Below are 288,358 nucleotides of genomic sequence, written 5' to 3' on the forward strand. Positions count from 1 at the left end.
CTGGAATCAGCTGGCAGGGCAGCCAGGGAAATGAAGTTTGCAGGAGTTAGCTCCTCATGGTGCAGAGCAAAGCAAAAGGACAGAGATTTGATCTGAGACCAAACAGAATGACCTGTGAGAAGCTTTTTCTGATTTCACAGCCGAAAGGAATGTGTCCTGACTCTGAAAGACGATAGCACTTGATCCAGAAATTTCCTTCTGCACTGAACACTATTTATCATATTTGCTTGTGTATATAATATATATTTGCACGTCTTTTCTCCTTTGGTCGATAGCCTCTGAAAGTCTCTTGGGTAAGATATGAGAGTGAATTATTATCACTCCTGTCATAATGGCTAGCCCCATGCTTTGCTCAAGAAATATTATTGAATGAAGAATGATGCATTTTCAATGCCTGTGCTTCTTCAGACTGAGGTCTATAGCAACAGGTGGGGGCAGGGTATGCCAAGTAGAAGACAAACACCTTATACTTCCCTGGAGCGTCAATTTCACAGTGTGGTAACTTTAAACATCATTTGTATATGAAAACAAAAAATGAAATCAAACATAAAATTTACATGGTTTTCTTTAAGATAAATCACCTCAAAAAATACTAGGATCTCTATGTATTCGTTTTTTAAACCTTTTTTTTTTTTCAACACGTGTTGACTGAGCATTTTCTATATGCCTGGCACTGTTCTAGACAGACCTGATTCCTGCCTTCAGGGGTCTTACAGTCTAGTGTAAAATTCTATAAAGGACCGACAGCAAATGTTTTAGACTTCCTGGGCCAAACATTCCTTGCTGCATTACTCAACTCTTCCTTGTAATATGAAAGCAGCCATAGATAATGCCTAAATAAATGAGTGGCAATATGTTCCAGTAAAACTTCATTACAAAAGCAGGCAGCAGGCGGGATTCAGCCAAAGGGTCATAGTTTGCTGATCCTGTCCAGCGGGAAAACAGACATTAAATAATTTAGGATGATACACGGTTAGAGAATAATATGAAATGCTCCATGGGTAAAACTAGGGTAAGAGACTCAGTCCAGGAGCAGGACCAGCACTGTGGGTGTGCAAGCAGGGCCCATGCAGAAGGGACAGTGTGCTTGGCTTCATGCTCTGTTGTCAGCATTGCAGAGAGTCCCATAGAGGATAAACCCAAGGAGAAACACGTAGAGACACATTAATCAAACTCACAAAAATTAAACACAAAGGAAAAATATTAAAGGCAGCAAGGCAAAAGCAACAAATAACATACAAGGGAATCCCCCATAAGGTTAACAGCTGATCTTTCAGCAGAAACTCTGCAGGCCAGAAGGGAGTGGAGGGATATATTTAAAGTGATGAAAGGGAAAAACCTGCAACCAAGATTACTCTACCCAGCAAGGGTAGAGAAATCAAAAGCTTTACAGACAAGTGGAAGTTAAGATAATTGAGCACTACCAAACCAGCTTTACAACAAATGCTAAAGGAACTTCTCTAGGCAGGAAACACAAGAGAAGGAAAAGACCTACAAAAACAAACCCAAAACAATTAAGAAAATGGCAATAGGAACATATATGTCAATAATTACCTTGAAATTCTTAATGATGTTATATTCAAACGTGTGAAGTCAGAAGGGATGATGGAGCATGTGTGTGGGCAGAGCTGCTGTGCCAGGCGTTAGTGCACACACATGGGGGCTGGAGCCCATGGGCACGGCAGCAGGCAGTGCCAAGCCGCCCGCCTGGCCATCTGGCAAGCATGTGCACCCCTGGGGCTGCCCAGAGCCCCACGAGCGGTGAGAGCAGCCCTGCCTGGGACCTGGACTCAGACTGGCTGATGGTGATAGCAGCAGTAGCAGTTGCAGTGGTGGCAGCAGCAGTGGCAGCCGTGGGAGAGCAGAGGGGTTTCAGGGGCAGCGCTGGGACGCGTGGTGGGAGATTGGCTAACCCATTTTTCCCCAGAGGCTGTCCCTGTAGCATCTGCAGGTAATCACTCTCTGATCTGAGCACCAGGACACTCAGGTGCTCAGGTAGTAAAGCTTGTCAATAAATTATTACAAATTAAGGGTGTACACATTAACACTGCAATAAAGCATACCAGGGACTTATTAAAATTCTTCAAAGAATTTAGAATTTCTGGTTTTGAAAACGTTTGCAGCATTGTAAACCAAATATCCATAGGCTTAGACATAGAAATTAAATGTAAAGATTGTTCCATTTGATAGAATAAAACACTATCTTCATGCAAAGTTGCAGACAAGCCAACATTAACAAGGAAGACTCTTACTACATTTTATAAATAATAAAATATTTTAAAAGGAAAAGCTTTATATTTTACCTTTAACTGCCTTTTCTTCCTGCTTTTCGAAAAAAGGGTCTGTATTTTCATTTTGCCTTGGACCTCACAAATTATGTAGTCGGTGCTGTCCAGGAATTCAGGCGAGCTTTCCTGAGGAAATAAGTGGAAAAGCATAAAAGCAAGAGAGAGCTTGTTGCACTAGAGCTGTGGTTCTCAAAGTGTGGTCCCTGTACCAGCCACATTGGCATCACCTGCAATCCTGTTAGAATGGCAGTTTCTCAGAACACATCACAAAAATTCGTGGGGTGTGGGGTGGGCCCCAGCAATCTGAGTCTACACCCCCCAGGTGGTCCTGATGCCCCTCAAGTTTGAGAGGTACTGCTACAGGGGGACTGAGAGAAGAACAGCGTGTGTGTTGGGAGGTGGGGGAGGAGGCAGGACCAGGACCTGAGGACAAGGAGGAGAAAATGGAGGTTTTAAAGCAGAAGTAAAAGTCATTATAGGTTACAAGGTCCTCAAGGATCAGTATATCCCACTCCCATCCCCTTCCTGATCTTGTCTTCTACTGCTCTCTGTCTCAGCCACATGCCGTCCTCTGACATGTCAGGCAGTCTCCTGCCTCAGGGTCTTTACACCAGTTACTTCCTCTTCTTAGAATATTTTTACCCAGAGCCCTCTTGCATTCTTTGGATGTCTGCTCAAATGTTACCTTCTCAGGAAGGCCTTCCCTAGCCATCCTGTTTAAAATTGTTCCCTCAAAGCACACATACACACACACTCACACCTTGATCCCTCCTTCCCTGTTTTATCTTTCTCCATTGCACATACCAACACCTATATTACATCATTTTCTTATTTTTCAAGTTAAGTGTCTATCCTCCCCCACTTCCCACTGGAATGCTAGTTCTACAAAAGTAGTGGTTTTGTTCTGTTTCATTTACTGACATATTGCCAGGGGCTTAAAGTTACCCGATAGAGAGGGAACTCAATAAATATTTATTGAATGAGCAAATAAAGAGTTTCAATTCAAATAAATGTATGACTATAATTAATAAGAAAGGGGTTCTCATAACCTGGTTAATAAAGTTGCTAGCAGTTGTTCTTAACTTGAGGCTACAAGCTGGGTTTGTTCATGGAGGTAGAGACCACTAGAGCTCTGGGAAGGGAAAAGCCATGTGCTCACCTCACTTCCTTGCTTGCAGTGGTCGGGGCCACGTGACTATTCTGCCCAGAGGACTGTAAGTAGAAGGGCTTGTGTCAATGCCAGACCATGGATGTTAATGGAAGTATCTCCTCTACTTTTTCCATCTCATTTGGCTGTGACCATGCATGCCTGTGTGGAGCCATGAGGTCAGTGCACAGAGGAAAGTTCCTTAGGCTTTCTGTGAGGGAGAAATAAACCTATGTTGTGATATTTGAGATTTCAGGGCTTATTTGTTACTGCACTGTAACCTAGCCTAGCCTGACTACTAGAGTCATTATCAACAAACAGAGATAGAGCAAATTCAGAAAAGCTGAGTCTTCTGAGCAATTCTACTAAGAAAGATAAGTATTTGGTAGCTCTGAGGAAGAACCTGTACCTTGTTCACAAGTGTAAGTATATAAAAATGCCACCTGCACAATGCTCCAGTTGTAAATGGCAGAAACTGTGACATGAATACATAAAAGTATACAGATGGGAAGAAGAAACTATAAATATAGGCTATGGATCAGTCTGTGTGGATTTGAATCTCAGTTCTCCCACTTACTGATCTGGAACAAGCTAATTAGCCCCTCTGGGCCTCAATTTCCTTGCATATAAACAAGGATAATAATATTAGCTACTTCAAGAAGTGCTGGAAGATTGGATGAAGTAAGGCAAGTAAAGTACTTGGTTCTCAGTTCTTGACACAAACATTAAATCTTCACAGCAACTCCATGGGCTAGATACTATTTTTATCCCCATTTTATAGACAATAAAACAGATGCACAGAGAGATTCAGAAACTTATCCAAGGTCACACAGCTAGTAATAGATCTGGGATCTGATCCCTACAGTCTGACTGGAGGGACAGGGATGAATCCTGAGCTGGGAGTTAGGCAGACTGGAGGTAAATCTCAGCCTCAACACTCACTAATCCACTGATGCTGAAGCAACAACTTAACTTTTGCAGTTGTGATTTCTCTATCTCTTAAATTAGGGAAATAGTAATATGAAAAATAATAATAATCCCTACAACATCAGGCAGTTGTTGAAGGCCAGTTGGGATACTGTGCACGAAGCACTTTCTGCATGCCTGGCCCAGAGGAGATGCTTGGTGAGCGTTAGCTACTGCGGTAATAACAACATCCCGAGCGGCCACAGTCTGAGCAGTTGTCTGGAACACAGTCACAGCATGGTGGGCCACTGGTCAGTCTCTTCTGCTCCTCACTGGAGTTTATGGGGAAACCTATTCTGTCACTCTGATATTACACATCTAATGTAATAGTGCAGACCAAGTAACCAAGGGCAGTCCCACTCCATACGCAGAATACACGTGTGATGGAGGGCTCCAAGGCAGAGGCCCCTCCTTCCCGCCACCACCACCACCATGACAGCTTCCCCCGCTAAGGCCTGCCTCTCTCATTCCCCTAGAAGCTGATGGAGGCTTCTCTCTTCAGGTTAGGGCAAGCTGGCCTCCTATCTGCAGGTCAAAGAACAAGGGGATTAACAATTCAGGAAAGCTCCGCTGTCTGCATGCACGCCCTGCTCCTCACCACTTTCACCCTGAGGCAAAAGAAGCTACTGATTTTCTGAATCATCATCCACAACAATAAAATTCCATAGAATCATGACAACCAGATCCGTTGTACTGTTCAGGTTGTATTGTTCAGATCCCAATTCTTTGAAAATCCACAATCCTCTGACGACAGCAGTGTGGGTGTGGGTGTGGGTGAGTGGGGTAGGTGAGTGAGGGATAGGTCTTAGGGTTGGATATAGTCTTGGGTTTCATTTCAGCCTGCCTCCATATTGGCCTAGATGATGCCACCATAGCTTCAGGACTCATTACTCCCTAGTGGCCACTGTGGGTTTTACCAGATTGAACAAAGAGCAGCAAAAGATCCAGGAACAGTGGTTAGCTACGGAAATGGCATTTCCCAGGGAAATAGCAACCTGTGAACTGACAGCATTTTAGGTCCTTCAGAGATGTTCCTGTTTTCATCTCTTTCCTCAGTACTTCCTGTTTCTCTTCCACTGAGATATTTTTCTCCTTCACTGTGCCTATCTCCCTTTCTTCTTCTTCTTTTTTGTAATAAATTTATTTATTTGTTTATTTGGCTGTGTTGGATCTTTGTTGCTGTGCACGGGCTTTCTTCAGTTGTGGTGAGTGGGGGCTATTCTTCGTTGTGGTGCGCGGGCTCCTCGTTGCCGTGGCTTCTCTTGCTGCGGAGCACAGGCTGTAGGCATGTGGGCTTCCGTAGTTGCAGCACACAGGCTCAATGGTTGTGGCTCATGGGTTCTAAAGCACAGGCTCGATAGTTGTGGCACACGGGCTTAGTTGCTCCACGGCATGTGGAAACTTCCTGGGGCAGGGATCAAACCCGTGTTCCCTGTATTGGCAGGCGGACTCCTAACCACTGAGCCACCAGGGAAGCCCCTATCTCCCCTTCTTCTTGATCTTCCTCTCTCATTTCTTGCTACCCTCCTCCTTCACTGCCTTCCTCCTCTCCTAACGGCCATGATCTTTCATATGTGTTGACTCTGTGTTGACGTACCCTGTTACTAACAACTAGGTCAATTTATCCCCCAAGTAGAAGTGACCAGATTTAACAAATAAAAACACACAATGCCCAGGTAAATTTGACTGTCAGATACACTTATACCAAAAAAGTTATTTGTTGTTTTTCTGAAATTTAAATTTACGTGGGCATCTGACAGTGTATTTGGCAGCCCTACCACCGGCTAACTGTAGCTCCGTGTGGGCCTCGAATAATGTTTGTCCTGTGAGTCAGTGGCTTTTAGAAATGGAAAGATGTCCCATACCTGCTCGGGGGTAAATTCTGTGACTCTATTATTATTTTTAAAAGGTGAGGAGCCAATATTCCCTGCACCATCCAGACAGCAGTTTTTGATTTCTTGCTTTTTTTATAATGCCTACATCTCCAAGGATCTTTTCTTTGAAGGCAGCTGACCTTCTTAGGGCATCCCCAAGCCTGACAACCCCTGGGCAGCCCAGAGACTGGAAAAGGCTGTAGCTCAGAGAGCAGAGGGTCCCAAGTGGTCACATGTCAACAGGAATGTCAGGCCTCTGTGAGGGGAAAGGTTACTTCTGCAGTGGGTGAGGGGGGAGGGTGGATTACAACATTTTTCTTTCCTTGTCACATCTTTGCCTCTTATTTGCTATATCTTCACAGTGATTGAGAAACAATGGTGGGAGTGGGGGGTGGGGGTGGGGGGGATACTCCCCCTTTCTTTTGCTCCTTTGGCTCTATTTGGGAGTGAAGCTCACATGAGAAGGAGCAATGGCCAAGATTCCCCAGATGACACTGAGGTCAATCACTGCTGACAGTTAATACCTAGTTAATACCTGGCCTCCAAGCCAGATAGCCTTCCTGTCTGCTGGTGCCTGAACCAACACAGCAAGCATTTAAAGGTCACGGAGTTGCATGAAGTCAGCAGGGCCCGACCTTCTGAAAGGCGTGGTTCTCTCCCCTCCACACTGAGACCATTTTTAAGTGACTCCAGAAGCTGCTAGGCTTCAAAGCCCAAGGAGCACAGCTCCCCTTCCCCAAGGCGCCGACAGGGCCTGCAGCCAGGCACTGCCGTTTCCGAGTGGCGTGGTCCAGGCCGGGCTTTCTGCTCTCCCTGCTGGAGGCCTGCCATCCTTATTGAGTGTATTTCCAAGAAAGCAGTTGACAGGCTTGGCAGTACTATTCCTGGAAATGTTCAATAGGCCATCTTCTGGCAGGGGCCACCGCTGACGGATGGGTCGGAAGGGGAGACCACGTGCTCAGTGCCATCTCCACCCCGGCCTATTCCCAGGTGCCTCCGAGCAACAGCCGTCCCCAAATACCACGGCCTGTCAGCTGGCTTGGGCTGAGGGCCTCTGAGGAACTTGCTTCCTCCCCAGCAGGGCGGCTGCCAGCGGGCTTGCTGCTAAATGAAGACAGGCGCCCTGCGACTATAAATTATAACACACATCAGCTCCGGCTGATGCACTGCATGTCCCGCAGGAAACGCCACAGGGGACACTTGCCCACTGCCAAAGGGCATTCTAGACAGTGGCTTTAACTCTTGTGGCAGCCTCGGGAAAGAAGCCAAGCCTGTCGCTGGGCAGAGGAGCTCTGGCAACTCCCAGAGGTTGGAACTCCCATCTGATGTGGGGCGCAGTCCGGACCGTGGCTTCTCCACGTCCACACTATTAACATTTGGGGCCAGATGCTTCTTTGTGGGGGCGGTCTGTGCACCATGGGATGTTTAGCAGCATCCTTGGCCTCTGCCCACTGGATGTCAGTTGCACCTGCACCTACACCCCCCTCTACAAGTTGTGACAACCAAAAATCTCCAGACATTTCCCAATGTCCCCTGAAAGGCAACGTTGCCCTTGGTTGAGATCCACTGCTGTAGAGGAAAGGAGATGGGGGCCTTCTGAGGGTGATGCCAAAGAGAGAAAGACAGAATCTCAGAATTTGGTCTCCATTTGAGCTGTGTGATGCCAGGCAAATCAGAGAAACCTTGGGCCTCAGTTTTCTTATCTCTAAAATGGGAAGAGAGAGAAGGGCAAACCAAGGGAGTGTGGAGATCGGTTGAGATAATGCATGGTAGGCACTTTGAGAGGTATTAAAACAGCACAGAAAACATCATAGCAGTAGAGTATCTGATGCTTGAACCCTTCCCTACCTCAAAGTGTCTGAATCCCTTTGAAAGGAAAAAATAGCTGAATATTTATAAAATTCCCAAGACTCAAATTAAAAAAAGAAAATGCTTGAGAAAGCTTTTCTCTTTATTATTTTTTTCTGCTGAATTCGAACAAGATTAAGTATGCCATGACTGCCTGAGGTTAATGAACGTGATATTTTCTTATCTTCCTTGAAAGAGGTTTTGTATCTTTTCTTTCTTCTATCACCACCCTAGGAATTGCATCCCTCCAGGGAAAGAACAGAATGGGAGGGTCCTTCTATTTTCTTCATAAGATTAAGTATCCTTTTCTTTATCATTTGTAACAAAACTGCTAAATGAAACCCAACAGCTCTACAGAAAGACACTGTTGCTTTAACTGAGCTTTGCTGTTATATAATTCTCTGGCTGACTTTACCCAGCCAGCTTTCAAGGAACTGTAAAGAAATGTTTAAAGGCTAATATTTCTCTTATTCGCACTGGCAAAAAAACCACAAAGGAAACGGGCAACCTGAGCTGCCTCAATGGTAAACAATGAAGAGCCAAGTCCCTGAGGACAGGGCCACATAGGCCACCCCCACCAGCCCTGTCTTCTGGTCCTTGTCAAGCTCTAGGCAGCCATGGCCCTTTCTTTGTGGCTGTGTTCATTGGAAGACCCAAGGCCACATCTGCTTTGGGAAACAAGACACTGTGATTAATCAAAGAAAACAAAAACAGCTTCTTCTCCATAATGGGCCCATCGAAGGGCTTTTCTAGGAAAACCCCGATCAAGCTGTTCCTTCTATTTCCCTAAAGCCTAACAGCCAAGGGAGGAGGTTGGAGGGGTGTGTGAGGAGGTATCCATGGAAGCTTATTCCCAAATAGTCCCTTCCCAGAAAAAGACTTCATTGTCCTAACTCAAAGCACTGAGCATCAGCGAACAGCAGGGGCCCCCATGGAAGAAAGCAAATCTCTTCTTTCTGAGGCATCATTGTTCCTGCACTGACCCAAGAACTTACCTGCTTCTACAGAATTATTCTGATCAGGCAAGGTTCCCAGAGGGGACCTGGGGAAGTGAGACTCTGAACCAGACTAATGGAAAAGTGTCAGAAAAGGCGGCCAAGTGGCACTGTTGTAAAACCAGCTCTCACATGCTTACCTCATTAGAAGTAAACACAGTGTAATTCTGGCACAGTGGTTCCCCCTTATCTGTGGGGGGACACATTTCAAGACCCCCCCAAGGGATGCCTGAAACCGTGGATAATACTCTCTCTCTCTCTCTCTATATATATATATATATATATACACTATAGCTAATATGGTCTTTCTTAGACCTAAATACCTGTGAGAAAGTTTTGTTTCTAAATTAGGCACAGTAAGAGACTATCCCAATTGCCAGCATCACTACCCTTGTGCTTTGGGGCCATTATTAAGTCAAGTTACTTGAACACAAGCACTGCGATACTATGATAGTTGACCTGATAACCAAGACACCCACTAAGGGACTAACAGGTAGGAGGCACTGGACAAAGGGATGATTCACGTCCTGGGCAGGAAGGAACTAGAAGATGCATGATTTCACCATGTGATTCAAAATGGCGTGCAATTTAAAGCTTATGAATTGTTTACTTCTGGGATTTTCCATTTAACATGTTCAGACTGAGGTTGACTGCGGGTAACTGAAACCATGAAAAGCAAAACTGTGGATAAGGGAGGCCACTGCGCTAGGTAAAGACAGTTAGGGCTGGGACTAGGGTGAGGAGGGTGAGGGATCACCTCTGTGTAAAATTTAAAGATACCACATAAACCCAGCCATCAAATAAACAATATAAATATGAGTTTAATGTAATATTTTTAAAAAATCAAAATTAATGTCAAAAATTCATGGTGAACAAAATATCAAAATTTAAAGACAGGATCTGGTTTCACAAGTATTGTGTGTTCTCAGGGACCAGAACTTGACTTTGAATGGACTCATATGTCCCAGTGAAGCAGGGTAACCAAAGGAGCCAGGATTCAGAGTCAGAGACAGAAGAACAGCCCATGGCTATGTGGCTTTCAGCATATTCCCAGCCTCCCTGAGTTCTGGTTCTTATTTGTCAAGTAGGTATAATATTGGCCTTACTTGATTCACAGGGGTTGTGAGGACAATATAAGGTCTTCTCCACGAGAGTATTCGATAAAATGTAACCTATGGCATCCTTGAAGTGTGTAACAGAAAGTATAATAATAATACTGGAAATTGTAGTAGAAGGTGATATGGGACATAGTTGGGGAGGGCAAGAGAGAAAAGGCAAGAGAGATGAAAAGGGTGGAGGGGGTGGGGCAGGATCTGTGCTGGGAAGTGGGAAGAGCCCAGATTCTGGATTCTGACCTGAATTCAAGTCTCTGCTCAGCTATTTACAATCTGCAGAGCTTCGACCCATTTTCCAACCTCTCTGATCCTGTTTTCTCATTCTTAAAAGGGGGACAATAATGGATTGACCATGTGAAGTAGTGTGTGTATAGCACCCAGTATGGTCTAGTGTTAACCCCTCCCCCCCACACACACCTCCCTGCATGCTTACACCCACACCCCAGACTTCTCCCATGAAGAGAAAAGAAAGGGTAGGAAGGAGAGAAACAGGAGAGGTAGGAAGAATATAAGCCAAGATTGGAGGAAGTAAGAGAATAGAATAGAGAGGGGGAAAGGAGAGAGGAAAGGAAGGAGGAAGGAAAGGAAGAGAAGAAAGTGGGGACACTAGGTCCTGTCCTAAGCTGAGAGCTCTCATAGGCAAGTCTGTTCAAGTTTCCTGGGAAATACCCACGGAAAGGATCAAGCTCAACAATATATTTAATATTTATCTGTGATGACACACATAGTTCTGATTCTTTTGTTTTACCTGATGTAGAATATTTTAGAATATGCCTCCATTTACATATCCATTCTCTCAAGGGTGGACACTAAAGTTGTTTAAGGATGCTTCAATTGTATCAGTATTACTTCATTTCTTAAGATGGGTGGAAGGTATGGAGAAGTTCAATCTACTGGTCTCTTTTTTTTTCTATGTCTGAAACAGCTGAGCTCATCTAGAACACCTACTGATTTGGTCAAACTTTCAGCCTTTGCTCTTCAGTTCAGAGAAAGGAGAGATTTCTAGGGGTGGATGAAGCACATCCACATGAAGGCTCTGAGTAGAGTGGGCACTTTGCAGGAGTCTGCCCAGCAGCCGCCCTGCCCCACAGTGGGGACAGTGCCCCTAGTGGCTTTGCCTGTCCTGGAGGAGTGGAGGTGAAGTTGCACTGACTGAGACGCAGCTAGCAGGCCTGCAGCTTCCCAGACAGACCCTGCTACCTGAGATCTTGCCTTACCTGGAAGGTAGGCAAGGCCTCATAGGCAGTTCCAGACCCAGTGGTGGGATTTCATGGAAGTCTTGGATGAGAGATGCTTCAGGGAAAATAGTTTTCTTCATTAACAGCAGAGCTCCTCAATCAAATTTCTGTACCTTTCATAATGGAACAAAGGGGGGAAATGTTTGTAAGCTTGGGGGGCTGACTGTTACATTTGCTCCTCTGGAAGTCAGTCTGTGCATTTCCTTCCTAAGGAACTAGAGAAAATAAGAAGTGCCAAGATGATAAACCATTAGCCAGACTCATCAAGAAAAAAAGGGAGAAGATGCACATCAACAGAATTAGAAATGGAAAAGGAGAAGTAACAACGGACACCTCAGAAATACAAAAGATCATGAGAGACTACTACAAGCAACTATATGCCAATAAATTGGATAACCTGGAAGAAATGGATACATTCTTAGAAAAATACAATCTTCCAAGACTGAACCAGGAAGAAATGGAAACTATGAACAGACCAATCACAAGTACAGAAATTGAGGCAGTGATTAAAAATCTCCCAACACACAAAAGCCCAGGACCAGATGGGTTCACGGGCGAATTCTATCAAACATTTAGAGAAGAGCTAACACCTATCCTTCTCAAACTCTTCCAAAATATTGCAGAAGGCGGAACACTCCCAAACTCATTCAACGAGGCCACCATCACCCTGATACCAAAACCAGGCAAAGATGTCACAAAAAAAGAAAATTACAGACCAATATCACTGATGAATATAGATGCAAAAATCCTCAACAAAATACTAGCTAACAGAATCCCACAGCACATTAAAAAAATCATACACCATGATCAAGTAGGGTTTATCCCTGGGATGCAAGGATTCTTCAATATATGCAAATCAATCAACGTGATACATCATATCTACAAATTGAAGGATAAAAACCATGTGATCATCTCAATAGATGCAGAAAAAGCTTTTGACAAAGTTCAACATCCATTTATGATAAAAGCTCTCCAGAAAATGGGCATAGAAGGAAGTTACCTCAACATAATAAAAGCCATATATGAGAAACCAAAAGCCAACATCATTCTAAATGGGGAAAAACTGAAAGAATTCCCTCTAAAAACAGGAACAAGACAAGGGTATCCACTCTCACCAGTATTATTCAACATAGTTTTGGAAGTTTTAGCCACAGCAATCAGAGAAGAAAATGAAACAAAAGGAATCCAAATTGGAAAAGAAGAAGCAAAATTGTCACTCTTTGCAGATGACATGATATTATATATAGAAAACCCTAAAGACTCTACCAGAAAACTGCTAGCACTAATTGATGAGTTTAGTAAAGTAGCAGGATACAAAATTAAAGCACAGAAATCTCTTGCATTCCTATACACTAACAACGGAAGAGCAGAAAGAGAAATTAAGGAAACTCTCCCATTCACCATTGCAACAAAAAGAATAAAATACCTAGGAATAAACCTCACCAAGGAGGCAAAAGATCTGTATGCAGAAAACTTTAAGACACTGATGAAAGAAATCAAAGATAACACAAACAGATGGAGGGACATAACATGTTCCTGGACTGGAAGAATCAACATCATGAAAATGACTGTACTACCCAAAGCAATTTACAGATTCAATGCAATCCCGATCAAATTACCAATGGCATTTTTCACAGAACTAGAGCAAGAAATCTTACGATTTGTATGGAAATGCAAAAAACCCCAAATAGCCAATGCAATCTTGAGAAGGAAAAATGGAATTGGTGGAATCAGGCTTCCTGACTTCAAACTATACTACAAGGCCATAGAGATCAAGACAGTATGGTACTGGCATAAAAATAGAAAGGACGATCAATGGAATAGAATAGAGAACTCAGAAGTAAGCCCAAACACATATGGGCACCTTATCTTTGACAAAGGAGGCATGAATATACAATGGAAGAAAGACAGCCTCTTCAATACGTGGTGCTGGGAACATTGGACAGCAACATGTAAAAGAATGAAATTAGAATACTTCCTAACACCATACACAAAAATAAACTTCAAATGGATTAAAGACCTACATGTAAGGCCAGACACTATAAAACTCCTAGAGGAAAACATAGACAGAACACTCTATGACATCCATCAAAGCAAGATCCTTTTTGACCCACCTCCTAGAATCATGGAAATAAAATCAAGAATAAACAAATGGGACCTCATGAAACTTAAAAGCTTTTGCACAGCGAAAGAAACCATAAACAAGACTAGAAGGCAACCCTCAGAATGGGAAAAAATAGTTGCCTATGAAACAATGGACAAAGGATTAACCTCCAAAATATACAAGCAGCTCATGCAGCTTAATACCAAAAAAGCAAATAACCCAATCCATAAATGCGTGGAAGACCTAAATAGACATTTCTCCAAAGAAGACATACAGATGGCCAACGAACACATGAAAAGATGCTCAACATCACTCATCATCAGAGAAATGCAAGTCAAAGCCACAATGAGGGATCACCTCACACCGATCAGAATGGCCATCATCACAAAATCTGGAAACAACAAACGTTGGAGAGGGTGTGGAGAAAAGGGAACTCTCCTGCACTGTTGGTGGGACTGTAAGTTGGTACAGGCACTATGGAAAACAATTTGGAGGTGCCTTAAAAAACTACAAATAGAACTACCATATGATCCAGTAATCCCACTATTGGGCATATACCCAAAGAAAACCATAATCCCAAAAGAAACATGTACCATAATGTTTATTGCAGCACTATCTACAATAGCTAGGACATGGAAGCAACCAAAATGCCCATCAACAAATGAATGGATAAAGAAGATGTGGCATATATATACAATGGAATATTACTCAGCTATAAAAAGGGATGAGATGGAGCTATATGTTATGAGGTGGATAGAACTAGAGTCTGTCATACACAGTGAAGTCAGAAAGAGAAAGACAAATATTGTATGCTAACTCACATATACGGAATCTAAAAATGGTACTGATGAACTCAGTGACAAGAACAAGGACGCAGATGCAGAGAATGGACTGGAGAACTCGAGGTTTGGGGGTGGGGTGGGGGGTGAAGGGGAAGCTGAGATGAAGCGAGAGAGTAGCACAGACATATATATAGTACCAACTGTTAAACAGATAGCCAGTGGGAAGTTGTTTCATAACAAAGGGAGTCCAACTCGAGGATGGAAGATGCCTTAGAAGACTGGGATGGGGAGGGTGGGGGTGGCTCGAGGGGGGGGGAGTTGAGGGAGGGAGGGAATATGGGGATATGTGTATAAAAACAGATGATTGAACTTGGTGTACCCCCCAGAAAATAATAAATAAATTAAAAAAAAAAAAAAAAAAGAAGTGCCAAGAATCCCAAAGAATAAATCTTCTGGAAACAGTTCCTGTTTGCCTTTAGAATGTCTTGCTCCTCTCCTCCTCTCCTCCTGTAGATTTGTTTCTTAGAGACTGTTTCCTTTGGCTATAATCAAAATTGACCTGCATTCCCCAGCATTCACCTGCTCTGTGGGGTGATTGTCTTCCCTCAGGCAGCTATGAGGGCTGAGTACTGGCTTCCAACAGACAGCCTGTTACATGGACAATCCACTAAACCATGACTTGGGGCTGGGATTTAGGGCAGGGACTAGGGTGAGGCAAGTGAGGTGTTCATCTTGGACACAAAGGTTAAGGGAACACCCAAAAACTCAGAAATTGAGATAAGTAATATTGTAACAAAATGTTTTTAAAAATCAAAAGAATGCAAAAAAAAAATCCATGATGAACAAAATATCAATATTTCAAATAAAGACAGGGTCTATGTAGAAATGAAAGAGCAATAAAGAGTTTTACAGACAAGCAAAAGTCAAAAGAGTAAATCACAAACCAGCCTTACAAGAAATGTTAACGGGAGTTCACTAAGTAGAAAAGGCCACAATCATGTTAGAAATATGACAATTACAAAAGGAAATACCTCACTGCTAAAACCAAGCAATAGTAAAGGTAATGGATCAACCACTTACAAAGCTAGTAGGAAGGTTAAAGGAAAAAAAGCAGTAAAATCATCTATATCTATAATAAGTTAAGAAAGATAAAGTTAAAATGTAAAATATTATGTCAAAAACATAAAACGTGGTGGGGGAAGGTTAAAAGTTAAAAATACACACACACACACACACACACACCCCTACCTCTTGGTAACCACAAACCAAAAACCTATAATAGATACACAAAAAGTAAAGAGAAAGGAATCAAAACATAACACTAAAGACAGTCATCAAACCACAAGGGAAGAGAGCAAGAGGAGAAAGAAACAAAGAACTACAAAAACAATCAGAAAAGAAAATGGCAATAAGTACATACCTATCACTTTACATGTAAATAGACTAAATGTTCCAATTAAAAGACATTCAGTAGCTGAATGGTTTTAAAAAACCCAAGATCCATATATATATATATGTTGCCTACAAGAGACTCACTTCAGATCTAAAGGCACACACAGACTAAAGTGAGGGGATGGTAAAAGATATTCCATGAAAATGTAAATGAAAAGAAAGCTGGGGTGGCAATACTTACATCAGATAACACAGATTTTTTAAACAAAGACTCTAAAAAGAGACAAAGAAGGGCATTTACATAATGATATAGGGATCAATCCAACAAGAAGATATAACACATAAATATATATGCAACCAATGTAAGAACACCTAAATGCATAAAGCAAATAAAGGGAGAAATTAATAGTAATATAATAATAGTAGGCAACTTACTTACTTACACTCCACTTACATCAATGGACAGGTCATCCAGACAGTGAAACATTGGCCTTAAATGACACATTAGACCAGATGGACTTAACATATATATGGAACATTCCATCCAAAAGCAGCAGAGTACACATTCTTATCAAGTGCACATGGAACACTCTCAAGAATAGATCACAGACTAGGCCACAAACAAGTCTCCATAAATTTAAGAAGACTGAAATCATATCATCTTTTCTGACCACAATGGTATGAGACTAAAAATTAACTACCAGATAAAAACTGAAAAAATCATAAACACATGGAGTCTAAACAACATACTACTAAAAAACCAATGGCTCACTGAAGAAATCAGAGGAAATCAAAAAGTACCTTGAGACAATGAAAATGGAAACTCATTACAAAATCTATGGGAAGCAGCAAAAAAAATTGCAAGAGGGCAGTTTATAGCGATATAGGCCTACCTCAGGAAACAAACAAAATAAATCTCAAATGATCTAACCTTACATCTAAAGGAACTAGAAAAAGAAAAAACAAAATCCTAAGTTAGTGGAAGGAAGGAAATAAATAACAAAGATCAGAGCAGAAAGAAATGAAATAGAGACTAAAAAAAAATTTAAAATATCAATGAAACTAAGAGCTGGTTCTTTGAAAATATTTCAAAATTGACAAACCTCAGCCAGACTTATTTTAAAAAAAGAGAGAGAGAGAGAGAGAGAGGGCCCAATCAATAAAATCAGAAATGAGAAAGAAGTTACAACTGATATCACAGAAATACAGAAGATCATAAGAAATTACTATGAACGATTATATGCCAACAAATTGGGCAACCTAGAAGAAATGGAGAAATTCCTAGAAACATATAATTCTCTAAGTATGAATCAGAAAGAAATAAAACATCTGACCAGGCCAATTACCAGTCATGAAATCAAACCAGTAATAAAGAAAAACTCTCAACATAAGTTCAGCATCAGATGGCGTCACAAGTGAATTCTACAAAACATTTAAGGAATAGTTAACACTTATCCTTCTCAAACTATTCCAAAAACTTGAGAGGAAAGAATGCTTCCAAAATTATTCTGCAAGGCCAGCATCACCCTGAATCCAAAACCAGACTAAGACACCACAAAAGAAGAAGAAGAAGGAGGAGGAGGAGGAGGAGGAGAAGAGGAGGAGGAGGAGGAGGAGGAAGGGGGAAGAAGAAGGAGAAGAAGGAGAAGAAGAGGAAGAGGAAGAAGAGGAAGAGGAAGAAGAAGGAGAAGGAGAAGAAAATTGAAGGCCAATATCACTGATGAATATGAAAGAAAAAAATCTCAACAAAATATTAGCAAATAGAATTCATTTAAAAGGATCATACACCATGATCAAATGGGATTTATCCCAGGGATGCATGGATGGCTCAATGTCTGCAAATCAATTAATATGATATACCACATTAAGAAAATGGAAGATAAAAGTCATATGATCATCTCAATAGATGCAGAAAAAGCTTTTTGATAAATACTCTTAATAAAGTGTGTACAGAGGGAACATACCTCTACATAATAGAGACCATATGTGACAAATCTACAGCCAACATCATACTCAACAGTGAAAAATTGCAAGCATTCCCTCTAAGGTCAGGAACAAGATAAGGATGCCCACTCTCACCACTTTTATTCAAACTAATATCAGAAGTTCTAGCCACAAAAATCAGAGAAAAAAGAAATAAAAGGCATCTAAGTTATGTAAAACTGTTACTGTTTGCAGATGACATGATACTTTATACAGAAAACCATAAAGACTCCACCAAAACATTATAACTAATAAACGAATTCAGTAAAATTGCATTTCTATACATTAACAATGAACTATCAGAAAGAGAAACTAGGAAAACAATCCCATTTGCAATGCATCAAAAAGAATAAGATACATAGGAGTAAATCTAACTAAGGAGGTGAAAGACTTGTACTCTGAAAAGTATAAGACACTGAAGAGAGAAATTGAAGACACAAATGGCAGATATACCTTGCTCACCTATTGAAAGAATTAATATTGCATACCACACAAGGCAATCTATAGATTTAATGTAATCCCTATCAAGCTACCAATGGCATTTTTCACAGAACTAGAACTAATAATCCTAAAATTTGTATGGAACCACTGAAGACCCAGAATAGGCAAAGCAATCTTGAGAAAGAAGAACAAAGCTGGAGGTTATATGCTCATGATTTCAAACTATACTTCAAGGCTACAGTAATCAAAACAGTATGGTACTGGCACCAAAAAGACAGATATCAATGAAACAGAATTGACATCCAAGAAATAAACCCATTAATATGGTCAATTAATATACAATGAAGGAGGCAAGAATATGCAATGTTGAGGACAGCCTCTTCAATACATGATGCCAGGAAAACTGGACAGCTACAAGCAAAAGAATAAAACTGGACCACTTTCTCACACCGTATAAAAAAATAAACTCAAAATTGATCAAAGACCTGAATGTAAGACCTGAAACCATAAAAATCCTAGAGGAAAACATAAGCAGCACACTCTTTGACATCAGTCTTAGCAATATTGTTTGGATCTGTCTCCTCAGGCAAGGAAAACAAAAGCAAAAGTTAACCAATGGGACTACATCAAACTAAAAAGCTTTTACACAGCAAAGGAAATCATCAACAAACAAAAGGCAGCCTACTGAATGTAAGAAGATATTTGCAAATGACATATCCAAGAAGGGATTAATATTTAAAATACATAAAAAACTCATATAACTCAATCAAAAAAAACCCCCTAACAATCTGGTTAAAAAATGGGCAGAGAACATGAACAGACATTTTTCCAAAGAAGACACACAAATGGCTAACAGACACATGAAAAGATGCTCAATATCACTAATCATCAGGGAAACACATCAAAACGACAATGAAATATCACCTTACAGCTATTAAAATGACTATCATCAAAAAGACAACAAACAACAAGTGTAGATGATGATGTAAAGAAAAGAGAACTCTCATGTACTGTTAGTGGGATTGTAAGCTGGTGCAGCCACTGTGAAGAGCAGCATGGAGTTTCCTCGAAAAATTAAAAAGAGAACTATCATAGCATGCAGGAATTTCACTTCTGGGTATTTTTCTGAAGAAAACAAAAACACTGATTTGAAAAGATATATGCACCCTTAGGTTCATTGCAGAATTATTTATAACAGCAAAGATATGGAAGCAACCCAAGTGCCCATCAATAGACGAAGGGATAAAGAAGTTGTAGTATATATATGTATATATATACAATGCAATATAATTCAGTCATAAAAAAGAATAAAATCTTGTTACAAATAAAATTTGTAACACCATGGAAGAATCTAGAGGGTATCACGCTAAGCGAAGTCAGACAGAGAAAAGCAATTACTGTATGATATCAATTATATGTGGAATGTAAAACACAAAACAAACAGAATGAAAACAGACTCATAAATACAGAGAACAAATGGATGGTTGCCAGAGGGGTGGAGGATGGAGGGCGGGTGAAATAGGTGACATAATTAAGAGGTACAAACTTCCAGTTATAAAATAAATAAGCCATGGGGATGTAATATATAGCATAAAAATATGGTCAGTAATACTGTAATAACTTTATATGGGGACAGATGGTTGGTAGATTTATGTCTGTGATCATTTTGTAACATATTTAAATGTCAAATTACTTTGTTGCACACCTAAAACTAACATAATATTGTATATCAACTAGAATTTCAATTAAATAAATAAAATTAAAAAAAATGCAGGTAGTCTAACCATAGAACCCACCTCCTTAGCAACTATCCTCTAAAGATATTATGTCTTTGTACACACCGCTATATTTAAAATAGATAACCAACAAGGGCCTACTGTTGGGCACAGGGGGAAAAAAAAGTATAGTTCTATGCTAAGTAGTGTGGATGTATAAAAAGAAGAATAAAATACTATCCCTGGTCTCAAAAAAAAAAATAGAATAAAATAAAAGATATGTCTTCATACTTAATGAAGTTTCCATTAAAGTTTTACATGCAATATTTTAAAAAATCAAAATTGATGCAAAAAAAATCCATGATGAACAACATATCAATATTTCAAACAAAGAGAGGTCCATGTAGAAGCTCCTGAGTTGAATGCAACTGGGAAGGGCTAGGATCAGCCTTTCCTTTGTGAATCCTGGTATCATTACGGCAGGTCAGGAGAGGAAATGTTCCCTCACCCCAGAAGCATGAATCTGCCCCGCAGCAGGATGGCAGGGTCCAACCTCTACCAACTAAAGCAACCCACAACCTCAGCCCATGGATCCAGCAGCAGCTCCGGGCCTCGTCCTCCCTCCAGGCACTCAGCCTCCTGCCCCTTCCCCTCCAGGACAGTTCAGCTTCCTCCATTCATGGATCTATATGCATGTTTAATCCTATATGGTACATAGCATGCATTAACTGTTTACTCTGGAGGTCTCTAGTGGACTGCTAGAGGTCATCTTATTTAGCTCAATTTTTTCGTTGTGTTTTTTTTTTTTTTTCAATTAATCACTTGCCAACATTTAAAAACTGGGAGATCCTCACCAAAAAAAATCCAAACTCCAAGCCTATCTTTAAGAATCCAAATTTCCAGCTCGTCTTGAAAAATACAAATGTTTGGCAACTGATAAGAGCAACAATAATAATTTCCGTTATTGAGAATATACTAAATGCTGAGCACAGTGCTCAGTATTTCAGATGTTTTTTCTCTTTTAACTATCACAGCAATTCTGTACTTACTACCCGCATTTTAGACATGATGAACCTGAGGCTCAGAACACTTAAATAAGTTGTCCCAAATCACACAGCTAATAAGCAGCTTGACCAGATTCAAACCAGGGGAGTCTGACTCTAAAGCAGCCTAAAAGGCCCCGGGCAAAGGCCCTGGGTATTACGGGAGGTGGGGTGTCCCCAGCCCTACTAGGAGGCTGGCTGAGCTCCCAGGGCCCCTGCTTCTATCAGAGCAGCTTTTTTTTTTTTTTTTTTTTTTAAGTATTTGATATATTGGACTCCTGTTCAGGAATGCTTTGAGGAAAAAGAATTCCACTGCTCAGAAACAAAAACAAAACAAAGTCCCAAGCCCAGATCTTTTTATCTCTTCTCCACATACTATGATTTCCTGGATCAGCAGGGAAACTTCCTCCTTCTCCCATTCCCAACCTACCAGGTATTTCTCCATGTTATTGCATCACTCCGGTCCTGCCTTTGAGCATTTGGGTGCTGGTTGGGCCACCTCTTACAAATGGTGAATGGCCAGGTGTCCAGGGACTTAGGAGCCATGGAGCCATGGACCTTCCTGGCAGACCTGCTGTGGGCAGACAGAGGCAGTCTGAAACTGTGCTGAGGCCAACACAGGGTGGACAAGGGTGATGGGGTGTGGGCAGCAGAAGCTAAAACCCACTGAAGCCTGGTAGAGAGGCTGTCCCCTTGCTTCTCTTAGGTCTTTCATGGGTCATCATGAATTTCAGTCCTATCATGGCTGTCTGTGAATTGAGGGTATTCTTTACGGAGTGTCAGGACAGGTGGCCTCAAAGACTATACAGGGTAGAGAAAAGAGCCTGGGGAGGAACCAGAGCTGAGCTCTGTCACTGCCTGGCACTTTATGACCTTGGATATATATAAAGTGTGCATTGCTTTTCTCTGTGTACCTCACCCAACAGTCCTAGGGACACAGGGTGACTACTTTAAATGCATAAAGTGACATAAGAATGGATATTGTGTTTTAATTACATGTATATGGTCTGATTAAGAAAACTAAGAAAAAGTAGGAGTTTCCAGACCCTCTTTGAAGACAGGAGGCTAGAGCTAGCCTCGCCAATGTGATTTCAGCCTTGTATTCAAGGACCACCCACTTACCAATGACTCCCAAATCCATAATGCATTCAGGGTTTTCTCCTGAGATTCCAACTTATGGTTCCTACTCTGTATTGAATAGCTCCATTTGGATGTCCTGCACAACAATTCCCCAAATGGAACTCACCCACACCTCTCTGAAACCTGCTGCTTCAGTGGTGTTCTAGTTCGGGAGCGAGCATCCCCATCCACACCTCCCAGAAACCCGGGAGCCATCCTTGACTGCTTCCCTGTCTCATTTCTCATGTTTAATCAGTGTCAAGGTTCTGTGAATTCAATCCACTCCTTAAGAAGCTCTTGGATCTCTCTAGTCTCTCCACCTCTAATGGTGGGACGTGCGTTAGACCGTGCCCATCTCTGGCCTGGATGACTACAGGTGCTACCTATTGGTTATTCTGCTTCCGGTCTTGTCCCCCATCCTGAGTCTCATGCTCCAAATCACCATATAGATCTTTCTGAAACACATATGCCGAGACCAGCTCGGCGACTCGAGGTGAGTGACGGGTGCTGCAAGCTTAAAGAAAACACAGACACACATTTAAGAGAAAGATGGGACCGGGGGACTCCAGACCTCTAGGATCAAGAGCCTTGCTGATTGATCCCACATTGCTTTTATTGAGTTCTTGGCATAGCCTAAGGGTCTAACACTCCCAGATTAGTCCCACAAACAAGGTTATCTTTGAAATAAACAAAGGCCTCACATGACTGGGGCAATGATGTTTGTTTGCCTCCTGGGTCCGATTTGAGCAGGGTGTGGATCTGAGCTGGGCGTGGATTTGAGCTGGGTGTGGAGAACAAAGCAGCCCTGGGGGCAGGAGACCTCTCTCAGAAGGATTAAGGGTCTGTGCCCCACCCTTGTTGGTCCCTCTGCGACTGTGCCTGTCCTAGGTTGTTCCTCCCCTGAGGAATCTTACCCGTCTCTGGCTAACCAGCCATCCTCCAGGGCCAAACAGGGTGATATGAGGTGTGCAAGTGAGAAAGGGGCTGCGCCCCCAGAGAGGGTCAATATTCTGTTTCCACGGTAGCCTATGCCCCCATGGTCTCCACGCCCAGCACCCTTGGTTCCTCCACTGCTCAAGCAGGACATTCTGCATCCAGTCACTCGGCCCACATACTTTAATTACTTTTAGTAACATTTACAAGGTTTCAGAAAGACTTCTGAATGTCTTCCCACACACATACACACAGAATAATGATCTTTCTAGAACACGAGTATGAGCATTTTAGCCTCATACTTAAATTCCTTTGATGGTTTCCAGTTTTTCTTAGGAAAGTCCTAACTCTCCAACATGCATGCAAGGTTAGCCCCTGCCCATCTCTCCAGCCATCTCTCCTCTCAATACTCCAGCCAAACTGCATCTCCTTCAGTTCTCCAAACACATTCTATTCTCTCACTTCTACTCTTTTGCACGTCTTACTCCATCTGCTGAGAATATACCCCCCTGTGATGGTTACTTTTATGTGTCAGCTTAACTGGGCTAAGGAATAACTGGTAAAAACATTGTTTCTGGGTGTGTCTCTGAGAGTGTTTCTAGAAGAGATTATCATTTGACTCAGTAGACTGAGTAAAGATCTCCCCCACCAATGTAGGTGGGCACCTACAATCGGCTGAAGATCTGAATAGAACAAAAAGATGGAGGAAGGGTGAATTTGCTGTCTGCTTGGGCTGGGACATCTATCTTCAAACTGAGACTTACACCACTGGCTCCCCTGGATCTCAGGCTTTTGGACACAGACTAAATTACACCACTGGCTTTCCTGGTTCTCCACCTTGCAGACCACAGATCGTGGGACTTCTAGGCCTCCATAATTATGTGAGCCAATTCCTACAACTCCCCTCTTATATACATCTCTGTACATCTCCTATGGGTTCTCCTGAGGAGAACTCTAATCCACTCCCATCAACCCCTACTCATCCCTGGGGTCTCAGCTTAGAAGGCACTTTTTCTAGGATGCTTACAATGATCTTCTAAGGCTGGGGTAGCTCCCCCTCTATTGCATTTCCACCAGCACCTTGCCCCACCTTCATCTGAGCTCTTACCGTAATGCACATGTCATAATTCCTTGTTGACTTAACTGCCTTTCCCATCAGGTTGCAAATTCCATGAAAGTTAGCATGTATTCTGTTTACATTTGTAACCTCTGTACCTAGGTCATAGCCAGGCACCCAGTATGGGCTCAATAAGTTTTATTTTTCTGCCCAGAGTGATCAGACTATGAATTGCTTTTTATCAGAAATATTAAGTATGAATTGCTTTTTATCAGAAATATTAAGAATCACTAGCAAGAAAGTGTTTGCTTGCTAAGGAAAACATTTCAGTCAGATATGCAAGTCAGACTGTGCTCTCACAATACCAAGAACTGACTATTAACACCTTGGCAATTTGATAACTTCTCTGTTCCCTAGAAGTCCACATATTTTGGGGTTTGTTTAGAGAAGTTGTGAAACAAAATCTCTTCCTATGTATTTGAGAAATTTCTGAGTTTCACTTAATTTCTTCTTGCCAGACTGACATGTCTTTAAATTCTTACTTTAGGTCTTGTATTTCATTGGGACCTTCTGTACCCTCTACTCATCAGTGGCCCTGGTGTTGAAATCTCCTCCTGATGACGGTGTCTGATAAAGAGCTGTTACTAAAAGTGTATCCATGTCAGGTGTCAAGAGGTAGGAAAAGAGTGGGACTTTTATTTTCCATGTTTAATCAACATTTTAATCTCTCTTTTCCCACAGTTTCCAAACTATGGGCAATTGGTTAAGCTATTTTAATTATTGTATTTCCCCACACAGTTTCTCTCATTTTCAAACATAGGTAAATGATTCAAAATACATCAGAATCTCCCTAGTGTCTGCACTACAGAAAGCGCAAAGACCTGGATTCAAGTCTTAACTCTACCATTTAAAAGCTTGTGACCTTGGACCAACTACCTAACCTCTCTGAACTTCAGCTTTCTCCCCCAAAGCAAGAATGAGACCAACGTCACACCTCACTCTCTGCCTTGGGCGTGGGAGGCACTGCATAAATGTTGATGCCCTTCCCAAACAGTTCTGCTATTAATTATACCCGTGATCATACAATGGTCTCTATGGAATCTCTGCAGATGGAGATGATTTTCTGGGATAATAAATCTCCACTGTTAGTAGGAACAGTTGCGAGGCAGTCTCAACGTCCATACTCACTAAAGGAGCTAAAACTGTTAAGACTCCTAGTAAATGATAGGACTGTGTGTTTTCTTTCCTGCAAAGTAGTACTCACACACTCTGTTCATTCTCGTGGCCTTGGGGAGGGGGAAAACCTCATCCCACATAGAAAACTGAGCCACTGACCTCTCTGGACTCTGGGTTCAGAATTCAGCTGGACCACCACTAGTGGAAATAAAATCACATACAAAGAGGAAGGAGTGCCATGTGCAAAAGTTGAGAGTCAAAAAATTCTAGAGGAAGCGAAATATAAGAAACTGGGGGCATGGCCATCTTAGCTTGGCAGTTGGAAACTGTATAGACTTAGATTTCCCAAAACTGATTCCTTACCTTTGCCTAGTACCCGGAGCTTACACAGATTTTTCACAGCTAATATCTCCTTTCATCCTTACAACCATCCTGAGAGGTTGGCAAATATTTTTATACCAGTTTTTCAGAAGAAGAAACTGAGGAGGGTGTGCCTGGATCACACAAGCTGACACAGGATGGAGCTGGAACTTAACCTAGGGCTTCTTATTCTAAGACCAGTGCTCTTTCTACCACATTCTCCTGCCTCTCATACAGTTGGAGAAGAGGAAGATTCCAACCAATGTCAAGGGGATACTCAGGAACCCCTTCACAGTGCCACAGAAGGAAAGCACCAGACTCGGGTATAAAAGACCTGGCCTCCATTCCCAACCATTAACTCTTGAGATGTCAGTCTCCTTACCTCTGCAAAGAACAGGCAGCAATAAATGATTCAAAGTTCCCTCACGTGTTTCTATTTCTTGAATGTGTATCTTTAGTTATTTTAATGTATAACCTAGAAGAAATGCCCCAAAAAATATTTTTGGAGTACGAGTTCAGCAGCAATTATGGTATCTTTGACCTGATGTGACCACTATGGCTGAATTTAAAAGCTGGGATTTTCATTCATGGTTTCTTAGAGCTAGGCCTCACTAAACTGCAATTAACCTTTCCACATCTCAGTTTTCTCATATGAAAACCAGAGATGACAATGCCTTCAGTATAGGCAAAAGGAATTTTCTACTCCTTCCTCCCATCTTGCTTTTTACTAGCCTCCCTGCCCCCAACCCAAGGGAAGAGGAATTACTAATCTGATTGGTCAGCACCTGGGACCAAAATAGAACCTTGTACAGTCAGCACTCTATGTCCACAGGTTCCATGTCTGCAGATTCAACCAACCATGGACCAAAAATATTTGCAAATAAATTCCAGAAAGTTCTAAAAGCAAAACTTGACTTTGCCACTTGCCAGCAATTATTTACATAGCATTTACATTGTATTCGGTATTATAAGTAATCTAGAGATGATTTAAACATATGGGAGGTTATATGCAAACACACAGCATTTACATAAGGGACTTGAGCATCCATGGATTTTGGTATCCGCAGTGTCATGGAACCAATCCCCTGTGGACACAAAGGGATGACTGTAATTAGGGGGCAGGGCTGCCATCCGTAGGAGTGGTTCTCTTTCTTTTCTATTATATGCAGCTGGGTAGCCAAATGGACTCAGCCCTCTCTCTTACTCTCCACTTCCTCTACGTAAGTGCCTAAGAAGGTAAGTTACTAGTCACCTTATTTTCTCTGTCATTTTGTCATCTTTCCTCCATGCATCCTTCTAAAGGGTACTAAGATCCCAAGATTTTAGATTCAGCAAGAAGTAGGAGGTTTTGTTTAGACCTCAAGGCCTAAGGCATGGTGCTTGTATTCACTTTTAATCAAAATCTGTAATGGGGGTTACTGGATGGTGGCTCAGTTAATAAAAAGTCTTCTTTGACTCTTTCTAGGAACTGAGGTAACCAGTCTCCCAGACAGTCCCCTGTGAGCCCCCACTCCTGGTGGAGTCCCCTTCCACACTGTACGGGCTGATGGGTGTGACCAATAGAATATGGCACGAGTGATGGTACATAACTTCAGGACTAGTCGTAAGAGACTCTGCGGCTTCTGTCTTGGTCTCTCTCGGATCATTTGCTCCGGGGAAAGCCAGATGCCATGTTTTGAGAAGCCCTGTGGAGAGGCCTCTGTGATTCCTTCCTAGAGCGAAACTTCCTCTTCTCCTTCTGCCCCTACCCCCAGCCCAGCAGCACTCACTATACCTCATCGTCCCGATGTGATGCCTTGTCTGACTTCCCCTTGCTCCATGAGGCCAGGAATGGATTATTTCTTACTAGACTTTGCATCCTCAGTGCCTAGCGCAGTGCCTGGCACACAGTCGTCTCTCAACAAATGCTTGCTGAATAAACAAATGGAAGGAACTTTATTCTTATATTTATAATCATGCTTCATATGTAACTAATTTTCTCCTTTTGTCCAAGTATCATTTTTTAACCACGTTATTAGAGATATCATTGATACACAAAAACTGCATATGTTTAATGTGTACATTTTGATGAGTTTGGACATATGCACACAGCTGTGATACCACCACAACAATCAAGATAACAGACACACACCTCCCAAGGTTCGCTTGTGTCCCTTTGGGGTTTTTTGTTGTTTTTGCATGTTTGTTTTTTCTAGGTAAGAACACTTAACACAAGATCTACCCATTGGGACTTCCCTGGTGGTGTAGTGGATAAGACTCTGCGCTCCCAATGCAGGGGGCCTGCATTTGATCCCTGGCACATGCATGCCACAACTAAGGAGCTGGCAAGCTGCAACTAAGGAGCCCACCGACCACAACCAAAGACCCCACAAGCCACAACTAAGGCACATGCCTGCTGCAACTAAGACCCAGTGTAATCAAATGAATAAAATAAAAAAACAAAAAATATTTTAAACAAAGATCTACCTAAGATGTGCACTTAACAAATTTTGAAGGGCACGATACAGTCTTGCTAACTATATGCACTACACTATATTAACAGATCTCCAGAAGACATTCATCTAGCGTAACTGAAACTTTATACTTATTGAACAACGTCTTCTCATATCCCCCTCCTCCCAGCCCCTGGCAACCACTATTGATTGTATCCTCTGCTTCTATGAGTTTGACTACTTTAGATACCTTATGTAAGTGGAATAATTCAGCATTCATCCTTCTGTGACTGCTTATCTCAGTGTAATGCCTTCCAGGTACAACCATTTGTTGCAAATGGCAGAATTTCCTTCTTTATTCAGACTTAATAACATTCACATTTTAAATGTCAAAAGTATAAGGTTTGAAATTTTTCTTTCAGTAGAAGCCAAATATAGAAATCTATACTAGAACTCATAGTCATTTACGATCACTGAACAAGTCTATGTGTAGATATAAGGGACAAGTCTAAAGAAATCTCTTGAACTTAAGTTAGGGGTTTCTATTCTGTCTCCAAATTTGCCCTCATAATTTTAGTTCTAGTGTGTACCATAGAGTGAATCCCTTCTTCATAATTGGAGAACTTTATTTTTTCCCTTCTGTGTCCATATGCTTACTTAAATTACACCCAGGGTTTATCAAATTACACTCAATTAAGCTGACTATTTTGGCCCCAAAGATGTATTAAATCTAAGTCTCTTACTGTTGCTACTTTGGGTGTAATGTTTTTTACTCAGTTATACAGTTCCCTGAGATTGGTGGATATTAATTCCAAAGACTGAGAGGACCTCTATGAAGCAAGAGAATGGAGGGGAAACCACGAGGGCCAGTCTGATATTTTGCTTGTCCCCTAAATTTGGATTCTCAGAATTGAGCTAAAGGCCCCAGGAAATGTGTTCCCATCTTTCTGTACCTGCCTTCTCCTTCACTTGGAAGCAGTCTTCAGAAGTTGATCAGTTGATTTATATGTAGGTACTGAAAAGTTCAAAAACTCAGAAAGAGGACAAATTTATTCTAAAGATGATTAAGAAGAAAAATGAAGAGTTACCAGAAGGAAGAGGTATAAACAGACATTATGCTATATCTAAGAAAGTTCTGAAAACAGTTAAACCGCTCTATACAAATTTAGGTATGGGGCGTGTGTGTGTATGTGTGTGTGTGTGTGTGTGTGTAAGTGTGTGTGTACAAAAACAAAACAGTCAAGCCTCTGTATACAAATTTATGTGAGTATATGTGTATATAAACATATGCATACACACACACACACACACACATATATATATATATGTACAAATGCTACACATGCACATATTTTTAAATTGCCCACTTCTTTGGTGTAGGGTACAGAGTTCTCATATCATGCTGGGAGAATTTCCCAAGGAGCCATTTTATCTGAACACACAGTTCTATTTGTTCAGTTTCTGATGATTAGACTCAGGGGCAACTTTATGCAATACATATTGGCTATGACACAAAGCTTCTCTACTTAAATGTCCAAACTGAGATCCAGTAAGACAAACAGTATGTACCTTCTCTTCTGCATCTGCCGGTGTCTGTGTATGTGGGGTGGAATATGACGCTGGTAGTGAGGAAGCCAAATCCTTTGAAAGTCTTCATCCCCTCCTTTTTCCTAGATGATTCTGGGATTTAGATGTGCAACAAACAAAAAGAAGAGGGACTTTTTCTTGGAAGCTACAAAATACCAATTTACTTTCTTTTTTGAGCGCTGCAAAACACACATAAAGTAGGACATGTCTCTAAGAAGCTCTGACGTGTCTATCAGCCATGATCTCTTTTGTGTTAAAAGAAACCAGCCACAGAAATATTGCTGCTGCCAAAAAAGTGTTGTCTGAATCCCTTTTCACTTCCTCCTTGCAAGGATGACTTCGGCTTCATCAAATCATCACCAGAAGACAAAATCTGTTGCTTTGGGGCAGACAGGTCAATGGAGGTTTAGTTGACATTGTCACCTTGATGTGGTCACAGAGGTATTCGAGGTTGACCATGAAGCTGTTGGTTAACGGTGATAACCATCAAAGAAAAGTACACAAATACTGCCTTTGCTGTCTTGGAACTGGGAGTTAGCGTCCTTGGACCATCTCCCCTTCCTCCCAGCTTCAAAAAAAGGAATTACTAAATATTGGATTTGGTGTTTGCCTAATGGTAGCTAAACAAGTCTCCTAGGGAGGTGTTTGTCTTTGTTTCTGAGAAGGCAGCCTATCACTCAGTTTCATTCTAACAAAAATAAATCTACAGAAAACAGTAGGGGAAAGGGGACTTATCAACAAAGGTCAACTAGAATAAATATCAATTCTAGTTGAAAATAAGGTTTTCTGTCAAAGCTACGGGAGCAATTGAAAGGTATAAAGAGATTTTGGGGTTCTAAGAAGACCTGCAGACTCCACCTGTCTGGTTGGCCTCCAAACATCGAGGAGTAAAACAATATTTGTACAGTGTCAGCAAAAGTTTCTTCTGTAGAAGCACAGCTTGGGTGGTGGGGAGGTGTGTGTGTCAGGAATATACCGGGGATTGTGAGGGGATCAAATGCTCTGTGCTTACGCTCCCAAAGTGGCACTTCCTCAATCATATTCTTAAACCCACAGCTGTTAGGACGATCATGCAGAATGTCAGAAGAAACAGAATCAGAAAGCAAAACAGTAAGCTGCATAGTCTTACACCTAAGCTTGCTCCGTAACATTAGAATTGGTCTAGAACGCTATAATTGTTCCCCCTGGTCTCCAAAGAGACACCAGTTCCAGAGCCAGAGCCAGTGCAAGAAAATTGTATTCAAAGCTTTCCTTTGGGGTGTGAAAACTACCTATTTTGCTCCTGGATCATAGAGTACATTTGAACTCCAACAGCCATCCCTCTTCCACTTGAAGAAAAAAAGGGTGGTTAGTTCAAGATCGTGGACTGAGCCAGGATGGCTACTTCTCCTTGCTATCCAATTCCTAGGGAAATGGGATACATAGCATAAGACTAAGTCCTAGTCCAACATAAGACTAAGTCCTAGAAAATGCCAGCTGAATAGAAACTACAGAAGTTCTGAGTAGCAGCAGACTGTCAGAAATACCAGAGAGCTGAGAAACGCAGCTGAATGAGGGGGCTGCTGGATGAATACTTCTCTAGCCTGTAGATTTCATGAGAACAAGTTATCATCTGTCTTAGTCACTACTGTATCCTCTCTTCCTTGTAGGTAGCTCCTGGCACAGAGTGCATGCTCAATAGTGACTAGTCAATATGAATATACTGGTTTTCCTAAGAGAAAAACAAATTCAAGGTCAGTAGGAGAGAAGTGTATTATGGGATACCGACCAGGGAGTTGAAGCGCCGCCAGGCTAGCGTCCTCCAAGTTGCACACTGAGGAGCTAGTTACGGTGTTTGCCCTTAGGTTCTTAGTAAAGAATTAGTCATGGGGGCCTCCTAGTATATGGATGGGGCCAGAGAGAACAGTAGGATACGACCCAGATATTACTGAATTGTTAAGTAAGGAAAGGCAACTTGGAAGAGGTGTGAAATCCTCTGAGGTTCTTCAAGGGGTAACTTTCCCTACTTGCTTCTTTGAGGAATGCCTCCACCCTGCTGGCCATCCCCCTGCCCATAAACCCTGGGGCATAAGACATAGGTCAGTAAGTCATCACATTCCAGGGGCAGGCCTGGCAAGGATGCTGGAAGGGAAACTTGACAATTGCTCAGGAAATGATGCCAGTTACAAATACAACGATGATAAATGTGCACGGGAAAATGAACAACGCACTGCGGGAGACAAGGTGGCGGAGTAGAAGGACGTGAGCTGCCCTCTTCTTACGGAAACACCAAAATCACAACTAACTGCTAAACAACTATTGATGAAAAAATGCTGGAATCTACCCAAAAGATACCCTACATCTGAAGACAAAGAAGAAGCCACAGCAAGACGATAGGAGGGGTGCAATCATGATAAAATCAAATCCAACACAGGCCAGGTGGGCGACCCACAAACCGGAAAATAATTAGACCACAGGCTTTCTCCCACCAGAGTGAAAGTTGTGAGCCCCAGGTCAGGCTCTCCAGCCTGGGGGTCTGGCAATGGGGGGAGGAGCCCTCAGAGAATCTGAAGAGCACTCCAGAATCACTAGACCTTTGAACCAAACTCACAGCCTAAAAGCTGAACCAGCAGAGAACTGACATCTGAGGAATGAGCAAATGTAAAAAGACTTGAAAATATTTTAGTGAGTACCTGAGATACAACGGATAGCACATCCACTAAACAAGAGTCAGCTGCTGTAGAAAAAGCGGCAATCAGAGAAAAAAAGAAAGACGTCTTAAAAATTAAAACTACGATTAACAAATTCTAAAACTCAGCGTTGGAGATGAATAACAGAATAGATACAGTTGAAAAGAGAAGGAGTGATTTAGAAGACCAAATCAAAGTATTTTCCCCTAAACATAGAGCAAAAAATCCAATAAAAAAATGTTGAGAAGAAAGAAATACAGAAGATTCAGATGAAAAAAAAATCTGTTTAGTAGGAATTATAAGACATAGTGGGGGAAGTAAGACCTGGTCCTCCCCACCATGCCTCCCTGGAATAGAGCTCCTGTGACTTGTTGTTTTGCTGGGAAGAGGGTCTGGAAAGTCCTGCCCCAATTGCACCCCATTTGTTAATCCTGGTGAACAATTTTCAGTCATTCTAGCTTTATTCTTATGTATGTTGTGTCTTTTTGAGATATTTTTCTTTATCCTTACTTTTCAGCCATTTAACACAATGTTGTGCTTGAGGTGAATTTCTTTCTGTTTTTTCCTCTGGAGTTTACTGGATTTCTTAGATTTATGGATTGATATTATTAATCAAATTTGGAAAACTACAGCCTAAAGTGCCTTAAATATTTTTTGCCCCATTAGTTCTCTCCTCTCCTTCTGAATAACATATATGTTAGATTGCTTATTTTCTTATAGGTAACTGAGGCTCTGTTCATTTTTTTTTTTCAAAGTTTTTTTTCCTCCTCTTTTCAGTTTGGTGATTTTTGGTGACTCTTCTTCTTCAGGTTCCCTGATCTTTCCTTCTGCCACCTCCAAACTGATGTTCATCACACCCAACGCTTTTTCAGGTATTCTATTCTTTATTTCAGATACTGTATTTTTCAGTTCTGTGATTTCCATATCTTTTCTTTTTTTCCCAGCATTCTCATATCTTTCCCAAAATCCCCATGTCTTCACATATTACATAATTTTTGTGTAAATTATTTAACATATGTATAATAGTAATTTTAAAGTCTTTATATGCTAATTTTGACATCTGCTTTTTCTGTGGGTCTCATTTCGTTTTTGTTTTTTGGTGTTTTTATTAAGGGTCACATTTTTCTGCTTCTTTGTGTGTGTGGTAATTGTTACTGTACACTGAACATTGTGAATGACAAGCTGAGAACACTCGAAATTCGGTTATCTTCCTCTGATGAGTACTGGGGTTTTGTTCCAGAAGGCAGCTAAATTTGCTGTGCATAACATTATTCATCTGCAGGCTTGTTTCTGGGTTTTGTTAGGCTAGTTATATTTTAATTTTATCCTTAGTCCTAGACTCACTATCCTTAGTCCTAGACTCACTGTCCTTAGCTCATGGACTTGAGATATGGTCCTTATAACTAAGGCATGATGCTTCTGGTATATTACAGAAATGCATGACATATTTATCAAGCCTTTCTAATTTGGTAGATTTTAACTTCAAACTCTATATCCCCAGCACCAGGCAACTGCTGAAATCTCTGCTCAGTTCTTTCAGCCATCCAGTTTTTGTTTTCTGGTCTGCTCCTTGGAGTCTTGCCCTGTGCATTTGCAGTTGAAGAGTCAGCCAAGCTTTTGAGAAGATTTTGTACATAGGTACATCTGGGGGCTTTCCCCACCACCACTCCTAACCTTTTGGGATTTACCTGCCCCCTTCAATTTCCAGTCGCTCTGGCAGTCTCGTAGTCTGGCCTCTAACTATTTAGTCCAATATGTCTTGTTCTGCAGACTATTGACTGTCTGCAGGGGAAAAGCCAGTTAAATGTGAATTATATCTCCTCTAGTTTGTGCCTGATTTTGGTCCTTCTCTAGTGCTCTGAAGTAGATACATAAGCAGAGTTTATAATTATTATTGGTAGGATGTTCAGTCTGATATAAACTACTTGGCACTACTTGAAGCTGGAAGCCTTTATATATTTTAAAACATAAATAAGGCCATGCTATATATTTTATTTTATAACATTTTAAAAATCAAACACCAGTTTTAGATATTGTTCTGTGTCAATATATATTAATTGACCTGATTTCCTTTGTCTGACATATGGCGCTCCATGTATTCAACCATAAGTCTGTATAACAAGGATAAATTGTTAAATGGAGTTGTGGGTTATGAATTAGATCTCTTTCAATGTTCTTTGAAAGATACTAAATTACTTTCTTTTGAATGGAACGCCTTATGAAGGCTAGTTATATGTGGGTATGCAGCATCATGAATTTAAACAATCTTCTATTAATGTACTTTTTGGTTGTTTTGGTTTTCCTTATTATAAGCGATGATATAAGAAGCACCCTTGTATGTTAATTTTTTTGTCTTTCATATAGAATCATTATCCTAGGGGTGGAATCGTTGAGTAAAAGTAAATCCACATTTTAAAGTTTAATATATTCAACATAAATACCAATGACTCTCCATAAAGGCTATACAAATATATCCTCTCCAAGAGTATGTGAGAATGCCTACTTCTTCATAACTTTAACAACACTGGATAATATTCTTTTACATCTTTCCCATATACATAAACCACCCTAACGGCGTCTCATAAGAGGGGGGCTGTCCGGCCCTCTTTTGCTGTCCTCAATCTTGATTTTGAGCTATTGTCCCTTCCAATTTTCCAACACTGTGTCTCTGCCTCACCCTTTGAACTAGACCATCGATGCTTGTCTCTGGGCTCCCCATCAAAAACAGCTTGGATTCTACTTCCAGGCATGCTTCCTGACTTTACTGGTAAAAGATCATCTCCAGCTCAGCCTGGCCCAGGGCTTTATCCTCTAGTGCTGCTCCACCATGAGTATTCACAGTTTACCTCATTCCTTTCACATCCCCTCACTTATCTTCACAATGTATGTCATTCCTCCAATCTAAAACAGACATTTTTGTCTTCGTGAATTAAGGTCAGTGCAATCTGAACCATATGTCTGCAACAATTGGTTCAAAAGTACCGTGTCAGTAAGAAATGATCTAAAATGTCTCCAAAATTATTGCTGTAGTTTCCTTACCTTCCTTACATTTAAAAAGTAACCATTAAGAGAGCAAATAATATCCTGGAACACTTTCTCAGTAAATTATATGTGAAGGAAGAGTTACAAGCACCTTAAATATAGGAAACTAAACATATGTATTTTCCTGTACTTTCTCTGGATTCCCACTAACTGACATAAAGGGATTTTTTTTTTTTTTTAAACATAAACCTAAGAGGGAAAAGAAAACTGGAGAGGAAATGATAACCACAAAATGTTGCAAATTGGAAAACAGAAGAAGGAAAAGCAACTGACCTAGAAGACCCAGGAAAGCTATGTCCTAATTGAGCAGCTAAGTCGTAGCCCATTTTCCAACACATACAGAACCCCAAAGCCTCAAGAATTAGAAGCATCCGGGGTTTATGATCCAGGGATAAAGGAAAGGACGGAAGTGTAAGGGGCAGCTAGCCCACCCCCCAAGTCCTCTTTCTTACTTTATGCAACCAGGTGACAAATTCTCCTACCTCAGTGGAAAATGGGGGTTTCTGGGCAAAGTAAAAACAGAAGGTCTCTGAGATGAGGACACATGATATAGTTGAGGGCAATAACCATTTTGAAAGCAGCAGGATTAAATACAAATATTTAAACCCTCCCCTAGAGCCCCTGGCCCTCTTCCATCACATGGTTTTCAGAATATGATGCAGGATATTAGAAGATTCCTCTCTGAAGAACATGTGACAAGCCAAAAGAAAAGATATGAAGATATTGACATTTGGGTTCTCGAATTAAACAGCCCAGCCTTGTCACCCTACATATGATCTGGTGGTCTAAAGCCCCACCCACAATACAGAGCCACCACTAAGCTTTTTAGCGCCCCAACTTAAAATATAAATGACAGCCAAACATCACCAGACATTAAGAAAGCCTCAAACATAAAAGAGATTACAAAGAGATTTAAGGAATTTGAAGGTAAAAGAAGGTGAAAACCATCAGAGAGCTAACAGAATATACTGCAAACATGAAGCAACAGGATGCTATTTCAAAAGGAGTGTCCATAAAACAAAAGCATCTTAGAAATGAAAAAATATGGCATAAAGATCCAGTAAAAGACTGGAAGAAAAATTTGATAAAATTTCCAAAAAACAACAAAATGATAGAAAATAGGAGAGAAAAGATAACATTTAAGGACCAAGCCAGGAAGTCTGATGTCTAAACCCAATATGAGTCAGAGAAAGAAGAAAGAAATGGAAGAAATGAAATCACAAAATGAAGGTGAGATGACTTCATAGTGAGAAGGTAGCAGATGATGCCTAAGGCTGGAAAACAATCATTGGCTCAGATATTTTCTGAATTAGTAAACGAATGGAACAACACACTTAAACTAAGATTGTAGGCAAATGAAGTCATATTATATGACACCTCCTCTGAAATACTGGGGTCCTGGGATGCAGGGCTCAGGGCAGGATATACTACCTGACTAGGCTGTCAGGCCAGGGCACAAGAAATGGCACCTCAATGCCAGTGCTGTGGAACTGGGACATTGAACGTACGGTAATGTTTCCAGGTTACAAGCTCTTGTGCATCACGTCAACCTTCTTCTCCCCGTTTCCACCGTCATTAACTAGCATTCGTGAGAGATCATTACTGATAGCCTCCACCCTGTCATCTCTGGCTGTGGTTCACAGAACCAAGGGGCTTTATGAGAGGCGGCATCTTGAAGAGAAGGACTTCAAAGCCAAATAAATAGTACCACTGAGTCACCCTAATGGCAGGCTAACAAAATGAAGGGAACCCAGGACCAGGCCTGAGGCAGGGAGGGGAGAGCGCAGAACCAGTGTGTCCCCACAGGAACATTTCAGGCCCCCCTTCAGCATGATCTCACAGCGCGCCGATCTTTTCCTTCTTGTCACTTGTCCCAGCTTGTAACTTTCCACTAGATTGTAAAGTCCACGAGGACAGGATCTACGCTTGTTTTGTTATAATGCCCCTCTCTTGTGCTCAGCACCAGGAGGTACTACAAAAAAAAAAATTGTTACATGAGTGAACAAATGCTCCCATAAGAGTAGAAAAGTTTGAGGTAGCAAGTGAGAGGCAGAGCCTGGAGAAATTTCCTGAGCTAAAGAGAAGAGGAAACCGTGGTGACTTGATATGGGACACCAACAGCCTGGACGTGAGAGGGAAGAGGTTCTCACAGGTGCCAACTGTGCCTGGAGACTCCCGCAGTTAAGACACAGATGCATGGGTTTGTGCCTGAAGCACTCGCCGTGAATCCTAAATACTGGCACCGTTCCTGCCAAGGCAAGCCCTGCCCTACAAGAGCAGCCACCATGGTTGGAGATCTGCCTCGTTCACAGAAATAGGGCTGGAAAGGGAACTCCTCAGGTTTTTACTTGGAAGTCCAAACTTTAGGTTGACCAAAACAACCTCACATCATCTTTGCTGGAATTAATAAACTCAGATGATGGGTCATTTCCCAATCCTGGGGATGATTTAACAAGATGAGCTGTTTGGAAGGTACGATACAGTCACGGTCATCTATAAAGGGCAGGAGAACTGTTCCTCAGAAGGTAGAGCAGGCTAATGACATTTCACTTTGAAAAGAGTTTTGGAGTCTGCTCCGTGGGGACAGAAGGCAGGCTTTGGGGTGGGGACAGAGAGCAATGAGTCTTTTAGTGACGTCAAGAAGCAGCTCAGATTTCATTTCGCTAAAAAAAGCCAGAATAGTCCCCAGAACATTCAGATACTAAGACAACGTCTTAGTGCTGCCCCATAATTGTGGGAGAAATAGATTTCAACTGTTTATCTAAAATCGTGTTGCCAGGGATGGGATGTGGGATCTCCCTGCTCAGAGAACAGGGATAGGCCTCTTCTCTCTGAGAATCTGGCTTTTCCTACACTTTTTCATGCAAGGCTATCAGGAGAAGGTCCTGAATAGAGCTCTTTTCCTTCAGCCAATGAGACAAATACCCTATTCAAAAGTTCTTCCTGAGCCCTGCCCACAGACTGTCTCAGCCAGGATTATCTTGGCTTTTGACGAAATCCCACAGGGCAATAGTGGCAACCTCACTCTGCTGTGCTATTTCACACGACTCTACGGCGGGCAGCGGGCGGGAGCTGTTCAAGATCATCTATTTCATGAACGTCACCCATTTGCTCTCTGCAATAATGAGGGGAGAGAACTGCCAACACCAAAAATCCATCAGGTGAACTGGAGACATTTCAGTATGAAGCTGACACAGCCATGCTGGGGTCCTTGTTAGCACCTCAGGGGGTTATAAAACCACTCAGATGGGCCTGAGTTCAAACTCTGACACTGCTATGTATGACCTTGACTGGGTTAGTTAACTTCCTTTAGCATCAGTTTTCTCACTTGTAAAACAAGGGAAATAAGGCTAAAATCCTGGCTCCTGAGGTTGTCAGAGGATGGAATGACACAATTCACTTGAAATCACGTTCCCCGAGCCGGGCTCCTAATAGATGCTCCACCAGCACTGCCTCCCCTCCTGTGTCCTCCCTCCCCCACCGCTACCCTCACTGTCTGTGGATGTGGTGTTCCTGCAGAATGAGTCAGCTGAGACGACCGGGAATTGAGTTAATTGGACATGTTCTAGCATTGCCTTAAACAAACACAAGGACGGTCTCTGTGTGGCCTGTGACTGAGGAGGGGGTGATGGTCATGGCCCTAGGTTACTTGTTCTGGAAGAGCTCTTCCTGTGCTGAGAACTGTAGCAGGACCCCCTGGCTGGAGCTGGGGACGCTCTGTTTCAGCATCTGCTGCCGCCCCTGGGAACAGCTGAGCATCACGGCGTGGAGTGTTCCTACACTGCAGCCCAGCATCTGTTGATTCGCTCTTTCAACAAATATTGAAACCCTGAGTATAAGACAGACACCATCTATTCATCACCAATTATTTCCACAACATTTATTCTATGTCTGACACTGTTTGAAGCACTTTGTAAATATTATCTCATGGACTCCTCATAACAGTGCTGTGAGGTTGGTACTATTACAACCCAGTTTCAGAGGCAATGAAACTGAATCACAGAGAAGTTACAGAACTTACCCAAGAAACTCATACCAAGACTTTTTGGACTCAGTGACAGTAGCATTTACAGTCCTCCATTTTTGTCTAGGGGGAGGGGTAAGCATACATTCATCTGTTCATGATCTCATTCATTCACTGACTTGCAGTAATGACGAAGCGTGTGTCAGATTTTGCTTTAGGAAAGGTGGGGACACAAGACCCAGGTCTGTCTTCACAGAGCCTACAATCCAAGGAGGCAAATGCCAGGGGAGCCTCATTTGTATCCTTTGACTTTGCAACCAGCAAAGAGACAACTGACTTGGGTCAAGGATGCTGTGGAATAGACTTCTTCTTCACATAAAATAAATGACCTTTAAGGGATATTAAACATGTGGCCTCTGCCCTTATAAGGCCCAGGCTAAGGAGTCCATCAAGTACACTTGCTTAGACCTTCATCGATCAGAAGAGAAATGTGTGTAAGGCTAATGCCCTCACCAAAACCCTGAAAAGGTATGCGGCCATAAGCACGGCCTAGTGTTCCCAAACTTCACATGTGTATCACTCATGAAGACTATTTTCTATGAGGTGTTACGTATTTCTTTTCATGTGTACTTTAAATAACGTTTTATAAATAGCATTGACTCATTTCTTCAAACATACTGTTGCTTAAAGAAAAAAAAATTTAGGTGAGTTAACCAAAAAACATATTGGCACAGGTGGTACATTACAAATTAAAAATTATCAAAGTGGTACTCAAATAACTGGAGTTTGGGAAGCACACAGTGATTCCCACTGGGGTCACTACCAGCATGTTTGGGCGAGGCAGCTCCTCACTGGGTAGGGCTAGTGCCCACACTGCCCGCTCATGCCTGATATCCTCGGCCGCTGCCCACTTCATGGTAACAGCACCCCCCGACCACGCATGGCGATTGCTCCCCACAGAAAAATGCCTCCAAACATTTGCAAATGCCATATGGTAGAAGGCTGGTTGGGAACTATTGCTAAACTAAAGTTAAAGTCTTGCTGGAGGCCTCACTGGGAAAACAAGCTATTTTCAGATATTTTAAAAATAGAATGAAGGGAATTAAAAGTCAAGTTCAATGACCAAGTGACTTAGTGGTGGGGGGTGGGAACCAGAATAAGCAAATAAGAACCCAAATGAGAAGATGGCAAAGACAGAAAACGTCGTGGTGAGAGTGGGGACAGACAGAAAAGGCCTGCGGCTGCAGACAGAGCCTTCCTGGTTGGAGGCTCCTGTTAGGAACAAGACCAGTTTCCTCCTGCTTGTCTTACAGGTGCCACTTGGCAGCTGACAATGACGAGAGAGAATGCCCACTATCTGCTGACGGACAGGCAGTACAACCTATTGCTTCAACTAAATGCAGTGTGACACCAAGACAGGAAGGTATTCATTCTGCAAGGATACAAGAATCTCATGATGAAAAATGTGACAGATTTATCAGTCGTTAAAGAAGGTCCCAGAAAACCAGGAGTCTCTTTCCAGGTGACCCACAATGTGCTGCTAACAGTGAGGATGGATTGTGAGGATGAGAATAAATTGATACTATTTGTACAAGATACTGTTCACGCCCTTTAAAAATCCTGGTTATTTTTGGTATCTTTGAGCCCCTAGTTTTCCCAGCATACTCCAAGGCTGAGTGTTCTCTACCTCGATGTGTCTGTAGAACACATCTTTCCAAAGTTATTGATAAGTGGTCATGGGAAAAAAGCTTCCAATGTCAAATAAGTTTGGGAAATACTGCATATTTCCATGTTGGAGATTCACAATGCACACGGGCACCTTACAGCTTTTGAGACGATTTCTTCTGTTCCCTTGGTAATTTAAAGGGTGAAATCCAAACTCCTTGCCTGGTTTGAAAAGTCAATTGACTTGCCCCATTTCGCCCAGCCGACGTCATTTTGTTGGGAAGCACTCTCATCTTACTCTTCCTGGTATCTATCTGATCCATCCTCACGTCTGGGCCTTCTCACACATTCCTCCTTCCTCCAGAAACCCCTCTCCCAGCCTCGCCACTGACTTTACCCTTCTGTCAAGCCCCAGCTCAAGGTTCATGTCCTAACTACTGTTCCCCACAGTGGAGTCTTCACTGTGAGCTTTCTCAGAACTGTATCTGTAAACGGGGGTGTCATGTCATTGTTGGTCCCTTCTGTACTGCCTTGGGACTGTGGTCTGGGTGTGTGATACATGCAGTCTGCAAGCAGCTTGGCTTCTTTTCAGCTTCTCATGGGAGCCCGTGACTGTACCATGGATACTAAGGGTCTCGTAGAAAAAACACTTCTTGATACATATTCTGGTGGACGAGCCAACGGCTGGCTTTGTTCCCTTATAAAACCACTTACATTGTTTGTGTCTCTGTGAATTAGCAACCACTGGGTAATGACTGAACCTACCTGCTCACACTGTCTATTTTAATTCCTCTGACATTCCTCAAATTAAATGAAATGTCTGCCACAACGGATTCTATCTAAAACTGAATACCATTGGGAGTATTCAAAGTTAAGCACGTGCTCCTGGAAATGGAAGTTGACTTTTTACCTGCATGAATATTAAGAATTTCTTTTTATTTCTAATAGATTTCCTAACTTCCATCCCCACCTCCCCCCCCAAAAAAACCCTGCCTTTCCCATAACAGTTCATAATGATTCCATCTTTCCATTTGTTAAAAATACAACCTTGATGTTTCATCATTTTTTTTCATTTTAACATCATATTCAATCCATCAACAAATTCATTTGGTTCTGCCTTCAAAATATAACCAGACCCTGAGCACCGCTCACCACCTCCGTGTCACAGGGTGTGTTCCCCCGGGAGCCCATCCTGGGATGGAGGATAGTGGGCAGGAAGGTGACTAGGGAGAGCTCCTGGCAGAGGCGCCTGGGAAAGGGAAGGAAACGGGCTTGGAAAGAGGGAGAAGTGGGGCTGAGGCACTGTCACAACGAAAGCCTGAGCTGACTCCCCGCGGAGTTCTGAGCTGGGATGGCCCTCGGGTGCTGTTCTGAACTGAGGTGAGGAGCCAAGCCTTTAGGCCCCTTTACCTACAGGTCAGTGGACACGGGCTGCCCCAGGAAGGGGGAAGGCCACTGGGCAAGACGGCTCTTCTCAGAGAGGGCAATTCTTGAAGAGGGCTGACAGCCAAAGACCATCAGCTGGAGACCTCCCAGCTGCTGGAGGAATACATCTTTCATTCCCGAAGGGGATCTGAGCAGGGTACCACGCATCCACTGCACGTCGCCATGACCATTTTGATCCAAGCCCCCGTCTTCTCGGGATTCGTGCAACAGCCTCTTCGCTATTTCCCTGCTTCAGCCCTCTTAAAAATGTCAGTGAGAGTGATCCTTTGAGAATATAAATTAGATGATGTCATTGCCTCTGCCAAAAACCATCCAGTAGCTTCCCATCTCACCCCGAGTAAAAGCCAAAGTCATCACAGTGGCCTGTCAGACCCCACCCCCTCTGCTTCCCACGGCTCTCTTACCCAAATCCCTACTATCTGCCCTGTCGCCCACTGCACTCTAGCCACTCTTGACCCCCTTGCTATTCTTTGAAAGTGTTTGGCAAGTTCCCATCTCAAGTCTTCACCCTAAATGTTCTCTCAGGCCTCAGCATGGCTCTCTCCCTCACCTCTTCCAGGTTTTTACTCATGTCAACTTGTGCTCCATCCCCTGGCTCTCCCTGCCCCTTCACTGCATCCTTTTTCTCCACAGCAAGGAGCTCTACAGAGGGAGAAATTCTGGAATGTTGCATTGACTGCTATACCCCTAGTATCTATATCCATGCCTAGCGCGTAACAGGTGCTCAAAAAATATACATGTTGAATGAACTTCTGTAAGTTACAGAAGGAGTTCCCATGATTGGCCCAAGTTGAACATTACTCATCGGTTCTCTAGGTCCCTAAGAAAGCCATGATAGCTTTGATTCCTTTTCTTTTGTTAAGCTTTAGTCATACAGGTTATTCAGTTTTCTTCACCCAAATTAAAGGAAGAGTAGCTTAAGTGTCTTTTCTAGAACAGGCAATCAAGATGGCAGAATTTTGATCTTCATCTCATACCCAAACCTTATAAGAATATTTTTTTCTTTCAAATTTGCTTTAGGCTCTTAAAAGTCAAAAAAGATATGGCTTTTGACAACGATGGAGTTTATCTGAGACCTGTGCTCCCTAAAAGCAGTGATGGTTAAGAAATCCCCCACTTTTGTGTTCCAAGAAACAGCTAACCACTACAAAGGACAACCCAGGCTTTCCAGATCCTCAGATAAGACCCACCTCCATCCTTTCTCTGGAGTCCCAGAAGATTTGTGGGTGACTTCCTTGTTCACTTGCTTCTATAAAACCCAGGCTTCCTTCCTTTTCTTTGAGACATTCTCGTTAATAAATGTTCTCCCTATTGCAAAACTGTATCCATAATTGACTGGTGCATATTGTCTTTCACACTTTATAAAGAGGGGACTTGTGTTGGGAGGATTTATTTTTAGCCTCGAAGATAGTATATGTTGGAAAATCAGCAGCTGACAATAGTAAGTGACAAAATAATTCTTGACAATTGACCGCAGACAACCAAAGGGTCCACTCCCTTAGCAGAAAGCCAGCATGGAGCTCAGTTTCAGAGCAGGGAATAATTACTACTTCCAGAGGCTGACAGAAACTTGATTCAAGCAGATGGCTGGACAAAAAGATATTGTTGGAAATAATTTCCTAGTACATAAAAGTAGATGTGGTTCTATATAATTTCCTCCTGAAATTAACTACCTCCAGTGTGCTGGGCACAAAATCTCAGCCTTTTCCTGTCTAGGATCCCTAGTTCTAAAGAAACGGGGTGGAGGCAGTACGCTCCTAGCAGTTAGAGATTGTCATACATTACATGTCTGCAAGCTCTTACCCTTCCAAGAGGTGGGTCCAAGAAGCCACCAGCCTGCCCTCCGATAGAGCAAAAGGTCTGTGGTCAGCTGTATAAAGATCAGGGTTTAGATAAATCGTTTCAACTTTACTCCAATACCTTGGTTAGTCCTTCATACCAATGTTTACATTCTAGGGCAACCCCACAGAAACACTTAGCTCCACTCTGTTGGACACAAGCCCTCCAAATACCCTACAAAGCCAAAAAATGATCAGGCTTAGATGCTAATGAAGTCTGGTGCCAGGGGCCCATTTATAACCTACAGACTTAGGGTTCTTGGAGCAAACTGGATTCAGGTGTACTGGGTATTTCCTAAAAATTATATGCCAATGTTGTGTGTGTGTGTGTGTGTGTGTGTGTGTGTGTGTGCGCGCACGCACACTTTTCTAAAGGATTCCATAGTCTTTCCACATTCCTAAAGGGATCCATGCCCCCTGAATGCATAAGAACCACTACCTATTACAGATATTCTGGTCCTTCAAAGATCGCCCTCATCCTTGGCTTTGACATGACCAGGAACACCAAGTTCACTGCCAGTCTATGAATAGGCTTACTTTGTTTGTAGGTACTCGGTCTTCTCCTGGGATCAGCAATGAGCAAATAAGTCATGCCAAGGACCTTGGCATCAGCAAAGTCTGATTAAATCAATTCATCTCCTAGAAGCTGACAAGAGGGAGCTTATATGATCAAATCCAACCCATCTGATATTGTCTGTTAGGGCTGCTATAACAAAATACTACAGACTGGGTAGCTTATAAACAAGAACTTACTGCTCACAGTTCTTAGGCTGGGAAGTGCAAGATCAAGGCACTGCGTGGTCACTTTCTGGTGAAGGCCCTCTCCTGGTTCCCAGCTGAAGCCTTCCTACTGTGTCCTCACACGCTGGAAGGTGCTAGGGAGCTCTGTGGGGTCGCTTCATGAGGACTCCACCCTATGACTTCATCACCTCCCAAAGGCCCCATCTCCTAATTCCCTCACCTTTGGGGGTTAAGATTTCAACATATGAATTCTGGAGGAGGTGGGACACAAATATCTGGGCAGAGCAGATATTTTCCACAAATATTCTCTGTCAAGAACGCATTCTAACACCCAAGACAGCACTGGCTAGAGAGAGAATGTGAAAATGAAATGGAAACATATGAGTTAATTACCAAGATGTTCGGTCCCTTTTTTTCTTTTTAAGTACTGAAACCTGGATTTCGTGGTCTATGTTTTGAATTAATAATAGCTTTTAGAGTTATCGCCATATATTTTACATAATTTTAACAGACAAGGCTTAATTGGCTCACTGAACTGTGTCTTTGTGAGACTTTAATTTTCCTTTAAAACAGCAAACGCCAACAAGATAGACATCCCTTGTTCTAAGCTGTTTACAGTTCTAAGAAGCAAACAGCTAGTTATTACATTAAAAACATTCCTTGTATGCCAGTAACATCTAATTTTAATCTGTGGGGCTTTTAGAGGAAAATCTAAGGGCTAGAGATGGCACAGAGAACCCCCAAATATGCCTGATACCTAAAACCTGAAGCCTGAAGATGTGGTTCCACGGTGGTTAAATAAACCACGTTGCTCAACATCACTGCTATCTTGATGTATGGAACAGGATAATATTGGCCACTTAGTCTATCAATAAGATTCTCTTAGTTTCTAAATTGCTTTGAGACAGCAACTTGGAGGCATCTTGTAGACCCATGGCAAGAAATGCCATTTGTCAAATTGGTTGTAAAATAAATTAAGTGGAATTCTGGTATCCATATGCATTAACTTCTCTTAAAGGGACCAACATACTAACTTCGGCAGAACTTACAAAAGCTCAGGTGAAGTGTCACCTCCTCGGTGGCCAGCTCATTTGCTCCCTCCTCTGTGATACTGGCCAAACAGTATCGTAATTGCTGGCTGTTATGTTTTTCTCCTCCATGGACTGAGATCCTACAGGGCAGGGACCATGTCTTATTTATCTCTGTATCTCTGGTAGCACGCACAAATTGCTAGCTTGCTGACTGTAGAGATTCATTTAATGATAGCCAAGTGTTACATCAGAATCCCATACCAATTCTGAGTACTCTCTGAATTGTGCCTACCAGTTCATATTCCTTGTCTTTAAAGTCTTGATGAAAGTACTGAAGGACCATGTACTTCCTATTTTCATATGCAAATCACAGCAGGAAATGGTGATTCTGACCTTCGCCCGTCTCAGGGACCCGGTAGGGTGGAGAATATCAGAAAACCCCTCATAGCTAAAATAATTCAACTCAATGATTTAGCAAAACATTTTTCTGTGCCAGGCACCGTTCTAAGCTTTCATCTTGTGGGAGCCTCACTGTAAGCACAGTACTGTTATTGTGCACATTACATATGAGGAAACTGGCACAGAAAGGTAGAGTAACTTGCCCAAAAGACAAGCCTTATATGAATATTCTCCATGCCTCTCACCTCTGAAGCAAGGTGGACTGAATCCTTTCACCTCTGTGTTCCCCCAGACTCACTCCTCAGGTGCGGAACTCATCATCTCATATTGTGATCAGAGATCCACATTGGTCTTGCTGGCTGAACAGGGAGTTGCTCAAGGACTGGGACTGTGGTTTATCCGTCATCTTTTTGCCTCCCCACTTAGCAGAGTAACTGGCTCACAGGAGCTTCCTGAGAAGTGTCTGCTGAATAACTGCATGAGGGCATTCTCTTTCCAAAACTACGACTTCTGGGGAATTCCCCAGAGAACAGGCTAAAGACAGACTCATTCTACTGCCTCCGTTGCCTTTGTAACCTCTGGTGAATGTAAATATTTAACAAGGACTTTCCTTGCACTACTGTTCATAATAGTGAAAAAAGGAAAAACCACTTAAAAATCCATCTAATGTAACAGGAAAGTGGTCAGCGAGTCACGGCACGTGCATATACTGGAAAGTATGCCGTCACTAAAATGATGGTGTAGACAGCAGCTGCACACAGATCACATTTGGTGTCCCACCAAACTCGGATCAGTAGGTACAATATTACCGTCCCCCGGCACGTAAGCTCTTGTAGGAAGGGAACACTGAGCTAAGCGGATCACATGGCGCAGTGGAGAGGGCATCTTGCTGTAAGAAAGAGATTAAAAACTCAGAATAAAGCCCACAACATTTACAGGCATTTGCTCCACTCTGCTTTTTGAGGATATAAGCGTGCACAGTGGGGACAGTCAATAGCTCTACTCAAGTAACAACAGGGCTCTAAACGGGGACCAAGCAAACAGTGGGATTATGGTGGATGTTTTGACAGCAAAAGGACATTGTTATACTTAGTAGCTAGTCTCTTTTAATTTCTTCAAATATGCTGCTAAAAATTACAGGATTTTAAAGTGTGCTCTAAACACAAAGGATGTTGAAAATCACTGGTACAGAAAAATCTTTAATGACATGGAAAGATAGTTATATGTTAAATAAAAGAAGCCAATTGTAAAACAGCATGTAGGATACAATCCTGTTTTTGTTACAGAAAGAATATGCAGGCATGGGAAAGTAACTGCAGACCAAAACCGGGCTGTAATAGTAGTTATCTTTGGAAGATGCGAGTAGGAGCTATTCTTATTTTTTTCTTCTTGCTCACTGGTATTTTTTCACTGCTATAAAAAAGATGTACTATTTTTATACTGAGAAAATTTCATAGAAGTTACAGTTTTTAAAAAGTAGGGGGCATACGCACGCACGTGCGCATGTGTACACCACCCCCCAAACCAAACCAAAGTGGAGTGAGACTTTTTAATCTTTTTTTTTTTTTGTCACTGTCTACAAATGTTCAGCCACCTTACTGTACCCATTCAGAATTTTATTGGGGGTAGGCACCCTCTAGGATTGTAGAATCTTCTTCCGTGCAAAAATACATGGACTCCTTGCAGACACATCACCTATTGGGTTCTCTTGGGAGGGAGGCAGATGCCATGTAGCATCATTCTTCTCAGCAAGAGGTGGAAATCAGGCAGTGATTTGATGTTCAGTTCTTCCACTCTGCAAATCTTCTGCAAGAACATGATATTTGATGGTGGAGACACCCTGCTCATTAAGGGCAACAAGTCAGAGCTCCCTAATAACCCCAGCAGCCCATCACGGACAAGTTCACCACGAATTGTCCTTCACTGCTGACAGAGCACACACGTGTCTGTGCATGACAGACGCCCTACGAATGGCAGGAATGCCCCAGCTAATCATCAGACCCACCTCTAAAATGTCATCTAGTCGGATGCAGCCAAGCCCAGCTCTACGCACTCGTCCATAAATGTGGTGAGAACAACAGTTGAAGCAAACCCAGGGGGACGAATAGCTCAAAATGACAAGCAGTTACGGAAGATGCCATGGAAGTACAGCCCATCCCTGGGTGCAGTGATGGGGCCAAAGTTGTGAGGATTTTACAAGATAATGAATTAATGGCTGGACTACAAAATGGAAACGTAGAGCTGATGACCATCCTTCAGAACTAAATAACTGATCCTTTTTAGAAAAGGGAATATGGTTACCAGACACCTGAAAAGATGTAATGAACACACCACTATCATTGTTTTGAGCACCCACTTTCTGTCCAACCACTCTATCCGTTTGTTCTCAGAATTTTTTTCCCTTTGAAAAATTCTGAGTTAGGTTAGTATTAGGAAATAGATTCTCCAATTATTCAGAAGGACGGATCACAGACTGGGAATGTTCACCTGTCCCTTTCTTGATTGGACCCACTGTAGCATTAATAAAACCATATCACATTTTTAAGCTTAGCAAGAAACACGGTAATAGCACTTCCTCCTCCAGCGCCCTCGGCTTTAGCCACCGTTCAGCTTGGTCTGGGAACTGCATCCGTGTTCAGCCACAGCAGCGAATTAACAGCTACCATTTCCCAAGAGCTGACGACGGGCCAGGCACTAGATGAGCCTGTGGCAGAGGTTGGCTGTTTAATCATCACAAAAATCTTGGAGGTGGGGACAACCACTGCCTCACTCTACAAATGAGGAAACCGAGGCTTAGAGAAGTGAAGTAACTTGTCCGAAGAGATGCTGCTAGCAGGAGGAGGGCAGCAAGCTTCTTCCAGAGCACGTGAGAGAGAGGAGGGAGCAGCACGGAGTAGCTGGAAAGGGCACACAGGAGCAGCACTGCAAAGACACACGCTAGCTCACCTGCCCCTGGCAAATCACTTCGTCTCGATACAGGACGGGGCGCACCTCTCTTCCCCAACTACTTCATAGGTTTTTTTGTGAGGTCCAAATGAGCTCACACGCATGAAAAGCCTTGAAAACAGTAAAGCATCTGACAAATATGACGTGTTATTAATAACAAGTCAGAAGACTAAATCATAGTCCTTAGGAATACAACACTTCAACCATTAAGGCTTCAGTGGAAAGACCACACTGCCCCCCAATCCCCAGCCCTTTAGATAAAGGGCATGGGATTTTCTTAAGCAAATCTTTTAAAGATAAAGGGCTCAGGTAGGCATGCTGGTCCTTGAACTGGTCTTTACAGGGGGCTTTAGTGTCTTAAATTTAATGCAGACACCCTGCCTGAGCAGTTTCATCTTGACTAGAGAAAGTAACCCTTTTGCTGTTACTGTCCATTCTGTTCCAAAGAAATGACCACTGTAATTTCACACCCTTAATCTATGCAGTATGGGAATGAAAGAAAAAAAAAACAACAAAAAACAAGCCATGCTTTCTCATGAAAGGGCCACATTATATACAGTAATTCACTTTTTATTATCATCATTATTAATAGCTAAGTCCACAGTTCAGTTCCCAGGCAACACGAAAGTAGATGTCCTATATATAGAACACCTGGTTTTTTTTGTTTGTTTGTTTTTTGAGCCACTAGGATTTACCAGTCTATTAAAAGGCAACCACAATTAAAACCTGCACAATTCAAATAATGCAATCTTTGAGCAATTAGAAACAATGAATAGTCAATTCAGGGTGGGAGACCTACCGAGTAATCCTGCCTTTCGAGTCATGTCAAGTGGAAATCCCATTATCTCCTTTCATCTGAGAATCACTAAAACAAACAAACAAGCAAACAAACAAACAAATCTCCCAAATCTACCTGCCCTGGGTGGGAGTCAGGATTCGGCACATGAGACTAGGGGATGGCCTCCCCGGGCGCTGAAGGGGGCACCATCATTCCAACATGTGCTGGAGCACCGAGGGGTCCACGTCCACAGCCTGGAGTCCCCTGTGCAGGCTCTGGAAGGTGGCCTGCTTCCCGAAGCGCTGCCTCCAGCGGACGAAGGCCTCCACCATCTGGGACTGCACGTTGTGGGGGTGGTTGGCCTTACACCGGTAGATGTCGGTCTGGGACAGCCCCAGGGACAGCACCATGGGCTCCCACTCAGGGCCCAGCCTCTGGGCCAGCTGGTTGATCTGCCGGTCGGACGGGCAGCTGTGGAGGATGTGTGGGGGGATTCCAGCCATCTGGTCATCTGGGGAGGAGAAAGACATGAGGGTGAAGAGAGCAAGCAAACATCAGACAGGGGCAGAATGAAAAACACGAGGGAATGACACACACTTCCAAATGGCAGGGCCCAACTTCTCCTAGTCTTCACGGGGACTGCTCAGTACAAAGCCATATACAGGGGCTTAAGAAGTACCACCTACCGTCTACAGAAATGTTTATCACAGAAAATGTGAAAACAAGAAAATAAAATTAACTTGAAATTCCATCAGAGAAACCCATTCATAAATAATTTGATCAATTTCTTTTCAGTCTTTTAAACATAAAACATACATTTAGGATTCTGTTGCTGGTACTGCTTTGTGACGTGCGTTTTTCACTTCCATCTCTTTCACCAGAGAGCCCGAGCTGAGGTTTCTGGGGGAATCCAAGAATGCCTGCAGGGCCCACCTCCCTCTGGCCCTGGCCTGTGGGTGCAGGGGTGACACTCTCTCCTGCAGGAATGGCTAGTGCTGAACAGAGCAGCTACTCTCTCCTGATAAACTTGAACACTACTGAGAAAAGTGACAGTTTCTAACAGAAGCAGAAACTAAGAGGCCCACTGAGAAAAAATAAAAGTTAGAGACCATGAGGGAGCAGAAAGAGAGAAGAGGAGTTCACTGTCTCAGCATGGGTCACAGGAGGACAGTGACCATCCTGGCTGAGCCCAGAGGAGGAGAGCAAGGGCATGCCGTGGAGGGGCAGTGAGAGAACCTGACCTTGTACTTCCTAAACTGGAGCCCTGTCTCCCCGAGGCCTGTCTGCTGAGGAAGTCTGACACTGGGCAAGTAACTACATATGTGCTGAGAAGTGCCACTGGTTACGCAGAAGGCCTTCCAGAGGAAGGAGGTTAAAGCTAAGTCCTAGGCATGAGCAGAAGGAGCCCAGTGAAGGGAAAGGAAAGGAGGTGTACCCTGCGGAGCAGGAACTGTCTGTGCAAAGGTCCTGAGGCAGGGGGATGCGGTAAGTTGAAGAAAGTGAAAGACAGTCAGTGCTGAGAAAGAGCAGAGGTTGAGATGTACTCCAAACATCCAAAATGGTGACGCCCGTGATGGGTTAGGACAGGACTTCTGTACGATAGCACACTGTACTACACTGTCTGTCACTAGCATCACAGGAATTCAGGGCAAGCCCACTTCACACTCATCAGCTCACTGTTTTGATTTATGAATTCAATGAGAAGGCAAAAAGCATCCTGTTAGAATAGCTGATGTTTTCCACAGCATGTGCTTTTGGTCTCTAGGCAGTTGCCAACACTTTAGGCATGAGTTGCAAAACTATTGTCAAGGACTCTCTCTGGTGTTTGTCAAGACTGCTTTTTTTTTAAATGACTAAGAAGCAAATTAGAATAATAATAGTACTGACCAATATTTTATATTAACACTAACACTTTTATGGCTTTTATAAAAATATGGCTCATTTTAAAAATTCAAACAACACAAGAAAGTACAAAGAAGGAAACAAATTACATACTATCCTGTCATCTTATTGACCGTTCAAGAACATCAATCTGGACATCTCTTTATGTGTGTATACTGTGAAGGAGAATATAACAGTTTTTCTCTAATAAGAGTTATTTAATTTTGCTTGAACGTAACAGAAGAAAAAGCAGCAGAAGTGAAACTAAATGGCTGCCTGACCTGCAATTAAATGCTTAAAAAACAAGAACAAATAAAAAACACATACATGCAAACAAAATATTTAATGCTGAGAAGAAAACTAATGAAACTTTAAGAGGTAAACTACATGTTGTCACATTGATGCTCTATAATGAACACTTTATATTTCCTCTTTTTTCTGATACCTTGCGATTTTTGTTGCTTATACCATTTTTATTTTGTTGGATGTATAACATTTACATGCTTCTGTAACAATAATCTTCCCCCAGTTGTTTAGTCTTAAAACTGTATTATAATGGTTTGAATGCGCACCAGTGTTTCTTGTTGTTATTGTTTTTTAACCATGGCTTTTCTACTCTTGAGTCTGTTATTTTGATTTGGGTCCATCTCTTCATAGAGTGGTTTTTTTCAAGAAAGGTTCATGGTTACTATATACCTTGAGTTCTTTCAGATCAAGACTGTTGGCTTACTGCCTTCACTGTTGAACAACAACTTAGAATTTATTAAAAAACAAAGCCATATATATATACTACCAAATGTAAAATGGATAGCTAGTGGGAAGCTGCTGCACAGCACAGGGAAATCAGGCTTGGTGCTTTGTGACAACCTAGAGGGGTGGGATAGGGAGGGTGGGAGGGAGGCTCCAGAGGGAGGGGGGTATGGGCATATGTGTATACATATAGCTGAGTCACTTTGTTGTACAGCAGAAACTAACACAACATTGCAAAGCAATTATACTCCAATGAAGATGTATTAAAAAAAGGAAAAAAATGTCATATTATATTTTAAATTGTGAATATAGTTTTATATTATTTAAATAATTTTATTCCTCTTACGTTTGTAGAACTTGCTCATATTTTATGGGGATAATGCTGGTATGGAGAATTCTGATAGCAACTTGATCACCCTCTTTCTGAATAACTGGCTTTTTCTCTCTGGAGTTTAAGCAGTATTGAAGCTTTAGACCAGGGTCTATCTTGGTCACTCTTAATCAGCCTTTCCACGTATGTGGCATGGCCTTCTGACCAAAGATTTAGTTCTTCCTTCTTTCAGAAAAATCTTCCTATGTAATATATCTTTGCATTCTTCATTTCTATTCCTTATGATGGATGGCTTTCCCTACCCTCCACGGCTATCATTTTCTCTCTTATAGTATTAACTCTTTTCCTGTGATTAGCTCATGCCTTTCCCTCATGCCATTTGACTGCCAGTTATGGCTATCCTGTATTTTTTTCCTCTTGGTTAAAATCTTATATCATATTTTTGGTCTCAATTTTTCTTGGCTCTTCAATCTATCTTTTAAAAATTCCTTTCTACCACACACTCATTAGGATGGCTACTATCAAAAGACAAAACAAAATAAGTATTGGTGAACATGTGGAGAAACTGGAACCCTTATGCACTGTTGGTGGGAACGTAAAACGATGCAGCTGCTATGGTAAACTTAAAAATGGAATTATCCAGTAATTCTACTTCTGGGTTATATTACCTGAAAGAATTGAAAGTAGTGACTTGAGGAGATATTTGTACATCCATGTTCATAGCAGCATTGTTCACAACAGCCAAAAAGTGGAAGCAACTCAAGTGTCTATCAAGGGATGAATGGATAAACAAAATGTGGTATATTATACATTAGAATATTACTCACCGTTAATATGGAAAAAAATCCTGACTCGCTACAAAATGGGTGATTCTTAAGGACATTACCCTACGTGAAATGAACCAGTCACAAAAGGGACAAATACTCCATGATTCTACTCATATGAGGTACTTAGAACAGTCAAAGTCAGTGGGATGGAAAGAATGATGGTTGCCTGGGGCTTGGAGAGGTAGAATGGGGAGCTTCTGTTTTATGGGGAGAGAGTTTCCGTTTTGCAAGATTAACAGAGTTCTGGAGTTTAGTTGCACAACAACACGAATGTACTTAACACTGAAGTGCACACTTGAAAATGGAAAAGAGAGCAAGTTTTATGTTATATTTTACAATTAAAAATAAAAAAGAATCTTGTTTAATCATAACATGGAGTTTTTATTTCTGCTGGATTGATACTGAGCTCTTCTACAGCATGAAACAGTTGTGAGGTTGAGTTTCCTTGCACTGGGTTTTCTCCCAGACCAGATTGGTTGCATGCTTATTTTTCGCAAGCCATGTTCCTATCTTTCATTCCCCTGCTGTAGCTTTTTCGCAAAGTTTTCATGACACTTAGCTTCATCTTGCTCATACTGAACATGAGTATCTCTGTCTAGAACTTTGGTTTGGTCTCGTACAGTAAGTTGATGTATCCTTGACACTCTGCTCAGTTTACAGGGAACCAGTTGCCTTTCTCCCTCCGAGCTACACTCTGCGGTTGGCTGTGGCTTTCTATGCAGTGTTCTGCCATGAAGGAGAGGTAGGGCTCATAAGGCCAATTCTTGCTGGGGGTCCTATTGCCCTGCCCTCTCTCTTGGAGGCCAGTTAAATGTCTCATACCAGAGCCCACTCTGCCAGGGCATGCTCCCTCCTGTGATGTCTTTCTCGTAACTGGGGAGACGGCTTGCTCCGAGGTGCCTTCCTGCCTCTCCTGTGGGTGTTTCCTGACGTTCATCGAGGCTGCCCACTCACCTCCCCAGGCAGCTTCTTCCCATACTGATCTGTGTTAGTAGGAACCCGCGGGATGCTGCCCCCTCACTTTCCTGTCCTGGCCTGGCTCCTGAGAGCTCAGGATGGGGGTCTCCTTCATTACCTGCCGCTTGTTAAAGTGCACGGCATAAAGCTGTGGTTGGTTTGCTCGCCTGTTGGGTTGCTGCTGGCGAATGTTTTTGTTTTGAACGGCTTTTTGGGTCAGTTCATTGGGTGTTGGGTGGGAGCATCTGTGATTCCGCTAAACTCTGTCACCATTCTGACTCCTGGCCAACTATTAATGCAACCCATGCTCGAAGCCAATGATGTGGAAGTGAGGACAGTATTTGCTCTCATTCCTCTCCACTTTCAGGGTCACGTATCCCTTGTAAATGCTACCGTATAACTGGGAAGTGGCCAGCAGTCTACGGACACGGGCTCAAGCAAAGATAACTGGCACATAAGCGCAACCCAGCCAAGAACAAATCAAGCCCTTCTAAGGAGATCTTCCACACAGAGAGAGACAATAACAGCTGTTTGTGTCGTCTGACCTCTATCTGGAAAAATATCCTCACGAGGCCCTTCCAGATCATGAATTTTGCTGAACACGAGGTCAATTAAAAATGAGAGTCCTAAGGCAATAGTATCAACTCCCAAGGACATACTACAGCAAATCAGGTCGAGGTATAAATTAATCCACTGTGACCATCTGGCCACTGTTCCTCAAAGCTTGATGCGCACACCACCGGTGGTGGGCAAGATGATGCCGGGGGTACACAGGGGAACATTCTGTATTAGAATAGTCATGGATCTATTTTAACATGATTAGAAAAATATAAATAGCATTTCAAACCCATGACTACAAGGATTAGGATAATTAAATAAAAAAGCAGATATTGAATGACCAAAAAGTAAACAAAAAAGTAAGTTTTAAAACAAAAAGTAAATTTAAATAAAAGCCTTAAACTAGTGGTACAGGTGTTACAAAGATAAGGCAAGAATTATACAAGTAGAACTGAAATGACTGAAGTTTGGGAAGTTCAGTGTTTCTCAGCAAGTGTGCTATTGGCATCTCGGGCAGGACAATCCATTGTGCAGGGCTGTCCCCAGCGCACAGCAGGGTCTGGAGCATCCCTGGCCCGCACCTACTAAGTGCTAGTAACATCCCCTACCCCCGTCTGAGCACACATGTCCGCACATGCTAGGGTGAGGCCATACCACCCCTGCTTAAGAACCACCAGATATTGGGACAGAAGAATTGCTATCCTTTCATAAAAAATCCTAAGCAGGGAGCTAACTGCTTTTATACTGACAAAACGCTCTCCCTTATACAGACCCTATCTCTTTCATGCAATCCTTTAATCCCATTCTCAGTGAAGTTAAAACGTACCTGTTTCAAAAGAAACAGCATTCTCTGACAAACCATCTACCATGATGAAGCCAAAAATCCATTTGAAGACATGAACACCCCCCAGTCTCCACGCCCCCCATCTCCCTACTTACCCACCTATCCCTCTACCCCCCATCTCTGTGGTCACGACATGAATGAAAACAGCACAGTGATCCCCTCTCCTCTCCAAATATCTCTTCCTCCCACACTCATACCTATCAATAGTTGCTCTGGGCTCAAATCTAAAAGACTCACGCATAACTTTTCTGTTTCTTATATGACATTGCTGTTTCCCAGCTCCTTATGGGCAGAGACCATGTCTTCTACTTCTGTGCCCTTCCTTTCCAACTTTTAGCCCCTTGCTGAGCACAACGTGGAACTTAATGTATACTTTTTCAGTAACTGATGACATTCTTAAATCAAGAAGTTCCTCCAAGTCAAGCTTCCATCTCACCATCTCTACTAGCTATGTGTTTCTGACTTTGTCTACTTATTCCAGAAAAAAGTCACCTCTTCCAACAAACCACTGTGCAGACAGCACTCCCTGGTCCACCCTGGCTGGGTGTGGGTTCTCCGAGTGAAGGAAAGTCCATAGGCCCAGTATCCTGTCTGGTCGACCTCTGCTTTTTACCCTACATCCTATGATATGTGACCACCTTAATGGTGACCTGAGAAGAGGACCTATACAGAGTTCAAAAGTACAGTTCAAAGACTGAAGGCCATGTAGAAAGGAGAGGGATAGCAGACCTATAAACAGCTGCTAGGAAAGTCAGATAAAGCTGCAGCCACAGGTCTAGAATAACAGCAAGGGTTTTAACTGTAGAACTCCTTTTAAACTTCAATTATTTGGAGACATAACTAGAGATTTTGTAAGCACATATGAGTGCTTTATAAAGTGACTCAGTTGGACATGGGCGAGCACTTTGAAAAACCATACACATTCCTTTGGAGAGCTGGTGATGTATACCACTCTTCCTAACTCACTGATGGAAGTGCCATATGCTTCAGGTCTGCTGGACCAGAAAAAAAAAAAGCTGAGTTAAGAGACTGTTCCCTTCTGGTACAGCCACTTTTTAGGAGAAAAGGCTAACCCCTGCCCCGAAAACATTTAAGGCCTCTGCTCAGGTCAAGTCTATTAATGTTCCATGGACCAAAGTAAGACATGTGGCCAAGCTCAAGACCAATAGGACAGGGAATCTTCTCACAGGGTGGGAGGAGTGAAAATCTGCTGAGCAATAATCTATAAACACTCACAAATGTACTAATAAATTTTTAAAATGTAGATGAAGTGACATATTACTCAGAATATAGAAAATGCCAAAGTTGGTGCAGGACAAAATAGAAAACTTGAATAAACCAAAGTATTAAGTACACTGAAGTGGTAGTCAAAGCCCTCCCCTGCTAAAGAGCCCTGGGCCCTGGTGGTCTCATAGGTTAGTTCTATCAAATGTTCATGGAACATTTCATTTCCTATCCTATGTAAGTTGTTACAGAAAATAAAAAAGAACAAAAACTATGTAGCCCATTTTATTAGGCTCCTGTTATTCCAAATAACAAGGAGGATAAAGAAAAGAAAAATCACAGGCTCATTTCAGTTATAATTTTAGATGTAAAAATCCTAAATATTAACTATCTGAGCTTCTAAAAATCTATTTAAAATAATACATTGTGAACAAGTAGAATTTATCACAGGATCACAATAATTTCAACATCATAAAATTTATCAATTCAACATATCAATAGCCTAAAGAGAAAAGTCATTATCTTAACAGATAAAAAAAAAAAAGGATTTGATGATATTTGATACCTATTTCTCATTAAATTTTTTTCCTTAAAAACTAAGAGTATGGGCAACTTTTAAAACTTGATAAAATTATAAAAGCCTTTAATAAGCATTTGATTTAATGAAGAACTTTAAAATGTATCCCCTTTAAGAATGGGAACAAGTATGTCCACTAGCACCTTTACTATTGAATACAGTAGTCGAAGTCCTGACCAATGTTGTAAAGAAAGAAAAAGAAATTATGTATTGGCATTTGAAGGGAAGAATTTTCAGACTATATGATCTAATATGTAGCTAAAGGCCAGGATCAATAGACAATTCATTAGAACAAATAAGAGGGTTGAGCAAAATTGCCAACTCAAAATCAACTTGAAACAAAAATCAACAAAACAGCATTTCTACATCCCAGCAATAATCAAATACAAAATAAAATAAAAATAAAATAAGCAATGAGAACTATAAAGTATCTAGAAATTAAATTAGCAAAGATCACATAAGACCTCCATGGGGAAATCTTTAAGCCTTTATTAAAAGACATAAAACACGATCTGAATAAATGGGCAGTCATTCATGTGCTGAGAAGACATTATTATAACAGAAAAGATGACAACTCTTGTAACGACAATTAAAATTTAATAATGGGGTAAGGAGAGGCTTTCTTCAAACTGGGGAAAACTAGCTAATTATATACTTAAAAAAAAAAACTGGACTTTTACATCACACCATAAACAGTGACAGACTGCATGTGGATAAATGCACAAACATAAAAGGCAAAACTATAAACTTAATGGAAAATAACATTGGAGTATCTTTATGACCTGTGCTGGGAAGGGACTTTTTTTTTTTTTTTTTGAGTTTAAGAAATTTTTTTTAAATTTATTTTTTTAAAGTAAAGCATAGAAACTGGGATGAAGTGAGAGAGTGGCATTGATATATATACACTACCAAATGCAAAATGGATGGCTAGTGGGAAGCCGCTGCATAACACAGGGAGAGCGGCTTGATGCTTTGTGAGGACCTGGAGAGGTGGGATAGGGAGGGTAGGAGGGAGGCTCAAGAGGGATGGGATATGGGGATATAGGTATACATATAGCTGGCTCACTTTGTTGTACAGCAGAAACGAACACAACATTGTAAAGCGATTATACTCCAATGAAGATCTGAAAAAAAAAATAAATTGAAGCATAGTTGATTTACAATGTTGTGTTAGTTTCAGGTGTACAGCAAAGTGATTCAGTTATACATATACATGTATCTATCCAAGTTCTTTTTCCATTTAGCTTTTTACAGAATATCAGCAGAGTTCCCTGTACTACACAGTAGGTCCTTGTTGGTTATCTATTTTACATATAATAGCATGTATATGTTAATCCCAACTTCCTAATTTATTCCTCCCCCACCCCAGAAGTGACTTTAAATGGATCTCCAAAAGATGAAATTTTTACATCAAAGGAGACCATGATTCAAGTTGACAGAGCAGAATGGGAAAAGATATTTGTTGATGTCTAAAACCAAAGAGGGAGTAATTTCTGGATTTATAAGGTACTCCTGAAACCAACAGGAAAAAAGATAAGAACCGCCAAAAGAAAAAGGACAAAGGAATGACTAGGTGATTCAAATCAGAGGAAATGCAAAAACAAGCATATAAAGAGATGATCAAATGCAGAAATTTAAGAAATAACAATTGAGACAACAATGATAAATTATGTTATGTGCGTTGGAATCTAGACAATACCACGTTTTGGCTGGGATGTGGGGATGTAAGAAACTTTATTCCCGGCTGATGGGAATGAAGACTGGGCAGCCATTCTACAAGTGAGCCAGCAGTGTGGATAAAATGGAATACGGTATATAATCCTGTCCCTAGGTGTATGTACCCAAGAAAAATTCTGAAAAAGATCAATAAGGGACATGTATAAGGCTGTCTGTACAAAGCTAAATCATTGGTGTTAGTAAACATATATACATATACCTTATGACCCAGCAATCCTGTTTTGGGTCCTACATAAACCAGAAGAGTTCACATGCGGATCCATGAGGGGAAACGTATGGTTGTTTATATCCGGTAACACTGGGAAGAAAGGAGCTAGAAGCAATATAAGAGCTCATTACTAGGGGAGCAGATGAACAAATATGAAGGAGCACACAGGGACCACTGTGCAGTGAGAAAGAATGGACTGAAGCAAAAACGGGAAAGGAAGGAATGATATCTGTAACAATACAAATTTTAAAACACATGTCTAAAACAACACCGTTTATAAAAACACACAAATAAGAATACCTATCAGACAGAACAGCTAGTTACGGAAGGGAAGGAAATGGGGGGAGGCTGCCAAGCTGAGGAAACTAACACGATAGGCCACTCCCAGGGCCCACGTGTTAACCTGGGTCCCCGAGTGCACTGCTGCTGCAGAGAAATCCCTTGGGCCCAGGGGCTGGCTGCCTGGAAATGAAAGAAAAGTACCTTGAAAAGAAAGTTAATGAGAACCCCTTGTCCTGGTAGGTAATCACAGAGAACAATCTGGTCCTCACAGAGAGGCAGAGAAATAAGCTGTTTGGTCTTTCTAAAACTGATTTCCAGCTAGATGAAGGCCCTGTTGCAAAATGCAAGTAAATTATACTTATTGTCATGGAAAACTTGACTTGACATCAAGTCCATGGAAGGTCAACAACAAAACGATTAGCAATAATTGAGTTCTCACTGAGTTAAAAGGAGGGAGGCAGGGTGGACAGAGCTCTGGGCTAAGAATTAGCAGGTCTGACAACTATCTAAATTTGAAACTGCCACCAACTTGCCATAAAATTGGAGATGTCATTTGGCCTCTCTTGGATTGTTTTCTCATTTGTAAAAGGTAAAACCAGATGGCTTTCAAGGCCTTATTTAGATATGGCATGTTATACTATCTTTTTAAAAAGCAATTTTATTTTCTGCAGATCTCATGCTTTGGATTTCTCAGTAACCAACAATTACTCATGTATTGTTGCCTCACTTTTCGCTACATGTCTTCTAAGAGAGAAACAAGACCTTTGGGGTTTTAGTGATGGTTTTTTGCTTATTCCTGCTTTTTAAATATCACTCCTGGAAACTTATACTTTCATAGCAAAAACAAAAAACAAAAAAAACAGTTAATTGAACATCGGTATAGTAAATTTTTTCAAAAAGGTATTAAAAACTCAAAAAGTTCATATTACAACTTGCTGAGCCACTCACATACTTTCTCACATACTTACACAGACCTGACCCAACTCCATCAATTTACCATTCATCCTGCCCCCTGAACACACCAGCCTGCCTGGAACCCTAGGGCCTTGTGCTAGCTGGTTCCCTCTCCCTGGAACATTCATCCTCTGACTCCCTCCATCAAATGTGACTTCTCAGTGGAACCCAGCCTGACCGCCCCATTCTCAATTACAGCTCGCATTCCACTCCATGATCCCCCTTAGCCATGTATCACCTTCAAACATATTATACATTTTATGGATGTACTATACTTCTTGTTGCTGACTGGCCCCACTCCACACACTCATCCCACCCCTGCTAGGATGTAAGCTCCTCACAGGCAGGGGAATTTTGCCAGTTTTGTTCAGTGATGTCAATGATGTATCCCAGGCACCAAGAATAGTACCGAGCACCTAGTAGGTTCTCACTACGTAAATGAATACTGTTGGAAAAATGGACAAATTAAAAGGAATGATCCATTGCAATTACAACAATTCATTTAGCTTTGCTCTCTATGGCTGCAGTGTTACCAACTGCTCCTATTTTTAGCTACTTAGAACTTAAAAACCAAAGAAATTATATTGTATCATCTGGCAGTAGATAGAAAATTTAAAAAGGGGGGGGGGGTGACTCTATAACAGTAAAATATAGTCCAAGTTAAGGGTAGGCAGGGTCTCCCTCTCTGTACTGAACTGGGCCACAATGAACTCTTCTACATCGATGTTTAATTTTAAGAGATTTAGAACCGCTGTCAGACCCCAAGATGGCTTCTCGGTAAATACTCTGATTCCAGAGTCTCCAACCTCCCAGTACCTAAGGAAATGTACAAAAGGTAATAAAAAGAAGTCAGCTAAAAAACACAAATAAAAAAACAAACAAAAAAACAAAAACACCACACTCCAATACCCCCCTGAAGCTATATCAATCATTCAATAAAACTCAGCTCTACGAGAGAGACGGATACCCCCAAATCTGGAAAGGAACAATGAAGTAAGTGGGGTGTTTTTGTAGTTGTTGTGCTTTAATCACTTTTTCTCCTCTGACTTCAGTAGATTGAGGATGGTAACTGCCAAAAGGAAGGATGGAGAGATGAGAAAAATGAAAAACGAGGACTGACGGTTCCTGGCAGACGTGATGAGACATTTCACAAGGTCTCAGGAGAGAGTTCTCAGGAGATACTGCTGGCACAGGTGTTACAAGGTGGCCCACACAAACCACTCAGATGAGCTCACTCCTCTGCCCAACTCTTTTGCTGACATGTGCCCTTAGCTAAAGAAAGTGGACAGAATAGGAAGTATCCAGTCCTCAAGAGGCAACAAATAGGGGGTCACAGGGGTGCCAAAGAGAAACCACTCAGTCTGTTAGAGCAACAAAGGCTGAGCATGGCTGCTCAGACATGGGCAAGATGGGATGAAATGGCATAGTAACTAACATACCATCATCACAAGTGATTTTAAAAGAGAACATTATAAGGGAAAAAACTGACAAAAAATTTACAATCCTCAGAGTAAGAGAAAGTAATTTGTCATAGAATAACTTAAAAGCATAATAGAAACATGAATACAGTAAAACAAGAGCTTAACAATGAGACAGTTAAATAACAAAATGAGATTTTAAAAGAAGTTTGTCATACTAAAATGGTAAATTGAGGACCAAACAGCATCACCATGAAACTAATACATAAATTAGAAATACCAAGAAATAGCATTAATGTGGACCCAAATTATTTATATTCAGGAAAGGCTTGAGATAAAAGCAGAATTTAAAACAATTAGAAAAAAATGATAGATATGGAAGAGAGAAAAACTCCAGTCCATTAAAAGTTTAATGAGCATTCCTAAAGTAGAAAATCCAGCCCAGAATATTTAAAAATCTAACACAAGAAAATATCCCTAAAACGAATACACGATGAAATCCAATCTCTAAGTTGAAAGAGGATACTCTGTTTTAGAAATATATAGAATAAAAAACTATGAGACATATTCTGGCTAAATAATTGAATTTCCCATTCTAAAATGCGAGGGGATGCCTACAAGGAGAAAGCAAGGTGCCTACAAGGAGAAAGTCAAATTTTTCAACAGTGATTTAAATGCAAAAGATAATGCAATTCCACCAAAATTTTAAGGGGGATAAAGTACAGTCTCTGAATATTATTCTTAGCCAAGATGATTTTCAAATAAAAAGGTAATCAGTAGATATTGCTGAACATAAAAACAACTCAAGAATTCACTGTTTGTTCTGAGCCCTCCTTTGTAAGTCCTGACAATCTAGTCAGTGCAATGAATAAAATAAAAATAGCAGCAGCGGCATATGAAGGGTGGGTAAATGGAAATGGTTTGCTTCAGATGCAGGTAATAAGGAATGTATTGTTTATAGAGAATTTAAAAGTAGAAATAAAACCACTAAAAATCAGTCTGCTTTTCATATCGCCATGTACCAACAATCTAAACAATGCAAATGACAAAATATCCCTCCTTTCTGAGGTGGAACATTCCCCCACCAGGCAGTCTCCTCTAAGCACCCTTGACGTGCTTCTTGGCAACTGTGATTGGAAAGCCACAGTAAAAAGATCAGAACTGGATATTGAATTTATTTAAATATAAAACTAATTTTAAACACCTCAACAGAACATAATGTTACATATCTTGATTATATAAAACAATAATATAACTAATCAAAATCAAGGCTAGGTTATAGAGTAGAAGGTAAACACTAAACACCTTGACTGCGTGAAAATAACAATGTAACTAGCCAAAATCTAGAAGGAAGAAAGGAAAGAGGGTGAAAGAGTGCCTATGAGCTCAATTATCATGGCAGGGAAATGTCTCCTATCTGAAATGGAGATGGAGGCAGCCGGGACTGGCTGTTATCTACGGAAGGAAATAAGCTCTAAATCTCATGACTTAACAGAACAAGAGTTCATTTCTCACTCATACACCTTGCACCACAGGCCCCTGTGACTCTTCAGGGCAGTGCCTCCGTGAGCTGCTGCTGTGCTCCATGCCCACTGGCTGTTATGCCCCTCCACATTCACACGCCACATAAGCATCCGTGCTCACCGGGGCAGAGGAAGACAGGGTGAGAGACAAGAGATCTGGCAATTAAATACATCTATCCGTATGTGATGCTAGTCACTTCTGCTCACGTTTTGCAGCTAAAGCAAGTCACAAGGTCACACCTAACTTGAAGGGAGTGAGGAAGTACAATTCTCCTATACCCCAGAACAGGGAGAGAATTGGGTGAACACCAGTAACGTCTACCGGGAAATATACCTGGAGAAAAAGAAAAGCCAGAATCAAAAACATCAAGTTCATCACCTCTTTTTCTTAATATAAGAAAAAAAAAGTTTATTTAAATTTCAGTAATTTCTTAATTTTCACTTGGTTTCTTTTTATCCAGTAAACTTCAAATAAATTAAATGTATTAGTTTTAAAATTTTAAATTTAGAACGTATGATTCCGCTTTTATGAAAGCATTTCTTTCTATCTACCTATCTACCTATCTGTCTTATCCATCCATCTACCTACCTACCTATCATTCATCCATCCATCTTCACATCTACAAACATGCTTAGAGAGATGTCCTGATATCCAACAGGATGTTCACTTAATGAGGCGTATTTCTGAGTGTTAGGATTTTTTTATCGTTTTCTTTTTACTTTTCTGCATTCCTTGGATTTTTAATAATGAGCATGTATCACTTTTATAAATGCAATAGAGTTGTCATTAGAATATGAATGAATTAGAAATAACACTTGGCCTTAAAATCACCAGATGCTAAAAAAGGAGATTTTTATATTGCACTAGGAAATGGAGGGGGATTAAAGTAGGAAAAAATGTGGTATATTATGATTGTTATACACTGTTTGAAATTACAAAATGGGTAAATGCTGATAGCTTTAGGCCAGGCACCTGGTTTGAATCAGGTATGTAAAGGATATACATTTCTACTTTACCAATTTTTAAGTCTTTTATATCCACTTTTTAAAGTCTTTTATATCCACTTTTTAAAGTCTTTTATAGATATAAAAGTAGATACTTTACCAATTTTTAAGTCTTTTATATGACCTTGCTGATACAGGTCATTCCTACCAAATATGCAGTTGCTTATTGAGTTTTACAGAGGTATACTAAGGAAACAGAGTTGGTTTTCCCCATTTAAAAAATATGGACAGTAAATGCAAAAGTACAATTAATAAATTGAAGAGGAAATATAACTTCTAATCAGAGCCGGCTTACCCATTACGCACAGTGGGGGTACTGCTGAGAGCCCACAGTACTTTTGGGGGCCCATGAAATGTTTTAATTTTTTAAAAATCAGAAGAAAAAAATGAACTTTATGTCAAAGAAAATATTTTAGTATGTAATATTAGTATATTCATCCTTATAACAACCCAGTGATAAACTGTACTTTTTCACATTTTTTTAATGGAGGAAAAGGCCCACAAAGGCAGCAGTGCCTCCAGTCCATGAAAGTTTATAATGTGGCCCTGTTTCTAAGTCACAAATTCATTGGCAGATGGCAAAAATTACTTGGTTTATTGAAACATGTATTTAAAACACTACCTTTCCAAATTAAAAACAGTGTAGTTGTTGAGAGACAAAATTCCAAAGTGCCTTGTCAGTTATTCAGAGTGCACAGATGGCTAATGTAAATTCTCAGTGCTAACGACAATGTTTTTTCACAGTCTGCTAGCAAACGACGTTAAAGATTCCTTTACGTGGAAGTTGCATTATAAGGATATAAAGTTTTGAGGTTTTTTTCCTTTCCTAAATAGGGAAAATGAACTCCTTCATCACATTATTTCCTGTAGATAATTGCTCTCCCAAGTTTTCAAAGTTGTTCAAAAAATCTGTAAATTTATTTTAGTCTTCAAGGGATCAAATACATAAATATTTAAACTGATACTCAAACTGAAGAAAACAAGCTGCCCCTGTGGTCCCTTGATTCTATCTTTGCTGCTGGTCACTGGGCAGTAAAAAGAGTTAGTTTAAGAAGCTTCAATTGCATATTAAAATTATCAAGTAACAACTTTGATAGATTTAAGTTTTCCTTCTTGGTCCTAAATCTGTTTAGAAGGACAAGATCATCATTAAGAAGTGCTTACAGAACTTGACTTCGGGCATCAAAAGTACGTTCCTTTGATGGGAGTTCAGCTGGGTTGAGTGGCTTGGCAATAAGACCAAAGAAATAAAAAAGGATGAAGGTCATGTAAATTTGCCAAACAAAATCTTTCAAAGCTATGACACAACAATAATCTTTTTAAAATGACACTCCCAGTCCTCTTATCAGCAACCTAGGGAGAGATATAGAAGGCAGGCTTTTTAATTTACTGCCTTCCCACAACTGGAAGGGACAATGAACATGGTGACTGACATAATCAAGAATCAAAATAATTTGGATAGGTTGATGGAATGATACTAACAAGATGTAATTTGTTTTGGGATAAATGTGACATCCTACCAAACTTAAAAAAATGAATCCCAAAGATCCAGACTGTTTTCAACCTGCCTCAAATGCAGTTTAGGAGAAAAGGTTCAGATGTTTTAATTGACTACAAATGCAATATGACCCTAGCAAAAAAAAAGAAAGAAAGAAAGAAAGAAAGAAAGAAAAATTGACAAAATGTTAGTTCCAAATACTGTACACAACTTTGGAATCAGGAAGAAGGGAGATGACAGTCTCACAGATTCACATTAGTCAGACAGACCCCTTTCAAATCAATGACCTGATTGCATATTATACGGACAGAGAAGCAGGCAAAGCCTGAACGCAAAGTCTGCCCAAAGACATTAACCTGTGAGCGCGTATGAACTCAGTGTGAAAGCAAGCATTTGGCATCCACCACGGTGAACTATGAGCTCTAGAGAGGTGGAAAACTGTGTCTGTCTTGTTCATAGTGAGGACCTAGCATACATGTGGTACATCACAGCTTCCAAGAAATAACTTTTTAAGACGTTAGTTTAAAAACATATGGAATAGTTGCATTTTATACAGGGGATGCATTCAGATCTCACATAATGGGAGACTGATCTGGCAAAGCACAGGAGCACTGCCTTGCAGCAAGAGCTTAAGCACCGTAGAGAATTCCACTTGGCTTCGGAATTTTGTGATTCTTGGCAAAATTTAAATTTTCTAGGATTTGCGTTATTTCAAATTTTGTGCCTAAAGTGCGACTTCAGTGATAATTTTTATCAACTAATTTGAATATGCCTAATATCACATAAAATGCAAGGGCACTCTAAGGATAGATACGTTAATTTAGCAAATATTAACTGAGGTCTGTTATGTACCGGCTACCTTTTAGTGCTAATCACTCAGCACTGGGCAAACGTAGCTATTTATATAAATTGTCTGCAGTTTGTCTAAAGAACTTAGGGCTTTACAACTATCTATCTAAACCAGCTCATTTATTTCACCAATGGAAAAAAAAAACAAAAAAAAACCCCGAAAGGAATTAAAGTCACTTTCTCACTCTCACAATTAATTGACCATGGAGCTCTGAAGACAGTGATCCACAGATGCCTCTCCCAGCAGGGGGTCAGTGCCCGCTTACAGCTGCAAATAAGCAGCTGAAGTTAACAATTTGGGGGCACATTTATGAAGGGATCTCAGAAATAATATATGATCGTTATTAATAAATATTCTTTTATTCTCCTTTTTAACATTCCCCAAAATGAAAAATATTCCAGACTGTATTGTTCTATGTTTTTTAACCAACAATTTCTTTTACAAACACAGGTGTATTAGAAGCATGCACATGCATGTGTATGTGAAACTGAAAGAAAAGTTTAATAAAAAAATCCTTGCCTTTACTATATGTTATCCCATTGTATCGTATTTTATTCTAATCCTAATCAGCAACCACTAAATTGACTTCATGTTCCACTAACATGTAGCAACACTGTTCTAGTGCACATTCTGCTGGCTAATTGCTACCTTCCCATTCAGTAATGAGCTCACATGTCACTTCCTCAGAGAAGCCTTCCAGGACTCCTCCAAGCACAATCAAACATGTCCTTCTTCAAAGCCTGACATAAGTGATAGTGAGGATACAGGGAAGGGGCTGATTCAGGAGAGACTAGGAGGTGGTGCTGGACTGCCTCTCTATGCCACACCTGAGCTCCGCACTGGAGAAGGAGCCCCTCAAGCACAGGGGTGAGAGGGACTTCTCATCCCTGATCGATTTCCTGGGCACCGAGCACTTCCTGGCACATCATAAGTGCTCATTAAGCAATTGTTGAAATAAATCCTTTAGGGAGCTGATGAAAGAGCTGACCGTGAAAGCAAATAAAAGAGCCCATCCATCAGAGGCTGCACACTGGGAGCCGATGGACTGAATCTGGCCCACAGAGGTGTTTCATCTGGCCTGCACAGTACAGAACACTACAGAGACAGCATTTGAAAATTGGGAGGTTTCAGAAAATTCCAAATTTGTGGCTTTGCTTGTCAATTCACCAGAGTCATCCTCAGGCTGGTCACCTTCGAATCTCTACTCTCTCTACGGCGCGTGTGAAAGCCCAGGTGCTGGGCTGCTTTCCTGTGTCTAGGACCTCTCGGGTCCTACGGGTGTGTGTTTGTGATTCCTGTACCAAGCAATGGGAGAAAAGCATGTGGAGTGAATGAGCCTCCAGCCATCTGGGGGAAGGAAGAGAGCATAGCAAGGAGGACCCTTCCCGCTCAAGAAAGCACAGACCCTCCACGTATCTGTGATCTTTTCCCAGGGGTGAAAGGCTGCTCGAGAGAATTGTCTTTACTCTCTCTCTCTCTCTCTCTCTGAGAGGAGACGAAAAAAAAAAAAAAAAAAAAGCGGAATCATAGGCAATAGGGACCAAAATTAGAACATTTTATTTTTCCTTGTACCTTTTGGCATGGAATAATACCATTTTGCACAGGTGGGTTTTCAATAAACTTGGAAGCAGGGCTGTGGAAATTTTTTTTAAGTGCTGCATTGGTCTCAAAATTCCAGTTGTTCAGATACAAAAGTGATGTTTGAATACCTTCCTCCCATGGACACAACCTCAAGAAAGCCCTAAAACTGTCAATCAAAATTACTCTCAATCAAAATCCCAGCATATTTTAAAATAAAAATTGACAAGCTGAGTCTAAAACTTACAAGGAGATGTGAGGGCGAAAATAATTTTGAAAAAGAACAAAGCTGGAGAAATCACACTACATAGGAAAGCAAGAAAATGTGTCATACCTATACCACATTAAGGCTGTTAGTTACTAATGTATGCAACTTTCATTTTGTTTAGCACTCTCTTGATTACGAAACATTCTAACACTAAAGAAATGAAGAGCATGGTATTAGTAAAATGATAGACAAATAGATCAATGGAACAGACTAAAGTCCAGAAATAGACCTACACTTTCATGGACAGCTGATTTTCAACAAAGGTACAAAGGCAATTCACTGGAGAAAGGATAGTCTTCCCAACAAATGATGCTGACACAATTGGCTATCTATATGCACAACCATGAAGAGAAGTTCAATCCATACCCTCATACCATATACAAAAATTAACTCAAAATTGATCATAGACCCAAATGAAAACCCTGCAACTATATAACTTCCAGAAAAAAACACAGGCAAAAAAACCATTCGCAACCTTAGCTTAGGTAAAGTTTTCTTAGAAACAACACCCAGAAAAGCATGATTCATATAAGAACAAATGAGTAAAGTGGATGTTGTCAAAATGCAAAACTTCTGCTCTTTGAAAGATTGTTAAGAGAATAAAAAGACAAACTACAGACTGGAAGAAGATACGTGCAAATCATACCGATAGGGACAGAATAAAGGTGCAATAGGTGATTAAATAGTTAATCCCACTAAGGGATCATAAGTAAAGAGAGAAGTATAGGAGATCCCTTTAAGTTAATGATCACTCAAGAATGCAGGTTTGCTTAACCACAAAACCAAGCAGGCTTGCCTAGCAACAGAAGCATGAGACATGCCCCAAAACAATAAAACAATGGTGGAATGAGACCCACATCCTGCACAGTGAGGTCATTAAGTTAATGATTCCTAGGACATGCTCCTCTGCATAGTAAAAACAAAAATATAAGGAAAAGGTGACGTTATACTGAACCTGAGATGATTGACCATATTTTAGTATATGTTATTGCCTTTTTGCTCATTTCCATTGCACCATGTTAGTCCTGGCTTGACCATGTAGGGACAAGAAAACTCCCCTGCTTGACGAAAAGGAGGAACTGATGGTGGAAGCTTGACATCTGCTCAAGAATGAGGAAGAAGGTGGTTTTCTCCCCCTCCCCACTTATCCTTTGATTATAAAACTATAGCCCAATAAGTTCTTGGGGCAGCACCCTCTTGTCCACCCACTTTTAAACCTCACAAGCATCCTATTCTAATAAATCACCTCTTGTCTATAACTTTGCCTCTCATCGAATTCTTTCTGCACTGAGACATAAAGAACCAGAGGCCGCCCTCTCTGCTCACCCCCCGCGGAGACACATTTCTCAGTTTCAATATATCTTAAAAAGGACTTGTGTAAAGTATATACAAAGAATTCTTTAAGCTTAACAAGAAAACAACTCAATTTAGAAATGGGCAAAGACTTGAACGTGTATTTCAGTTAACAAGATATATGGATGGCAAATGAACACCTGGAAAAATGCCCAACATCATCTGTCATTAGAGAAGCGCAAATTAAAACCACAATGAGATAGATACACTGTGCACCTATTAAGTGGTAAAAATTAAGAAGACCAATCATACAATGTTGGTCAGGGTGTAGAGGAACTGGAACGCTCACATAGTGCTGGTTGGAAAGTAAAATGGGACTTTGGAAAACAGTTTGGCAGTCCCTTAAGAAGTTAAACATACACCTCCCATACAATCCAGTCATTCCACTTGTACGTGAATACCAAGGAGAAAAGGAAGTCTATGTCTACACAGAGACTTGTACATGAATGGTCACAGCAGCTTTATTTGTAATGGCCAACAACACAGGTGTCCATCAACAGGTGAAAGGAAAAAAAAAAACAAAACTGTGGTATAACTGTACATTGAAATACTATCCTGTAATTTTTTAAAAAATGAAATATTGATGCCCATTTCAACATGGATGAATCTAAAAATAACTATTCAGAGTGAAAGAAGCCAGCCAAAAAAGAGCACTGTATAACTCCATTTGTGTAAAATTCTAGGCAATGAAATGAATGTATAAGGACAACACATCCGTGTTTGCCAGGGTGGGGGTGCCAGGAAGAAGGAATTACAAAGAGGTATGAGGAAGCTTTGGGGGTGACAGATATGTTCATTCTTTGATTGTAGTGACGATTTCATGGTGTATATGTGCCAAAACCTGTACACTAAGAATATGTGCAGTTTACTGCATGCCAATTATACCTCAATAAAGTGGTTTGTTTTTTTTAAAAACAAAGCAAATAACAAAATAAAACCAAAAAACAACACTCAGTTGTGCTGTCCCTTTCTTGCCCCCTGACCCCACGTCACTGTGTGAGGTTCTCTTTCCTAGACTTTCCCATAGCACCATATGCTGGCCCCACTGCGGTCTTTATCACTGTGTATAGTCTTCATCTAACTATCAAGTTGGGCCGTTATGACACGACCAACATCCTACCATTTCTGATCTAAAAACGGCAGCTTCAGGTGGCTCAAGCTAAGGACTTGCTTGTCAACTGTACTTAAAGGTGAGCTCTCTGAGGAATATCTGGCCCAATGATGTTTCCTGAATAAATGTGCTGCTGCTTTGAAAATCCTTTTCCCTCCAGCTGCCCGCTCTCAGTTGGGTCATCACAAGCAGCTGAGAGAAAAGGCTACAGGGGCCCTGCCTTTATGGCCTCATCCCTTTAATCCATTTTAAAATCACTCAAACACCCTGTAGGGTAAAATCTCCTTTTTGCATAATTTTAAAACTTCCTATTTGAAAATGATCTTTCAAAAGCAACAGAAAACACCCCTAGGCTGCTAGACGCAGAGGACGTAGCTTTGAAAATGTAAAAAGCGTTAAACATTTAAAGCAATCATAAATCAAAGTACAACTCTGGTTCCTGACAGCTCTCTGAGGAAAAATTCCAGAGGCTGCAGCACTTTAAAATAATATCATGTGCTCTGGCCCTGGCCCTGGCTGCCTCTCCCTTGGAACAACAAAAAGTACCGTGCCAGCTATTAAAGGCGGTCTTGTTATATAATGCAGTTAATCTCACATACACTTCCCTGTGGGATTTAACCCAAGTTTCACAGTGGTCTCTTTTATTTAGCATTGATAGTTTTATTCATTTCTTATTAAAGAGATCTTTCCACAAAATTGGCTGCTTTCTCAGCCTTGGCTCGAGAAGGAAGAATATCTGAATTAAAAATCTGTGCAACAGATGGACCTCGGTTACAAAGAATATCTCTGGCCTCAGAAGTTCCTCACAGAGGCAGGTGTCAAGCCTGTTAATAAGTTCCTGGCTTTCAGATTTTCTTGAAGACAGTTTAGCCCTTCCATTAATGCACGTTGCAGGCAGAACAGAAAATAAAAGCAGAGTGCTCTGTAAATACGTGTCAGATTCTGGGGATGTATTTGCCTCCCTTTCTGTTCATTTAAAAGGAACTATACTTTTATTCATGGGAAAAACAATCCCATCAGGCAGATTTGAGGAGGAGGGAGAGAGGGGATGTGTGGGGTGGCTCCCATGCCTGCCTCCTGTGTGGGTGGGGTCCATGCAGTGAAGGGTCTGAGAGGTTGTGCACGGGACATCCTATTGACCCGTCCTTGGCGCAGTGGCCCTTTCAGCACCAGGGAGGAGCTGAGAAAGGGCACAGGGAAGGGGCTTTCCTGGCCTCCTGCTGCTGTTCCTTAGCAGCCCCTACGTCTCCCCGCCTAGCTACTGGATGGATAACAGAGAAGACAAGCAAGATAAGTCATTTCCTTCTCGCTGTATGACTAATATGACAAATGCCCTGCTCCACGCTTACAAATAGTCTCAAACACAGTTCGGTTAGGTTTCAGAGAGTTCTCATCTGTGTTCCATCCTATGTCATTTTAAAACGAGGAGAAGGGAAGACAAAAGAAACACCTTTACTCTTAAAGCCATCACCATGAGATAGGCACTATCATATTCTTCTTACAGAAAGGGCATTAACAGTAGGAGAAGCTGAATGACTTGGCCCAAATCACTCAGCCAAAAAAAGTGACAGCCTGGTTTCAAACTCAGGTCCGTCTGGCTCCAGAGTCTGTGCTGTTCCTCTGAGTTTCTCTATGCTCTCTTGTCTCTGCCTGATTAGGTGAGTGTCAACAAATCCCTTGAGAGAGAAAGAGGATTACTGGGCAATAATGTCATGCTGATTCGATATAGTTCCCAAACTGTGCAGATACCCAGAGACACCTACTAAAGAGCTGAGCGTGGAGCCAATATGGAAAGAGGCTGTCTGCGGAGAGGAATTTATCAATTTTACAGACTGTAATTTGGGGGTAGTTGTACTTTAATAAATAATACCGACAACAAAAATGTACGTTCGTGATGGACTTAAAACGAAGCCCTTGTAAATCCACGCCTGTAACGTCTATCTCACTGAGAAGATAACGTGAGCGTTTAATCGACAAAAAAGATGGATGGGTCCAAAGGGACACCTCCTTTAATGGGCTCTCCCCTCCCCCCAACATGCTCCACTTTGTGTAGTGGCAGCTTTTACCTCCTGCTGCTCAGTCACACTCTGTGGACACAAGAGCCATTCTCCCCCAGTACAGGAGATATACACCCCAGAACAAGCATCTACGATTCTGGTAAATGAATACTGAAGGCTAGGTTTTAGCTTCAGCTATGATATGTCATTCTAAAATATTCTTCTGTGTTAACACAATAGTTCCATTAAGTAAACTGAACTCTAACAAACACATTCAAAATAGTTCTGTTTTTGTTTCTTAATTTCCTTCTCCAGCAGCAAGGTACTTCTTTAAAAGAGAAAGGAAGTAAGAAAAAACAATAACAACAAAAACAACAAAGCCATATGTAATATTCTTTTAAACTAGTTACTGGCAGCACTGTGTGTGTGTGTGTGTGCGCGTGTGTGTGTGTGCATGTGTGTGTGTGTGTTCCAAAGAGCACAGAAGCAGCTTTTATGGTTAGAAAATTGAAGTGCTATCAAACCTAGGAAATTATAGGGATGAAAAACAAAACAGCTTATCTACATATGTCCCATCTGCTTTTGGTTTTGTGTTTTGCACAGTCAATTACTGGAAGCCTTGGAAAGTATGCCGAGACACTGAAAACCAGACCCCGGGGTGTGTCATAGTGGCAGCTGGAGGTGAGGGCAAGGCCGCCATAGAGCCTGCATCAAAACTCACAGACTCGCGGGAGAGTTTTCAGGAACTGCCAACGCAGAATATCAGACATGAAAACACAACATCCACCTAACTGAGGCCCGCGTTTTGGAACATGGGAAAAAGCAAATTTCCATTCACTGGGGAAAAGCCATCCATTTCATTATTTTGTCAGCATGGGTCACTGTGTTCTCCACAATTTAGCATTTTACTGCCTAGAGCAGTTTGCGCCCAAGCTGCTTTGACTATGGACTCTCTGCTGTTGATAATTTCCCAGACTTGAGCAGCTGAGTTTTTATGCTGGGGCCCCCTTACAGCTCAGTCTCTTTGGGCCACTCCATTCCAACAGCTCTACTTCTTTCCCCTCCGACAATTCCCCACTCCACACGCACCTCCATTACCTACTTCTAGACTCTCTCTGCACTTTCAACACAATCACGTCTCCACTTTTGCATGAACCGCAGGCAAAGAAAAAGACCTTGCTTTTAAAAAGACAAAGTCAGACAAAGATGAGAATAGCAATGGATTCACACTTCAGATGAATAAAGTAAATGCCTGAACTGAAGAGGTATTAAAACAAATGAACACTCTTTAGCTGAAAGAACTTGATGGCAGAAAATTCTTCAAAGAAACAGAAAAAAAGCTTTCTATTCCTGTTGATCCAATCAATTAATAGAGATATGCCATTAGTGGAAGAAATTTTAGTCTGAATTTTAAAAATTACTTTTGTCTAAGGGAAGGGAGTAGAGGGGGATGATGATAAGTTATTGATCCATTACTTACTCTTTTGGTATATTCTGTAACAGGGGAAAAGAGAGAAAAGCCCAGGGGATTCTAGAAATGAAATCAACAATGTGAGCCTATTCTTAAATGAGTACATTTCGTTTGCATAAATCATCGCGTTCATTAGTCTGCTGTTGTAAGGAGATGACAATCTATGAAATCATAAATCTGATTTCCATTGTTGAGCAATGACTCAGAATTTGAAAGAGAGAATCTGATTTCTACATCTGTGTCTAAAGGAAAATATTTCTCTTACTGATGAAATATTCTAATTACATTGGCTTAATCATAAGAGAGTTAATATATACAGAAGTTTTTAGACATTTAAATACAGATTTTTAAAAGTACTATTAGGTATCATTAAACATTTTTAGACTCCAATGTGAAACAAAAAAGAGAATACAATAGAGACACAGCCCCCAAGGGAAATTTGTGTGACACCAACTCCTCCCCATGGCTTGCTTCAGGAAACCATCTTGTCACTCCTTTCTCTCCTCATAAATAGCCTGCCTTTCTACAGCTTATGAAGAAGGAGCCCAGAGTTGCCATGAGGATAGAGTCTCGAGTCGCTCATGACTTGGAGCAGATTCTCAGCTTCATGACATTAACTCACTGTGGTACAAAGAACATGCAGTATCCAGGAGGACCTGGTAGTTGTCAAGGCTAATTTCACTATGGCATGATGTGGTCACCTTCTCTAGTGAACACAGGAAGACGATTTCCATCTGACTCAAGGCTCTGGGGCTGTGCTTCATTCCCATCCCTCTTGATTGGCCAAAGTCATTGTCTGCCAAGGTAAATTGCAAATTTCCCTTTTTTGCAGTGATCGATCTGTCCACAGTCATTCTCAGGCTGTGACAGTGTGGTATGGGGCACTGAGCCCAAGACTTGCTCACTAGTCCTTTTCCTGTCCCTGACTCATTGCCATCTGCATCTCAATTTCCACATCCCTGAAAAGGGGACAACCCAGCTGGCTCCCCGTTTTCTGCAACACCACAAGAAAGAGACTATGCCCTTCTCAAAAGATGTCCAGATTTTATTTTCTGTGTCATTTCCAATCCTCCCCATTTCTCCTTTGTTCTCATTTGGGCTAGACTCTTCACGCCGAGTTGGTGATATTTACAGAACACCATCTCAATACGTTAGACCGAATGTTCTAATTTTCATGTGGTCACAGATATAAGCAAGATAACTAAAGGGCATGTTGGCTAGCGATCAGGGCAAGAAGAAGGATAAGCCAAGTTGCATGGTGTGTTTTCTTTCTGTTAGTAACTGAGAGGCAGCTGTGATTCGGCAGAGAGAGCAGAAGCTGTGAGATGGTTCACGATCAGTACACGTCCCGGAGGCTGACGTGCCGCCTTTCTAGCCTCAGCTTCCCCCCATAAAGTGAAGGGGCTGAGTGAGCTTAGGGGCTGCAAAGGCAGATGTCTACCAGGGCCTGGCAGGTACCACACATGAAATAAAGTATAAACTATGGAGCCACAGGGGTTGGGGAGAACCAGAGCATGCATGCCCCAGCTGGGGGAGCAGCTGCCACTCAGCACCAGCCAACTGTCACTCTGGGAAGAGGAAGGTCCCTCATCTCCACATCTAAGCTTTCAGGAGAAGTCCAGAATCTACATTCTAAGTGAAATCTCAATTTGAAATAGCATCAACTGATTAAAAAAAATTTAAATGTGTGTAAGCTAAACAAAATGTGTCTGCAGGAGGGCTACAGCCCTTAGGTGTTCAGTCTCTGCACTAGGCAGAGTCTCTCTCTGTTCTCTTTAAGGGCTAAGGTTCCACAATCTACCCCAGAGCTAGTTTTTACAGCAACATCTCCTACCTGATGAATGGCTATTAATATAATTAATGTATTAATATGATGGATATTAATAGTTCACTGTAGAATGACAGGATAGATCTCGGATCTGATTCACAGCTCGAGGGCAACAGAAAGCCATGAATGACTGGGGATGGGGTAATACTGGAGAGAAGTGAGGCATGATCCAATTTACATTTTAATAAAATCACCCTGACTGCTGTTGAAACAATCAACGGCAAAGAAGGGCCACTGCACGTGGTTGAGCAGGTGTTGAAGCACAAGGGTGCCAGCTAAGTAGAAAAATGAGGGGTGAAATCTGGCTCCAGTCTACTCACAAAGGCCTAGCCCAGGGCTGCATCTCCTCATATAAGCACTTTTCTGCACCAAGGTGCCTTGTAGACTTTCTGGCCTCGGGGCACAGGTAAGACAAGAAGGTCAGTTAGAAAGTTACTGCAAGGGAGAGATGATGAGTCCTTGGACTAGAATAGAGGCAGTGGCTATGGAGAAAAGTAGATGGACTCCAAAGATATTGAAGTGGTAGAAGGGACATCTTCGGGTGATTGATTAAATCTGGGGACAAGGTAGAGGGCGGCGTCAAATATGATTGACTGTCAAGTTTCTATCTTGGGTGACTGGGTGGCTGGTATTGCCACTGCTGGCATTGAAATGGAGAAGGCTGAGGGAGAAGCAGGTGGAAGCGGGATCCAGAGATGAGTTTTAAACGTGTTAAAGGTGAGATGCCTGGAAGATATCCAAGTGGAAACGTCAAGATGACTAGATACGCAGAACTCAGGTGGGTCTGGGTTGGAGAATAAATCCATTCAAACTCTAGCACTGTCTTTGCTCATTATTTTTCAAAGTCCCTTACTGGGTAACTCTAATAATAAAAGAAGTTAATCTATATATTAAGGTAGACATTCCATTCCTGTTTCTACTTTGGTGCAAACCACTATCTGCTCCCTGCCATCTTATGTATAGGAGCAAATACCTGTATAGTGCTCACCTTGTCAGGCACTGTTACAAGCGCTCACCATGTATTAACCTGCTCAGTTCTCACAACAGTCCTATGAGATGGGTATCCTATTATCCTCACTTTCTTAAATGAGCAAACTGGGGCACAGAGAGGTGAAGTAACTTGCCCAAGGTCACACAGGTTGTAAGTGCCTTAACCAGAATTTGAACTTGGGCAATCTGGCTTTTAACCACCACACACTATATTCACCACCTCTTCAAACACCTGAGATGATGTTAGTGGCTTCTTTCAGTCCCCCTCTTCCACACCAACTACCCCTAGTTCCTCATGTGAACTGGCTTCTAGATTCCTCACTAGCTTTATTTTCCTCACATGAACTGGTTTCTAGACACCCCACCCCCCCTGATTAGCTATTTTCCTGCTCTTGACCCACCAGAGCTTGCTGGCTTGGACCGTACATATGAATGAGTCTCCTTTTCTGGACGAAGGGCAGGAAGCAGGCCCTGTGTTTATTCCTGCTGAATCCTTTATGAAGCTGCCAAGAGCACACACACAGAGCAAGCCCTCTTATACGGACAGGGCCAGACCAAATGGGGATGACAGGCCTGCCCACGTGAATAACAGGAGTCGGCTGGGAATATACTTTTATCTGTCACAACCCTAATTAAGGGAAAAGGCCTTATTTTGTGGCTAGAAATGTCAACATAATGAATTGGCTAATTGTTCCTTCTTGCTGCAGACCTTCTCCAGCGCTGTCTCGAGGTCACCGCGTTGAAGCTGGAAGGCACCGTATCACATGACTGACCTTGCATGGCACGGCGGCTCTGGGGCAGGGCCACCTCTCACGGTGTTTTTGATCCTGTTCTGTCTCTTTGGGGTTTTGTTCTGCAGCGGGTGCTGCCCCTTCAAGACAGTGGGGCAGAGGCCCCCTTATGTCTCACTCTGTGGTCTTCCTTCCCATTCTGTTCCCCAGGGCCTAGGAAGGGTCAGGGAATACCCACCATCTGCTCCCTGCCAGGAGCCTGGGAACACTCCTTTCTGCTGTCACTGGGTACCTCCTGGCTCACCCCACACCCCTCCTCCACATCCTCCCCTCTAGAGAAAGCAGATCTTTTTAACTCAGTAGATCCCGGCATGCCTCTCCTCCCAACTGGCCTCTGTTATTCCCACCGCTCATATGTCTCCCTGCCTTCCACCTGCCAACCTGTCAAGCAAAAACGGGTCCAGGAGGGCATCCTAACCAGAAAACATGAGTCACCTGGCCTGTGCAGCAGCTACATCTCTGTTTAGGAAATGGAAGCCTCGGACGATCCGACTTGTGGAAGAAGAAAGGGTTGCCTCTGGGGAAGGGTCTAAGGAGCGAGGGGGAGGAGGTCTAGAAGGGAGGCTGACCTTTTTCCCGAGGTACCCTTTTGTATCATGTCCTCTTCAACTACAAATACTTAATGTTTCAATAATAATCTAACTCTCCTGGTTCTGATTCCAGGTATGTTAACACAACCTTCTGATAAAAGTCTGGCTCCTCACACAAGATTTTCTGTAGGGAGAAAAACATGGTAACCTGCAAACCTGAAGATCTGTGTCCTCTTAGGAAAAATTTTTTTTCAACACATTAATGAATGGGTATTGTAATACATACACCAGTCTCTAAGACTGGATCTCATGAATCACTTTCTCCCACCCCCTTTCCCAGGCTGCTCCGCTCCAGTCCGGGAATCTCTTGGTTGCAAAGCGGAGGACCAGACCTGGAGGGGGGCATCTCACCACTTCTCCGAATCCAGATCTCTTATTCCAGATCAGCAATCCTCCCTTCTGAAGCTGTCACCCCAGCACACTCAACTCTGCAAATAAGACTCAGCGGGAGCGTCCTGTATTTTCAAAGCCTTTGAGTCTTGTACAGAGTAGGTGGGTAATGGTAAGCTCCACCTCCGGTACTCCCATCCTCCCTCCACTGTCACGTCACGGTGATGGGGGCGTCCTCTAGATTAGGAGTCACCACCTGTAATGAGAGAAGTTCGGATGGGAGTACCTAGAGAGGTGAACTGAGTGCAGGCAGGAAAAGGGCTAAAAGCCATTTTGCTAGAGTTGTACTGTCCAATACGGTAGCCACCAGCCACGCATGACTGCTGGGCACTTAAAATGAGCCTCACACAAATTGAAGTGCACTGTAAGTGTGAAGTTCACATCAGATTTTGAAGACAGTGTGTGAAAAAAGAGTAAAACACATCATTAATAATCGTTTGCTATTCCTTTCATGTTGAAATGATAATAGTACTTGGGTATATAGGGGCAAACAAATCATTCAGACTAATTTCACATGTTCTTTTTACTTTTAAAATGTAACTACTACAAAATGTAAATTACATGTGGTTCACATTGTGGCTTGCTTTATATTTCCATTAGATGCCCCAGCTGTGGAATCAGCTTCCTGTGCTCTTTTCCCTCTCACTGCTGCCATCCTCATGGCCCGTCCTTACCCTTCACACGAGTGAGCAGTGATACTGGTGGTGTGCTAACTAGCCACTCCTAGGTTTTTGTTACTCTGAGGAAAAAAAGTAGAGAATAAACTGAAATCATGTCCTTTGGCTGGTGGTCTATTCCTCCTAGCCCACCCCACCTCCAGTGACCACAGTCAGAAACATTTCTGGCCTCAGAATGCCAGGCCCCCACCTCAGGTCCCTGTACCAGGCACAGAAAATGAACCGGTCTTCAAAGCAATGGTGGGTTCTAGATGCAGCTGAGCTACTAACCAGCTCTGGGATTTTCTATTTTTTTTATTTCTTGGCATATATGTCATCCCGGCTACCAAGATGAAGGCTCCTTGAAGACAGGGATCATATTTTTGTCCACAGCACCCAGCTATGTTCCCACACCTCTGGAGGTGGTCAATAGATATTTGTTGAATGCAATGCACGAAAGACTTAGTGGACTTCGGTTTCCTCACCTATAAATATGAAGGCATCAGACTAAATAATCTGATAAGTTAACAGAATTTTAAAGCAAAAAGGGACCTTAGGATCCTATGGTCTAGTGGTTTTCATCCAATCAGTTAACAATGCATTTTTAATAACATTTTATAATACTGTATTTACTAATCTTGTATAAAATAATATAACCTACCTATACATGTTTTTAAATTAATATGCAAATTGTAATAAAAAGGAGAAAAGAAAATAACTTCTATAAGATAATATCTATTTCAAAACATAAATACTCTGTATAAATACTCTGCATGACTGCTCTAAAGTGCAATGAAGCCTCAGATTCATCACCTACAGAATCACCACGGATGTGACAGCTACAATGCAGACTGTACAGGTGTGTTGTTTTGGTGACTCAAACATCTTTAGTGTCTGCTACTGGTGATCTGATTTTTCTGAAATGACAAATAACTCTGTAAAGTTCTGAGCAAAATACAGTACAATCTTACCTCTTTTTATACTTATTCCTGGAAAATTCAGTGTATATTTTCAAACATGAAAACTACTATACATATATTTGTAAAACAAAGTCCTTTGAACATCTGGCAGAACATATGAAAGCCATGCAGGTTGTGGGACAATTCTCCTCTTTGCAGAACTGCCCAGAGTATTATACAGCAGCTCTGCCCCACCCATCAGATGTCACCAGCATCCCACCCCTGATCATTGTGACATCTAAAAACACTCCCACAAGCTTTTTTTTGGCGGGGCTAATGGTGGACTCTGGGAGGGCTCAAGCCAAGGAGCACTTCCCAGAACCCCTGCCACCAGTGTCCCTGTCCCCACGGTGAGCCACAGCTGCCCCTCACCTCTGCAGGCAACCCTCTAATGCCAGCAGTTTTGCAGGATGAAGAGCAGGAGTGACAAAATGTCAAAATGATGGAAAACGTCAAATTAACTGAAGTTTATTGGAGGGTCCTCTCATCATACACCTGTTCAAGAAAGGCAACTGAGGTTTACAGGAACATGGTGACCTGACCTCTGATCTGGTACGTGGACAGCTACAATAACAAAGGGTTCCACACCAAGAAGTTGCAAGAATCAGCCACACCCCCTCCCCTTTTAGCATAAAAGAACCATGAATTGTGACTGGAGGAAGATGGTTCTCCAAGACATTAGTCTGCCATCTTCTTGGTCTGCTGACTTTCTGAATAAAGTCCTTACTCCTTGCCCCAACGACTCTTCTCCCAATTTACTGGCTTGTCACCGGGTGAGCAGAATGAGCTTAGACTCCGTAACGAGTGTTCTCTCAGCCTTGGGGCTGAAGGTGTTCCATGCTGACTTAATATGGCCCAGCTGGAGAGAGCTGCCCTGAGAGGGAAGGAGATGGCAACCGCAGGAGTACTGCCCAATGATGGGGAACTGGGGGGCCGGCCAGAGGGGCTTCCCCAGGACAAGGCACTATGAGTGTGTGAGGCCCCGCGAAATGACATAAAATGCCCACGAGAGGAAGTCCACTCTGAACCACTGCCAAGTGCAGGCGGCACCACGGTGGGCTTTCAGCAGAGCAGTGCAGGTAGCATGCGCCTTTCTTGCTCTTTTACTCTTCCTTCCTTCCCTCCTTCCCCTTGCTGGATGAAGAGACGTCAGAATTCAGGATGGGTAACCTAGGGGGCAGGTGAGCCTAGTGAACAGGGCTGGGAAGATGAGGAAGCAACATCAAGTGCAAATGGAGACGTTCACGTGTTCCAGGCCCAGCTCCACATCACAGCATCCCCATCTAAAGCGGGCTCTTTTCCTGGAGGACAGAAACGTTGCATTGAAACTCAATGTGGCATTTTGACTATTATGTCTGACTGTATAATTTAATTGCTGAAATCAAACTTCCTCTTGTTATTGGAGTTAACTAGAGGACCCCTGGATTTCACCCAAGAGCTGGGGGGACCAGCACGAAGGAGCAGGTGTGACTAGGTGAAGAGAACAGAGTTGTTTACAAACTACCCAATGAGTCCAGCTTGTTCAAAGTGAAGGAAGCAAAGGCTTTGGGATTGCAGAAAGAGTCCTTTAAAATCAAAGTAAATTAGTAGAAGCCTACGAAATACTGTGTGGCAAGAAATGATCTGCAAATTATTTGAAAGAATATTCACTTTGTTTTCTCAGAAAGGATTTTTAATTTTTAACACATATAAGGAACTGGCTTTTGTCCTAGTAAATTTTATTGCTTAATTCTGTAACAAATAACTAATTGTCTGTACTTTAACAAGTAGAAACTAACTTGGTAATAACATGAAAAAATAAAAACAATACTAGCAAACTGAAAAAAAAATAATAAAAACACTCCCACAAGATGCTAGAGGCACCCAGGGGGGTGATGCCAACCTCTGCAGAGAATCCCTGACAGGCCAAGCTTTTAAATTACTGGCATAATCTGAATAAAATCTGGGGGCACAGATATTAGATACAGGAATGTTACGTTTTGATGGTCTAGTTTCAAGAAAGTTGTGTATGTATTCTATGACAGAACAAAGGGAATCATGAACTTAGGTTTCATAATTTAGGTGGCTGATCACTGTTGGTTCTGCCACATTTCAAGTTATAAAAAAGACTTGTCTTCTGAGATGCTTTGTCTGCATTCTCACTGGACAAAAGAGGCCTGGAGGCTCGGAGAGTCAGACGCAGGCCGAGCTGGAGAGGCCAGGCCTCCTCACTGGCAGGTCCATGTTTCAAGATTGTTACCTCTGCATACTCAAAAGTTTCTATGATGTCATAGCAGAAGTTGCACTAGTTGCATCACTTCTGTCTCCAATGGCAGTGTTTACTTTCAAAGCCTCGGTCATTGCTGCTTACATGTGATTCTAGGATTCATGATGAGGGTAGATTAAATATTCAGATCCTTCAAACAAGTTAAATTGCAGTTGAACTACAGTCCTACTGGGTAACCCCACTTGAACCTCAACCTTACTTTGGGGGGATGTGGATTTTACCCATTTCATTCAAAACTTACATAAACTGAAGGTGAAGTCTGCTCCTCTCCATCTCCCTCAACTCCCCAACTGCTCATCTGCGAATGGGGACGCCGTCCAGATCCTCAGAGGATCTGCTGGTCTTGATCACAGCAGAGCATGAGCTCAGTGGGAAAATCTGCTCATGCCAGGAAACCAGATCCTGTTTGAATGACAGTAGCTATGGGAAAACAGTATGTCTACAGCTGGCACCAAAGTATGGTCTGTACTTTGTGGCTGGCATTGCCCCAGCACAGAATCGGCAGGCAGCGGAGAAACCTTGCACAAGCAGCAGGTTCTGACAGCCAACCTGACTACTGCCCTTGCTTCCCCCTACCTGTCTATGCCCCTCAATTCGAGCATTTAATCTGCAGGCAATATTCTCTGGCTCTAGGTCAACTTCTTTTCTGTGACATCCTCAGCAATTGGGGTAAAAGCTACTTCCGGCTTGCCCTGGACTCCAACCTGCTCTCAGATTCCCCAGAGTCATCTTTTTCTCAAGCATATATTCTTCCCCTTTCCTGGGGGAGCTCTAAGCTCATTCTGCCCCCTTCCCTGGCTCAACTCCATCCCTTTCTTCAGGCCAGCGGTTCCCCAATATCCACAGAACCCAGGCCGAGCCCACACCATGCCAGTAAGTGCCCCTTGTTGCTGGCATTTGCACCACTGAGGTCCCTTTGGCTTTCATATAATCTGTCACACAGACCCCAGTACATAATAAGCCAGAGACCTCAACCTAAAATAGTTACAGGGATGGGACAAAAGAAACCAATGAAACTGGCCTTTTAGATTTCTCTAATAGGAGTGGATAACGCGAATGTGAGAGGAGGTATTCAGGCACAGATACATGAAGGAAAAAGAAAAGGAAAGAGAGAAGTATCTGTCCCAACTTCCCTAATTGCTTGTAATTTTCTTGGCTCTGAAGTGAGCCAAGAAAAGCTGCCAAGCAAGAGGTAGAGGATAAGGACATAAAGGTCACATTTAATTTTCAGTGCTTTGTAAAAGCCCAAAGACTATTTATTGCATATGCCTGACAACTTCTGTAGTGTTGCACTGGATTCAAGTTCTGTGGGATTTGGCTACTTTGGACTTTTTTGCATAGTTAGATTCCTAGCATCTAGTGAAAAAAGGAAAGGGATTCCAACACACTCGATTCCCAGTTACAGAATAGGCGTTAGTTCTTATTTAATTATACAATCCCCGCTGCTCTATCAGACGTTGGCAAAGTTCTCTGTGCACCATTTTAATGCTTTGTGATGTAATTCTTGTATGATTTAATGTGTCACTTAAATTTATATTTCCTGCCTATTCTTCCCACACTAATTTGAACCATACCAAAAAAACTTATACAAAAGAGGAGAAACTGCATCTAGGACAAGTAAGGATATTGCATTGAAACAATTCCTGATTAAAGTTAGCATTTTACATGACAATACAGGATATGGCAAAAATCAACTCAAGACGCCTTGTATTGAAATTGCATTATAACTAACCAACTCCAGACCCAAATTTTACACCAACTGTAAATCATGGACTGAAATAAAACTTATGCCTGAGCCAGAGGTTGCTTTCCTTGGATTTGGTAACAAGTAATTAACTTTGCATAGGATAGACCACAGAGGAGAAAATGGTTATAAAGGAAAGCTAATTCTCATTTGGTAAACAGCTAGATTTTTAAATAATAACATCAATTTTAATTAAAACTGATACATCTAGGACTTCCTAGGTGGCGCAGTGGGTAAGAATCCGTCTGCCAATGCAGGGTACACGGGTTCGATCCCTGCTCCAGGAAGATCCCACATACCGCGGAGCAACTAAGCCTGTGCGCCACAACTATTGAGCCTGTGCTCTAGAGCCTGTGAGCCACAACTATTGAGCCTATGTGCCGCAACTACTGAAGCCCATGTGCCTAGAACCCGAGCTCTGCAACAAGAGAGGCCACCGCAATGAGGAGCCCACGCACCACAATGAAGAGTAGCCCCCGTTTGCCGCAGCTAGAAAAAGCCCATGTGCAGCAACAAAGACCCAACACAGCCAATAAAATAAATAAATAAATAAATGTATTAAAAACAACTGATACATCTAACACAAACAGAAACTATGTCTAAATGACATTATTGGAACTTAGAATAAGAATAAAAATAATAAAATCTATCATTTATTAGAGTCTAGTATGTACTAATTAGTAGGTTAGCTAGTTTACATACATGGCCTTGTTTAGTCTTTTTTAAAAAACTTTGTTCAAGTCCATAGTTTACACTAGGGTTCAGGCTTTGTATGGTACATTCCAAGGGTTTTGATAAACATATATGCCATGTGTTCACCATTACATCATACAAAATAGTTTCACTGTTCTGAAAATCCCCTGTGCTTCATGCATTCAACCCTCAGCCCCTCAGCCCAAACCCCTGGCAATCACCGACCTTTAATGGTATCCAAAGTTTTGCCTTTTCCAGCATGGGATATAGTTCGAATTATACAGTGTATATCCTTTTCAGACTGGCTTCCTCCACTATGCAATATGCATTTAAGGCTCCTCCATGTCTTTTCATGATTTGATAGTTCATTTTTTTTATCACTAAATAATATTCCATCACATGGATGTACCCCAGTTTGTTTATCCTTTCAATTATCAAAGGGCATCTTGGTAGCTTCCGATTTTGGCAATTATGAATAAAGCTACCATAAGCATTTGTGTACAGGTTTTTGTGTGGACATAAGTTTTCAACTATTTAGGCAAATACCTAGGAGCAGGACTTCTGGATCATGTGGTAAGATTACGTTTAGCTTTTTAAAAAACGGCCAAACTGTCTCCCAAAGTGGCTGCTCTATTTTGCTTTCTTATTGCTTAAACTTTTAGCTACCCTTCAATGTATGTATTTTATACCTGTTAGATGAGAAAATTGAGATCCTGAGGTTAAGCAATTTGCCCAAAGTCACACAGAAGAGTAACGGCTAATGCCAGGACTGAAGTTTGGGTTTATCTGGTGATCTCACTACTACACTATGCTGCATCTCCAGGCAAACCCAAAACACTCAGCCAGGTCAGGGTCCTTCAATGGTGTAAGTGTGTGTAGCCAATCTCTACTCTGCGTGTTAATGTCGCTGTCCTGAGTCTAAAGCCAGACACAGGGAAACGTCCTGTTGCAGAAGCCTTATAACTGTCCTCCTCCCCGGAGCCAGAGAGTCACTCTCCCCTCCCCCTCTGCCACAGCTTTAGGGAGGGGCTACAGGCCCTGTTAACAGAGAACAGGTGTTATAAGTAGCCCTGCCTCAATATCTCAATACAACTCAAGCTGTAGTCAAAAACTTTAAACTTTACATTAACTCTCCGTACAAACACATTTAGTAATACAAATACTAACCAAAAGCCTCAGCATCAGGTTTCTGAATTCAGGGCCTCTTTCAGAGATCTAGAACACCAGCAGCTGGTTGTTTTAGGATGGGAGGCTGAGGGGAAAAAGTCACTGGCTGCCACCTGTAAGGTGTTTGTTTGTTTGTTTGTTTTTTGGCCAGAAATAACCTAAGATGACTATCATAGACTTATATCCATAAGATAATTAAGGGATTTAGTGACTTAAAAATGTTTTTATATTTTTAACTCAAGACAGGGGAGTTTTGCATTGCACTCTTGAGGTATGATCTTGTTGCAATGCAAAGAGAAATGAGTTATTTTTTTCTCTTGAGAGCAAGGAAAACAAAGAAAGCAGCAAACAGGCTAGAGGAGAAACATAACCTGGCCTGAAAGAGTTAATCACTCCTTATTTTACTTTAACTGTCACCGATGTGTAGTAACTAGATTTGTACTTCACAAAGCTAACCTCACTCCCTGATACTATGTGAATTACACTCAGCACCTATCACCCTTAACTCCGTGTGAGTTGCATAGTGCCTCTCACTCTCTCACATCCTGGCACCCATATTTCATACAAATCACCCCTGTAGTTTCGTTTTTTTGTTTTTGTTTTTTTTGCATTTCAGAAAGAAGGTCTCCAGCCAATAAACCAGAGGCAAACAGATGCAATTAACAGACTGCCGGACCGCAATTACCGGGCAGCCTGACGCCAGCTACGACTGTTTTGAAATAATGCAAAGGAAAAAGAATGCAAGACCTTCACCACCTTGATTCTTATCACATACCCCAGACTGCGGGCCCCATGTCTAAAATCTTCCTCGACTCCCAAGGAGAGGGGGATGCAGTTCTTGAGGCGCTAGCCTGCTGTGTCTTCCCTTCTGCCTGGCAGAAAAATAAAGCCATCTCTCTCGTCCTCCAAAATCTTTGTTTCCGTATTTCTATTCGGCATCAGTGCACAGATTAGCCATTATTACGGTAATCATCTGAGATAGTCCTAATTTTCAAGCAGGGAAGAAATCCAGATACACCTGTATCTCAGTTAACTGGTCATCACAACACACAGCATAGGTGTTGGGGAGGAGTAATAGGCAGGGATGGCTGGGGAGAGCAGGGGCCACGGCCAGCCTATGTTCACTGCTAGGGTTACTTAGTCACTTAGTATGACCTTGAAGCATTAAAGCATGATATAGAGACCATCCCACCATCTAGAAGGTGGAGGAGAGTATTTTCCACATAATAATACACGTATCAGCCATACTGTATACTGCAAGAGCCTAGTGAAATTCCCGACTCTTAAAGTATATCAATTCTCTCTCTTCCCCTCCCCTCCTTCCAGCAATTCCAGATATGTTAGTCATATCAGCCTTCAAATGTGGTACAGAATGCCCTACTTCATGAGGAAGCACAATTAGGTACAGCCTGGAGAAACAGCTTAAGAAGGCTAAGAAGAACAGTGAGGCTTGTTCTTGTGGATAATACAATCTGGTTAATTTAGGGAGTGTGCTTTACATAGCAATTTGGATGAGCCTAGAAGCACCACCCTCTGCTAATGGTCATCTCTTTAAAAATTTATTAAAAGATATATAACTTTTTGGCTGTTGGCAGAGGTTATAAGAGAATATTTCTTTGGCTACCACTTGTAGAAGTGGCTAGATTTTGTTCAGGGGGGACACAAATTGAGGGGAAGAGATGAGACTGTTGAACATGAAAGCAGTCTAAATTCGTGGCAATTTTATGCCCATGTCTTTATTTGCCAAGGAAGGGTTATGGATTTAATTCATATTTACCTCTAGATAGAAAAGGGGAAAAGCAATGTGTAAACTAGCTATGCCAAGATGCCCACTCATTCTTTATTCATTCAATAATGAAAAATATTTACTGTGATTATAAATAGTAAAGAGGTAAGGGCAGCAAGTTATACAAACTGAAACTTACAGTTTAAAACACAACCACTCAGGCCCTACAGAGTAATGGGTTTGGCATTCCAGATTCTATGTCACTACAGAATATCAGAAGGAAGGGACCCTGTGATTATCCAGTCTAACTGCTCACCTCCCCCCAACTAAGATAAAGGAAAATGGAGATGGATTGCTTTAAATGACTTTCCCAAGGTCACCCAGCTAATTTCTGGCAAAGATGGGGCTAAGAATTCAAATATCTCCATCCCTGACCCAGTATGCTTTCCAATATATCCACGTTTCTAAAACTGAGGCAGAACCACTCCCTGAGCATAAGCAGTACACAAGGCAACAGGATAAACATGGTGCATTTTCCTGGGGGACTGATACTATGAAGTGATAAGCATTTTTTATAGTTAAAAAATGCAGCCATCATCAAAAAGTCTACAAATAACAAATGCTGGAGAGGGTGTGGAGAGAAGGGAACCCTCTTACACTGTCGGTGGGAATGTAAATTGGTACAGCCACTATGGAAAACAGTTTGGAGGTTCCTTAAAAAACTAAAAATAGAGTTACCATATGATCCAGTAATCTCATGCCTGGGTATATACCCAGAAATGACGAAAACTCGAATCCAAAAAGATACATGCGCCCCAATGTTCACAGTAGCACTAATTACAATAGCCAAGACATAGAAGCAGCCTAAGTGTCCATCACAGATGAATGGATAAAGATGTGGTACATATATACAATGGAATACTACTCAGCCATAAAAAGAGAATCAAATATTGCCGTTTGCAGCAACATGGATGGACCTAGAGATTATCATCCTAAGTAAGGTAAGTCAGAGAGAGAGAAATATCATATGATATCACTTATATGTGGAATCTAAAAAAATGATACAAATGAAATGATTTACAAAACAGAAATAGAATCACAGACATAGAAAATAAACTTATGGCTACCAAAGGGAAAAGGGAGTGGGGGGGTGATAAATTAGGGGTTTGGGGATCAACGGAATTACACTACTACATATAAAATAAACAACAAGGGCCTACTGTATAGCACAGGGAACTATATTCAATATCTTATAATAACCTATAATGGAAAAGAATCTGAAAAAGTTTTATATATATACAAAACTGAATCACTTTGCTGTATACCTGAACTAACACAACATTGTCAATCAACTGTACTTCAATTTAAAAAAAATTTAAAATTAAAAAAAATTAAAATGCACATAGTACAGAATGGAAGTAAAAAAAAAAAATTTAAGATAGAAGTTTTCACAAAGATTTTGTGCTTGAGATGAGCTAGTACAATCTAGCTTCCCAGACCCTCCCAGGAACATGGTCAGTCTGATGTGGAGGTTCTTTACAGAAAACCAGAAGAAGAATTTGAGCATTCATGGTGTTTGGCTATTCAATAACACTGGTTCACTCACAGTGACCAGGGACTGGACCTGTATTAACAAAGAGCTGTGCTGATAAGATACAATGCAGAGCAGTCCAAAATACAGTCACTCACCAACACCTAGTCTCACGTGGTTTCCCTAGAAACTGAGTAGGAACAGTGCTGGAGCAAAGGGGAGATGGATAATTTCAAGAGATAATAAAATCAAATAAATCTCTAACAATGACATGACGTTACTTCTCCAAAAGAACTAAAAACTTACACTGGCTAATCAGGATATCTCTTCCATCTCTTCATGACAAAACTTCTTTAATAATTTGTCAATTATTCCAATACAAATATTTAATAAAAACATTAAAGTTTCTAAAATTCTAAATATTAAAGTTACTAAACTCAGTGGGGACAAACTATAAGATTTATCCACTGACTTCTTAAAATGTATCAAACTTGGATGGGAAAAAAAAAAGTTTGACCACTATCAGTTAGTTTAAATACCTACTCTCCTAAGGTCAAAACCACTTTCCAGGTCATTTACATGTTATATAATGACTTAATCTCATGGTTTCCTGTGTTTGTCAGGACTCTTTGGGATAATCTGAGCTTCAATTTTATTCTGGTTGCCAGAGCTAAGAAAATGGAATTTCACTGTATTTAATCCAGCCTAGAAAATAGATTCATCTTTTACCATTTCTTCCTGAGTTCTACAAACAAAACTACTATAAAATCTACATCAAATTCTATAATATACAGTATTTCTGCCACCTTCCTTTGTAGCTGGTCACCATAATGCGATCGCCACAGCTTTCAATAAAAGAACTAAAACATTTAATATGTTTAGTATACTTTATATCTCTAAGTTAAAACAAGTATAAAATGTTACCAAAGAGACTCAAGAAGATAGATTCATAAGAAATACGAACCGATTAGAAATCTTCAGAAGGAGAAAATATGATTATCAAAATGAAACCAGCAGCAGAATAGACACTGTTGAAGCAAAAAATTTGAGAGCTGGAAGACTGACAAGGGGTCCTCCTTCCACTCTGGAAGAATACAGCTCAAAATGACAAAGATGGATGGTATGAAAGAAAAATTGAGAGACATGGAGAATAGATTCTAATATCAATCTAACAGAAGTTAGAAGAGGGAAGCAAGAGTGGAGGACAGGAAATAGTCAAAGAAATACTATTTTTTTAAATTCTTGACTTGGAAGAATCTTCAGACTAAAGAGTCCCAAGTACTGAGCCATCCTCTTCATAAATGCCTCAATACTTACGGGAGAGAGGGGCCGCCCTGCAATCTTTAATCACCATGAGCCCCGGTCCCTACCTCCCTCTTCCCAAGAGCAAGACCAACAGTATCAAGATATCAGATTGCCAGTTTTCCCAGAGCCACCCCTCCAACAGCATGTGAGATCAGCTTCCTCAAAGCTTTCGCTCTCATTAAGCACTCAACAAATGTTAGCTGTCGTTGTTGCTGTAACTGTTGTTATTGTTTTACCATCATCACTGTCATTATCATCCATTCCCATGGCTTCAAATATCATTCACTCATTTGCTAACAAAGATTCTTAAATACAAGATTTTTCCCTGAGTTTCATACATGTATTTAACTATGTATTTGACCTTCCCACTGGTATGTTAAGTAGGAATCTTAAATGTAACGTGACTAAATCAGCTTTATTTCTCTCTCCCTTCTCTCTAACCCAAATTCACTTCTTACCACAAATTCCCCTGCCTAGGCTTCTTCGTGTCTGTGTGACTGGGCTAACCCAGATGGCTGTTCTCTTGCTCTCTGTACATCCCCATGCTCCACCAGTTCCCTGCTTGACTTACACCCTACTCACAAGACTGACTTCCCTAATCAGTAAATGCCTACATAATTGCCCCTGGCCCCAGCTAGCGATTGTTCTAATCTTTCGATCAGAACACCTTCAATATGATAGCTTACCAAAGGGATGGTAAGGGGGTTGTGCTCCTCTGCTGGTTTCCCTGGTAACCAATGAGCCCACCTGATGTCAATATCCTCCATAACTGGTAACTTCGCTCTCCTCTTCCACCTGATCCCCTTCCCCTGAGGAGTGAAGGCTACTGCCATGTCCTGCCCACCACCATCTGCCGCACACAGTAGGGTGTTGCTCCAGGACCTTGTTTCAGATATGTAAGATCCCCCTATTCATTAAACCACTGATGTCTCCGTGTCGCTGACTCTGGGCTCTTTCTTTGGTCTTGAGGCTGGGCAAGTACAGGGCTTGTAGGCCTGTGGGGTGCAGCCCAACAATGTCAGTAAGTGGTACTACCCTCACTCATTTTCTCAGACTAGGACATCTTTGATTCCTCATTTCCCTGCATTTCTTTTTTTTTTTTTTAATAAATTTATTTATTTATTTATTTTACTGGCTGTGTTGGGTTTTTTTTTTGCTGTGCACGGGCTTTCTTTTAGTTGCGGTGAGTGGGGGCTACTCTTCCTTGTGGTGTGCGGGCTCCTCATTGCCATGGCTTCTCTTGTTGCGGAGCACAGGCTCTAGGCGCATGGGCTTCAGTAGTTGCAGCACATGGTCTCAATAGTTGTGGCTCACGGGCTCTAAAGCGCAGGCTCAATAGTTGTGGCGCACAGGCTTAGTTGCTCCACGGCATGTGGGATATTCCTGGAGCTGGGATCGAACCCGTGTCCCCTGCATTGGCAGGTGGATTCTCAACCACTGCACCACCTAGGAAGCCCTCCCTGCATTTCTTTTTATTTTTTTTATTTTTATTTTTAAAATTTTATTTATTTATTATTTTTTGGGGGTACACCAAGTTCAATCATCTGTTTTTATACACATATCCCCATATTCCCTCCCTCCCTTGACTCCCCCCCCCCGCATTTCTAATCAATCAGAAAGACCTGTTGGATCTACTCCCAAATTAAACTGATCCACCTATATCTTACCATCTATGCTACCCTAATTTAAAATTGTGAGTTCTTCAGGATATTGTTATATTAGCAATTATGTTAAGGATATTAGCCCTTTGTCATTTGTGTTATAAATATTTCTTCTTAACTTGTTTATTTTTACTTTGCTTACACCTGTTTTGCTAAACAGAAGTTTTAGATATTTACATAATTAAATTAATTCTTTCCTTTATAGCTTCTTGGCTTTGTGCCATGTTTATAAAGGCCTTTCTCTTACCAAAACTATAAATACATTCCTTTACATTTTCTTCTTAATGCTTTTTGGTGACATTTTAATCTTTTGATCCTTCTAGAATTTTTTAATAATGTAATATTAAAAGTTGGTCTATTCAAATTTTCTTCCTTTTCTCTAGTCAACTTTGGCAACTGATATTTTCCTGGAAATATTCATTTTATCTAAGTTTTCAAATTCTTTGCATAAAGCTATACTTAAAAGAATATTAAAGTGTAAAACAAAGATATTATATCTCACTTTTCATTCCTAAAATTCTGTATTGGTCTTGCTTCTTTTACAGTATAAAGCCTCCAAATGTTTGCACATTGTACTTGTCTTTTTGAAGGGCTAGCTTTTGGTTTTATTGACCAAGTTTACTGATTTTTGTTCTCATTCTATTAATTTCTGGTTATGGTTGTTTTTAATTCTCTTCCTTCTACCATTTTAGGATTTATTCTTGGGGCTTTTGTTTTGGCTTTTCCTAGCCTCCTGATTGAATGCTAAACTCATTTACATTCCGTTTGTCCTAAAGGTATTTAAGTTTTTCACTATGTACTAACTTCAATGGCTGAATCTCCTTGGGCTTTAATATGTAGTTATCTTATTTTTTTATTAATTAATTAATTAATTTATTGGCTGTATTGGGTCTTCGTTGCTGCACACAGGCTTTCTCTAGTTGCGGTGAGCGGGGGCTACTCTTCATTGTGATACATGGGCTTCTCTTGTTGAGGAGAACAGGCTCTAGGCACGTGGGCTTCAGTAGTTGTGGCGCATGGGCTTAGTTGCTCCGAGGCATGTGGTATCTTCCCGGACCAAGGCTCGAACCTGTGTCCCCTGCATTGGAAGGCAGATCCTTAACCACTATGCCACCAGGGAAGTCCCAGTTTTCTTATTTTTGTACTGTAATTTCAGGTTTTATTTTCTCTTTACCTTAAAATTATTTAAAGCGTTGTTTTTAAAACATTTTAGCCCTCCTTTAGTCATTTTTGTGTTTTGTTTTAATTAATTAATTTTGTATTGTAATTAGACACGTGGCCTGTATGATTTCTGCTTTTGGAATTGGTTGTGATTTTCTTTGCCTCTTGTTATAAAATTAAGCTCTCAATTCTCAAAGTGGTTACCTAGCAAAGTGGAAATTAACAATTTCTCCTTATGTTTGTATGTCTTTATTATCTTTTTATATTTTGATGTAATGTTATTAGGCTCACAATATATCTTTTAGTACTTCTTTGCATACTGTAAATCTTATCTACTGTAAATTTCATTAACATGAACAATATCTTTGTTATAGTTGATACTTTCACCTTGAACTCTATTTTGTCTATTTCTAATATTGTTATACCTGCTACCATCTTTGTTTTTGTTTGCCTGGTATATTTCTTTCAATTCTTTACTATTATTATTAATTTGTACTTAATTTTTAGAGCAGTTTTAGGTTTACAACAAAACTGAGAGTAAGACACAGAGATTTCCCATATATCCCCTGCCCTCATACTTGCATAGTCAATATCACTCACCAAAATTATACATTTTTAATCAAGGATGAACCTACATTGACACATCATAATCACCCAAAGTTCATATTTTACCTTAGGATTGACTCTTAGTCAACCTAATTTTGGTCAACCCTATTCTATGGGTTTGTTCAAAAGTATAATGACATACATCTATCATTAAAATATCATACAGAGTATTTTCCCCACCTTAATATTCTCTGTGCTCTTTCTATTCATCTACCTCCCCCTCCCCATTGCCCGCCATCTCTGGCAACCAATGATCTTTTGTCTCCATAATTTTGCCTCTTCCAGAATGTTATATGGTTGGAATCATACAGGATGTAGCCTTTTCAAATTGGCTTCTTTCACTTAGTAATATGCATTTACGTTTCCTCTACATCTTTTCGTGGCTTGGTAGCTCACTTCCTTTTACCACTGAATGATGTTCCAGTGTCTGGATATATCATAGTTTACTTATTCATTCACTTCTATACCATTCACATTCAATTTGGCAATTATGAATAAAGCTGCTATAAGTATCTGTGTGCAGGTTTTTTGTGTGGAACAATGTTTTTAACCCTTCTTTGTAATTTTGTTTTAGGCAGGTCTCCTGTAAACCATTATAATTTTCCTGGGGGCAGAAAGTAGGGGGAATCTCCAATTACAGAACCGCTACTTTGAAAAACGGGAATTTATGCCATTCATTATCTGTCTGCTCCTGCTCATTTTTCAAAGTTTTTTTACATCCATATTTTCTTGTCATCTCTCTTCCTTCCTGATTTTTAGTAAAATAACTAAGTTTATGTCATTTTTTCACTTCTTGCAAGTTATGTATTCTATTTTTATTCTACTGATAAATTTTAAACACATTTAAATTAGAACTTTTTAAAAAAGGTAGTAAATTAGAACTTTTGAATACAGACCTATGGCATATTTATATACTCCCCAGAGCAAAGCAGAATCTGTGAAATGCCTTCTTTTTCTTTATCCCCTTGCCTCGCTTTACCCCATTTCTGCTACTTCCCCATTTTGAAAATCACCTACAATTTAAGCCCCAGATTTTTTTTTAAATTCATAAAATTCAGCAACATTTTTTAAAGTACAAGTGATAGGATGAAAAATTTTCCTTCTGCCTCCAATGCTTTCCTCCAATCTTCAATCCAAAATCTGCTCCACTACAGCCTTCCCAGCTCAGCTGATGCAATTCCATGTTCCAGTTGCTCAGGCCAAAACCCCAGATTCATCCTTGTCTCTTCTCTTCCTCCCACATCCCATTCCAATCCGACAGGAGATCATGCTAACTCCACCTTCAAAAGACATCCAAAGCCCAGTCGCTTCTCACCTCCTCCACTCTAACACACCTAGTCCAAACCACCTGCATCTCACGCCTGCATTACTGGGCCTACTAAAGGGCTCCCTGTTCACTCTTAGCCCCAGACCTCTGCTCTTCACACAGCAGCCGGGTGATCCTGTTGAAATCTAAGTTGGCTCAAAACCCTGCAATGGTTCCTCATTTCGCTTAGAGTAAAAACACAGAATTCCCTGAGCCTACAAGACCTGGCCTCTGGTGATGTCTCTGGTCTCCTGTTCTAACACGACCTCCTTATTTACTCTGCTATGGCCATACTCTAGCTATTCCTCACACGTGTGTCCGACCCAGGGCCTTTGCTCCAGCTCCCCACTTGTACAGCCAATTATACACAGCTAACTCCCTCACCGCACCCAAGTCTTCATTCACAGGTCACCGGCTCAGTGATGCCTACCCCAACTACCCTAATTAAACTTACATCTGGTTCCCATGCTACCTATTTTCCTTAGACTGTTCTACACCTTTTCTCTTTGTATAACACTCACCACCTTCTGACACACCATGTAACTTATTTATAATACTTATAGTTTATTGTCTGCCCCTCCCACCCAGTTAGAATGTAAGATCCCCCGCGGCGATCTTTGCCTCTTGTCCAATGTAAACCAAGTACCTAAACAGTGCCTGGCATATAGTCAGTACCCAATAAATATTTGCTGGCTTTGGATGTATTTATTGTTTTTCACATGGATGACTTTAACCTCCACTTAAATGACACTTCCTCTGAGAAGGCATTTCTGACCAGCCAGGCTAGAACAGCCATGCTAGTCCTGTCACTCAGGTGATTATCAACAGAGCATTATCTCTATCTCACGTGTTTTCATAGATTTGTAGGACAATGCTTAGCACAAAGTAGAGACTCAATAAATGCCTCGGATCACAAACTGGAGGGCTGGTTACCTGTGTCTTCATCCAGCAGCCTGCAGGAAATGAGGGGCTGAGGCCATGAGTAAGCTGAGCCTGCTACTTTGGGGGAAGCTCCTTCACCTCTTGTGTCACCTTCTGTTGGCGGTAAATGCATGCATACAGAATGAGCCTGAGCACGCCCTCAGCTGGACCTGACCCACAGCACATGCGTGGAGCTAAACGGAGCGTCCCCATTCTTCCCTGCGTCTGCCTTATCCGCCCCCTCCACACTCCCCCTGCTGCAAGGCATCCATCGGTTCCACGATCTCTCCCAGCGGTCTCCATGCCAGCAGTCTTCAAATGGACTTCCCAAAGGCATAGTTTTACAGAAGTGAGTTCCCATATCCTCAACTTCCACCTGTACTCTTTTGTAAAACTGCCTGAGAGAGTCTCGGCATAAGCAGTATTCTTTCTCCCACTCTACAAAAAAAGTTGCACTATTCATGTAACTCAAATCTTACTAAGGTGCACTGCCCCTACATGACTCAAAACATTGGTCTGGGGAAACCATGCGCTTTTTTATCTCCCCTTGTCCTGTAAACAGGTCTGAAAAGTGAGCTTGGCCAGGCTAGGAAGTTCTAAATTCAGAAAAGTGACAAATCAGTGATGTGGATTATTATTTTTTTAATAAATTTATTTATTTATTTTATTTATTTGTTGACTGCACATGGGCTTTCTCTAGTTGCTGTGAGTGGGGGCTACTCTTCATTGTGGTGCACAGGCTCCTCACTGTAGTGGCTTCTCTTGTTGTGAAGCGTGGGCCCTAGGCAGGTGGGCTTCAATAGTTGCAGCACATGGGCTCAATAGTTGTGGCTCACGGGCTCTAAAGCACAGGCTGAATAGTTGTGGCGCACGGGCTTAGTTGCTCCGTGGCATGTGGAATCTTCCCAGAGCAAGGCTCAAACCCGTGTCCCCTGCATTGGCAGGCGGATTCTTAACCACTGCACCACCTAGGAAGTCTGGATTATTTTTATAGAAACTACAATGTTAAAAAAAAATCTGCAACCCCCCAATTTTCCCAGATGTGCTGGAAAAGGTCTACATATAAGTTTTTTTTTATAGATTTCTTTCAGATGTAATATGTTATTCAGAAAGGTCATTAAAATCTATTTCATCAAACTATGTCATGAAATAATTTATTCCACACATGATCAACGTTCACCTTCCTTCAAGGTATGAAATGTGTAATGTTTTTTACCTCCTATTTAAAAATGATGAAAACATTTAGATGTCAAGCTAAAAACTTGAAAAAGTACATCATTTTTAAAAATCCTCCTGGGGGTATCTAGCAAAAAGTTTGAAGACCACTGATCTGCATTTATTTCTCTCAAGGCCATGCTTCTGTTTTGTGAAGCTGAATTAAAAATGAATTTCCCAGAACCAGCTTACTACATCTAGTAAAAACTCCTTCTGGTTTCGGACACGTGGACAGCACCCTTCTCTGTCTCCCAGCACTTAAGCAAAATATTTCTTATTTTGTGTTTCATTTAGGATATGAAAGTGTCAGATGACTACCTTCAGTCACTAACTACTATCTGAAAAATAATCTGGCCTCTATGGTGAAACTGTCAGCAATCCAAAAGTCTCACCCTGATCTCTTATAAACACTACATGTCAAAACACGGGGATAAAGCAACTACTATGCTTTACATTCACAGCCTTTCTCAGCAAGAACAGGCAAGGGGTGGGGGGTGGGAGAGCAGAAGAGAAGCAGAAGTAGTTCATTCAGTGGGTAGATGGCACCTTATCAGTTTCAAAACCACCAGAGGAAATGAATTACAGCTACAGCAAGGAAAGTAGTGTAACTTTAAGACTATTTAGCGCATAAAGATAACTGGTGCCCAACTCAAAAGTGACTTATTGAACTCATCATAGGCCTTAAAACAAAAGTCACTTGAATGTATTCTGAGAAACCTTAAAAGCAGTAGCTGTCGTACTTGGCTTACTCATCATCTGTTAACTACCATTTATTAGTTCTCACCACCTTTTTGTGGCAGGTATTAATAAGCACCTTTTAGAGTTCTGGGAGGTTAAGGATCAAGGAAGTCAGTGCAAGGTCAGACACCGAGTCTGGGGACGAACGAAGATGCAATCTGAAGTGGGGAAAGCGAGGGGGGTTGGGGTGGGATGAACTGGGAGATTGGGATTGACATATGTACATTATGAATTAGAAAAAAATGTCAAATTGTACACTTCGGAAAAAAAACAAAAGATGCCATCTGAATCTACTAGCCTTTCAGCTTTTGGTCCTAGTTGTGTGTTTACTCCCCCTCCTCCCCCTCCTATCCCTCCTCCCCCCCCATCCCTCCTCCCCCCTGCCTGGCCATGAGGTTTTATTTTCCAACTGTTTTGCTTGGTGTAAATTAGAAGGGTAACACCCTCACTGAGAGATGGAGCAGCTAGCCACATTTCAACAGGAGAGGGGTGGGGGTGGTGATGCTCGCTCAAGGGTCTGACCACAGCACTCAGCAGCTCATCCTGATGAACGCCCCAGGACTCCGGCAGACACCCAAGGCCACATTTCATTGTGCTCCGGGGACAGGGGGACTTCTTTAGTTCCAGCTGGACCTCACATGGTTTGGATATGTCAACGCTTGCCAGACATCCAGACGAAAACTGAAAAGTTCCCCTCAGAGGTTGCTGGTCTATACCTGGCTATACAATTTCGACACACAGACATTTGCAACCATACATATGACAGACTGAACGTTTACATGTGCCCTTGAATGTCTGGCACCATTTTAACAGTCGATATATTTCAGCTACTGAGGAACATCCTTATTGACATCAATCTTGTCAAGATGCATGAAGTAAGCGCCCAAGTTTCCAGAAATCAATATTAGGCAATAAGGACCTTTAAATGTGCATATTGTACAGATATAGACAGGTAGATAGACAGATAGATAAAAATTTAAGTGTGTGTGTGTGTGTGTGTGGCGGGGGGGATGGTATATTAGTCTTCTATTACTGCCATAGCAAATGACTACAAACCTAGCAATTTAATCTTACAGTTATGTAGGGCAGAAGTCTGACATGGATCTCAATGAGCTAAAATCAAGGCATCAGCAAGGCTGTGCTCCTTTTTGGAAGCACTAGGAGGAATTCTGTTCCCCTGTCTTCTCCAGTGTCTAGAGACTGCCTGCATTCTTTGGTTCATGGCCCCTTCTTCCATCTTCAAAGACTGCAGCAGTGGGTCAGATCCTCACATCACATCTCTCTGACCCACTCTTCTGCCTCCCTTTTCTACATTTTTTCCCTGTGATTAGAATGCATCCATCTAGATAATCCAGGATGATCCCTTCATTTCAAAATCAGTACCCTTAATCACATCTGAAGAGTCTCTTTTGCCATATAAGGTAACATATTCCCAGGTCCTGGAGATTAAGACATGTACAACTTTGGGGGTGGTATGGTCACTACTCTGCCTACCACAGATGAGTTTCTATTTTGTTGTGTTTATTTTCCATTTTGGCTGGAAGTAATTTGAGACTTCTGCTTCTCAGAATGCCAGGAGAGACAGATCTCCTGAATTAAGACTTGCTAACAGCTTACTGGCAAGGGAAGGCACTTACAGCTTTTTTGGATGGTTTTAGATGCTTCATGCCAAAAGGTGGATGTGGAATGACTTTAAGAGAGAAAGTATACTTGCTAAGGTAGGTGCAATTATAGTAGATATTTCTTCTCTTGCTCACAAACAGCACTGGGTGGGTGAACAGCTTGCAGAGGTGGGCCTCCTCCCTGCATTGCAAATGGGACTGCCTAGCTTTACGTACTTCTTGATGTGATACATTTGAGAGCACACAGCACCACCAATGAAGTATCCTTGCCTGAACTATTTAGCCTAAATTTAATCGAGCCTCTGTCTCCAGTTACTAGTTTATAGGAAACATAGGGAATGGAAGAACGTATTAACCACTACCACAAGAATAAAACTAGCCAAATTCAGAATGTGCAAAAAATGTAAAAGATAAATGATCCATCCATTTTAATAGTGTATTCCAAAATAAATAGCATAAAAAATTTTTAAGTGTAGTGGAAAAAAAAAAACAAACCTATCCACTTGTTACCACATTTTCTGCTCATGAATGCTATAAGCTTGCGTATTCAGAGATAGGATACATGCACTACATCTGCTCACAACGCACTGGGTGCTGTGGCCCAGGTTGTTCTGATGTAACTGTTTACTGACCTCTGCTACAAAACTTTGCTGTTCCTACAGCAAAGAGATTCTGATTTAGCTTCGTTGGGGTGAGTATAGTTGATCCTTGAAGAAGGCCAATTCCTGAGCAGTCGAAAATCTGCATAAACTTTACCGTCAGCCTTTGGCCCTCCGTATCCCGTTCCCCATCAGTGGTTCTGCATCTGCAGATTCAGCCAACCACAGATTATGTAGTACTGCAGTATATACTGATTGAAAAAAATCTGCGAATCAGTGGACCTGTACAGTTCAAATCCATGTTGTTCAAGAATTAACTGTAACTTTGATTCACAGACATAAACAGATTAAACTGTTTGTACATTTTCCTCAGTAATCCAGAAAAAAAGTCATTATTTCATACCTTAGTTTTGTTCTCATAACCTCAAGTCAATGACTCAGTTTCTTAAGTTACTGCAATCTCTGAAATCAGTTAAGAAACTGAAGATTTATTCTATAAAAGGTCTTTCAGTGGAAATTTTCCACTGTGGACATGCTCACTGTTGAATGCCATGGTCTTTCTAACTGAAGACCATGGGTTGTGACTAGCTGGGGAAAGGAGGGGAACAACAGGTACTGCTTTTGTAAAAGGGTAAATAATACTTTAGGAAATATTGTTGCATTTATATTCACACGGATGTGTGTGCTGGGTTAAAATGTAAAACGTACTTCAACAAGCCTGAACATGGCTGCTTTAGGTGACTGATACTTACCCGCACAGTCACCATCACAAACGCAACTTTAGAAACTGAAATCAAGAGGCAGGAGTCCCTTAGAAGATGATGCAAACAAGGTTATACTCATTTTCTAGTTAACATTTAAATAAAAATACCTAGTTCTCATTGAACTTTGGGATCCCCTGGGTCCTTGGACCCCAAGTTGAGAAATTATAATATAGTTCAAGCCGTTCATTTTAAGATAAGGAAACCAAAACACAGGTGGGAATACGCGCCCCTTCTCCATTCCTTGCCCTGTTCCCACCGATGCTCTCAGAACTGTGTTCCTGGAGTCCCTTTCTCTTCCGCAGGCTGGAAGAGGGCTATACACCTAGACTACAAGACCTCGAGTGGGCTGCTGGCTGGCATTCCCAGGGCCACAGAAAGAAATTCTTCAGCATTCCTCGGCCTGCTTTCCTAGGACTCAGCTGTCCTTACTATCTCAGCCTTAAGTAGGGGAAGGGCTTGCAGAAGGAGTCAGCCATGTGGTTCAGTTTAGCTCTGTAGTAATATTACAGTAATAGCAACAGCTGTGACCTGGCGGATAGCACATGTTGGGGATCTGAGCTCTTGCAGCCTCTTCCAACCTTAGAGAGAAAGAATAACGGTTAAGAGTCCAGTCTGAGTTCAGATTCCAACTGCTACCTACAGCTGTGTGACTTTGAGCAAGTCACCTGACCTCTCTGTGTCTGGGTTTCTTCCCCTATAAAATAGGGAAGGATGATAATCCTATCTTATAGGGTTGTTATAAGGAATGAACCAGTTATTATATATAAAATGCTTAGAACAGTGACTGACATAACCCTCTTTTACTCCATCAATCTTATTTCTCACTATGCCTCTTTACTTATCCTTCATTCCACGGGGGAAAAATGAAAACACTTCTGCTTCTAGTATACCTTTACTCATGTCCCCAAAAACATTCATTCAGCAAATATTTCCAGGGAGCCACAAAACACAGACAAGATACAGTTTCCTGCCTTCAAGATAGGTATAACCTCCTGGGAAACAAAGACAAATACATGCAACCAATTACAAATAATGTGCCGAGTGTAGAAACTGAGAAATATACAAAGTGCTATCTGATTAGGGAGGAGAAAGCAACCAAGATGACCAGGAGGAGTCTCAGGGAAGCTTAAGGAGAGTGGTGAGGGAGCTGACACTTCAACTGAGGCTTACATGATGTGGGAAAAGACTGTTTCTGGTCTTGCACACACCTTTTACTGGTTCTCTTAATAAATTCCCCAAAGCCTGAAAGATGTTACTAGAAAGGAAAAAAACAAAAACAGCTGATTCACAGGGTGCTGGGACAGTGGACTCAACCCCCAAAGCTGCTGAAAAAACAGAAGCTGCCTCCCCTTGGGCTCCCTATTCATACGGCTCTGCCCTGAAGACCTTCTGCCAGATATTTAAGACATATTTGTCTGAATGTGTTCCTTTGTCTTTTGATTTAATATTGTTCTTGGTACATAGTTATGAATTGTTATAATGTTCTTTGTGCAATAAAGAAATTTTTAATAGAACTACAGACATACAAACACACCAAACACACATAAAATACAGTATTAGTAGCTGAGCTACCTATTGCAGTAGTGGTAAAATTCTTTGGCAAAAATGATACCAGATACTACCTAGATGTAGCCCAGATGTTAGCTGGGCCTCTCACTGACCTTCAAGAAATTGGCTCCAGCCTCCATGAACTCTATAGCCTCTGGGATCCCAAAGCCCTTCTCGACATTTGGTGAGATAATGTTCTCAGGGCCTTCTTTACTTTCTGGGCTCCTGATTGTATGAATGTTGTCTCCACGCTGTACTGCATCAGCTGTAATGTGAACCTCTGCATCTCCAACTGCACCCCTGAAATCCACTCCATGCCGGGCATGTGCAGGCAGAGGAGACCTTACGGAAAAGGTGGGGATCACAAGGAACAGTGGCAGCATGGTCCTCCCCACAATCTCCCGCACTGAGCTGATGCCCTGTCTCTCCTCCACCTTCTTGTCTCTTTTGTTCTTGCATGTACCCCCTCCCTCTCTCAGCAACCAATAAATGCTTCCCCTGGACTCTCGCAGAGTAGCTCTGCCAACATGCAGGCCTTTGGGGCCTCATATTCTTCCTTAAGCACTCATCAAGGTGTTTGCTCCAAGGTTATTTCCTTCATAGAGCAAATTCTGCTGCCAGATGTTCAGATGATAGCATTTCCATTTTCCCTAGCATCCCTCGCTAAAATTTATATTTGAGAGAAGGGGCTAATCCCAGTGGAAACAGCAGATGTGCCAAGGGATGCAACAGTGGCCAGTACAAGTAGCAGAGGCGGTACCAGGACACGCCACATGCCCTCAGGGCTAAGCTCAAGGGCAGAAGAAGAGAGATTTGCAAAGGGCTGGAGCTCTAATAGAGGCAGACGGGGATTTGAACTAGCAAAATTAAAATTATTAACGTCAAAGAGACCCATTGACCCTAGGGCCTTAGGAAACAGGGGCTTCAAGTAAAATCCCTTAAGAAAAATTAGAACCTTGACAGGGAAAGGTCTAGCTCCATTAAAATGTTTTCATTGATCTAAGAGTAAATACTTAAGATTTATAAGGAATGAGTATTATTCAGATGACTTCTATATGGTAATTCATAAAGAATGATCTTGACAAAAGAACAGTCTTCTACTTATACCATGCAAAGAATGTCAAGTACAAAATTATTAGCTGTGGCAGGAAAAAACACACACACACACACAAAAACTCAATGGCTTAGTTTTATATAAAGTTTTTCCTTAAGATATAATTCTTTGAGAAAGAGCCTGAAAGTCTCCGGGAAAGAAAAGACTTTAACCTCCCAACAACTCCATCAAGTAGACACAGATAGCTATTACTATACTCATTAGATAAGTAAACAAAATTTGGTGATTCCAACTTATCCCCAGTCCAGAAGATTCTTAAACTATTGATCTACTCTGGGACATGAGAAAGGATTTCACTTGGGTCAGGAGTTTCCTTATGCCCTCTTCAGAGAAACTAGAATTTGCTCAAATCCCTGGGTCAGACCTGACAGTCAAATTCATAACTTTACCCTTGCTCTAGTTATTTTACAGAAGGCTGCTCAATTACATTAAAATTAGGATGTAAGCATAGTTTTCAGTTATATAGACAAGTCTGGGAAATAGTCTTTCTAGCAGTTGATTTCACTAAACTAGAAATTTACCAGTTGTTTCCTACAGGAAGAGAAAAAGGGGGGAAAGGGAAAGGAAGGAGCAAATTGACAATGAAAAATAGGCAGAAAAAGATAAGAAACAAGTGTGTCTTAGATCAAAGAATGAATGGAGCTGGTAGATCTCTGTTGCTCTTTGTTAAGAGGAAGGAAAGGTCCTAGCTCTGCTGATGCAGGGTGTGAAGTTCAGATACTGCCGGAGAAGACGAGATGCAAGCAACCACAAAATAGTCTTTTTGAAAAATTGGGAAATGGGACAAGACCCCTCCAGATGGTACCCTAGATAGAATCTGAAGTTACAATGACCCTAAAGTACAGCATTTCTTTAACCTATTTAGGAATGTTGAACAGGTTTACCCAGTACACAAGCACAGCATCCAGATGTGATGGAGGATGGGGGAAGAAGTAAGGATAAGGCTGTTTAAATTAGCCGCTGGAAGCCAAATTCTTTGATGGGGAATCAGAAACTAAAGTCATTTGTTTGCTCATTCATGCAATAAATATCAGTCTTCATATATTCCAGATACTGTTCTAGGTACCAGAGATACAGCGCTGAACAAGATAGAACCTACTCTCTGCGGTTCACAGGTTAGGGGCAAAAGTAAGTACACAAATACACAAACACATGCATGTTTTATATAAATTCAAAGAAAACAGGCTATGGGCTAGAGTGTGACCTGGGGTTAGAGTGCTTTAGATAGGGTGGTCAGGGAAAACCTCCCAGGGGAAAGGACTTGAGCTGAGGCCTAAATAACAAGAGGGAGCCAGCCTTGTATAGTGGCCTGTACCAGTGAGAGAGGAGAGAACTGCAAAGACCTGAGGTAAGACCCCCACTTGGGATATCTGAAGATCAGAAACAACTGATCTAGTCTAAGATCTGGCTTTGCCCGAATGCCTGCAACTGCCAGTGCTGGATACCTCACACCAAACTACAAACAAGACAGGAACACAAACCCACCCATCAGCACACAGGCTACCTAAAGCCATATTAAGCTCACAGATACCCGAAAACACACCACCTGACACGGCCCTGCTTATCAGAGGCAAAAGACTCAGATCCACACACCAGAAAGCAGGCACCAGACCCTCCCATCAGGAAGCTTACTCAAGACACTGGACCAACCCCACCACAGGGGGCAGGAGAACAGAAACAAGAGGAATTACTACCAGGCAGCACAGGGAAAGGAGACAGCAAATACCATAAATGAGACAAAATGAGAAAACAAAGAAACACCTTGCAGGCAAAGGAGCAAGATAAAAACCCACAAGACCAAATAAATGAAGAGGAAATAGGCAAACTGCCTGAAAAAGAATTCAGAGTAATGATAGTAAAGATGATCCAAACTCTTGAAAACAAAATAGAAACATGTGACCTGACTGAAGCAGCGAGCCATGGGAGACTGATGAGAGATCAGTAGGCAGGAGCCACAGCCTAAAGGAGTTCGGATTTTCTTCTAAGTGTGACAGGAAGGCGATGGAGGATTTTACGTAGAGGGGTGACATCTCTGTTTAAAAAGACCCCTCCGGCTGCTATCTCGGGTAGACGGCAGGGGCAAGCATAGAATCAGACACCCGGCAGGTTAGAAGGCTATGTGGGAGTCCAGCAAGAAACGTCAGAGGTTTGGACCGGGTGGCAGCAGAGAGGAGAGAAGGAGATGCATCTGGGTAAATGTGGGGGTATTTCAGTCGGTGATCCTGGTAGACTGGATGTGGGAGAGGAGGAGAACAGAACAATCACGGATGACCCTCAGGTTTGGGAATCAAGCAGCTGGGTGTATAGTGGGATTAATTACTGAGATGGGGATAATGCGGAGGGACAGGTCTGATGGAGAAAGGAGGGGTAAGATTAAGAGTTCTGATTTGGATCCATTAAATCTGAGATGCCTCTCAGACTTCAAGTCTGGAAGTCAGGGTTAAAGACATAAGTTAGTAAACAGAAGGTACATAAAGCAATATGACCCACTGAGATTACCCAGAGAAAGCATACAGAGAAGTCCCAGGAGGTTTTCCAATAGCCAGAGGTCAGGAGGTTGAGGAACAACCAGTGAGATGGAGAAAAAACAAGTATAAGGTGACATAAGCCAAGAAAAGAAAATATTCCAAGAAGGAAAAAGTGACCTATTATATCAAATGTTGCTGAAAGTCAACTAACATAAGAAAAAAAGAATTAACCATCATATATGCAAGATGGAGATCAGGGGTGCCCTTGACAGAGGTACCTGCAGTGGACTGATGGGATGGAGGCTAAACACAGTGGTTCAACAGAGCTGAGGATGCGGAAGGAGAAATGGGTTGCACAGAGTTCTTCCTGGAAGCTCTGCTATGAAGGAGACCAGAGAAATGAAGTAGGTAGGATGGGGTCAAGGAAAGTTTTGTTGTTGTTGTTGCTGTTAACTTTTATGTTCTAAGATATAGAAAAGTAGAGAGAACAGTGGATGAATCCTGTGCTTTCACAACGATCTCCTCCCCATCACACTTCTTTATCTATTCCCCCCATCCCCAACTCATTCCCAGTTTCCCGCCCACTGGGTTTTGTTTTGTTTTGTTTTAATTTATTTTATTGGCCATGTTGGGTCTTTTTTTGCTGTGCGTGGGCTTTCTTTAGTTGCGGTGAGTGGGGGCTACTCTTCATTGTGGTGCGCAGGCTCCTCATTGCCGTGGCTTCTCTTGTTGTGGAGCCCGGGGCTCTAGGCGTGTGGGCTTCGGTAGTTGCAGCACATGGGTTCAACAGTTGTGGCTCACGGGCTCTAAAGTGCAGGCTCAATAGTTGTGGTGCACGGGCTTAGTTGCTCCACGGCATGTGGGATCTTCCTGAAGCAGGGATCGAACCCGTGTCCCCTGCATTGGCAGGCGGATTCTTAACCACTGCGCCACCTAGGAAGCCCCCCACTGGGTTATTTTGCAGCAAATTTCAGACATCATTTCAAGGAAAGATTATTCTTATTTTAAGTGAGAAATACTATTTGTTATAAAGAAGGGGGAAGCCCTATTAAATAATGCTATCACTGAGAAAATTCAAGCTCCACCACATTAACAGAGTAACTTCAATAAAATGTATAAAAGTTTTTTTTTTTTTTCCTTTAAAGCAGGGATTCTTAAACTATGGCCCGCAGTCCGCAGATGGGCCATGAGGGGCTTCCAGATGAGCAGCAAACTGTGGTAAACACAAGTCCTTCTATCAGCTCTCATGAATGCAGGAAGAGACAGTCCAAGTTCATGGTCTTTGTTTTGTTTTTGTGCATGAATAAGTAGCATAACTTATTTAGTAAGTTACTTAGGTTTACTAAAATTAGTACATTACTAGAGTTTGTGAATGACTCTCATTCAAAATTATGGTAAGCAGTCTGACTGCCATACAATGCCTGGAACCGTTGCAGAACATTTACAGATGGCAGGGATTTCTGTAAATTGGGGGGAAAGATGCCTAATCACCCATGCATGTCTTGAGTTACTTATTTTGCAATTCTCCTATTTTTGCTTTTTGACTACAAATTACTAAGCCTCATCAGCAACAACATAGTTTATTGTGGGCTGTTTGGCTAAACCCTCAGTATACGGTGATGCATATTCATATTATTAATATTAATTTGCCACTTGTTCATTCATTGGTTAACTGTGGTCTGGGGTACAAAGATTTGAGACAGAAAAACTTAAAACCTAGAAAATTCTATACACTGTTATCTTTTTCTGTAGATTGAAGGGGACTTTATAATTTTATTTTAGCTGTGGAAAACCTCAATCCTGTTGAGACAGTGTAACAGTTATGAGCACTAACTGGATCTAGAGAGTCTAGGTTCAAATCAAGGCTTTGCCATTTAACAGTTGTGTGACCTTGGAAAGCTAAGTTACTTATCTGTTCCTCAGTTTCATTACCTGTGAAATGGGGATAATAATACTACATGCCTCATATCTTTAAATGAGTGAATAGCCATAACTGGAACTGTACCTGGCACCTATTATGTTCTATATTTTTCCACAGCAAATATTACTATCACACCCTCTTGCAATAACAATTGCTACTATTATTACAGTTTGTGACACTATGGTTCTAAAAAAGGACACTTTGAAAATCACTGAAGTATAAGTTGAAATCAACTTAAGTGGTAGATATAAGAGCATAAATCGTGGCTAGCTTTATACCCAAACCTATCTAAGCATAATAAAACCCAAATATTCACTAAGGTTGAATTCTGGATCTTGGAACTCTGGTGCAGAAAGTGAGAAGATATGAATGCTTTCATGAATACTGGGCCAGCCTTAGAGAACATTAACAGATAGGTTGAGGAGGGTCTTCAGCATCCTCTCATCACCTTTCTGCAAGCCTGTCCTACTTTCTAAGCCCCCGGTACCCTTATTCTGCCCAGACTCTTCTACTATAATGCTTACCAGGCCAGTTCTCCCGCAAAGTACACTCTTCTTCAAAAATGAATTCTTTCTTTAGCATCTTCTACCCCCAACTATGTGTGAGGTGCAAAATGCTTTTTAAAAATTTACAATTACTTGCATATGACTCTTAACACCTTAAGAGTCTCAGAAGTATCCCTATTCTTAGAAGAAAGTGCTTACCAAAATATCTAATTACTGGAAATTCAAGCACAATAACAAAGCTAAGTGAAAAAATTGAAGCGGTCTGGGCCACCAGAGAGCCTTTTCTGGAAGCTGGCCTTGAGGTGAAAAATTCATTAGTATTATTTTCATGGTTTCTTCTATTTTGAAACAATGTATTTTATTTAGTCTTTTTTTCCTTCAATAGCTCCTGTGGTAGCAGAGACCTCAATGTTTGAGTGAAGGGAGGAAGAAAAGGGGCTGAGGGGGCTGGGGTTAGCCATCTGCATGACTACAGAGAGAGAGAGAGAGAGAGAGAGAGAAACATTTTACTTTCAGAGATGCTGATACTCAATAATCATAAGTGGCTTCTTTCTTTTCTTTTTTGGGGGTAGGGTTTAAATGCGATTATTGTTCATAAGAAATTCACATCTAGTTAAAAGTTGGGACCAAGAGAGTTCATTCCTAAGGTCAGGGGCAAATCTGAGGACTGATCATGCTTAAACCTAAAGAACCATATTGGTTTTTCAACATTACTATAATCTTTGGTTTTTCTAGCCCAAGTATCCCTTGCCCAAAGAAAAGTCAGCAGATTAAATCATAGATTTCGTTCTCTGACTCACTACAAAAAGGATTTTAGGGAATTTCCATCAAGAACATATAAAGGTACCAATATTCAAAAAATACAATCTTAATACAGGGAACTATAAATAAAATAGACCATGACTGTTAGAACTAAGCTTCAAGTAAGTTTACCTCTGAGTTTCTTGGGGGCCAGAAAGAAGAAAGGAGTAGCATCCGTTGCAGTTACCAGAAAGGAGAATGTGTACTGTTTCCATCCAGAAAGGCAAAGCTCTTCCTGAGCTGAATTCCACAAGTATTCTTCAAATGGGCTTTGTGACCTTGAGTAACAGAGCTGACAACATCCTTGACTCTGGGACTCTGGGCCAGGGCCACACTGTTTAGGAGTTCCCACAAAATCCATTAAGTGACCAGCTTCCCTGAGGGGTGGGGGGAGTTCGTGTCCAATTTACAGAAGCAACATATGCACACAATTTTCTAAAACCAGGTCAACTACCAAGATTACAAATTTAAAAGAACTTCTAAAGAGTTCAGGCTACTTTTACATGGTGTGAAATCATCAATTAGCCCAAAATAGAGAATTTGTAGAGGAAGAAAAAAAACCAAAATCGAATAACTTGCACTGTGTTTGGTTTTTCTTTTTAGAATGCTATTCTCTAGAGCAAAATCTTTTTTCCAAAATTTCCTTCCTTTCAGAATAATGAAACTACACAATTTTTACCAACCTTATTGAAGTATACCTGACATACAGTAAACTGCATATATTTTGGTATGCACTTTGTTACCATCTGACATAGGTGTACACCCGTGAAACAATCACCACAACCAAGAATAATATACAGATCCCTTATCCCCCAAAGTCTCTGTCTGCCCCTTTGTCATCCCTCCCTCCTTCCCACCATGTGCCCCCACACCCCACCCCTACCATCCAGGGCAACCACTGTTCTGCTTTCAATTTTTAAAACTATACAATTTAAAAAAAATTTTAATCAAAAATGAAACTAAATTTAACATTATTGTTTTGTATGTGTTCCTTAGCCATTCCCTGCATCTTATAAACCAATCAATCCCATGTTCTATTTCTAAAATTATAAACTACTGGAAGTTCGATGCTTTGTCTTCTGGTTCCTTCATGCTCTCACAGAGCCTACTGTATCTGGGCGGCACGCACAGCCCGCTCAGGAAAAATAGCGTGACCATCTTTCCCTAGAAGCTTCAGCTTCCGAGGTGGCATTCTAGAGATAAACTAGCCACATTCTGAAAGTAAATGACTGCATCAGGCACTTATCAGCCTCTACCTGAGGAAAAGCATGGACCTAGCCTCCCAGAGAAAAACTTTGGCAACTCAGGGAAATAAGGAGATTTCGTTAGTAACACAGGAAGTGGGAAGACAGAAAGCTTGGGGGTGAGGGAAACAGCACCACAATTTCTGACATTGTAAAGCTTGACCTTGGAAGATAAGATATACAAATAAGCCACAGGAGCAAGAGTGCTAAGAGCAGAGACCCCTGAAACAAAGTGCTGCAAGACTCCAAGGGCAAGACGGCCCCGCCCATCTCAGAGCAGCCAAGGCTTCCATATGCAGACAATGAGGACCTCAAGGACTAGCACCCACAGCTCCCAGGACGTTTTCAGGTACCCCCTCTTGCATTCCCCACAACAGTGCTGTGAATAAAACCATGCTATAGGTCTCCCTTGGAATGTGAGAAAATTGAGGCTTAGGTCAAGTGACCACTAAGGAAAGAGGAGCTGGGACTAGGAAGTGTATTTCCTGATCCTGGTGCCACTGCTGTTCCTACTTCCTCAGCATCCTTAAGAGGTGATGGATCGTGACAACATCCTCAGAGCCTCCCTCCAGAACCAACCACGTCCATCTAACAAAGACTTAGCATTTGGTAAAGAGGTGTTCTGAGACTGATCCTTGGACCTCAGGGACCACACACATGGCAACCAGGTGCTACGGCTGAGACACGTTTTCTCAAGAGTGTCTACACGTTCCAGTAGGTCATAGGATGAACCATATTTCAAAAGCACTGGAGACCTGCCACTTCATGGAATTCCAAATTACCCTTTAAGGAAAGAGTATGATAACTGACAATACTACTATTAAACACACTCAAGTTACCTGTTGAGTAAGTTTGTACTCTCGCACATCAGGCTTCCTTGAGGTGAGGCGTGTGTGTATCACCACCATCATCATCCCAAGTGCCTGGTAATGCCTGCCATACAGTGGGCCTCAAAAGATGTCTGTGGAAGGCACGAATGAGGTCAACACCACAGAACTCTTTAATTCTAATGTTCAACAGTGATGGGCAATTTATCTGCCCCTAAATCATGGTAAAACAATCATAGCCAACAATGAGGCAACTGTTTCCAGTTCAGGTAACTTTAAAGAACTTGGTATAAACATGTATTTTTTCCCATTAAAGTCTCCTTAGGGTAGATCTAACTTGTTTCATTTTCTTGGAAGAAATATATCCCTGAGCTTGGTGGAAGGCCATAACATTTAAAAGGAAAAAATAAACAAACAACTGGGTTTACTAAGAGGTAGGTACAAGGCTCTTTAAGGACACATTATAACATATGGACAGCTGAGCACCACTCTTTTCAAAGCAACACTCTGTTGGGAAGCTACAAATATATTCCAGTGATGTTGGTTTTGAGCAAAAAAAACTTACAGAATGCCTCTTTTGGAGCTGCCTTCATCTCTAAAATCAGTTTACATGACATACAAGAAAACCTGTCATATTACTTATGGTCCTGGCTTATTTTTAACCAAACATTATTCTAGCCAGTTTGATCACCATCTAGGTGGCAGACATAGCGATGAACAGTTCTTGGCCAGTCCCCCTGAATCAAATCCACCATCTAAGAATAAATACCATCAGCGTAAAAATTCTTCAGCAAAATGGCTCTAAAGGCAAATTCCAAAGAGATATTTCAAAGGCATCTTAAACACGAGCAGTACTAGGGGATGATCTCTGTAGCCTCTCAAGAAGAACTCATACACAATTCTGCACAAACTGTAACCTGAAGAGCCAGGATGGTCTTGTATGTAATAATTTCACTATGTCTCCGTAATCTTTATATTACTCCCCTGGCATAACCTGGCACATAGCAGGGCATGTAGCAAATGCTTTTCAAAATACATTTCCCTTCAGAATAATCAAACTATAGAACAACAGGGCCTTTATCCACTTTTCAAAGGAGGAAATGCAGTCTTATGTTTCCTTGTCATCAAAGGTGGTTTCTAAGAGTAACCAATGATCTATTTGATTATACTTCCTCCTTTATCCACTGGCAAATGGAAATTTATCCCTCCAAACTCTTGTCTCTTCAAGATGGAATCTTTATTTTTTTATTTTTATTTTTAAATAAATGATGGTCAGCATTTTTTAAAAAATAATTTATTTATTTATTTTATTTATTTATTGGCTGCTTGGGTCTTCGTTGCTGCACATGGGCTTTCTCTAGTTGCTGCGAGCAGGGCTACTCTTCATTGTGGTGCACAGGCGCCTCATTGTAGTGGCTTCTCCTGTTGTGGAGCACAGGCCCTAGGCGCGTGGGCTTCAATAGTTGCAGCACATGGGCTCAGTAGTTGTGGCTCACAGGCTCTAGAGCACAGGCTCAATAGTTGTGGTGCACGGGTTTAGTTTCTCCATGGCATGTGGAATCTTCCCAGGGCAGGACTCAAACCTGTGTCCCCTGCATTGGCAGGCAGATTGGCAGGACTGCGCCACCTAGGAAGTCCTGGAATCTTTATTTTTAAATAACTGAAATGTAAGTTAAAGAAATTTCAGAATCTATGAAAAAACATTGGTATTTACCATTCTTTTCTAAATTTTGAGCAACTGGTCATCAGGATAAAAGTGGAAAAAAAAATATATAGAAGAGCTACCATCACAGCAAAGGTAGCACAATTAACATTTAGAATGTGCCTACTGGGCATTATCCCACGCTGCAAGTAATCTTTAGGAAATCCAGTGACAGAGGTCCTACCATTCTCATTTCTACAGATACAAATGAAACTCTGAGAAGTTAATACAGATGGACAAGTTTACATATCTATTACAGGCAGAGGTAAGGTACAAACTCAGGTTTGTCAGAATCCAAAGCCCTGTCCCTTACCTCTAAAACGTGGAGAGTGTGCCAGAAGTGTAAAGCAGAAGGCCCACTGGCCAGCCCTATGTGGCCTACAATAGTGACCTGATAAAAATGAAATGTCGCCAATGGTTAAAAATGTGGGGTTTCACATAAACCTTTTACACAAACTTGTACCTCCCCTATACCAAACTCACTTCACTCATTTGCCTACACAGGCCAGGCAGATACTGCATTTCAGCCTATAACCCCTGCTATTCCCTGCTGCCTCTCAAGTACTTTCTTTTAAAGCAAAACCAAAACTAATGTTACACCTGTCCTGTCTCACCTAGATAGCTCGCAGGAACTTAGCATCATACCGTTTTGATGAAGAAGAGCATAGCCCTTGAGATCAAGTACAGACCCTTTATATAGACTCTAAGACCAAAGAGTTACGTGACTGGTTCACGGTCATGAACTACAGGACTAGATCTCAAATGTTCTTATTCTTGTCTACTCTGCTACCCAGCTTCTTGCTGGTAACCACACATGTCTGAGTTAATGACCTGGGAAGTGAGGTATCACTATTCTTCCAAAATTCCCTTTGCAATTTCTATCATGAGCCTGAATTACTAACAAATACTGCTAGCACTGCCAAGACTTCAAATCTATTTTCTTTTATTCACCAAAGGCCTCCTATGTACAAATTACTCTGCTTTTACAGATCCACTGCTGGGCCTCCCTTTCCTATTCTCCAGGAGCTGCCAGCAGCAGTGTGGTTGAATACTGAAGGGTAAAAGAAGCTACAGAGGATGCCCCAAAGAAGCATCCTTGACTTCCAATCCACAGGTCAGGAGCGGGAAGATGAGGAAGATGATAGCAGTGGGTGATTCATAGGTCACGCATACCAGTGGCTGACTCAAGCCTACTACCCTCTGGAGGAGACATAATTTTTATTTTTAATTTCTGATGTTAGCCAGGGAAAAATCATGTTGAGTCATTCTCAATTATTACACAAATACTACAGCATATTCTGATCATATAAGCTGGCAAAATTTCTCCTCCTTACTCTCAAAGGTACCAAGTTTATCAAATTAAATTTTAAAGTTTCCTCTCCAAGACCAGGAGACACTAAAGAAACAGCCAGCCAACGGCAAATTATTTTTAGAGGTATTTGTAGCATATGCATCATCAAATACAGTTCTTATTTAAAAACAAAAAAAGCAAAACACCATGCTGTACTCATTCCTATGTTTCTATATGTGACTGGAGCCAGAAATAGCACTTGTGAAAATATTATTCTTTTGAGAAAAGTACCACATTAATAATGAATACTGAGTTGGCCCTGAAGAGGTTTTAGGATTTTAAAGCAAGCGGGTTCCATGCTTTTCTAATAAACTGACAAGAAATAGACATCCCTTTCATTAATCAGGACAGATTTTAAAATTTATACCAAGATGGTGTCTTTGCCACAGTTTTCATTTTACTTCTGACCTAATTTCTGACAGTCTTGAATGAATATCCATGCTTATGTCCTTTAACCATCTTGCAAGGTAGCCAGGCCAGTTGGCTTTCCCACTAGACAGTAAATCACTCTGGGACTCGGTGTTCTAATATCAACTCTGTATCTAATATCAAATACCAAAGATGTGCCACATGTACTTTTATCAATCTCCTCATCTCTTTCTGCTTGGCTCCAGACATCTGAAAAACTGTAAAATGGAGCTCTGTCAACATAAGAAAGGATTTTAAGGTGCCCTGAAAGTCCATAGAGGGACAAGTCATGGCAGTGTGGATTACTGCGTGTTCACATCTTTCTGCTGGTGCTCTGAGACTGCCACTTACTGTGTAACCTTGGGCAAGTCACTTAACCTCTCTGTGCCTCAGCCACCTCTGCTATAAAATGGGATTACTGAGATGGTTAAATGTGATTAGGTATTTAAAGGGCTTAGCAGAGCTCCTGGCATCCAGCAGACTCAATGAATACAAACAATATTTATTATTCACCTATTTTTGATACCCTCACTGGCATGCCCCAGGTATGGGTAAAATTTTTTCATTCAGCTTGACTATATTTCGTGCCTTGATTCTTTTTTTTTTGTTAAATAACTTTATTTATTTATTTATTTATTGGCTGCACTGGGTGTTAGTCACTGTGTGCAGGCTTTCTTTAGTTGCGGAGAGTGGGGGCTACTCTTCGTTGCAGTGGCTTCTCCTGTTGCAGAGCACAGGCTCTAGGTACACGGGCTTCAGTAGTTGTGGCACACGGGTTTAGCTGCTCCACGGCATGTGGGATCTTCCCAGACCAGGGCTCGAACCCATGTCCTCTGCATTGGTAGGCGGATTCCCAACCACTGTGCCACCAGGGAAACCTTAGTGCCTTGATTCTTGAAGGAAACAACAATGTCAGACCCATTGGTCTAATTTTCTAAGATCCGGTCAGACATCTCTAGGGCATAAATCACTATGTGGGACCAGCCACGTTTTTGGAAAGTCACACTAAATCTTGTAAAGCAGAGGGTACGATTCACACACGCCCAGCAGCAGGAATTCAGGAAGCTCTCGCTCTTGTTCTCTGACTGATGACTGCTGTATCTTACATCTACAGCATCACACATGACAGATGACAGCGGCATGACTGCACATGTCCATGGGCACACCTGGTTTTACAGATGCCAAAGTAATTTTGCAAGATGGTAAAGCAAACAGTGGCCCATGGGAAGTTCAAGATTTTATTTATTTGCTTTGTTAGTTTGAAAGGATTTCTTTATTTCAACAGTCCTAAAAGTATTGTGCAAACACATAAGAAATGAAATCAGCCATTTTTTCTCTGGCCTTCATTTCTAGCAAAAAGATGCTCAAATATATGACATTGAAGAACAACCATAAATAACTCTTATTTTGTGGCTTAAAGTTACAATTCACAGAGTTTTACTTTTTTATGAATAGGAAGAAAGTTGCTATGGATTTCTCTCTCATTGCCACTTCGCCTTTGATTAGGTCTTTGTAATTATTACGACAAGAAAGATATCTTACATCTTTCTCACATGCAAGTAATATATAGATGCTACTCCACTTGATTTATCCTTATTTACTCATTGTGTAAAATTTACCCATGATAACAAAATTAAAAATTAAAATTAAAAAACTATAAAATGAAAGGACTACTCCTGGGAAGCAGCACAAAATGCATAAGAGCTCAGATTTTGGTGACAGGCAGATGTGGGTTTGCGGGCAAGAAACTTAACCCCTCTAAGCTTCAGTTTCCTCATCTGTAAAGTGAGAACAGAAAGAGTTTCTATATCTTGTAAGGCTGGTGACACCAGAATAGTGCCTGGTGCAAAATGTGGTTCAGTAAATAATCTTTGAAGAAACAGAGGAACTGAAGAAATGTAAAAAGGAAGGGAGGGAGGAGGAAAAAGAGTAAGTAGCCATGACTTTCCCTGTGTTATACAAATAGAGGCTACAATCCAGGCCTTTTGCCAGGATTCTGCCTTTAAAACAGCACAAATTCATCTTTCTTACTATGCAAATTTTCCATATGCAACAAAGTAGAGAGAAAAGTGCAAACAGCCCTCACGAACACATCCACAAGATTCAACAATGATTACATTCTACCATTCTGATTTCTTCCTCACCTAAACATAATTTTTTTCCTTTCGATGGAGTATTTTAAAAGGAAATCTCAGGCGTAATATCAATTCAATAGCAAATGCTTCTAATAGGTACGGGCTTTAAAAAATAATCACAATACCACTATCAGAATAAATAAATCACCAGTCATTTCTTAATGACAGGTAATAAACAGAAAATGTTTTATCTTCTCCTGTTGTTTAAATTAGAAAGGCATTCTTACAGTTTGTTTAAATCAAGTTCCAAACAAGGTTCATACACTGCATTTGCTTATAGGTCTCTTAAGTCTTTTTCACTTATAACTAGCAGTTCCCCCCCCTTATTTTTTTCCCCATAACACTTATTTGCTGAAGACATTGGGTCATTTGTTTTGTACTGATGTGTACTCTCCTGGTGGTGTTTAACATGCTCCTCTGTCTCCTGTATTTCCTGTAAACTGGTACTTAGATATGGAAGCTTGATGAGATTCTGTTTCAAATTTGTACGGAGGTGGTGTGGGCAAGAATAATTCACACGTGGTGTTTCTTTTCTATCAGATCACATCAAAGCCCCTAGTGATTTTAGCATCCATTAATGACTGCTGCCTCACTCCATTATTTCATTACATGTTGTGAAAGAGTGGTTTTTTATTTCTAGCATCCTTCTGTATTTATTAGCTGTAACTCTCTACAAAGAATTTACCCTGAAGTACACACACGTGCGCACACACACACGCCTATACACAAATATATTTATATTTTCCTTCCTGTGTTATGCTGCAAGTAGCATACTATACAAACACGTGTTTTTCTGCTTTATTTTTGTCATTTAACAATAGATCCCGAAGATATCTTCATGGCAAAAAGGAGAAGTCATCTCATTCCTTCTTAGATTTGTATGATTCCTCCTTATGATTGTACTGTTTGGTTATTCAATCATTCTTCTATTAATGGATATCTGGAAGGTCCCATCTTCCGCTAACACAAGCAATGTTATAATAAACCTGTGCATGTATCATTTTCAATTTTTGCCACATTTAAATGAACTTTTCAGTCTTCTCTTAAGTTAAACATTCCATCTTAAAAATGATATTTTTAGTACATCATAATGAAACAGAAGCTGAAACCCAAGATACAGTGTGGTACAGAGTGGGTTTTTTTAAAGTGTGGTCCAATACATACCAGCATCACAATCAGTCTCCTGGGGTGTGTGACAAAAACGTTACTTTCTAAGCCCAAGCCCAGATCTTCTGAACCCTCAAGGGTGAGATTCCCTGATCTAGTGGGGAAAGCACTTACTTGGAACTGGAAGACTGACATCTGGGTTCAGTCATGAGACCTGAGACAACCTGATCAGATCTGGTTTCTTTAGAAATGATTCTTTGTATGTTGGAGATAATAAATATCTTCCCTAGACTTCACAGGACTGCTGGGAAGTTAAAATTCAGTTAGGCATAAGAGAGCAGTTTGGAAACTAAAGCAAATTTAAATGTTAGGATGAAGCAAAAGGAAGGGCATCTGCTCAAGCTATGTCCCCAGGTTCTCCATTAACAAATATCCTACTCCCACATTCAATCTTAAAGATAAAAATAAGGACCCACCTTTTGCCGCTAAATTCCTTCACTGTTTCATTTCTGAAGATTCACGTAAAAGAACCTGACCAGTTGGCATCCAAAATGCATTCTTTATAGAATACACACTGCTCTTCAGGAATACCCACCTCTGTCTAGGACACCACAAGGCAGTCATGACAAGCATTTGGTCCAACACAGAGAGGAAAACTAGCTCAAGGCCACTAAGAGTCTGCCTTTGATTAATTTTATACAAAGGTGGAAAATGCTTGATGCTTCAGAAATCATTGCCAGTAATGAGACACACACAGAAAGAAAGAAAAGCCCAACCCACCATCAAAGTCCTAAAGAAGAATTTGTTCTGCTATAATTTGGTTCATGGTGTACTCTCAGTCTGGTTCTGTAAGGCCAATAAATCCAGACAGGTTCAGAGTCTGTTTATTTTTTAAATGACAGGCAAAACCACTATAATTTTTGTCAACTCTGCAAAGTAGAAGACTATGCACTACGCAGTGGCAGTTTTTTCTTAAGAATCCAGAACAGTTCCTACCATTTGATTGTGAAAGTCATTCCTCCAATCCAGGGCTTGAAGTACAAGGTAGGGCCAAACAACATGCAGGGGTAAATATGAAAGTTTTCAAGAGGGGACGAGGTGCTGGATGGGTGGGAAGAAGTATGGATGTTTTCTACATCTAGTCTGGGGAAAACATCTTTAGTCAACATTCATTGAGAATTCAGAGAAATTTATAACCCCTGATGCAAGATGAGAAGGCTAGAAGGCTTCAGACGATCTTTCAACTGTTAGATCTGAGTAAAGCATTAACATGCATTTTCAAAATGCATGTTAGAGGTTAGGGTTTTTTTGTGTGTGTGGATAATTAAATTCAAACTGCCAAATAAATAAATAAATAAATAAATAAAAGACAGTAAGCAAATAGTAAAATAAAAAAAAAATTCAAATTGCCTTTTCTCTGAATCAAGAATTTACTATTCAGAGATGGCCAGGTGACACTGGACTGGAGCCTCTGAATTCAGAGACTCTAGTCCCCATGAGCTATATGCTCAGAACAGGCACAAACAGAAAAGAGTACCCTTTTCTAAATGAATGTTGATCTTCCAAACACATATTTAGGTACAGAGCAAACAGTGAAATCAAATGATTTCTTTTCACAAATGTACATCAATGCCACTGTGCTTTGGTGAGGCAAAGGTGTATGTTCAGAAAAGGTACAAGCAGGGAAATCACGTCTCTCCCTCTTAGTAAAAAAGATTTCATGAAAGACAAGTGATTTGGGAAGGCTCTAGATGGTCTGTAAGGGAGGCCAGCTGACAGACGTGGACAGGGAGGATCAGCCCAGCCCAGAGAGTGAGATGGAGCTGAAAGATGAGGTCCAGGCTCAGGGATGGGCAGATGATTGGCTGACACAGACTGGAGGAACAGGCAGAGGATGGGAGGCCAGAGGAAAAGAATGAATGGGAAGCAAAAGATCAAGAAAACCCAAACAGTTCAGGGATGACTCTTAAACCATGAGTGAGGCTCTTGGCCTTTATTCAAAATAGATTATTGAGGGTCTTATTATGGGCTTTTGGCTTTAAGTGGATTAAATCAACAATCCTATGATGGCAGTACTATTCTCATCTCCATTTTTCAGGTGAGGAGACTGAGGCACAGAGGTAACTTATCCCAGGTAACACAGCTAGCAAGGAGCGACCCATCCCGGCATTCTGATTCCAGAGACCAGGACCTCAACCAGCCCTCAATGCTGCCTCTCTGGAAGAAAAGATGGAGAGTTACTGTAGGATATACTGGAGGAGAATGACAGAGTTGGCCTGGAAGAAAGATGAATTCTTCCATAGTGTTCAGACTTTGAGCAAAAACAGGAGACACAAAGACTAAGTTACGATAAGCAAAGTGGGAAATGGCCTTGTTCTAACCAAAGGGCTAAATAGGGCTGAACATTTGGCAACATCATATAAAACGAGCACCATTTCAGTATCCTTTGAAAAATGTTATTTCAAGGACTCACCCCAGTCTGTGTTTTGGGTGAAGAAACAGCATGTGAGGGAGGACAGGGATGACAGAGGGAAATAAAAGAGCAACAATGAGGCTCAGTCCAGGGAGGCTGCACGGTATTCAGAAGGAACATGAAATCTGGAAGCAGAGACACTTGGGTTGAACCCTAGCACTTTCCGTTCATCTTTTGTGACCATGTGCTGGGTAGCTCTGGGTCTTTGTTTCCACACCAGTAAAATAAGATATTTTTCAAACTGAAAGCATTATATGTGATTAAATACAGAATATACGCAAAAGCACTAGCACAGTGCTTGGCATGTGTGAGGTACTCCAAAAATACTGACAAAAAAAGAAAGAAAGAAAGACAGACAGACAGACAGAAAGGAAGAGAAAGGAAGGAAGGAAGACTGAAAACTACACCAGCTGCTGGGTCTTAGGGTGGGGAGATTGGCAGGAAGGGCTTCCAACCTGGCAGGAAAGGGAGGCATGCCTGCAGCAATGTCACAGGCACCATGAAACAGTGCCTGTGTGCCACAAGCACAGTAGGACACTGAAGCCTGTACTGGTCAGTCCTATTCCAGAAGGGTCTGACAGTACATAGCAAAAATAGTTTGCCCATTCATTCATTCCTCCCTTTGTTGAACAAACATTTGTTGCAGCCGCAGAGCTTGGCTAGAAGCCTGCACACCTAAGGAGGTGTGGAGGCGTGGCCCATCATGATGTGATGGCCCCCTGGGGCTTTGTGATCAGCAGCCTATCGGCTACATGCAGCAGTCGGGATCAAAGGACAGTACCACGTGGCCAAGACCCATTCCATAATTGCCCTCAAGGAGTTTATAATCTACTAGGAACGAGACACATGAATGCATTTTTACAACACAGTATGGTGACTGCTCTGAAGTGCTTTGGAACAGGGAGGCATAAGTTACAAAATCCCATAAAACGTGCTATAACTGTCTACACCATCATAACCAAGGTCCCACAATTCTCATAATCAGGCAAGATCAGTGATTGTTACTCCAACATTACTCTTCATGCAAATTTATTCAACAACAGTCGTCTTCTATCAGTCCCTTGTTCACTTTGTATTGTTCAGCACCAGCTGTGCACTGAATATTATAAATCTATTCCCTGTTATATTCTTCAAATGCTGATGCTGCCATGGAATTCACCCGGAAGGCTGGTCCTGAATACCAGCTGTAGCTCCTGGCAATATTTTGTTTCGACAACAAAATAAAATCCTGTTAATCCCATTACTTTGGGTAATTTATTCATTACTGTGGGGGAAATGAGCTATTTTCAAAGAACCACTACTCGTTTTAAAAAAATGAATACTGACTGCAACCCTCTGTCATGGAAAAAATCTCACAAGTGTTGCTTCCAACCTACCTACGGGGCAATGCTGTTAATTAATTCCATTTCATTTCAAACTTCTGCAAAGTTTTAATTTCAACACAGTCATGTTATATTCAAACAGGATCCTAACCAAAATTTGATTTCTCTTCTTTGACGATCAATAAAAACAAAACCACTTAGCATAGTGCTATTGGAAGAGCAGACGGTGGTGATAACTAATTATTTCACTTTAATAAACTGAAGGGTCCCCAGAACAGATCCATTGCCCAGCCACCCATCCCCTTTGAGTAACCAAGGCAGCAATTACTCTTCAGAACTTGAGATTGCACATACTTTTCTTGGATAATAATGGTACCATAAAAAATAGTCTTTGATTTCTAAGATTTTGACAGTATCCAAGGTCTACCCTATTTTTGACTATGTATGAAGCAAACATGTCTGTAATCAGGAAATCTCCTCTTTATATCTCTAACAGATATAAATAATCTCTGCTTGACCCCTCCAAATTATTAGAAAGCACTTCATTATATTGATGTGAAATCTATTTGTAACTTCAATTACTGCTCCTACTTTAAGCCATTAGACACTACGCATGCCATATCTAATTCCTCCTCCAACCTCAAAAGGTAAAGCATAAATAAGGATTAAAGACCCTCAAAAGTAAGAATATGCCTAACTCCTTTAAAGGACTTCAAGTCACTAAACCAAGGTAAATTATATTCTAGGATGCTGAAAGAACTGACAGATATAAAGATGTGGAACGCTCTGAGCAATCAGAGAAGGCAAACAAAGGCAGAAATAGAGACACAGACGTAGAGAACAAATGTATGGACACCAAGGGGGAAGGGGGGGAGGGGTGAATTGGGAGATTAGGATTGACATATGTATATACATTAATATGTATAAAACAGATAACTAATGAGAACCTGATGTATAGCACAGGGAACTCTTCTTCACTTTGCTGTACAGTAGAAGCTAACACAACACTGTAAAACAACTATACCCCAATTTAAAAAAAAAAAAAGAGAGAAGGCAAACAATTCAGGCCAGATTTTAAAAATCATGAAAGACTTTGATTCCCTAAATTACAGATCAATGAACTTAATGTCCATCTCTGGCAAAATTTAAGAACAAATTATTACACAGGTCAGCATTTCCCAAATGGTGCTTTCATGAGATGATGCCTATTAACTTTTCCAACATCTATAGAGCTCTTCAGAAAACAGCTTGAGGAACGCTGACTTAGATAATTCATAAGCACTTAGAAGGTAATAAATACCAGAAACCACAGGGGTTTAGCAAGAACAACTCAGGCCAAAAAAACTTCATTTCCTTTTTTTTTTACAGAGTTGCTATATGGATAGACAGGGGAAATGCCATAAATATGGTATTTTGATTTCACTAAAGCCTGTTTGTCTAAAGTCAATAATCTGTATAAAGTAGTTCAAACAAATATGAATCTACTCAACTGAGCCTAGAGTAATTCAACTTGTTTATAAGCCATATGGGACTCTCTGTCAAATGATAGGGTTCCCAGTTAAATAATTCGGAAGGAAGGGAGGCGGGGAGGGAAGTGTCTCGTTTGGGATGCTTTGTGAACCTCTGCTGCCTCCTAAGGATCCTCACTTTCATTTACAACCGTTACAACTAGCAGAACAAAGTCTCAAGTGTGCTGAGGATCAACACCCAGCTCTTTGCTCTGGGTAGCCTAAGGTGAACCTTTAAAAAAGAAATTAAGACAGTCTTTGTTTTTTTATCACTTTGATATTCCATTTCCCTTGTTTCTCCGGCAATTATACACTGTGGTTTTTCAATAACATCTACTGGATTTTTGTTTATGTGTCTTAGAACACAAGCTGAAAGACAATCCTATTGATTGATTGATTGATTGATTGATTGATTGATTGAATTGGCTGCGTTGGGTCTTTTTTTTTTTTTTTTGCTGTGCGCGGGCTTTCTTTAGTTGCGGTGAGTGGGGGCTACTCTTCGTTGTGGTGTGTGGGCTCCTCATTGCTGTGGCTTCTCTTGTTGCAGAGCACAGGCTTTAGGCGTGTGGGCTTCAGTAGCTGCAGCACATGGGCTCAACAGTTGTGGCTCACGGGCTCTAAAGCGCAGGATCAACAGTTGTGGTGCACGGGCTTAGTTGCTCCGTGGCACGTGGAATCTTCCTGGAGCAGGGACCGAACCCATGTCCCCTGCATTGGCAGGCGGATTCTTAACCACTGCGCCACCTAGGAAGCCCCATGATCCTATAAAACAGCTAGGGGCTGAAAGGCATGGGAGTCAGGGCGTCCTGGCAAAGAGTCGGGCCTGGATCTGAATCTTAGCCCATCACATGCTGGCTATGTAACTTCAGGCTTGTTATTAAATCTTCCTGGGCCTCAGTGTTCTCACCTGTAAAATGGGGCTGATGACAATAATACCTACCATGCAAAGATGCTGTAAGCACTTGGGAAAAAAAAAAAAAACCTAAATTCTCTTTCCTAATACTCAGTCCTGAGTAGAAACTCAACAAGTTATAATTGCAACTATTATTATCATCACCCATCTTGCGTGCTTCAATTTATTCTTAACCATGTTTATGTTACACATTCCAGTCTGAAGATCACTCTCTTTGATAGAGGAAGAGAGAAGCCAAGTAGTTGAGTAGGTCTGCTTTTCATCATGTTAACATTATTCCATCTGCCCCAAGCAATGAGCTTAGCCTTTACTTGCTCTTCTTGTTTGGAACACAGCTTTAAAGAGCCCTTTTCTGTTGTCTTTAGCATTCTCTCTAGCCTCAGCTCAGTCTGGACTTGAGCTTTGCAGATATTTTCTTACTGGCTTTATGCCACTCTTCTGCACTTGTCCTTGAGCATGTGCTTGTCTTTCAATCTGCCGTACACGTTCTCTTAATATTGAAGCTCATCAAAAACGTCCTTGTTCTTAAAATGGTTCTATTCCTTTTTCTCCTCATCCTCCCAAATTGTAATTGTTTACTGTCAGAATTTTTTTTTTCTTTCTCTCTTTCTCCCTTTCTTTTTGTACTGTTACACTTTTCAAGTCTCTGGACACTGAAAAATACCTATCCTTTCTCTAAATGTATATTTTCCTAAAGTCCCCATTACTATATAGTTATGCCCCACTTTCCTTTCTTTCGCAGTTACAACACAATACTAGCATGGTTACTTCCCTCCCAAGATTTTAGTCAATTCTACTTCAATAAGCTGTTTTTCTCGTTGGTTAGAACCATGTTCAGAATAGTACTTCCATTTCGTTGCTTCCTCAATCTGTGGTTTAAAAATAGAAAATGACAGAAAGGGTTTTGCTTTCCATGAAACATCTATCAGACACTGAGAATGTTAAAGTCCCCATCAATGACTATATCTTGGCTTGTGGCAATTTTGACATTTAGCTGAATCTAAATATGTGCAATATCATCAACCAGCAAAGTAAGACTCTTACTCCCCTGTCTACACTAACCTATAATGGTTGTTCAGGCATAATTAAAATGTTTTGGCTCTGCTGCCAGGAGAACAAGCTGTGCTTTGAAGTTAAGTCATGACAGCTCACACTCACAATTTCTAAGTGGGCTGGTAAAGGATGAAAATTTATACCCCCAACTCAGTAAGTGGTGGAAATACCTTGCTCCTATATTTGTCTTATTTTGTTTTTTTATTAATTTTTAAAATTGAGATACAATCGACATATGACCTCTTACATTCTTGAGTCCTCCTATGAATTCATTGCTACTTCCAGAATTTTAATACAAGAACACAAAAAGGAATTCTAATACAGACCATATTATAACTAATTACCCTTAAAATATATTTAAGAGAAACGAACCAAAAAAGTAAAACAAGCCAACACCAAACAAAAACCCTGAGTGGCTATGTGTAGTGGTTAGGAGTTGGTTAATAACCAGAAATAAAGAGCAATTTTAATTATCTCGCAGTTTGATCTGCTAAAAGTTTATTCTTTATTTATTGAATGAGAGGGAATTCCATGAGAGAAGGCTTGCATTTCTACAATCAGTTCTCCCAAAAGCCTAGATAGTGACATATTCAAACTAAAATCTCCAAGTCTGATAAGTGTAACTGAGCTTAGCTACTCCCTAGTTAACTACAGGCCTTAGACTAAGAATAGCAATAAATATAAAAATATCCACCAGTTGTTATTGGACTGGTGCGCATGTGTCAGAATCGCTTCCTTCCTCTCCCTCACACTCTGAATCATCAACCACATTTTCTCTCAATGCTAAAGGTTCTTAGAAAGTCAAATAAAATCAGAGGAAAAGTTACTTCTTGGGAAGGTTTGAAAGTGGATGAGTTGCCTGTTTACATCCTAATCAAGCACCAAGACTAATAGTTTAATTTCTATCATATATACTTACATGAAGTTTTTAGGGAATAAAGTATAGTCAGGGTAGTGAATCAAACACAGTGACAAGGAAAAGACTTCTACCTGACACAAAATAATTTTGTCATTAGGATCTATACTGATCCACACATGTGCTGTCCTGGGCTTTTAAAGTAAACTGTCGGTAAACCAGTCGTAGCCACCTGAAGACAATTAACCTTCAAAATAGAGCCATGGAGACCTACTTCAGCTCTTCTTGAAGCCAAAAACCTTGGACTTAAAAGTAATTAAGAAGGTTTCAGATGTTACAGTTCACCTAATCAGTGCTCCAGAGTCAGGATGGTAGGGAATGAGGAGAAGTAAAGAGCATGTTCAAAAAGCCACAATCACAGTCACAAAGAAAACTGGACTTTCACAGAAAGGTGTGTTGGTTTTCCTTTAACTTTCAGTGTTTACTGCAAAATTAACCTCTTTCCCTTGGATGAAATTTTATCAATCAGCACAACTCAGAGGCCACTTAAAATCATAACTTCCTTTTAAACATTCTTTACATGATATTTACTAGTAAACATGTTCCAAAAGAGCAGTCATTTCCACTGTGTAGAAAAAGCTTGATTGCTGAATTTAAAACTTACTACTCGCTCTTATTCACAAACGAGGGCCTCACTGTCCTTTGTGACCCTAGGTCTTCCTCCCCTTCTCCTTGACTCAGCAGCTGAGCTCAGCTTCCTCTCTCTGACCTTCCTTTTCCAAATGCTGGAGCACAGCAGGCATTTCTAGGTCAGCAAAGGAAACTATTACTGCCTTCCAGGAGAACAGTATCTTCTGTGTATTCGAAGGACTTAACAAGGACAAGGCGTCAGTAATTCAGAGTACTAACCCCCATTCTCACCCTGCCCAGGTCGTGAATTAACTGCCTCTTGTCTCCATTCTGCTGGCGGGGAGAAAACCCACCACCCACCTCTGCAGCTGGCTGTCATCAGCCACCTGAACACTCAGCTCAGTGTCGTCCAGAGGAGTGCCTTCCCCATCCAAATTCCCTGCCACGTGGCTGTAACAGTGTCTTCCTGTCTGTCCCATAGGCCCTTGCTAATGGCCACATCTTCATCCCTTCCATCCCATTCCATGCATTCTGCCACCACTCATTTTTTATCAACAGCTTAATTGACATATAATTCTCATACCATAAAATTCACCCATTTAAAATGCACAGTTCAATCATTTTTAGTGTACTCACAGACTTATGTAACCACCACCACAGTCTAATTTTAGAACATTTTCATCACCCCCAAAAGAAACCCTGTACCTATCAACAGTCACTTCCCAAACCCCGCTTCCCGACTACCTCCCCAGCCCTAAGAAACCACTAATACACTTTCTATCTCTATGGAGTTGCCTATTCTGGACATTTCATATAAATATGTGTGATGTTCGTGACTGGCTTCTTAGCATAATGTTTTCAAGGCTCATTCACGTTTTTTGATTTCTTTTGTTTTCATTTATTTTATTTATTGGTTGCCTTGGGTCTTCGTTGCTGCATGCAGGCTTTCTCTAGTTACGGCAAGCTACTCTTCCTGGTAGTGCGCGGGCTTCTCATTGCGATGGCTTCTCTTGTTGAAGAGCACGGACTCTAGGCTCACGGGTTTCAGTAGATGTGGCACATGGGCTCAGTAGTTGTGGCTCTCAGGCTCTAGAGCACAGGCTAAGTAGTTGTGGCTCATGGGCTTAGCTGTTCCACGGCCTGTGGGATCCTCCCGGACCAGGGATTGAATCCATGTCCCCTGCTTTGGCAGGCGGATTTTAACCACTGTGCCACCAGGGAAGTTCCTAAGGCTTATTCATGTAATAGCATGTATTAGTAATTCATTGCTTTTATTGCTGAATAATATTCCATTGTACATATATGCCACATTTTGTTAATCTGTTCAACAGTTGATGGACTTTTGGGTTATTTCCACTGTTTGCTGTTATAAACAGTACTGCTATGTCCAAGTTTTTGTGTGAACATGTTTTCATTTCTCTTGGCCACCACTTGTTTTTAGCAGGCTCTCTCCTCTTTGCCTTAGTCCAGGATCCCCTTTAAAAAGAATACTCAGAAAAAGGAATCTGCATTTACTGTGGATAGGATGAAAATAAGTACAGCCTTTCTGGAGGAGAGTTCACCAATATCTATTGAACTTTTAAATATATGTACTCTTTGACTTAGGAACTCCATTGCAAGTACCCTACAAATAACTCCTCTACAAGTCTGCAGATGGCTACAAGGATGTTCTCTACAATAGAGTATGTAATAAATAGCAAAGGATTAAGAAAATAAAGATTATTCAATAAGAATCATGTAGAAGCAGTACAGGGACTATTCTGATTAAAAAAATAAGGTAGAACTATGTAGTAGTAGGAAAAGATATTAATTAGCTTTTAATTCACATGTTAATTATAGAAAGCAAGCTACAGAAAATGCATATATTAAACGAATCCACTTAAATAAAAAAAGCACATATCTGTGTGTACTTGTATGTCCAAACAGAGTGTCTAGAAAGATTTTTTTTTAAAAATGAGGATTAAAGGTTTGGGAAGAGAGGGACAATTACTTTGCATTTTACATCCTTTCGTACAACGTGAAGTATTACTGTATAAGAATGCTTTTAGAGTTTAAAATGTATATTTTATAATAATATAAATCCTCCTGACACTCTATTGTGAATAGGTTATAGGAGGATGTGAGAAAATATATGCTAAAGAGAGGAAAGATACACCAAAGAGAAGCTGGGGGTGCTGAAAACAAACACCTCCTGCTTCCTAGCTGATCCTGGGCAACCCTGATTCTAATCTCCCGAATGGAAAGCATCATGGGACTCTGACTCCTCCTGCATTCTCAGAGAGGCAGCATGGCACTGCGGGAGAAGGACATCAGACAAGCCTGAGTGCTCAGCCAGCCTCTGCCACTTGCTGTGAAATTCTCATTCAGCCCTTCCTCGCCCAGAATTCTCCTTGACAGACTTGGGAATAGGCCATGCTCTTTCAACACGACTTAATAACTATACCTGAGATGCCAACTCCCAAGCATTTCCAACAACTTTACAAATCTAGGCTCCAAATGGTACCTCTCAGAGAAGTCTCTCTGAAAATCAAACCCCCTAATCTAAACCTACGTGCATTTTCATGTCATATGCAGTGTCTATCTGCCCCTCCCCTTCATACTGATGCATAGTTTTCTGGTATCTCATGTATCCCTGCCTCTACAAATTCGTTTAAGGGTCTGCACCTGACCAAACATTACGCAAAGCCCATTGGATCTAAAGATGGTGTCAAGAACTTGCTGGCTCACAATAAAATATTTGCTGATAATGACTGACCTGTATTCAAGGGTTATTTTATGTAATTATTTACTGGTAATGACTCAACAAAATGATAGATAAATGGTAAACGTGAGTGCTAAATGCTAGTTTAACACAGGAAACTTTGGTTTTTTGTCTGTTTGGTTTTTTGTCTGTTTGGTTTTCTTACCCCATCTTTCTAAATGCACAGCCACAACCAAGCAAGATTATCTGCACCAATTATATAAATACATACACAAGTGTGTATGTTTTTGAGTAGATCAAATTCCCAATAAACAGGATTCTTTAAGATTCAGTTCCAAGACCTGCTTCCTCCACGAAGCGTCCCATACTCCTCCCTCTGACCCCCAGCGGTTGGTCCCTTCCACCTTACTGCTTCCACTGCACTCTCATTTTATGTAGTCATTATGTTTAAATACTTGACACGTTCCTTAGGCTGTGAATGTTTCTGTATTAATCACCACTGCTTCCACATCACCTTGTATAATTCATTACATATAGACGGGGGCTAAAGAAAGGTTGTTTAAACACACGAGTGGGTGAATGAAGATTAATTCTCACTCTTTGTGCAAAATACTAAAAAAGCTGTGGAGTCTCCAGCCTCTGAGGGGATCTCTCCCACCACGCTAAAATACCAAATTCCTCTTTCCAAATGAAACTGAAGTCTACCTACAATGACCAGATTAACATATTTTAAAACGCCTCATCTTCACATGCCAAAAGGCAAGGGCAACCCTATGGCAGGAGACAAAGAATGATGTTTCAAATAATTAAACACAGAATAAACAGCAGCTTTTGGGAAAGCAGACTCAGGGTCTCTAGTCCTGCCACTGATACCTGGAATATCTTTTACAGGTCACTAAGTTCCCCAGGCTGTCAGGCTCCTTACCTAGAAAAAGAGAGGGTAAAACGTAATCACTTCTAAGGCCCCCTATCAGCTCTAACCCTCTAAGAGTCCATGGAGAGGAAAATGAACAGAGAATCCATTCATTTTCTTTCATTTACTCACCAAATATTACTGGATGCTTGTAGTGGAGGACTATATGTTCACCAAACAAGCCCATTTTGTTTCCCTCCTGAGGAAAACACATTTTCCAAGCTCAGCTGAAAGTAGGTGCGTCTATGGAAGTGCGTTCTGGCCAACGGGAGATGAGCGGAAGTGCTGCGGCCATCTCCAGCCTGGCCCGTAAAGCTTCCTGTGCTCAGGCTCTTCCCTCACCTGCCAGCCATGGCCTTAGGGAATGGCACGACCACCGGATAAAAGAAGTCTGGGTCACTGAATGTCTGCATGGAGCAGAGCCCTCCCTCCCCCAGAAAGAAATAACCTAAATTAAACCCCTGGAATGTGGAGGTTCTTTGTTAGAGCAGATAGCTTACTCTGACTGTATCGTACTTGATATATATTATCACCTTTAACCCTCCCAACAGCCTGAGTGGAAGATATTACTATTTATATTTTACTCTTGAGGAAACTGAGCCTCAGAGCAGTAATGTGCTCAAGGTCACACAGCTTCAAAGTGGCACAGGTAAGATTCGAACCTATGACTCTCTAACTCCAAAGTCCCTCTTCTTTATTCTTTACCACATGGTCGCTGCCCAAGCCCCCCTACACCTCCCTCCTGGGTACCTTGGCTTGTTGCTAACAGCTCCTGCAGGTGCTGCTCCTGCATAAACTTGTTGGGAGAAGCAGAGCAAGGTATGGCAAGTAGGCCTTTCTAGAAACCACAGGCAAAGAAAGGCCAGAACCCGGCTTTGCAGCAATCAAGTACAGTGGTCCCCTCTTATCTGCAGAGCTTATGTTCCAAGACTCCCAGTGGATGCCTGAAACCATGGATAGTACTGAATGCATATACTATGTTTTTTCCTATCCGTACATACCTATGATGGAGTTTACAAACTAGGCACAGTAAGAGATTAACAATAACTAATGATAAAAGAGCAATTATACCAATATACTGTAATAAAAGTTAAGTGCATGTGGTCTCTCTCCTTAATCACCTTTTTTAAAATTTATTTGTTTGTTTGATTTGGCTACACCAGATCTTCGTTGTGGCTCATGGGCTTCTAAGTTGCAGCACATGGACTCTTAGTTGCAGCATGCATGCGGGATCTAGTTCCCCGATCAGGGATCAAAGCCGGGCCCCCTGCATTGGGAGCTCAGAGTCTTACCTACTGGACCACCAGGGAGGTCCCTCTCCTTAGTCAGTTTCTTAAACTCTGCTGGAAATGTGGCAGCAGTTTCTCAGGGACAGACTCAGCCTCTCCAGTAATCTTCACATTTTTTTCAGTCCAAATCTATTCCTGAATCTGTGTCCCCAACCCTTACTTGCAGTAAATGGCTTAGTGTCACTTGCTTCAGGGGATCCCTTGCTGAAGTCTTTGTGTAGACTCAATGCTTTCTGGCATAATACGTTGCTGTCAATTGAAATACATTTTCTGTTCATGTCTTCCACGCACACATTTGATGCCTTTTCCATCTTATCACTAAGCACTTATCACACACTGTGGCCATAACTTTTGCAGTTTAAAGTGCTACTGCAAAAGGAGCCCAAACTTCGTTTTCCTTCTTCACAATTTCACAGATGGAAGATTCACTCTTACCGTAGATCTTAGCAGCCTCCGCATACAATTTTTTTTTCTTTATTAAGTCAAAAACTTTCACCTTTTCACCTAAAGGAAGTACTTTACGGCTTCTCTTTCACATATCTGAATTGCTGGCATCACTACTCTTGCACTTTGGGGCCATTATTAAGTACATAAGGGTTACCTGAACATAAGCACTGTGACACTGAGTCAGTGAATCTGATAAGTGAGATGCTTACCAAGTGACTAACAGGTGGGATGTGTTGGACAAAGGGATGATTCACATCTTGGATGGGACAGAGCAGGATGGCACAAGATTTCATCACGCTACTCAGAACAGCGTACAATTTAAAACTTATGAATTGTTTATTTCTGGAATTTTCCATCTACTATTTTCAGACCACAGTTGACCGCAGGTAACAAACCGTGGAAAGTGAAACCGTGGAAAGTGAAACCACAGATAAAAGGGTACTGCTGTGTGGTCTTAGATCTGACTCAATTAGCCTGTGAACAGTAGAAGGTTAAAGCTCCCACCAAGACCAAATAATCAGAAATACCAATAACATGACCTAGGAAATAATCAGATGATGACTATACCATTTTAATTTGCCCTTAAAAGAGTCAATCTGACACCATTAAGAGTGACATTTAAATGCTAATCGAAAAAGCAGTGTTCCAATGTCTCTAGACAAGTATTTGCATGTTAATTAATTCTGAGAATAAGAAGACTGGCTTCCAATATGAGGTGTCAAAAGGAGACAGAGTTCCTTTGCAGAGAAAGATAAAAGGCTGTGGCAGAGACATAATTAAATTACCTGGTTTCAAGAGTTTTAAAAAGAAATAAGCTATCCTTTGCAATGCAAATTCATATTGCCCCTTTTGTGAAGAGTGCATTTTAATGAAAGGACCAAAATATAGATTTCCAACATCAATGCCCTTTTAATGCAGCACTCTCATCGCAGATCAAAATGGCTTTCACCAGAAAGGTGGCTACTGAGCTCACAAAGGCTGTCAATATTGGAGACAGAAGCCCAGTGCCCTAGAAGCCAAGCCAATACACCACAAACACACTCTGCATTGTCACAAAGAACAGCAGCTTGGATTTTTGAACAACAACCTACTTCTTTTTAAAGGAGTCCTGAAAATTAGTACAAACCCCAAAACCACAGACTCAGAAAGATGTTAGGCTGAATATTTTATAAATGTTACCTCAAAAGATGATAATGTTAATATAGATTCAACTTGCTATACTTATACCACACTTATTAGCATTATAATTTGTATTGTTTAACTTTTACTGTTTGCAATACTTTTTTTTCACACATGATCTCATTTTAGCCCTGTGAGATATGTGCTATAAATTTGCCTGCTATACAGATGAGGAAATTAAGGCTCAGAGAGAAAATGTGGATTAACCAAGATTACAGAGATAAAGAACGGGGATGGGGGGCAGGGCTTGAACTGAGGCTTCCAGCTCTGTTTCTAATGATCTTCCTGTAACTGGGAAGAGCTAAATCTAAATGGACTCCACGTTGGATCTGTTTCTTTGACTTTAACCTTTGTTTTTTTGTTGCTTTTGTTATTAAAATCATACATGATGGCCTGCCTCGGGGAACACTCCCCCTCTGTCTGAATGTTAAACTAAAGTGCTTCTGTTCAGCTCACAGGCAGATGCTCTGTGTGAATGGCTGCAAAAAAAGAAGAAATTAACATATCCCCTTACTGAGGATGCTCATTCCCAGAGGTGTTTTGCAAGAGTGATGACCCTTTCACTTTACTTCCGCACAGCCTCTCCCTCTCTGATTCTGTAAAACAAATTGGCATCCAGACCCTGAGAAGATGGTTTTTAGGAGACACTAGTCTGCCATCTTCTCGGTCTGCCGGCTTTTGTGTTCCTTGCCTCAACACTTCATCTCTGATTCATTGGTGTGTCATGCGGCGAGCAGAGCGAGCTTGGAGTCTGTAACATTCCCACTCTATTATATTATCTTTCTTCTATTTCATCTAGTTACAGATAGTCCCTGCTACCAAGCACATTATTACTATGATATTACTAAGTATGCAAAGGACATAAATATTTGAGGAATAATCACAATTTAAACAGACTAAACAGGGTTTCCTTTCTTTGCTCCTTTGAAAAGGCCATTCTAGTAGCAAAAGTATACTGGTTAACTCATTTATTGTACAGATTTATATTTTGAAAATATACATAACAAAGGGTTTTTATCTGTGATATATAAAGAGCACTTACTAATGATAAGAAAAAAATAAAAACACTGATAGAAAATAAGCAAAAGCCATAAATGGGCTAGTCACAAAAAAATACAAATGGCCAACTGAAAACTTGCACAATCTCACTAGTAATAAAAGTGCAAATTGAAAGAACAATGAATATTTTTTCCTATAAAATTGAAAAATACTATTAAAAAATCACTAATTCTCTAGGTTGCAAGAGTGGAATCTTTTATAACTGTGGGCAAAAAGTTTAAAATGACACAGTTCTCTGGGGAAGATGAGTGCATGCTATCTGACCCCAAAGTTCAAGATGAATTCTAAGGAGACAGAAAGGTACTAAAAAATGTATATATGTAAATGTTCATGACCATACTGTTTGTTACAATGAATAAAACGACTTAAGTTCATAACATAAGGGTATTGATGAAATAAATTTTGCTATGTTACCCACAAAATTCTATAGCTATTGAAAAGAATTACATTAAAGCCAAATAATTAAAATACAAAACATCAGGCCAATTAAAGACCCAAATAGGAAGCTATTCCATGCACATGAACTGAAAGGCTCCATACTGCAAAGTTGTCAATTCCCCTGTAGATCTGATTGTCAAAGCAACTGATCCATGGAGCCAAAGCCATCTTCATCAAAATCCTTGCATGTTTGTAGATGTTGACAATCTGGTTCTAAGCTTTATTGGGAAATGCAAAGGGTCAAAGAATATTATCAGGAATTGGTACGAAGAAGACTAAGTCCTCAGTTTTTTAAGCTACAGTAGTCAAAGCATATATAAGCACAAGAGAAATACACAAATGGAAGAGCATAGAGAGGCCAGAACTGGATCTGTGCATGTACGGACACTTGATTTATGCAAAGCAATGGGGAATGGATGGCCTTCTTGATTAATACTGCTTGATCGACTAGATATGAATGTGGGATAAAATGAAATTTAACCCTAACTTCTCACCACATACATAAATTAACTATCCATATGAACTATAGATCAACTGTAAAATGTAAAACAATAAAGTTGATGGATGATAATACAGGAAGATACCTTCACGATCTTGGGGTTGGGAGTAAGCAGGGATTTCTTAAACAGGATTCAAAAAGCACTAATAATAAAGGGAAAAATTGGTAAACTGGATTACATTAAAATTAGGAGCCTCCATTAACCTCTATTAAAAGAGTAACAAAGGCAAGCCACAAAGTGGGAAAAGATATTAACACATATAACTAACAAAGGAAATTATATCCAGAATATACAAAGTATAAATAAGAAAGTCTGACAATTCTTTAGAAAAATGGGCAAGAGACTTAAAACAAGCACTTCAAACCCCCGCCCCCAACCAAAGATAAACCAATGGCCAATAAATACATGAAAAAAGTGTTCAACCTCATTAGTCATCAGGAAAATGCAAATTAAAATCACAAGATATTAGCACAAACCTACCAGACTGGATATAATCAATAAAACTGACAATACCAAGTGGTGTCAAACTGTGGAGCAACAGAAATTCATATACATTGATGATGGAGTATAAATCTGTGCAACCTCTTTATAGTATCTCCTAAAGTTGAACACAAACACATCCTATGACCCACCAATTCCATTCCTAGCCATACAAACAAACAAACCAAAAATTAAAGCCTGTTCATATATACCAAAATTTAAGTACAAGAAAGTTCACAGCAATATTTTCATAATAGCCCCAAACCAGAAACAGCCCTAATGGCTATCAACAACAGAATGAGTAAATATTTTGCCATGTTCTTTCAATGAAAAAATATTCAGCAGTGACAACGGATAACCAAATAATGTATGTTAAACATGCAGATGAATCTCATAAACAAATGCTGAGTTAAAAAAGAGACACTACTGCATTAGAAATCAAAGTAGCAATTATCTCTGGTGGGGAAGAAGAGGCCATGTGGGGCTCCTGGGACACTCAAAATATGGTTTCTTGACCTGGGTGTGGGTTACATGGATGTGTTTGTTTTGTGACCATTCATTGAACTATACACTTAGAATCTGTGCACTTTTCTGAACATATGTTATATTGCCCTAAAATATTTTAATCTGTATTTATTAGCTTGGAAATATATGTGTGATGTATGTATTAAGTGGAAAAAAAAGTAACAACAAATTATATAATTCTTTTGAGATATAAAGAGTAGAAGCATTCTTAATCTAATGCGTCTAGGAGTAGAAGCTAATTACTTAATTTCAAATGCTAGTGAAAGTGAGGATTCATAAAAAATAACACTGCTGCCTAAAACATTTCATTTTTCCCTTAACACTAAGGACTTTAGTATTTGCTTACTAGAATTCCATATCATCTTACTTGTATAAATCACATCCATAATCTATCTTCTCTATTTTCAGTTTTAGTGTTGTTAACATGAAATAAAAATTTAATTACAGTTGTGAAGCAATATGAATATGGAATCCTTCATGACTTTTAATATTTCTCTTTGAATCTTTTAGTTATCCCACCCACTCTGAATTCCAGAATAATCATTTTAGAGATTCATTGATCACATTTTGCTAAAGCATTCAACCTAATTTTAGTGAAGAAAACAGCTTTATTTTTACACTCATGTTTCACTGGTTTATGTAATATTTAATTATATTACATAATTGCAATAAGTTCAGCTGGCATAAACAGGGCTAAGAAAAAACACAAACGGCTCTTAGAAAGCACACAGTTTTGGGTACAGTACAGGGAAATGTGTTAGCAGAATGCATTTAGCTTTAAGAGCACTTCTAATATATATACTTAATTCCTTGCTAAGAAATATAGAACGATATGCTCCAAAAATGTTAATACCGGTTTATCTTGACTGGAAGGATTTCTAGTAATTTTTAATTCAATTTGCTTGTCCGTATTTCTTCAGAGGACTTGCATTCACACATTTTTTCAAGTCATAAGAAGCTGGTCATAAGACCACTTTAAGACATAACTCTCCAAGAATGGTGGAAATTGGGAGAAATAGATGACATGAACCCTGCCCTTCCTACGAGAATATGAAATGTGATTCTTTTAAATCAAATAGATCAAAACTGAAACTCCAGCTCTGTCATTTACTAGCTGTAGAGCTACACATCCATGTCTCCTTTCTAAAGCTCAAATTTCTTTTCTGTAAAACAGGAATAACACCACCTACCACAAACAGTTGCTATGAGAATTAATGTGATAATACTGGATCTAAAGCCTAAGCACAATGCCCCACACATAGTAAGCCTCCGAACACATTACCATAAAAAGTGAAGACAGAAGGGAGAGACCAAGATGGCAACATAAAAAGATCCTAAATTTCCCTCCTCCCACAGACACAATGAATGTACAGCTACACACAGAGAAATGCTGTCTGAGAAAAATCCAGAAACTGAGTGACACCTACACATTGTGAATGTGAATAAGAAAATACCTACACTGAAATGGGTAGGAAAGGCTGAGACACACTCTCACCATAAACCCCACCCTAAGCACAGTGCCATACAATCAGGAAGGAACTTCCAACTCCCAGATTCTCCCTGAGGAACTAAGGGTTTAGACCGCATACCTCGTGCCCCAACTTTTAAGACTCCCAACCAAGGGACAGGCTCTCAAACACCTAGATCTAAAAGCCAATGGGGCTGTGTCCACAAGACTAGAGCAGACAAAGAAGCAGTTCTTAATGGGTATGTGAGCACTCACCAAGGCTATTCCCCAGAGGCTAGCTGCGCAGGGAGCAGAAAAAAATGCCCATCGCCCAGTCTTTACCTAGAAGGGGTTTAAATGCAATTTAACACGGTGCTGCCTGAGGGTCCGACTAATTTAGCACGTATCTAGGGACTGGCTGCAATCCACACCAGAGCCTGGCGGAGATGGTTGGCACTGCCTCCACTTTCTCCCTCTGGCCTGCTCCAAGGATAAAACCAAGTTACCAGCATCTTTCTCAAAGGAGCTTGCACACATTTCTGGTGACCCAGCTTTTGCAGCTGCCACCTGAGAGATGGGCCTCCAGATTGCCTAGGTCTGATAGCCAGCAGGGCTTGCATTCATGAGTCCCATAAGACTGTAGCAAACAAAGAATCAGTTCTTAACAGGCATGTGTGAACACTCACTGCTGCTATACCCCCAGGGCTCAGCACAGAGGAAATAGGCAAAAAGGCCCATCTCCTAGTTTTCACTGGGAGGGATTTGACTGCATACTCTATAAACTGCTGCCTGAGGATCTGGCTTCTAATTAGCATGCATATAAGAGCTGACTACAGTCCTCCCTGGAGCCTAGAGGAGCCAGTAGACACTTCCTCCTTCTCCTTCCAGCTCGTCCCAATAATAAAACCAAGTTGCTAGGATCTCCCTGGAAAGTTTCTTAACGTATCTAGTACCCCACTTTTCGGGCTGACTTGAGGGACAGGCCCCTAGGTCACATAGCTTTGACAGCCAAAAGGACTTGTATTCACAATTCCACAGGACTATAGCAAATAAAGAAGCAGTTTTTAAATAGGCACAAGCATAAATCGCTCCCCATCCCACTGTCCCCATGGCTATACACCCAGGATCAGAGCAGAGGGAGCAGGAAAAACACTTATCTCCCAATTTCTCCCTGGAAGGGATTTAACTATTTACTTTCCCAGCTGCTGTCTGACGGTCCAGATTCTAACCAGCCTGCATCTAGTTGCTGACAGCAATCTACCCCTTTGGAACACAAATGGGTCTTGACACACATTCAACTACTGGGAGCCACTAAGTACAAAGATGGTACTTGGACAATCACAAAACTTTGAGAGACAACAAGGAACTCAGGTCAGGCTGATTGACAAGGCTCATCTCCTACATAAAACCAGTCTGTCAAGAATGGAAGACGTGGCTGTTTTACCTAATACACAGAAACTAACAGAGAGAGTTAAGGATAATGAAGAAACTGGGGACTATGTTCCAAACAAAAGAACAAGATAAATCTCTAGAAGCCAATCTTAATAAAATAGAAATGAGTGATTTACCTGAGAGTTCAAAATAATGGTCATGAAGATATTCACTGAGGTCAGAAGAGCAATGCAAATAAGAATTTCAACAAAGAGATAGAAAATATTAAAAAGTACCAAACAGAAATCAGCAAAGAAATACAATAACTGAATTGAAAAATTCAGTAGAGGATCAGCAGACTAGATCAAGTAGAAAAAAAGATCAGCAAACTTGAAGACAGGGCAGTTGGATTCATCTAGAGGAGCCAAAAGAAAAAGAATGAAAAAGAATGACAAGAGCTTAAGGAACTTATGGACACTATCAAGAAGACCAATATTCGCATTTAAGGGTCCCAGGAAAAGATGGTGGCAGGGGGGAAGCAGCAAAGAAAGAATGGCTGAAGAATTCTCCAACCTGAAGAAACATACATCCAAACACAGGAAGGCCAAAAAGTACCAAAGAAGATTAATCTAAAGAGACCCACACAGAGATATATTATAATTAAGTTGTCAAAATCTTAAAAACAGCAAGAGAAAAGCAACGTATTACATACAAGAGAATTCCCACAAAACTACCAGTAGATTTTTCAGCAGAAACTTTGCAGGCCAGAAGGAAGTGGAATAATACATTCAAAGTGCTAAAAGAAAAAAGCTGCCAACCAAGAATACTCTACCCAGCAATGTTGTCATTCAGAATTAAAGGAGAGATAACGAGTTTTCAGACAAACAAAAGCTGAAGAAGTTCATCACCACTAAACTAGCCTTACAAGAGATGTTAAAGGGAGCTATTCAAGCTGAAATAAAAAGATGCTAATTAGTAAAAGGAAAACATCTGAAAGCATAGAATTCACTGGTAAAGGTAAACATATAGTTAAATTCAGGATACTCTACTGTTGTAATGATGGTGGAAAAATAACTTCTAACTCTAGTATAAAGGTTAAAAGCCAAAAGTATTAAAAGTAACTATACCTACAATAATTTGTTAATGGATACACAATATAAAAAGATGTAAAGTGTGACAAAAACATAAAACGTGGGCAGAGGGGAATGTAAAAATGTAGAGCTTTTGTATGCATTTGAAGTTAAGTTGCTATCATCTTAAAATAGACTGTTATAAATATAAGATGTTTTATGTAACTCTTGTGGTGCCACAAAGCAAAAGCCTATAGTAAATACACAAAAAAATAAAGAGAAAGGAATCTGAGCACACCACTACAGAAAATCATCAAATCACAAAGGAAGAAAGCATGAAAGGAATAAAAGAACTACAAAACAGCTGGAAGGGACTTCCCTGGTGGTGCAGTGGTTAAGAATGCCAATTCAGGGGACACAGGTTCAAGCTCTGGTCCAGGAAGATCCCACATGCCACGGAGAAACTAGCCCATGTGCCACAACTACTGAGCCTGTGCTCTACAGCCCACAAGCCACAACAACTGAGCCTACACACCACAACTACTGAAGCCCACGCACCTAGAGCCCATGCTCTGCAACAAGAGAAGCCCATGCACCATAACGAAGAGTAGCCCCTGCTTGCTGCAACTAGAGAAAGCCCACGCGCAGCAACAAAGACCCAATGCAGCCAAAAATAAAGAATAAAAATTAATTAAAAAAAAAAAAAAACAGCCAGAAAACAATGAACAAAATGGCAATAGTAAGTCTGTACATATCAATCTTTACTTGAAATGTAAATGGATTAAATTATCCAATCAAAAGACACAGAGTGGCTGAATGGATTAAAAAAAAGGAGAGAGACTCAACCATATGCTGCATATAAAAGACTCACTGTAGCTTTAAGGATACACATGGACAGTAAGTGAAGGGAAAAGATTCCATAAAAATGGAAACCAAAAGAAAGTAGCAGTAGCTATAATTATATCAGACAAAATAGACTTTAAGCCAAAAACTGTAACAAGAAACAAACAAGGTCATCATATAATGATAAAAGGGTCAATTCATCAAGAGGATATAACAATTGTAGGTATTTATGCACTCAATATTGAATAAATTAGAATAAAATCAGAAATGAAAGAGGAGACACTGCAACCGATAACATAAAAACACTAAGGATCACAAGAAACTACTATGAACCATTACACCAACAAACTAGATTACCTAGACAAAATGGATAAATTCCTAGAAACATTCAACCTACCAAGACTGAATCATGAAGAAACAGAAAAACCAAACAGACCAATTACTAGTAAGGAGATTAAATCAGTAATCAAAAACCTCCCAACAAAGAAAAGTCCACGACCAAATGGTTTCACTAGTGAGTTCTAACAAGCATTTAAAGAATTAATGCCAATCCTTCTCAAACTCTTCCAAAAAAATAGAAGAGAAGGGAACACTTCTAAGCTCATTTTATGAAGCAAGCTTTTACCCTGACACCAAAGCCAGAGAAAAACACTACAAGAAAAGATAATTATAGGCCAATATCCCTAATGAATATAGATGTAAAAAACTTAAAATATTAGCAAACTGAATTCAACAATACATTAAAAAGGATCGTACACCATAATCAGGTGGCATTTATTCCTGGAATGCAAAAATAATTCAATATATGCAAATCAATAAATGTGATACACCACATTATAAAATGAAGAATAAAAAATATGTGGTCATCTTGGGACTTCCCTGGTGGCACAGTGGTTAAGAATTTGCCTGCCAATGTAGGGGACACAGGTTCAATCCCTGGTCCAGGAAGATCCCACATGCTGCAGAGCAACTAAGCCCATGCACCACCACTACTGAGCCCGAGCTCTAGAGCCTGTGAGCCACAACCATTGAGCCCACATGCCACAACTACTAAAACCCATGCACCTAGAGCCTGTGCTCTACAAGAGAAGCCACCACAATGAGAAGCCCATGCACTGCAACAAAGCCCATGCACTGCAACAAAGAGTAGCCCCCAGTTGCCACAACTAGAGAAAGCCCACACCCAGCAATGAAGACCCAATGCATCCAATAAATAAATAAATAAATTAATTTAAAAATATATATGGTCATCTCAATAGATGCAAAAATAAAATTCAACATCCGTTCATGATAAAAACTCTCAACATACTGGGTATAGAAGGATTGTACCTAAACATAGCAAAGGCTATATATGACAAGCCTAAAGCTAACATCATACCCAGTGGTGAAAACATGAAAGCTTTTCCCCTAAGATCAGGAACAAGCAAGGATGCCCACTCACACCACATTATTCAACATAGTAATAAAAGCCCTAGCCAGAGTAATTAAGAAAGAAAAAGAAATAAAAGGCATCCAAGTCAGAAAAGTGGAAGTAAAATTGTCTCTGTTTGCAGGTGACATATTATATCCAGAAGATCTCAAAGACTCCACTGAAAAACTCTTAGAACTAATAAATGAATTCAGTAAAGTTGCAGGATAAAAAATCAATATACAAAAATCAGTTACATTTCTATAAACTAAAAAACTATCAGAAAGAGAAACTAAGAAAATAACCCCATTTACAATAGCATCAAAAAAAACATACAAAATACATAGTAATAAATTTAACCAAGGAGGTGAAAGATCTGTATAGTGAAATCTATAATACTTTGATAAAAGAAACTGAAAAAGATACAAATAAATGGAGAGATATGTGTTCATGGAATGGAAGAAGTAATGTCATCAAAATGTTCATACTACTCAAAGCAATCTACAGATTTAATGAAATCCCTATCAAAATTCCAAAGGCATTCTTCACAGAAAAAAAAAAATCCTAAAATTGGTATCGAATCACAAAGAACCCCAAAGAGCCAAGGCAATCTTGAGAAAGAACAAAACTGGAGGCATCACACGTTCTGATTTCAGACTACATTACAAAGCTATAGTCATCAGAACAGTATGGTATTGGCATAAAACCAGACACAGAGATCAATGGAACAGAATAGAGAGCTCAGAAATAAACCAACACATATATGGTCAATTAATTTCTGACAAAGGAGCCAAGAATATACAATGTAGAAAGGATAGTCTCTTCAATAAGTGATGCTGGGAAAACTGAACAACCACATGCAAAACAATGAAACTGGAACCCTATCTTATACCATACACAAAAATCAACTCAAAATGGATTAAAGACTTCTTCTAGGAGACCTGAAACTCCTAGAAGAAAACATGGAGGGTAAGCTCATTGGCTCCAGTCTTGGCAATATTTTTTTTTGAATTTGACACCAAAAGCAAAGGCAACAGAAGCAAAAATAAACAAGTAGGACTAAACCAAACTAAAAAGCTTCTGCACAGAAAAGGAAATCATCAACAAAATGAAAAGACAACTTACCAAATGGGAGAAAATATTTGCAAACCATATATTCAGTAAGGAATTAGTATCCAAAATATATGCGGTACATTTACTCAATAGCAAAACAAACCAAATAACCCAATTAAAAAATGGGCAAAGGACTGGAACAGACATTTTCCAAATGGGACATACAAATGGCCAACAGGTACCTGAAAGGGCACTCAACATCATTAATCATCAGCAAAATGCAAATCAAAACCACCGTGAGATATTATCTCACATCTCTTAGGATGTCTATTATCAAAAAGACAAGAGAGAACACATGCTGGCAAGGATGTAGAGAAAAAAGAACACTTGCGCACTGCTGGTGGGAATGTAAACTGGTACGGCCACTACGGAAAACAGTATGGAGGTTCCTCAAGAAATTTAAAATGTACATACTATATGATCCTGTAATCTCACTTCTGCATATATATCTAAAGGGAATGAAATCACTATCTTGAAAAGATATATCTGTACTCTCATACTTATTGCAGTATTATTCACAATAGTGAAGGTATGGAAACAACCTAAGTGTTGACAGGTGAATGGATAAATAAAATGTGAGATATAGATATATAATGTAATATTATCCAGCCTTAAAAAAGAAGGAAATCCTTCCATGTGCAACAACATGAATAAACCTAAAGAGTGTTATGCTAAATGAAATAAGTCAGAGAGAGAAAGATAAATACCCCCTGGTATCATTTATATGTAGAATCTTAAAGAAAAAAAAGAAAAAAAAGTCAAGCTCACAGAAACAGGGAGTAGAATGGTGGTTGCTAGGGCCCGGGGGGTAGGAGGAAAGGAGAGAGGTTGGTAAAAGGGTAGAAACTTTCAGTTATAAGATGAGTGAGGGCTGAGCATTTAATGTATAACTGTGACTATAATTAATAATATTGTATTGTAGAATTGAAATTTGATTTGCTACAAGAGTAGACCTTAAGTGTTCTCAGGAAGAAAGAAAGAGAGGAGCAGGGCGGGGGGTGGGGGGGGGGTTGGAAGGAAGGAAGGGAGGGAGGGAGGAAACAGAATTAAAAAAATTTTAGATCTTAAATTGTTCTCAAAGTAATCATTTTGTTGATGGTAGTGTTAGTATTGTTTCATTGAGACTATTGTGTGTATGTTATGAAATAAAGTAAATTCATTATTTTTAAAAACTGAAAACAGGGGAAACAATAAAATAAATGCAAGGCAGCACAGCACAACCTACTGGCAATATGCTGAGGAAACACAAAGCGAGGTACAAGGGGGTGTAAGGGAGATGAGGTTAATCAGGAAAAGCTCCTTATATAAGAAGGGGCTCCGGTTAAGGCTTAAGAGACGTGAAGAGTAGAAACCAACAGTTTAACATTTCACTCAATCTCTGGAAGGGAAAGAATATGGACAAATCATAAATACATTTGTTGAGAGCTTCTTCATATGGGCTGAAGCTTGGATCATTTAGATAAAGCTGAAGAAACCAGATTCTTTGTGAATGTGAGATTTAATATTTTGGAGAGTACAGGCAATGGGCTTTCTGCCTAGCCATAGACAGAAAGGATAAGGGCTTTGTCTCCGGTTGTGTACAAGTGAGAGGAAGAGAATCATGGAAATGTGCCAAGCCCATTCCATATCTGTCACTTGTAACCAGGAGTCCTGATACACAGATCTCTACGCTGAGCCACCTGTCTCCAGAGAGTCCCGAAAGGAAAGTTTCACTCCTTTAATCACCAATCTTTCTTTACAATGTTCCAGGCCCTGTACTGGGCACTGGGAAGAGAGGGATGGATACAAGTTCACTGCTCTCATGGAGCTTATATTTTAGAAGGTTTGAGTCTCTCCCACCCAGTAAAAGATAGTTGATGCCATTTACTCTTAAAATAGCCATCTTCTGTGAAGGGGGAATATCAAAGAAAGAGCAAGACACACCACTTTCCCTGGGAACAGCTGCACCTTGAAGATAGTTTTAACCTCGACCAGAGGCAGAATGAGAACTAGAAAGAAGCATCAGGAGCTATGACAATTCAATAAAGGGACTGCAGGACAGCAGCCAGAAGCAGTTGACCATTCAAATCAGATGATACAGCCCAGTGGGCAACTGCAAAAAAGAAAAAAATTATAGGTGACAAGTGAGAGCCTTTTGGGTAAATCATGTGTAGCGACAGACATTATAAGAGAGGGAGAGGGGAGGAGAAGACGCAGCATGGAACGGTCTTGTCCACTAAGCTTGACCCCAGAACCTTATGATTCGCTAAGAATGGCTTGAGGTAAAAGTCTCAAAAATAACCAGAGACTAGTAGTTGAGGCTGTCAGATGATGGATGACAAGGGCAACAGGCAGACATTGGAGTTTTCCACAAGATATTTACCAGCTCTATCTCAAAAATAAGGTTTCCTGTATAATGCTATTCTTTCAAGTAGGAATAATTTTAAAATATATACAAATGCTCCTCAGAAGGCAATAAACTATCTTTTTAAGGATATCCATTTGAGTCACTTTCAAAATGTTTGTTAGCGGTTCTCAAACTATGCCTCCAAGGATTACTGGTTGGAGTTCCTCAACCTGAACCAAGATATTCTACTAAGATCATACACAGCAGTCTTTCACTAATTCACAGGAAAGAAGCTGATAAAACATTCTCAATGTAAAGCATTTCCCACATATTTTTATTAAACCTGTGGCACTAATTAATGCTTCTCCTAAAGAATGCTAGAGGAGAATAAGAGATAAAGAACTAAAAATTACCAGAAAAAAAATGAGAAATAGCTGATCGGGCTCAGTCCAACAGCTTTTTGTTTCCACTCACACACGTGACTGGAGCTAACATAATCCTAGGAGAGCACACCCAGGAGACCCGCCACTCCCTCCCTAAAGAGGCTCCCCTGCCCCGCCACACAGCTGCACTGCGGAGACCACTGTGAGGCACAGGGAAATTGGTGTTTACTGGAAAACGGACTGCTCCAGGAATCAGCTGACCCGAGGTAAACTTCTTGGATCTTAGTTTCCTTGACTCTGAAGTGGAGATAAGCATATCTGCCCTGCCTACTTCACCCAGGCTGAAATGAGTCACGCATTTTAAAGGGCAGTATAAACTACTAAGCACTATACAAATAGAAGGCATCATTATTTTTACCATTACTACTAATTAAACCTTCATTAAAAACAAAAAAGAAAAACCAGGAATACCCTCTTGACCTCTCTCTGAATAACTTCAAAAAAGCCCTTTACTCCCTGAGCAGTAGGCAATTTGTGCTAAAATGACGTTCATCCTCAGGCATAACAAGCTCACAGTCTAATCATTGATAATTTCAAAAATATTGAGTCTTTTTTGCTTTCTGGATTGGACCTAGCCTACATCTTACATTTCCAATTTATGATCATGCTCAAGATTTAAAATATCCATTCAGCCATATCTCAATTTCTGAATTAGAGAAATTTATGGGTCCCTTAAGTTCATGTCTCCAAAGAGATTTCCTTCCCAAATAATTCAAAATTGGATGGATGGCTTTCATTAGAATGAGCTATTATCCTCTTTATCACACTTACAGAAAGTTAGATTCCATAAAGATAATTTCCTAGCTCATAAAACTGCATCAAAAAAATTATTAGGAGAGAGAACATTTTTTACATACTATAATGATCTCCATTCCACTCCCTGTAGACAAATAATAATAATAATTAATACCACAAAGAATTCTGCAATTAGGAAGAACACTGTTCTAAGGATACAGACACTTTCCTAGCAGGAAGGTGAATTTCTTGCGCAACTGAGACTCTTAAGCCCCCCTCTCATGAAAAAGTAAAAAGAAAGAAAAAAAGCGGGGGGGTATGAAGTATGAAGAGTATGAAGAAATATGATATGAAATGAAATATGATATAAAAGTCTGGATGACTTTATTTTATTAAACCCCACCAAGAAAAGAAAGATTAAGAACCGCCTCTTCTGTGTGGCCTTTGTCAGCTAAGAACACCACCATCCAAGCAGTTACACAAACCAGAAACTTCCAAGTTACTCTTGAGTCCTCCTCCTCCCTCTTCCCCACATCAAGCCCTGTTCTCTTCTGTCCCTAAACATTTCCAGAATTCTCTCACTTGCCTCCAACCCCACAATTGACACTCACTGGAGAAAGTGACTATATATGTAGCCTTCAAACAGATCTCCCTGCCCCCAGTCTTATCACTTCCAGTTCACTGTTCACAGAGCACCAGAGTAATCTTTCTTAAGCCCAAACCTGATCATGTCTGACCCCCTGATTAAAATAGCTCACCAGATACTGATGAACCCAGTGGCAAGGCAAGAATAAAGATGCAGATGCAGAGAACAGACTTGAGGACACGGAGGGAGGAGGGGGGTAGCTGGGAAATGAGAGGTAACACTGACATATATACACTACCAAATGTAAAACAGATAGCTAGTGGGAAGCTGCTGCATAACACAGGGAGATCAACTCGATGATGGATGATGACTTAGAGGGCCAGGATAGGGAGGGTGGGAAAGAGCTGTGGGAGGGAAGGGATATGGGGATATAAGTATAAACACAGCTGATTCACTTTGTCATCTAGCAGAAACTGGCACAACAGTGTAAAGTAATTATACTCCAATAAAGAGCTAAAAAAAAAAAGGGAGAGAGAGAAAATAGCTCACCAGGAAAAAAGTCCTAAATCCAACTAACGTCTTCAAAATCCGAGTCATGCAAGTGGCTCCAGTGTCATCTCTCAACCTGAGCTCGCACTCTTCCCCTGACCGAGCTGAGCTCCTTACAAATCCCTGGTCAAGTCATACTTTCCCCCTGCTTCCAGGCTGCAGGAATGACAGAACAACCTAAAGAAACAGGGTTTAGGGCTTCCCTGGTGGCACAGTGGTTAAGAATCTGCCTGCCAAAGCAGGGGACACAGGTTCAATTCCTGGTCCAGGAAGATCCCACATGCTGTGGGGCAACTAAGCCCATGCACCACAACTACTGAGCCTGCACTGTAGAGCCTGCGAGCCACAACTATTGAGCCCACAGGCCACAACTACAGAAGCCCATGCACCTAGAGCCCATGCTCTGCAATAAGAGAAGCCACCACAATGAACAGCCCGTGTACCACAATGAGGAGTAGCCACTGCTCTCCGCAACTACAGAAAGCCCACACACAGCAATGAAGACCCAATGCAACCAATAAATAAAAAATAAAATACATAAATTTAAAAAAAAGGAATAGAGTTTATTTCTCTCATTCAACAAGAAGGTCACAAGTAAGGGCAGGAGGTACTGGTGAACACCTCGATAATTTCAGAGCCAGTGAATTGCTATTCTTTTGTGGCCTCTCCCTCAAGGGCCCAGATGGAAGCCACAGGCGCTGCATTCATATTCTAAGCATGAAGAAAGTAGGAAGAGAGACGAAGAAAGTAGGAAGAGAGACTAAGAAACTAATAACAATAGCCAAGAGTATGCTTACTTTGGGCTAAACCCTGTTCTAAGTGCTTTATACTCACTTAATTCATTCAAAGCTTTGAGGCAGACATTCTATTCTGTTCCTCACTTTTAAGGGTATAACTCGCCCAAGATTCCATGACAAGGAAGTGGACAACCCAGGATTCAAACCCAGAGTCCATATTCTTTAACTAGACCTACTTAGCCTCCCCGAAACAAAAACGGCCCATCAAATATGTGCTGGATGGGAGCTCTCTCCCCAGCCTCCGCTTGTAATTCACTACGTGCCATTTCTGAGATACCACAGGAGGACCGCGGAGTCCCCTCTGCCACAGGGTCTGGGCATTGGGAGCGCAGCCTGGGACCACAGTTACACATATGCACACAAAGAAAAACGTGGCCTGTGCGAAAAAGCAAGACGACAACTGCCATCCCAACTTAAAATGTTTTGCCTTTAAAACAATCTTTTTTCAAAAGAGAGGCTGGACAAAAAGAAATAACAAAAAATTTCTAAACTTGAATCCAAAATGCTCATTAGAAGTATATATTTGTTATTTATGAGACTCTCATCATTTCAGGTTCAAAAACTCAAAATGAGTAAAGCAGTTTATCCACATTAAAAACAAACAAATAAAAAACAAAAAAACACCAAAACATGCCTTGACTTACAGCCCCTGTAACTGCTGTGAATTTGCTCTTTTCCTGTTAGCAGATTTTTTATTTTTAATAGAGAGGGAGAAAGTTTCTGCTCACTTTTTTCTCTTAGGTTACCACAAGTTCACATCAATATTTCATAGTTTTAAAGCCACAGGAGAAAAATATGGCACAGTGATTCCGGAAATACAGCACCAAGACCTTCCCATCTAGAGAGGCAACCTGAGAAGCGCAGAGAAAGGTCGGGTTTAGAAGTCAGCTCAAACCTTCACAGCACCTTCTATTTGCCCTGTGGCCTGAGTCTCAACTTCCTCATCTTAAAACAGGGAAAAGACCCACCTTGTGGAGTTGACGTGGAGATCAGAGAAAAGAGTTGGGAAGTTCTAGCACAGCATCATGTTCAAGACAACAGCATTATCGTTCTCCAAGCCATGGAGGGTTCACAGTTACTTACCTTCCAGCTACCAACATTCCAACTGGCGTGGCAGTAAACTTCTCAGAGAAAGCAAATCTCACTCAGGTGCTGCCCACCACCAAGAAACCAGACCAGCACAGCTGTGGCCTCCCGACAAGAAAGTCTGCTGCATTTCTTTTTGTTTAGTTTGGGTGTTTTTTAGCTTTCACGTTCTTTACTACATTTAGCACTTAGGAAGGGATACATTTTTTAAATGAAAATATGTCATCAATTCAAATAACAAAGGCTATAGATGTGTAAAAGTATCACGTTCTATCCAGAAGGGACTGCACAAAATGAGTCACGGCACTGCCCCTGGGTTAGGGGGACTGAGGGACTGGGGACAGGAGGAGAAAGGAGACCTTCAGCATTTGCAACTTGTACACATCAGCAGTTCAAACTAAGTAAGATGTTCAATATTAACACAGAGCATTAAATAAAAGTCTATATATCATTTAAGGTCCAGCTCAACTTCCACCTTGACTCAACCAAACCCTTGAGAGCCAAGTCCTATGGCCCATAAGGACGTCACTGACCTCATGGCTCTTCCTGGCTGACCTCCACTTGCTCTGAATGTCCATGGCTCTCATTTCCATAATTTAGCTCCCAATTACATCTAATGTAGCTGTGAACTGGTTCAAGAAACTCAGGCATATTTCTCCAACACACTGCAAATCATTAAAGGCAAGGAGCAAGCCTCCTGATTCTTTATTGCTCTCAGCCTCATCCCAGAAATGGTGGCAATAGATATTTACTGATTAAGCACTGCCTGACATAACTCAGAGAATAGCAATCGCAACTGATCACACCACCTGCAGGTTATCTCTATTCAGAAGATACCACGATGAAGCCCAGAGGAAGCAGATCATCACTTTAAAGACAATGAATCCTTTCTTGAGCTTAAAAAAAAGGTTTCAAATCATTAACCTTTCCAAATTTCTTTTCAGTTTACTGGGCTTTTACTTTCTGCTGAGCTGAATCTTAGCTTTAGGTTTTTATTGCTGTAGAGTAGTATTTCCTTCAATGTTGGGAAGAAACAAAGCACGGACGATGGCAGGAAAGCAAAGCTCATCCCCCAAGAAGATGTTGCAGCTTTCTGAATTCACATATTCATCTGTCCTTCCTTTATTTTAAAACATGGGCAGAATTTTCCTGAAAATTAGCAAGAAATCCATCAGGGCCCAAAGCACACTGCGAAACATAGAATTAAAATGAGGAAATTACTGAGAATTTTCTCTCCATTTCTATCTGGCACAAAATGAAACTAGTGTTCATAAGACCAATTTGGTCACATAGTGATTTTTGCTGAAAATATGGCAGAGTTCATACCAGGCAATACAACCTGATAGTGCTACAGTAAAGAAACGAAGTGAAAGAGCTGCAGAAAGTCAAGACAGGCTATGTCCCACAGGAGCAGTATGAGTTTGCCAGGAGACACTGGGAAGGAGATGACAAGCCAGGCCAACTGCCCGCCTCCCCTCTCCCAGCGCCATCAAACCTGCCTTTCCTTCAGTTGTCCCTCGCTCAACTAACAGCCACTCCACCAACCCACTGTTCTGTCGCCCAAACTAGGAGTCATCCGTGATTTCGCTCTTAGCCTCACTCCCCACTTCCTGGAAGTAACCACTTCTCACAGTCACCACAACTGCCACCTTCACTTCAGCTACCATCACCTCTTGCTCAGAGCACTACTAGAACCTTGGGACTAGTCTTCCTGACGACAGCCTTCACCTTTCTCCTCCTGCTTACCTGGCACACTACACACTACACACCTGGTAGTACACACACTACAAAGTGGCCTTTGAAAGAGGACAATCCGATTACATCACTCCCCGTCAAAAGCTTCCCAGCACAATCAGAATAAAGCCCAACTCACATTAGAGTCACGTGGCGAGCTTTGTAAAAATGCTGATGCCTGGGTCCCACCAGAGCTTCTGATGCATGTGGTCTGGGGCGTGGCCCAGGCCAGCTAGAGGACTGCGGTGTGCAGCGAGGGCTGGAACACTGCCGGCCCGTCGTGTCCCACCTCTGACCGCTGCTTGCTTCGTTCCCTGGACCCCAGCCACAGCAGCCTCTGTCCTGCTCACCTGCCCCAAGCTCATGCCCACCTTACAGCCCTGGCATTGCAAGCCCATCTGTTTGAACCAATCTTCCCCCTCGATCATTACTTAGGCTTTAGTTCAAATGTCACTACCTCGCGGAGACCTTCCCAACCTGGGTGAAAGCTGCCTGCCACGGTGCACAGTATCCCTACGTCATCACTAAAGACAGTAGTTGAAAACAGTAAGGCACCTGGAGGGTAGGGAGCCTCTCACATGCACCCAGGATAAACAGTATCTGCAACAGTGCTAGTGCATGCTTGTGGAATGAATGAATGAACAAAGGAAACAACAAAGACATGAATCTTTAAATGTAAGCTCCCACTGAGGAGCCCCATTAGATATCCAGGCTGTGGTTGGGTACATATCAGTGAGATATGAAATGCCAGTGATGATGCGGCAGGGAAGATGATATGAAGTCTAACACCTCAGACATCTTATTTTCCAAAAACAGACAATAGGAACTGAAAATGTAGCTAATTTTTCTACAGTACAAAACCAAGAACTAGGAAGATTTCCCATAGCATGCCTAAATAAAAGAAACAATTAACCTTCAATTTATGTTAGCCAAACTCCTAAAAATGTGTCCTTGCATTCAAGACCTATATCATCAGGCAGAAAGGGACACTTTCCTACCCTGACAAACACTCATACAAAGTAAGCTGGCCTTTTGCCAAATCACCTTGTGCCTCTCACCCCCCCATACCTGGATCACTCTGCCTCCTGCTCTAGAAATTCCCTTCACTCTAAGACTCTGCTTGTCAAAATTCCAACCAGTGTTAAAAGCCTAGATAAAGTGTCGCCATGCTCATAACACACTTCCTAATCCCACAACGTCCCCAAAGTCCTTTTTTTTCTATAGTAGAGAGATTTGTGTGTGTGTGATTTCCATGCTTCCACTCTGGCCCCCTAAAACGTATTCTCCAGACATCACACAGATTGGACTTTTAAAAATAAAATCCCAAGATGCTCAACATCACTAATCATTAGAGAAATGCAAGGCAAAGCCACAATGAGGTATCATCTCACACTGGTCAGAATGGCCATCATCAAAAAATCTAGAAACAATAAATGCTGGAGAGGGCATGGAGGAAAGGGAACCCTCCTGCACTGATGGTGGGAATGTAAATTGGTACAGCCACTATGGAAAAAAGTATGGAGGTTCCTTAAAAAAACTAAAAACAGAACTACCATATGATCCAGCAATCCCACTGCTGGGCATATACCCTGAGAAAAACCATAATCCAAAAAGAAACATGTACCACAATGTTCACTGCAGCACTATTTACAATAGCCAGGACATGGAAGCAACCTAAATAAATGCCCATCAACAGATGAATGGACAAAGAAGATGTGGCACATATATACAATGGAATATTACTCAGCCATAAAAAGGAATGAAATTGAGTTATTTGTAGTGAGGGGGATGGACCTAGAGTCTGTCATACAGAGTGAAGTAAGCCAGAGAGAGAAAAATACTGTATGCTAACTCATATATATGGAATCTAAAAAAATAGTACTGATGAACCCAGTGACAAGGCAAGAATAAAGATGCAGATGTAGAGAATGGACTTGAGGACATGGGGCTGGGGGGGAGGGGCGAGGGGCACAGAGGGAGGGGGCGAAGGGGAAGCTGGGACAAAGTGAGAGGGTAGCACTGACATATATACACTACCAAATGTAAAACAGACAACTAGTGGGAAGCTGCTGCGTAACACAGGGAGATCAACTGGATGATGGGTGATGACTTAGAGGGGTGGAATAGGGAGGGTGGGAAGGAGTCGCGGGAGGGAGGGGATATGGGGATATATGTATAAATACAGCTGATTCACTTTGTTGTACAGCAGAAACTGGCACAACAGTGTAAAGCAATTATATTCCAATAAAGAGCTTAAAAAAATTTTTTTTATTAAAAATAAAATCCCAGCAAGATGCTCCCTTTCAATGACTTCCCACTCCACCTAGAATTCAAGCCCAGCTCCTCACAGTTCCAGGCCCAGCTCCCTTCTGAGTCTCGTCTTGGCCACTCCTACCTTGCTCCTCCAGCCATCCTCCCCTCCTGCAGAGCGACCCACTCTCCTCCTCGGGGCCTTTGCATGTACACTCCCTCTGACCAGGCCACTCTTCTCCTGCCTCTCCCCAAGACTGGCTTCCTCTCATCCTTCAGATGTCTCCTGCAACATCCCTCCTAAAGGAGCCTTCGCAGACCACACAAGGAAGGCAGCTTCCGGCTTTACTCTGCCACTGCAAAATGTAACTGTTTCCTTCAAAACCCTTTTCACAACCTGTTTAACTATTTGATATGCGCTTGCTTGCCCTCCGTCTCTCCATTAGCATATAAGCTCCTGGGAGGCAGTGACCATACCTACCTTGCCCCTGTTGTTACACTGTCCCCTCAGCTCCTGGCAGAATGCCTGGCATATAGGGGGAGGGCTTAGTGAATGAATGAATGAACAAATGAATGCAAAAGTCACATCTCCCCACAAGTAAAGTCCTTTTCCTCAGAGCCCCCGTGGAACTTTGTTTTCTACCTCTCTAGCAAGATTCTCATAGGGTGGCTTGTATTACAGTTATCTGGATGTGGCTGTGCCATCAGCCAAGCTAGATTTGTTCTTAATTATCTTGGGTTTTGCCACAGCACCAGGTTAAGCTCAAAAAGAACAACAACAACAAAAGGAAGGAGGCTTAGGAGAGAGGAAAGAAGGAGGAGAGAAAACAAAGGAGAGGGGAAAGGGGAAGGAAACTGGGAAATTGTAAGAAAGAGATAAGAAACAATAGTCCACACGGAACATAAACATTAGAAAAAATTCCTCCATGACTGATGAGTAACACACAGATTGGTAAAGTGACAGTTTTCTCCTAGCTGTAATTTTGGGGCCACATTTCTGTGTTTTTCCCTATTGCCTTCCACCGCCTTTCCATTTCAACAGAATATCCCCTCCACACCCTTGTGCTGCTTTTACCGTGGGGCCCAGGCTGACAAGTGACTAGCGCTCCTCAATTCTCCTGGGGACGGGTTAGCCCATGATGTCTACAATTAACCGCCTGACCTTGAAAACCCAACAAGGGTAGCTGCCACTCCTTAGCATCCGAAGGGAGTAACTAACAAGGTGATCAGCTCCAGATCAAAGTTTATTTTGAAAAGAGCAGACTACCAATAATCTCCATTCCTGGAAATCAAATGAACAGTCTCTGTTGTTCTGGCATTTTCCTCTTGGCCAATTCTGTCTGTCTGGGTTGAGCTGAGCTGCATGTTTTCCTGTATTTACTATTGCTTGTTTTTCGGGGATCAGACTGAGGTAGGGTGCCTGTGAATGTATTGTACTGAAGGGATTTTTCAGTTGGTTCATAAAAGAGAAAGTTCCTTCCTTGGCTACAGGAAAAGAGGTGGGAGCACGGGGAGCAGCGGAGCAGAGGAAGGGGCAGAATGAGGTGGGCAACGGCTCTCTGCAGGCCAAGCGCAAGCTCTGCTGGAAACAGAAATGATTTCAAAAGAGCCAAATGGTATTCCCTGGGGACTAAATCAAAGACAAAGAGCTACAGAGAGCAAAACAATGGAATTCGTTTTTCATCCAAAAAACCCAAGAGGACTTTTTCTCCCTTTATCAAGTACCTAAGCAAAGAAAGATGGAAGAAGACTGCAAATTTTCAGGAAAGCTACGTGAAAGTTTGATTATTACTCACTCATCTATGTGACTCTTTTAAACGCTAATAGTTTTACTGTAATTGGTAACAGGTTTTTCCTCTCTTCTTGTGTCACACTCCCCATCCCCCACCCCCCAGGCAAGATTATATAAACAATTTTTTTTCTGTGTTTTTTTCCATTCTGGTTACATCATGTGCAATAAAAGTAAACTTATTTATAATACAACATGTTGTGTAACACAATAGACTTCATTTTGCTGGTCCTCAAAGCTTAAAAAGGAATAAACACTCTACACTCACACAAAATTAAGTGCCTCGGTATTGCAAATTCTTAGTAGAATGTTTCTTGGCCCTTGAATTCCTAGAAACCTGTAAGGATGGCTTGGAAGAAACAAGGCACCGCAAAAGTACAACAAATAAGGGCTGCAAAATGATTATGACAATTTGATTTCATAAGAGTAAAGCATGAACAGTCCCAGCCTCAAGGTTCCATACTTTTAGCCTCAAGGTTCCATACTTTTCTTTCTTATAATAAAACGATATAATAAGATTGGACATTTGTAGTTAAAATGTGTACCCCCGGGATTTTAATAAAGCCTTTGAATATAAATCCCTATAAAGTGATATCAGGTTAAAATCTACCAAATCTAAAATTAATGATAAAATTTTCATATAAATCCAACTAACAATAAATCAAATATTTGAGTAATGCCACATGTAAAGCCTTCCACTGCATCTAAAATCCTGAAGAAAAAGATGATCTTATTTCATTCAATGCTGCCATGAACTATAAAGAAACACAAAAAATTTAACTAAAAGAAATGAATTAAACTGTAAGTTATATTTCTTAGTATCCTATGAGGAATATGTATTTATTTATTTGGATATTTGTGCTTATTTCCTTAAAAATGGTGGAGTTTCTAAACAAGGCCCCAAATTACCTTTGTTTGATAAATTATATAATAAGAATTGCAAGAGGGAAAAATCTTATGTTCATTGCTAAACATATGTTCTGATACATCTTCAGCATCACATTCTAGATTCTAACCTCAAACATTTGGATTGCTTTCCCATGGGATAGGGACCATTTTTCATTCTATATTGTATTTGGTAATGTACCTTTTGGAGAAAATCTAACCATGTTAATATTAGTAGCAATGAGGATTAACTGATACACTTAATCCCTTAGCAAAAACATATGTAGGATGGGAACACTCATCACTAAACTCTAATAATAAGAGCAGTGTACTATACTATCTGCTCAGGGCCAACACTTGACCCTACAGGCTCTACCTGGATTACATACTCTGAGTCCAGCCATTCTTCACTCCATGTACCACTTCCACACTTGTCCAAGTCACCATTATCCCTCACAAGGACAACTGCCATGGCCTCTTGACCAGCCTCCACGCTCCCTCCTTAATCCTCTACAATCTGTTTTTCCACTCCAAACCTAGAGGAATCTTTCAAAACTATCTAGTAGAACATGACAGAACCCTGCACATTTTCTCTTCCCTTCTTCCTCCTTCTTAACCAGAAATAGACAGACTAGATAAACAACATTCCACTGCTGTTTTCTCCTTCTCAAGCTCTGAGAATAGGGCTAAGAAAAGTGGTCCCAAAAATAGCATATTTTTAGTACTGATATCCTACTACTTTCAAAATTTGGAACAGAATAACTACAAGAGTCATTAACCCCTCACTTATGCAGAAGCCACGTACCTGATGAGCCCAACTTTCTAGAACACTCCTGAGAAGAACGAGAGACGGGAGAAATTGGAAAGGAGACCCATAGATACCACAAAGTCCCCACCTTGAAGTTCCCTGTATTTTAGACAAACCTAATAAACTCAGTCATCTACTTGCCTACACATAACCAGGGAGAATATACTGTTCTCAGGGAAGGAGTTCTCAGGGAAGGCATATGGGTGGCATCAGGAAATGAACACTAACAGCCTACCAGAGAGGAGGAGGTAGCAAAACTATGAAACATGGGCAAGAGGATTCAAAAAATGCAACAATATATGTTCTTCAGTGTAATGGAAAAACCCCATCTGGGGTAAACCCTAAGCATATCACTGTATTTATAACATGGTATTTCCAAAACAATCCTGAAATAATAGGAAAACATTAGATGATATTCCAAACACTTTATTAAGAAACTGGGGAAACATACAATGTTTCAGTAAAGTTACCAACAAAATGGTTGGAATAGTTTTAATTGATTGTGCTTAAAAGGTTACAATTCATTCATCCCTTAAATGTAAAATGGATTCCTCCAGGCCAATGGTAATAAAGTGAGCAAATACATTGACTCACTTTTAAAGAAATTAATCTTCTGGTTAAGTTGCATTATTTCTGTTAGCAGCGTGTTCAGCCTCAAGAGGGCGCTCAATGCTTCCACCCGCAGGTATCCCAGGAGGAGGAAGGAGGCAAACTGGTATAGATGAAGGCAAGGAGGCTATGTGTCCTCAGTACTTGGAAGTTCCCTGATACCTGACAAGCTAAGAGGTTATGGTTTTATGCCCATATGGCATGTCCCATTAGCTTTTTCTCATTGAACCCATTTCCTCTTTGGATTGCTCCTCCCTCTTCTACCCTGTATGTGAAGGCTACCCACTACAGTAAAACCTTGGATTGCGAGTAACTTGTTCTGCGAGTGTTCCGCAAGACGAGCAAATATTTATAATAAATTTTAACTTGATATACGAGTGATGTCTTGCAATACGAGTAATATGTGATGCCAAGCGTCACATGATCACAGCTGAGCCAGTGGAGCTGACCACCGACGACCTGATGGATCTGCATCAAGCAAGAGGTTATGGAGGAGATCTCGTCTGCAGAGGAGGAGGAGAAAAAGGCGGAGGAGTCCCTCACTTCAAATGAGATTAGGGAGATGTGTAAAATGTGGGAAACAGTGAAAAATTTTGTAGAAAAGCACCACCAGAATGAGGCTGTAGCGGTGCAAGCGATGAATCTGTTTAATGACAATGCAATGTCACATTTCCACAATATCATCAAAAGGAGGCAAAAGCAAGCATCACTGGATAGGTTCCTTGTTAAAGTTGCATGAAAAGAAAAATATTCTATTGAGCCAATAGATAGCAGTGATTCCATTAGTGATAGTGAAAGTCGTCCTACACAATAACCCTCCTCTCCCATCTCCTTCACATCAGTCACAAAGGTTTTAAAAGGTAAGTGCAGGTTAATTTGTTTATTTTTCTTTATACTTTGTACTTTATTATTTTGTATTATATTACTGTATTGTAAGCATTTCTATATGAATATTTTTGGGTTGTGGAACGAATAATCTGAGTTTCCATTACTTCTTATGGGGAAATTTGCTTTGATATACAAGTGCTTTGGATTACAAGCATGTTTCCAGAACGAATTATGCTCACAAAGCAAGGTTTTACTGTACTTGGGAAGACTGTGCCCTTCTTCATTCAAAAAGTATTTCTTGATCATCTCCTACCTATCAGGCCCTGTCCTGGATGCTGAGGATGCAGCAGTGAACAAGAAAAGCCCTGGAGTGAGTAGCTTACGCCAGCTCTGCCCTAAGCCTGCACTGTTCTATAGGGTACAGGATGAAGCTAGGACACAGGTGAAGGACATTCCAAATCAGGAGGTAAAAGCCTGCACAGGGGAGATGCAGGACTCCTCTGACATGTGGCCTCATAAGCCCACCACTCCTTTGTGAGGAATAAGGCAACACTCAGGAGCTGTATTCATTTTCCCATCAGATATAGCCTTTTTCCTAACTGATTGGAGTATATCTTTTACCCAAGATAAGTAAAAGCTACAGCCCTCAGTACAAGTATGTGTCCAAGTGCCTCATGTCTGCTAACCCACTAATTCACAGGGGTCTCAGGCTCTCACAGCCTAAACACACAGTGTTAACTTGACCGGTCTGTTTCTCCTGAAGACTTAACAGGCAATGTATCCTCAGCAGTTGGCAAAATGAGCTATCAAAATTTCTCAGTGATTACTATCACAACCTAAAATTCCTGCCTTTAATATTAACATGCCGACATACTTAGCAGGCCTAAACAGAAAGGCCTTATAAGTGGACCCAAAATGGCCTGTACATTAAGAGTAAGCTAGATGGTCACCATTACCAGTCCTTAATGCTAACTGTATTTTGGAATGCTACCTGGAAACCTCCAGCAAAGACCCTGCTTTACCCTCTACTGGAGCTCAGAGGGAACAAGGATCCAGAAAAACTGTCAGAGCCTACCTTCAGCAAGTAAAAATGCTTTCAAGGATCTCTCAAGTACGCCACTGGCAGTTACTTGCCTGCCCCTTCACCTCAAACCTCTGGAGGCAAAAAGCTATCCTATTTTCTGTTTCCTCACTACTTTCTTCAGAGTTAGGTGCCTATGTGCACTCTGTTCATTGTTATCAGGTATTCAGAAGCTGCTTCTTTGTCACCACATATTTTTTGGATAGAACTTCTGAGTTCAGTCTGTACCAGAGGATTAATAGTAACTGTAGTTTGTATACAAATACAAAAATATTCTAGTATCAGTGGAAAACTGAAAAAAGCAACTAGATATGGGTGTATATATATAAAAAAAAAACTTTACTGTTAATTTGTGGGTAAAAGAATCTAAGTTTTAGGTTTTAAAATGTTAAGACTTAAAACACTGTTTGCTTTAGAAATCGGTTGTATTACTTTACACTAACAATGAAATAGAACAGGAAAGTAAAAACAAAAACAAAAACCTCCTTTTAAAATTGTGCCAACAGACTCTATAAAACTCCTAGAGGAAAACATAGGCAGAAAACTCTATGACATACATCAAAGCAAGATCCTTTTTGACCCACCTCCTAGAATCATGGAAATAAAATCAAGAAGAAACAAATGGGACCTCATGAAACAAAAGCTTTTGCACAGCGAAAGAAACCATAAACAAGACTAGAAGGCAACCCTCAGAATGGGAAAAAATAGTTGCCTATGAAACAATGGACAAAGGATTAACCTCCAAAATATACAAGCAGCTCATGCAGCTTCATACCAAAAAAGCAAATAACCCAATCCACAAATGGGCAGAAGACCTAAATAGACATTTCTCCAAAGAAGACATACAGATGGCCAACAAACACATGAAAAGATGCTCAACATCACTCATCATCAGAGAAATGCAAGTCAAAGCCACAATGAGGTATCACCTCACACCAATCAGAATGGCCATCATCACAAAGTCTGGAAACAACAAATGTTGGAGAGGGTGTGGAGAAAAGGGAACTCTCCTGCACTGTTGGTGGGACTGTAAGTTGGTACAGCCACTATGGAAAACAATTTGGAGGTTCCTTAAAAAACTACAAATAGAACTACCATATGATCCAGTCATCCCACTCCTGGGCATATACCCAAAGAAAACCATAATCCCAAAAGAAACTTGTACCATAATGTTTATTGCAGCACTCTTTACAATAGCCAGGACATGGAAGCAACCTAAATGCCCATCAACAAATGAATGGATACAGAAGATGTGGCATATATATACAATGGAATATTACTCAGCTATAAAAAGGGATGAGATGGAGCTATATGTAATGAGGTGGATAGAACTACATTCTGTCATACATAGTGAAGTAAGTCAGAAAGAGAAGGACAAATATTGTATGCTAACTCACATATACGGAATCTAAAAATGGTACTGATGAACTCAGTGACAAGAACAAGGAAGCAGATACAGAGAATGGACTGGAGAACTCGAGGTATGGGAGGGGGTGGGGGGTGAAGGGGAAGCTGAGATGAAGCGAGAGAGTAGCACAGACATATATATACTACCAACTGTAAAACAGTCAGTGGGAAGTTGTTGTATAACAAAGGGAGTCCAACTTGAGGATGGAAGATGCCTTAGAGGACTGGGGCAGGGAGGGTGGGGGGGACTCGAGGGGGGGGCGTCAAGGAAGGGAGGGAATATGGGGATATGTGTATAAAAACAGTTGATTGAACCTGGTGTACCCCCCCAAAAAAAATAATAATAATAAATCCTAAGAGTGGGAAAAAAAAAAAAATTTAAGCCTTAAAAAACTGTTTGCTTTAGAAATCGGTTGTATTACTTTACACTAACAATGAAATAGAACAGGAAAGTAAAAACAAAAACAAAAACCTCCTTTTAAAATTGTGCCAACAGACTCTATAAAACTCCTAGAGGAAAACATAGGCAGAAAACTCTATGACATACATCAAAGCAAGATCCTTTTTGACCCACCTCCTAGAATCATGGAAATAAAATCAAGAATAAACAAATGGGACCTCATGAAACAAAAGCTTTTGCACAGCGAAAGAAACCATAAACAAGACTAGAAGGCAACCCTCAGAATGGGAAAAAATAGTTGCCTATGAAACAATGGACAAAGGATTAACCTCCAAAATATACAAGCAGCTCATGCAGCTTCATACCAAAAAAGCAAATAACCCAATCCACAAATGGGAGGAAGACCTAAATAGACATTTCTCCAAAGAAGACATACAGATGGCCAACACACACATGAAAAGATGCTCAACATCACTCATCATCAGAGAAATGCAAGTCAAAGCCACAATGAGGTTATCACCTCACACCGATCAGAAGGGCCATCATCACAAAATCTGGAAACAACAAATGTTGGAGAGGGTGTGGAGAAAAGGGAACTCTCCTGCACTGTTGGTGGGACTGTAAGTTGGTACAGCCACTATGGAAAACAATTTGGAGGTTCCTTAAAAAACTACAAATAGAACTACCATATGATCCAGTCATCCCACTCCTGGGCATATACCCAAAGAAAACCATAATCCCAAAAGAAACATGTACCATAATGTTTATTGCAGCACTATCTACAATAGCCAGGACATGGAAGCAACCGAAATGCCCATCAACAAATGAATGGATAAAGAAGATGTGGCATATATACACAATGGAATATTACTCAGCTCTAAAAAGGGATGAGATGGAGCTATATGTCATGAGGTGGATAGACCTACAGTCTGTCATACAGAGTGAAGTAAGTCAGAAAGAGAAAGACAAATATTGTATGCTAACTCACATATACGGAATCTAAAAATGGTACTGATGAACTCAGTGACAAGAATAAAGATGCAGATACAGAGAATGGACTGGAGAACTCGAGGTATGGGAGGGGGCAGGGGGTGAAGGGGAAGATGAGATGAAGCAAGAGAGTAGCACAGACATATATATACTACCGACTGTAAAACAGATAGCCAGTGGGAAGTTGTTGTATAACAAAGGGAGTTCAACTCGAGGATGGAAGATGCCTTAGAGGACTGGGATGGGGAGGATGGGGGGGACTTGAGGGAGGGTGGGGGGGAAGTCGAGGGAGGGAGGGAATACGGGGATATGTGTATAAAAACAGATGATTGAACTTGGTGTACTCCCCCCCAAAAAAATAAATAAATAAATAAAATTTAAAAAAAAAATTGTGCCAAAAAAGTAAAATGCCTAGGAATAAACCTGACCAGGGAGGTGAAAGACTTATATGCTGATAACTATAAAACATTAATAAAGGAAACTGAAGATGATTCAAAGAAATGGATATTCCATGCTCTTGGATTGGAAGAATTAATATTGTTAAAATGGCCATACTACTCAAAGCAATCTATAGATTTAATGTGATCCCTATCAAATTACCCATGACATTTTTCACAGAAGTAGAACAAACAATTCTAAAATTCATATAGAACCACAAAAGACACAAATTGCCAATGCAATCCTGAGGAAAAAGAACAAAGAAGGAGGCACAACCCTCCCAGACTTTAGATAATACCACAAAGATACAGTAATCAAAACAGCATGGTATTGGCACAAAAACAGACATATGGATCAATGGAACAGAACAGAGAGCCTAGAAATAAACCCACACACCTACGGTCAATTAATCTTGGACAATGGAGTCAAGAATATACAATGGGAAAAAGTCTTTTCAGCACATGATGTTGGGAAAGCTGGACAGCTGCATGTAAATCAATGAAGTTAGAACACACCCTCACACCATACACAAAAATAAACTCAAAATGGCTTAAAGACTGAAACATAAGATATGATACCATAAAACTCTTAGAAGAGAACATAGGCAAAACACTCTCTGACAGAAATCGTACCAATGTTTTTTAGATCAGTCTCCCAAGGCAACAGAAATAAAAACAAAAATAAACAAATGGGACCTAATCAAACTTACAAGCTTTTGCACAGCAAAAGAAATGATAGACAAAATGAAAAGACAACCTACAGACTGGGAGAAAATATTTGCAGATGATGCAACCAACAAGGCCTTAATTTCCAAAATATAAAAACAGTTCATACAACTCAATAACAATAACAACAACAACAAAATCAAAAATTGGGCAGAAGACCTAAATAGACATTTCTCCAAAGAAGTCGTACAGATGTCCAATAGGTATATGAAAATATGCTTGACACCACTAATTATTAGAGGAATGCAAACCAAAACTACAATGAAGTACAACCTCACACAGGTCAGAATAGCCAGCATTAAAATGCCTACAAATAACAAATCTTTGAGAAAGTGTGGAGAAAAGGGAACCCTCCTATACTGTTGGTGGGAATGTAAATTGGTGCAGCCACTATGGAAAACAGTATGGAAATTCCTCAAAAAACTAAAAGTAGAATTACCATATGATCCAGCAATCCCACTCCTGGGTATATATCCAGACAAAACCATAATTTGAAAAGATATATGCACCTCTATGTTCAAAGCAGCACTATTTACAGTAGCCAAGACATGAAAACAACGTAAATGTTCATCTACAGATGAATGGATGAAGAAAATGTGGTGTATGCATGTGTGTATATACATATATATACATATGGAATAATACTCAGCCATAAAAAAGAATGAAAAATGCCATTTGCAGCTACGTGGATGGAACTAGAGAGTATCATACTAAGTGAAGAAGTCAGAAAGAGAAAGACAAATACCACATCACTTTTATGTGGATCTAAATGTGACACAAATGAACTTATCTACAAAACAGAAACAGACTCACAGATATTGAGAACAGACCTGTGGCTGCCAAGGGGGAGGGGTGATGGGGGACAGTTGGATTGGGAGTCTGGGACTAGCAGATACAAACTATTAATATATAGGATGGATAAACAACAAGGTCCTATTGTATAGCACAGGGAACTATATTCAATATCCTGTAATAAACCATAACAGAAAAGAATATGAAAAATAATTCTAAAAATTGTTCACTTTAAAATACATTAGGCCTTTTGTAAGATCCAGCCTGCAAAATGACCCAGTGATTCTTTCCTCCTAGTATTCACACCCCTGTGTAGTCCTCCCACCCTCCTCCCTGACCCAGGGCGACCTGTATAACCAATAGGATATTACAAAAATGACAGGGAAATGTGACTTCCAAGATTAAGTTGTAAAAGACATTTTGGCTTCCACCTTGCTCTCCAGGCTTGTTCGCTCTAGGGGAAGCTGGCCTCTATAATGTGAGGACACTCAAGCAGCTCAGGGAGAAGCCCAACTGGGAAGGATGTGAGACCTGCCAACAGCCAAGACCATGTGAGCTGTGTCAGCCTCAGCCTATTGATAGCAATGTTATGGACTAGGAACGCCTAAGGCATCGCCTAGATCTGTATGACTTGTGGTGACCCCCCAGGGACATTTTCCTGATCGAAGCCAGTGCTTGGCTGGATCGCCCCTTGTGGTTCTTATTATGATCTCAAGATGCACTTCAGTAAATCATGAGGGAACTTTGAAAAATAAGGTCTATCACTCACAAGTCCTGGAGGGTACATGGCATGCCTGAGGGCAACGCAGCGAAGTCATGGGGAGAGAGAGAGGAAGGAAGTAAAGACCTGGGGCTCTGCCTTTATTAAGGTCTGAGGGTGGGGTGCCTAGGGTTTCCTGGGTTCACTCTTCACTGGCAAATGGAAAGCATTAGGGCATGGGAAAGGAGAAGCACCATCACTCAAGTGGTTAGTTATCTAGGTTACCCAGATAAAAGGGGAACTTCATGGGTAGAGGCAGCCAGTCCCCTATCTAATTGTTTGGCTAACAGCAGCAGTGTTGTATAGCTGGCAGTATATTTATTCAAGATGCATGTCTTTGAAACAGATGCCTCAGCAATCAAAAACTTAAAGCCAGGCATTCACATCACAATCAAAAAGCATAATGCTAGGCATTTGTACTACATGGGTACACCATCTTGGAAGCAGCAGTGCCACGTGAGAATGACTCTGCTCTCAGCTGACATCTTGAGATGTCATCAGAGATGCCAAGCCAGAGCTATTCAGCTAAGGCACTTCCAAAACCCTGACCAAAAGATACTGTGTGAGATAACATATGCTTATTAAGTTTTAAGCTGCTAGATTTAGAGGTGATTTGTTATGCAGCAATAGATCACAAATGTAAAACTTTATATTGTTAAGTTGCTAGCTGCCCAATGAAGCATTGGATATTAACTATCAATTCATACTAAGACCAGTAACTACATACACTTGAATAAACAATTCATATATACTGGTAGTCAACAGCGTGGACTCTGAAGTCACACTAACCGGGTTTGAACGTATGCTCCGTACTGTGTGACCTGAGACAAGTTATTTATCCACCCAATCTTGTAAACTGGGGACAATAACAGTACGTATCTCACAATTGTTGTGAGAACTGAGTTCATCCTAGTAAAGAACAGTGTCAGGAACATAGGAAGAGCTCAGTAATGATGTATGAACAACTAAACAGGGCTGTTCTTTATAAAAAGGGGCAATGACAGTAGAAAGGATTGGGAAAATATATTCATCCGGCTGTTATTCTGTTTTTTTGGCTTCTGCCACATGTAAGGAAGGGGAAAAAGGGTAGAGAGACCAGAGAAGGCAGACAAGATTGGGGCTAATAAGCCTTAACCACATCTAGCCAGGGCAAAGTAGTGTGACCAAATAATTTATCATGAAAACCATGGATACTTCTGAGGATAAAAGAGCCCTACTGAGAATCATGCTGAGAAAAGAAGCATAAAACAGCACGGTCCCTAGCAAAGCAGGTATATAAACACCCTTAAGTGACTACAGTATAAATAAACTGTTGAAGTTGAGAACAAAGCTCTGAAAAGGAGATTCAAATTCCAGGGCTATCTTGAGAGGAGCAGTCAAAGATAAAGACTGAGTCAAGTGTGTAAAGCATTATACTAAAACTATGACTGAGGTTACTACTAGGATTCCTTTAAGTGGTGATGGAAAAATAATAATTTACCAAAAGGTACTAAATGAAGGTTTCATTTCCTCAGTTCTCTTAATGTGTCATCTGTTCAAATACAGTATTAATCTTCCTTTCCTTAACAGTTTTTAATGGGGCAGAATACAGTTAACTGAACTTCCAGTTTAGACCAAGAGGCTATAAACATAGCATCAGCTGGTGACAGGCTGCCCTCATTGCAGGTAAAGTACCTTTGAGGAAATAAACACCATCCAGTGCTGAACTTCCAAGTGTGATTGGTGAGATTTTTGTGATCTATACTTCATGACTATCTACGCTATTGGTCTAGTGCCTCTTTATGGTAAATAATTCAGAATCTACTTTTTCCTATAACGATATTCATGCTTTTTTTAAAGCAAAAACAAAAAAAAAGGCAAGATTTGTATTTGTGGAATGCCTCTCAAGTTTACTTGTTCCCAGATCAATTCGATGAGAACTTTCCCTGAGACTGACCTAAAATTCATTAAGTTGTTTATATTGAACTTGTACAGGGACAGAGGCCCTCTTAAAGTATAGATTTTCTGTAAGTAAAATTTTTACCTCAGTATCATACTATAAGGCCCTTTATTGTGACACCTATGATGTTTCCACTCAGAAATTATATGGTAGCATAAAATGAGATAGTTTGGATAGTGACTTGCACATTCATGTCTAAGGACTTTACTGAATATGAATGTCAAAATATAATTTTTTTTTAGCAAGCATTATTTTATTTATTTATTTTTTGCATGTATCTTTTTTTTAAATTTTATTTATTTATTATTTTTTTGGGGGGTACACTAAGTTCAATTATCTGTCTCTATACACATATCCCCGTATTCCCTCCCTCCCTCGAGTCCCCCCCCACCCTCCATCGAGTCCCCCCCCACCCTCCCTCGAGTCCCCCCCACCCTCCCCATCCCAGTCCTCTAAGGCATCTTCCATCCTCGAGTTGAACTCCCTTTGTTATACAACTTCCCACTAGCTATCTATTTTATAGTTGGTAGTATATATATGTCTGTGCTACTCTCTCGCTTCCTCTCAGTTTCCCCTTCACCCCCCGCCCCCTCCCAAACCTCGAGTTCTCCAGTCCATTCTCATTTTATATATAAAAATATAATTTTTAAAAGGATAGAAATATAATTCACATACAAATATATAGTGAGCACAGGTCAAAGACTTACCTAACTCATAACAAGGAAAATAGCATGGTGGCAAAAAAATTGATATAGTAAGTTAAAAAAAAAGAATACTCGAACAAGATTGCTAATTACATACAAAACTAGTTAATATTCTACAGGGCAATAAAATATAGCCTTTGCGGTTATCTTTTCTACTTATAAGAAATCATTTGCATCATAACAATTTTCTATCAGTTCTAACTTTGAGTCTGAGTACTAATTAACAGCGAATAGTAAGTAAAACAAAGCTACATTCTCTCAGGAATAAGATGATTCTTAGGTATTATTAGACAATGCTCTCCTATGACTCTGAAAGGCTGTATCTCCATCTTACCATCTTATTACCAAGTTTCAGAACATTTTTCTTAACATCCATAAAATCATGATTCAGTTGTTCATAATAATAACTATACTTGTCTCCCTGAAAAATCCACCTAAATAAAAAGCCAGAACAGAGGCTGGATCTGAGGTTCAGTGTCAAATTCATCCTCCAAAGTTCCTTTCCACACTGTACTTACCCCCCTTTATGAGGGTCCTATGAGAAACACTGACTTTAGATCCTGAAGTGGCCTGCTTCAGGGCATAAACATGACCTGTTCATCTTCATCTTCATCTTCATCATAAAAGCCCAGCAGATCTTGCTGTTTATTCATTCACAAAACAAAACTTTATTGAATACCTACTATGTACAAGGAGCTGTGTTAGGTCCGTTACATTGCACAGAGTTCTTTAAAGGAAATCTGTATAGCCAAGGGAGAATGCCTCAACAGTCATGCAAGAAATGAACAAACACAAAAAGCCTATCACAATTGCAAAACCAAGGGAGGAAAAGAGAAAGGATTAAAAGAGAAAGCATGTCAATGCTGGCAGCAAAGAATGGGTGTGTTGGAAGATAAACAGACAAAAGCCATAGTAGGAAACAAAAAGCAGGTAACAGGAGAATTGCTCAATATTACGTAGGTGACTGCCCATGCGTTCTTTCACCAAAAAAACTAAATTTATGATGACAGTTAATTGGATTTGAAGAGAAAACCTAAAAACTAAAGAGAAATAAGTGACTTCAAAGTATTCACATTTGAGTTAAAAAAAAGAGAAACACTGGAATATTCCCGAAGAAGCCTAGCCTAGTTTTTTTGGTTTTGGGGGGTTTTTTTTTGAGAAAGTAGTAAGAATTTTTATTGTCAAAACAAGTAAGAGATACAAGCACAACAGAAGACACAAATAAATTAATTGTCCTGATCATTTTACACTCCAGGGCGTCTCGCTGGGAAGGTCAGCTCAGCTCCTTGTGTAGACACCATACTGTCTAAAGCAAGGGACAGCAGGAATTTGAGACAGTGTTCAAGACAATGATTGAACACAGTGAGGAGAAATGAGAAGGTTGTTTCCCTAGTTCCTTTCCTCGGTGAGGTACATGTTTATAAAGGTATGAGGCTCATTTGGAGGGGAAATGATTGCATACAGAAAATTTTTTAATTCTTCCACCTCCCAGGAAAAAAATTTTCAGGCCCTGTCCTGAACAAGAAAATCAAAATAGGGTGACACTAGTTTCATGTGAACCTCAAGACTATACTTGAACTGCTACTGCTGCCTTCGTTAAAAAAGTTTAACACCCGTTTATCTTTACCAGACCAGTACACTAAATGTTCTCCCTTGGGAAGTTTTCAACCAAATGGGAGTTAAATTAATCTCACTTTAAAGTGCAACAAAGGATATGTAAGACTAGTGTTTGTTCTGTGTCACACCAAAGAGAAGCATCCCTCCAGCAGCACTGGCCCAAGAGTTACTACAGTAAGAACTGCCTGCAGGACAAAGTGGTCCATGAGGTCTACCGGAAAGCAAGGAGACTCCAGTTGCAGCACAAAACCAAGGGGGATCCCTGCCATGGCTGGCTCTTAACTGTACCCAGATCTCAGATAGACCTTGGGTCCCCCTAACTGACAAGGCTGGAGCACCGAGTGCCAGCACAGCCAAGAGGGCCAAAGTCGTCTAACCTAGTCCGTGAACGCCTCCACGCGTGATCTGCCCATGTGCACACGGACCGTGGTAAAGGAATCAAGAAGCCTTGGGTCTGGAGCAACACAAACATTATTTACCTAGTGAGCAATGATCAGAGTTCCTGGCTGGGGTGAATGATACAAGAATAGGTAATGAGGTCCCCATACGCCACTGCCGAGGTTCAGTCTAGCTTTAAATGAAAACACAAAAGGACTTCTTCCACACAAGCACAAGCTTTGCACGAATGTTTCTCAAAAACCAATTATGTCTCCAGCTCTAGCCTCAGTCTGAGAGATTTTTAAAAAAGACAAAACTTTTCCTACGTCAGAGACAAGGTAAAGGGGGGCTGGGCTCAAGACATCCCCTATCCAGAGCCCCTGGAATAGCCAGAGTCCTAGAGGCCAGTGGGTGTGAGGACATTCAGGTCCCGGGGTTTGAGGCGGTGGGCCCGCGGCGGCTGTTTCTTCCCTCCCATCACTGGGATGTCCATCTTGGGCGGCTTGAATGTTGCCGGATCCTCGGCCATTCGGGTGGCCTGCGCGCGAATCAGTGCTACTGGAGAAGGCCTCTGCGCTCCTTTGTAGGCCTGGACGGCAAAACCTCCTGAATCAGACTTCTGGAGGTATCCTGGTCCAAAGAGACTCCATTTATCTGCCGAGCTTCTGTCTTTATCCCCGCGTCCAGAATCCATGGTGCTAAGATTGGGGCCAGGTAAGGCTGTGGAAGAACCAGAAGTGAACCAGCCTCTGGGCTTCTGCTTAGGGGAAGAGTGGGGGCTGCTGCTTGGGGTGGACTGGGTGGAGGCCGGCCGCTTCTCCTCTCTTGTTCTCTCTCCACTCTGGAGCTTTAGTTTGTGGAGCGCTTCTGCCACTCGAAGGTCCTTGGTCTCCTCGGTGGTGAGGCCCTCGTGGGGTGTGTAGCCAGCATCTCTCAGCCCTGCCTGTTGCTCAAAACGCTGAATGCTCTCCTGGGTCTGTTTTGTGATCAGAGAACTCATGATGACGTGGGTAGCTTTAGCCGTCACCACGGGGACCTTGTCCACACTGTCAGTGGCCGATGGCGGGTGCGGGACACAGGAGGAGACACTGGCCTCTCCTTCCTCCACCTTGGCGAGGTCCTGATACTTGCGTTCTGGAATCACTAGCTCCCAGGGGATGCTGCCCATGTCCGATGGAAGAGGAGTCATGGGCGTAGGGTCCTCGAGGGCATCATCATAGCTGAATGCCCGGCGGTACATCCCAATGGGCAGGGACATCTTGCTTAGAGGCCCACTAGGCTCAAGAGCAGGCACTTCTGGTTGTCTCGAAGCCATTGAAAGACTGGTATCCCGGTGCTTTTTCTATACAGAATTCGGAGCTGAGTCCCTGCCACCAGAGTGAAATGATGTGATGATTATGCTGACAGACAGATATTAATGAGGAACATTGTCCAGCTGCTGGAAATCAGCAAAGCTGCTCGGGAAGAGTCCATCCATTCCAGAGGTTCTGTTATTCCCCCGCCGCAGAGCTGCCTGTGGCCCGAGCTCCGGCACTAGAGAGGCTCCGAGGACCCACGTCTCTCGAGAGGCTGTGGCGCATTCGGGACCCAAGCCATGGTGTGAGCAGCGCTTAGCCTAGTTTTAAATATCGCATGACATCCACTTGAGAGGCCAAGTGAACTCGTGCAAACCATGTTCCTCCCCTGCTTAAAAACCTTCAGGGGTTCTTGCTCTTTGAATGAAATATACACTCCTGTTCAGAGCATACAAGGTTCAGCAAGGTCTAGCCCAGCCTGCCTTTCCCTCAACCCCTGACCCTCGCCCCTTTGTTCATGAAGCTCCAACAACCCAGCTTCTGAAAGGTACTAGGACACACCAAGCTCCTCCCCATCTTAGGACCTCTGAACTTGCTGGCCCTCTATCTAGGATGCTCCTGGCATGGCTACCTCCAAACCACCCTTCAGGTCTCAGCTTCAATGTCACCTCCTCAAATAGACCTTTCCTACCCACCCCCAACTCACCCACACACCCACTCACATCTTACCCTGTTCTAACATAGTACCCTCATCTGTTTCCATGACAGCAGGGATCTTGCCTATGTCATTAACCATTATATCCCCAGAAAAGTGCCTGGCATTAACTAAGCACTTAATATCCAAACATTCTAGTGGCTTTTTTTTTTTTTTTGCAAATTTTATTTATTTAGTCTTCGATGCTGTACGTGGACATGTGGGATCTTCCTAGAGCAGGGATCGAACCCACATCCCCTGCATTGGCAGGGGGATTCTTAACTACTGCGCCACCAGAGAAGTCCCTCTAGTGGCTTCTGGAAAATCTTATTTCTACTCCTCTTAGGCCCTGGCCTATGGGGCAATATCAGCCCTCATGACTGCAAACAGCTTTTTTTTTTTTAAGAACTGTTACTGAGATACGGTTAACAGAAAATAAGCAGCATATATTTGGAGTGTACAATTTGGTATCCCAATCTCCCAATTCATTCCCCCCCAACCCTCCCTGCTTTCGCCACTTGGTGTCCATATGTTTGTTCTCTACATCTGTGTCTCTATTTCTGCCTTGCAAACAGGGTGATTTGTACCATTTTTCTATAGTCCACATATATGTGTTAATATAAGATATCTGATTTCTCTTTCTGACTCACTTCACTCTGTATGACAGTCTCTAGGTCCATCCATGTCTCTACAAATGTCCCAGTTTCAAAGAAGCAGCTTTTAGTTTTATTGATTTTTGCTATTGTTTTCCTTGTTTCTATTTCATTTATTTCTGCTCTGATCTTTATGATTTCTCTCCATCTAATAACTTTGGGTTTTGCGTGCTCTTCTTTCTCTCATTTCTTTAGGACTAAGGTTAGATTGTTTATTTGGGATTTTTCTTATTTCTTGAGGTAGGACTGTATTGCTATAAACTTCCCTCTTAGAACTGCCTTTGCTGCATCCCATAGGTTTTGGATCCTTGTGTTTTCATTGTCATTTGTCTCTAAGTATTTTTTGATTTCCTCTTTGATTCCTTCAGTGATCTCTTGGTTATTTAGTAGCATATTGTTTAGCCTCTATGGGTTTGTGTTTTTTACAGTTTTTTCCTGTAATTTATTTCTAATCTCATAGCGTTGTGGTCAGAAAAGATGCTTGATATGATTTCAATTTTCTTGAATTTACCAAGGCTTGATTTATGACCCAGAATGTGATCTCTCCTGGAGAATGTTCCATGTGCACTGGAGAAGAACGTGTAATCTGCTGTTTTGGGATGTAATGTCCTATAGATATCTATGAAATCCAGCTGATTTAGTGTGTCATTTAAAGCTTGTGTTTCCTGATTAATTTTCTGTGTGGATGATCTGTCCATTGGTGTAAGTGGGGTGTTAAAGTCCCCCACTATGATTGTGTTCCTGTCGATGTCCTCTTTCATAGTTGTTAGCATTTGCCTTATGAATTGAGGTGCTCCTATATCAGGTGCATATATATTTATAATTGTTATCTCCTCTTCTTGGATTGATCCCTCGATCTTTATGTAGTGTCCCTTCTTGTCTCTTGTAACATGTTTTATTTTAAAGTCTATTTTATCTGATATGAGTATTGCTACACCAGCTTTCTTTTGGTTTCCATTTGCATGGAATATCTTTTTCCATCCCCTCACTTTCAGGCTGTATGTGTCCCTAGGTCTGAAGTGGGTCTCTTGGAGACAGCATATATATGGGTCTTGTTTTTGTATCCATTCAGCCAGTCTGTGTCTTTTGGTTGGGGCATTTACTCCATTTACATTCAAGGTCATTATCGATATGTATGTTCCTATGACCATTTTCTTAATTGCTTTGGGTTTGTTTTTGTAGGTCCTTTGCTTCTCTTATGTTTCCCACTTAGAGAAGTTCCTTTAGCATTTGTTGTAGGGCTGGTTTGGTGGTGCTGAATTCTCTTAGCTGTTGCTTGTCTATAAAGCTTTTGATTTCTCCATCGAATCTGAATGAGATCCTTGCTGGGTAGAGTATTCTTGGTTGTAGGTTCTTCCCTTTCATCATTTGAAATATATCGTGCCACTTTCTTCTGGCTTGCAGAGTTTCTGCTGAGAAATCAGCTGTTAACCTGATGGGAGTTGCCTTGTATGTTATTTGTCGTTTTTCCCTTGTTACTTTTAATAACTTTTCTCTGTCTTTAATTTTTGTCAATTTGACTACTATATGTCTTGGCGTGTTTCTCCTTCGGTTTCTCCTGCCTGGGACTCTCTGAACTTCCTGGACTTGCGTAGCTATTTCCTTTCCCATGTGGAAGTTGTGGAAGTTTTCAACTATAATCTCTTCCAAGATTTTCTCAGGTCCTTTCTCTCTCTCTTCTCCTTCTAGGACCCCTATAATGTGAATGTTGGTGTGTTTAACATTGTCCCAGAGGTCTCTTAGGCTGTCTTCAGTTCTTTTCATTCTTTTTTCTTTATTCTTTTCCACATCAGTGATTATCATCATTCTGTCTTCCAGGTCACTTATTCACCCTTCTGCCTCAGTTAATCTGCTATTGGTTCCTTCTAGTGTATTTTTCATTTCAGTTATTGTGTTGCATATTTCTGTTTGTTTGTTCTTTAATTCTTCTAGGTCTTTGGTAAACTTTTCTTGCAACTTTTCCATCTTTGCATGCAGTCTTTTTTCAAAGTCCTGGATCACCTTCACCATCATTATTCTGAATTATTTTTCTGGAAGGATGCCTATCTCCTTTTCATTTAGTTGTTTTTCTGGGTTTTTATCCTGTCCCTTCATCTGGTACAAAGTCTTCTGCTTTTTCATTTTCTCTATCTTTCTGTGGCTGTGATTTTCAGTTCCACAAGATGAAATACTGCTGATACTGCTTGATTCTGCTATCTGCCCTCTTGTGGAGGAAGCTATCTAGGGGGCTCATGGGTGCTTCCTGATGGGAGGGACTGATGGTGGGCTGGGCTGGGTGGTGGAGCTCAGTAAGACTTTAATCTGCTTGTCTGCCAATGGGTGGGGCTGTGTTCCCACCTTGTTGGTTGTTTGGCCTGAGGCTACCTAGCACTGGAGCCCACAGGCTCTTTCGTGGTGCTAATGGCGGACTCTGGGAGGGCTCATGCCAATAAGCACTTCCCAGAACCCCTGCTGCCAGTGCCTCTGTCTCCTCGGTGAGCCATAGCTGGCCCCCACCTCTGCAGGCAACCCTTCAACACCAGCAGGCAGGTCTGGTTCAATCTCCTATGGGGTCACTGCTCCTTCCCCCAGGTCCTGGTGAGCACACTTTTTTGTGTGCCCTCCAAGAGTGGAGTCTCTGTTTCCCCCAGTCCTGTAGAGGTCCTGCAATCAAATCTTGCTGGCTTTCAATGTCTGATTCTCTGGGGATTCCTCCTCCCATTGCTGGACTCCCAGGTTAGGAAGCCTGATGTTGGTCTCAGAACCCTCAGGACTTCTGTGGTATAACTGTTCTCCAGCTTGTGAGTCACCCACCCAGCATTTATGGAATTTGATTTTAACGCGATTGTGCCCCTCCTACCATCTCATTGCAGCTTCTCCTTTGTCTCTGGATGTGGGGTGGTTTTTTTGGTGAGTTCCAATGTCTTTCTGTTGATGATTGTTCCTTTGTAATTTTTTTTTGATAGCCAGACACAATATACTGAGTCTGCAAACAGCTTTCAGGTAAGCTCCAAAGATACCTGCTTCCAGCCTAACTCCCACAAGAGACTGCAGATGATTCTTTTTTCCAGAAAGTTTCAAATCTGAGGGTTTACCAAGCCTAAATCAGACCCGAAAGAAGAACTGGGTGCCTTGGTCAAGCCAGATACAAATGCCACAGTTTGGGGCCTTCGTGCCTTTGCAGAGCATTACTCCATCACAACTGTCATACTCATCACCTGGGAAGCTTCTCCCCTCCCGATTACAGATAAACTGCATCTCTACCAGGTCCTGGCTCCCTGCTTCTCAGCCAATGTTCAGGGGGGAGAAGGAAAGAATTACCAGAAGGTATGTGAGGGGACCACAATGCTGAAGGATGCCATCATTTCTTGAGCACCATTCTATGTGAAGGCACTTGCACATAACATCACACTGACTTCAGAACCTAATGTCTTCTCAACCACTCTTGGAAGCAGATCAGATTTTTTTTTTTTAAACAAGTTGAGCAAGCCACCTAAGGTCACATAGCTAGAGGGTGGCAGAGGCAAGATCTAGACCCAAGTTTAACTACCTTTAGAAGCTTTATTATTTCTGGCACCATTTGGTGTCTTTATAGGCAGTTTTGGGGAAAGGGTGGGAGTGGAGGGGAGGGGAAATGCCATCTCTGACATTGCTGCTGGGCTCCCTGCATTTAAAGGAAAGGAAGAGTTAGAGAGAAATGGGGGATGGTGGGGAGAGGGAATGGGGAGTAGAAACATGAATAAGAGAAGGGAAAGTCCCCCACCCTGTTCTCCCACCTCCCCCTCTCTCATACTTCTTACCAGTCCCCTACCCTTGGCCTCGAACCTTCACTACTACCTGCCTGACAAGAGCCCTCTCCTGGCTTACACAGGAGGGCATTTCTGCTCTGACTCCTACCCTACTTCACAGTGATGGCTTACTGGCTTTCCTAATTGGAATTCAACACATTTTTCCATAAAAATAACATTACATTGTGGTTAGGGTTTATAATACCAGTGGCTTTTTTATTTAAAAAAAAAAAAAAGTATAATAGGGATCCACTAATCTGAAATCCAAAATGCTCTGAAAATCTGAAGTTTTTTCATAACTCATTTGGCAGCAAAACCTGACCTGACCTGAACTCATTTGGCCTGAACTCATTTGGTGACAAAACCTGACCTGAACTGACATGAGGCTATTTATAGTTTTTATTTATCCCACTGAGTGTGAATATTCATCAGTTTCACTGCAGAAGTATTAAAGTGTTTGATTATAGGATCCTGATCCAGACCACACTGCAGTGCTATGCAATAACTGGTATATGCACAATATTATCCTTCTCAAAAAACAAAACGAAACAAAACTCAAAGTCAGCAAAATCTGGCCTCAAAGATTTTGAATACAGAATTGTAGACCTGTATTTATTCAGATTTAACTTCCTTGAACCTTGGGTTCATTGCAAGGCTGAAATTAGGTCGTAGACAACATCATTTCTTTGGGAAAATATATTCTTAATTTCAAACAAGCAACTTAAAAATGAACTTTTGGAACACCACAAATTCATGGGTTCGAAACTATATAAAAGTATACAATAAAGAAAAAATTCATGATAAAATGTTTCCATTCTGAAAAAAAAAAAAAAATCATATGCTGCTTCCCACTCTCACAGAATCTTCAGGGAAAGTCCTCAGCTTCCGAAAAGAATGGCCAATCTTCTTAGACCTCTCTGTGCACTGAGGAAAGTATTGGAATATTCGAACATGAACCAAGGAAGGGAGAGGGAATACTAGAAATCCTGCTAACTGCTCCCATTCTGCCATTCTGTTTGTTCTTATTTCTGCCAAAATTATATTTTTATAAGTTTAATTGCAATTCAAAGTTAACCTTTCTAGCAGAAGGAAAGCATCAAATGCCCCTTTCAACACAAGATGAGCTCAAAGGAAAATTCCAATCTTCTTATAATCATTTTATGAATGTGATGAATCCTGTAGCTGATTACTTTGCTGCCATTTTGTTTTGGCTGCTAGAAAAAACATCAGAGCCAAATTTATAGCCTAGTTCTAGTACCTGTATAGAATTTTATACTATATTTTCTTTGCACTAAACCTACCCAAAGCAGCCTGGTCATTTTTCTCCTAATTTTATTTTCATTTTGCCTAATTTCTTCATCTATTTGTTTTGTGTGGTGGTGATGGCAGTGGTGGTGATGGGTATGTATGTATGTAAATTTCCTCAAAATCTTTTTGTAGTAAGGTGGAGTCTAGATAAATAAACAAATAAGTAACTGTATGCTTAATAATGTACTAGTGTGGATCCACTTACTTCCAACTGAAAAGACTTCAGTAATAACAGAACTCTAAATCATTCTGCTTGATTAACTGCACAGATACTGAGACATAATTAAAAACTTCTATATCACAATGCCCATGACCATCATTCATTACATGAAAATAATAATAAACTAGGGAACGCAAAAGAAGCACCTTAGCTAAGTTGCGTGTTTCAAATACACAGTCACCTGAGATGTGTAGTTGTGATTTGATCATCAGCTCACCCCGAGGGCTGAGGAGGCAGGAGTTTAGAGTCTCCGCATACGTGCTGCCTATCCCTCTGCCCTGTATCTCCATACCATCCGTTACGTCTCACAGCACCACATCTGAGCCTGAAACTGGCAGATCCCTACTTCTTGTACCAGGCCCCCTACTTGCTGGAGTTACTGGAAGAAGGTAGAAAAGTCCTAAAGAGTATTAGCAAAACTCCCTGAGAGCCAAACACTCTGTTCTACTGCTGCATCTGGTGATCATCCTTTTATTTTCTTTTCACTAGTTCCAAAACACTAGAATTTCCCCCATGTAAATCCATACTTCTGAATAGTTGTCTAGTTAAAATCTCTGAAGGGAAAAATTAGAATTTAAGTAACAAGTGGTAATCAGGATTCATAAATACTAAATTAGGATGCAAATGTAAGCCTGCACCCCACCCCGCAAGCTGTAAGAACTATGCAGCTCTACAAAAAGTGAAGAGGGGACTTACATGTGCCCTACAATTGGGAAGTTGCATATTCAAGCACATTTTAGGTATGAGTAAGTGGCAGCTAGGTCAGGGGACCCGGTTTCTTATCCAACATTGGATTCTAGGAGAATTCTATTTGAAAATATCAAAAACTCTCAAAGGCTGAAATGAGACTGCAGAGGAAAACCAATCTTTTTAAAATGCTATTATTCGTAGTATGTACATTATCAGTACCATAAACTGACTTCTATCGGATGCTATCTTATTATAATGCCAAAAACAAAACAAGAAGATTGGGAAAGGTTTTGCAACATATAAGTTTTTTGAGTTTAAAAAAAAAGATGTATTAAAAAAAAGGTGTATATTGTTTTACTAAACCTCTAAAAATTCTTTGTAATATTTAATGTTCCCTGACTTTTTTTAATTTTAATTTTACTTTGCAAAATTTTGAGAATTAAGATGCTTAAAATCTCTTTAAAATGTCAGATTATGACTATAACCATCCCAGGAAAGCTGTACCTAGAAGGATATGGTAAGCAGAATTCTAAAGATGTGCCCCCAAGATCCCCATTCCCCAACATTCAATCAAGCACTAACCTAGGTACTGCTGTGAAGGGAATTTGCTGGGTAATTAAGGTTACTAATCATTTGACTTTGTGGGCCCAATGGAACTGCATGAGTCCTTCAAAAGCATAAGAAGAAAACAGAAGGGAAAGGCAGAGATATTTAAAGCACAAAGATTCCACACACTATTGCTGGCTTTGAAGATGGGGGATGGGGAGCATGACTTAAGGAATGTACAGCTGGGGAAGACCCCTGGCTAAGAGCTAGCAAGGAAACGGGACCTCAGTCCTACAACCACAGGGAACTGAATTCTCCCCCAGGACCTACAGGTAAGAGTCCAAGCCTGCTGATATCTTGACATGGGGCCTCGTGAGGACATGAACAGAGAACCCAGAAGAGCCATACTGTGCCCAAATTTCAGACCCATAGAAAGGTGAGATAATAAATGGATGTCGTTGGAAGCTACTAACTTTGTGGTAATTGTTATAGCAGCAATAAAAAACTCATATAGAGGTAAAGCAAAAGAAAAAAAAAACCCAAAAGATGGTCATTTCTGAGTCTAGTAAACTTACTTATCTTTATTGTAATGATTTTGGCTAAAGCACAAAACATTACATAGAAAACTAAAACTAAACAAAAAACTACCATAACAGAAAATTGGGATATAAGTATGAAATCATCAAAGGGATTTTTTAAATGAAAACTATGTTGCCAGAATATCATTTTATAGCTTAATCTCAAATACTGCCTAGAAATAGGAAATTCTGCCACTGTTTCTAAGCAGTTCAAAAGAAGATTCATAAGGTATAAAGCAAGAATTTGGAGCCCCAAATGTGGTTATCACTACTATGAATCTAATCTCTTATCATGATCTTCAAGTATATACTGCACTCACTAAAATATACGAAAAAAATGTTTTAGGCTTTTATTATTTAAAGGAGAACAAGAACCAAGGAGAGAATTCAATCTAATATAAGGAATAACATTCTAATAATTAAAGCTCTCCAGCAACGTAATGGACTGCCTCAAAAAGCAGTCAGAAATGTTATAAAAGAGATTCTTACAATTCCATTTAAAAATTGGCCTAAATGACCTCTACACTCTATTCCAAGTCAAATTCTGTGATTCCATCAACTTAGTAACACAGCTTGACTGCTGTAAGAATATTGGCATCAGAGTACTAGCTAAGTGACATATGAACTCATTAAACTTTAACATTAGGTATGCAGGGCAATTCTCGCAGCAACGTAAATTACTAGCATTCTAAGTTTCTAAACAGGAAAAACAGATACGAATGCCCAAAAACGAAACTTATTTTAAAAGGCAGCCTTTGGATTCTGCATAACGCCTTTTCAAAGGCGAAGGCTGGATGCACCCTTCTGGTTCTGAAGTGGGAAACGAGAATGGGAGAGAGTCCCTGCCCTGAAGATAAGGGCTCCGGAACACAAAGCGTTAATGCTCTGGCGCCACACAAACACCTGCCTCCTCTAGCACAGTTTGCCCCTTCAAAACAAAATCTGCCGACCTGCTCATCACACAAGCACAAGAAATTTCCCGGCAACCTGTGATTGCTCATTTACCGAGGATGGGCAGAAGGTTGTTATTGTAAGGAATGCCAATTTTTCCGGGATTCTCAAATGCAAGTGTTTAATGCAAGATTCACATTTCACTCAGGTTCGTGTTTGGTTTGATTTGTTTCCTTGAGATTGACCAAGTTTCCCTGGTTTTGGTAGAGCGAGGGAGAGCCAATCGCTTCATAGTCACCTTTCACTAAGGCCGAATTGGATAAATGCAAATAAACACGTCTTTCAAGTATACCTCCGTCACTTCGGCCGCCGCCTTTGCGTAAGATGTAGGGAACGAAGGGAAACTGCCGAGTCACCCGCAGATCACACCCGGGGCGCCCCCAGGGTGGCGGGGTGACCAGGCTGCAAAGGACCGCGGAGTGCCCCAGCCAAGCTCTCTGCTTATCTGCTGTTCTCACAGCGCCACCGCACTCACCAGTTCCTAGAGGAGGGATTCTGAGAAAAAAGAAAGAGCCTGGTTCCCTAGAAACATTAAATTAACACAAGGGATCTGGAAACGAAACAGCAGATGCCTGAAAGCCTTCCCCTTGACTGTTTCCTGCCTTCTTGGAAAATCTTTGCATTAAAATAGATTGGATTACTCTGCACAGCCAGATGCTGCTCGAGAACTTCGTTTTGGGTGAACATGAAAGCAAAGTTTGCCATCTTTTAAAGATTGTTCTTTCTGAGGTGGTTGGAATAGCGTGTTTGGGTTGTTGATATCAGCTGGGACCTGAAGCTGAGGCTGTTTGCATTACAATAGAGACTTTCCATAACACTGACTTGCAAATCAGATAACAAAAAGCAGGGCTTGCAAAGTAGAAAGGTAGAGCTCGGAACAAGTAGTGACAGTTCAGAATCGGAGATTCACATCTCTGGAAAGAGCACGGTCCAGCCCCGTTATTTTACAAAGGAGAAAATAATGTAAGTTTTATCTCTAAGCCTATTTATTTTGATTACAGCTTTAAGAACATAAAAAAGTAAAACTAATAGCATTTCCAGTGAGTCAAAAACAGAAGCAGAAAGGCTTGTAATATTTTATCAGCCTCCTGATTCTAAAATCCCATGCATTAACTTCCATCGACCCTATGTGCAGATTAATCTTATATAATTTATACATTCAAACCAAGATTAATAACCATACACCTTGAGAACAGTGGGCCTTAAGAACAGAACGTACTACAGTCTCATGTTATCTTTACTTTCATGTTTAAACATTTTTGGTACCCGAGAATAAGATTCAAGGCTTCCTATGAGATACCAAGGTTTTAGAGAGAAAATAAGGTTTTTATAGCACCTTCCTTGATATTTTAACTTTTCCTCTTGATAACCTTTAAGGTGGGACTCCATAATCATTAGCCACTATTTTACATGCATCATGCTTTCTAGTAAATCAGACAGCAACCTGCAGTCCGAAAAGGATTCAGTGCTTATCCCAAATTTGGGAGCACAAGATGGCTGAGAAGTATAACACATGATACTCTGAACAAAAATTAAATATCTTTGCCTAAGTGTGAACGCAACAAAACTCATTTTAAAGCAATGCAGTCAGACAGAATCATTGCATCTGTAATAGGGCAAGTATACAGCTCCATGCTAATAGCAGCCCTCAGTAGTTCTGTTTTAACAGCTCACAGGGGATACACAAAATCTATCACTCCTCCCTAATAAGTGAAAAACTAAAGGGCAATTTCATAGCAACTTCAGTGCTTTCTAACTTAATGGTTGAACTTACAAAAAAGCAAGCAAATTTTTTTAATGTTTATAAGAAAGCAAAGGAAAATGCTGCAAAACTTATTTGGCTGGTAGGCCACGGAGAAAGCCGGAATCTTTTCAGGACTCACCAAACTACAGAGCTGCTTTAAAACCGAAAGTCAAATAGCTTTGAATAGGTATTAAGTATTTTATACACAAAATTATCAAATGTACATACTGTTTTTGGTATCACAAGTAGAATCATTTCCAACTATTATGAAAAAACTATAGTTATACAAAAATAACTACTATGACAAGAATAAATAACGAGCCACACAATATTATTTGTCAACGCTGGCCTTAAAAAAAATGACCACAGAATTTCAAAATGCTTAGGAATGATCAAATATGACTCCTATATTTTCTAGGTAGGTGGGGATATTAAGAATATGGTTTTCACAGAAGTATAGTCCACTTATTTTTGATCACAATAACAAACAAAAATGACTAAATACAAACAAAAGTGAATTGATTCAGATAGCTTCTTTTAAAAAACTTTTTTATTAAAAGTAAAACCTTTGGTAAACCACAGTGTTCGGGAAGCTTAACAAATTTTAAAATCCCCTCCAAATTATTAAAAAAAAAAAAAAAGCAGTATTCATGCCATAGAAAAGTGTGGATAGCTTATAATCCTCAGAATTCCTTTCACATGGCTAATGGGTATCTCATTTCTGGAATTTCTTCACACTTCATTGAAATGTTAAAGCAAAGAAGTATTTAGATGTTGATAAAGTTATTCTAATTATCCTGCTTCACTAACTTCAGCTCATCCAAGTTCAATATCTAGTAAGCGCCTCTTCTGCTTCGGCAGATTTTTTTTTTTCTATTTAAAAATCATTACAAAACAAATGAGGTTACTACTAGTTAAAACTCTAAATCCAAATGTTATTTGTTCTGTTGTAAAAATGTGCATAGTATTAGGTAAGTATACTTTTCTTTCCATATATTTTTGTATCTTTGGCTGAACTCCCCCAGTTACATTTTAGTTTATGATCTATATCCTAAAATAAAAACATTTGTATTTTATGCTATAAAAATCAGTAAACTTCTTTTGAAGTTAGATGTTTCAAAATAAATAATACAAATATTGTATGAAAGTCCTATTATAATTAAAGAAGGTGACTGGTTACGAGGAAGAAAATTGAAGGCATATTTGCAATAAATCAAAAGCAGAGTTATAAATAGTAGCCTCCACAATTATTATTAATGTGTTTTTATAAAATACTGGTCTTTGCATTAATTCAGAAGTATAAGCTGACAGGGTTTTTTCTTAACAAATGAAAAATAATTTCCTGGTTTTCGTACTTTTAAGGTGAGAATGACTATTTTAAAAACAGGAAACTTCCAGGATCTTTCTCTTTCTCCATTTCAAAACTACGAGTTTTATTTTTATCTTTTTGAATTCTTGAAGTTCAATGACATTGTCATAGCTCTGAGAACCAAGATAATAGAAACCACCAACTGTAGGAGCCTTGAGGCTTTCGATTATATTTTCCTAGAAAGATGTGTATGATATGGATATTTAATCTCAATAGCTTTTTTAAAGAGAAATCCTCCAATGCCAACAAAGGTTAGATAATGTAAATCTCAGTAGTTCAGACACATTTAGTCCACTGGCATAACCTGAAAATAGGATAATTTAATAAGACCTAAATAACAGGTTATATTCTAATTTAAATAATATGTTATATACTTTCAAGACACATGTTCTGTTAAGATAAGGGAGTACCAACCTCAAATCTGTGTTGGAAATGAGCAGGGGACACATTTTTTAAAAGGAGAAGAGGCTACGTTAACCACTGCTCAAATCTCCCCGTTTGGGTGTAGGAGAGAGAGATGGAAAGTACAGCCAGCCAGGTTCTTTATGCAGCTGCTCATCCCGGGGCACCACACTTCCTACGATGTCCTTACCACTGTCAATCAGAATAGCTCAATGCAAGTGTCTCTAGGGTCAGATACCTTTGTATTTTGCTGTGAGAAGAAAGGGAAAAACAAAAAATATATAAAACTCTCTTTTCCCAAACTCCCTGCATCCTTTCAGAATCACACTTCGCTAACAGAAGTTGGTATAGTGAGGAAAGAAGCCACCAGGAACCTAAATGATTTCCCTTTAAGGCACATTTTAAGGCCGAGAGGACACGATCCTTTTTTCTTTCTTTCTTTTTTTAAGCCAGACTGTCTGCGTTACTTATAATTTCTATTCTGTTTGAATCTGGTCCCTGTTATCTTTTGTAATTTTCTGGGAAGAAATAAGATTTCCATTGTTTACGAAGATAAAACAAGAGGTTGACACTTTATGCACAAAACAAGAATAACCAAAGGTCACAGTGACGTCAATTTTAGTTTTTTCTGAAGGCTGGTGGTTTTTTTTTTTTTCCTTTCTTTTGTGCAGTGGGGGTGAGGGTGGGGTGTGGGTGAAGCAGGTGTGAGGAATTGACTGTGTTTTCTTAAAGGAGGATCGGACCTTCATCTCCTATCTGTGTTATCCTGGCTCTGAGGAGGGGGCCTGCTTTGCCAATTCTTCTGGGTAGACTTCATAACAGATTCAACAGGCTCTATTCTCTAGGAAGGCTGAAGTTGGCAACTGCATCTCATGGAAGATTTCACAAAAGGCTAAATTAGGATGAGATCGTCAACAGGCCTCAAAAAGGCAGAGTTCCAGGCCCCATCCCTGAGGCCAAAGGGGCCTCCTTCAGGTCCTCGTCCCCACAGGCTGACACTTTTGGCCTTTCCTCTCTCCTCGAGCTTCCCACCCCATTCTTCTGCCAGCCCTTCCTTTTTCCTCTAACCCTGCAAAAAGTGAGCAGTGCTGTTGTTTTGCTCCAACTGACAAAACAGCTAAGAAACAGCAGAAGAACATGACTGCCCTTTTCAAAATGGGCCACGTGATCACCCTATTTAAATCCAGCTCTTACAGTAAAAATGAATACAGAAGGAGGGAGCTGTTTATGAAATTCTCCTACTTGCCTTCATAATACTCTCATCTCCCCTCTCGGCCTCCTAAATACCCAAATGAAATTATATAATAAGCTTTATTTTCTCACTCTGAAATTTTTCCTTAGTCCAAATTGCTAATGCGGCAGGTTCCAGCTGCCTGAATTCCCTAAACAACATTCCCTGTTCCATAAAAAGCAGGCAACTGCAAGCACAGCAGTCCTGCTCCAGTTCTGAGAACTAGAAACTGACTAGCCAGTTCTTTGGCCTGGGAAGGCCGTGAAACAGGCAGCATGGACGATTTAAAGGTACACAATATCCGAGGTTCCTTTTCTCTCCCAGGCAGCCAAGAGTGGCCCAGGAGAGGCCACCCTCCATTTTCCATTTTTCTTCTGACTCTTACAATGATTCCCTGGGAACTACTTCTGCTCCACAAGGAAAAAACCTCTCCCATGGAGAAAGAGGTACACTGAACCTGTACTGCTTTTTATGAACGCATTTGCTTCATGAAGAGGGAGCAGAGTTCCACAAAACAGAGTGCCTTAGTTAGGTGACTTGAAAACTGTACATCCCAGAATAGCAAACATAGGAAAGTGCAAAGTTTGAGTCCTTTCTTTTAAATTATTTAATACAACTTCAACGTTTACAAAATAGTCATTGACTTTTCTCTGACATACAGTATATGCCTCTACCTCTGGCAAAAACACTACCCAAAGCACCCTAAGCAAACATAAATGCTTCATTTTGATTTTTAAGACTTCAAAGAAAGAGATTCTATAACCTACCTTGTCATTGTCAGACTTCACAACAGCCTTCATACTTGACAATCTAGCAGCATCTAATTACGTGGAGTTCTCTGCACCTGCCATACCAGTCCATGTCTCCCTGTCTCTCCATGCTCTGTTTTCTCTGCTTAGAACACCCTCTCCAACCTTGTCCACAGAGCAAACTCTAATTTATATTCTTCAATAGGCGGCCTATGCCGCCATCCCTCACCTGTCCCAGATCTAAGTCCATCTCTGCCTCCTCTGCTACTTGTACACGTACCTGCACTGCCTCTATCAGATAGTACCATGTTTGTTCATGTGTCTGTCTCCCCTGCTGGACTCAAATTCCTTGAGGAACTCACTGTTTTTGTATCTCCAGTGCCTTGTGTATTTTGCACCACCCCCCCCACCCCCCCCGCCGCAAAAAAAGAAAAAAAAACAGGTACTACAAATGAGAACAAACCTGATGTGGATGTAAAATGACTTCTGGCTTTTAAACGTAATGAGCCTAGTGCAAGGCTCATACAGATCCTACCAGTTGATTCAAAGTCTGTCATGCTATATATAGTCTGAAACCATTTGTTCTTGCTCTGTCCTCAGAGGAAAAGGAAAAACTGGCCACACTTCTCAGTCCTCTGTATCTTAATTAGATGCGGGTGGGAGCTGGGGGAGGGGGAATAATCAGGATACCCAGTCACATCCTAAAAGAAATCAGTGCGGAACTCAAGGAAATTGGTGGATCTATCAAAATTTAACACACCTTCCATCCACCTATCAAAGTATTTGAAATGCCACTGATGGAAATAAAACAGGGACTTTACTGTGGAGAACAAAATAAAAATTAGTAGAAGAAAGAATCTGAGGAATGCTGGGGTTACGTGGTATTTGTAAGTGAAGATGGGGAAAAACATAAATGATGGAGGTCAAAACGCGAAGTTTTGAACCTAAGGACTTTTAGAGATCCGTTTGGTTTCTTTTTCTAGTAACAGGCTGACCAAAGACAAGAATAATAGGAACATCATTCCCCAATTCCTGTACAACGTCCTGCACCGCTGTGTAAGCACCCGGCGTCACGCTTGCTCTGACATATATGAGTGCCACGTACTGATTCACGTCATGGCTCCATTGCCATGATTCTGCTTTGAAGTTCTCTTTATTTAACAATTTTTGTACCACAATCCTCAAAAGTTTTTCTTGGACTAGATCAAAGGGAGAGAGGCAGAAAAGGGGAGCTAAGATCTCTTGAGGATCTCTTATATGTGCCAGTCACTTTATACACCACCCTCCCAATGAGCCCACTTGGTAGGCATACTTATTCCCAGGCTCAATGCAGTTTTAAACCCATGTCTCTCTGGTTCTAAATCCAGCATTCTTTCTATAAAGCATACTATTCCTATTTCTTATTTTAACATTAAGAACACAAGAAGGCAGCTTCAAAGGTAAGAGGTGTATGATATTCACTCATTCATTCAACATTTATTCAACAGCTGCTATGAGCCAGGCACTGTACTTTCTTTTAGAATATAAAACATAAACAAGTTCTGGTGTTTGACTTCAAACTGCTCAGAGTTTAGTGGGAAAGGGAGGGACACAAAAAGAAAAAATGTGTTTTACTCTCTTTTCCCCCAGGCTCTGTATTGAGTTTTGTTTCTCCCCTTTGTCACTTTTTGCTGCCACTTTACTGACTTTCCAAATCTTACTAGTTGTTTCCCATTTCTTATTTAAACATTTGTAAAACATGAGAAACTTACACCATTTCATAAACTGCTTTCATTGTTAGCATCAGATTCTAGAGGGAAGTGAAATTTAACAAACCATAAATTTGCTCCAGCCACTCTCCATCCCATATTTTTGGAGCATCTAATATAAGGCCCACTGCTAGCTGGGGAAACAGTAGTGGAAACAAGATAATGAGAGTTCCTGCCCTCATAGAGCTTATCATCCAACCATTTCCAGACAGGAGGAAGGCAGCAAACAAATCCATGGATTGTGATAGGCTTGTTATGAAGAAAAACCACAAGATGCTGTAAGAAAGTATGTATGGCACAGGGACCTGACCTTGGCTGGGGGGTGAGGAAGGCCTCTCTACAGAAGTGGCATTAAAGCTGAGATCTATGAGTTGAGCGAAACTTGGTGAAGGTGAGCGTGGAAGGACAGGAGGGAGAACACAGAGAAGCATTCCAAGCAGAGGGAACAGAATATGCAAAGGCCTAAAGCTGGAAAGAACATGATGCTTCTGAGGTGAGGAAAGAGGCAGGTTATAAGAGGGAAAGTGTTCCAAGACAAGCTGGGAAGGTGGCATAGCCAGATGCTTCAGGACATTGTAGACAACATTTTGTATTCAAATCTTACCCTAAGAGCAACAGGAACGCACTGAAAGGTTAAAGCTTGTCCACTGAATTCAAACTCCCTTGGCTACTTGTGATTGGTGTATCAAGAAGAAAACAGTATGAAAGTGCTTCGATCAAGGAAAACATATCTAGAATAGAAAGCACAGTGTCATAGGAGAAAGGGTGCTAAACAATGAATGAAAAATAACAGGTTCTACTCATAGTACTATTATCCTGGGTAGGCCATTTAATCTCAAAATATCTCTACTTCCTCATCTATCAAATAAAAGTACTAAAAAATTCAAAACTCACATCTTCAGTATAAAAAGCAAATGAGGTACTACATTTGACATTGCAAGATGCTTTGAGTCTCTAAAATGTAAGTTCCTTGAGGCAAGGATTTTATCTGTTTTTCACGGCTATACCTAGCACTTAGAGGGTGGATGGATGGATGGAAGGATGAATGGATGGAAGGAAGGATGGCAGGGAGGCAAGGAGGGAGGCAGGGAGGGAGGACAGGCAGAGAAATGGATACAACAAGCACCATATCATGCAAATATGAAGCAAGATGGACTATGTGTGAATGAGGCCCACCTAGGAGGGCAGCCTCCACAGCAGAACTCGTTAGCACAGCATCACAAGTGCCTGCCAGCCAGCCGGGCCTGCCTGCAGTGTCAGTGCACCAGGCACTTGTAGAGAAACAGCCAGTCGGTCAGCCAGCACAGGATCAGAAGCCCATGGCAGTCACTTCCTCAGTGTAGGAAGTGACAGGGGGCGACTATGAGAAATGAAACCACCGCCCTTCGTGCTGCTTCTTCCTCAGAGACGGGTCCCTGACAAAGGCCCCAAGGCCAGGCCCAACGTATACATGCTTCTCTATTAGTACAGTCCACTTCAGAGTCTTATTCTTTTGGTTTACCAAGGGTAGTCGTACGATCAATTTCTTATAACTTCTTTAACGTTTCTTATATTGCATAGTCTTGGCTATGTATACCCAGTTTCCTAAAGAAATGAAACTAAAGGTAAAAAACAAAGAGGGAAAATATTAAAAGCCCTTAAGAGGTTCTTTGATATTTATTAGCTTTCACAGCAAAGACAACAGCTATCATTCGTTGAATACCTACTTTGCTCCAAACACAGAGTTGGACACTTAGCCTATCATCTCTAATCCTCACAACACCTGACAAGGTAAGCGTTACGGAGGACCCCGTGTCACAGAGGAGAAAATTCAGGCTCAGCACATAGGTGATTTGCCCAAGATTATGGGGCTATTAAGGTGCACAGCCAGGGTTCAAATGGGGGTTCATTAGACAGTACAACATACATTCTTTCCATTATACTACATATTATTATAAAAATTTCTAAATGAGATTAAACTATGTATAATAATTAGAGCAACCTGAGCATTTACTATGTGTCAGATGCTATTAAACTCTTTATAAAAATTATCTCCTTTAATCTTCTCAATGCCCTGTAAGGTTGGTATTTTTGAGATGAAGAAACTGAGAGAGACTTAGAGAAACTGGGTAACCTGACAAAATGCTATGTAGTAGAGTTTGGATTTCAACACAGGTCTGCCTGACTCCAAAATGCACCCTCTTAACTGCTACATAAGAGTTCCACTATTCAAACAGTATCAGTGTAACTTGTACACCTTTGAAAGAGAACGTGAAAACAGAAGAACAGGGTCAATAAACCACTTTAAAGATAATTTAAAATACCTACTGCATTAAGACACTGTCTCTAAGAGCCCATTACTAACCATTTTCTCCCTGATTGTCACCTTGTTCTGTTGCCCCAAATGGCCTTTAGAACTATGTACAACCAGTATTTTCACTACAAGTGTTTTCCTTTTTCATTTGGTAAGCAATTTAAAAATCTATTTCTTAAACTGCCAGTTCAGTCAAACGGAACTCAAATCCCTGCATCCAAATCTTCAAATACCACCAAAATGTACACTCCTTAAAGAACTGTGCAAATTGCTCACGTGCCATATATTAGTTTTCACAGTTTCATAGTAAATTCTAGGTTATATCAAGCCTTTTAAGATATTCCCAACATGACCGCCTCCCTATCAGAAATAATACTTTTCTAAACCTTTTCCTTGGGCAGGACTCCTCAACTACATTTGTTAAGACTACTTTTAAAAACTCCATTTGTTATTAAGAAGGTGTCAGCTCAATAAGAAAATCTCACCTTGATCTACTGACTGGGCAAACATGAACAGGACTTCCTTATATCTCTTAAAAAGTTTATTCACATCAAGTTCACATTGAATGGATTTTGTAAACCAAATAGCTGGCAAACTAGGACTTTAAACACAATCAGGGTAAAAAAAATCTGGCAATTCTTGGAAAAACGTGGGAAATCATGTGTATGTATGAACTCATGCCTGTGTCAGCTTTCAAAGAGTAAAACGTTAAGTACGGGAAGTACCTAAATATCCCCTAACAAAAGCAAAGGAAATTCACAGACCTGGATGAGATCCCCAAATGTGGTGCTTAATCTTCAAGTTGGGATATTCCATCAGTACAGGAAGATTATATGTATTTTTGAGTACTTCTTAAAAAACCAGAGTATATGTGTACAGCAAAAATAAATCAGGAAATATTGCAGAAAATATAAAGAAAATAAATCACTTATAATTACACCACTGTCAACACTGTGTCCCAGACTTTTTTCTTGGCATATATGCACATATAAACATTTTGAGTTTCTCAAATATAGGGTTGCGCCACATGTACTGTTTTGCAACCTGCTTTGTTTTGTTTTATTTTTCCATCCAATAATAAATTTGAGTAGGACAATATTCAAAAATCAATAAATATAGCTCTATATCATCAATTCTCCCCTGATTTAACCAATCTTTCATTGAATGACAAGTAAGTTTCCTTCAACCTTGTGTTTTTATAAACAATACTGAATTGAATATCCTTGTACATATGAGTATTTGTCAAATTAGTCCTTTCAGATAAATTCCTAGAAGTAGAAATACTATGTCAAAGGATGTGGCTTTTGATACATATTGCCTAACTGCCTTCCAGAAGGATCATGCCAACTGACACTCCCACCAGCAATAGAAAAGAGTGCAGGCTTCTCCACATCCTGACCTTCCCTGGCAATGAGTATTCTTTTTAAATCATTGCCAATCTGATAGACAAAACAAATGGTAACTTCAGGTTGCTTTCATTTGCATTTTTTTTTCATAAGTACATTGATATATAGAGGCAGTAAGTCAGTGTCTACTGAAAAGCAAGTGCTTTGGAGGCAAACAGTCCTGAGTTACAAAAGCCCTGCTAAATGTGTGACCTAGGACAAGCTGCCTTCACGCGCTAAATTGTATACTCCTCATTGCAAACTGTAAATAATTACACCTGTCTCAGTATTTTCTTAAGCATTACCTAAAGCCCTTAGCCTGGTGCCTGGCACACAATAAACACTCAGTAAATGGTAGCTGCTGGTTGTGGCAGTTGCAGTAGCTGTAGGAGTTGTAGAAGTCCTAACTGTCGTCTGAGTACTGGTAGAATATTGGCAGCCATTTGTATTTCTTCTCTTGCAAACTGCCATTTTATACAATCGGTCCTTTTTTTGTGCTGGCGAATTCATCTTTTGTTTATCAATCTGTTAGAGCTTGTTATAAATTATGGGCGATAACTCTTAGGCTGCTATCATATATGATGCCAACATTTTTTCCATGTTGACATTCGTTTTTAACTTTATTATGGTGTTCTCTGTTGTATAGAAGTTAATTTTTACATAGTTAAATCTAATCTCTCTTTTCTTTTTCTTCTTTAGTTTTTAATCTTTAGTTTCTACCATTGGTATAATGCTTATAAAGATCTCCAGTATCACAAGATTATAAATACTGGGTATATAGTTTATTCTATTATTCATAGATCCTTTGATTTTTTAACAGTAAAATCTCTAATTATAAATCATTGGCAATTCCCTGGTGGTCCAGTGGTTAGGACTCCACACTTTCACTGCTGAGGACCTGGGTTCAATCCCTGGTTGGGGAACTAAGATCCCACAAGCTGTGCGGTGCAGCCAAAAAAAAAAACACACAACATTAATTTTGCTATAAAGTAGGGATTTAACTCTATTTCTTTTTCTCTTAAATGACTAGTATGTAACCCCAACACCCTTCAGAAATCCTTCCATCATTGATTTGAAATGTGTCAACTTTATCTAAAAAAGTTGATAATTCCTTCCCTGAGATTCTGAAATCATAAAGCCCCTGAAAACAAAGAACTTTCTGTTTGTTTGCTTTTTTAAATTTGGTGCCAAAATTATGTGGTGGCAAAGCCTTACCTGAGGTAATGTTGATGCTCTTTCTGGCCTTTATTTATTCCATTTAGTGTCACTACTAATCAGTTTTGCTGTGGAAATAAACACAAATTTGACTATGAGATGTTGTTTAAAAACCCTAAATTCTGAAACAAGTCTGGCCCCAAGATTGGTACCAGGTTTCCGTATGTATACACAAGTCTGTTTTTAGACTAATTCTAATTTCCATTCTAATTTCTCTTTTATTCTGTTAACATGATTAATTACATGGCTTTAAAATGCTAAATTGACCTTGAGTTTCTGAGATAAACTTCATTGGTAATGATGTATTATCCTGTTCCCATTTTGCTAGATTCAACTTGTTAATATTTTGTTACAGATTTTTACATCTATGTTAATGAAGTGTATATTTTTTCCTTATAATGTCTTTATCAAGTTTTAGAATCCAGGTTACACTGGCTTCTATCTTATACGCTATTTTGTTTCTATTTACTATATTTTATAATGTCTTAATATTTTATGAGATAAAATCTCCTCTGTTTTTCATTCTTCATTAGTCTCAAACAGTATTATTTTGGATTTATCACGTTCCACAGAATAATCATCCCATTGCAAGTTTTGTTGTAATAGCATCAAATTTTAGACTAATGTGGACAAAATAATATTGATATATTTACTATGTTAACTCTTCTTGCCAATATACATGATATGTTTCTCTATTCAACTGTCTCTATTCTTTTCTGTGCTTCAGTTAAGTATGGAAATCTTTTTCACATAATTTCTGCCCAATTCTTACTAAGTTTATTTCTATGTATTTTATAATCACGTTTATTTTTCAGCTCTACTCATATCTATGGTACTGTATTTCATTAGTCTGAATACTAACTGAGGATAATCGGTATAATTTCTTACATAATTCTGTCCTTGGACAGGATGGAGTACCATATGGAAAAAAGGAGCTGAACATTATTATTTCATTTATTTAACAAACATTTATTGAATACATAATATGACCTAAGCACTCAGTATTAAAACAGTGATAAGATACTATCCCTATCTCCAAGGGTTCACAGTCTAGAGAGATAAAAAAGGAAACAGAGAAGCATATCATAGCATCGTAAGTTCTATGTCAGAGGCAAGCCCAGGAGAACAGCACAAAGTCCTCCTCCAGGAGTACAGAGTATTGTCAGGAAAAGCTTCGTAAAGAGCTAACCCCAACTCCTAAGGTGGGTCCCAGTTTCTCCCTTGAAAATCCCTGGCAAGGAGGAAGCATATCTAGAAACTGCATTCAGTCCTCCAGACCTAATGAGTGCCGTCAGTACAGAGCTGGGTGTGCCCTGTCTTCCATGTCAGGACACGGCAGCAAATCCCATCCACTTACTGGCTTCTCCCACTGGCTCAGCCTCCCTGGCTGCCCGTTGCTGAGCTGGGGGCTGGGCATGGTGGGTCAAGGAACCACACTTCCCATACCTCCCCTCCTCAATAATCTCAGGAGAAGGCCATCAGTGTCAATTTGAGTCATTACAGCATCAGTTACTAATGGGCCTGGCTCTAGACTCCTCAAAGTCCATAAAGTGCTATCACTTACTTCTACACAGGAACATTATGTTCTGGGAGAAAATGGTTGCATTTCATGCCTAAAATGGTGACAAAGCAAATGAAAGCAAAACTGCTTCACGTCTCCTGGAGAGGGCCAGGTTCTGGTACGCAAACAAGCAGACCTAGAAAAGCTCGAGGATTTGCTGCTTGGAGGACTATTTATGCATCCTCCTCAGTTCAGTATGAGCCATGGAATCATCCACAGCTACAGAGCCTTCTGCAGAGTGACCACAGAAAACTGTGTGTGGACGAAGGGGGCAAGAATACACAGTCCCTTGGGTTATCCTGAAGAGACCCCAGGGATCTGTCCAGCTATTCAAAAGCACATCTGGAAAGAATTCACCTGCCTTGAACCCTGCTCTCTCAACAGCAAAATGAGCGAAAGCACCGCAAAGTGCTCAATCATAGTGATCTTTACAACTGCTGAGGCTGAAAGTTTTCCCACCTGAGCATCATAAATGAGACAAATTGCATAATAGGATAATGAGTTGTTGCTGAAAGATGCTATCACAAAATAAAAGGACCTTTCAAAATCTGAGTATGGTTGGTAATTATCCAGGAACAAAATATAAAGGAGAACAATTCCAAGATTCCTGCTTCTTCGTGTTATCGTGAAACTGAGGTGGCCAAATGCCAAAGATTACTCTTTCGGTTACAATACACCTTCCTCTGTCTTCAGCAACAGCTCTATTCCTTTCTGTTAACTAGTGTGCTGTAAGTCATTGTCTTATCAGTCTAATCTCAAATGCCACAATTCACAAAGTTGCTTTCTCTACCTGGTAAGATGCACAGCAGAAAAGAATGGGTAAAAATAATAGGGTAATAATAAATGGGTATAATAATAGTAATAAGGTATAATAAATGGGTAAAAATAAAAACTTGTAGTTCTTTATTGTCATGGTGTGTATTTGTTTATCTGAATAAGATTTTTGCCTGATAAGAGAGGTATCCCTCCAAAAAGACTACCAGTAAAGCTTGCTTCACTAATACAAAAAGGTTAAGACCTGAGAAAAATCAAACATGTTAAATGTAAAAATACATTGATTGTTCCAAATAAATAACACATGATCTCAAATGAATAAGCCCAACAAAATTTGAGAGAGTCATTAAATAGCTAAACTATTTACTTGTTGCCAGTTCAAGAACGTTAACCACAAAAATCAATTAGAGCTGCAGATTCTGCAAACATTCAGATTAACTCAGTAGGAGAGTCACAGGTCTTGGAGTCAGCCTTGGGTTTAAATAGCAGCACCATGATGTATTAGCTTTCAAACCCTGGAAAAGTTCATCTATGTGAGCTTCCTTCTCTGCAAAACAGGGGAGATACCTATCTCATAGGGAGAGGTGTTCGAGGATTAAGAGAAAGGTATATATAAAATCCAATAACGGATAGCTAGAGGAAGAATTCCACACCTAGCTAGTTTCCTGTTCAAATTCCCTGCCCACTAAATGGTTAAAGTAAATGTCCCCAACTTCTCAACCCACAATGGACCCTTACTACTGATATTTCATATATCAAATTCTTTCCATTATTACCCACCAACCAACCTCATTGTGCCTTACAGTACTCCACACGTCAATTCTCCTCTTCAGCAAAACTTGATTTTCTTATATATTTCCAACCTTTCATTTTCTTGCTGTCACAAATACTGTCACACACTGCCACCAGTATCAATTCCCAAAAGAGTTCACAGGGGATTTTGCTGGGAGCAATGGGGGGGGGGGGGGGGGGGGACACTTAAGTCTTTAAAGGAGGTAGTGAAATCTGGTTCAATTTTTATTTTTTTAATCAATAATATTGGGAGGGCTTCCCTGGTGGCACAGTGGTTAAGAATCTGCCTGCCAATGCAAGGGACACGGGTTCGATCCCTGGGCCAAGAAGATCCCACATGCCTCGGAGCAACTAAGCCCGTGTGCCACAAATACTGAGCCTGAGCTCTAGAGCCTGTGAGCTACCACCACTGAGCCTATGTACTGCAACTATTGAAGCCTGTGCGCCTAGAGCCCGTGCTTCTCCACAAGAGAAGCCACCACAATGAGAAGCCCACGCACCACAACGAAGAGTAGCCCCTGCTCGCCACAACGAGAGAAAGCCTGTGCGCAGCAACGAAGACCCAATGCAGCCTAAATAAATAAATAAATAATAAAATAAATCTTAAAAAAACAATAATTTTTTTCCTTCCAAACAGAAGTGTTTGAGAATATGCAACTGCATATCTAAGGAGTACGTGTAGCAGCTAGTGACAATCAGATACTCATCTGAACCCTACCAGTAATCATGATGGCTTAAAATTGTTTCATTCTTAAACATATATTATTCTACCGATACTCATAATGGGCCACTGGTTTAAAAAGAGAAGCTCAGGGAACACTGACAGGGAAATACAACAAATTAATGGGGAGATGAACGTAAAAATTATAAGGCTGTTTCTTACCATACAAGTTACATTCATCTACTCAAAATTCCTTTGCAGTAAAACAAAACGTCTAAACCTACGTTAAAAAGATCCAAGATGGTGACAGTTATATCCAATGTGCCCTATCATTTGGGGAGAATATGCTCTCCTTGCTAATGAAGTTAGCAAGGTGGAAGGGGCAAAGTGAGACGTCTTAGTCCTATCCTACAAGTAATTTATATCAGAATCCACGATATGAACTTCTCTGGTCCTCAGTTTCATCATCTCTAAAAAGGAGTTGTTGAATAAAACTCAACCTAGGCAAAAATCATCAGTGCCAACTAAAACCATCCAGTGAAAGAATTTAAAAATAAAAAGAAGGGATTGTATGATCGTCCCTCCTGACTCCAAAGCACCTGAATCAGATTTGGGAGCGGGGCCCTCAGTCACACCTGAGGCTAATCTGTGGCAGACAGTGCTCTTCAGGCTAACACAACCGCCATTCCCAACCTCCTTCTCCTGTACTGTCTCCATTCTAGAGGCTAGAAGAACAAACATTCACTTAGCAGCCTCCCCTGCAGGAAGGAATGGCCAGACTGTTTCACCCAATGAAACAAAAGAGGAAGTGTGCTGGCAATTCCTGAAATCAGACTACTGCTTTTCCTGACAAAAGTGACAGAGGCATCAGGAGCCACTCCTTCCCCCACCTTTCAGCCTTACAGATGTACTGTTGGTAGCTACAGCCATCTTGCTGCCAGGAGGAAAAGAAAAGCCAAGAGAAGAACAGAAACACTTGCCGTGGTGCCTTTGAGCCAACGAACCAATGCCAGAAGCAGCTGACCTCCAGACTTCCTGTTACATGATTAAAATAAGTCTCTACTTATTTTGCCATTGTCAGTTTGGTGGATTTTGTTTGTTTGCTTGACTTGTTGGCAAGCATATTCCTAACTGATGCACTGCTCACCAGATTCAGCACGCTGAGAGAACCATTTATCTGTAACCAAGAATGCAAAGTTCCTCAACTAAAAATCATTCGTATGAAAGTTTAAAGGAAAAAGACACAAAGGGTGAAATAAACTTTGTTTTCTTCTCCTGCCCACAGAATCTACCTATTTCATATTTCTATTAAACCAGCCCTCTGCCTGATTTCGTTTCAGGATCACAATCTCAGGACTGGAAGGGGAATTCATTTTAACCACCTGAGCTCTCTGTAAATAACCTATTAAGCAGCTGTCTAGCCTCTGCCTGAATTATGCATAATGATGACGGATTCACTACCTCTAAAAGGGTCCCAAACCATATTTGGACTACTGTTTTAGAAAGGTCTTTCTTATATTAACCTGACACTTCTAGCCATTTGTCTTCCTTCCGCCTTCTGAGAAATATACAACAGAGAGAATCTCTTTTATGAATGAGAGCAGTCCAAATGGTTGAAGGTAGCTGTCATATCACCTCATCTGCACTCTGATGTTCACCAATTCCTTTACCTTTCCTCCTGGGAATGGCAACAGGTTTAACATGCAAGCCACACACATAATTTTAAATTTTCTAGTGACCTAATAAGCAGCCACATTTTAAAAAAGAAAAACGAGGTGCAAAAAATAATATTTTTAGGTAACCCAATTTATCAAAAACATTATCACTTCAACAGATACTCAAAATAAAGTAAATAATTATGAGATATTTTACAATTTTTTTTTTGGTACTACGTCTTTGAAATCCAGTATGCATTTTCCACTGCAGGGCACAGTTTGGAGCAGTCACATTTGCACTGCCGAACAGCCACACGCGGTGGAGGGTGCCGCACAGGACAACACAGGTCTAATGGAAGAACGTGCTGCTTTCTGTAGATGCACAACATGCACTGTTTGGTTAATCAGATAAACTGGCAAAATATCACAATGCCAAGTTCCCTGACCTAGAGTACTCCACAGACCTCTTTTAAAGGAGTCGGAAGGGGAGTTACATCTCATGGACCTCTGAGACTATGTCCTTAAACTTCCAGGGGTCAATGTTCCCCAATGGAAAAACTGTCTTCAAAAGTAGCTTTTTTTTCCAGCTTATCTTCAAAATAAAAACATACAAAAAAAAGACTCTATGGTGTATAGAATTTAAGGAGATCTAAGATCCCAGTTTGAAAACACACTTGGAACAGAATCAGGAGGTCTTTATTCTCATTTTGATTCTGCCACCAACTAAGTGGTGACCTGAAAAAAAAAAATTTATTTTTCCAGGCTTCTTTTTCTCTAAGGGTGTCCTACTTTCCCACTAAGCATTCACAAACCATCCTTTCAATAATCAATTCTAGAGCTCTGCTCACAGATTGCATAAAGATCCCTCTCAGTTTGTTTTTGAACCCATATTCCTCACTGTTAAAACTCAGGATTGCACTTACCTTCCTTCATAATTCTGATATTTCTCCACTCTTCAAAATTCCATAAAAATAAAACAATAATTAATTATCCCCAAGTTCTTTCAGTGTCCTGGAATACAGTTCTTCTGGATCAAAAATCTTACACTTATTTTGAGCAACTAAATAATCTCTTACTATTCACTCAGCTTTCTCAAGCTCTAATTTCATGTTACCATGGATTTTACTGGCCTGTTCAGGATGACCATTCTGCCTGTCATTTATTCACTTTACAGGTATGTTTTGAAGATCTACTGTATATGCCAACAGAACGGGAATACAAGTAGGACGTGAACAAGACAGGCAAAACCAGTCCCTGCTTGCAAAGAGCTGACATCTAGTGCCGGATGGAAGACGATAAACAAGCAAGTGAAAGAGCAGGTGGTAAAGAGGGATCTAGTAATAACACAGCTCACACTTGAGAGCATATCCTGTGCCACATACTCTTCTAAATATTAACTAATTGAATCCTCACAGCAGCTTTATGAAGTATGTTCTGTTCTTAGCCCCATTTTTATACATGAGAAAACTGAGAAACAGGTTCAGTTCTAGAAAGAACAGAACAGAGAAATTGTGAGGGAGAATGCCTGGCGCACTACTACAGTCTGGAAGCCCGGACAGGTCTCTCTGAGGTCATCGGGAGCCAGCCACACAGGGATCTAGAGGAAGAGGGCTCCAGAGAGAGGGAACAGCAAGTGTAAAGGTCCTAAGATGGGATGAACCTGACTGGATAAACCTGGGGGGCTCCAGGAACACACACAAAAAAACAAAATATAGCTAAAACATAGAGGGGGGGAAGAGTCATAGGAGCGGAACTTGGAGAGGTTGGAACAGGAGCCAATTTATGATGAGTCTATATTTTATTATAAGCACAATGGAAACCCAGTGGGGTATTTTTAAGCAGGAGAGTGACATGATCTGATTTACATTTTTTAAAGATCTCTGGTTGCTATGTGGGAAGAACAGAATCAGAGAAACCAGTTGGGACAGAGAAGATGGAAGCCAAACAGCAGCTGAGTAATTCAAGTTTCCCTCTGCCATCTGTTAACATTGCAAAGTCAGCCCAGAGCAGCAGGCTTGTTTCCTTTTGCTTTGTGGCCTGTGCTTACCCGTTCTGCTGCGGGAGTCACCTGCTCTAAGTTACACCGAGAACCAGAGAAGAGTTCGGGACCACCCTTCAGATCTTTTGGCTTCTGATTCCAACCTCCACTCAAACGAAAGGAACATGTACAACACAATATAAATGGCAAGCAGAGCAAAAAACAAGGTCAACACAGTCAATGATCGTCTTTAGCTGCTACTCAATTATGCCCAAAATATTCACAGCACTTCTCTTTATAAACAATTCACAATTCAAAACGAAAGGGTTCAAATACTTCCCAAAGGCCTGGGACTTTACTATGTTCTACCTCTCATTGAAAAGATAATACTAATGACTATCTAAGCATGCTGCTGTTTACTGTCTGTAAACACGGCCATTAATAATTCCTCCCATCCCCGAATGTGCATGCTCCCCGTTCCATCGAGAGGTGACATTTACATCCCATCCCTTTGAATTTGCGACTCACTTTGAGCAGCAAAATGTGGTGGAAGTGATGCTGTGCCGGGCCCACAGCTAGGCCTTGAGAGAAGCGGCAGCCTCCACTTTCACATGCTTGGAATCCGGCCACCATGCTATAAGGAGGCTGGTCTAGACACCAGAGGAAATGAGGCCTTGTAGAGGAGAATAAAGGTGCTCCTGTCTACAGCCAACACAAGACATGTGAGTGAAGGTGCCTTAAACATTCCAGTCCCAGCCAAGCTCTGAAGCCAAAAGTATATGCTATACTGATGACGCTAGCCAATGCCACGTGGAGTGAAACAACTACCCAGCTGAGCCTGGCCAACCCACAAAATTGTGAGAAATAATAAACTGTTATTGTTACTGTTTTAAGCCACTACATTTTAGGGTTGTATATTATGCAGCAAGAGATAACTGAAATAAAGTGTGTAAGCTGTTGATTCTACAGACCCTCTGCAAATCTGGAATGCAATCTGAAGAAGCTGAACAGATCCAACCAACCAGAAAATCCATGGATGAAGATACCTCGTTATTGTTTAGTTTCCTTGGGAATTTAGCATAGCCTCTTCTGATTTCTAGGCATATACGCATTTGTTTTACATTAGAAGCTGAAGTACTCTAATTTCTCATAGTCAATTAAATTTAACACATTTTTATTAAGAATCTCTTATATGCTGTATAGATAAATAAAAGATGAATTAGACCCAGGCTCTACCCTCTAAGAGTTTATATTCAAATGAAAGAAATACACGTACACAAATACTTCGAGTTGAAACAGAATGTCCTGCTGTGATAACCAAGTCATGTAAATATTGAGTACAATGGAGGAAATGGATCATTCATGTGGAATTTCAATGTCAAGACAAAACACAGGATATTTCAGATAGAACTATGAACAGGAGTAAAGACAAAGAAGTGGTATAATAGAGAGTATTTTTCACGAATGGCAAGTTCTCCTACAACTGAGGCCATGCATGACCCAGCCATTCTAGTCCAAATGAATTGCTCCCTGTGTAAGCCCTAATTTAGCGCTTATCACACAGAGCTAAGAAGAAGTGGTTTGAAGGACCTAAGGTTATAGGATAATGGCCCCTGATGTCATGGTTTTGAAACATGACTTATGAATGTACCATGTACACTTTCGTTTCTCTTTCACTCTACTTTGCAGGCACCCAGCAACATCACCTGTTCTTCACTCTGCTAAATCCTTCCCGTTTCAAGGTTCTCCATTCACTTACTCATTTATTCATGCAACCATTTTTTATTGGGCACCAGCTATTTGCCGGGCACTCTTCCTAGTGTTGAGCATACAATACCGAACAAGGCAGATGATGGTCCTGCCTTTATGGAGATGAACAGTGATGAAGGGTAGGAAGTAGACAGGGTAGGTAGTCAGTGAAGGCTTGAGGAGGGCACATCTGACCAGAGATCTGATTGCAGTGAGAAAAGAAGCATGAGAATATCTGGGGAAAGAGCATTCCAGACAGAGAAACGAGCAAATGCAGAGGTCCTAAAATGTTTGCATATTCAAGGAAGGAGGCCAGTGAGTGAGGACAAGAGAGGCAGAAGAGGAGTTGAGAGGAAGCAGGGACCCAGGTCACATAGGGACTTGCAGGTAATGGATTTTATGTTTTCATTGTGATGGGAAGCCTATTTCTTTACATCTTTTCCCAGCCGCAACAGCCTCTACTGATTACTTCTCCTTCTTGTGCACATTTCACCTGTACTTGTATTTGACACTCAGTCTATGGATTTCTATTCATCTCTTATGCATCAGTCCTATTTTCTCAACCATGTCTCAAGGGCAAGAATTCTGTCATATTCTCCTCTGCATTCCCAGGGCCTGGCACCCAGTGGAGCTCAATAAATCTCTTTGGAAGGTGCTAATGATGATGTAATCCTCTTAGAGTCCTTTCCAGCTGTAAGATCTATGAGTCCTTTGAACTCTTTCGACAAACTAGTTTGCACAATGACTCAGAGGACTGACATCTTTCTAGATATTATGAGATTACAGTCATGCCACTTTTAGGGCATTAAATGACTGGAATGAATGACATCAGAGTTTTTGTTTAAATAAAGACTGCACCACTTGGAATGGGGGTACCAGTACATGGAACTCCTTATTAGTATTTGTGCTTTAAGCCACTTGAACCTTAGGAGGGACATAAATTGAGATTAAATAAATGCTATCCTGATGTGATTCCATAACCAGCCATTAAACATGGCCTGAAATTCTTCGCTTCTTCTCCCATTGAAAGGTGGAGGATAATTCCCCTCACTTTGAGTCTGGGTTGATCTTAGTAACTTAGTTAACCAATAAAATACAGGGAAAGCGGTATTCTAGGACTTATAGGACTAGGTCATAAGAAGCCTTGAGCCTTAAAGCTTCCACCCACACTCTGGGAATGCTCTCTCTAAAAACCCAGCTGCGTGTTGTGAGTAACCCAAGCCCAAGGAGAACCACATGGCAGTGCTCAGACTAACAGCCCCCAACTAAGTCCCCTGCCAAGAGCCAGCGTCAACCATTAGCCAGCCCAGCCCAGGAACCAGACATATGAGTGAAAAAGCCATCTGAGAAGCAGATCCTCCAGCTCCAGCCACCTCAACTGACTGCATGTGGATCAGAGACAAACCACCCAGCTGAGCCCTTCCTGAATCCCTAACTTTCAAAATAAAGCAGTTGTTTGAATCTGCCAAGTTTTGGGGTAGTTTGTTATATAGCAATACATTTTTTATTTAAAAAAAAAATCATCATAGAACATCACTACTCATGGACTGCCTCTCTCCCAATCATTTATTAAAGTGACAGATACACACAGTCCAAGGTTTGTCCTATATCCAATGACTGCTTTGCTCAGAAATTTGATTCTTAGGATATGAGGAAGACAAATTAGGTGACTTTGCATGAGTACTCTGAATCAATCTTACTAATAAGATTGCAGGCCAACAAAAGTCACCTGAAAGTTATCCAGTGCAAAAGCGATAGCATACATTGGATTATACAGACCACAGAATTATGCTATTAGGCAAATTACCTGCAGGTAAGAAAGTAATTTTTTATACTACTTAAAAAGCATGGGCAGGACTTAGAAATGAAATATACAATTCTATCATAAAGATAAAAAGATCTGGGAATTCCCTCGTGGTCCAGTGGTTAGGACTCCACGCTTCCACTGCTAGGGGCCCAGGTTCGAGCCCTGGTCCAGGGAACCAAGATCCCACAAGCTGTGCGGTGCAGCCAAAACAAAACAAAACAAAAAGATCCAACTGTTAAACTATGACTGCATGCCATACTAAGAATTTCTGAAAATTATTCTCTGTTAGATGCTACCGGAATGGAAACACTCAATTGCAAATGGTCCTCTCTTTTAAAACATTCTTTCCTTTTGTTTATATAGTGAAGTTCTATTATGAAAGCAAAAGCTCCTCAAAATGGGCATTTTACTCCCCTCAGTGTGAATATCACTTCTTCCGAAAGCAGTCATTTCAGTCCCTGCAAGTGAGTGGCTTCTGGGAAAGCAGCCTGCTCATTTTATATCCCTCCAGCTCCTCCCTCTCCCCCACTACCTTCTTCAAGTCATGTTTGGCTCTCTGAAAAAATACACAACCATTAAGAGGACCTGAGGAAGGGGGCGGGTAACACAAAAAGAACCAATTTTGGTAATAAATGCTTTAGAGCATCTATTTTTCACACAGTCTACTACTAATCATATTCCACCACTCACTTTTTTTTCATAATATGAACTCACACTCACCATGAGTACACCGTTTTAAAAAACCAACAGAAGAAAATGACTTCTCAAGGAAACACCCTATAAGCTAGGGCATAACAATGTAAAAATGGCAAAATGCTTTTAAGAGAAAAATATAATCTTCCAGATTTACAAGTATATATTTGCTTGCAAATTAAGTCAGTAGTAATAACAACAATAAAAACATAATGAAAGGAACCAAAAGATCAACATTTACATCACTGGAAGCTATACGGGTACATACATTTTTCAAAAGAGAACTCCAGAATTTAATTAGAGAAGAGAAAGTGTACTAACCTCTGACAAGAATAGTTAGTGAAAGACTAACGATTTCTTTCACAAAAACCATTCCTTCAGCAGTAGCAAATCACTAATCCAGCATAACACGTCTAAAAACATATGTATTTATATTCCTACACTGCATTACAATTCTAAAACTGCTTAAAAGGCACAAGTGGCTGGTAACACCATCAAAAGTAAACAGAGTGACATTTTGGTTATGTGGCTCTGACAGTCAATAAAATGGAAGTTAAACAGGGATTTAAGAAATGAAGCAGAGGACATAAATTCTGTTCTTCCCATTAAGTCAGAACATTAGTGGCTCCATGTCTTCCAGTTCTGGGAGTCATTACTTACACGTTAAATTCAAAAGAAAAGGGATGTGTTTAACCTAAGCTAAATAATGAAAGCAAGTTTGGCTAAATGTCAAACCACAGGATACTAAGTTTCTTGCACCTTCTGTAAGAAAACCTGCTCAACGGTCTTCACTAATGCAAAAGCTCAGCTGATGGGGGAGGTGAATGTATTTCAACTTTGCTACTTCAAAGCACTAAGGTGTAAAAATAAATAAAAAACAAAAAAAATAAAAATTAAAAAAATTAAATTAAAAAAAAAATCAGTACAAAAAAAAAAAAGCACTAAGGTGGTCTGTCTGACATGTTCAGACAAACAGGAGCCTGTCACCAGGGTACAGAGGACTTGTCTTTCCCATCTGAAATGGTCCTGTCTCAGAAAAAGACCTGTTACTAATACATGGGCACACAAAAGGGAATCCATAGCACATGGGAATTTAATCACAGTGTTCTCAGAGTCCTAAATTTGGGGGAAAAAAATAATAACCTTAAACACGAAATTATTTTATTTAATTAATTTTTTTTCAATTTCAAGAAGAACCTTTGTGATTACCTGGTGCTTTAATGCATCTACTCAAAAAATAATTATTGATGCCTTCTATGGGACAGGTACTGTCCTAGGCTCTGGGATGGAGGGTGAACCAGACAGCAACCCTGCTTCTCCAGGAGCTCACAGTGGAGGGAAGGGGTAACTCACTAGTCAAGTAAAAATAAGTCCAATCAAGTGCAGAGGATAGTTTCAGATCGTGTTAGATGCTATGGAGGAAATAAAGCAGGATGATATGATAGAAAGTGACTTGGGAGGTGTCTAATTTGAACTGAATCTAAATGTCCAGAAGGGGCTGGTTATTACTGCAAAACTAGGAGCTGGGCACAGCAGGCCAAGGGAAGAGCTAGAACAAAGGCCACAAGGAGAGCTCTGGTGGCCGACTGGAGAGACAACGGGGGCCTGCCTGCCTGGAGCACAGTGAGAAGGCAGGAGAACGTCAATGGGATGGGAGCAGCTTACCACAGGGGCCTCGTGGCTCTGGGGAGGAGCTTCAGTCGGATTCTCGGGGCAATGGGAAGCCACTGGAGGAGGGTTTACGCAGAGGAACAACACAATCTGGTTTGTATTTTTAAAAGATGATTGTGGCTGCTGTATGGAAAATGGATTGTACAAGGAGTCCACGAGGAGGCTACTGTGGTCAGCCCAGCAAGGGAAGGGGACTAATAGACAGGCTTGGGGAATATTTAGAAGGCTTGCTCATGAATAAGACATTGGGGAGAATGGTTGGTGCAGCGAAAGATGAAAGAAGGATGAGTTCTAGGTTTTTGGCTGGAATCACAGGAAATCAAGATTTCTGTTTGGTGTAGCTCCCTCATTTCTTCACCAGTTGGAAGGCTGGAATTAGAACCTGAACTTCTATATACTTCCTAATCCAGAAGTCTTTTAATTAAGAGTCTTAAATTGAGATTTCCAGATTAATAATTCCAGTTTTCCTATTTGCTACTAACTATTCACACAAAGGCTCAAAATAATTTCAAGATAAGCATACATTAAAAATCAAAAGCATACACGAATCTGCACATGTGACAGAATATCATAGAGCTATACACACACACACATACACAGGCAGAATATATGTAAAAACTATCCCAATAAGGTATTTGAGTTATTAGTACTAAATCAATGTCAATTTCCTGGTTTTGGCAATGGACTATGGTTATGTAAGATATTTTCATTGGGCAGGTTGGGGGGGGAGGGAGGGACTGAGTGGCGGGTACCTGGGAACTATTTGTACTATACTTGTCTTAAATTATTTCAAAGTAAAAGTTATCTTTTTTAATCTTGTCTAAGGACACAGAAGTAGTAGGAAACAAGAAATATTTGAGCGTACATTAACTGATTTCTAGTTTTTTGACTATATTCTCAATTACTCATATGTTCTTTTTGTAAATTAAACTATAGTTGATTTACAATATTGTGTTAGTTTCAGGTGTACAGCTTCAGATTCTTTTCCATTATAACTTATTACGATATACCAAATATAGTTTCATGTGCTATACAGTAAATCCTTGTTTCAAATGTTCTTTAAATTAAAAGGAACTTAAGTGGGAAAAAAAAAGCAATACCTAATTGGCACCTGTTTTCTAACTTTTGGGGAGGAAAAAATTTTCCTTCTTCCCTTCTAGGTCCTTTGGCTGACCTAATAATTAAATTGACCTAAGACAGATTAAAAGGAGAAAAAAGAAATTTAATTTTATATGTACAGGAGCCCCAATAAGACACCCAAGCATGAGTAGGCAGAGTGAGCCTTATATACACTCCTGAGCTAAGGTATGGGATAGGGGTCTGGGGCTTCAAAGGGGAAGAGAGTAATTTGCAGGACAATAAGAAGACCAGATGTTTGGTACATAGATATTTGCCCTGCCAAACAGATAAGGGCATTCAGATAAAAAGTTATCTCTGGTAATAACTCTCTTTCTGGGCCAGGCCCCCTGTCTAAATTCTTTTAGACAGTTAAGGGAGAGGTAAAAGTGCTTGAGTCCACTGGGTCTTGACTGCCTTCAGCTCGAAACAATCCACACGCCAAAGTGGCACATGTTGGGGAGCCTATTCCGCTCTCCTTCACTTTCGGAAGAGAAACTGCCTATTTGTCCTGGGCTGTTTCTACTTTTGCCTTCTAGAACACACTCAGCAACTTTGGAGCCAAAATCTGCATTTGGCTGGCTCTGGGAGTCTGTAGCAGGTGTGAAACACTGTTTTAAAACAATTAAAATGTCTATGCTTGCAGCTTAATACCAAAAAAGCAAATAACTCAGTCCACAAATGGGCAGAAGACCTATATAGACACTTCTCCAAAGAAGACATACAGATGGCCAACAAACACATGAAAAGATGCTCAACATCACTATTCATTAGAGAAATGCAAGTCAAAGTCACAATGAGGTATCATCTCACACTAGTCAGAATGGCCATCATCAAAACATCTGCAAACAATACATGTTGGAGAGGGTGTGGAAAAAAGGGAACTCTCCTGCACTGTTGGTGGGAATGTAAGTTGGTACAGCCACTATGGAAAACAGTTTGGAGGTTTCTTCAAAAACTAAAAACAGAACTACCATATGATCCAGTAATCCCACTCCTGGGCATATACTCTGAGAAAATCATAATCCAAAAAGAAACATGTACCATAATGTTCATTGCAGCACTATTTACAATAGCCAGGACATGGAAGCAACCTAAATGCCCATCAATAGATGAATGGGTAAAGAAGACGTGGCATATATATACAATGGAATATTACTCAGCCATAAAAAGGAATGAAATGGAGCTATATGTAATGAGGTGGATAGACCTAGAGTCTGTCATACAGAGTGAAGTAAGCCAGAAACAGAAAAACAAATACTGTATGCTAACTTATATATACAGAATCTAAAAAAAAAAAAAAAAAAAAAAAAAAAACCTAAAAAAAAAAAAAAGGTACTGATGAACCCAGTGACAGAGCAAGAATAAGGATGCAGATGCAGAGAATGGACTGGAGGACATGGGGTTGGGGGGGTGGGGGGTGAAGGGGAAGCTGGGATGAAGTGAGAGAGTAGCATAGACATATATACACTATCAACTGTAAAAGAGATAGCTAGTGGGAAGTTGCTGTATAACAAAGGGAGATCAACTCAATGATGGGTGATGCCTTAGAGGGCCAGGACAGGGAGAGCGGGAGGGAGTCACGGGAGGGAGGTGATATGGGGATATATGTATAACTACAGCTGATTCATTTTGGTGGACCTCAAAAGCTGGTACAAGAGTGTAAAGCAATTAAATTCCAATAAAGAGCTTTAAAAAAATGTCTATGCTTTTCTTTCCTGAGTGAGTTGAACAAAACAATGTAAATGATTAAAGCTGTTTGTGCAATGAATCAGAATGGAGCTTACCAAATCTGAATGGCCAGGAGTGCAGAAAAACCAGTGACCTCAGGGTGGGTGATTTTATCCTATCTGTCCAGGGCCACTGCTCTCATGGCCCTGCAAGAGAACCATCAGTAATGCCAAAGACAACAGCTGCATTCCCACACATAGGCCACCACAGCACCTATAATGTGCACTGACCTGAAAAGAGTTGTGGGGTTTTGTTTGCTTATTTGTTTTGTAGGGTGTACAGGAAGGGTGGGACGAAGGGTGGGGCAGTGTGAACCATGCTCTAAGAAGCCTGGAGGCAAGAAGACCGTGAAAAGGAGTCAGAGAACAGGTGGAGACATTTTCCTCTCACAAGGGAAACTGCAGAGTCCTGTCAGGTAGAGTCGCAGTAAGATGCTACTAGAATGTGGGATTCTCAGTCCCCCACAAAAAGCCTATCACTATCAGGACCTAGCAGTAGCACCAACCTGAAGCCAATTCAGGAAGGAGTTTCTCAGTTAAGATGAGAAATGGAATGAAAGTCTCTAATCTCAGCTGAAATCTAGGGAAATCTGGAAGATATGGGGCAGTGACTGAAGTCAGCCCAAGAAGATGGGAGTTGGAGTGATGTTTTTCTCTCTCCCTTGTTCAGTGTCCTCACATTCAAGGCTCACTCTGCTACTCTATCAAGCCCAAATCCAATGCTTAGATAACCAACTCATCTTTTCCCTCTTACCTGTCTCTCTTTTCAAAAAAATCATATCCATTCTTCCTTTGAACCAATCTATGTGTTGTCCTTCCCCTCACAGAACCCACTCATTCAAGAATGTACTTTGTAAAGAGTGCAGGTATGTAACTGAGAAAACAAAAATGGCATGGATGAGAAGAGTAAAGGCACGAGGAGGAGCTGGATTTACCGGGAAAAATTCATTCCATTTGCAACATGATGGGTTTCACGGTCCATCAAGGCACCCTGAGAAGATGTCTAGGAGAGAGTACTCAGCATCTACTCTATCTGGACTGCCTTCTTCCCTAGTAAGCAATGACTACCTTCCTTAAAACCCAATGTTGGAGAGGAATCAAGATGGCAGAGTGAGAGGATGTACGCTCACCCCCTCTTGCAAGAGCATTGGAATTACAACTAACTGCTGAAAATCATCAACAGAAAGACATTGGAACTCACCAAAAAATAAAACACCCCACACCCAGAGACAAAGGAGAAGCCGCAATGAAATGGTAGGAGGGGGCGCAATCGCATTAAAATCAAATCCCATAAATGCTGGGTGGGTGACTCACAAGCTGGAGAACAGTTATACCACAGAAGTCCTGAGGGTTCTGAGCCCCACATCAGGCTTCCTAACCTGGGGGTCCAGCAATGGAAGGAGGAATCCCCAGAGAATCAAACTTTGAAAGCCAGCAGGATTTGATTGCAGGACCTCTACAGGACTGGGGGAAACAGAGACTCCACTCTTGGAGGGCACACAAAAAAGTGTGCTCACCAGGACCCAGGCGGAAGGAGCAGTGACCCCATAGGAGACTGAACCAGACCTGCCTGCTGGTGTTGGAGGGTTGCCTGCAGAGGTCGGGGGTAGCTGTGCCTCACCAAGGAGACAGGGGCACTGGCAGCAGGGGTTCTGGGAAGTGCTCATTGGCATGAGCCCTCCCAGAGTCCGCCATTAGCCCCATGAAAGAGCCTGTAAGCTCCAGGATTAAGTAGCCTCAGGCCAAACAACCAACAAGGTGGGAACACAGCCTCACCCATTGGCAGACAAGCAGATTAAAGTCTTACTGAGCTCCACCACCCAGCCCAACCCACCATCAGTCCATCCCATCAGGAAGCACCCATGAGCCCCCTAGATACCTTCCTCCACAAGAGGGCAGACAGCAGAATCAAGCAGTATCAGCAGTATTTCATCCTGTGGAACTGAAAACCACAGCCACAGAGAGACAGAGAAAATGAAAAGGCAAAAGACTTTGTACAAGATGAAAGGACAAGATAAAACGCCAGAAAAACAACTAAATGAAAAGGAGATAGGCATCCTTCCAGAAAAAGAATTCAGAATAATGATGGTGAAGGTGATCCAGGACTTTGAAAAAAGATTGGATGCAAAGATGGAAAAGTTGCAAGAAAAGTTTACCAAAGACCTAGAAGAATTAAAGAACAAACAAACAGAGATATGCAACACAATAACTGAAATGAAAAATACACTAGAAGGAACCAATAGCAGATTAACTGAGGCAGAAGGGCGAATAAGTGACCTGGAAGACAGAATGGTGATAATCACTGATGCAGAAAAGAATAAAGAAAAAAAGAATGAAAAGAACTGAAGACAGCCTAAGAGACCTCTGGGACAATGTTAAACACACCAACATTCACATTATAGAGGTCCCAGAAGGAGAAGAGAGAGAGAAAGGACCTGAGAAAATCTTGGAAGAGATTATAGTTGAAAACTTCCACAACTTCCACATGGGAAAGGAAATAGCTACGCAAGTCCAGGAAGCGCAGAGAGTCCCAGGTAGGAGAAACCCAAGGAGAAACAAGCCAAGACATATAGTAGTCAAACTGACAAAAATTAAAGACACAGAAAAGTTATTAAAAGCAACAAGGGAAAAATGACAAATAACATACAAGGCAACTCCCATAAGGGTAACAGCTGATTCTCAGCAGAAACTCTGCAAGCCAGAAGGGAGTGGCACCATATATTTCAAGTGATGAAAAGGAAGAACCTACAACCAAGAATACTCTACCCAGCAAGGATTTCATTCAGATTTGATGGAGAAATCAAAAGCTTTACAGACAAGCAACAGCTAAGAGAATTCAGCACCCCCAAACCAGCCCTACAACAAATGCTAAAGGAACTTCTCTAAGTGGGAAACATAAGAGAAGAAAAGGACCTACAAAAATAAACCCAAAGCAATTAAGAAAATGGTCATAGGAACATACATATCGATAATGACCTTGAATGTAAATGGAGTAAATGCCCCAACCAAAAGACACAGACTGGCTGAATGGATACAAAAACAAGACCCATGTAAATGCTGTCTCCAAGAGACCCACTTCAGACCTAGGGACACATACAGCCTGAAAGTGAGGGGATGGAAAAAGATATTCCATGCAAATGGAAATCAAAAGAAAGCTGACGTAGCAATACTCATATCAGATAAAATAGACTTTAAAATAAAACATGTTACAAGAGACAAGAAGGGACACTACATAAAGATCGAGGGATCTATCCAAGAAGAGGAGATAACAATCATAAATATATATGCACCTGATATAGGAGCACCTCAATTCATAAGGCAAATGCTAACAACTATGAAAGAGGACATCGACAGGAACACAATCATAGTGGGGGACTTTAACACCCCACTTACACCAATGGACAGATCATCCACACAGAAAATTAATCAGGAAACACAAGCTTTAAATGACACACTAAATCAGCTGGATTTCATAGATATCTATAGGACATTACATCCCAAAACAGCAGATTACATGTTCTTCTCAAGTGCACATGGAACATTCTCCAGGAGAGATCATGTTTTGGGTCATAAATCAAGCCTTGGTAAATTCAGGAAAACTGAAATTGTATCAAGCATCTCTTCTGACTACAATGCTATGAGATTAGAAATAAATTACAGGAAAAAACTGTAAAAAACACAAACACATGGAGGCTAAACAATACACTACTAAATAACCAAGAGATCACTGAAGAAATCAAAGAGGAAATCAAAAAATGCCTAGAGACAAATGACAATGAAAACACAATGATCCAAAACCTATGGGATGCAGCAAAGGCAGTTCTAAGAGGGAAGTTTATAGCAATACAATCCTACCTCAAGAAACAAGAAAAATCCCAAATAAACAACCTAACCTTACACCTAAAGAAACGAGAGAAAGAAGAGCAAACAAAACCCAAAGTTAGTAGATGGAGAGAAATCATAAAGACCAGAGCAGAAATAAATAGAAACAAAGGAAACAATAGCAAAAATCAAGAAAACTAAAAGCTGGTTCTTTGAGAAGATAAATAAAATCGATAAACCTCTAGCAAGACCCATCAAGAAAAAGAGGGAGATGACTCAAATCAATAAAATTAGAAATTAAACAGGAGAAGTTACAACAGACACTGCAGAAATAAAAAGCACCATAAGAGACTACTACAAGCAACCATATGCCAATAAAATGGACAACCTGGATGAAATGGACAGATTCTTAGAAAGGTATAACCTTCCAAGACTGAATCAGGAAGACATAGAAAATATAAACGGACCAATCACAAGGAATGAAATTGAAACTGTGATTAAAAATCTCCCAACAAACAAAAAAGTCCAGGACCAGATGGATTCACAGGTGAATTTCATCAAACATTTAGAGAAGAGCTAACACCCATCCTTCTCAAACTCACCCAAAAAATTGCAGAATAAGGAACACTCCCAAACTCATTCTATGAGGGCACCATCACCCTGAAACCAAAACCAGACAAAAATACTACAAAAAAAGAAAATTACAGACCTATATCACTGATGAATTTAGATGCAAAAATCCTCAACAAAATACTAGCCAACAGAAACCAACAACACATTAAAGGATCATACACCACGATTACGTGGGGTTTATCCCTGGAATGCAAGGATTCTTCAACATATGCAAATCAATTAACGTGATACACCATATTAACAAACTGAAGGATAAAAACCACATGATCATCTCAATAGATGGAGAAAAAGCTTTTGATAAAATTCAACACCCATTTATGATAAAAACACTCCAGAAGGTGGGCATAGAGGGAACCTACCTCAACATAATAAAGGCCAAATATGACAAACTCACAGCCAACATCATTCTCGATGGTGAAAAACTGGATCCTCTAAGATCAGGAACAAGACAAGGATGTCCAGTCTCACACTACTATTCAACATAGTTTTGGAAGTCCTTGCCACAGCAATCAGAGAAGAAAAAGAAATCAAAGGAATCCAAATTGGAAAAGAAGTAAAACTGTCACTGTTTGCAGATGACATAATACTATACATAGAAAATCCTAAAGATGCCACCACAAAACTACTTGAGGTAATCAATGAATTTGGTAAAGTTGCAGAATACAAAATTAACACACAGAAATCTGTTGCATTTCTATACACTAACAACGAAAGATCAGAAAGAGAAATTAAGGAGACAATCCCATTCAGCATTGCAGCAAAAAGAATCAAATACCTAGGAATAAACCTCACCAAGGAGGTAAAAGACCTGTACTCAGAAAACTATAATACACTAATGAAAGAAATCAAAGATGACACAAACAGATGGAGGGACATACCATGTTCTTGGATTGGAAGAATCAACATTGTGAAAATGACTATACTACCCAAAGCAATTTACAGATTCAGTGCTATCCTGATCAAATTACCAATGGCATTTTTCACAGAACTAGAACAAGAAATCTTATGATTTGTATGGAAACACAAAAGACCCTGAATAGCCAAAGCAATCTTGAGAAGGAAAGACAGAGTTGGTAGAAACAGGCTTCCTGACTTCAGGCTATACTACAAGGCTACAGTGATCAAGACAGTATGGTGCTGGCACAAAAACAGAAATATAGATCAATGGCACAGGATAGAAAGCCCAGAGATAAACTACGGTCAACTAATCTATAACAAAGGAGGCAAGATATACAATGGAGAAAAGGCAGCCTCTTCAATAAGTGGTGCTGGGAAAATTGGTCAGCTACATAAGAAAGAATGAAATTAGAACACTCCCTAACACCATACACAAAAATAAACTCAAAATGGATTAAATGTAAGGCCAGACACTATAAAACTCCTAGAGGAAAACATAGGAAGAACAGTCTTCAACGTAAATAACAGCAAGATCTTTTTTGATCCACCCCCTAGAATAATGGAAATAAAAACAAAAATAAATACGTGGGACCTAATGAAACTTCCAAGCTTCTGCACAGCAAAGCAAACTATAAGCAAGATGAAAAGACAACCCTCAGAATGGGAGAAAATATTTGCAAACAAATCAACAGACAAAGGATTAATCTCTGAAATATATAAACAGTTCCTCCAGCTCAATATCAAAAAAACAAACAACCCAATCAAAAAATGGGCAGAAGACCTAAATAGGCATTTCTCCAAAGAAGACATATGGATGGCCAAGAGGCACATGAAAAGCTTCTCAACATCACTAATTATTAGAGAAATGCAAATCAAAACGACAATGAGGTATCACCTCACACCAGTTAGAACGGGCATCATCAGAAAATCGACAAACAGTAAATGCTGGAGAGGGTGTGGAGAAAAGAGAACACTCTTGCACTTTTCGTGGGAATGTAAATTGATACAGCCACTATGGAGAACAGTATGGAGGTTCCTTGCCAAACTAAAAATAGAACTACCATATGACCCAGCAATCCCACTGCTGGGCATATACCCAGAGAACACCATAATTCAAAAAGACACATGCACTCCACTGTTCATTGCAGCACTATTTACAATAGCCAGGACATGGAAGCAACCTAAACGTCCATCAACAGATGAATGGATTAAAAAGATGTAGTACATATATACAACAGAATATTACTCAGCTGTAAAAAGCAAGGAAACTGGGACATTTGTAGAGACATGGATGGACCTAGAATAGAGACTGTCAGACAGAGTGAAGTGAGTCAGAAAGAGAAAAACAAATATCGTATATTAACACATATATGTGGAATATAGAAAAATGGTACAGATCAACCGGTTTGCAAGGCAGAAATAGAGACACAGATGTAGAGAACAAACATATGGACACCAAGTGGGGAAAGCGGGGAGGGTTGGGGGGGAATGAACTGGGAGACTGGGATACCAAATAGTACACTCTAAATACATGCAGTTTATTGTAATGTTAACTGTATCTCAATAAAAGTTCTTAAAAAAAAAAACTAATGGGAAATACTATCTTTGGAAATGGAATTGTTAAACCTCTGCTCTGAACAGTGTACTCTGTGCTTGTTCATTGGGTTAAGGGAGGTGGGACGGAAGATTGCAAAATTTGTTTTGCTAGTGTGTACTAAACACTTAAGCTTAGCCATTGCTCTATATGTTACGTGCATTTTGTTTAACTTTACTGTATATATTATGTATATACTGGACAAATGGGTCCCAATTTTATAATATCTAGTCTCTAGATATTAAAGAGGTTGCCAATGTTAAAAAAACAAACAAACAAACAAAAACCAGTGTCACCCTAGAAGCGCTCCCTTGAAGGCATGCTCTGGTAGACCTTCATCCATTGGTCTTTCTTTGTAGGCTACCGGTTAATGTTCAGAATTTCAGGTACATGTCACCTCTTTCTTGCAGTATAGATTACAGACTCCTTGTTCTACCTTCTATTTCTCATGAAATCCTTTGATGCCTTTTGGAGCCCACAGCACTCTGTGAACACTCAAAAGGTATTGTTCACAAATGCCTTAGGGGGTTGAGAAACCCAATACAGCCACACTTCTGAATAACAGACAAAAATAGCACAATGGCTATCTCCGGGAATGGGAAGAAATTCTGACGGTAGCTTGGCATTACTTGTCAGGAGGTTTGAGTTTCAATGATAATTTCCTTTAAAGGAGATGAAAACAAAGACAAGGTGGGGTGGGGAGGGTTAAAAAAATACAGAAAATACCTAATGGATGGGAACAAAAGGCAATTGCTCCCGACTGCAAACCTTGCTCAACTCTTTTTGTGGTTAGCACTTAAATGCTAACATTATCTCATCGCCCCAATACTTAAAAATCTTCAGACTAAACCATGAGTGAGTATACAGGATAAGCTGAAATTAAATCCTCCTGTGAATGTGCAGAGCACAAACGAGTTTTATCTGTTTGGTTTACCTAATTCTTTTCCTCTTATGTACAATTTTAGAAATGAAAGAAAAGGTTCAATGGCCCTGGTATGACAAATCTCTTCTGGCAAAATTTTAGTCAAAAGAAATGGCAAAGATAATGACATACTTTCACAGGAAAAGTTTGCCCTGAAGAAAGGCCTCTCCAGTTTTGACTCTCAAAACAATTTTAGAACTAAGCATTAGCTTTAATCCAGCCCTCTGGTAAGCACCAAGAAAAGAAGGTAAACAAAGCTGATTCCTGTCATGCAAGGCTATTGCCCAGCCTTTCTCACTCTTTATTAGAAGAATGGGCAGACTTTCTCTGTAAAGGCCCAAAGAGTAAATATTTTTTAGGCTTTGTGGGCCACAGGGTCTCTACGGCAACTGCATGAAAGCAGCCATGGACAACAGATAAACAAATACGCTAAATCTGAATTTCATATAATTTTCACGGGTCATGAAGTATTCTTTTGTTTCATCTTTGTTTCAATTCTTTAAAAACAGAAAAACCATTCTTAGCTCACAGGCCATGCTAAAACAGGTATTAGAGTGAATTTGGCTCACAAAGATTTGGTCATAGTTTGCCAACCCCCGCTTTACAGCAAAGGTAAGATAGCAACAAAAAGTCAAAATGAAATTGTTCAGTCTGTATTTCAAAAGAGAAGGCTGTTGGGGAAGGAAAGAAGTAAGGAACAGAAGGCGAATAAAAGACGAAGAAGGGATGCCCATGAAAAATCAGAAGATTGTAGCCTGAAGGGAGAGGAACCCTAGCAAAGGAGGTTGAAAGCTGCGGGGCGCGGGGTAGGGTGCGCATAACGGTGAGAAGCAGGAGGCCAAGACTCTAGGGCATTTGTGGGAAATGAAGGGGTAAAAGGGAAGTTCGCTAGTGACTAGCCCAGGGGATGGTCTGTAGATTAAACTTTAAGAAAGCTGAACTGCAGATTAATGGAGAAGCCCAGAAGTGGAGAACCAAGGCTACTTACTATGTGCACAAAACTATTCTCCTAGCAGGCAAGGACAGTTGTGTTGTTAGAAGTCTACTGGGATATGTGCATGTTGGAGGAGGTGATTTTCATTTTGCTTTTTACTTTGTACAGCGTTCCTAGGAATATCAGTTCACAGGGGCCAATCCTGAAAGCCTCAAATCTTCAGTCTTTGAATTTCCCTCATCTTTAAAATGATTTGGCCCTAGGCAGAGCTGGGCTTCAAGGGCTCTGACTGCTGAACCCACAACTGGAATTTTCAGCAATACGGAAGTTAAGGAACCAACCCCCCCACGTGATATTTCATTATTACAACAGTTACCAATAACACTGATAAAATAGATTAATACCCAGACAGACAGGTCAGAACTTACACTGCACAGAGACGAGTACAACTCTGTTTTAAGTTTGGTAAAATATGAATGGCTAATGACTGGTATTCAGCAAACACTAAACAGAAACCACTAGGAAATGCCAAAGAATCACTTTCATGGAAGGTCAAGAACTAAAGCGTTATTATCTGCTGCCTATCCAGGAAGAGCTGAAAAATAAGATAAAGGTTTTCAAAAAGCAATAACAGTGTTATGGGCTGAACTGTCTCTCCAAAATCCATATGCTGAAGCCCTAACCCCTAATACCTAAGACTGTGATTGTACTTGGAGTCTTGAAAGATGTAATTGAGTTAAAATGACACCATTAGGGTGGCCCTTACCCAACCTGCCTGATATCCTGATAAGAGAGGAAAGGAAGACACATGGAGAGACAACGGGATGCACACACAGGGGGATGACCATGTAAAGAGGCAGCAGGAGGGCAGCCATCTGTAAGTCAAGGGGGCCTCAGAAGAAACCAAACCTGCTGACAACTTGATCTTGGGCTTTCAGCCTGCCGAACTGTGAGAAAATTAATTTCTGTTGTTTAAGCCACTAGTCTGGGGTTTTTTATTATGGTAGCCCTAGCAAACTAATATAAATAGTTATGGTACCTGGAGACTACGAGGAAAGTGAAGGGAGCAAATAAAGCCACCACGGATCACTCATTCAACCAACATTCATTGGTCCCACTAGGTATCTGGCAACATGCTAGGTTCTGAGTCTATAAGGATGTAAAACTAAGTTCTTGCCTCACTGAACTCATAGTATGCTTGAGGACAAAAGTCTAACGCAGTATGGATGTGCCAGAACAGAAATATGCCCCTAGCCCTTTGGAAACACAGAAGAGAAGTTTCTCAGCCAGCCATGAAGGGGTCATGCAAAAGCTTCAAGAAAAAGGTGATGTCTGCACTCAGTACTTTAAACAAACAAACAAATAAAACAACAAAAAAAAGCCCACTTTGCAGGACTTCTCTGGCTGTCCAGTGGTTAAGACTCCGCACTTTCACTGCAGGGGGCACGGGTTGAAACCCTGGTTGAGGAACTCAAAAAAAAAAAAAAAAAAGCCCATACATAGGAATATTTTTGAACTGGAGAAAATAAGTATCATTGAGGAGGAGGAAGAAGTCTGATGTGTGAAATGAGGGGTTGTATTCTGGCCATGTTGAGCTCAGGTTCCGAGGACTGGAGTGCAGCTACCTATTTGGGCTGGTGACAGAGATTTAGAAGCAGTTCACATTGAAGTGGTCATCAAGCCAGGGGTACAGATGGGCTTTGCCCAAGAAGAATGGTGCCAGTGAGAGGAGAAGAAGGATTTGACAGAACTCAGGAGAAGACAAGCATTTAAGAGGCAAGCAGACTAAGAAGAAATTGATAAATAGCAGATGGAGAGGCAGGAAGAAAAACATGACGAAGGAAGTAGGCAACATCAAGAATGAGAGTGGCCTCCAATGTCATGCTGCCAAGACAGCAAGTGGTAACCTGAAAAATGCTGATTGACTTAACCGAAGGTCACTGATGACCTCTGTGAAAACAGCTGTAAGGGCCAGAAGTCAAATGACTACAGCTTGAGAAGTGAATCACTGTGTTTAGATGGGAGGAGGTTCCTGAAAACCCCTGGAAATAGAAGCTTTCTCAGTCATCTTCTGAGATAGATGACTGGGGAAGAATCAGACGATAAGATGCAGTTGCAAAAAAAATGCTGGAGGGGTGAGGGTGGGGGGCTCTCATTCTGTCCTTCCAACAGCTCTGGGAGCTACCTGAACACAGAGGGGAAAGGTAAGACGTACAAAGGAGAAAACGGCATTTACTGTGGGGTACCAGCTAACCTTAAAAATACTACCTACATACACACAGCACCTTACGCTTTAGAAGATGTGTTCATACCTCCTCTCATTTAACCTTGGAGAAGAGCAAGAGGCAGCTCTATTTTACACAAAAAGGAATTAAATTCAGAGAAAAAAAAAAAGTCCCAAAGGTCACACAGCAAACAAAAGGTACAAGTAAGACTCCATCCTGAACCTAGACCCACGTCTCCAAAAGCTTACCAAGCATTTTCACTGAAGGAAATGCTATGTGGCCCTTGGCTGGGTCTCAGCTTTCTAATCTGAAAAATGGGAACAATATTATAGTATCTAATTTACACGACTGGCAAATGTAAAGCACCTAAAGGAGCTTGCTCACAACGAATGCCCAATAAACGTGAGTCACTACCAGCTTAAATGCAAAGAGCATAATCTGTACATCAACCATACATCCTGTGTATCCAGTCTTTCAGTGTCCAGTGAATTTCAGTAACTGTCCAAACCAGAAACCTGGGCGTCATCCCAGAATCCTTCTTCTCCCTCAGCCCAGAGTCCAATCAGGTAACAAGTCCTTCCAATCCAGTGCTTCTCAACTTTATTTTCATTATTGTCTCCCTAAGAAGATTTTTCAGACTTTTTTTTTCCAAATTGTATCCCTCCCATGAAATTTCAATACCAGGGGTAACTGCATTTCTGTTTATTAACTATGGCCTTTTTGAAGACCACAAACCACTGTAATAGCTAAGATTTTTTTTTTACACTACCCCCAATTTTCACCCCCTTGGGAACATATCCCCTCATTGAGATTGCCTGTGCTATTCCTCCTTAATCTCTCTCAAGACCATTTCCCTTTTCTCTAGCCTCAATGCCAGTGCCTTGTCCTTCCAATTTTTCACCTGGACTATTCCAGCAGCTTCCAGCTTCCCAACCATGTGCCCCCAGAGTGAGCTAAGTGCAAGTCTGTTCACGTGGATCCCTCTCTCAAAAGTCATCAGCTGTGCTCCACCCCGGTCGGATCTTTCCATGGCGCTCAAGGTCCCTGCTGAGCCATCCTGGGCCTGAACCCCCAGCCTTAGCTGCCATCACCCCCGCTCCAACTAGGCAGCAGGTGCACACAGAGTACAGCCACGGCAGCTCCTGTTACCTCTGCCTAGAGTGCCCTTCCCCTCTGCCTGCCCAGTGAGCTCCTACTTACCCTTCAACGCTCATAATAAAGTATACACGCACTCTTTCAAGCCTTCCCCAATTCTTTTCTACTGCAGGCTAACTAGAAATGTCACTGTCCCTTTCACATATCTCTGTGTCCCAACTCTTCAGTTACCTCTAAAGGTAAGAATAACAGCTGACATTCTAACTAACATTCAACAAACATTAACTGAATGTGTAATACATGCCAGGCTCTGTTCTAAGTACTTTACATATATCATCTCACTTATCTGGAGCACCTTGAGAGCAGGGATTATACCTTAATTTTTGTACCGGATTAACTCCTGGCACGTAGTAGGCATTCAAGAAGTGCTTGCTGAAATAATGCAGGAAGCAAAGTTTTGGTGTTTCTCATACCTGCTCTTTTCTCTGATTTATACAGCCCCTCCTACAATGGTTTACGGTATTTACCCTGGTAATAAAGTGTGAGGGGGATGAGATATGACTATTCTGTCCAAGGTTTTAACAGTTTCTTTAAAATAAACTGATTTGGAGTAAAAGAAAAAAAAGGGGGGGGGGTGGTATTAGGGATGCCTTTCCAAGCCCAAGGCAGAAAAATCGAATCTACAATTCAGAATACTAACATATTTACAAATCTAGTCAATTTGAAGGATTTAAATATATCTTAACATCCCACAAGCAAAGGCTTAATCACCTATAGCCCAACAGTTTGGGAAAAACAATGAAGAAGAAAGACTTAGAAATGCAGTAGAATTTAGGACTTCTCTGGTGGTGCAGTAGTTAAGAATCTGCCTGCCAATGCAAGGGACATGGGTTCAAGTTCGATCCCTGCTCTGGGAAGATCCCACATGCTGTGGAGTAACTAAGTCCACGCGCCACAACTACCGATCCTGCGCTCTAGAGCCTGTGAGCCACAACTATTGAGCCCATGTGCCACAACTACTAAAGCCCACGCACCTAGAGCCTGTGCTCCACAAGAGAAGCCACCGCAATGAGAAGCCAGAGCACCACAATGAAGAGTAGCCCCCATTCTCCACAACTAGAGAAAGCCCACCCACAGCAACAAAGACCCAATGCAGCCAATAAATTAACTTATTTATTTATTAAAATAAATAACTCACAACTCGCATGTTGTTAAAAAAAAAAGTAGTAGTATTTAAAAGCATACAAACAGGAGACTCTGAAAAAATCAGGTTATATAATAATCTAGTGAAACACTTTGAAATAGGATACTCACAGAAAGATAAACAGAAAAATACTTTAAACAGCAGAGTGAAAAATGCTACTCATAATTCCTTGTCATTGGAGAAGGTCAAGTCCAGTGCTCCCCACCCCCACCTTCTACTAATTGAAACAGCAACCAGCCTTAATAATAATGTGAAAAGACTACTTCGAGTTGATTCAGAAAGTTTTACTCTGAAGAAAAGTATGTATTTTTATACACACACATATAATCTTCTGAATTTTTTTCTTTATTTGGCATCACATGGATCTCAGTGTTAGTAACAAGTAAATAATAACTTTCTAGAAATGACTAGAGTTCGGAAAAGAAAGAGCTGCTAAAACAAAATTTCCTGTGGTAAAACCCCAAATACTACATTTCACGACTCGTTTATTATAAACTGTGGTTATCTCTGGGTAATAAGATTATGGGTGATTTCCATTTTCTTGGTATCTTTCTAGAGCCTTTTTTAAACAACAACAAATACGTGTTGCTTTTATACTCAGAAACAAATCTATTTTCACTTTTAAAAACATGTTTTTGTTAAACACTGACATTAAATAACATTTGTTATTAATTTGCAAGTCATTTTCATGTAGGGCAGCTAATTTTTCATTTATGATAAGAAATATACACATTTTAAACCACTACATCTGGTAAGTACAAGTCCCCCAAATAATTGACATACTGCTCCCCCACCCCCACCCCAGGAAATGTGAGGTCTCTGTCTCCTCTCTTTGAATCTGGGCTTTGGGATAGCTTAACTGAAAGAACACAGTGAACGTCAACACCATGCCAGTGTGCAGATCCAGGACTTAAACCAGCAGCTTCTACTTCCTGCCTTTTGAAACTCAACCACCATGTCGTGAGGAAACCCCAGCCGCCTGTAGAAAGGCCCCTGTGTGGAGAGAAACCAACAAGCAGTACCAATTTACCAGAAATGCGAGCAACCCACCTCGGAAATGTATCCTCCAGCCCCAGGTAAACCACCCCAACTGGCACCAGGTGAAGCAGAAATGAGCTGTCCCTTCTGTGCCCTGTCCAAATTGCACACTCATGGGTAAACTACATGACTGTTATTTTAAGCCACTACGTTTTAGAGCAGCTTGTTATACAACAAAAGATAACCAGAATACCATGTTTTACTTTATGCATTGGCCTCCACCTTTCCCCAGTTGCGATTTAAACTCTTTTACGGGAACTCCCTGGCAGTCCAGTGGTTAGGATTTGACACTTTCACTGCTGGGGCCCCGGGTTCGATCCCTGGCCGGGGAACTAAGATCTCGTAAACCATGCAGAGCAGTGAAAAACAAAAAAACAAACAAAAAAAAAACCCCAACCTTTAAAAAAATAAAAATAAACTCTTTGAGGGTATGACTCTGACTTTACATTCATCTTTATAGTCATTCCTTCATTCATTCAATAAGCGTGAGGATTAACATATATCTAACACTATACTAGACAGATTCTGCAAGTACAGAGATAAAAACAGCCTCTGCCTCAGAGAAGATTATACTCTATTTGTAGGGAGAAACGAAAAAGTAGACAATAGCAACCATAATCTCAAAGCCTTAGCGGAATAGCCAGCAATGGCAGATACTCAACAAATGTTGCCTAATGAAAGAATGAATAAATCAGGCTCTAAGAACTACTCCGGGAATTATGTACTATCATCCTTTTACAGATGAGGTGCACCCATTAGCAATGTATTACTTCTTAGCTCTAAGTTCACCCTCTTTTGCCGTGCTCTGTGATACTGGGGCTGGACCCTGCAAACATTTCTCCTTTGTCAGATGGTGCAGTGTTAGTCTTCATCAATAGAGGGCACTGGAGGGATACGGCAAGGCCATTGCAGAGGAAGGGGCTTTTCATTCCCGTTTGGGACGCTCTATCCCCTCTACTACTGCCACTGGCGTTTGGCAAACATAAAGGCGCTCACTCTCCAGGGAATTTCCCTACTGCTCAGCAGTCCGCTTTCTGAGAATCAACTCTGGTCTACCCGCGTTCTCTATCAAGTTTCCCAACCTGGTGGGCTGCTTTGACAGACCAGCTCCAGCGTAAGCCCTGGCAGGTTCGCTGGCCTCCAGCCGGCTGCATGTTCGTGTAGCACATGCAGCCGTCACTTCATCTCCAGTGAGGTCTGAGCCTCAGGCCTGGAGGGGGGGCGGGGGGCGGGGCGCTCCTGCAAGCTCTTAGTGCCTTCATCCGGTACCGTCCTTCAGCCCTGGAAGACGCAGCTGCGCCTTCTCTTTGCTGTAATTCCTGTCTTCCTCAGAGACCTCGTCTACCCTGTTAGTAGTCAGCCACTGTCAACTTTTTACGAGTGTATAATTCTTTATATTAAATTTTCCTTATTCAAATTACTATGTGGTTTGGTCTCTAGAATGGATCCTGACAGGCACGTGAAGCAATAAAAGGGCTCAAACAAGGACGAGAGGCCCGAGAAAGCACATTTTCCCGTGGCACCATCAAGTGACTAATTAAGAATAAAAAGAAACTGAAAGGGAAGAGACACGTTTAAAGATTCAATGAATAAAAACTACATGTCAATCTCTTTTAAAATCTTTGTCTAATCACATTTCTTGGCAAATATTTTTTGTCTTCTTTGGTATTTCTTTTAATATCCCATTTGGTAAAATGTTTAAAACAAACAAACAAACACAAACAAACCTTGAAAAACAAAAACAAAAACAAAACAAGCCGCAAGACCCAAGGCAAGAAAGGGTCAGGAAATAAAGAAGCAGTGGCTAGCGCAGGTCAGGTAATCTAAGGCATGTGACTCCAATCAGAACCAAAAACTGGACTTAGAGACAGGATTGCCTAGTGATCGATAAGACTGGAGGACCAGACTGTGACTGTTCACATCTCAGCTCTGCTACTATTAAGCTGTGTGACTTTGGGCCATTTATCTAATGACAATAATAGTACCTACTTCAAAGGTCTATGAGGATAAAGTGAGTTTATATATGTAAAGCCCTTAGGCTAGAACTCAGTCCAAATTATCTTTCTAACCCCCTCTCTGTTTCCATTCTCAATCCATTTTCCCCCCAAGTATTGTCTGATTTTGAAAAGGTTTCAGAAGACCTATCTTTCTTTCAAAAACTGTTCTCCTTTACTCTTGCTACCACCTCTGGCCTTCAACCTGGGCCTTGCTGTATTAAAATGTAGAACATCCTCCTTCCTTAAAGGGCTACCACTGCTTTCCAGACCCACAAGTGTGGAACCTGTTAAATATAAAAAGAGTGGGTGTGATATAGTACAGCAGACATCTCTTAATCAGCGTTCACCTCTTCCCTTTGGAACCATCCCTTCCCCACTCCAGGTGACTCTGCTGTCCTAAGGGAAGGGCCCACGACTCAACCCGCTCATCAAGGCCCAGGGTTGCCTCATTCCTGCCCTTACTGAGCACTGGGATTTTAGCAATTCCTTCAAAGTTGTGAACGACCCAGTACACGTTAGAGAATTTTCTACTTTTGCTTATGTTCACAAGAGGTCTGCTGGTTGAACCAAAGAGCCCACATACATGTTTGACCGACTTGCATCCCTTAGTCTCCTCATCGGTAAAGTCTCTGGGGTAACTTACGGCTCTTATCTTCCCCAGTTCTAGCACCAGGGCAAGTCCCAGCAGATGTGTTCTGCTTGCTCTGTAATTCTCCATAACAACTGCACCATTACCACTTAGCCTCCATATACCCTGGGACTGAGAGATGCTTTAAAAGTCTCATATTTAGGTTATAAAACCACAAGCCTCTCATTTGTCACTTACTACCTCTCAGCAGTATTATTTTGGTAACAACGTCGCCACCCTCCCTGCTATCGTGCTGAGCATAAATAGAACATGAACATTTCCAGGAATTGTCAACTTGGCACTTCTCACAAGGAGTTAAGATTTCCTTTATAACACTAACAAAAATAAAGCCTAAGACTAAAACCTACCCCAAACTTCTTCTAGAAGTTATATTTCCTTCTCAATTAAAATTTACTGTTTGGAAAAGTACAATATACTCTTTTTTCCCTCTGGGGCAAAAGTCCTCCAAAGAATCATATTCATATACTCCTTACTGCTCAAACTGAGGAGCAAGTATAAACACAGCTGCCTATTAAAATTAAGTAAAGGCAAACATTCCTGCAGCTAGCTATAACAGCAGCCTACAAGTTTGAACTATACCCATAAAAAGAGAACGCCACCTATTAAAAGTACAGTTAAACTCCGTGCCACCAGAAAAGCTGGTTATTGGAACTGACGAGTTTCCATAGCATGATTTAGGAGCTGCAAAAGTGGGGCCTGATTCCAGGATCTGGCGAGCCAACACACAGTCTCCTGATCACAGCCAAGAAGACTGAGGCTTTTTTTTACTCTCAAGGTAACAAGTTGGGATGGAAGCAACCCAAAGGCCTGTCTCTTGACCCCATATGGCCTCACATTAGACCCTACCCCTCCCCCACCCCTAAAAAAGGGATAAAATGAGAGATGAGGGAGAGAGACCAACCAGGAATTAGTCTTTGGACAATAGGTGGGAAAGAGAAAGAAAAACTCCTGAGGCTTCATGTCTGGGAGAGCCTGGAGTGTGGTGGGGGGGAGAAGTGGGGGGGGGGGGGCTGGTAAATTACAGGCTCTGAAGAGCCACAGGTTATCAGAATTAGGGAGGAGAGAAAAGGACATTTTGAGAAAGTGTCTTTACAGGGCATGAATCAGCAGGCTTTGAAGTCAAAGTGCCTAGATTCCAAATTTGGCTTAACTACACTGTATGACCTTGAACAAGTGACTTAACATCTCTGTGCAATGAGGGTAATAGTACCTTCTGCCTCATCAAGTTACTGTCAGGATTAAATGAATTAACACAAAGGACCTGGAACAGTGCTTGGGACATAGTAAATGAAGCCCCTGATACATGCTATGATTATTATTTCACTGGTATCATTTGAGGTGCTCGGTGAGACACAAAAAAGATTAAAATTCATTTTTAATTATAAACAGAAACTGCGGGCAGACAGACAGACTGTCTGATCAACCCACAGATGGACACACTAAGACAGTCCCAGGTGTCCCTACTGGCCATTTGTGTCTCTCCTCCTCTCATCCATCCTCAAGCCATCTTCAGCTCCCTCTGTAGCTGAGAGCACCAGCCAACTCCCTCTCCTCTGGCAGGTTCTGTCTCCATGTAGACATAGCTTGATCTACAGAGCACACAGTACTGTGGATGGTCTGTAAGTACCAAACAATGTGAACAGACAACGAAAGTAATTTCCCCAAATCCAAATTCACCAGATAATTCAAAACCCCCTCATCAGTTTTGTTCTATGAACATGTAGCCTATGAATCCCCATAGAGCTATAAAGGAGTTTAATGTTGGTAGTAGAGTTACACCTGCATGGGGTCTGAGATGCTAGAACACTCTTAAGCAACAGTGCTCAGGGAATTCAAAGAATTAAAAACAATGGTGAGCACAGATTTAAAACAAAACTATCTATCCTTGTACGTCTCCATTCCTACCTCCCTTGCACCTTCCTCCACCGGAAAACAAGAGCAACTCTTCAAGCAAGTGCACAGCTTTGGGAGGCCCACACCCAGGGAGCAATAAGTGAGAAAGGAGCCAAGAGCCCAGACCGCTGGTCGGATCTCAAGGCTCTCAATCCTGGCTGCATTTCAGAATTACTAGGAAGGTGTTTGTGCCTGTGTATGGGTGTTTGTGTCTTTAATACCACTGCCCAGACCCCACGCCACAGGTTTTGGTATGAATTGGCCTGAGGCGAAGGCTGAGGCTCATTAGTTTTATTTTGTTTTTTAAGCCAGAGTTGAAAAACACTGAGCTAAATGAACCCTGATGGTCAACAGGGTGACTGATGTAGCCAAGTGATTCATACATTCACAGGAGGGAGAAAAAAATAAAAAGTCACAGTGAGAATTTCTAAAAGGGAAGAACATTACATCCATTTTTTAGAGAGATATGGAGGCATCCCTGCTGGGGAGAGACCTGTCACATGGTTTGCTATTCCTAGAAAGAGCCGCAGTTTGCTGCCAACAGATGCATTATTTCATCAGTCCCATAAATACTTGATAAAAGTCTTCCACTCCTCCTTTATGTCCGCCTTGCAGAAGGGGGTAGGGGGTGGGGAGGGGGGAGTCTTCTGACAAAATGCAGGATTGAACCATCAAAATCTCCTTTTAAATGACTAAAATTGTCATTGATAAAAATAAAATATTTTAGTAAAATCTCATCCCAGTATAGCTGTAAAAGCCCTTGAAATTTTCCTCTTAAAACGAAGCAAAAAGCACTAGTACAATTTTTTAAAGGCTAATTTCAATGATTAACACTACAGCATAATACAATTTCATTTTGAACCCAGCAGGGAGCCAAGTTTGCACAGCAAAAGTCCTACATCGAGAGTCGGGAGGCCTGGGTTCCAGTCCTGGCAGTAAATGACATGAACTAGCTGCGTGATCGTGGGCAAGCTGTCTTAATCTCCCTAAAACTCAGCTTTCTCAGGGAAAAGTCAGCTGATGCGCACGCATCACCCTCCCAGTCTAAAAGTCTGGAATACCAGCACGTGTCTCCATTTTGCTGACTTGTTACATTAGCAAGTGAATGCGTTTACAATTTAGACAACGTAAAATTAAGTCATTCCGGCAATTCTGCTACTAAATTTAACCAGTTCCCAGCCACTGTGCATCCACTGAATAAGCAAAACAGTAAAGTAACTCGAATATGGCGTTATCGTCGGTCTGAACCAGAGCCAGAGCCTTCCTGCCCCACCTATGCCAGCCCCAAACTCCCGTCGTCTTTTTAAATGAGAAAATACCGGAAACATTTTCACACGGTTTGCCGTATCTTCATACCATTATTATTTTCTTAGTATTCTTCATGTTGACTCATTTTTACTTAAATACAAACAATGTATTTTAAAGGAACTTCATAAACAGAAAGCAGTTCTACTTGCCGTAATGTCAGGAAACCGTTAAATCGATACAAGGGAAAAAAACAAGCAAAACAACTAAATTCTAACTAAATACTGTTGTCTACAAAATGCTTTAAACATGAGCTTTTGCTGTCTGTTAGGAAGAAAAATTGGCATGTGTCAAGAGAGATGTTACAGAAATACTTGTACCAAATGGAGGCTTTAACTTGGATGTGATCAGGATTGAAACAGAAGGAGAAAGGAAAAAGCTCTTTCACCTTGTGATTTCATCGCACATCCACATATCGTCTAAAATCATCTTAAGAGCCACCCAAGTTCATGGCTGTGCACACATCTTACATTCTGGGAAACACAGCGATAAACGGTCGAGCCTGGGCCTTTGTGACTGGCAATGTGACAGAGCATCTCTCTGGGAGAAAGCTTATTCTCCCAGAAAGGCCTGGGCTCTAGCCACCCTGTCACCTGGGCTCCCACTTGAGTTCATTTGCATTCGTGGTCCCCTCTACCTGAAAGCTCTTCCTCCAGGTACCCACTCTGTTGAAGAATTCAGGTCCCTGCTCAACGTCCTCTCATCAGAGAAGCTTTCCCTGACCACTCCACATTCTACGGGAAGCCCTTTCTCAACACCACACATGCTGTTCTTCAAAGCACTCTCATCTGTCCCCATCAGACTACAGAATACAGTGAGCTCCAGAAGAACAGGGGCTTCGTTTACTACAACATACCCAGCACCCAATGTCCGGCACATGGTCAAGACTAGTATTTGCTGAATGAATGAATGAATCTTCTCAGCTGATCCAGAGATCGTTCATGTATCTTTACTACCTAGTGCCTGGCATCTAGTTGGTCCCCCGGAAGTAGACGATAATCATGCAGGGGGCACACTGAAACCTGGGCTCTCTGAAGACTCTGCCCTTAGCACACGGAGGGGTCTTGCTCTGGATGCTGACCCACTATCCCCTCTCTAGCACGCAAGATGCCACAGAGTGAACACTACTCAGCCACAGCGGAAGTGCCTGGACAGACCACAAGCCTGATGAACGAAGATCAACACTGAACTCACCATACCCACAGCAGGTATGAATTCATGGCATGATTCAAAACTCCCAGGCTAAAAACCTCTCCTATAAGCCTACTACAATACCTAAAGTAAAAACTTTGTTGCTTTTTCATTGCTCACAGTAACTTCAAATGTATCCAAGTATATATCTGACAGCCAGAGTATGTCTCAAAACAGTGGCTGATGTGGCTCTGCGTGGTCACACAAGGCCAGCTCCAAAAGGGACAGGCTGAGCCCCAGAGCCTCTGGGTAGGGGGGAAACAGGCCGGCCCTGCATCCTGCTCCAGTGAGGGCAGCCACAGAGAACAGGACACAGGGTCCATGGCGAGGACCAGCGCAAGCTCAGGCAAGGATACAACAAATGTCAGCCCCAGGACAGCCACTCCCGCAGGCCAAAGACTTGAGGCATCTGCTGCTAACACAGGAGGCACTGAGCTGCATTCCAAGATATCTATCTTTCATCCTCGCTGGTGGCTAAAAGAATATAAAGCAGAAATTTAGCCTCGGGAGGAAGAAGAGGAAGAAAAAACAAACAAAAAACCAAAAAACAAAAAAAACCCCGTAAAACTCCCAAGCTTAAAAATGACTAGGGTGAAAGGCAGGGTTGCCCGGCTGACTGTTAAGTGGGAATCATGGCAGAGACCCAGTCCCACAGCCGGGGCCAACATGGTAGAACAGGGAGTCCTTGGGCCCAGAGTCACTCCCATCATGACTTAAGGCTAAGTCCCACCAGCTGGTGAGACCGGGGCTGCTGACAAACCTCCTTTCCAGATCCAGATTAGCTCAGGCACCAGAGCGAGCTTGTCAGCCTAGACAGTGCCCGTGAGTAGTGAGAAGCCAGGCGGGCAGGTACATGCTGCCTTTACCCAGATTCAGCACTATCCTCATCGCCTAAGTGACCTGCCAGGAGCCCAGGGAGGATTTCCAGCTGATCTAGTGTCTACTATGTGACCTTGGACAGTAAGGGATATACCGTAAAGTGTTCCTTCCATGGTGCCAAGCTGGATTGACTCATTTTATTGCCAGTATTCCTCTTTTAAAATATTAATATGATATTAATATGAGTCTTTATAAGGTGAGAAAAACACAAAATCAATTATCCATTAACATCTTGGGCCTTCTTTTTTTTCTAACAGAGAAAGGGATACCAGTCATCTAGGCACATTCTGAGAGTCAAAGGTTTAAAGTAGTTTTGTTTTGTTTTTTTTTAATGTTTTGGGATTTCCTGGGGGCATGGTTTAGAAGAGAGGGAGAGGATCGAAATACGTGATTCTTCTCTAAAAAAACTGACCCACAGAATATAAACTAAAAGCAACTAACTGGGATCAATCACCAAACAAGGCCTTTGAGGTAGCTCAAAGTTTACAAGTGAAACACAAAAATTAACCAAACAAACAAAAGAGAAACCAAGAATTTCTGAGAAGACCAAAACAAGAAAACTTTTTATAAAACAAAATCAGTTCATTTAGGTCAATCACGGTCAACCCCTTGGCCAAACAGAAAGCCATTCCTCCTCATTCGTTTTCAAAGCCTCCCAAGAGGAGACCACCAAACCTATACAAATTAATTAATATTTGCAACCAAAATGAGTAAAAAGTCAGAACAGGTTAATGTATACACATACGCATATAAGCACCATATTTTCCTACATTCTAATTCCTCAAAATTCAAACATGCCCTTACAGAAATTTAAATGGACTCTTTAAAAGCTTATTAAAATTACTCCATTACAACACTGGAGAAGCACTGGAGTCCTGGGAAATAGGCCTCTGGGTCTATTTGCATTTTTTACAGGGACATTAAATTGAAGGCATTTCAAGTCTAACACTCTTTCCAGGATGTTTTTTAACAATGTTTCCAATTAATTAAGTCCTAATTTAATTTTATAATTAAAGTACTACCATAAAATTAATTTAAATACTTAACGTTTAAAGTCTCAAATAAAGAAGGCTGTTAACTAACAACTCCTTTAAAATATCATTTCCTCCATGCCTTACACATATAAATATTGCTGAAACTTATGGTGTAGTGAATTTTCCATAACATATGTGGATTGTGAAAGTGATTTTTATAAGATGGAAAACTACACAGTGAAGAATGGAATCATAAACTCCAGATTCAGGGCTTATGGGTGAACGGAGGTTAGGGATGAGCTAGAATTGGGAGGAGGACCCACAGGGTCCTCAAAGGCCATGTAAGATTTTTTTAACTGAGTGATGAGGAGACAGGTGTTCACGGTACTATTATTCTTCACACCTTACTCATATTTTGTAATCTTTCTTAAAATATTCAACAACTAGCAAAAACTATTTAAAAAGTGAGTTTGTGTAACTGCCACTGTGGAAGGTATATAGAACATTATGTAAACCAAACTCTGTCTTCAGGATATATTTTTCAGTAGCAGTGTTACTCAACAAGAAGTCAAATAATTAAGAGGACTTTGCTTGTGCAATAGCCAACCTGTTGTTCCATTTAACCACTTCTACAGAATTAACAAATTAATGTTATTTTTCCAAACCTCAACACAGATACACTCAGTTTTTCCCCAGTCCATAATGTTTCATATTGCTCACTAGAAAAAAAAAATTTTTTTTTCTTCAACAGCGCTGTAACTTTCACTATTTGGTAAAAAAATAATTTCAATTTTTCTTGTTCTTTCAATGAACTGGAAGAAATGAAAATGGGGTCACACCTCTTTGAACAACATACAGTGGTACTATTTACAACACGCAAAATGATTATAAAATTAAATATTTCGGTAGTAACAGGCTTTCAATTTGCCTGTTTTGTTGTTTCCAACTATGTGTTACCAAGAGAAACCTCTAGGTCAAATACCATGAAAAGACATTGGACACCCTAATTTTTTTTTAACATCTCCCCACTTCTATGTTATTTACTCTGTTTTCAATCAAGTGGTAGAAACATTTTAGCTACTTCAGTTTGGCTTTGTTCACACACCTGGAGTATTTTATTTTGTAAGGATAATCTAACCAGAGAATTCCTGTGGTCCTCAAAGGCCAGCTTTTTTCAGTATTTCAAAAAAGCCTAAAATATACATTTAACTGTAATTTGGCCATGCTAGGAAATGAAAATATTTTTGCTTTTTCCACTGGGATTTTACCAGGCCTTCCTAAGTCAACCAGTTATCTCATGATGATCAAATATTCAGACATATGTCATTAATAAAAATATTGGAAGGGGACTTCCTAGGTGGCTCAGTGGGTAAGAATCCACCTGCCAATGCAGGGGACATGGGTTAGATCCCTGCCCTAGGAAGATACCACATGCCGCAGAGCACCTAAGCCCATGCGCCACAGCTACTGAGCCTGCGCCTAGAGCCCGTGCTCTGCAACAAGAGAGGCCACCGCAATGAGAAGCCCACACATCACAATGAGTAGCTCCTGCTCACCGCAACTAGAGAAAGCCTGTGCACAGCAACGAAGACCCAACACAGCCAATAAAATAAATAAATCAATAAATTTATTTTAAAAAATTGGAAGAATTAATGATGATTACTTAATACACGTGGTCTGGAAAATCATTCAAATACAAGGTCCATGGGGCACAAATAATAAAAGTGATCTCTTTATTATCAGTATTTGTCTTTTTACCAGTTATACTGGTATTTAAAAAACAGCAACAATAAATTCTGGGGACCCCTGAGTTGGGGTAGTTCTAACTATCATTGCTATAAAAAACTGCGAATGTCGATTTCCTAACTCTGTTAAAAATCTGCAAGTCAACTTTCCTTTTTTTCTTTTTTTTTTTTCCAACTTAGTTCTCTGCTCCTCAATCTCTGTAAAAAGTAGAAGTCATGGGAGGTGTGTTTCGTATCACATCTTCTTCCTGCTACAAGCCAGGCTGATAGCACTAGGATTGCTTCTCTTTTCCATAGCTTCCAACTTTCCTTAAAATCAAAATAAGACACCCCCCCCAAAAAAAAAACTACTGTCCTTATAAAATTAAATACTCCAGGTGTCTGAACAAAGCCAAACTAAAAACGATGAATTTAAATCAATAGCCTTTAAAAACAAACTAAGACAGCCTTCCAAATAATCCCCTTTGGCCATGCAGGACAGCCCAGGAAACAGGTGCAAGGCATGCCTTCCTAGAGGCTGTCCCCTCCTTCATGAGTCTGACCTTTTCCAGTCAGCCGCTCTGGTACCCCACGAATTAGTTATCAGGAAGCCTAAAGCCTGCTTTCCCATCTGCACTTTCCAAATGGCTCCCGATGCCAAGGGCTGAGATGCAACCTGGCTCTCAGATGAGAACATGCCTCCCAAGTGACCTGCCAACTTTCCCTGGAAGCATTTCTAAATGTATCCTCTGAGCTCCCTCCTCACCCTCTCAATCATGGCCCATTCCTCCTTTCTTCCCTGCACTTCCTAATTCCACCTCCTCATCGGGTCCCTCCAACGGCATATGCCTTTCGTACAAACTCTTTACCCACTTTCAGGACCTGCCGACCCCCAACCAGACTAAAACCCCAACCTCAAATCCAAAGGGAATAGTTTCCACAATTTTGGAGCTGGTCTGGAGTGATCTTTTTGAGGCCTACCTGCAGGCAGCTCAACTATGGCTTCTTCTCTTGCCTTCTCCAGCTTCTCCCTCACCCAGGGGAATTCCTGCAGGGAATCTAGGAATGCATCGAATGCTTTAGGACCCCTGCAAGGTAGGATATCCAGCAGCAGCATTGTTTTCCGGAGGCCTGTGGCTTGAGCTTTGATTTCTTGAACGTGGCTTTCCGTCAAGATCCCTTCCTGGTAAAGATACTGGAGGACCAGTCCCTCCACCAGTACCTCTGCACCCAGCTCCAGGCGGAGGGAGCGAAGCACGTGCTTGTCTCTAGCCTCCATTTCCCTCTGGGAAGAGACAAAATAGTAGCTCAGATCACAGGAAGCCTGATGAGCCCCTAAAGAGAGTGCCTTACAGTGCAAGCTCCTTAAGGTCATGGACATCTTTGAACCCTGACAGAATGCCACGGTGTTTAATACATGGCTGTTAAGCCGAGCTGAATCAATTTTGAATGCTTCAAAACACGATGAACAGCACTGAACATGAATCATCTTCTCTGCTTTTACTTTCCACACAATGGGTCCTAGCTCCCTTCCTTGTTCCATAAAGAGATTTGGGGAAAAGTGGATCAGAGATCCTGCTTAAAAAGCAACTTTTATCTGAGGATTACAGAGAAGTATTTCATTCTAACATACTTGAGAAGAAACAGTGCTTTTATTTTCATATTGCCTTCATCAGAGCTACCCCACCACCGCAGAAACAGCCAATATGCACACAGGCGCCCTTTAGACTGCGGGCATTTGCAGAACCGGATCAGCAATGGAAGTGGGACCAGACACCGGCAGATACAATAAGCTTTAGGATATTTTCCTTAAGAGAAAGGCCTATACACCATTGCCTTCAAGGAAAGCATGAAGCGTTCATGCCCAGTCTCTACAGTAAATCTTATACATAGTCACAGGCTCCAGCCCTGCTCTGGAAGAATTTCGAATCTCCATCACAACATTGTCATGGCCACACACGCATGGGACATTTAACGTTGTGTTTTTCTTTTCCTTTAAAAGATAAAAAAAAAAAAGTCCACACGCCATTGAAGGCTTGTTTCCAAGCCCACTGCACCAGTGAGCAGAGGGACGGCTAGGAGGGTACGTAAGTGGCGGCGAGGAGAGGCGGGGGCGGCAAGCGGGGCTTCGTGACACCCACAGAAAGTACAGCCACGGCGGGAGACCCCGAGAGGTGGCAGGTGAGCACAGGGATGTGCCCCCTGGGCTGCCCCCGCCCACGTGGAACTTTTTATTCCCCGTCTCGCCAGCTGAAGCCCTGTGGCATTAGGAACGGGAGGAACTATGAAGATTTTCGGGGCAACCTGACCCGCTAAAAAGGGGGTGCTGGGAATGCCCTGCAGGACAGACCTAGGGGAGAGCGGGCCCCCGGCACCCCCACCGCCACCCCAACCCGGCCGGCTCAGGAACGCCGCAAGTTAGCGGTCGGGGGAGCCACGCAGGACCCAGGCCGCAGACGCCACGGCGAGGGGCCTTCGAGAAAAGACAGAGACGGGGGTACTGGTTTCCTGTTACTTACGTCTGCAAACAAGTATCATAGAAAAAAAAAATGCAACCGGAATCCAAACTGTCAGGGAACCTGTACCATAAGCACCATCTTTATTGAAGGCAAAAACCCTGAACAGGAAGTATTGTCGCCATCTTTGTTAAGGGCAAACACAGGAAGTGCTGTGGCCATCTTTGTTGGTGGACCAAATATCAGGATGAAGCTTTTTTCCGCCATGTTTGCTGTGGGTAAACTGTAACCACCTGGAGATGGAAAATAGCATCATTTACGGGGTTATCGAAGGAAAGGAGTAATTGGATAATTGCATTTTAACACATTTTAACACAGTAACTCCACCAGGGCCTTGCACTCAATTGACATAATATATAGTCGTGTCTAAAAAGTCACCTTATCAGGGAAGGCTTCTATGACCACTCGTATTTAAAATCGCAGTGCCCACCACCACGATGTTTAAAATTGCAACATTCACCTCCTGCACTCCCCATCCCCCTTTCCAGCCTTATTTTTATCTGAAGCACGTATCACGTACTAAAACTTTTATTTAATTATTTACATCTGTTTTCTCCCCACTAAAATGCAAGGTCATTCTTTTATATTACAGGAGTCCTGCCCATAAAAAGTGTACAAATCAATCAGTCGGGATTCAGTCACAGCAATCAACTAGCTATTCTGGACAGAAGGGGATTTGTCATGAGGAATTGGGGAAATTTACAATCACTAGAAAGGCTGGAGAAGGTCTTAGCATCTAAGGATGACTCCCTAAACAACATTCCCAAACTAGCTCACAGCCACAATGAGGGAGTCAAGGAGCCACCACTCCACAACCCCAACCTCTTCTCAACACTGATGGAGCAAGTAACTGGACACTGGAACACTGCTGCATAAAATGCAAGGTCTCCACAGCTGCATTTGCCAGCAGTATCAAAACAGCACTTGCAGATCTTACTCTGATGCTTGCAATTGATGAAACCTAATCTGCATGCAGAACATTAGCAGTAAGTGTGTCTGGGGCATGTAATTTGGAGTTGGAAGGCAAGACAAATGCCTGCTTCAAGTATATATAGAGAAAAGAATGTCAAATTGAGGATCCTTCTTCAAATTCCTTTATGAAATGGGGCAACCAATAAATACCTTCATTGACTCACTTTTAAGTCAATTGGGTGATATACACAGAAGGTTGTACACCTGCTAAAATTGGTTGACAGTAACAGAAGAAAACCTCAAAAATAATTACTTCTATAGAGATTTTTCACAACCAACAATTCTAGTGGAAGATGAAAATCTTTGTAAGCAAATCAATGGAAAGCACTTCTAAACCTCCCTCCGCAAAACATTCTAATTTTTGTAACAAGTTTAAAGGGTTACTATACCAATATACCATTTCACTATGCCAGTGACAATACTTTTTACATTGGGTGGCAAGTATTCTTATTATTAATATTATTATTATTAGCATTTTACATATGTGAGGACTGTGGAATCAAAGTGGTCAAGTGCCTTAGCCAATATCTTTCAAAGCTAATATATAGCAAAATCTGAATTCTAACCACGTCCCTCTGATTTCATGCTCTTTCAAGTACACAGTACACCACACATCCCTATATGGTGAAGTATCTGCTGTTCTAATGACAGCCAAAATATTAGTAAATCATTCTGGTGTCACCTCCTACTCTTGAGTTCCAGGTACTCTCTTCACTGTCCCCCCTCTTCTTTCACTCTGGAATTGCTGTCCTTTCCTGGGCAAGATTCTCCTTCTGTTTGTGGACAGGTGTTAGCAGTATTCTCCGTCTTCATCCAGATAAAGTGCAGACCTCTTGCAACAGTGCCAATAGCTGAGATTACTGACTTTGAGGGGAGGAAAAAATTGTATTTTTCCCAACTGTAAACTTTGACAACTTTTAAATATATAGCAAAGTTGAAATAAAACCAAAAACACCCGTATGAAACTACCTATTTTAGAAATACTTCTTAATGATTCATTGTATTTGGAAAGGCTTGAGATCTCCTAGGAAAGGGAATGAGACGTTGCTGATGACATCCAGGGGAAGATGGGAAGCCAACAGAGGGTTCCATGAGAGCTCACAGAAGAGAAGACAGTGAGAGATGGCATAAGAAGAGTTAGTGCAGGAGCTGAGGCACATGGAATTCTTATGGTGACTAACCTGAGAGGTTGGCTATTAAGGGTCTCACCTAAATCCATAAGGTGAAGCCCTTCACCATCAAATTCCCCTTCGTATGGAAGACTGAGGTAAGCATCCATGCTGCCTCCTGAGTGACTAGGCTGGCTCTCTAATTGGTTAGCCAGCGGCTATCAATCAGCCTGTTGGAAGACCACCACCCCACCCTAGCATATAACAATAGTCTGAGCAGCACACTAAAGGTTCAGCTTCACTTTTATAAATATCCAAGGCCAGCAGGTCCTGAAGGAATCAGACACAGATCAGAATCACTATCACAGCTGGTGACTCCCCCACTGCATCTAGTCCTCTCTGTAGGCTGGAGTTGTGCCCCCACAGAGGATTAAACACCTGTTACTCAGTGGTAACAAATCTATTTTCAGGAAGGACAGATATTTTCCTTTTTCTCTGTCCCCTACATGCTTTCTTGTGTCAAGATATACCCATTGTGAGTTTGCCAAAGAAAGAGTCAAAAAGAACAAGTGTTGTATTTTTCTCTCTTTCATTTTGGTCTCTAGTTTTGCAACCTCCAAAACAAAAATCAAAGAAGTTGGATATTTTTGGTTCTTCTTGTTTCATAGATGTGGAAATTAAGCCATGGAGAAAAACAGATTCTTTTCAAGCACACATGAAACAGTTACAGAAATAGGTCATGAATTAATTCACAAAGAAACTTCAATAAATTCAAAAAAAATCAATAGCCTACAAATTAAGTACCCTATGATTTTACAATAAAATTGGAAATTTTAGCAATTGAATAGCTTCCATAAATCTCATAAGTTTGGAGACTAAATAAAATACCCTTAAACTCTTGAGTTTAAAAAAAAAGTCACACATTTCTAATGGTATAGCCATATGGAAAACAGTATGCAGAGTCCTCAAAAAATTAAAAATAGGACTATCATGTGATCCAGCAATTCCATTTCTGGTTATAGATACAAAGGAACTGAAATCAGTATCTCAAAGAGATAACTGCACGCCCATGTTCATTGCAGCATAGCACATAATAGCCAAGATATGAAATCAGCCTAAGTATTCATGACAGAGGAATGAAAAAAGAAAATGTGATACATTTATACATAGATAGAGAGATAGCTATAAATATAATTCAGCATAAAGAAATGTAATATATATATTTATATATATAAATGCGTGTGTGTGTGTGTGTGTGTGTGTGTATACAGCCTTAAGAAAGAAGGAAATCACACCTGTTAGAATGGCCAAAATACAGAACTCTGACAACACCAAACACTGCTGAGGATGTTGAGCAACAGAAACTCTCATTCATTGTTGGTGGGAATGCAAAGTAGTACAGACACTTTGGAAAACAGACTGGCAGTTAATTACAAAACTAAATATACTGTCATCATATGACCCAACAATTAATGCTCCTTGGTATTTACCCAAAGGAACTGAAAGCTTATGTCTATACAAAAACGTGCACATGGATGTTTATAGCAGCTCTGTTCATAACTGCCAAATCTTGGAAGCAACCAAGATGCCCTTAAGTAGGTGAATGGATAAATACACTGTGGTACTTCCAGACAATATTGGAATATTATTCAGCCCTAGAAAGAAATGAGCTAATCAAGCATGAAAAGACATGAAGGAAACTTAAATGCATATTACTAAGTGAAAGAAGCTCATAGAAAAGGCTATATACTGTATAATCCCAACTATACGATATTCTAGAAAATAGAAGATTGTGAAGATAACAAAAAGATCGATATTCACCAGGGGGTTGGGGAGGGAGCACGGGAGATTTTTAGGGTGGTGAAAATATTCTGTATGATACCACAATGATGGATGCATGTCATTATACCTTTGTCCAAAGCCATAGAACATACAATACCAAGAGTGAACCCTAAGGTAAAATTATGGACTGTGGGTGGTTATGATGTGTCAATGTAGGTTCATCAGTTGTGGAAATGTACCACTCTGGTGGGAGATGTTGATAATGGGGGAGGCTAAGCATGTGTGGGGCAGGGGATATGTGGGAAATCTCTACATCTTCTTTTCAATTTTGCTGTGAATCTTAAACTGTTCTAAAAAAAAAAAAAAAAACCTTAACTAAAAAAAAAAAAAAGTAAAAAAAAGAAAAGGAACTCCTGTCATATACCACAACATGGATGAACATGGAGGACATTATGCTAAGTGAAATAAGCCAGACACAGAAAGATAAATAATGCATCATCTCACATGTGAAATCTACAAATGTCGAAGTCAGAGAAGCAGAGAGTGTAATGGTAGTTGCCAGGGGCTGGAAGGTGGGGGAATGAGATGTTGGACAAAGGATATGAAGTTTGAGCTATGCAGGATGAATAAATTCTGGAAACCTAAAGTACAGCATGGTGATTATTGTTAATAGTACTATATTGTGTATTTGAAATTTGCTAAGACAGTAGATCGTAAAGGTTCTCACACACACAAAAGATAACTAAGATAGCTATGTGAGGTGATGGGTATGGTGATAAGCTTGATTGTGGTAATCATTTTACAACGTGTACACATGTTAAAACAACACATTGTCAATGTAAATATAATTTTTTTATTTGTCAATTATACCCCAATAAAGTTGGGACAAAAAGTCACACACCTCTAACCAACAGAGCATAGGAAGAAAAAAAGACTATAGCAGAAAAACCTGGCAGACACCCCCTGAACCAAGTGATCAAGGTTAACATCAAACATAAGCCTTATTTAAAAAGACAAAACCTCTAATTTGAAGATACATGGACCCCAATGTTTATAGCAGCACCATTCACAATAGCCAAGACATGGAAACAACCTAAGTATCCATCAACAGATGAGTGGAAAAGAAGATGTGGTACATATACACAATGGAATATTACTCAGCCATTAAAAAAAAGAATGAAATAATGCCACTTGCAGCAACATGGATGGACCTAGAGATCATCATAATAAGTGAAGTAAGTCAGGAAGACAAACATATGATATCACTTATATGTGAAATCTAAAAAATCATACAAGTGAACTTATCTATAAAACAGAAATAGACTCACAGACATAGGAAACAAACTTATGGTTACCAAAGGGGAAAGGGGAGGGAGAGATAAATTAGGAGTATGAGATTAACAGATACCCACTACTATATATAAAATAAACAACAAGGTTCTACTGTACAGCTCAGGGAACTATATTCAATATCTTGTAATAACTTATAACGGAAAAGAATTTGAAAAAGAATATATATATATGTATATAAATATACATACAATATATATAACATGAATCACCTTGCCTTACACCTGAAACTAACACAATATTGTAAATCAACTATAGACCAATAAGAAAAAAAAGAAGTTCTGTTGATATCACGTGCCCCAATACGATGTGACAAGAAGGGCACATCACCTCTGTGGTATTCTTCCCTAAATTTCATAAGATTAGTCTTTTCATGAGAATTCATCAGACAAACCCAAATTGAGAGACCTGCCGCAAAATATCTGAAAATTACTATTCAGAAGGGTCAAGGTCATGAAAGACCAGGAAAGACTGAGAAACTGTTGCAGATTGGAGGAGACCATGGAGATATGACAACTAAAGGAAAGGAAGGAGCAACGGAGGGAAGAGGAGAAGAAAGAAGTAGGAAAGGGGATGGCAGAGGACTTTCCCATCGTCAGGAAGATATGAAGATTTCTGGGCTAAATTCTTATTCCCAGTTCATCTTTGTTATTTCCTTGACGTGCAGCTGGAATCCCATGTAACCTCCTTCCCTGTATCCCTCCCTGCCAAAAAGATAAAAAACAGAATTTGCCAAAGGAAAGATAGGCATCTGTCCCTGTAACTAGAAGTCATAAATCTACACTTGGAATATGCAGCCATGCTATCCCCTCTTTCTTTCTTTTTTTTTTTTTTTTTATAAATTTATTTATTTATTTATTGGCTGCGTTGGGTCTTCGTCGCTGCACATGGGCTTCCTTTAGTTGCTGAGAGCGAGGGCTACTCTTCATTGTGGTGTGCAGGCTCCTCACTGTAGTGGCTTCTCTTGTTTTGGAACACGGGCTCTAGACACATGGGCTCAATAGTTGTGGCTCATGGGCTCTAGAGCACAGGCTCAATAGTTGTAGCTCATGGGCTTAGTTGCTCCGTGGCATGTGGAATCTTCCCAGGGCAGGGCTCGAACCCGTGTCCCCTGCATTGGCAGGCAGATTCTTTACCACTGTGCCACCTAGGAAGTCCATATCCCCTCTTTCTTAATAAAGGTATTTGGCTATAAATAATATTACCTGAATCATGTGTGCTAATTAATTATTCTTTTACTAAGTTATGAATTCCAAGGAGTCCTTCAGTTCTCTGATATCTCATTTTGATCTTAGGTGAACTATTTCTTATTGTAAAAATCCTGAGATGGTTCACAAAAACCTAAACTGCAAACCTTTTAAAAGAGCCAAATACATTGTTATTCAAGTTGTTGTATACTAATTTAATACCCCAACAACATTTCTAGATATTTCAAGTATTATGCTAGAAGACTTTAGTGACTGGCCTTTCTCACCTTTTGAGAAGGCCCACACTCTGTCTGTGGAGTGTGTTTCTCTCTAAATAAATCCACTTCTTACCTATCACTTTGTCTCTCACTGAATTCTTTCTGCAATAAGACATCAAGAACCTGAGCTTCATTAAGTCCTGAAACGAGGAGTGGAAAAGAAGTCAAAATTGACCAAAGAAGAGTCTTGATACTACCTCCCTGCCTAAAGGGAGTAGATGATAGTACTTATAGACTACCTGGCCTAACATGGTCCTAGTTGTGCCGATATTGAAAGAATTACATAAGTTTGGGACTTCCCTGGTGGTGCAGTGGTTGGGAGTCTGCCTGCCAATGCAGGGGACGTGGGTTCGATCCCTGGCCCGAGAGGATCCCACATGCCACAGAGCAGCTAGGCCCATGTGCCACAACTACTGAGCCCAAATGCCACAACTACTGAAGCCCACACACCTAGAGCCCGTGTTCTGCAACAAGAGAGCCACGGCAATGAGGAGGCCATGCACCACAACAGAGTAGCCCCCACTCACCGCAACTAAAGAAAGCCTGCGCACAGCAACAAAGACCCAACACAGCCAATAAAATAAATAAATTAATGAATTAATTAATTTTAAAAAAGACTTTAGTGACTGATAATACTAGAGTTATCACAATTTATCAAAATTTGGCAGCAGTCAATTTTCATTGAACATGTATTATGTGCTAGGGTCAGCTAGGGCTAACAGACTGAAAGAGAGATAGATCTCTGTCTTTTTGGAGCTTAGAGTCTAGAAGGAAACAAACATGCATAAGGAAACAAATAAAAATTGATAATTACAAATTATTGTAAGTGCAATAAAGGAAGAGTGCTTTGATAAGAAAAACCAGTCCAGGATGTAGAAGATGGGAGCTGATTTCAATAGAGTCTTCAGAGAAAGCCTCTTTGAGGAGGTGACCTCTCCTATTTTTCTTCAAAAAAAAAAAAAAAAACTTGCAGTAGTTATAAAACTGAACTACACACATTTAAAAGATGGATAAGAAACCAGTTAATAATTTAAGATATTAGGGTACCTAGAGATATTAGGACTTGCTAAAATAAGCTCTTAGTTTCCTGGCATTCACAATAAAAAAGGAAAACCATTTGTGTTGCATAGTTCCCATCTCTTGAAGAAAGAAAACATTCTGAGTCATCCAAAGAGACTCACATGGCTCTGACACTAGTTTCAAGAAGTAATTTATCATATGATTCTTTATATAAGGAACATCAGATAAACTAATAAACTATGATTTTCCTGTGTTCTTTTGTAGAAGTTACCAAAATGTTCTTCAAATGCACATTCTCGGTATTGACCCAATATAAAGCACAAGATAATACAGTCTAGGTACCGACTTTCTGGTGATGTAACCAAAGGCAGTGACTGAAAGAGACTAGTAAATGGATGCCATTTAGAGCCTCTCAAGTACCAGCTAACAACCGAACCTAAGTATTCTGAATGGCAAATTTTAATAGCTGAATTTTCTCTCTGCTGAATGTCTGCTGGGATGACATCATGTACCACTGATTGAAGAGAAATCCATACACTTCAGATAAAAGACATAAAGGGATTTTCAACATTTTGTGATAAACAATTTAGTAGCTAATCCTCCATTCTTGTTCAAGCAAAATGACACAGAAGCAAGCTACAGTGGTATCAGAAAAAAGGGTCAATATGTTTCTCAATAAACAACAAAATGATTGAACCAGTTTAAGCATATGGCCAAGTATTTGGCTAAGACCACAAAATCTGACATCATAAAGCACAAAGAAATTATTTTGCCCCGCCCCCCCCCAAAAAACCCTAAGCATTTCTATTACCAGTTGGCCACACTGACCACAAAACAATTTCACATGGACTTTACTGTACTGAGAATTTCTTTCCAAGCAGAACTACATCAACATGAGTCTGCCAGGATGATTTATCAGTAAATGCACCATGTGGTTGAATGAACTAAGCTTTTATTTGGTTTATTTAATAAAGTCCATTTAGAAATCAGACAATGACTACTAAATATAATGATCTTTGTTTCAGCATAATTGATGCTAGGCTGTTCTTTCTGATAACAATCCTCCAAATGGTTCAGCTGAATCTTAATAAAACAAATACAACCATTAGCCCAGAAGAGGGTGCTTCCCTTCCTTCCCATCTGCACTGATAGCATCCAATCCATCCACTCCATCCACTAGCTATACAGGAAGTATAGAATTTTGAACAAATCAGAACTGTTCTTCAGGGAAACTGTGTTTAATTTAATAGGGAAAGAAATTAGCCATTATAAGTGCTGATGGATTCTTTACGTCTCTTCTCCCGAGATAATGAGAATATGAAGCTGGGATGCTTGGAGTCCCAGTCAACTAGAGGTATGAAATGGGGTGAAATAAGCTCCTCTCCACCCAGGGAAGCTCTCCCATTGACCAGAAGTAGAAGGTGGGGGAAGGGAGACAAAATGGATTATGGGCTGTGGCCTACCTCACCAAATTCACTTGGCGCACATAGATTTCTCCTAATGGCCTAAGAGCATCAGATAAGCAAAAGGAAAAGGAAACACACTATCCTTATGACTTTTGAGTGGTTTGTTCTCCTTTTAAGTAGCAGCTTTAGATTGTCTTCTCTTGGGGACAGAGAATTGATTTTCCATTTTTGTGGTCTCTATTCAAATTATCTAGTACTATGTACACAACATGTGTTCAGTAAATATTTGACTAACAACATGACCGTTCTATTGGTTTCATTATACACATAACATGGTACTTTGAAGTAGGCAGTCAAAAATATGGGTCAAATGAATGCATAGAAGACCAATGTATTACAACCAGGCTTCTTTTTGGTCCCCATTTATGTACACTAAAGAATGTAAGAAAGTCAGAAATTCCCATCAATATATTTTTATATAGCAAATTCTACAAGGGTTATATGTTATTACTATAAGATTTTGTTATGAGTACCCGAAATTTTAAGAATGCTCCTAGAATTTCTTCTCTTTTCTAACTGTACGCTTTTCCCTAAGTACACTCAACTGACCCACTCCATTAAATATTATCTAAAGGTAAAAAAAAATCTCCCAAATGTTTAGTCCTGTCTTCATGTATCCGGGTATCTACTTGACATCTTCACCTTGAGTTCAATAGGCAACTCAATCTTTCCACATCTAGGCTCCTGACACCTCTCACCCCCAACTCACTCCTCCCCAACCTGCTCCACTTCTGTAAATGGTGGAGCCATCCCATCAAGCCAAAGATTGGAGGAGTCACCCTTGATTCCTTTCTTTCCCTCACACCTTCCATCCAATCCATTAGTAAGTCCTATTGATTCTATTGCTACAATATCTCCTAATCCAACCACATCTCTCCATTCCAACCAGCACTACCCTCATCTAAATCACTACCATACCTTGCTCAGACTCCAGAACTTTGCTCTATCTTGTTATTCAGGTGACATGTTAAATGTCACCTTCTTAGAGAAGCCTCTCCTGAACACCTGATCTAAAATTGCTCCCAGACTCAAAAAAAATAAAGAAATAAAAAAATAAAATAAAATAAAATTGCTCCCAGACTCAACCACATCACCTTGTTTTCTTTCTTAGCATTTATCACTGCCAAATTTTTTAATTTGTTTGTTTGTTGGGAAAGGGGAGTATTTTTATCTCTCCCCATTAAAATGCACATCTGTAAGAGCAGAAATTTTTGCTGTCTTGTTTGCTGTCATATTTCCAATGTCTGCAAGAGAATCTGACACATATAGGTGCTCAATAAATAGTTCTTGAATTAAGAAGGCAATAAATCAATTAGCTAATAAGCCTAAAACGCATTTGAACATGAAGAATAAGCAGAATGTAGACACAGGCTTTTAAGTAAAGTAATATATTCATTGAGACCCAATTTAAGCTATTCAGCTTCCCTCAACAGTCTTAACCTTAACTTTTATTAAGTAGGTACAACTAGCCAAGTGGCAGAGCCAGAATTCAAATACAAATCAGTCTTATCCAAAGACCTAAGTCTCAACCTAATTTAGGTTGACTATTGATACTATGCTCCCTTCTGATGGGCCAGATTCCCTCGGAACATTCACGCAGGAGAGTAAGGTCAGGACAGCTTAGCCTCAACTTAGAGAGCACGTCCCTCTCCTGGAAGGTAACAGAGATAGTGTTCACTTGGAAAGAACATGGAGATCAAGGCTTGGCTACACAAGAACATTCTTCCTATAATACACATCCTGCAAGCACAGCAAGACATTATCCAAAACAGCATTTGCCAAGTTAGTTAATTATTAAATATCTGAACCTTCTGCAGAACTTATACGATGATTGTTCCATGCTTTCTAAGATTCAGGTCTACAAAAGTAAACATTTCTTCTACTGTACAGAAGGACTGGGTTCTCATAAAGGTCAAGTGAGCTAGTGTGTATCTTCCTTTGGAAAAAAAAATGTGAGATACTGCACAGAATATGCATTATTTATACTATCACAAAGTTCTGGAAATGGAAAGGAACTCAGAAATGACCTCTTATTTCACAAAAGGAGGCACAGAGAAGTAAAGTGCTTGTGGCTGCAGGGCTAGTAGCTGATAGGATGAAATTATATCATTTACCAAATTTAGTTCTCAATATGTAACTGAGCAATGGCCCTTTCAGTCATTTTTCCTGAGTTAATACTCATGACTTCAAACTTTCAAGATTATGCCAAGTTTATGATATTCATGTGCACATATTTTTTCTAGACTTTATATTTTATTTTATTTAAAACGTTTCAGGTTACCCATCTCTCGTGTAATAAGCAATGGACATCATTCCTCTTTCACATCTCTGGGGAAAAAGTAACAAAAAAATTATTAAATAAACTCTTCAAAAATTGATTGTCACAGATGCAACTGGTATAAGACATTTATATTTGGCTCAAATTTCAGCAGTAAGTAATTGAAAGCTACCTTGAAGACTCACCTCCATTACATGTGCTTTTTCTCTCTGCAGTTACTTTCTGAGTTACAAGTATCATTTTCTTCCCAGTTCAAAATGGCCCAGCAGTTCAACAGTGGTTCAAGATGATCCACTAGTGCCAGACTGAGCTTAACTCTTCACCGCCAACTTTTATGTGTTTCACATAAAGTTATCCTGATTCTCTAAGTTCTCAAACTTTATACAGCATCAGAATCACCAGGAGGGCTTATGAAAGCAGGGCACTGGGTCCTTACCACAGAGTCTATGATCCAGTAGCCCTGGGATGGGGCTCAAGAATTTGTATTTCTAAGAGATTTGCAGGTGATACTGTCTGGAGCTGTTTTAAATTATGTGATAAACACATTTCCATTAAGATTAACCAGTATTGAAATTACTTGAGATGGATTTTTATAATCCTGGATTAATCTTAGAACACAGGGAATGGTGACTTTAAATCCAGATGCCATATCCACGTCTTCCATAAAAATGAATACTCAAAGCCTTCTCATTGAACTCTTTCACTCAGAGAACAGAACTGTGAGTTATTGTCAGAGACTCCCAAGAAAATTAGTTATCAACTGCTGATTAGTGCTTTGAAAATTAATGAATGTTATTGTTGCAGGTAAGATTCTATTAAGGATTTTCCATTTCATAATTCTTCATCATACTGAACAAAGAATTTTTACTCCTGTGCAGTCCCGACCTGGTTCTGTTGCTTAGCAATGGGCTCCACGAACCTTTACAGTATTATGTTTTCCTCTTCAAAAAGGGACAGTGTGCCACAGGTACTTTTTAACTTCACCAGAGTGCTCCCATAAAAAAAAAAAAAAGATTAATAATCATTTTGTATTTAATCTAGCAGACAAAAATTCTCAAGATGAGAAGCTTTCTTTTAGGATGTTTTAAAATGTACTGTGCTCTTTCTTCACAGTGAAGCTCTTTGATTCGCAATCATTGCAGTAACTTCTAGAGGGATTCATCTTTCTGACAAAGAACCATCGATCCATCAATCCATATTGTAGAGTGCCTCATATTCAAAAGACGTGTAAAAGAATATCTGTAGACACATTTTGTACATTGTAAAGGAGCAGGTTTAGATATTAAGACAGTATCTCCTTCATAAAATCAATGATGCATAAGAGAGAGAGATTAACCTAGAAGAAACAGTAGCAAACTATATAAGACAGTATGCTATTAGCTATTAAATGATGAGGCACTCCACCAAAAGCCTTTTAAGAATTCAGAGAGGCTAAAAACTGATAATAAAGAGAGCTGGCATTTATCAAGTACTTCCTACATGCCAGGCACTTCAAATGCATTATCTCTTTTAATTGTCACAACAGTCCTGTGAAGTCAGACTTATTATTATCCTCATTTTCAGATGAGAACACCAAGGCTTAAAGGTTAATTAGCTTGCGGGTAAACAAACCCAGGTCTGGGTTAAGTAAAGGAGAGCTTCGTGGAGTGTGGCTACACAGAGACCCACCCACCATGCCGCCTTTTTCCCGGGCATCTCTCTGCATTATTCATAAACGCAGGACTTAATTCCAGGCCGAAGTTCCTCTGGGAAAAGACAAGTTTTAATTCACACTTATAGGGGCTTCCTAGGTGGCGCAGTGGTTGAGAATCCGCCTGCCAATGCAGGGGACGTGGGTTCGAGCCCTGCCCCAGGAAGATCCCACATGCCACGGAGCAACTAAGCCCGTGCGCCACAACGATTGAGCCTGCGCTTTAGAGCCCGTGAGCCACAACTATTGAGCCCATGTGCTGCAACTACTAAAGCCCATGCGCCTAGAGCCCGTGCTCCGCAACAAGAGAAGCCACGGCAATAAGCAGCCTGCGCACCACAACGAAGAGTAGCCCCTGCTCACCGCAACTAAAGAAAGCCAATAAAATAGATAAATAAATAAATTTATAATTCACACTTATAAACCTTTGTGAATGAATACCTATCCCTTCCGCCCTTTCAGCCAACGAAAAGTCCTCTGAGACAGGGTAAAGGAAGGAGGATTTCTATTTATGTATAACGTCTTTGAACAGAGTTCTGTAGCATGATACATGCTTTGTATAGAAGTAAGTTGGTCTATAACAGCACAGCCTGTTTTCATACCAGCAGAATCACATCAACATTCCAGATTTGAATTGTTCAGCATCTCTATCCAAACAACCTTTCTCCTCAATTGCATTAATAACGCCTGAGCCAATTCTTTTTTTTATTTTATTTTATTTATTTTGGGGTACATTGGGTCTTCATTGCTGTGTGGGCTTTCTCTAGTTGCGTGGAGCGGGGTCTACTCTTCATTGCTGTGTGTGGGCTTCTCATTGCAGTGACTTCTCTTGTTGCAGAGCACGGGCTCTAGGAGAGCAGGGTTCAGTATTTGCAGCACTCAGGCTCAGTAGCTGTGGCTCATGGGCTTAGCTTCTCCGTGGCATGTGGGATTTTCCTGGACCAGGGATCAAATCTGTGTCCCCTGAATTGTCAGGTGGGTTCTTAACCACTGCACCACCAGGTAAGTCTCATGCCTGGGCCTATTCTGATAAAACTTTTCTTTTAATATAAATTTATTTATTTATTTTATTTATTTATTTTCTGCGTTGGGTCTTCATTGCTGCACACAGGCTTTCTCTAGTTGCAGTGAGCGGGGGCTACTCTTCAATGTGGTGCACGGGCTCCTCATTGCAGTGGCTTCTCTTTTGTGGAGCACTAGCTCTAGACACATGGGCTTCTGTAGTTGCGGCACATGAGCTTAATAGTTGCAGCTCACGGGCCCTAGAGCACAGGCTCAACAGTTGTGGCGCACGGGCTTAGTTGCTCTGCGGCATGTGGGGATCTTCCTGGAGCAGGGCTCAAACCCATGTCCCCTGCATTGGCAGGCAGATTCTTAACCACTGCACCACCTACGAAGTCCCAATAAAACTTTTAAAATTCAACTATTCCTTGAATTTCATCTCCAGCCTTATCTTAAAGTGTCCAAGACTCTTCAAATAACAGTATATATTTTCACCCCTGACACTCCACCCCCATTTTCCACACACACTCAGGAAAACACAGCAAGACAAGCAGTCATGTTTTCCAGGAGGCTTTTGAAATGGAAGCCAGACTGGCTGCATCCCCTCACCACCAGACTTGGGGTAAGGAGGAGTGTCCGGGCACAGGCCAAACTCCAGGCCCGCAACTTTGTCAATTACCTTAAAATGTCTCTGAAAGTGTTGTTCAAAGTAGATGAAAAAGAGCGTAAATGATTAATATTGAAACTGACTCCAAAGCCCTAGGTTGGGAAAGAGAAATCCTAGGTTCTATAACTATTTCTGCCCAAGTCCTGAGGTTTTTAGCGTCTATGAAATGTTGGGAAAAGAATGAAAAAAATCTGACACTATCCAACACTTCCAGGATGCAGTGAAGTGCGAACTCTCATATGCAGCCAAGAAGAGAGCACATTAGCACAACCTCTTTGGAGAGCAATCTGGCACATGGCACATCCCACCCTAGAGAAACCCTCTCACATGTGCAAAAACCATGTTCATTGCAGAATTGTCTACAACAGTGAACTACTGGAAACAACTATACCATCCACCTGGGTAGTAAATACATAAAACATGGCACATTCATAAAATTCACTACAGCATTTAATAGGAGTAAACTAGTACTATATATTTAGATAGATCTCAAAAATACAATGTCACGTGAGGATAAAAGCAAGTTGCAAAATAATACGTATTATAAAATTCCACTGCATAAATCTTAAGGAAAAAAACAAACACACATACAGAAATATCGGTCTTGCTTATGGTTACTATATATAAGTAAAAGTATTTTTAAATGGCTTGGAAGGATATATACCAAATTCACAGTAATGGCTGCCTCTAAAGAGAGTGTGGAATTTGATTGGGGGTAGAGGATAATCAGTACTTCATTCTTACCTAAAATGTCTCAGTTCTTTAATTAAAAAAGAAAAGAAAAGACTTTGAAAAGACAAATTGTTAACAATGATTGGTTCTGAAATTAATTGATGTTCGCTATAGTATTCTCTGTGTTTTCCTATTTTTAAAAAACATAGGCTTCAGGGGCTTCCCTGGTGGCGCAGTGGTTAAGAATCCGCCTGCCAATGCAGCAGACATGGGTTCGATCCCTGCTCCAGGAAGATCCCACATGCCGTGGAGCAGCTAAGCCCGTGCGCCACAACTATTGAGCCTGCACTCCAGAGCCCATGAGCCACCACTATTGAGCCTATGTGCCGCAACTACAGAAGCCCATGTGCCTAGAGCTAGTGCTCTGCAAAAGAGAAGCCACTGCAATGAGGAGCCCATGCACCACAATGAAGGGTAGCCCCCTCTCGCCGCATCTAGAGAAAGCCCACACACAGCAAAGAAGACCCAACACAGCCAATAAATAAATTAATTAATTAATTAATTTTTTAAAAAAGTGTGCATATTAAAAAGTGAAATAAAAACAATTGAGTTAGTTTAGTTTTGTGCAGCTTTTCCACGGTTATGATAAGAACAAAACACGTATGCATGTAGGAGATAAAAAATATAAGTTGTGTGACTTCTGTGATTCCACACGTGAATTAAACACTCCGATATTTGCATTTAAAACTGGCATTGCATGATGTAAAGATTAATGGTAAGGTTTATGCTAATAATTTAAATTTTTTAATCTTTCTTTACTTAGAAAGACATTAAATAGTACACACAAAAATACCATGACATGTTGAGAGAGACTGTAAAAGAAAGGAAAAGACTTTATATTTTAACAAATTTACTGGCACTCTTTTTATGGCTTTTTGAAAAAGGGACCTGCGTTCTTATTTTGCACTGAGCCCTGCAAATCATGTAGCCAGCCCTACTTTCTGGCTTTAACAGATGATACGCCTAAGAGAATTTGTCATCAAGCAACTGGGTAGTTGCCTGGACAGCTCCTGCAGCAACACCAGGGACAGTATGGAGCTCAAATCTCAACACAGCCTGTTCTCTGTGTTCCCAGGAGCACGGGATTGACTGATAACTTTGCAGAGGTGGCTCTTAATCCAGGTGGACCTCACTCTCAGACAAATAAGGCTTCAGGAACACTTCATGAATGTAAGGCACCTCCCTTCACCCAGGGAAGATAATGGTTAAGAGACCAGACTCTGGAGACTGCCTAGATTGAAATCCCTCCTTACCACTTAAAAACCATGTGTCTTTGGGCAAGTAAATTAATTCCTTGGTGCCTCAGTTTCCTCATCTGTAAAATGGGCTAATAATTGAATAGGCTTGTTGTGAGGATTTAAGGTGCTGTGCCTGATGTGTAGGAAGCCTTCTATAACTGTTAGCCATGATAAGCATCCCAAGGCTCCTCTTATTATTTGGGTCTTCAGTGACTGAAGGGGAGGTAGTGTGTGAGGTAGTTTAGAGCAGCGGCAATGTAGCCGGATTAAGTTCAAGTCCAGCTCTGTAGGTGGCTAGTCATGGTTCAGGCAGGTTTCTTAACTTGTCCCTAAACTAAATTTCTGTCCTCAAGGCCCAATCTAATGGAACATTATGTCATGATAGTCTTGAGTAACAGCTGCTGGCAGGCCCTGTAGGTAAGGATGGAAGAAAAAGGAGACCTCAGTAAGAAAAGAATAAAACTGCCATCTCAAATTGGAGCACAGACCCATTTCCCCCACATCGTTTTATGTAAGAGCTAACTTCTGGAAGGCTTGATTCTAGCTCTAGTCACTGTGCTGTAATCATCTCAAGATCAGTCTCATATGACACCAGAAGCACAAGCAACAAAAGCAAGAAGAGACAAATGAGACTACCTCAGATTTAAAGACCTCTACGCAGCATGAGAAACAATCAACAGAGTGGAAAGACAACCTACAGAGTGGGAGAAAATACCTGCAAACCATATATCTGATGGGGGTTGATATCCAGAATATATAAAGAACTCCTGAAAGTCAATAACAAAATAAACAAATCGCCCACTTAAAAAAGAAAGTGAGCAAAGCACTTGAACAGACAAGTCTCCAAAGAAGACATACAAATGTCCAATTCTAAAAGATACATGCAACCCAATGTTCATAACAGCATTATTTACAATTGGTAAGATATGGAAGCAATCTAAGTGTCCATCAACAGATTAATGGATATATATCACATCTATATATCACATCTATATACATATACATACAAATATACATATACACACACACACACACACATACAATGGAATACCACTCAGCCATAAAAAAAGATTGACATTTTGCCATTTGCAGCAACATGGATGGACTTGGAGGGCATTATGCTCAGCGAAATAAGTCAGACAGAGAAAGACAAATACTGTATGATAATCACTTATATGTGGAATCTAAAAAAAACAACAAACTAGTGAAAGTAACAAAAAAAAAAGCAGACTCACAGATATAGAGAAAAACTAGTGTTTACAAGTGGGGAGGGGAGGGGGCAATATAAAGGTGGAGGTACAAATTACTGGGTGTAAGACAGGCTACAAGGATGTATCGTACGACACAGGGGATACAGCAAATATTTTATAATAACTGTAAGTAGTGTGTTACCTTTAAAAATGGTATCAAATTCTTTTAAATAAATTTAAATCATTAAAAAAAAAGAGAAAAAATTGGCAAAGGACTTGAACAGACATTTCTCTATAGAAGATATACAAATGTCCGACAGGCATAAGAGGACTTGCTCAAGGTCACTAATCATGAGGAAAATGCAAATCAAAACCACAGTTAGATACCACCTCACATTCATGAGATGGCAACTATCCAAAACACAGAAAATAACAAGTGCTGGTGAGGATGTGAAGAAATTGGAACCATTGTGCACTGTTTGTGGGAATGTAGAATGGTTCAGCTGCTATGGAAAACAGCATAGAGGTTCCTCAAAAAATTAAAAATAGAACTACCATATGATCCAGCAATGCCACTTCTGGGTGTGTATCCAGAAGAATTGAAAACAGGATCTCAAAGAGATATGTGCACAGCCATGTTCATTGTAGCACTATCCACAACAGCCAAGAGGTGGAAGTAACCCAAATATCCATGGGAGAGGAACGGATAAACAAAATGTGATATTTACATACAACGTCATTATTCAGCCTTAAAAAGAGAAGGAAATCCTGTCACACACTACAACATAGATGAACTTTGAAGATATTATGCTAAGTGACATAAGCCAATCACAGAATAGAGTACTATATGATTTCACTTACCCGAAGTATCTCAAGGAGTCAAATGCATAGAAACAGAAGGTAGAATGTTGTTGCCAAGGGCTGCTGGGGAGGGGGAAATGGGGAGCTATTGTTCAACAGGTACAGAGTTTTAGTTTTGCAAGATGAAAAAGTGCTAGACATCTGTTGCACAACAATGTGCTTATAATTAACATTACTGTACTGTATACTTAAAAATGCTTGATAGTAAATTTTATGCTACAGTGATAATTTTTAAAAAGCATAATCCACGAAAAAAATTGTTAAGTTGGACTTCATTAAAATTAAAGTTTTTTGTTATACAAATAAGTTGAAATTAAAAGAAAAGAACAGGTGAAATTATATATGATTAAAGAAGTAATTCATGTATACCAAGTATAACAGTGACTGGCATATTGGAAGCCTCAATAAATAATGATTGTGTTATTTTGTTACCAACAAGATTCATACTGCAGTTTGTGTTCAAGTGATGAAGCAATTCCCTGGGTTAGAACAACACTTTCTGGAAATGATAAAAATGTAGTCTGAGCAATCCCACTACTGGGCATATACCCTGAGAAAGCCGTAATCCAAAAAGAAACATGTACCACAATGTTCATTGCAGCACTATATACAATAGCCAGGACATGGAAGCAAACTAAATGCCCATCAACAGATGAATAGATAAAGAAGATGTGGCACATATATACAATGGAATATTACTCAGCCATAAAAAGGAGTGAAATTGAGTTATCTGTAGTAAGGTGGATGAACCTAGAGTCTGTCATACAGAGTGAAGTAAGCCAGAAAGAGAAAAAAAATACAGTATACTAATGCATATATATGGACTCTTAAAAAAAATGGTACTGATGAATCCAGTGGCAGGGCAAGAATAAAGATGCAGATGCAGAGAACGGACTTGAGGATATGGGGTTGGGGGTGGGGGGGCGAAGGAGAAGCTGGGACAAAGTGAGAGAGTAGCACTGACATATATACACTACCAACTGTAAAATAGATATCTAGTAGGAAGCTACTGCATAACACAGGGAGATCAATTTGATGACGGGTGATGACTTAAAGGGGTGAGATAGGGAGGGTGGGAAAGAGCTGCAGGAGGGAGGGGATATGGTGATATATGTGTAAATACAGCTGATTCACTTTGTTGTACAGCAGAAACTGGCACAGCAGTGTAAAGTAATTATACTCCAACAAAGAGCTTAAAAAAAATAAACCACATTTAAAAAAAATGTAGTCTGAGCATTTCTTTAAAATGATGTTTAAAAGCTCCACTTCCAGGCATCTAAATGAGAGAATACACTTTCAAATTCACGTGAGATAGCTATAAGAAAGTTTATTATATTACTGATTCATAGCACCTCCAGATAAAGTGGAGGAATAATCTATCTACATGTGACTAAATCTCAAAAACACGTGCTAACGTAAAGATGGCGAGTTTTAGAAGAACACTATGAAGTGCATTTAAAACATACATATAACAATTCTGAGTACACATACTCACCTATGGAGTAAGCATTCCAACATATATATGATGGCACTCATCAGTTTCAGGATAGATGTTACTTCTGGATAAGGAAAAAATAAAAGAGGAAGGGTGGAACTTAACCTTTAACTACTGCATTTTATTTCTAAAAATTAAAAAAAAAGTGAAGGGGAGCTATCTAAAAGAAAGCTCACTTGTATTACATTTGAGTAGTGGATATACAGAAGTCTGTTCCAGTATTTTCTGTGTTTTGTGTATGTTTAATATGTTTCATAATTTAAAGTGTTAACATTACTTTTCACATGCATTTTTATTATTTACCAAAACTAAGAAGTCATCCCTCTTCAAAGACTTCCTGGAATCTTCTGGAAGTGTCACTCCCTGGCTTCCCACAGCACCTAGTTCAGTCCTCTATCGTCAGTTATTTTTTCACAACTCAGGTGTAAATTGTTAGATTCTCAGTTGCAGTGACATACTTAGTCACCTTCATTTCTTATTCAAAGCTGAAATCCAGAGTGGCTACATTAATGTATGTTTAATAAATTCTTACACAATAAAGTAATGAAGCCAAATCAGATATTGTATAAGTGACAATGAAGTATGATAAGGTTGCTAAAAAAAATGAGGAAAGAAATTAATATAAAGAAAGCTACACTCAGTGACAAGAACAAGGAAGCAGGTGCAGAGAATGGACTGGAGAACTCGGGGTTTGGGAGGGGGCAGGCGGTGAAGGGGAAGCTGAGACGAAGCGAGAGAGTAGCACAGACATATATATAGTACCAACTGTAAAATAGTCAGTGGGAAGTTGTTGTATAACAAAGGGAGTCCAACTCAAGGATGGAAGATGCCTTAGAGGACTGGGGCGGGGAGGGTGGGGGGGACTCGAGGGGGGGGAGTCAAGGAAGGGAGGGAATACGGGGATATGTATATAAAAACAGTTGATTGAACTTGGTGTACCCCCAAAAAAATAATTAATAAATAAATAAAATTTAAAAAAAAAAGAAAGAAAGCTACAGTCATGGGACAATACACCTGAGAAGTCCAATTTGTTTACGAAAGCATCAAAAGCCTAGATCTCAGCCTGTCTTAGCCCAGGCTGCCATAACAAAATACCATAGACTGGGTGCTTTAAACCCACAGCATTTATTTCTCACAGTTCTGGAGGCTGTGAAGTCCAAGATCAAGGTGCTGGCCAATTTGATTCCTGGTGAGAGCTCTCCTCCTGGCCTCCTTTTAATTGTGCTTTCACATGACAGAAAGCTCTGTTGTCTCTTCCTCTTCTTCTAAGGGCACTAATCCCAAAATGAGGACCCACCTTCATAATCTACCCTAACCCAAAGGCCCCTTCTCTAAATATCATGACACGCAAGATTAGGGCTTCAACATATGAACTTGGGAGTGGGGGTGGGAGAGGAGGGACACACATTCAGTCCATAACATCAGTCCAAACGTAATCCTCTGCCTCTGAACATTATATCAAAGAGAGCAGGCAAGGCTTGGGCTCTGGGGACTATTCCCCATGCTGAAACTCGTGTCTGGGTGAGGCAGGGAGGACAATTATGGCAGAATCATATGGCTTTTTTCCTGTCAGCACATTTCTATAATCTCTTCACATGCCTGAGTGTCAATGAGTTCCAGTGCTTAACCCTTCGCAGTTCACTTCGTTGTCTCATCAGCTTGTCATTGATTGCTCTCATGTCTGGATGATGGAGGATTATAGAATTTTGCAATCCATTATTGAATTTCATAATCAATTACACAGCCTTGAACAGTCCATATCTCCTTCAACCAAAAATCATTTCAATGTTTAATTATTAAAAAATCTGGGCTTCCCTATAGAAAAATGGTACAAAGCAACTGGTTTGCAAGGCAGAAATAGAGACACAGATGTAGAGAACAAACATATGGACACCAAGTGGGGAAAGCGGGGAGGATTGGGGGGGGAATGAATTGGGAGATTGGGATACCAAATTGTACACTCTAAATATATGCAGTTTATTGTATGTTAACTATATCTCAATAAAAATTCTTTTTAAAAAATCTGGGCTTCCCTAGTGGCACAGTGGTTAAGAATCCACCTGCCAATGCAGGGGACATGGGTTCGATCCCTGGCCCGGGAAGATCCCACATGCTGTGGAGCAACTAAGCCCATGCACCACAACTACTGAGCCTGTGCTCTAGAGCCTGTGAGCCACAACTACTGAGCCCACGTGCCACAACTACTGAAGCCTGAGAGCCTAGAGCCCATGCTCTGCAACAAGAGAAGCCACCACAAGGAAAAGCCAGCACACCACAATGAAGAGTAGCCCCTGCTCACCACAACTAGAGAAAGCCCGCATGCAGCAATGAAGACCCAATATAGCCAATAAATAAATAAATAAATAAATAAATAAATAAATTTATTTTAAAAAATTATTGAAAAATCTCAGTAAAGCTAAGAAAGAGCAATTTGATGCATTCATTTCCTATGGGTTTTTTTTTTTTAAAGCAGACCATAAACATATAGTTAGATTTAGATAAATTATTGTAAAAATCAATTTAATAGCATTATCAATAATTACAAATCTAAATAACCATTTTCACATGAAGGTTGGTTACGTTGACATAACTAGGTACTCATTTTGGGGTTTTTTTTTTAAGCTCTTTATTGGAATATAATTGCTTTACACTCTTGTACCAGCTTTTGTGGTACACCAAAGTGAATCAGCTGTATTTATACATATATCCCCATATCCCCTCCCTCCCACGACTCCCTCCCACCCTCCCTGTCCCAGCCCTCTAAGGCATCACCCATCATCGAGTTGATCTCCCTTTGTTATACAGCAACTTCCCACTAGCTATCTATCTTACACGGGAGTCGGATTTTTTTTTAATTGGAGTATAATTGTTTTACAACGTTGCGTTACTTTCTGTTGTACAACAAAGTGAATCAGCTACATATATATATGTATCCCCTCCCTCTTGGACCTCCCTCCCACCGCACCCGCCCCCCACCCATCCTTCCCATATAGGTCATCAGAGAGCACCAGGTTGAGCTCCCTGTGCTATACAGCAGTTTCTTACTAGCTATTATTTTACACATGCTAGTGTATATATGTCAGTCTTAATCTCCCAATTCATCCCACCCTCCCCTTCCCTGCCTGTGTCCACACATCTCATTTGTAGAGATGTGGATGAACCTAGAGTCTGTCATACAGAGTAAAGTAAGTCAGAAAGAGAAAAACAAATATATTAACGTGTACATGTGGAATCTAGAAAATGGTACAAATGAACCTATTTTCAGGGCAGGAACAGAGATGCAGATGTAATCAGTTATTGATGGACGAAAGGGTGCATAATTACTCATCATCTTGAAGATGATGCTGATATATGACTGTGCTGAGGGGCATCATTAACCACATAAAAATGGAAGCCTGGTTCATTTTTTTAAGGCTCCATAGAAGGAAGTTCTTAACTTCTGTCCTGAAACCAAAAAAAGAGTTCCTTTTTTTATTTTTAATCATGAAATTTAAAAACCGGGCACCTTTTTCATGCAAGGTCCTGTGTTTTTAAGACAAACTTCCAAGCCTTCCAGTGTCAAAAGGAAGTTACAGCAGTGCCCCCTGCACACAAATACTTATTCAGTTCCCATAAACCTCAGGATTCAAACTGATGACTTACCATATTAATTCTTCAACAATAGACTGACATTTCTTTCTATTGCTCCCCAGAGTTCTGTAACTCTAGCCTTAAGAGACCATGACAACTTCTTCTAACTGCAAATTCATTCTCATAAAAATTATAGAAGGACTCATTCACATTAGGATCTCTGTCCTAAGGTGAACAATTCTATAATTAATATCTGGATTGCTTTATTTCTCCAGGTGATGGATTTTTTTTCTCCATAGCCTATCAAAGCTCTTTTGGCTTAAACAAGGATGGCATTGCAATGGTCACTGTAAAACTGATTCAAAAGCTAACCAATGGAAAATACATTGAACTAATAGAAAAGTAAGCTGAGTTTTGGATGTGACTGCCTGATTTGTCCTGGGGAAATCTCTTATTCTATTCCCATGCTGCCTTGAGTCTATATCCCATAACTTTCCAGTCTCTAGAGTGAACCAATTGTAGCGTGAACCACTCTCCTGCCTGTTCTTACTTATTGCTATAAAATACACACCAAACTGTGTATAGGCCACATATATGTAGGCATTCATTCATCTGACAAGCCGTTATTTGGGGCTGACTATATGGCAGACACAGCCTTGGGCAGGGCTCAAAATAAACCACAGTCACTTTTGAAAGTATATGAATATTTAGACAATATGTGAAATAAAACAACTACTCTCAAATCTTCCTAAATAACAAAAGGCCATTTTTTGAGGTATTGGATGTGATAGGATACACTGGGTGGTCTAAACCAAAGGTAATCTCGCTACCCTTGCCAGTATCTGGTATCTGCATATACATGTCATGAAATTCTGTCCCTGAGACAAAAGAGTAATCTTCTGGGGAGGACGGTTCCTGGGAAAGTTTTCCTCTTTCTGAAAGAAACCCAGGACAGTAACCTTCTTTATTTTCTTGCCTTTGGATCTTGTTCACATACCCCTTGACCCAGTAACTCTCTTTCTAGGTTTTTCATCCTAAAGAAATAATCAGAGAGGTATGAAAAGATTTACATCCAAGGTTATTCATCCCAGAAATATTTACTACAAAGAAAAATTAGAGGGACTTCCCTGGTGACGCAGTGGTTAAGAATCCACCTGCCAGTGCAGGGGACACAGGCTAGAGCCCTGGTCAGGGAAGATTCCACATGCCGAGGAGCAACTAAACCCATGCACCACAACTACTGAGCCTGCGCTCTAGAGCCCATGAGCCACAACTATTGAGCCCAAGTGCTGCAAATACTGAAGCCTGCTCACCTAGAGCCTGTGCTCTGCAACAAGAGAAGCCACTTCAATGAGAAGCCTACACACCACAATGAAGAGTAGCCCCTGCTCTCACAACTACAGAAAGCCCATACGCAGCAATGAAGACCCAACACAGCCAGTAAATAAAAGTAAATAAATAAATTTTAAAAAGAAAAAGAAAAATTAGAAACAATCATAAAAATCCAACAGTAAGTTTGGTTGAATAAATTATGGGATATCCACAAGTTATTACATATTCATTAAAATTGTATTGTAGATGAATAGGAAATTCTTCATGATATATTGAAGAGGGAAAAGCAAGTACAAAAGCAAAAAATTTTTGGTAACTGTATGTATATGTACATATGTTGTGTGCTTTGTGTATGTGTGTGTGTGTGCGTACTGCACATATATTCCCCTTGAAGGGTGGGATAATGGGAGATTTTTGTTTTCTTTTTTGTACTTATTTGAACTTTCCAAAGTTGGTAGCATTAACATTTTTTTATCTTTTCAGTTAGAGAGGAAAAAAATATCATTTAAAAAAAACAAAGCAGGACTTCCCTGGTGGCACAGTGGTCAAGAATCCACCTGCCAATGCAGGAGATTTAGGTTTGATCCCTGCGCTGGGAAGATCCCACATGCCACAGAGCAACTAAGCCCGTGTGCCACAACTACTGAGCCTGAGCTCTAGAGACTGTGAGCTACAACTACTGAGCCTATGTGCTGCAACTACTGAAGCCCAAGAGCCTAGAGCCCATGCTCTGCAACAAGAGAAGCCACCACAATGAGGAGCCCGTGCACCACAATGAAGAGTAGCCCTGCTCGCAGCAACTAGAGAAAGCCCATGTGCAGCAACGAAGACGCAACACAGCCAATAAATAAATAAATTTATTTTTTAAAAAAAACAAAAAACAAAAACAAAAAAAAAACAAAGCATATTTAGATACTACAATGGAGAGGGAAAGAGAGATGGCTTAACACTACCTATGGGTTGCTAGTCCTGGAAGGTGTGCTACAGCTGAGTCCTAACATCAGGCAGGATTCTTTACAGATAAGGGGGAATGGATATTTCAGGCAGAGGGCAAAGCACACACTGAAAACTGAGGCTTTAGAGAACATGGTTCTCTCAGGGAAACGCTCCTGGTTCAGTCTGGTTAGAGGCTAGTGGATGCAGCGTGTGAGGACCCACTGGGAGATCAGGCTGGAGAGAGTCGCTCACCAAGGCCCTTGTGTGCCATGATCTGAACCTTGACTTTTACCTTTTAGGTTGTGGGAGATGACAATGATGGGGGGGATTGTTTACATGGAAAAGCAGACATGTCTGTGGCTACTTCTTTGTTTTCTGATATTCCTTCTGTGCTTTGGAAGAAATCCAATTCCTGTTCTTGTCTGCCATCTTTTACAACACAATCCCAAGGTCACTTTACGGACTTTGCTGAATCCCACTTGTACCAATGCGCCAGAGAGTGAGTCGCACCCTGCCCCTACTGCAGAGGTTTCCGTGGTCATCGTGCCTGGTGTGGCCCACAAGCCAGAACATGCAGCCCCTAACCCAGCGCCTCATGACACTGGATGGCCATATTGTTGCATTAAACCAACATAGTTTGAGGGCAATTGGGAACGTCTACCCAGCTCCAAGAAGTCAACCATTGCCTGATAACTAAAAAGCCACGCCTCATTCTTTAAGACTCATTCTTTTGGGGGTATGTAAGAAGAGAAGTATGTCTCCGCTCTTCCCGTGTTCCCTTTTTTAAGACGTTAACAGCAAGCGTAGAGCACTGTGGTCAGTACGCTTGGAGTTGGCTGCCCAGCACTGCCTTTCTGGAAAGTGCCCCTCCTTTTTGTCCTCGCAGATGTCACATATGGATTGGTTCAGGGATCAGCATCCAATACCAGCTGGACTTAACTCAAATCTCTCAAAGGAATTTAAAATATGAAATAAGTGTTTTTAGTTGCAATCAAGCTGTTCTCTTGAATGAAAGAGGGATCAACCTGGCTGCTTTTTCTGGTGGCCATTTTCCACCGTGATGAATAAGCAGACAGAGAAAGCTGGTGTGCAACAAGGGAAATAAATGATGCCGGGGCAGGGGGAAGCAGCCTCAAGATATGGAGTATTAGGGTAGACTAACTACCGTAAGAAACAATTCCAAATCTCAGTGACTTCACACAACACAAGTTTATTTCTCGCTCACACAAAGTCCAACATTAACGTTTCTGCTTGGGTGGCTCTCCTGTGTAAATCTCTCCAAGCAGTGACTCAAGGACCCAGGATCTTTTCAACTCATCTCATGTCTCCACAGCCTTCTGGTTTCAAGATCCCCTGGGCATCATCCTATCCCATCGCAGTACTGAAGAGAGGGAACATAAAAAAATCACATGGGACATTTTGTAACCAGGCCTAGAAGAGGCATCTATCACTTCTTCCCACAGTCACGTAGTTCCACCTAGAAGGGAGGAGGGCTAGGAAATACAACTTCACTGGGTGTCTATGAAGGAGAGCAGAAGACACTGCTGAACATGAGAAGGCCCTGCCTCATGTGGAGAAAGAGACTCTCTTGATTTCCCATAGCCCCTCAATTGTGCCTTATATGAGGTGAGGTCAAACCCAATATCCTCACTCAAGCTAGCTCAAGTAGGTTTCTGCTATTTACAACCCAAGGAAAAGACTAACAAATAATCCAAACACTTTTCAGATTATAAAGTATTTTTGAGTTCTCGCAATCGCTTTTAATTTTGACATCAAGCCTGTGAGATAGATACAATCATCATTCTCACTTTTGTTGATGAAGAAACAGAATCTCAGAGAAACTGTATCGATGGCTCAAGTCCCATAGCAACAACTGCAACCAGGGACGGAATTGACCCCTTCGGGCTCCAAAGCTGAGTTCTCTTTCCACTTCATAGTGTGTAAGAACATTTGGTGTGGCTGGGGGGTGGGGGTCGGGGTATGCTTCTAGCCGCTTACTAGGAGTGGTTTTATCAGATTACTTGCCCTCTGGAGGAAGAGTAAATGACAGCACAGAGTCACCAGCTCTCAGGAGGAAAGGTGGATGGAACTGAAATAGAGAGTGTGGAGTGGAAATTCCAGCCACACCAGACACTTCATCTTCTTCCCAATTTTGCAGAGGCTGTATTTGGAATTCAGAAAGAATATCTAATCAAAGCCTAAAGGGTAGGAATCCTTGCTCTGTGGAGGCCTGCATTTTGTATTTGACATTGAAACACTCTAGTCTATGACACACACACACACAAAACTATTGAAAGCCCTGAAGAAAAGGAAGACAAATGGCAAAGCTCTTGAGTCATGGCACCACGATGAAAGGCATTGGGTTCTCCCACGCTGGGGGAGAATAAGGATGGAGAACTGTAAAGCCACCTTTGTGCACAATAAATGATGAGACAGCTCTGGAACGACAGCAAACAGCTGCTTGGTTTCCTCAGAGCTAACAGCTGCCGCCTCTGCTGGACTTTCTCTACCACCAACTCCTTTGACATCCAGCCTCGCAGAATTGATGATCAAGGCTCTCCAGAGTGGCAGTGAAGCCTTTGCCAGAGGGAAAGGTCTTTGAATGCTGCTGGAGCACAAGGGGAAAAAGCCAGGTAGGAACAACCTTGACAAAATGAAGGTAACAGAAAGCGCTCAAAGCCAACCTGTGAGAGGATATGGATCAGGCTCGGAAGGCAGCAGTTCTCACTTGTCTTTGTAGAGATTTTCACTGGATCCAGACAAAAAAGAGAAAGAGGGCAATGTAGCAAGTTTTTTTTCCTAATACATTTCAATTAAAAGACTATCATTTATTGCAAGATTACTTCCTTACTTGCTTAGATGCTAAAATGTTCTTTTATGAAGTGACAATGATAGAAAATGGTGGTTTGTTGGTTTTTGTTGGGTTTTTTTTTCAAAATATATACTCCTGGCAAAATAAAATGTTGGCAACACGATTTCAGTCCTCGACTTTTTTGTTTTCTTTCTCACTGGTCTGTGAAATTGAAAAGCCTGGTACCCACTTACAAGTCCAAAGCTCTTTAAGAATCATTCACAAAGAAATAAAAAAAGGAGGAAACTTAGAAAACACCCACTCATATCAGAAGGATAAATCATACTGATTTCAAGGAAAAATCAATGCTCAGAAGTGGAATAAATAATAATGTCTTTGAGGAAAGCTGTAACACCAAACAGAAGAATTAATCAGTTTCTATCAGACTCGGGAATCTGAATTCCCAGCATGTCTTAAAGTCACGTGGAAGAGGGGAGAGAGAGAGAAGACTTGACCGTTACTCACAATTATCTCTAAGACGGAAAACACAACTGACATGAAAAACTAGGAGCTATTAAAATTTTCAGAATGGATTACAAAATACTAGCCAGGAGCCAGCTGCAAAGATTTTGACAATAGAACGATTCCCAATGTTCACAAGGGTACTTAGAAGAGCTAACAACAGCAGCTGTTTTGGAAAAGTGCAAAAGCAGAGTGAAAGAACAAGGGGAACAATGTGAAAATGTGCCATTAACTCGAAATAGATGCTATAAATGTTTCCATACAAAGGGGACCACCTCTACCCATCACCTGCTTATGCTCTAGGACCCAGATATGTGACAAAATGAGACAGTTTGAGAAAGTAAAAGGCTTGAGCTAAAGTGCAGAAGCACAGGAATGAAAGAGTAAGGCATATTTTCCTTGACTGGTTTTCTTTGCATTTCAGATACCCACGCACCAATTTGATTGCCAATTGCGTTCCTGACTTGCAATAACTGAGAGAAACATAGCCAGGGTATAAGGAGAAAAAGAATTGTAAATGAAATATTAAGATACTAACATTCCCTGAAAATTGTAGCATTCATTCTCTTGCCCCCTGTTTTTAACGTTCCAATGGAAAGGGAAATGATCGAGAAGTGTTTGGGGGAAGGAACTAACATTTTTTAAATACCTATCATGGACCAGACACTGTGCTTGGATGTCTCTCTATATTATCTCATAAACTTCTAACAATAACATTCTGAGGTATTATGGCCCCATTTTCCAGATGAGAACACTAAGCCTCAATGGCAATAAGATGCTTACCCAGAGATCAATTGCTGATTGTCAGAGTCAAGCCTGTGTTTTCGCTACTACTCTCAGCATCCAGTTACTCTCTCTGCCTGGAGGCTGAATGCATGGCTACAGAACCTGAGATGGAAACGACCCCTTCTCTCAGAATCCCTTTCCTCCTCCCACTGTTGCTCTTTCATCACCTGAGGTGTCAGTTCCATACGGCTGGGTTTGCCCCACCTACTGCTGAACTGTCTGATTAGCTCACACTAAAATTAATTTACCTGTCCTTTCTGGTCAGCCCAGAAAGTCACTTCTGTGTGCCAAGTTAAAAAAGAATTTATCTGATCAAAAAATACATAGTTATCTACTAACAGAAAAGGACAAAAGAACAAGTCCTCTGCAGGGTAGAAGTAATGGTCCTGTCTTTATTAACAATCTCTTTCTGATTCTGCTGATGGGAATCTCATGCCTACTAACAGGAGAGCTTAGTAGGAATCTGGTGGGGTCTTCCACTTCCACTCTACAAAATGCATTCCTTTCATAGTAATTACCAGTTCAGAAATATGATGGTTAAAAAAACTATGTATATATCTCCTTCCCGACAGCCACAAAGACACAAAAAGAGAGGGACTTACTAGACTGGGCTGAATAGTGCCCCCCTATAATGTCTCCCCAAAACCTGTGAATATAGCCTTATTCGGAAATAGGGTCTTTGCTAAAACGAACTTATGCTGGATTAGGAGGGCCCTAATCCAATGATTGGTGTCCTTATTAAAAAAAAAAGGAAATTTGGACACAGACATACACAGAAGGAAGATGGCCATGTGATGATGGTGGCAGAGATCAGAATAATGCATCTACAAGCCCAGGAACACCAAGAATTCTGGGCAACCATCAGTAGCTAGAAAGAGGCAACAAAGGACCCTCCTCTAGAGGCTTCAGAGAGCACGCGGCCCTGCCAACACCTTGATTTTGGACTTCTAGCCTCAGAACTGTAAGAGAATAAATCTCTCTTATTTTAAGCCACCTCATTTGTGATACTTTCTTACAGCAGCCTGGAAAATTAACACACTTAGCACATTCCTTCAATAAGGGAGTCTAGACTATTATAAAATGGATAATTCTGCCCAAATTCACATTTAATGCAATTCTAATCAAATACCTAAGACACCCCCATCCTAATCAAAATCTCAGTGGAAATGGTGAAGGGGGCAACTTAACAAAATGACCCTTCATGTTAGGAAAAATGGAGTTGGTGGAATCAGGCTTCCTGACTTCAAACTCTACTACAAGGCCATAGTGATCAAGACAGTATGGTACTGGCACAAAAATAGAAAGGATGATCAATGGAACAGAATAGAGAACTCAGAAGTAAGCCCAAACACATATGGGCACCTTATCTTTGACAAAGGAGGCACGAGTATACAATGGAAAAAAGACAGCCTCTTCAATAAATGGTGCTGGGACAATTGGACAGCAACATGTAAAAGAATGAAATTAGAACACTTCCTAACACCATACACAAAAATAAACTTCAAATGGATTAAAGACCTACATGTAAGGCCAGACACTATCAAACTCCTAGAGGAAAACATAGGCAGAACACTCTATGACATCCATCAAAGCAAGATCCTTTTGGACCCACCTCCTAGAATCATGGAAATAAAATCAAGAATAAACAAATGGGACCTCATGAAACTTAAAAGCTTTTGCACAGCGAAAGAAACCATAAACAAGACTAAAAGGCAACCCTCAGAATGGGAAAAAATAATTGCCTATGAAACAACAGACAAAGGATTAACCTCCAAAATATACAAGCAGCTCATGAAGCTTAATACCAAAAAAGCAAATAACCCAATCCACAAATGGGCAGAAGACCTAAATAGACATTTCTCCAAAGAAGACATACAGATGGCCAACACACACATGAAAAGATGCTCAACATCACTCATCATCAGAGAAATGCAAGTCAAAGCCACAATGAGGTATCACCTCACACCGATCAGAATGGCCATCATCACAAAATCTGGAAACAACAAATGTTGGAGAGGGTGTGGAGAAAAGGGAACTCTCCTGCACTGTTGGTGGGACTGTAAGCTGGTACAGCCACTATGGAAAACAATTTGGAGGTGCCTTCAAAAACTACAAATAGAACTACCATATGATCCAGTAATCCCACTATTGGGCATATACCCAAAGAAAACCATAATCCCAAAAGAAACTTGTACTATAATGTTTATTGCAGCACTATTTACAATAGCCAGGACATGGAAGCAACCTAAATGCCCATCAACAAATGAATGGAAAAAGAAGATGTGGCATATATACACAATGGAATATTACTCAGCTATAAAAAGGGATGAGATAGAGCTATATGTAATGAGGTGGATAGAACTACAATCTGTCATACAGAGTGAAGTAAGTCAGAAAGAGAAGGACAAATATTGTATGCTAACTCACATATACGGAATCTAAAAATGGTACTGATGAACTCAGTGACAAGAACAAGGATGCAGATACAGAGAATGGACTGGAGAACTCGAGGTATGGGAGGGGGCGGGGGGTTTAGGGGAAACTGAGATGAAGCGAGAGAGTAGCACAGACATATATATACTACCAACTGTAAAATAGATAGTCAGTGGGAAGTTGTTGTATAACAAAGGGAGTCCAACTCAAGGATGGAAGATGCCTTAGAGGACTGGGGCAGGGAGGGTGGGGGGGACTCGAGTGGGGGGAGTCAAGGAAGGGAGGGAATATGGGGATATGTGTATAAAAACAGATGATTGAACTTGGTGTACTCCTAAGTATTGACTCAAGAAAAAAAAAAGTGTTCACACAAAATCCTTTATCCTTATGGTTATAGCAGCTTTATTTGTAATAGTCAATGACTGAAAACAACCCAAATGTTGATCAACAGATGAGCAAATAAACCAATTGTGGTTTATCTAAACAATGGAATGCTACCCAGTAATAAAAATGAACAAACTATAGGTATATACAAGATGAATGAGTATCAAAATTGTGTAAAAGAAGTCAGATATCACCCCCCTCCCTGCAAAAGAAGAGTACGCACTATATAAATATATATATATTTCAAAATTGAAAACTTGGAGACTTCTGCTTTTCTGATTTTTGGTCCAACATGTAAAGACTTTTTGTTGTGAAAGTGCATTGAAACTTGTTAAACTCTTTTTCGGCATCTGTTGAGACAATCATGTAATTAAAAAAAAAATCTCTTTCTGTTAAAAAAAAAAAAAGTAGGCACATGATGTATAGAGGAGCTTTTATTTTCTGATGTTAATGTGTGGAAAGTCTTGTAGTTGAATGAATCACGTGCATTAAAATGAATAATCCTGGAAAAAAAAAAATGACCCTTCATGTTAACTAGAGGGTGTTGGGCCCAGGCAAGGTGGCAAACGACCAGGTCTGCATTCATAGGGCATGATCAGGGTAGGCCTCACTGAGCAGAGACCTGAAGGAGGTAAGGAATTCATTCCACCAGATTCCAGCAGGTGAAAGAGTCTTCCAGGCAAAGAAGCAAAAGTCAAAAGCACAAGGACCCTGGGAGGGAATGTGTCTGATGCCTCCAGAAACAAGAAGGGGCTGAGGAGCTGGGGCTGGGGAGCAGCAGGGGATGACTTCAGAGCAGCTGTGGGCCAAAACACGAGGGGTGTGTGCCACTCTGTGAACCCTACAAGAACACTGTGAGAACCTCCTGGACGACAGGGCCAGTTGGGGAAGAGAGGACAAACCAGGAGGCCTGACCTCCCTGCCAAGGGTTGTTTGGGAGATGTGTTCTTTTTCTCTCACAATACCGTAGGTGGATTGTGTGCCTGATGCCGCTGGAGAAACAAAAAACAGCAGCATCCACCCCGTAGTGCCAAGGTTGGCAGGGTAACACATTGGCAGGTGGTCCTGGAGCTGGCAGGTAAGGAGGAGAAAACAACAGGTGCAGGTGGACTGGCTGAGCACCGGGTACTCCCTCCTGCTCTTCTGCCCACCCCTAAGAGAGAGAAACTCTTGGAAAAAGCTCAAGTGAAGGACAGAAGTAATGGAGGTTCCCTAAGGGACAGGTGACCTGCTCTGTGGGTGATGCGCAGGGGACAATTAAGGTTGCTCAAGCCCACACTATGGAACAGGGGTGGGAGGGTGGGGGGCCCTCTCCATCCTGAGGGTGGAGCCCCGCCCTCTCCCAGGACCTGACCCACCATAACCCAAGGCCTGACAGCTCCCCAGTACATATTGCCATGCACTGAAACTCATGCTCCCAGAGGAATAGAAACCTGAAGAGAAGAGCATCACTATAAAAGAAAGACAACAAAAAGAGAAGAAACAGAATTAATAAGGAGATAAACAACTATTGCTAAATAAACATAAAAATCTTCAAACAAATGAGAATATTGGTTAAATGACATGAGAACTAACAATAAAGAACCAAGTGGAAAACCTGGTTACAAAAAAAAAGTGATAGTTGAAACATGATTGATTAAAAAAAACTCAATAAATGAGATTAATAACTCAAGAAATACACCCAAAGGAGAAATTGCTAAACTAGGAGATCAAGTATAAGGAACTCTTCCATAGCACTATCCAGAAGTGATAAAGTGATGGAAAACATATAATAAAAATTAAGAGATAAGTTGGATAGACATAGAAATGTCAACATGCATTATAATAGGAATCCCAAAAGGAGAAAAAACAAAGGAGAGGAAAGAAATATTTGAAGGGATGACAGAATTTACCAGATTAAGGAAATTTTTTTCAGCTTGAAAGTCCTTAGAGACTGCCAAACAAGATTAAGGGAAAAACAAAACCCATATGCCTTATGTTGAAATTTATAACCAGCTGAACTATCTTTTCTATGTGAGTGTGTGCAATAAAAAAGAGGAAAAGATGCAGAAGGATGATCATATGAAGACCCTTTTTGAAGAAATTCTTGAAGGAGACAAATAAATACTGTATAGAAGGATGCTACAAAACTAAGGAAAGTAAATTAATTAGAAATATTTGTCAGACAAAATAGAATTCAAGACCAACAAGCACAAGGGATAACAAGGAACATCATGCATTGGTAAAAGGAACCAAGTTCAATAAAATATATTGACTGTGAATATCTCCCTACAAAGTAAAATAACAGCTGGCAGAGCAATGGGGAGAAACAGAAGATAGAGCTGTTGCTGGATATTTAAAATGTCCTAGGCAGAAACTTTTAGGTCAAGCAGACCAAAAAAACCCCCAAAACAAAAAAACAAAACACACATGTACACTCATATACACACACACAATTGTATGGATTACTTGAAAAGTCAAATAATAAACATGGAACAAGCAGGTAATACACATTCATTCCAAGCAAACATAGAACACTCACGAAAATTAATCACAGAGGCAACCTTAACAAAGTCCAGTTAACATCTTACCAAGAATGTTCTAAGAAAATTAGAAATTAATAACAAAAGGATATTAAAATTTATTCTTCAAGTCTGAAAACTAAAATATATTCTACTAAAGTCATGCTTGGATCAAAGCAGAAGTTGTGGACTTCCTAGGTGGCACAGTGGTTAAGAATCCGCCCACCAGTGTAGGGGACACGGGTTCAAGCCCTGCTCTGGGAAGATTCCACATGCCACGGAGCAACTAAGCCTGTGTGCCACAAGTATTGAGCCTGTACTCTACAGCCCATGAGCCACAGCTATAGAAGGCCATGCGTCTAGAGCTGGTACTCCGCAACAAGAGAAGCCACTACAATGAGGAGCCCGTGCACCACAATGAAGAGTAGCCCCCGCTCGCTCTCAGCAACTAGAGAAAGCCCATGTGCAGCAATGAAGACCCAACGCAGCCAATAAATAAAAAAAATTTTTTAAAAAGCAGAAGTTGTGAGGAACATTAAAAATGCTTAGAATTAAAATCATTGGAAATGCTACGTGAAGGAAATTATGAAATACAATTAAAGTAGTACCAAGAAAAGAGTTTATAGCTTTAGATATATTTATTAGAAAACAGGAAACTGAAAGAAAATGAGCTGAACTCTTAATTAATGGAATTGGAAAAAAATTAAATAAGCCTGGTGAAATGTGTGGAAGAAATGATAAAGGTGGAGACAGAAATAAAATAGAGAACATGAGGAGTAAACCAACAATGGATTATTTGAAAAGATGAACAAAATAGACACAACTCTAGAGAGACTGATACAGTAAAACACTGGGATTTTACACTGAATGTACATTTTAAGCACATGCAATGGGCAATCCATATTTTCTAAGGATATATATATTATTTGAGGACCTATATAAAACAATTTAAGGTAGGTGTCTATGGTACATAAAAAAATTGGAGTGGAATCAATGATAAATGTAAAAAATGTAAACAAAGAAAAAACGGTCTTGCATGGCTGTATGCAGACAGAGTTCCGTGGCATCAGAGACAGTGAGCAGGGGAAGAGTCATTCAGTAATTTCTATGAGAACAATTTGGGGTAAAAAATAATAAAGTAGTAATTTTTTTCAGGTGGATTAAAAACTATGATGTTAAAAATGAAACCAATAGCTAAGTAAATATATGATTTTCTATCTTACCTTGATTTGGGGAAGAACTTTGTAAGTATAAATACAATGGGGACAAAAGAGAGAAAAAAGTGGATGCTTTGACTACATTAAAATGAAACTTTTAAAAAATAAAATCTTTCTGTTCATCAAGGAGTCATTTAAAAAATTAGATATGAAAAAACAAATGGGAAAAATATTTGCAACAAAAACTACAAAAGAAAAATATCCACAATATATTAAATATTTATGCAAATAAAGAAGAAAACATGAAAACAGACCTTATTAAAAGTTGGGCAAAAAAACCCACAACTTTTTAACAATCCACAAAGAAACTACAGTTGACTAATAAATATGGAAAAATATTCAATCTCAGTAGTAATATAAAAAAGGCAAATTTAAACTGAAATTTTCCATCTACCAAATTAGCAGGCTAGTGCTCCTCTCGGGAATATGAACTGGTCTCCCTTCCTGGAAAGTAATTTTACATTACATGTTACGATACTTTTAAATTTTCATATATTTTGACTCAGTGATTCTTCTTCTAAGCATCTGTCTTTGGGAAAAAAAACCCTACACATTCATCAAAATGGGAACATTAAATTTAGCACATCCATACTGTGACAGTAAAACTTCATGAGATTATAGTCTCTGAATCCCCAGACTGCCACACAGTGGGATTCAATACATGTTTGTTAAATGGCTCTGGAATTCTATGTGGCAGTTAAAAAAAGATTGAGTTCAAATTATGAGGTGGAAAAATCTCCTAGACATGTTGTTAAGTTAAAAAAAAAAAATGAAAATCAGGACATACAAGATGATTCCATTGATGTAAAACTAAAACCAGCACCAAAACAAACAAAAAGCATCCCTCTCTCCCTCTCTCTCTCTTTCTCCCCCTTTCACTTTCTCTTTCTTTCTCTATCCCTCCCTCCTTCCTTTCTTCTCTCTCTCAATGCATAGGCAAGTACACAGCAAACCTATAAGAATGATTACATTTGAGAAGGAGATGGGGGTGGGCAAGGGGAACACCTTTGAAGGGAGTCTGAATGGTTTTAGATACAAATGTATTCTCAGATTAATTATCTACTTAAAAAAATGTTTCCTAAAGAATGCATACGCAAAGATGTTTATGGTAGCATCATCTGTAATAATGAAAAGCTGAAAATAACCCCTTAGGATCATAGATATATGTTGGCCACGAAATACCATGTAGGTGTAATAAGTTGTGTTTTTGAAGGAGAGTTGACAGGACATGGTACGTTATTAAGTGAAAAATAATAACAATAAAGATTTAATAAAAAATGTATAAGCTCATCTTACGAGAAACACTAGAGAAAGTTCTTCAAGTTGAAAGCAAGTGACCCTAGAGAATAATTTGATTCCACACACTCAAAACAAAAAGCACCAGGAAAAGTAATTATGTCAGTAATTATAAGAAAGGATAAATGCATATTTCTTCTCCTATTTGAAAAGCAATAAAACAATATGTATGTAATTGTATTGTTGGGCATTCAACATATAGAAACGTGGTATATTTGACAATAATAGCACAAAGCAGATGGGAGCAAAGTTGTATCAGAGTAAGGTAATGACATCAAATCTATAGGAAAAAATGAAGAGGACTGAAAAGGTAAATAGGAAGGAAGATATAACAATCTCTATAAATATGTACTTGCTTCTCTTCTCTTCTCTCATATGTTATCTGTCCTAATCACCCCAGGTCCAGATACCAGACTGCTACACCCCAGAGCCTGCTGAAATTATCCAAAATAGCTAACCCTAAGCCTGTTTATACTGCCTTCCAAGGAAAAAACAAAAGGGTTCTTGCCAATGTTTTCCCCTTGTTCTTTTTGCCTCCTGACTGACCCTCTTATTTCCCCCATGTGTGTAGGAACTTGACAACGATGAGTAACAAACTATCTTTTCAGTGGTAATCATCTCCTCATCAAATGGCTCACCTTACCTGAATAATAGTAAAAACCTATGTTTTAAAACAATAATTTTAAAACTATCCACAGAAAAACCTCAGGCACAGATCACATCACTGGTAAATTCTACAGACACTTAGAGAAGAAATAATACCAATTTTTCACAAACTCTTCCCAAAAATAGAAAAAAGGAAAACTTCCCAATTCATTCTATGAGGCCAGTATAACCCTGAAACTAAAACCAGAAAACTTTGCAAATGCTTCTGTTATATAGATGGATGTTTTGACTTGCTTAAAACATCTGCTAAATTCTAAGTTTTTATAAAAGCTACTATGATAAGCTTTCCTATATTTCTCTTTGCCATTTTTATAGATTCTATTAATAAAAGGAAAATGCATGAAGAGTGAAGGCAGAAACAGTTGTGACAATGTCACTTTGCTTCTTCATTCTTCAAACGCCAATACAATTTGTTTTCCTGTACAAGTGTTACACAAATGCAGTTGCTTTCAGGAGTACTAAAGCAGCATTTGATTCAGTTTGAAGTGTTGAAGTTACAGAATAAATGTGGCAATATAGAACTCTTCCTAATACAGTTATCTTAGAAGTTAATAAAGAAGTTGATTTCTAGGTTCTTGAGTATTTGAAAAGTAAAATTATAATCTGAGATTTTAAAAAAGGAGACTACAACAGAAGAAAACTACAGACCAATATTCCCTATGAATACAGATGCAAAAATGCAGGAAAGCATTTGACAAAATCCAACAACCCCTTCATTAATTTAAAAAAAAAAAACAAAAACCTCCACAAACTAGAAGTAGAAAGAAACTTTCTCAATCTGATAAAGGGCATCTATGAAAAACCCACAGGTAACATCATACTGAATGATGAAAGACTGAATGCTTTCTCCCTAAGACTAGGAAGAAGACAAGGATGTTCACTTTCATCACTTGTATTCGATACCATACTGCAGTGAATTAGGCAATTAGGCAAGAAAGGAAATAAAAGGCACCAAGATGAAAAAAAGGAAGAAGTAAAACTATCTCTATCTGCAGATGACATGAACTTGTAAATAGAAAATCCTAAGGAAACAACTAAAAAAACACTACTAGAACTGAAAAATGAGTTTGGCAAGGTTGTAAGATACAAGATCAGTATATAAAAACCAACTGTGTTTCTATACACTTGCTATGAACAATCTGAAAATGAAATTAAGAAACCAATTCCATTTCCAGTAGCATCAAAAAGAATAAAATACTCAGGAATAAATTTAAGAAGTGCAAAGTGTATACACTGAAAATTACAAAATATTACTGAAAGAAATTAAAGAGACCTAAATAAATGGAAAGACACTCCATGTTCGTTGATCAAAAGACTTAATATTGTTAGGATGGCAATACTCTTTCAATAGGTCCACAGATTCAGTGAAATCCCTTTCGAAACCCTAGCTGGCTTCTTTGTAGAAACTGACAAGCTGATCCTAAAATTCATATGAAAATTCAAGAGATCCAGAATAGCCAAAACAATCTTGAACTAGAAGAATAACTCACACTTCCCAATTATAAAACTTAGTACAGGGCTTCCTAGGTGGCGCAGTGGTTAAGAATCCGCCTGCCAATGCAGAGGTCACGGGTTCGATCCCAGCTCCAGGAAGATCCCACATGCCGCGGAGCAACTAAGCCCATGTGCCAAAAAAAAAAAAAAAAAACTTAGTACAAAGCTACAGTAAGCAGGACAGACATATTGATCCGTAGACTAGAATTGAGAATCAGAAATAAATCCTCACATTTACAATCAATTGATTTTCACTAAGGGTGCCCAAACAATTGGATGGATGAAGAACAATTTCTTCAACAAATGGTACTGGGACAACTAGATATTTACATGAATGAAATAAGACTTCTATCTCACACTATTTACAGAAATTAACTGAAAACGGGTTTATTTTTTTATTTTTTTTCATTCAGCAAATGTTTATTATTATGAGGACCTGGCTCCACGCCGGACACAGGGGGCACAAGAGTAGACAGACAGGGGCACGGACGTTACAGTTCACACTCCAAGGGACAGACTCTCCTGTCTTCCATCCTCATCTCCACCTGGCAAGGCAGGTGAATGGGGAGGACTCCACACAGGTGACTGGAGGGAAGGTGTGCTCGTTCTGATTTAGGGAACACAGAGGAACAGGAGGATAAAGCAGAACAGCAGTGAGATGGAGGCTCTGAAACTGAAGAAGGACGGATGTCCAGGCTTAAAACGAGATGTAGGAGTCATTGGCTCACACGTAAGTGATTCAGAAATGGTGGGGGAAAAGCCTCGTCCTCTTAAATGTAAGGGCTAAAACTATAAAACCCTTAGAAGAAAACATACATGGAAATCTTCATGATCTTGGATTAAGCAATGATTTCTTAGATATGACACCACACTCACAGCAACAAAAGTAAAAATAGATAAATTGAACTTCATTAAAATTTAAAACTATTGTGCTTTATAAGACACTATCAAGAAAGTGTAAACACAACTCAGAGAAAGGGAGAAAACAACTCATATATTTCATCTGAAATATATGAAGGACTTTTGCAACTCAATAATAAAAAGACAAATAAAGCAATTACAAATAGGCCAAGAATCCGAATAGGCATTTCTCCAAAGAAGATAAATTGTCAATAAATACACGAAAAGATGCTCAACTTCATTAGCCATCAAGGAAATGTAAATCAAAACCACAATGAGATATCACTTCAAACCCACCAAGACAGCTATTGTCAGAAAGGCAAATAATAATAAGTGTGGGTGAGGATGCAGAGAATTTGAAACCCTGATATCACTGGTAGGAATGTAGAATGGTGCAGCTGCTTTGAAGAAAAGTCTAAAAATTCCTAAAACCTTCAGTGTTAAACATAGAGTACCATCTGATGCAGGCATTCTACTCAAGAGAAATGAAAATGTGTACATCCACATGAAGGGTGTACACAAATGTTCTCAGCAGCATTATTCATACTAGCCAAGAAATAGAAACAACCCAAATGTCCATCAACTGATGAATGGATAAAATGAAATATATTCATGCAATGGAATATTATTCAGCAATAAAATGGAAGGAAGTATAGATATATCCTAGAACATGGATGAATCTTGAAAATATTCTAAGTGAAAGAAGCCAGATACAAATAGTTGCAGAACTGGATATTGTATGATTCCATGTATATGAAATACCCAGAAGAGGCAAAACTATAGAGGCAAAGCGGAAATAAGTGATTGCCTAGGGATGGCAGGACTCAGCTAGTCTGCAGAGGTATGTCTGCATTCAGCGGAGATCAGCATTACCTTTAGAAGCCTTCAAGGAGTACATTGTTAAGACAAAATGGCAGCTGTGGGATAAACAAAAAAGAGGCTCAATTTGCTTTAAATGTTCCCTAGGAAGACCTAAATAATCATTTCAAGCCGGAAAGCCAAGCCTTTGGCAGAAGAGTCTAAGAGCCGAGCTAACTATTCACTATGGGGTCCATCCTGCAACCCTCTCATTTCTACTGTCACTTTCATCGGGCCTTCTTCTCTTAGCTACTCAGCACCCTATATTTTCAGGGCTTTTTGAAAACGATAAAATTAAAAAAATAGAAAATGATAAAACAAGATTGTACCACTGGCTCTGTCAGTTAAACCACTTATCAAGTGATTTCAGATACAGGGTTTGATGCCAGTGCAGCTGAAGATAGCAAAGCGATTGATAACCTATGGGCCAAATAGTAGTGATATGGCATTCTTTTTCATCAAGAAATTCTTAAGCTTCATAGGACTGAATCCTGAATTTGACACTCTTGGCTAAACTTGGGACTTGGTTAAAGATTAAATAATCAAACTTTTATTTCAGTTGTATAAACAAAATACTAAAATACAAGTGAAGAACTAACAAAGCACAGATTTCATTTTCTGTGACTGAGACTCTTTTTAACAACCTATTTTGCATGCGTGTGTGTGAGACATCAACAAAAAATAAATAAGGACTTCCCTGGTGGCACAGTGGTTAAGAATCCGCCTGCCAATGCAGGGAACACAGTTTGAGCCCTGGTCTGGGAAGATTCCACATGCCGCGAAGCACCTAAGCCCCTGCACCACAACTACTAAGCCTGCGCTCTAGAGCCTGCGAGCCACAACTATTGAGCCCACATGCCACAACTATTGAAGCCCGTGAGTCTAGAGCCTGTGCTCCACAACAAGAGAAGCCACTGCACTGAGAAGCCCGCACACCGCAACTGAAGAGTAGCCCCTGCTCTCCGCAACTAGAGAAAGCCCCCGTGCAGCAACAAAGACCCATCACAGCCAATAAATAAATGAATAAATAAATAATAAATAAATTTTAAAAATAAATAAATGAAAGAACTGGTAAAGATACATGAGTCATGGAAAATGTTTAAAACCATTTGGCTCCCCCGGGAGACAGCCAGATCATTGGTGAATAATTCAGAAAGAGAAAGAGCCAGAAAGAGCAAGCAGGATCAGTCAAAGGGATCTGAAAGAAACCTCAGAGGTGGGGGAAAAAGTGGGACCTTCCCCTTGCTGCTGAGAGTCTTAAAAAGATTATCTCAGGGGATTAGTGAAGGGCTGGGCTCCAACCTGCTTGTTCTAAGGCAGCTCATAAGGTATGGATGAAAAGAACAGCAAGAAGCATTAACCACTGCGATGGCTAAGCCAAGGAGATCCTTTCCAGCAACAAACCTCTGGCTGGAGCTTGTTTCAGGTTCTGTCTTTCATATAGAATCAAAAACAACTTTACATACTTAGTTTCTACTATAATTTTGCCCCCCCTTGCTTCATGGAGTGGCTTGCAAGCCCTGTCAAGAATCTCCAACAATCTCTCATGCTTGCAACATTCACGTGCCCTACACTGGTCTTCTTTTATAAAACAGTGCCCTCCAGAGTTGTTTGGGTGATGAGTAGCTAGAAACTGGTGACCCGTCCGTACACAGCATCTTAAATGTCATCTTACACGTGCACCTGGAGACACCATAAACACTGCTCACTGTTGTTGATTATCCAGGCAAGGAGTCAATATCCCAACTGAATTTCAAACTCTAAACAGCAAAGTCATCATGCCACTTTGAGCTTATGTGAGGTTCCTTTCTAAAGAACTCAAATTGATTTTTTTTAAATCTACCTAAATTAATTATGCTTCATACCTCCCACAAGACAATTAATAGCTATCATTTGTTGAATGCTTCCTCTGTGGCGGGCATTATTCTAAGCATTTATTAGTTGTATCACTTTGGGTAAATCATGTATTCTCTATGAGCTTCAGTTCATCTGTAAAATGGGGAAATGAAACAGCCCGGGCTGGGGAAAGCTGAGGCAGAGGTGAACGCAGAGACCTGTGGACTTAGAAGTGCAGATAAAGAATGGTTGGGAGAGGTTACTTGAGGGGGATGACATTGAACAGAGACCTAAATGCTAAGGAGGAGCCAGCAATCCAAAGATCTGGGACGCCCCTATTTCAGGCAGAAGAGCATATGTAAGAACTTCAAGGCAAGGACAAGCATGGGGTGTTGGAATAATGAAAAGAGGCCAGTGGGGCTGGAAATTGGTGACCTGGGGGGAGAGTGGTGGTAGGATGGTCAGAGAGGCAGGAGAGGCCAGTCCACGCTGGGCGTGGTGGGTGGCGGAAAGGGATCTGGACTTAAAGACTACATGTATTAGGACGTCTTTGAAGGGCTGCAGGTTGGGGAGTAATCTGAGCCATGTTTTGAATCTATAGTCTTCTACTGTGTGGGCAATGGATTATGCATCAGGCAAGAGGGGGAGGTCACTGCCATGGTCCAGGCCAGAGTTGCTGGTGGCTTGAACTAGAGTGTTGGCAGTGGGGGTAGAGAGGTGTGAATGGACTCGAGATCCATTTACACAAGATCCTGAGGTGTCATAATACTTCAGTCTTTCCCAACCAGTGTCCTAGACCCTTGGAGGATGGTAAGCACACTACTATATATTTTTTTAGTTTTTATTTTCATTTTAATGATTATATATATTTCAGAATTAGTATAAACATGTCCTGGATCATCTGCATGCCCACCTTATAACAGAATAGTACCATCACATAATTTCAGTTGCCCCATTTCATTTTGATTCTGAGACCTCCCCAGCACCAAGTGTTTGCCTACGATGACAGCATTTAACATCACAGGACGCTTTTATTAACATATAGCACGCACACAGAAAGGTACACCACTCATAAGTACATGGCTCAATACATGTTCATGAACTGAACCTCTCCGTAACCAGCACACAGGTTAAGAACCTAACACTCCAGTCTATGGCACAGATCAACACAGCCCGGAGAGCTACTGTGATGAGCACGACTATTCCCAAGATCTAAGACTATGAATTAGATTTTAAATAGAGAAGCTTCTCAGCTTCAGCACTTTCAAACCATGACATCTCTAGATAGACACAAAGTTTTGCATCAAAGTAAAAACACCTGTCCACCACTAACAGTTGATGTGGCAGCCTACTCAGCATCAAATAAGGCTAGGAACAAAGGAATGTTACAATAGTAACATTTTAGATCATAAGCAGTGTTAGATAGAGGAGTGTTTAATACTTGTAACATTTTAGAACATAATACAGTGTTTGGTAGAGGAGTTTTAGCAATTGTAAATTCTCTGGAACACACACACACACACACACACAAGAACCTAGCACTCCCCACCCCACCCCCAATGTAACCATCATCCTGATTTCTAACACCATAATTTAGTTTTGCTTGTTTCTGAACTTTAGATGAGTGCAGAGATGAGCGTTAAGTAAGTGGGATGAAGCCGACCTCTAAAAATCTCATCACAGTGTGTTGGTAGCATGGGAGTCCCACCACAGACGGGCCATCAGTTTCAATTCATTCTTCCTGGGCATTGTGATGAAGATCTGACCTCAGAGCATAAAAATTATCCCCAGGGCATGAAGCAATCTCATTAGCATATCACAGTGATATCGCTGTTTGCCTGGGTCCCCATCAACGGGCACAGCCCAGCACGGTCACATCAGTAGCGCTGGGTATAATATATAGAATGTCTGTTTATTTGGCTGTGGCTATCATGCAACATAATATTCTCCCACACCTTCAGTGAGTCAAGAGATGTTAAGAGTAAAATGGTGATGTCTTGACTTTTGTCTTTGCTTTCCCAGTCTGCACTTCGGCAGCCTTCCCAGGTCCAGACCAAAAAGTGTTTCCATTCATCCATAAGAAAAGTCCAGCTGAACCTGCCTCTCGTCACATGTAGGCCCCCACCCCTGCCCACCCATCCTTATTCATTACCCTGCGAAGGTCGAAACAGGGAAGCAGGCAAGATCTGGTTTTGCTGTACTCTTGCTCACTCCAGTTCGAGCCCCTCCCGTTACTCCAGTGACCTCACGCCTCCCACTCGCCCCAGAGTCCCTCACTGGGAGTACGCACAGCCCTACCCATCAAAACGTAGCCCTCCTGCCTCCCATTCTCTCCCAATTCTGTTTTCTGTTATGTGACAATGGGTGGCATCGGCTTAATCCAAGGAATGCCCATGATGGTTTAGTAGAAGGAGCACTGCATTTGAGAGTTAAGAGGCCTGGTTCTAGTTCTAACATTACATCAGTTAGAATAGTTAATTAGTTGAAAGTCATAGAAATCAACTTAAGTAGAAAACAAACAAATCCCAGTAATGAATGAGTTCCTACAGAGGTCAGGGATCAGATACAGCTATATCAGGGTCTCCAACGATGTCATTAAGACAGACTCACTCTTTCCACTTCTTGGCACGGCTTTCCTTGGCTCTCCACCAACAGTCCTATCCTCCCAGGAACCCCAGTGGAGCACATGAACTCTATTCCAACGTCCTGAAATCAAGTCTCATCAGCTTTGATTGGCCTCCTGGAAACACATGTCCTGGTGCTCTGGTTGGTGAGGCCCAGCTCACTTGCTCCTGGTGGATTTGGGAGTAAAGTCAGTAAAGTCAGCACCCCCCAAAATGCTAGGACTGAGAGTGGGGAGAGCTGGTGCCCCAGAAGGACGGAGGCAGGTAACAGCCACAGGTGTCCTCTTCCGTCATTAATTAATCACGAGAGCCTGACAAATCTTTCCACCTCTGGGCCTGGTTTCTCACCTGCAAAAAGTGAGGGATGGACCCTACAACTTCTAAGATCCCTTCTAATTTAACACTTTATAATTCTACCTACTGTCTCATGGGCATGCTACGTCATGTTTTTACCTCTTAGAGAATAATTTCTTAATCCAATGACAATGGGGGGCAGCCGAGACATGACCGCCTGTGTGATAAGCCATTTGGAAGGGGCAGGTCCCACCACAGCGCAGGCCGCCCCCACCTGCCCTGCAGCATCGCTGCCCAGTGACCCCGCAGAGAGACAAGCCAGAGAGGATGCTGCCAGTGCAGAGGGAGGGGTGAAATGGGAACCAGCCATTCATCAGTTAACTCAACCAACAATTATTATGCACCTCCTGTATCTCAAGCACTGAACGAGGCCCTGGGAACGACATAAGCGAGGCACAGCCCCGTTCTCTAAGACAACAGTCTTGAGGTGGGCAGAGACAAGCAAACTGCTGATTGATAATTCAGAAGGTCAAGGCTGTGGCAGGATGGTAAGGCAACTCAGATGAGGGGCACATAACCCAGTGGGAGATAGGGTTTAGGGCATAAGGAGATGAGAGAATAGTCAAGGAAGTTGTTTCTAAGAAGGAGATCCTGAACAGGGCCTGGAAAGAAGAATTTAGCCCGTTGAGGAAAGCAGAGAAAGAGCTTTCACAATGCAGCAAGTCGGGGCAGTCTCGGAGCACTGCAGTTTGTTGCAAGCGGCTGCCGTGTGGAGTTTAAATGGGGCAGTGGCAAGACGGAAGGCCAGGCTTGATTGTAGGGAACTGGAGTACCAAACCAAGAAGGTGGATTTTGTCCTGGAGGCACTGAGAAGCCACTGAAGGATTTTAAGCAGGAGGGTAACACAATCTCTCTCATATTTACAAAGGATCTACCAGTATTATGTGGGGTCAGGGAGACATAAGCTCAGTTGTCTTCAAGAAGTCTGTGACCATACCATCATAATGATAGAGGAAGGACTTCCTCCCTAGTATCTGACTGCTAGCTTCTGCAGTTTTTGTGTTGTGTATATCTGTTTATTCACATTTTACCTTGTTCCACATAAAGCTCACTCTTCAGAGAAATGTCTGCACCTGGAACAAAGACTTTTAAAAAGCCCATCCTTGGTCCAAAAATGCTTACAGGTGATCTGTAAGTCTCTACTGAAAATTTGACCACATCTCACACCTGATTATAAAACAACTCAAGATCTCTGCAGCCCCCAAATACTATTACAAGGATTTACCAATCCACCAGCATTCAACGGGCACACCTGGGACCCTCTTCTGGCTGCTCAAGAAGCCTCATAGGTCTGCCTTCTGCACAAGGGAGAAAGTTCTATATTCTATAGAAAATTGCTCCGCACAAAGGAAACTGTGCCTCCCTGCACACCCAGGCATGAGAGTAGGAGATTATGCCTAGTGGCATAAATCCTCAGAGCATCATTTGTCTGGAAGAGAAGCAGAGATACATCTGAATGCCAGGGCTGCCTCAGACCGAAGAGAAACAAGGAAACGTACTAATTGAGCTGTGAAAACAGCATCTACCCAATCAACCTAAAACCTGGTCTAGAGAGCAGGTGGCTTCCTGAATCTGTCTTGAATTAAACGAATAATTGAAAAAATGGCTGGTTTCCACAGAAGTTTGACATTCTCTGTCCACTACAAGGACAGTCAACTCTTAATTATGTGGGATAACAGGGACCTTTGCCAAACATCCTGCAGAATGAGGGATAATTTTTTCAATTTATATTTGGCTTGGAATTGCATTCCTTTTTTTTTTTTTTTGTACTAGCTTTAACTTTCAAGTTCTTTTTCACTGAAGATTAAGCAGCCATGACAGGGATGGTGAATCTCCCTTTAGAGTCTGTCACAACTTTCACAGCTTATTTACATCCACTGTCCTGTTTGAGCTTCTCAAGAACCCAACCCAGTGACTTGATTAGCTAATGCCCACCTTACAGATGAGGAACGGAGGCTGAGAGACACCCCACATCTCCTAAAGCAGCAGAGCTAAGTCTCGAACTAGATTATTTCTAGGAGGGGGCGAAAAAAGCCAAAACCAAACAAAAAACTGGGTTGCAGAAAATAAAGCCTTGACTGCCGAAGCTTTCCATGAGGATGAGAAATAACAAAGAGGCCATTTTTCATGTGGACTCAAAATGTGAATTCTCATTTTTTTTTTCTATTTGTGTAAGAGCTTTGTTGTTTTAAACGGCCCTTTCTTCTCATTCAACATGAGAAAATACCTTCTGACAGCCATGCACTTAGCAGAGCCTTCAGATATTGAGTTCCCCTGTTCCTTGGCGTTACCCTTTCTCCTAGGCCCCCACACAGGCTCCTGATAGGGAGGAAAGCTGGAGTTTCTGAATCGGCCTCTGAAGTCATTTAGCTGTTTCCCATCACCATCTCTCAGCTGCATTCCCAAGGCTTTTCCCTCCCTCCTCAGCTACATTTAAGGGCAATGGCTAGGCAGGGGTTTTAGAAAGGGGAGGGGTAAGGGAAAAGGGGCTGGAGACATGACAGGAGAGTGGAATGAGGAGAAAGAAAGTCAGTCCCTGGGTGGAAACCCAACACATTCTTGTGTAAACGTTATACTTCCCCTTGCAGAAAGGAGAGAGAGCGGCACATAAAACAGAAATTACCAATGACTCTACTATCATTATTCCATCACTCATTCCACAAACATGTCCTGAGACCCGACTGGTAGCGGGGACTTTCATAGGCTCTGAGAATGCACACGATGGGCAAAAACCAATATAATTCCTGCCTTTATTGCAGGTGCAGTGTTCCCCAGGAAGCTCACTCTGAGATGGATTAGAATGCATACGTCACATTAGAGAGTGCTCTCAGGCCTAACACCCATGGAGAGAAGGAAAGTAAGCAGCACTGAGCAGAGGATGCAATCAAAATACGAAACAGTCTCAAGAGAAGCCTGGGCCAGCCCTACAAGGGATTCTAAAGAGGAATGAGCTTTCAGAGCTGTCCCCAGGTGCGTGAGAAGGTCAGGCCTTCATGCCCCCATGGAGATCAATCATTGAAAGGTGTGATCTTGGGGGGCAGTTCTCTTGAGCCGAGGCAAGGCCACGGGGACCACACTTCCAGTGGTGGGGGAAATAATAGCCTTTTAGTCTGAAGGTGGATCTGAGTGATTCCTCAGAGCCTCCAGCACACA

General features: G+C 40.7%; 2 protein-coding genes across 8 annotated transcripts; both read right to left on the reverse strand.

Moving 5' to 3' along the window:
• Window positions 1–3,532: 3,532 nt before the first annotated feature.
• Window positions 3,533–238,518, reverse strand: CRADD (CASP2 and RIPK1 domain containing adaptor with death domain). 7 transcript variants are annotated; one of them, XR_009054664.1, is made up of 4 exons: window positions 238,392–238,518; window positions 236,854–237,157; window positions 50,250–50,625; window positions 3,533–3,646 (listed from the first exon to the last, which is right to left on the reverse strand). XR_009054664.1 is itself a non-coding variant. In XM_057741504.1 (4 exons), exons 2-3 carry the CDS (start codon window positions 237,149–237,151, stop codon window positions 194,740–194,742), a joined length of 336 nt encoding a protein of 111 aa, XP_057597487.1. In that variant the 5' UTR covers window positions 237,152–237,157; window positions 238,392–238,518; the 3' UTR covers window positions 50,497–50,625; window positions 194,710–194,739. The 7 variants fall into 7 exon arrangements, 5 of the variants coding, with proteins under 5 accessions (XP_057597486.1, XP_057597487.1, XP_057597488.1 ...); XM_057741504.1 differs by lacking the exon at window positions 3,533–3,646 and adding an exon at window positions 194,710–194,777 and having other exon boundaries at window positions 50,497–50,625; XR_009054665.1 differs by lacking the exons at window positions 3,533–3,646; window positions 50,250–50,625 and adding exons at window positions 114,308–114,634; window positions 232,652–232,769.
• LOC130856741 (putative monooxygenase p33MONOX) lies at window positions 172,269–174,283 on the reverse strand. Its single transcript, XM_057741589.1, has one exon. It carries the CDS (start codon window positions 173,184–173,186, stop codon window positions 172,269–172,271), a length of 918 nt encoding a protein of 305 aa, XP_057597572.1. The 5' UTR covers window positions 173,187–174,283.
• Window positions 238,519–288,358: the final 49,840 nt, after the last annotated feature.

Source organism: Hippopotamus amphibius, chromosome 7 (genome assembly GCF_030028045.1).
Source record: "Hippopotamus amphibius kiboko isolate mHipAmp2 chromosome 7, mHipAmp2.hap2, whole genome shotgun sequence".
Classification (NCBI taxonomy): domain Eukaryota; kingdom Metazoa; phylum Chordata; class Mammalia; order Artiodactyla; family Hippopotamidae; genus Hippopotamus; species Hippopotamus amphibius.

Excerpts from the sequence above, each read along its gene's own strand:
- LOC130856741 (XM_057741589.1), bottom strand. The coding sequence starts at position 173,186 with ATGGCTTCGAGACAACCAGAAGTGCCTGCTCTTGAGCCTAGTGGGCCT.
- CRADD (XM_057741503.1), bottom strand. The coding sequence starts at position 237,151 with ATGGAGGCTAGAGACAAGCACGTGCTTCGCTCCCTCCGCCTGGAGCTG. Across the intron at positions 50,626-236,853 it reads CATAGTTGAGCTGCCTGCAG|ATGACCAGATGGCTGGAATC; the intron begins GTAGGCCTCAAA and ends TCTCCTCCCCAG.